General features: G+C 41.9%; 8 protein-coding genes, 1 long non-coding RNA gene and 1 other non-coding gene across 20 annotated transcripts; 3 read left to right on the top strand and 7 right to left on the bottom strand.

Annotated features, from left to right (window-relative positions):
• Nucleotides 1–10730: 10730 nt before the first annotated feature.
• On the bottom strand, nt 10731–21335 carry ZC3H12D (zinc finger CCCH-type containing 12D). Its single transcript, XM_076335521.1, has 5 exons — nt 20953–21335; nt 15627–15766; nt 14343–14577; nt 12483–12589; nt 10731–11773 (listed from the first exon to the last, which is right to left on the bottom strand). The coding sequence occupies exons 1-5, from the start codon at nt 21333–21335 to the stop codon at nt 10731–10733; spliced, it is 1908 nt and encodes a 635-aa protein (XP_076191636.1).
• Nucleotides 21336–31994: 10659 nt separating this feature from the next.
• Nucleotides 31995–58284, bottom strand: PPIL4 (peptidylprolyl isomerase like 4). The gene is made up of 13 exons (XM_076333879.1): nt 58192–58284; nt 57027–57094; nt 56878–56942; nt 54955–55072; nt 52760–52902; nt 52307–52403; nt 50789–50905; nt 45415–45539; nt 43027–43093; nt 42055–42166; nt 40412–40508; nt 39633–39771; nt 31995–33433 (listed from the first exon to the last, which is right to left on the bottom strand). The coding sequence occupies exons 1-13, from the start codon at nt 58259–58261 to the stop codon at nt 33209–33211; spliced, it is 1443 nt and encodes a 480-aa protein (XP_076189994.1). The 5' UTR covers nt 58262–58284; the 3' UTR covers nt 31995–33208.
• A 4398-nt stretch (nt 58285–62682) lies between these two features.
• On the top strand, nt 62683–82690 carry GINM1 (glycosylated integral membrane protein 1). 2 transcript variants are annotated; one of them, XM_076333877.1, is made up of 9 exons: nt 62683–62798; nt 71971–72030; nt 72208–72304; nt 75191–75342; nt 77320–77476; nt 78243–78373; nt 78638–78724; nt 79805–79968; nt 81796–82690. In XM_076333877.1, the coding sequence occupies exons 1-9, from the start codon at nt 62709–62711 to the stop codon at nt 81902–81904; spliced, it is 1047 nt and encodes a 348-aa protein (XP_076189992.1). In that variant the 5' UTR covers nt 62683–62708; the 3' UTR covers nt 81905–82690. The 2 variants fall into 2 exon arrangements, with proteins under 2 accessions (XP_076189992.1, XP_076189993.1); XM_076333878.1 differs by lacking the exon at nt 78638–78724.
• Nucleotides 82691–86593: 3903 nt separating this feature from the next.
• KATNA1 (katanin catalytic subunit A1) lies at nt 86594–107033 on the bottom strand. 2 transcript variants are annotated; one of them, XM_076333875.1, is made up of 12 exons: nt 106982–107002; nt 102844–102908; nt 101664–101838; nt 100781–100938; nt 98266–98446; nt 96017–96138; nt 94481–94586; nt 93979–94137; nt 92709–92835; nt 90977–91111; nt 90582–90708; nt 86594–86929 (listed from the first exon to the last, which is right to left on the bottom strand). In XM_076333875.1, the coding sequence occupies exons 3-12, from the start codon at nt 101832–101834 to the stop codon at nt 86731–86733; spliced, it is 1485 nt and encodes a 494-aa protein (XP_076189990.1). In that variant the 5' UTR covers nt 101835–101838; nt 102844–102908; nt 106982–107002; the 3' UTR covers nt 86594–86730. The 2 variants fall into 2 exon arrangements, with proteins under 2 accessions (XP_076189990.1, XP_076189991.1); XM_076333876.1 differs by lacking the exon at nt 102844–102908 and having other exon boundaries at nt 106982–107033.
• A 322-nt stretch (nt 107034–107355) lies between these two features.
• TRNAG-GCC (transfer RNA glycine (anticodon GCC)) lies at nt 107356–107426 on the bottom strand. Its single transcript has one exon. It is a non-coding gene; the product is annotated as a tRNA-Gly (tRNA).
• Nucleotides 107427–109790: 2364 nt separating this feature from the next.
• On the bottom strand, nt 109791–135282 carry LATS1 (large tumor suppressor kinase 1). 2 transcript variants are annotated; one of them, XM_076333873.1, is made up of 9 exons: nt 135235–135282; nt 132712–132866; nt 129862–130373; nt 125257–125407; nt 121910–123438; nt 116620–117202; nt 115388–115570; nt 115040–115146; nt 109791–114012 (listed from the first exon to the last, which is right to left on the bottom strand). In XM_076333873.1, the coding sequence occupies exons 3-9, from the start codon at nt 130210–130212 to the stop codon at nt 113485–113487; spliced, it is 3432 nt and encodes a 1143-aa protein (XP_076189988.1). In that variant the 5' UTR covers nt 130213–130373; nt 132712–132866; nt 135235–135282; the 3' UTR covers nt 109791–113484. The 2 variants fall into 2 exon arrangements, with proteins under 2 accessions (XP_076189988.1, XP_076189989.1); XM_076333874.1 differs by lacking the exon at nt 132712–132866 and having other exon boundaries at nt 135235–135281.
• A 635-nt stretch (nt 135283–135917) lies between these two features.
• On the top strand, nt 135918–144225 carry LOC143158208 (uncharacterized). The gene is made up of 3 exons (XR_012994926.1): nt 135918–136033; nt 140068–140168; nt 144164–144225. It is a non-coding gene; the product is annotated as an uncharacterized LOC143158208 (long non-coding RNA).
• Nucleotides 136286–146149, bottom strand: NUP43 (nucleoporin 43). 2 transcript variants are annotated; one of them, XM_076333870.1, is made up of 8 exons: nt 146023–146149; nt 145509–145631; nt 145165–145242; nt 144075–144252; nt 140926–141061; nt 139818–139969; nt 138702–138824; nt 136286–137390 (listed from the first exon to the last, which is right to left on the bottom strand). In XM_076333870.1, exons 1-8 carry the CDS (start codon nt 146140–146142, stop codon nt 137176–137178), a joined length of 1125 nt encoding a protein of 374 aa, XP_076189985.1. In that variant the 5' UTR covers nt 146143–146149; the 3' UTR covers nt 136286–137175. The 2 variants fall into 2 exon arrangements, with proteins under 2 accessions (XP_076189985.1, XP_076189986.1); XM_076333871.1 differs by lacking the exon at nt 136286–137390 and adding an exon at nt 137488–137575.
• A 6905-nt stretch (nt 146150–153054) lies between these two features.
• PCMT1 (protein-L-isoaspartate (D-aspartate) O-methyltransferase) lies at nt 153055–188829 on the top strand. Of its 3 annotated transcripts, none has more exons than XM_076333866.1 (8): nt 153055–153316; nt 165232–165336; nt 166563–166594; nt 168377–168481; nt 171907–172027; nt 176705–176790; nt 178348–178517; nt 186583–188829. In XM_076333866.1, the coding sequence occupies exons 1-8, from the start codon at nt 153055–153057 to the stop codon at nt 186593–186595; spliced, it is 894 nt and encodes a 297-aa protein (XP_076189981.1). In that variant the 3' UTR covers nt 186596–188829. The 3 variants fall into 3 exon arrangements, with proteins under 3 accessions (XP_076189981.1, XP_076189982.1, XP_076189984.1); XM_076333867.1 differs by having other exon boundaries at nt 178348–178564; XM_076333869.1 differs by lacking the exon at nt 186583–188829 and adding an exon at nt 182557–182617.
• A 5165-nt stretch (nt 188830–193994) lies between these two features.
• LRP11 (LDL receptor related protein 11) lies at nt 193995–217919 on the bottom strand. 5 transcript variants are annotated; one of them, XM_076333862.1, is made up of 8 exons: nt 217385–217919; nt 210564–210730; nt 205833–205974; nt 203608–203733; nt 202642–202842; nt 196439–196540; nt 195994–196161; nt 193995–194019 (listed from the first exon to the last, which is right to left on the bottom strand). In XM_076333862.1, the coding sequence occupies exons 1-7, from the start codon at nt 217917–217919 to the stop codon at nt 196007–196009; spliced, it is 1428 nt and encodes a 475-aa protein (XP_076189977.1). In that variant the 3' UTR covers nt 193995–194019; nt 195994–196006. The 5 variants fall into 5 exon arrangements, with proteins under 5 accessions (XP_076189977.1, XP_076189976.1, XP_076189975.1 ...); XM_076333861.1 differs by lacking the exon at nt 193995–194019 and adding an exon at nt 194721–195362; XM_076333860.1 differs by lacking the exon at nt 193995–194019 and having other exon boundaries at nt 194721–196161.
• Between the last annotated feature and the right edge of the window lie 14991 nt (nt 217920–232910).

The raw sequence follows: 232910 nt of genomic DNA, 5'->3' as shown, positions 1-232910 counted from the left end.
CAAACTTATCACTAGTTTTGCTCTGAAAAACAGACTTTACCGTTTTTCAAGGCAACTGTGATGCATTCCAGTTCTCGATGCTTCCTGAAGCAACAGTAGAGTTGGGTGATGGAGAGAAATACTTTACTACTCGTATGATTTACAATTGCACCCAAAACAACTGTCAGGCATAGCTGTGCCGTGTGATGCAGTGCTCGAATACCTCCTTCCCACTTCAGGAGCCCACCTGTGTTCAAAGTGGATATAAGGTAAGTAACATGCAAAGGTATCTCGTACGTAGTTTTGTTGAAAAGTGTATCGTCCATCACCTGATCTATTGCTTCGTGTTGGTTTTCATTTTCTTTCACTTGATACTCTCCTATCTCTTCATCTTATTCTTTTCCTGTTCTAATACCTGTATCCTGATATCGGGATTGAACCTATTGATTTTTGAGTGCATAGAGTGGTTTTAGTTCAAGACTTGAATCAGATCTCACTTGAACATCAGTCGCCCTGTGGCAACCATGCTTTTCTCTAGGTTTTTAAAACACTTTTATTAGTTCTAGTTCTGCCTCAGAAGGTGGTAGACTGCTATGTGGTGGTTTCAACTCGCTTAGTATCTTTTAATTTTACATGTGAAATCCCTCTTTTGAGAATTTAAGACCAAATGCATTAATGATGCTTCAGAGCAGGGATTGCATCACCCCCCCAGCTGGAAGTGTCCTCCTTACTAGTTTGCAGGGTTGTACTCCATGATGCTCCTGTTCTCTGTGGAGCTATTAACAAGCCATTAATCCTGTGTTTTGGCATCAGAAGGACACACCCCCTCTAGGGGGGGTGTGCTAGGGTGTGCTCTAATGTGCTCTAATGCTAATCTCGGCATTGCCCACCGTTTGGTCACAGCTGCCATTTTCTAACTGGTGTGGAAGGGCTTCTAATTCTGAGGCAAAAGGAAGATGTTATCAAGTGTTGATTGTTTTTTTTTTTTTTTCTTTTTTCTGAATTTCAATTGTATGACTGGCCGGGTCTCAGAAAGGCGACACAGCTCATTTCACAGTGCAATTGGATTCTGCTGTTACTACCCTAACCTTTTTTCTTTTCATCTTTTTTAAGAGCAAAAGCATTTAACTGCAGACTTCTAAAGACCAACGAGTAAAACACACCAGTGAAAAAGTTACAGACAAAGGCCTGAGGTAGGTGGCATAAACTGGATTGCTCAGAGGCTTGTTTTGTCTGTCATTGGTCATCTGTCAGTAGCTCCTGTGTGATCCTCTAAAGCAACAACCATTGTTCATGTTTGAAAGTGTTTTCTGCGGTCTTCTCCACCCTCAGACCCTGCTGTACTGTATTTATCTACAAATCAGCTCTGTACCTGCAGTTTCTGTTGGCTGCTGCTGGATATTTTTTATTTGGTGGTTTGAGAGGGTGCCTGGCAGCTGTCTGGACACAGGCACGGTTAGTTCTCTCTGTGTGTCCTCAAGCAGTAACGCAAGCCAGTGTGCTCGCTGACCTTTTCCAGATGTTTTTTCATCAGCCTCCATTATCGGAACTGATGGAGTTTCCTTTCCCTTCCTTCTTAGCCCTTTCCAGTCTGTAGCAGGTAAGCCTGGTGCAGTGTTGTGAGCGGTTATACCATGGTACGGTCGCGGAGAGCTCCCAAACCATGTATTTTGCCATTCTCTCTTACTTTCCTGCTAGTGTGTGATGGTGCAGGGCTTGATGTAATGCACACGAGCTGCTGAGTCAACCCTGAGCTGGCAATGTTTTATTGTACTCTTAACTCCGTATAGAGCTGTCTGGTCCCTGAGCGGGCAGGAGAGGAGCTGGTGTTTCCTGCTTCGTTCAGAATCACGTCAAGGCCAGCCTGTGGGAACCTTTGCTTTCAGCTGCGTGCAGCATTCAGCGCAGATTGCCCTGCACTTCGGATGCCGTGTACTGAAGAGCAGCGTTTCCAGGCAGGGCCACAGCAGCACCCCTGGGGATGTTCCAGCGAAACCCTGTGTGCAGCCTGGGTTGTGGGCCCTTTCGGGTCCCAGCTCTGTATCGGTGCAATGTAACCTGACTTTGTGCAGGGGATATACGCATCATAGCATCGTCTGTGTCCTCTAGAAGATTTGCTCTGGAAGTTTCTCAGTGGATTTATATAGCTGAGAATTTAATGCTCTGTACAACTCAGTAGTTTTTCAACTTAACTGTTTAAGAAATCAGTTATAATTGAGGCATATTTGTTTCGCATTCCTCTTGTAGTCTTTGCTTTCACTATGGCAATCTCTTGAGAGCAATTTTACTAAAAATATGTAAGTGTAAAAGTTTCCTGTTAATTAGATGTGTGCAAAAAGGATGGGGGTGTCTTGTTTTTACAGATTCTTATACATACAATAAAGTGTAGAAAGCATGTGTAACTTTTGTAATATTATTACTAATGACTACAATGCAATTCTGCCTTGAAATGAGACAGAAACTGCATTTTCCAGAACATAAGAGACTACATTTTGAGGTCTGCTGCGTACCACAGATGCGCAGTATTTAAAGCAGGCCTGAATAAATGAAAACGAGGATGGCACAGCACTGGGAAACAGCTGCTGGCCCATGGGCAAATATGGGCTCCATCAAAGAGGCTCAGGAAATCCTGCCTTCAAGCCAGGGTTGCTGCTGCACCAGGGATGCAATAGCAGGACCCGAGGGGGTTACTTGCGCCTCTGGCAAGGAGCTTAGAAACAAGGCTGCAAGCAGGTTTCAGATAGCTGTGAGCTCAAGCTTGTATGTGCCGTGTTGCACATCCAGCCTCCGCCTGGCTAGCAGGGAGTTTTATTTTCAGTTTTACGAAGATGTGGGTGCACAACCCAACTACCTGGCCTTGGGCAATTGTACAGCTGTGGTGACCCCGCTCCCCAAAAATGCAAGGAAAGAAGGTGTAAAAGGAAGGCAATAGGAAATTGTGGCGTTTTGAATTGCTTTGGAAGAAGCTTTCTTTTCTTTTCCCCCTCAATGCTGCCTTACAGTTGCATGCCTGGAATACTTGGTGTACATCTGCCTAAATCTTGATTGACACATATGCAAGAGAATAAACTTAATTAGTTAAAATCCCCTGTGTTCAGATTGACCAATAATGTCCAAAGTACACCTGGAAAGACTTTAGAGATAACGTTTGTAAGGCAATGCTCTCTGGACTCAAAGAGAAAGTGTTTTTCCAATTAATTTCTGTCTAAGGGTTGGCTGTGATACTTACCCAATTGGCAAACCTAGTTTCAGATTTCAGCTTTAAAATATAATTGGCAGCTCAGCAAATTCATAAAATTGATCCCCATTCACACTTATTTTTGGCTTGCATTAAGAATGTGCCAACCTGGAACTCTAAACTTAACCCCGAGTGACTTTCCCAGGGCTGCTGCCCTGAAAGGGAAGCCTGGCAGCAGTGCCTAGGCCCCAGCCAAGATAAATCCTGAGCTGCTGATGTCAGGGCAGCTGTAGCTTGAACCACAGGTGAGGGGAGAATAAAATGATGGAATAAAGGGTGGATTTTGTAAAATGCCCCCTTTCTGAAACCCGTTATTCAAGTGACCCCATGTTTGGCTCTCCCTGCTCCGCGGTCTAACATTGTGCAGCAGCTTCTAAGACCGTCTGAGCTGCCTCGCACGCTTTCAGGGCCATTTAAACACAAAACACATGCTGAAGTTAAGATGCAGCGTAAATGCTTAACAATGCAGTATGTTTCAGCTCCATGTACGAAGCAGCAGCTAGCAGAAGGTGGCAGAATCAGTTCAGCCGGCGCGATCAAGCCTCGCCTGCGGGTAGGTGAATTTCTTTCAACCTGCGGGAGCCTCTCTGGCCAGGAGGCCCAGGCGAAGCTGTCTTCAGGCCGAGCAGAGCCGAAATTCCACCGCGCAGCCCTCCAACGTGTGCTGCCGTGTCGGTTCCGTTGGTCATATGGATGAAGTGCACACAACCCCTGCTGACGGGATTTATGCGAGTGGATGGGACGGGCTTGTGAAAGTCAGCCCTGGAGCAGCAAATCCTGTTTCTAGTGCTACCACATTGACACCTTGTGGTTGACTTGGCCATCATGTTTTTTAAAAATATATTGTTGGTGTATGCCTTACAGATGTCAACTGGTAGGCATTTCCTAGAGGCATTCCACTTGGCTGTTTATACTTTTTGCTTCAACAACTCTACTTAAGCTCCCTTGGACAAATACAAATACTAGAACATCAAAGAGCAAAGCGCAGAGGCTGATCTAAAACAGTGTCTCCCAAATACCATCCCTGGTTGCATATGCAATACCATGAAAGATGAACAGCAGTAACCACTGGAGAGTATTTTTTTCTACTTTCCTACTCATCTAGAACTTGGATTCTCTGTCCCTTTTTTCCATAATATTATGTTATTTTGACTTCAGCTGAAAATGATACTCGCTTTTTTTTTCCTCTTCTGCAAGTCGTAAAATATGACCTATGTAACTTAAGAAAGATGCTCTAAAGGTTTCAAGATCTTCCGTCTGCTTCTTTAAATGAAGCCAGGGCTCCAAATCCACCACATGTCATACATTACGTTATGAGCAAAAGGATATTCAGATGCTGAAGTTCTTCTCCGAGAATGTTTCCCTGCTGGAAATAACATTTTTACAAGCTTCTGTATTCCCTTCAGTCTCTTCCTAACAGGACCTCCTGTGGGGAGAACTTGGTGTTTCTCATTCCGATGATAGTTTTGAGTAACATTTATAACTGTCTGCCAGTGGTTGTGTATTTTCTGGCAATAACGAATCATAGCCAAGTTTGCTTCCCAGCTAAAATTTCTTCAGCACCGTTTTTGGAGCGGTGATCGGCTGGACTGCAGCCTTTGCCAGGCTATCGTGGCGTTTATGCCTTCGGTTTCCCTGGAGGTGCAGAATGTGGTTTTATTTATGAACTGCATTGTGCTGTTTACCATTTCAAGTGGTAAAAGCCATCATGTTCCTCTGCGCTTCTCCTGCTACCCTCCCTTAGCAAGTGTTGGTTGCTCTTTAGTCCTGTTAGGCTGTTCTTGTCTATCTGCAGCTCTTCTGCTGACAATGAGAGGAGAACATTATTCCTGTAGTAAAACTAGGTCTAAACCAGAAACCAAATCACCAGATGGTGATGGTATCTTTGTCTTGTCCTCATGTTCAACGCTGTAGTTCATTTGGTTGCTATAGTTGATACTGCGTCTTATTTAGCAGTTTCCTCGGTTGTTTGGAGTCTCTGCAGTACAGATATTAAATTCAGCAAGCTGATGATCGCAGGAGAGAGCTGGACCCCGCTTTGCTCAGTGTTACAAGTATACGGATGGATGGCAGCCGCCCTTTTGAATCTTACTGTGCACGGCAGGACCTTGCCAAGGTTTATCGTACCTTACGTAACATACAATACTTGCTTCTACCAGCTCTACATTTCTTTAATCTTATTTAATACCTCTTTGGTCTTCTATGAGAAAAATTTATTTCCCTTTATCTGGACTGACTGTTTTTATGCCATTCATGTTTTGCTGCCTGCTTCTAGTTTATGGGGGGGGGGGTTCTGCCATTCGGTGTCCTAATGCCCATTTGTCCTCTTTGTGAAACCAGTACTGTTAGTAACTCCCTCAAATGTACTATTTTGGTGGTGGTAGGTGGAGGATAAATGTTGCTTTTACAGTAGGATTTAAGATGGTTAAGAGCATATAGTGGCTGAGTTTCTGCTAGCATCCCATTTGATCCTTAGAGAAGAGAAAGCTGTACGAAGTCAGCACAAGCACGTGTGAATATAACTTTGCCTCTGTTTTCTTACTCAAACAACTTTTGCTAGGAAGACTGCTTTAAGGCGGGATGGGAAAACAGCGTGAGCATATCAGGTCTCTGCCAGGCAAAAGGTATCCACATCAAGGTCTTAACAACACTAAACACCAAAATCAAACAATGTGAAGAAAAAGAAAAGAAGAAAAAGAAAAGAAGAAAAAGAAAAGAAGAAAAAGAAAAGAAGAAAAAGAAAAGAAGAAAAAGAAAAGAAGAAAAAGAAAAGAAGAAAAAGAAAAGAAGAAAAAGAAAAGAAGAAAAAGAAAAGAAGAAAAAGAAAAGAAAGAAACCCTTCAGCTGGAGGGCAGGGGTGAAGGGAGAGCTAGGACGCTATCTGGGCTTGAGTGGGAGGAGTACCTGGCACAGCAAGGGAGGAGGTGAGCGCCCCGGGGCAGGGAGGGAGCAGAGAAGAGAAGGAAGCATGAAGCAAGAGTTTGGGACAGCAGTGGGTGGGGGCGGGTGGTTTCTGCAGAGGTGGAAGGAGAGGGGTTGGGACAGGGAAGTTTTTTGTAAGTTGCAACCCGCTCTGTAAAGGGTGTGGTGGAAATTCTGAGCTCAGCAAGAGCAGGAGGAAAAAACTGTGGAAAAACTAGGGAAGCTGAGGAAATTGTGTGACACAGGGGAAAGCCAAAGAGGAGGAGCTGGCGGTGTGGTTACAATGAGTGATTCTGGTGCTGCCATTCATCGGCAGAGGCACATCACCTAATTTCCTTACTGCGTTGAAAGGCCTGCCAGCCCTGCATGCGTTGTCCTAACTTTCTGGCTTGCCGCCTTGCGTCTGCTGTCTCCGCGAATCGCTGTGTTCACAGCTTTGCTCCATTTGTATGTCCATTTTGATTGCATTTGCCAAGTCAAGCACATCAGTACATCTTACTAAAGAGTTCCTCCGAGCCTGCTGTAAGACTTCAAGGCAGTGAGCCCAACTCGGGGCGGAGAAGGGACGTGGCTAAAATGCTATAAAAATCCCTTCACTATCGATTGCAAGTCATAGCGCTTTCTTAATAATGCTAATGACAAGTGGTGCTGTAACGTTAAACTGTTCTCAAGAGTTCAAAGCATCCCGGTCCCACTAGCACGTAGGAGGTAAATACTACAGCAGTCTCGTAGGTATGTGAGCGAATGCAGAGCAGACGTATCCTGAGGCAGAGAAGCAAAGGGCTTACAGTGGCAGAGTGAACGAGTTACAGCTCCAGGAGTAAAACTGAGATGTTCGGACTCCTGGCTTGGGGAAAGTCCAAGCAAAAGGTGAAAGGTAATGTCTGAATTGTTATCTTAGAGATATGTATGTAAAGTACCTGTGTCCAACATAGGGGTCTGTCTGTTAAAGGCTTTCACCAGAGGCTTTGGATTTTTTTTAACTTGCAGCGGTGGTCTGTCACACTTGGTGAAGTACAGGGCTTGCTTGTTCTTCCCTAGCAATCCACCTTTTTTAGGGAGGAGAGAAGCTGTGAAATCGGTCTTGTTCTATTTTGTTGTTTGTGATTAGTTCAAACATTTGCTTATAAATTGTGCCAGCTCTTATGGGAAGTGAGTTAAAATATTAGCAAAACTTCTCAGAATAATTGGCAAATACAAGTGTTTGATACAGAGCAAAATTATGATCTACTTCATAAATTATCTACTTCATAAACCGTCTTATGGCATTAATTTTTATGGTATCTAAGCTCACCAAATTAGTAGACTTGTCATCAATGTTCTGTGAGGGAGAAATTTCTATATTTAGGAGGAGGTGGGAGGAAGGTGCTGTGAGCTGCCCAGGACTGCATCAGGTGCAGAGGACCACCCTCTTTCCCCCTTTTTATACTGAGGAGCTGCCACGGGGGTGACTTCCACCCAAGACTTTTCAGTGAAATATTTGTATCTGGTTTCCCTAGCCCCTCACAAGGGAGGGTGTCTATGGCTTCCCAACTTTTTGGGAAAGGGTGAGAGTAGAGAAGGGAAGAGGAGTCTCTTTTATGACTTTTTTTTTAACCTTAAACTGAATTTGGCAACTCTGTAAATCTCCCTTAGAAAAGCAGCCCGCCTCCTGGAGGATTGCTCCCACTGCTTCAGTCCTCTTCTAAAAGAGTCTTGACAACCAAAAAGCAAAGAACATCAAGGGCTTTCCGAGCCTGTTGTGATTTATGGATTCATTTTCAACTTGGCAGCAAGAGCTGGACTCGAATGCATCTCCGCAGAGATACCAAATAGCAACAGCCTCCTACCCTGCCTGTGCGAAAGCTGCCTACTCCTTTCTGTTAGCAGCCCCTTCCCTCACCTCAAGAGCTGACAAAGCCAAAAAGAAATCCTCCTGCCTTGGCACGTGCAAAAGGCTCTGCAGCAGAGAGTCCTGCGTCCCAGATGGTTGTGCTGTGGTGAAATAACAGAAGTCTGTGCTTTCCGTGGGCTCTTGGCCAGCGGCAGAGTGCCTCTCAAGCAGGCAGTGACACAGCACTGCTGCTGAGCTGCCCTTCGAACAAAAGCTCCATGAGAAAAAACCCTCTGGTGAGCAGAAGAGCCAAGAGAAACCAAGTTCTGTTTAGCGCCAAAGCCTGATTTATTTTCTCAGACACTTTCTCAGCAGAATGCACATTCTATGTATTTTACTGAAAGATTGCCCAGTAAACAAGACAGAAATGAAAGAAAAATGTTATTGAACATCAAGAGAGGGTTTTGAACAACCACCAAATTCCTGAGCATCCTCAAAGGAAAAGGAGGAAAGCTTATGCACATATCTCCAGCAAGCCGAGGGCACTATATAAAGGCAGCGTGCCAATTTTCCTGTAGATTTTAAATGCTTTCTGTATTAAAATATGTAACGTACATTCCAGACATAAAAATAAATGTTGACATATACGGTTATATCCTGCTCCGTTGCTGTGTGTATATTTTCTGAATGCTGTCATCTGGGACTTGCTCCGTTTCAGTATGTGGAAGGTATTTTTCCACTCCGCATCGCGCTTTCTCTGCGAGGGTGTGTATGTGTACAGCAGTATATATGTGTGCAGCAGTAGCTGGGAAAGCTCTGGTACAGGTTGTTAGGCAAGCCAATGAGCCTGGCCTTGCATAGGCACAATATAGGCATTTAATCCACGACACGTCTCAGGTCGCTTCAATGTGTTAAGCGTGGTACGTGGCATATTTCAGCGCAACTAACGATGGCTGTAGAACTCGAGTACTTTTCAAAGCATTTCACAGGGCATTTAGCCCATGGTTTTGTTTTAATGGCATTTCTAATCTTTATGTAATATGCAGTGGATAAATTTATAAGCCGTTCTGGTGATCTAGTTATAATATATATATAATGACTATAATTAGTGGAAAATTCATGACATATGGAAAAAACTACCATGTTCTGTGAAGGTAAATCATACCTCCGAGCTCCAGATTAGAATTTCTTGGAGCCAACCACATGGCCATAAGAGACTGAACTGATAGAGTATGCTTATTTCCTGAAGACTCTTTAAACACCACCACCAAAAAAAAGCTGCTGATTGATAGTTTCCAGAGGGAAATGGGTCAAACTATTACCACTTTCAAAAATGCATCATGTGATAATGTCACTAAAGGTAAATTACTACTCCTTAGTCACCTTTTCAAAAGCAAGAGAATTCAGAGTTGTCAGTGAGGGCCATGTTTAATTCCTGCCTGGGACTAACATCACCGATTGCACTTCATATTTCAATACAGAAAGCATTTAAAATCTATAGGAAAATTGGCACGCTGCCTTTATATAGTGCCCTCGGCTTGCTGGAGAAGAACTTAACAGAGATACTGCAGGGTCAGAGAGTTTGTAAATCCCACCTGAATGTTGGACTTGATGAAGCACCAGTGCTAAGAGGAATGGGGAAAAAAAAAAAAAGAAATAAAAACAAACAAAAAAGAAAAGAGACCACGTTATTCAGAGCATAAAATGTTCTAGATGACCATTTTATAATGTGTTAAAGCATTTTTAAAACGTCATATTGACATACTTAAACTTTGGTATAATGCCAAAAACTTTCAGGATCAACCTTAATATTTGAATCATAACCTGAAGAATTCAGTGGAATAATGCAGAGATTAGCAGCTTTACAGCTTACTGAAAATCCTACATGTCCTAACAGAACACAGTTTAGATGTTTGTAGTCATAAATCAGCTGTATAATTGCATTATGGGACCGCATTTGGTAATTAAGGGTTAACAATAGTTTTCTTGTTCGATACAACAGAGACACTTTAAAGCCTTCCCCCCCCGCCCCCCCCTCCCCCCTTTGGTATCATCTGTGTTAATTCAAAACCAAAGAAACAACCCTGAACCCTCAGTCCACATCGGGATTTATATTGAAGATGACTTCCCTGATTTGACTTATATTGTGTGTGATCCCTGAGAAATGTACCTGCAGCTATCTTCAAGTGCTCTGGAATATCTCCGCCACCTCTGCTAGTGATTCTGTGGGTTCACAGCAATGGTTTATAAACACGAGATGTGTCTTTGAAAGCTAGAAGGCAATAATACAGACCCGAAGATGCCTTCTAGCAGAGAGCACAGGTCAGGTGAATAGGCCAAATTACTTTTATGATATGCTAGCTGAGCAAGTAGTCACAGAGGGTCTACGGAGAGCTTGTTACTAGGACCCATGGAGTATGGATCTTTTACGGTAGTTGAAGAGTAGGTTAAGGCTTTAAAAACATATCTAGTGTTTCAAGGCATTAATGAAGTTCTATGCCATCCTGAAACCAGTCACTAGTGAGGTTCAAATGCTGACAGCCCAGTTACCCCGAGCCCTCCCATTCACTTCCATGGGAGGTGAATGAGATCCCTCTGCAGCGAGCAGCAGCCTTTGCCTTGACCTGATGCCCCACGCAACGTAGCTGGTTGATGCTTAGACTTGTGCTCCTGGAACAGCTATAACCCTTGCCATAAAGCCCTTTAATAACACTTCATTAAGCCTCAGCTTTGCGCCCCAGGACTTGTGCTTGTTGGGAAAGGTTTGATCTGGAGGCTTCACAAGTTTCTGTGTCTTTGAATCAGTAAAGTCAAGCTAGCGATATCCTTGATATCAGGGTACAAAGCCATGATGTGGTTCACCTCGCCGTAAGGGAAAAGGGAGCACAGCTCCCTGTGTATATTTGCTTGCTGGGCAGAAGGTGGCCTTGCAGCTGGGGTGGGCCAGTAGTCACCGTAACAAGCATCAGGATAAGCATGGGCTTTCTGGAAGAAGCCCAGCCTGTTACTGGAGTCTAACAGAAAGGGCTGCCGTGGAGGCTGGCTGGGGAAACAGTGCTGCTGCTGCAGCTGATGCTCGCTGTACAAGTGAAGCGGGTCAGGGGGAAGAGCTGTGGGCTGCGGCAAAACATGGTGCTGAGTCTCCAGGACCTGTTTGTGCTGGGCACCATCAGGGATACAGCAGCTTCTCTGACCCATCCCGTGCATGCCGCAGCACTCCTGAGGCCAGCTGTGGTCTGGGCGCATCCTGCCCTGTGCAGGCGGGAGCACCGCTTGCTGGAAAGGACATCCCGGTAGGCAGGTGTGGTCCAAGCTACGGGGGTGATGAAGCAAGTATGGGCTGTGCCTGAGGTCACTGCAGTGATGAGGGCTGTCCGTCACCTCTCTGTCTTGAGAGGTATGTACGGAGCGATTGTAACTGTACGTGTTGTCACTGATGGACAGCGCTGACATCTTCTCCAGGAGCAGCTGGTCTCGCAGGGGCTCTGGCTGTAGCAACCGCTGGTCCAGCCCCAGGTCAGCGCCAGGGCCGCCAGCCCAGGCACCGGATGGCTGCTCACGACAGCTTCCCCGGGACCATGCTGGGTAGCAGGAAGCCCCTGCGCAGCCGCTGGCTTCTCGCAGTGTTTCTGTGCAGGCGTCAGGCGGTGCAGGCTCTCCTCTGGTCCTGTACAGCGAGTGGTTACGCTGCTCCTCCTCTTTCCCCAGGCTTAACGAGACCTTTATTTTGGCCCTGAGCTCATCAGCAACCGAGAGCTGAGCTTGATGTGGTCTCTCCGGGTGGTAAAATTTGCATTTATTGCCATAGGTGCATTTTTTACCTGAAAGAGTAAAAAAACAAACAGGAGGTTGTCGCTAGCACCCATGTCGATTAACGTACTCAACACCTCCCCAGCACTGTGCATTCGCATGGGTGGGGTGAGGACAAACAGTGAAGAGGGGAAGTGCTGTTTTCCAATTCGGTACTTTTGACCCCAGATTTAAATAGTGCTGACCTAAATAGCAGGGTGAAGCAGCAGGGAAAGGAAGTTTCTGCTATTTTAGAAGTGTCTGAAATTCATTTATGTTCCGGTTGCTGCACTCAGTGGGCTGGGAGACCTGCTGTTACAAAGGGTTGCTTTAAAAAATGGTATAGAGATTTATCTCTGAGAAACCGCCACATTACTGGGAAGCTGTTTTTTGGGGGGAGAGCATTGGGATGGCCTTTCCCGAGTGCTGTAATGAAAGTCCACCCTGCAATGTGAAAGGTGTGTGCAGGCTGCTGGGGGGTCAGCACAGCCACGGTGCCTGGTTTGGGTGCTGCACGCAGGCAAGGATGGGGGAGCCAGAAACAGCTGCTGCCTTTGCTGAGGCTGAAGCCACTTAAGCAGGAGGGGAAAAAAGCATCACCCTGGCCAAAAACTCTACCACACAAAGCACCAAGTAGGACAGCACGTGGCAACGGCGCTTGCCCTTAGCCGAAGGAAAGCACTGCTAGGAAGCAAGGGGCAGGAGGAAGAGGGGTGACAGTTCACACGGAGAGAAACCCACCATAGGGGCAAGGCTGCCATTTTGGTTCGGGAAGCACTGGCTTTTTGCTGAGGAAGTTACTAAGAGTGGGTCCATGCCGGCCTAACGGGTCATCAGGAGGCATAAACCTGAAAAAGGAAAAAGTCACAGGGGTAACAAAACTACCTTGAGCTTTTGGAGCTAAAGTGCCATCACAACTTGTGGCACAAGCTTAGGGCAGAAAATCCTTGTGATCCTTTTGTAGCCTGGCCTTCAGGAGTCAGGTGCCTTCCTGCCTGCCAAGCCAATACTTCAGCTTCATGTAGTTTTTTTCCTAATAACTTAAACCAACTGGGAATAGATGGCAGCTTGGCGTAGCTCTGGCTGGCCAGCAGCCCCAGCCGTTACAGCATCGCTTCCTTTTTCTCTGGAGCAGCAAAAGCAGCAAACTCTTCTGTGGTCCCAGCACTGCGATCCTTACCGGCAGCTCTCTTCTACAGCAAACTCACTTTTCTCTTACTAAATACTTGTAGGAGAATGAGGTTTAAAAAGCCGGCGGTTAATTCAGAGCTACAGCTGATCACGCACGTGGTGTGGCAAACAAGCCCAGCCTTTTTCAAGGGTTCAGTAAAGGCTTCCTGCTACAAGGCCTGCAGAAATGCTCAGATAAAACTGTTTATTCTTCTATGCCAGTACCTGAATGTGATGCTTCAGGAAGAAAACTAATTAGCATCTTTGGACTTGTTTGCCAATGACTCTGCACCGCACCCACCCGTGGAACAACTCTGTCAGATGAAGGGAGTCGCGGGTGGGAGGGGAAGGGAATTTGTTCATCTGCACCCACCCGTGCACCACCAGGAATTTGTTCATCTGCATAATGGGACTGAAACCTCCAACTTCAGGCTGTGGTTTTTGAGAGGTTCCCAAAGCTGTGCAAGGAGGTCCCACTGAAACGAGCTTCAGAGTAGCAGCTAGAGTTTCTGAGGGAAGGGTTCTGAAAAGGTCTGGCAATCCCTACAAAATAGGAAGGAAATTATCATATGAATATTTGTAACCCATAAGTAACTAGGGAAGAAGCCTGATGGTAGTTGGAGATAATGGACTGGCGCTTCAAGAAATACAGTATGCTGATGTTCAGCGACTGCATTTCTGTGAACAACGCTACAGGGAAACTGAAACCCAGTGCCAAGCACTCCCATCCAATTTTGGTGGTGGGAGAGTCAAGTCTCCATCCTGACCCACGGAAAGTGCCGCTGCGTGAGGCGGCTTCTCCGCTTGCACTCCTCCATGCACACTGGATGTCTCCATGTGCATTTCCCCAGCCAAAGTGACTGCTGAACACCTCTGCTAGTAGGAAACTTAGACAAGGTTAGTACGTACAGACTGAGGGGCATACAGCTCAGCCTCACGGGCATAGTGCAAGTGCCTTAATGAAAACCTTCCCCAAAGGGGATGGCTAAGAGGGCAGAGAGATCAGCTTCTCATCTCTCTTCTAGAAACTTATTAGAAAAGCACAGGAAAAAGGGCTGTTCTGCCTTGTAGGGGAATTAAAAATACTGCCAGATAGCCAGCCTCCTCTCGCTGATTTCTGTTATCCTGCTATGAAATAGAAATGCAAAGATACCAGGCCTTGGATAACGTCCCAGTTTGGATTGGAAATAAGCAAAGATGGTCACTAATGTTGCCTTTCAAATAGAGAAGTCCACTGAAGAGTGACACAGGGTGTTTAAGACCAAAGCTGAGGGAGCAGGAACTAAAGAAATGAGACAAGAGAAGTTGTGGTAAATTCCCTTCAGAAAAAGGCTCGCATAATCTGCTACTGGTGGGAGGTGCGTTGATGTTGGAGCTGACTTGGCCCATAAAGTTTAAATTAAAGATTGCTTAACAACAGCTGTCTCTTACCTGTTACTGACAAAAGAGTACATGAGTAGTCGCTGCTCAATAAACCATTTCCACTCGGGGTTTTCATTCTGGAGATCCCGATAATGGTCATTGGAAACAATGACTCCGTCTTTCTCATAAGCAACTTTCACTATATAGCGATCATCGTAGCAAACTACCCTCTTGCCTTTCACCTTCCGGGATGGGGTGTACACAAGGATCGATTGCCTTTCAAGCTCTTCAAGAATGTGCTGATCTGGTGGGGTGGTTGGCAGAAATAGAAGGGGAAAAGAATAAAAATCAAAAAACTAATCAATTAATAATGACCAGGTCTCAATCGTGTGCTAGAAACCTACAGGAATCTAAAGATGTTCCAGCACTTTAGGCAACTTAAAACAGTGTGATTTTCAGATGCACTGATATCTGGTGGTTATTTGGCAACTTGAAAATTAGGTCTTTTACAAAAACATCTAATCTTAAAATTGGAGATACCTTTTTTAATATTTAAGTCTTATCCACAGAAGGATGGCTTGAATTCTACATCAGAGATTTGCTGAATCCCTGTAGTTCCCTTTTTACCCCACTAGATGCTAGAAGGCTCATAACCAGCCCTGGTATGAGTCTTACTGGGAGATAAAATGTGCCTCAAAACAAACAAACAAACAAATAAACAAACAAACAAACTAACTTCTTTTGCTGCTGTTGAGGACACTCTGGCTTCTTGTCATTCCTGCTGCACAGAAAGGCAGATCCCTAGCTGCCTCATCTGCAGCTGCAGATGCCAAACTGCTGGCACAAATCTGGCAGATCTATTTCCATACAAACTAGATCTCGCCACCCTCCACAGACTTCAGATGGTGCGTTTCCTTCTCCTGGAAGAGGAACCCATGTAGCTCCTGTATCAGTGTAATAGGCTAACAGATAATAGTCACGCAGTAGTGAACGCTTCGGATACTGCCGCCTTTGGATAATGTCTGAAACGATGTTGTCGTCTCCTGGCTGGCCTTAAAAGCTCTGCAGAGTCGTTGCGAGCTGACAAACTCATTGTTTCTTTAACTCAGCTGGCAGCCACATGTGCTTCTAAAGCAGAAGGCTCAAAGCAGTGTAACAAAGCCTTGTGTGAGTTTTAGCTGCTAGCCAGGAGTGTGCGGCAAGAAGTTAATGACTAATTTAAGTGATGGAAACCTGATACACAACTTGCACTGTGCTTGTCTTTACAGGGCAAAACCGTACTGGACTCTTCACACCCCCTGCCTCCAAACTGCACCTAACGGTTGCCAAATTATGTCCAGGACGGTGACTTACCTGCAATTGGACTGTCTTGTCGAGGGGGCTCCTTTCTCCACAGTGGGACAAAAACCTTAATGTACTTGTGCCCCCTTTCTCGAAACCAATCCACTGCCAGCTGGATCCCCCAGCAGGAGAATACCTCTTTGTTTCCATGGCTATAAAAAAAAAGGAGGAGGATGGTGAGGCAAAGCTTTCAAGAAGCTTAGAGTTCTCTTTGACTGAGCCAGTAATGAAAAAGCAAAACAAACAGCTTTTGTGTCATTCACCAGTTTCCAAGAAAACAACCTGGCAGGGTGTCCTGGTTGGACAGATCCAAACACCTCCTCCAGCGGAACCAGAAACTCGTTATCTAAAGCAGTTCGGATACTTAAAAACAGAGGTCTCCTATTCCCCATTTCTAGGACCTGCCTGCTACCCAAGCCCATTGCTTCCATCTGTATCTGGATGGACTTGGGTCCTAAAGTACCAGCAAGATCTTAGGCTGTGTCAGACTCTTCATGTGCCTTGTCTGATAATGGTTTGAGGAGTGAGAGTTTCTTCCAGCACAAGCAGAAACCCACGAGGTTCTCCTATGAGAAATAAAATGTGGGAATTTTCCTCTCTGGTAACAGTGACATTAGGGATTTTAATGTCTGAAGCAGCTGCAAGTGTGATTGCAGATCATTCCACTGCTGGCCTCTTTTGGAAACAGGAGTCAAACTGTGGGGGAAGGAAAACTGTAAGAGGCAGGATGGGAATATGGAGAACTTAACCCAGGACACCAAAAAAGGGACAAGACCTCAGTGGAGATGGCCACAGGCACCTCCGTCCCATCTTTATCTTGCCCTAGTTGGTGGATTTTGTCTTCATTGCACAGAGAGGTAGCAAAGCCCTAGGACAGGCGCTGTAGAGGATGCAGGCAAGGCGGGTTCTGGAGAATTATCAATACTCAGAGCAAGACACAGAAAACAACCTCAAGAAAAATAATTAGGGGTGATATCCTTCCTAAGTTTCTCCCCCCACTATTGAAAGTTCTTACTGCTTGTCATTCTCTTATCTGAAATTTGACTACAGTGCAGTGCACGTGTAAAGGAAGGTAATTTGTTAACTACCTCTGCACAAGGAAACAAAAATAAACTCTACACAAAGTCCTAAAATGCATAAACGCCCTCACAGTATCTACAGAAACCTCATCCTTGTACTTTGAGCTTTCTGGATAATATCACCACAGTCTCACTCAGGCTTTCACCTCTGCAAAACATACTTGTAATTGGCTCTCTCGGTTACTACACCTACCTGCAGTGACAGACCCGTCAAGGACGATGCCGCAGTCTTAAATGCCTCTCTCCCCACCATCCCCCAGGAATTCAAGTCTAGGTTCTGCCTACATCAGCCTCATAATCAAAGCTGCATCTTACACCTAATAAAAGTTTCAGTGCTGAAATGGTGACCACAAATGAAAAATAGTGCAGTTTGGAGGAAGAAACCCAGTTGTTTATTAATAGCTACCCAGGCAATAGGAAGTCTTAAAAAAAACCCCAAAACACCAATAATAAATGATCTGAAGTGCTCGACACATCTAATCTCCATTCTAGAGCAACTGTTTTGTTTTGTTTTAAAGGATAGGATCTACCCAGGATAGGTATAATGTCACCTGGACAGGTGAATTGGAAGCGCAGGTGACTTTTTCAGATAACTGCCTTCAAAAGGAAGTCTAGGTACATCTTTAATGCCACGACTCAAAGAAAGTTCAACAACAGCCTGCTTTAACGTTGACTACTCATATATATAACCTTGTCAGCTTTAGGAAAGTAGTTCTAGATGTACCCCCAGTGCAGAAGGTAAAGCACTCAAGCACAAGTGATTCGGCCAAAAGGACAAGCAGAACAAGCGAGAAGAGGCACCTGGAACTGCTTCTCAGCATTATCACTTAATCCAGTTGCTGCTACATTGCTACAGCCAAACCTGGGGAACGTGTATCTAAAATAGCATATACACGCATGGTGCGCTGCAGTGCCAACACAACCGAACACCAATGTCTGCTGTGCAACGGCACAGGGGCTTTAAAATTTTACATTCTCCCTGCGTGGTGAATTTGTGTTGCCTGACAACAGATTGGCTCCTGTCAGTCACCTTTCCCACCCACCCCCGTAGTCCGTGGACCATAACTGATCTGCCGTATCTCAGTCCCATCTCTCTCTCCCTTCTGCCAGCACCAGGGTACACTGCACTTGGGTCACAGATCAGCAGGGCCCATCTCTCGGAAACTGAAGCAGCAATTTGGCCTCGCTGTGACTCCGGCAATTAATCCATACTTAGCATGCAGTGGTTCCTTTTTAAATTGTACAATTCCAACCCCTTTGAGAAGAAGTTTAGTTAAAACAACTCCTTTTGAAAACTGCGAATGGAATAATTTGGAATAATTCCAAATGGAATTTGACCCATCTCCACCTGGTCGTGACACAACATCAGCCACAGCTGTCGCAGAGGGGAGAGAGCCTAACGCAGGACTCCGCTAGCCTAGGAAAAGGCCTCTGTACCTATCACAGCTTAAAAACTGGGTGTAAGTGCAAGCACGAGACTAGACAGCTTCTTCGGTGTGCAGTGAATAGGGTTATGACAGTTCCCTTTTCATGTTAACACAAGTCCATTTATTTTTTTCCACTAGCCTTGCTAAACCATCCTGCCTGTTTCCCACGGATAGGCTGGCAGACGGCTAAGTTGTTCATTACATCTGATGGAAATGCAAAGTGTACTGAGACACTTGACTAGTGAGACTGGCTGAAGGCATTCAATTTCTATGGATAGGCCAATTGATGATTGGAGACCGCCAACTCACTCACTTGCTTTATTACCCTGGGGCATATACATCCTTTTCAAAACCCTGCAGCCCGCAATGGGCCCTCAACGCCATCTCTGAAATTCTCCAGAAACACCAATCCTAAGACAGAAATACAAATGCTCAAGACGCTTTTCTCCACACAGGCAACTGCCTTTCCAAGCTTCAACTTTCTGACAGCTTCACCCCTAAACTGCTGCTTCTCTGGCACTTTTATGGTTGTTGGTGTTGATGATGATGAAGTTTTCCCAGCAAGGAAACCTAACATCCCTTTTCCCTGACTTCTGCAAACAGCCCTTCTCTGTCTGACAGCAGCAAACCAGAAAAATTAAAGCAAGGATACCAAAAGCACTCACCAAGCCCGTCCCATTAGCCAAAGTAAATGCCATTCAGCACCGCTTTGGAAAGGCATCCAGGAGAGGAAAGCAGCTCCTTCCAGGCTGCTTTGGTTCAGTACAAACTGAACTGACAAGCTCAATAGTCTTCTCCATCATCCAAGTAGTCTTTAACTTTGTCAAGACAGAGGTTGGGGATGGCTGAGAAGAGCTGTAAACCCCCTGCCTTTCTAAAAATCAAAAGTACTTCACATTCCTCTAATTCCTTTTAGGTGAGAAACGAGGAATCCACAGCAGAACACCAGCCTTCAATAATCTAGCAGGCAAACATCTCTCGGACTCACATTTGGGAAATTATTCTATGAAAAGATTTAAATTTTACATGCCAGAAGCACGTGTGGCTTCTTGAAAACCCATTTAGGTGGGCACATGGTCTAGGAAAGCAATATGACACGCTAGCTCAAGCCATTTGCTGCGCATACCCGTAACGACATTTATTTTAAATAATCTCTGTCTATCAAGCTCCCGTGCGCAGGCTGGCGCAGCGGGATGATCTCGGAGCTTTCCCAGAGTACTCCAAGCTCAAAACACGCACTATCTCATTAGCCACCAACCTACTCTGGGCCTCCTGGTCAGTGGCAAGGGTGCATCTTCTGCCATCTTGGAAACAACGCTGTTCTCTGCCTTGTCCACCTCTGCCTGCTGTAAAAAAGCCCTGGTAAATTGGTGAGGACAAGGTTGTGCCAGGAGAATGAAGCACATGGCCAGTCAGGGGTAGTATTGCCCCTAACACGATGAAAGGGTAGGTGCTCAGCTCAGCTGCTCTGCCTGAATGGGTGCTCATTTCTTTTGCAGAAAGGCAAGAAGGACACCCTAAGGAGGGTCTAGGGTGAAAACGCAAATGGGGGCAGGAGAACCTAACACCTGGCTACCAAGCTCATGGCTCAGCCAAGGCTAAGGGATTTTGCTCCGTTGTGTATTTCTCACTCCTCGTGAGCTGCCCTGACCGAGGAACCCCTCATTTTTGGATGGGATTTTTCCCTTCATACAGAAGATGGCATGATTTTCTTAGTCTCCAGCTGCTCTGGTTGTGCTTGTCCCCTTTGCCCTCTAACCAGAGGGGATGTGGTCTCATCTCACCTCACATAGAATCATAGAATAGAAACACAGAATCATTAAGGTTGGAAAAGACCTCTAAGATCACTGAGTCCAACCATCGACCCAACACCACCATGCCCACTAAACCAAAAGACACACCAAAGCTAACCAAAGGAAGAAGCCCTCCTCTGCCCTGTCCCAACCTGCAAGGACGGGCTTGGCCATGCTGAGCGGGAAGGGAAGTTAACAGGGAAAACCGGTGGGTAGCCAGTGCGTCCCGGACACCCGACTGCCGGGGCCTTTGGCCGTTCGTATTGCTCAGGTAAACAGAGGCCAACCCACGACTGTCTTTGGACTTCCCATCCACATGGACGTGGCGGGTTCCCCATCAGTAAGAGTGCTTTCACAGTGTCAGGGCACTGCTTAGGAAATGTAATTGGCCAGGATGGGTTGCTATGACATTTCCCAGAAACAGAATTAATTAAGGAGGAAATGAGACTATTTAGTACAAGTCAACTATCAATTCCCTTATATTTCCATAAAAATGAAGCCAAACCAAAAACCAACAAAATATACAAGCCGGGAACATTGTTGGGGTTTGCTTGCAAGTCAAAACAGTACAACTGTGAAGTTGTTAGGAACCACAGCCACCCGTCTTTATTTTCCCTCACCTTCTTAGGTTAGTTGGGCTGTTCTGTCTATCTGGTCATCAGTTTTTCCTGGAAACATCTCAGCATATAGATTTAGAAATCCTAGGTACCCATTTGAAAAGGCACATAAACATCAATGGTGAACTAAAAGGGAGAGCGAGCTGCTGAATCATACTGCCATAAACAGTAGTGGTTAGCTAGATGGTGGCTTATGAAAGGTCAAAATGCAGAGCGAGCCAGTGATTGCATTTGGCATGCGTATTTATGGTCCCTAGAAGCTGTGCCTCAGCCAAAGAACAGGAATAAGCACTGGTTCATACATTATACATCAAATACATCAATGCACCTCTCACCTGAAGAAAAAACATACTTCAAGCCATCAGCTTTAAAATTCAAAAGCTTCAGAGGAAGACAGATCCCTTTTAGGAAACAGAGCTTACCTCATTGCAACATTGCTGCCATCGATCACAATGGGTCTCAAATGATCAGAAGAATCACTTTCATCTTCTCCAAGCCACTTCGACCCTGGTGAAGCGCTACATGAGCCACGGGCAATAAGTTTTAGTGGGGAAGGCTGAGCCTGGCTCTCCAGAGCTTGAGGTTTGCTCCCCATCCGAATCAGCTCTTTCAGCACATCATCCTCCAGGGCCTCTTGGCCCAGGTTCTCCAGCACTTTGCAGATATCCTGCTTACCATAGCCCAGCTTGCAGAAAAAATCCAGCTTGCTCTGGTGCACTTCCACCTCTGCTGTAGAAACTTTTCTGGTGCGTGGTGGCACTGGCTTGCTAGAAAGTGAACTGGCCAGTGCCATCTTAGCAGGCATTTACGTTCCTTTAAACCCAGTGCTCCTGTCTTCCCAGCCTCATCCAACAGGCATCAGCTTTAGGTGGGGGAAAGATTAGAGACAACAAAATTCAAGCGTTAAGGAAAAACGTGCAATCTCAGTTATTTGCCTAGTGCACAGCAAAGAGACTATCTGACCAGCTGTCTTCTCTTTGAAGAGACTGTCCAGTCTTCTCTCAGCGTTAAAGCATTTCTCTGGTCCACTCTTATTTATAAAAGCACTGGAGTGTCCCACGCAATGTTTGTCACTCTCCAGGCGTTATGTCAGACAGGTGTCATCGTACTTCACGAGCTATGCAAGCCCGTCTCTACACAGACACGCTGTATGCGTAAGTTTGTTCTTCAGACTTATCTCACAGGAAATGATATAAAGCACGGTGTAACCGGGGATTTTCAACTCGCTCAGTGTGGTTTGTGAGCCACAGATTAAAATCTGTCGAATATTGTTAGATGAGCTCAGATGCCATAGCAACTTAACAAGCATAGCAAATTTCATCGAGTGATTTAAGGAAACGTGTTGTTTGCAGAGTAGCTGGGAACTCTGAACATTTTTTTATAGTTTTGTCTTTCCTAGTATGTGTCCATGTGTGTATACACAGACATACCTTACGAAATTCTGTCACTCATCTGTTCCGATGATGCCTGACTTACTCTTTTCCTGTTATTTGCTATTTCAGTGAGGGCTTTTATGTTCAGAGAAGCGGCTTGTTTTTTGAAGGCTGTCGGGGCAGTGGTTGGAAGCAGGCAATCTGAAAAGCGGTTTCAATTTCACTTGTATTTATTGTCAAGAGAAACAATTCAGAAATGAGTGTGCAGAAGTAGCAGAAAGCTACTTCAAGCTTCTCCAGAACTGCACTATTTACATTTCTGGTCTACCCAGTAAATGAAGGTGATGGGCAGCATACGCAGGCATACCCAGAGCTGCTTCAGCCTAATAAGTGTGACAAGAGCAGGACATACATGGTGACTACTCGTCCATCAAGCCAAACGTCTTTGGTCACTGTTGGCATGCTTGCACTGAAGCTTCTCTCACCACATCTCTGCACTTATTGGTGCTACCTGGATAAAAGCTGTGAGTGGTTCACCTACCCACGTGTAGGACGTAAGGGCGGCCCTCTTCCCTTCACTAATTGCAGCCAGCAAATGATGCAGAATTAACTGACCAAACAACTACCTCCATGACGAGCCCAGAGCCATAACCACATCGCACCCACCGGCTCCCCTTCCCAGCCCGCCCTGCACACCGCTGGCCCACTGGCCACTCCCTGCCCAGCAGTGGGCCACTCCAGGAGCTCAGAAGCCAAAACCATCTGGAGGAAGGCACGGAGGGACTGGAGACTGGGAGATGGGAGAGGAGCATGAGTGCAGCTCCTCCCCAAGGCATTGAGGGCTCCCTGGGCTATGGGGAAGAAATCCCCATTGGGTTCAGTTAATTTAAAACCGATTAGTTCAGCAGGAAAACCTGATAATTAGTTAATAACCCACCTCATACAACTTTCACCTTTACTTTTCTATGTAGCCTTATAACTTTCAGGTATTCTTCTGTGGAAGAAATCTGGCACTCTGTTAAAAGTGACAAATAGCATCAGTGAAATGAAAAACACCTTAAGTATGTCATATACATAAGGGGAAAGCAGTGACCGTCTGTATTTTTCCATCTAAACCAAAGTGTTGCTGATTTTAGCCAGTGGGCTTGAGTGTTTTTCCTCACAGCGCAATCTACAAGTGTAACCGTTTTTACATCTAATCCTTGTTTTTAATTCATGGACTGAAGATGAAAAGGAATTTGCCTGCTTTTTCATTACTGAAATGATTTTTCAGCTTTGAAGTAGCTACTCTCTGAACTGAAATCCCTTAATGTATCTTTGTACCCGGACAGAGCTGAAGCTGTGACAGCTGGGCTAGCGCTGTAGCAAACCCTGCTTCCAGGTGTGCAGTCAGTGACTCCAAACACTTAACATGTACTACTTGGGTTTTTTTGATGTCTAGATTATTTTAATAAATTACTGTAAATGAAAAACTTTAGTTGCTATCTGTCCTCAGGTTGAAAAGAAAATATTTAATACATATTTTAATAGCCATCACTATTATTTTTAAACCTGTACTTCTATCTATTCTGACGCTTTTTTTTTTATATATGTATCAGACCATTTTTCCACATTAGCATCACATTGTGTTGTGTGTATGTTTGTCCTGGATTTCATCAGAAAGTAGGTTCAATTGAATCCAGAATTTTACCAGACAGCTTTCCAGCTGCAGAGGGTGCAGAGGCCACGTCTGTTTTGCAGCGTGCACCTCACAGCCCCCAGCAGCAGCAGCACACGCGAGGATGTGCTGGATGAAGGCTGCTCACCGCATCACTTTTCCAGCTCCATCCCAGGAAGCCCTGAGCCCGTGGTCCGCATCTGCACCCTTTGCATCCTGGCACGCAGAGGCAGCATTTTGCAAGGCTTGGCCCTTTTGTACACCCTTCGGCTTGGTGAGCTGGGGCAACGCATGGGAAACGCTGAGCTCTGGGTTGCTGCCTGGGGTTGATACGATGAAGTATCAGCCATCACCAGCAACATGCTAGTTCTGCAAAGTGAACCACTGGATTTCTGCTGCAGTTTGGCCAAATATTAAAAAGGAGTAATATTGTGACTGCAGGGTTTTCACCACAGGGAGAACAAGTTTGAAACCCTGAGATAAAAGCCTTGGTCACAGCCAACACTAAGGTGACCCTTCTAAAAAGAGAATTAAAGGATAATAAAATCACTAGCTTACAAGTTAGTAAACAGCCAGTAGCATGCCCAAGTCCAACAGGTCAGTTGGGTGCTTATAACCAGCACAAAAACATATGACAAGAAGAGAAATTGTGCATCACAGAGTCCAGCTTTTGCTATCACAGACAAACAGGTTGTGAAATCCCATTTATAAACTTTATGACCTTTGTTTTCAAACTACTTAGATTTCCTGCTGCCGCTTTCCCCCCTCACCTCAGCAGACCCTGTTGGGAAGCTGCTCTTGTTTTCCCTCCACTGAGAGCCAAAGTCTTCTCATTTCCTGGCTAAATTTATCCACAGGTAGTTGTGTGCCCATCCTATGCTCTAGCTTAAAAAGCACCCCTCTCTGTCTGCGGTGTTGTGCCCCCTCTTGCATACCCACACGCACGCACAGAGGGACCGGCTTTAGTGACATTTCCAAAATTCTATTTTAATCTTAACAGTTTAGCTATAAAAAAGAATTACATTTGACCAAAAAATTGAGAGACCTGCCAAGGTCTTCTGTCTTTTTTATCTTTTGACAGATTTGGAAAATTAGAAAATAATAATTTGAAATTTTTGTAAAAACTTTCCAAAAAAATATTGGTTGTAGTCTAATTCCTCAGCTTGAACAGCATTGAAGAATGGATTTTGCCTAGTCCTTCCACCAGACATTTGCTCCACTCGCGAACAGTCAGAGCAGGACCAGGTGGCCCACAGGTGTGTGTTTAAGCAGCACCTCCAGTGGCCTCAGGCCACAGAACCACAATAAGGACCAGCTTGACACAGAGGGAGCTGGGGCTCATCAAAGCCCCCACCAAAGCCCCGTCCTGCCCAAGCAGGCGCAGAGGGGACACGGCCCCAGCCGGACCTGGCATTGGTCAAGGCAGAGCAGGTTTGGGCCTTCTTTAAACTAGACGTGCATGCTGAGTAACACCAGGAGCGCAGCAACAGCTCCCTGCCACATTCGTGTTCCCCCTCACACCTTAGGTCTGGGCCACTTCTTCTTCCTTGTCTGTCCCTGAGGATCACACCACAAACTGCCTCAGCCTGCCAGCCCGTTTGAGCCCTTCCATGAGCTGTTTCTCTGAAAGAAGATGGGCTGCTTTGCTTTCAGAAAAATAAGAATTTTTACTTTCACAAATTAGAGATGCACATAAACTCTTAATAACAAGACCAGTCACTTCTTGTCTTGATGACCAAGAAAAGATTTGCCTTTTTCTTCCCCCCCTTCCCCGCTGCGTTTGCCAAAACCAACAAAAGCAAACACCCCAGAGAGCGAGCCATACTCACAGGTAGCCCCGCTTGCTCTCTGCCTTACCTGACAGCTGCGATTGCGTCCCACCATTTGCGAGCCAGAAGCTGGATTCAGAGCAGTACTGGGCTCACAAGGAAGTTGTCAGCCTGTATTTAGAGGCTTTATGGCAAGGCTGATGTCAACTGAGAGCAAACAAGTGCAGTGAGCAGGTTAGAGCTCATTCTATAGGAAGGTTTTACTTCCTCATTTGGCTGGCCGAGCTCTCATTTAACTCTACAGGTTGATAAACTCTCACTTCATTTTTCAAAAGGCAAAAAAAGAAAAAAAAAGCGGTTCCCAACACATCTCTGTTCTGAGTCACAGGCAAAGATTAGTCAAACCCACTCTGGCAGGGATCCACAACACTGGGCAGTAAGAAAATGGCATATGAATTCTGGGGCACGTGAAAAGTTTTCCACCAGGAATGCTTTACCAAGTTATTTCAGCCTCATTCCCCTTACGTCTGTCAAATTTCTGACCTTCAGGGACACATGGAAAAAAAACATTTTAAAAAATCAACATTTTGCTTAGCACCTGATATTGCAAAGCCTCATTCAAACACCTTCACATCTGAGGGAACCTGCTCTGGGAGACTACAGTAAAATATCAAAACCCAAACCCAACCCCCTAACCTACTAGTGCCTCGATTGAAAGACTACTTCAGAGACATGCATCCCGTCCACGGCAAAGACCGACAGGCACTTCCCAATAGAAACCTGAGGTTTTCCTCTGCTTGTTCTTTACCTTGCTGCAAACAAACATGCCCCAAATCCACTTTTAGGTAGCAGGAAGGGTTGGAGACTCAAGGTGGGGTTAACCTCTGGGACCCTTTGGATGCTGCAGGCAGCTCTGCAGGAGCAGTGCCCTCTGCCCACAGGGCCAGGGAGGGTGGGGGTACCCCGCTGCAGAAGGAGAGCACCTCTGCCACTGTCGCAAAGTGACACGACAGAGCAGGGATGCCCTTTGCTGGACAGAAATTCCCCCCCTACTTGCATACTTTGTGGGAGGAAGCAAGGGCGGCCAAACCCTTTGTAGTGGCATCCTGTTTAATCCAAAGACTGGTTGCTGGTAAGCAAGCCTCGCCACCGCTTCCCAGCCGGTTCCAGCTGATGGTTATGCCTTTGCATTGCACCCAGGCTCCCGGGAACTCTTTGGGACCCAGGCTGCCCTGCTGCTGTGCAAAGCAGTGCCCAGGCAGTCACAGGATGAAATGGCAGCACACCGCCTCATCTATCCCGCCTCTGGCACAAAGCTTCCTCTGATCCACAAAGGTCTGGCTGGGCGGGTTAGTGGCTACAGAAATAGGAAAGTGTTCCTAAGGTCACAACTAAAGAAACATGTTAGTTTTCTGCTGCCCGGAACAGCTGTAAGAGCAGAATACCCAGAGCCTTTGACTCCACATCCCTAGAGCAGAAGGGTCTTCTTTGCTCCATTTAAACTTGCAGAATGCCACATACCTCATCATAAGACCACCACGGAGCAGTACTATTGGAAAAGAAAGAGAAAATTGCGTTATTTATAATCCAGGAAGGCAACAGAGCAAAGCATACAACATTGCATAGTATCGTTTTAACTCCTACTTCCCAGTAAAACCTTTTTTTTACTACGTAAATAAGAACAAACCAGATCTTCTAAAAAGAAACAAGAAGAAAATCAGGTAAGAGAATTTTGCACTCGTCTTTCATTTGTAATGAAATTACTAAACCCATCTACTGTAAAAAGCCATGAGCAAAAGACTTCAACATCATTCAAATCGTAGTCAGCCAGGAAGACCCTTACCCAGTTCCTGAAATCTGTTAAGGGCCTTTACCTAGGTGATCACTAGTTGAGAGACAGAAGACCATGCGAAATAAAGGATGATAGTTGATTTTTCAGATGGTCTCAAACCCTTTCGCTCACCAGCGCAGATAAACATTTGAGCGCCCAAGGCTGTGGTTGCCTTTCTCTGCTGTGCTCCCTTGCGCTGACAAGCACGAGTTTTCCCAGCGCAAAGATTTATTGCTGCTCAATGGCGTTGCTATGGTCAAGAGGGAAAGAGCTGCAGTGGGAGAAGCTTTCAGAGGGGAAGATCCCCCCACTAATGAATGTTCCTATGTTGAGCTGAAGACTGAGGTTTTACTGGTTTGTGAAACAACTAGACCTTCACCAGAAAGAATCATTACCAACCTCAAAGCAAGACAGCCTTGTTGTGGCAGCTCCTGGAGGCTACGGAGAGGACCAAGCATGACTTTCAAGGAGGCTCCCTGTGCAAAACCACTTTCCTGATGGTGTTAAGACTTTCTTATGGAAAAAACCAGTCTCTTGAAACTGGTAGTGTGGAACACCACAGGTGTTTTGGTCTACACACCCCAGTGAGCTATTTGCTTTGCTAAAGGAAACAGTCATTTATCGTGTCAGCACCAGAGAAAAGCGTTATTACTGTCTTCCTCATCTGAAAAAGTACACCTGCTGGGAACATCAAACAAGCGTAGGTGGCCGTAGTATCACAGTGAAAATTCTTTAGCCCCTAACCAGCAGAAGACAGTCAGGATAAAGCAGGTGCTTAATCAAATGCAGGTCTATTGCCAGGAATATTTTAAATACTTCCTGGAACTAATACATTCCCCATCCTGCCTCAAGCAAGAATATCTCCCTACTGCCTTCTACAAGGCTTGGGTCAGACCCTCAAGCCATACTCCCTCAATTCAATCTCCTGGTTCACCAAGAACGACAAGTCACTGTTACACAGTATGAGCTATGCTCCCAATTTTAAATATGATTTTCACACACTATTGGGCAAAGTCTAGACATTTTCTGCCAGTGAAATTCTCTCCCTGTTGGAGACACTCGGACTTGGAGACAGGTGTTCACCCAAAAAATTTACATCACTAACTTAACAGCTCCTGCTAGACTGTCAAATCAGTTACTGATGGTCAATCCTGTATTCAGGCTGGTGAAGAGCCGGTATCTTTGGAAGAGGTATTTTTACATACTTGCCAAAATGACCACCTTTCCTCCCTCCCCAAAACTACGCCACAGTAGCGAGCGCTCCATCTGACCACAGAACAGGGAGAACAGAGAAGAACTGATCTCAATAGTACAGCCAATGGTAACTTCTTTTGTTTCTTGGAAAATTACAATCCCATCTTAAGATCTGATGTAGCAGGATCCCAACTTGGTTTTGCCTAAAATATCTATTTTTCCTCTGCCTTTTATGTAAAAAGATACTATTACTCAAGTGTTTTCCACTGGGCTTATAATAAAAAGTACCTTTTACAATCAGAAAGTCCCAAACAAGTTTCAAGTTCAAAAGTCTACTGCTGTTCAGCTGAAGATTTCAGAAAGCTCTTGGAACCGTCTTTCAGTTTCAATGATTTATCATATGCTTGGAAGACCTAAACCTTAATACGGTTTACTGCTGCCTTTTAACATAGCTACCGTGTTTAGATGCTACTGTCTTGCTCACTGAGAAAAAGCACATTCTGTCAGTAACCAGACCAAGAGCTTTAGACAAAACTACTACCCTGTAGCAAGTATTTACATAATTCTTAGTGTAATTTAACGTTTTTCAAATTGCTTATACTGTCCTTACGTATGCAACAGGTGACTGATAGAATAGGATTGACATTATCCGTGCTCTAGGAAGCTTACAAGCAAAACCTGTAATCCTGTTGCCAATAACATACAAGATTTATATGAAAAAATCAGGCTATAGGAAGGGGAGGTGAACAAAGGTAAGAGCCGCAACAGATTCAGAAATGCTTCTGAACTTCTTGAAAATTTTGAATGTAACTTCTTAAATGTGCAACTAAAAATGTTTGTCCAAATAACTAGCGGGGAGTGGGACGGGGGGCGTGTGTGCTTTGTTTTGGTTTTTTGTTTAGGTGGGGTTGGGGGGGGGGTTGACAAGTGGAAGGAAGCAGGTACAGCTTTACCTACAGAGAGTAAAGATTCTTGGCAGCCCAGAACCTGGGACACATGGCACGCTCTTCCATCCATGCATGGTAGTATGCAGATCAACTCTTTCAGCACACATCCCAAAGGAAGAGCAAACACACCAAGGCATTGTGCCAAAATGGGATTTTGATGAAGAATGCTTACGTGTTGCCAGCTCCCTAACCCACCCAGAGCACAACCCGGGTTTATGCTCAGGGAGTTTCATAAACACACTAATGATCTTTGAGAAAAGAAAAACAGGAAGCCGTCAGCAAGAAGGCCGACAGTCATCAGGCAGAGCACACACCAGGATGAACGCAGGGTTATCATGAATGTTTTTGGGTAGGCACTTATCACGTCGCCCATGCTGGAACACCAACCACCTGTATATGATCCTTACGCCACTTCTACTGACTTGTCTGACGTCCATGGGATTGAAAAGAGATCTCTGTTGCAAAACCCTAGCCTCTCTCACTTGCCTTTAGTGCTTTAAGACCAGACCCCATTCATAACATGGTTTTGGTCAAGTCCACCTCAAGCCTACAAAGAGCTAGAGAGAACTAAAGGAAGTGCACTGCATGACTACAAAATAGGTCTCTAACTTCCTCTTATCCAGAGACTACAACAGTATACAGAGTCTACATCGTATTTTTAAGTTGTTACAGAGAAGGGAGTCCAACAGAAAACTATAAGGAGCTGATTTTTAAGCTTTTAACCTCTGAACAAAGAACCTAAAGCATGGAGAGTTCCCCTTCAAACAGGCCTCAGCTAAGTCGAAGTTTAGAAGCTGATGTTTCCGCTGCGACATTTTAAATGTTATTCTCAATATTAGAGGAAGGTGGGGGGTTTTGTTCAGTTTTGTTTAACTACCACAAGCACCAAAGGTCAATACTGAAACTGAGGTTGGAGACAGCACTGATGAAAAGGAAATGAGGATGGGGAAGTGTGAACTCTAGAATAAAACAAGTCAACTCTTCAACTCCCAGATAATAAAAAGTCCTGTCCACTCCAACACCTCTGGCAGGACAGGAACAGCAGGGAATGTTTGTGGTTTCAGCTGACCATACAGCTCACTCCTGTCATTTCCAGAAGAACCACATGTACACAACCGTAACTTCCCGATGACTGTAGCAGTACATCCCATCCGAGTGCCCAGCACTTCATGTGTGTACCGGGGGAACTGCGATCCCTCCACAGTGTCAGCAGAGTAGCCCAGAAATTCAGTCTTATTTAGCAGTACCTGGAATTAAGTACCTACCTCCAAATAGGGAGCTTTTATGCTGTCACCTCATTTTTGAACATCCACATTTTCAAGTTTTAGCTTAAAAATATAAACAGGTAATTTCATCCATCTGAAGATACTGGATACATTTTTAAAAGCACTAAGGCATATTGAAATCAGAAACTTGAAACCTTTTGGATGTATTTATTTTTTAACCCTTTATTCTGAAGACTCTTTGGCCACCTACGCAAATTGATTATTTACTTCCATACACTACTCTCATAAACGTTCAGTTCTTTACCTGTTGTGAGCACATTCACCAGAAATAGGGTGTTTGTTTTTAAACGTGAAGTTCGGTAAGTCCCACAGGTGGTTGGAGGCTCGCTGAAGCCTGGGAATGTCTTCATGCTGTTGAATCACTTTTATCACCTCTCCCATAGGAGGACCTCTGGTGTTCAGCAGGAATCCAGCTTCTTCTCAAGAATGGAAGTTTTTTTTCCCTTTCTATGACTGCCATTTCCTAAAAGCAGCAAGAACTTAAGTGCTTTAGCATCTCCACTTCCTTGTCAAATTTGGCCAATGTTTTTTGCATGTTAAAAATGTGCCGTGGAAAAGAAGAACTGAGGGCAGTATGGCAGTGCAAACCTTGTTTCTTTAACAAAGCAGGCTAAAAGTAGGAAGAGCTAGAGAAAACCTACTGCCTCAGCAGCACTACCCCAAATGCATCATATCCTGGTCTAGTACAGTTCTTTGGAGTCTTCTTATGCCCAGACCGAAGGCAGAAACTTTCTTGATGGGAACAGTGAGCAGTCCTCAGGCCCAGGGCCCCCGGACAGACTCCCAAGAGTAGGCTTCCTGTTTACTTCTCCGGGACAGCGGGCCCCGCACTCTTGCTCAGGCCCTGCAAGGACTGCACAGGCCCCTGCAAGTCCCCAGTGGCTTAGAAACGTTTTGTCAGGAGACAGTTACGGAAACGCTGGATTTCTAGTTCCATGCTTTGAAGCACACAAAAGTTAGAAAGGAGAGATTCAACAAAAGGCAGCGTCTTGGCCAAATACACTTAACTTAATCTTTAACAAGCCGAAGACAGGGTAGATGCTGCTGGAAGGCACATTCCTGTATACAATACCCTCACTATCCTTGCTCAGCTTGGGTCTGGATATTCTAGGCATCTTGGCTGGCCCACTTAGTCAGAATTTTCTGCCATGGGGTAAACAGCTGCTTTTGTTCCTTCAGTACCAGCCTTCCCATAGAAGCATCTTAATCAGAAGTTCGCTTTCTGCATACAGTCCATTCAAACGCACAAGCCAGGCACAGCTACTGGCCCTCCAGGGCACAGTAATTTGCAGTGACTATTCTTGGCTGCCTTGAATTTCAGTCTTTGTCCTGCAGATCACATTCCAATGAGAGGTATCAAGCTATAAAAATCTTATTACATATTACAATCAGACACTAAAGCAAATATTACAGAAAAAACACAATCACAAAAGTTAAATTTATTCATCAAAGCAGACTGCCTCCAAGCCATCACACATTCCATGGAAGGGAAGAAAAGACAAATACTATTCCCCATGTCTCCCCTCCCCTCCTAACAATGCGAGATCTCTCCTCCTCTGGAGAGAAAGAGGACATACATGTTCTTAAAATGTATGCATACTGGCTAACACTGTTTAAATGGCAAGGTCTTGTTTATCAGAGCAAGCCAGACATTTAAAAGCCTGCCAACTTTCACTAGGACCCAGGCTCTGATAACATCACCTGCATTCCTCTGTAGATGAAGAGTTACTAACTGACCTACTTCTGCCACAACACCTGAAAATTAATCCCATCTAGGCATTGGCAAATACAATGCAAGTTACAAATTCTGTTTTTCTGCTAATTCTACTAGTGACTATTTTCTTCTTTCTTACCCACCCAACATAACCTGCCTGACATCATAGCAGCTGGACCCCCCTGACACTACACAGGCACAGAAGTATCAAGTGAATCTCAGTTTTGAGAGGCATCCTCCAGCAATGCCACAATGCCAAGTTATCTGTGTAAATGAGCGAGCGAGCGAGCAAGTGCTATTGATTTAGTATGGTGCAGCACTTCCATCGCCCTTGCAAGCGGCATAGCAGTACTTCAGTGCCTTTAACCACTGCTGCACAGTGGTGCCAGCAGAGCTGACAGGACTAAGCCAACCAGAAGCACTTAATTTTAAAGGAAGGAAATAGAGTTTTAAGTATTCATATACAAATGGTATCTTTCTGGAAGGGGTGTGCACAGCACATTTCTGTCTCCCCAGGTCTTCTATCACACTCATTACCATAGCATCTGAAAGTGCTGAAAGATAAATACAACCCCCTTGTAGAAAGGAGGTACGTCCTGCACATCTCTTCACAGTGGAGAAGGGCAATTCACTTGTTAGTGCATGCTTATGTTTCCAAAAAGCTTTAGACAACATTCCTTACTGGAGACTCAAACCATTTCACTAATGTGAAATACTTTATTGAAACAACCTTTTTGGAATCAAGGCTTACTCCAACGGTCATATACTGGGCATTCATAGAAACATAAGGCCAAGCTGCCAACAGAAGGTAACTGCTTTTATCCAGTAACTGCACATCCATTTGAGAGACTGTTGGAAATGCTGGTAGAAAACATATTTTAGTTCCCCTCTCTCTTTTCCTCGTCCTTCATCTGTACTTGGACCTTTCTTTGTCTTTTGATCTCTTAGGACTTCTGCTTCTGTCTGCTTTTTTATCCCAGTCTCTTATTTGGAAGTCGTCTTTGTATTTGTCTCTCTGTTTGCTGTAAGTGTAGTCTCTCTCTTGAGATCGGCTGCGACTCCGATGCCTGTCTTTCTTGACACTCTTTATCTTCTCTCTACAGCGTTCTCCTTCATGTTTTCGATCAGAATCCTGTCAAAGGAATTGGATAGATATGCAGTTACAGACAAAAGGGGAAAATATACAAAGACATGAAGAGAACTAGAAAAGAGTCAAGCATGGTTGGTTCCTTAGCTAAGGCTGGTACCACCTGAAATAGATTCACATCCATGATGATTTGAAAGAGATAACACATAAAAAAACCCACTGTGACTATATGAAGAAGATAAGTCTACAGTTTTTGTCAGCATTTATGGAAAAAAGCATGGCTGCCAGGCATGCTGCTGCTTGTATTTCCTAAGGAGCTTTAGCAAAAACTGGTTATATCAGGCATTCAACTCAGATGGCTATTATCAAACTCTTCATAAGCATCACACAAGCTTCTAAGCTAGATTCGATTTTGAATTCTTATCTAAGCAATGGAAGTATTTCGATCATAGGTTTTGGTTCAAGCCCCACAGGCATTCCAGTGCTATGAAGACAAAGAACACTTTTTAAGATCTGCCTGTAATAATACTTAATGGCCTAAATTCTAGGCTTTGGAAAAACAAACAACACCGTTACAAAGACCAAAACTACACACACACACATGCAAACTACTCCACTTCCTTGAAGCTAGAAGTCCACAAGAAAAGGCAACATGGAAAATCCGATCCTTTTAAATGTACAGTCAAACAATAACGAGGTAATGAAAAATTAGTTGTATTTTGCAGGCTGATGGGTATGACCCATACAGAAAACACATGAGGATACGCTCATACACAGACACAGTAAACTCTAAGGGGTACAGGTCTATCTAATTTCAAATGGCCTAAAAAGGAGAAACCAACAGTACCACTACAAGTGGTAATGATGTTTCAGCACACACACAAAAACTCTTTAAAAAAAAAAAAAAAAAAGCTGCAAGTTCAGGTAGCCAAAAATGAGGAAATTTTGAATTTCCCTGGCTTTCTGCATATCGTCACCAAGAATGCTGACTGAGTGGCCCAGCGCACAGAACAGATGTGCTCTGGAGAGAAATTAGGTTTATGTAACAAAGGAGGAATCGCTGTCAGTAAAACACCTGCTTCACTTGTTGCACTAGGCAGACAGCATAAAAACACTGAGATGGTGTATTAGTAAATGAAGGAAAGATGGCTTAATTACCCAGATTGTGAAATGTCACACTAACAAGATTACGGCACAGCACATGCTAGAATGACTATGTGGAGACACCAACACCCATAGAGACAGCATCATAGCAATTTTAAAAGTAAAAAAAAAGATCACTTAGAAAGTGGCCATTTCATTTCGAGGAACTCTATAAAGATTTTCTTAATACACAACACTGAGTTTTGACATGTGAACTCCTAACATTTTCAAGCACTGCTAAAAACCATTTTGCTCTTACTATTCAACTAAGATATACAGTGAAACAAAATACAAGAAGAGCTTCAGAATCCTGCAGAAAGATACATATATAACTTGCTATTAAGAAGGTGGTTGGCACTTTTATTTTGAAGGTACGATCACTTGAAAGTTTAGTATCCCTATATGCTCTAGTAGACAGATACCATTCTACGGGATTTTAATAACGCCACTATTAAACACAGATCATTATGAACTATGAAAAATGTCTGCATTAAATTATACAGTATTTCTTAATTTCAGATACAAATTTCATTTTTCTAAATATGTATTCGCGACAGTAGCATTCACAATTGTATGGCTAAAACCTATACTGCATGTACAAACAAATAAACTTTATTTATTTAAAAGAATAGTGCAAAAAACTCTACTCGAAGCAGAGCTTTTATCCAGAAAGGCAGTAATCAGGATGGTTCCCAGAGCAAACTCCCAGAGCAAACACCACCTTTAGAATTATGTAGATAATGCTGAAATACTAGAGGTAAAATAAGCAACATAAAACCCCTGGACCAACACACACATCAATAATCACAGAGTTGATCTTTATCTACATAATAAAAAAATTCTGCTACTGCTTGGTACAGTAATCTCACTGGTGGCCAAATGCTTATTCCACATCTTTACTGTCAAACTCTATTTCAGTACAGATTTTAAAATCTGAATCCATCAAAAAGGAGTGGTGATTCCAGCTATTTATAAGAGGTTTGTCCCTTCATCTTCAGAACGATGCACAGCCATATTACTCTTGTACCCAAAAGCCTCAGTCTCCATCTGTTTGAACAAGACGACAGGTCTCAAGTCCCTCTGTGGCAGGGCCTGAGTAAACACCAGAAGATAGACAGACTGGTGGTGGAGTGGAGAGGAACAAGACAAAAATATTGGCCAGAAAAACAGACAGTGGGCTTGGTGCACTCCTGCCTTCTAGCTGGTTTGTTGCTGAAGTTTCCTACCCGCGCAAGGAGAAACAGGAGAAAAGCACAACGGCACTCAGCTGAAAAATCTACCAAGCCAACACTGGAGACATGCTACTGGCCAAGTCAGGGCAGGGAACAGGTTAGCGAAGACTTGAAAGTGAAGACAAATAGCCTACGTTGAATGCCACAGAAAAGGGCAACTTGCTGAAAGGACTAAAAAAAGTCATATGAGTATGGAGCCAGCTAAGCACAATGACCTTCACAGAAGCATTTAGGGTATAGGTGTACAGGGCAAGTCTGAAAGTGCCACAAAAAGGTCATCACAGTAGCTAATATGATCACAGTGTAAAGAAAAAAAATGTACTAATTTGAATTAATAGAATGAACTGCAACTTAGTTCCCCCAAAAAATCGGTTATGTTTCCCCTTAAATAAGATTTTACCTTTTTAAAGTCTTTGGCACAGAAAAAAGTCAATTTTTTTAAACACTCTAAGTTACTAAAAGTAATGGTATTTTGAAATCAAATCTTTTATGCCCTATCCAAGTCAGCAACATGCTCTTTTCCCGTTGGAAGAGGAAGAAAGATTCCTACTTAAAAACAGGCTCTCTCTTACTGCTGAAGTCCAGATTTCTCAATCCAGGATCACAGCCTCTTATCAGTCAATGAGTAAGTGATGATCATCCCAGTTCTTAATTCAGCACTGTGTTGGTGAACACACATGAGGAAGGAAATATGAAAAGAGGGAAAGACACTTCTCTTCAAGTTCATGGCTGGCTTTGCCAAAAGTAGTAACTTGCCAAACTGCACTTGCAGGTAAATCAGCTAGAAATACCATGATCACAAAAGCAGAACAATATACCACCCTCTACATACATTAAGTACACTAGTTAAAGGTTAAAAGGAGCAAACAAATAGAGACAGACTTTTCAGGAGGAAGATTTTGATCAAACTTGACCCTGAATATAAAGAGAACAGTGTCCAATAAGCAGAAAAAGCAGGAAATTAAAACCAGAAAAATCAGTATCTTTGCCAAAACCATGCACTACAGAAACCTGAAAGTCAGGAAGCCCCTACGTCTCACAAAAATCCATTGGATAGGCTATACTCCTCCACTGATCCAGTTATCTTAAAAAAAATTTTTTAAAAAATCAAAAAATCCAAGCAACCAAAAACCAGAGAGAAAACTGGAAAGGGAACAAAGTCATGATACAGATCTCAAGCAGAAGCATGACCTGTATTCAAAAAAACCTCTACCAAATCCTATTCACAAACCCACATGGTAGTGCAGCCTCCTGCTCCAGACCCACATCCTGTTACCTACTAAAAGCAAGCCACAACGCCCTACCTCTTCTACCCTCTGGAATCAAGTCAAACAGCACAAGATTCAAAAATACATTCTTAAAACATCAACACAGAAACTGAAGATTCAGGAAACGGGTGTCAGACTAAGAAAAGGATGAGTCAAAATACACTAAAGAAAAAAAAAGAAAAACCAAAACAGCAAGAGAACCGAAAAACAACTCAACATCATGGAAACTATTCAGAAAATAAAACCCCTTCAGTCATAGCTGGAGCTGGTAGCACAAACTGCAGTTTCAGTTGCCAGAACCTCCCATTATAAGACCCTGTTCTCCGTTAATTAAAAACTCTGCCACACTAGTGGCTCAGGGTGGAAGTTTATGTATGAAGCATGGCCATTGTGGTCTTTGGCCAATTAGTTGTGGAAGGTATGCTGTTGTTTTGTTTTAAACTTCTTGCCTCAAATATATTTTAGTATTTCCAAAATAGGGTTAAGGGAAAATGCTTTGTTTGCCTATAGTAAAAATGCTACCATTCATCAAAAAAGTTTCCATACTGTTATGCTTTGTGCTGGTCTCGGTATTCACACTGAACATACTCTGCCTCAAGAACATGCCTCCTTCCCCTGTTCTTGTACGAGTTCCCCAGATGATGCCCAAATTATAAATAAAATTTAAAAAAATTAATTTTATATATGCTAAACAGGATTTGTCAGCTAAGCTGCCTGCAGATTTGCCCAGACACTTACTGAATCTCTAAATCAGACTGAGTACATACTGCTCAGTATGTACATACTATACAGTACACACTTACAAGAATATTCAAGTACAGACACAGAAAAACATTCTTCCCATAAATTCAGTTTCACAGCTCCAAGAGGGAACTATGCTGCTTGCCATCAGAGAATAGAAGTAAGCCTCCACCTGTGATTTTGGGCATAAGAAGGCTAAGCTATTTACACCAAAACAGGTAAAGGTAAACAACAGAGAGGAAAGCAGTGGGAAGGAAGAACATACCAGAATACAGCAGCAATAGACTACAGGAACAAACCACAATAGGAACAGGTGACTAAATCACAAAAAGATATACAGAGACACAGAAGAGATCACAGAGTCAAGCACTAGAAAATACTGTTTTCCAGAACCTGGAAATAGCACCAGGAATCCCTCTGTCCTCACATTTTTGTGCTATGAAATCCACTGCTAATGTGTCTTGTGGTCCCCTTTTAAGAATTATAACATACAGAGGTTAACAGCCTGTTGCTGCCAGTGCCTGTTGTACCACCTGCAGGGGTGGAGACATCTGACTGATTTTAAAATGTTCTCTGCTAATAATGCATGACCAGCCAGTTCCACACGTGTAATTTATGAACCATCAAGAACAAAGACTACTTCCAGAAACATCTGTTTCAATAATGTTAAAGCAACAACGTCAATCAGCCAAAAAAACAGGAGGAAGACTAAACCAACATTATTTCAGACCTCTTGTATGTATACGCTTCAATTGAGACTTTAATTATCTGAACAGGTCCCTCCCTTCCACCCAAAGGATCCCAACTGAATTTGTATACAAACAGCGACAAAAAGACTTGTACCACAAATGAGCAATAGGGCTTACTGGTGACACTGAAATAAGTTAACTGCTAACGTTCATGAGAAAAGCTATTTTTAGCATCACAGCAAGAAGTGATGCAATGGAACAACCAAATCATGTATGCTCTCTGTACACAGAACTTAAAGCAGTACTCAAAACTCATGCCAGGACAATGGCTTTATTTACTGTGGTTGGAACCTCGTCACTTTCTGCAAAATTGCTAGAAGGCAGCTTTGTTCCCACTCATAAAGCTTGCATTGTTAAAATATTGGGTTTGGGGGGTTTTTCTTCAGCTTAGCTCAATTGTCCCTAATGCTCACACTTCAATGGTGGTTAACCCTCCACTTTATCATTGCAGACATTGCTTCCATGAAACATCAACATCTTGAATACGCCAAGTTCACAGAAACACGAGAATGCTAACCTGACAGGCTGCAGTGGAACTAATTGACAGAACTACTGTCTTCTGACAACCTCCTCCACAGTCTGAGTCTTACAGCACTGTATGCTTGCACAATACAGATGCAAGCAAACCTGCACACAGATTCTACAAACACGCTTCTAAAACAGTTAAGGAAAAATAAAAAAAGATAATGCAAAGAGATTGTGTTTCTGATTCCATATGGGAAAAAGCCAACACATTCTGGTCTGACAAAAAAAATGAGAAATAGTCTGCATTCATGAAATATGATTAACTACTAGTTTATGACTGGGAATATGCGAACAACAGGTTCAAACTGCTGACGATCTCCTACTTCATGAGAGGCTACATTGCCTCTTCAGGATGTTTTGACAAAAAGCCATTCAGACATGCCCCAAGCTTCAAAAGTCCAGGAAGATTTGGGAAGCCTCTTTCATAATCAGATACTAACATCAGCCTTCTGTTATGTTAACAACTGCTGTATTGTACGGGACTTTGCACGCCATGTCCTCAGTTCAATATCACCTTTTTTTCCTGGCTTCCCTTATTAGGAGAAAAATAAACAGGTATAAAGTTAATGCATTAAGAGGTTAGTACCTTAGATTTTTTGGTTCTCTTGTCATCCTCTTCATCTTCAGAGTGGTGGTGCTTTTTCTTCTTTTGTTTTTTAGCCAAGTGTGACTGACTTGTTTGAGACTCTTCTACATCCTCATCCAGCACAAGGTCATACTTGGCACTGATGGTGTTGGTTAAGGACAGATCCGTTACTTAATATCAATAAATAGCAGAACATAAAAGTTCACAAAGCAAACCAACCCCTGTTTATCAGACCAGGGTTTACCAAGACTTACTATGTATTTCAGTCAGAACAGGATCATACACACTGAAAAAAATCAGCTGTGCTAAAATGACTGAATTCTGTCCTGTCAAACAGTACAGCCAGGTCCCAATTCTCCTTTCTTTTCTACCTGTGGATATCCGAACAAGCTATGGTCTTCTCTCATGCTCACCACAAGAAAAGTGGAATCGCAGAGCGTGATTTAGTTACTGCTATCGCCTCCTTTTGGATGCAGCAGATCCCTTGTGAAATTACTTGAAACTCTGTTATGCCACATGTCATTCCAGGGCTCTGGACTGGGAACATTATTTACCTGCACACAACATGGAAGTGAAACAGCATATTCTGATTTGACTAAATTCATCGAAGTCATCAGATGAAAAACGCAGAATGCTTAGTTCCATCTCAAACACCAAATGGTTACATGAAGCAGCAGCAAAACACCCATTTGGCAAGCTTTAAGAAGAAGTCATCTTTTCCAGGCTGTTTTCATAAACTGTACTTAGTGCAAAAAACACCTTTAACCAGAAAAGGATACTCCTGCTTTGGTTTTACCTTCTCTTTCAGAGCAAGTTTTGAAGGTTTGTCACGTTCCTTCTCGTACTCTTTGAAATCGTCCTTGGTATACCGCCCACCTGTCCACAGAAAAATATATTCAATTCACTCCAACTAAAACAAAACCAAGATCCACACCTACCACTAAGTTCTGCTTATGAATTTAAGGGCTCTTCATAACCATACAGAGATTCATAGCAGGATACAGTTCCAGAAACCACATTGACAGCTGGGTAACATTGTAGAAGAGAGTAGGACAAGTTGTGATTTTCTGTCCTTCTCTTGCTTGCAGATCCCATTAAACAACATCTGGCTTTCTCCTCACTCATGTCCAGTGGAGACAACGCATGAACAGGATCACAAAGCAGGATTTAGCAACTAGTCCCACTTTGATTACAGGTCCTATGTCACATTACTTAAAAATTCTGTTACCATGAAAGCCTACAGACTATTCTCATTATTAAATGACTTTTTGCTCTGGGCTGCACAAAGGGAAACCTCTGAGACAGCTACAGCTTAGAAATTCAAATAGAAAACTATAAAAAAATTGTCTTGATTTAAAGAAGGGCATGACAGATTGCATTTTCCATCCATTCACTTGAAAGTATCAGCTCACAGATTAATAAACTATTCTACAGCAACGTGCTGCCATCTCACGGTCAGACTTAAAACTGCAATATTAACTGGCTAGGTCAGAAATGGCTACTGAAGGTGGAAGGACAATACTTCCCCTAGGTCATCTTTTGGGTAGCATATAAGCACAACAAGATGACAATATAGCTAGCTTTCCAATATTTAGGACAATTTAGACCTAAGTTACCCAGATCAAGAAAAGTTTTCCATGTAGTCAGTTAGTACAGGATGCACTGCAGAGCACGGTATGGATTACAGTCATCTCAGCTCTGTGCAGGACAAGTTCTAGTACCTCAGTGTCCATGACTAGTCCCCAACCTGGAGAAACTGTTGAGGGCTGACTGCATTTTTAGGCAAAGACACATGAGAACATTACCACTGCAACGCACAGTCACCTCTCCAAGTCCAGTGTTTTCCTCACGTCCCCAACAACCAAATAACCACTGCATCCACCTCTCCCACCATCTTCTTTCTCCCAAAACATCCTCAAACATGTGGATTTGGGTTTTGTAACATACAGCCTGATATGCAATATGCTTGACCTACAATAGGTGAAGAGGGGAAATCCCTGGCCTGAACACTGACTTTTTCTTATATACACCCAACTGTCACACAATGAATAAAGAAAAGAAACTAGAAAGTAACAATGTACTGCCATACTATTTTGCTAATAAGTAATATCAAAAAACATAACTTTTAAAGCTTGAGAGAAATAAATGATTTACTGGCAAAAATACATCTGATAAAAAGGCAATCCATGGCAATGTAATGTTAATATAACAGTAGTAAACCCTTCTACTCTTTCATATGGAATAAGCGAAGAGAAGAGCTAGCAACTGTGTTGCTCTATTTACTACAGTACTAGGAAAATACATATCCTTGAAGACGAGATGATTTAAGCTCGTAACAATTGCCTCTCTTTATATAATACTTACAGTTTAGAAGTCATGGCTTATTAAGTTATGAGGGTCAAAGAATCGCAAGTGTACCTACCTTTTCCCTGCCACTTAATCTTTGCAACAGACTGGCTAAAATCCACATGTATCCGTCTGTCATCTATCAGCACATTGTCCATTTTGAAGTAGGCTTTCTCACAGTCTTCCTCCTGATATTAATGTTTATGGAAAATTTTGAGTCATGTTTATTTCATAGAAATATTCACTGAAGAGCTCAAATACAAATTCAACTGCTTAATGGCATACATTTTTTTCTAAAATTGTGTAAAGCACAGCAGTTCTTGTATTGTGCCATTTCAAAAGAAATAGTTATGCTTTGTCCGAATGTAAACATTTCAAATTCCATTTCTTCAGTTCTTTTCACTATTTTAAAAATCTGCCAATTCAGCTATGTGTTTGGCACGTGTAATACATTCAGAAAAACAAGGCAAAAAAAGGACAACTAATAAAAGCTCCATTTTAAGTACCTCAGTAGGCTAAAGAAAAGTGAAAACACTTTTCCAGTTTTCCTCACAGATTAGAGAAATTAGCAGATACAAACAAGAAACTATGCACCATCAAAAAAACTTTTACTGTCAATCTCACAGTAAGAGCAGCATGTTGATAAAACAAGCATCATTTACAAGCCCAATATAGGACACTACTGTACACACCGATCAACCCTCTTTCATACACCCTCCTCTCTCTATGCAGCATGCCTCCTTTTTCTCCTAGCATTCCCTTCTTTAACTCTTCAAAGTCCTAATGTGCTCTGGGGAAAAAAAGGGACCTGCTTTCCTCCCACTGGTTTCAAGAAAACCTAAGAAGAATGTATTCGTAATCCTTGGTTGAATAGAGAAAGACTTAAACGTTTGCTTCATTTAGGACCTACAACTTCTATAACTAAGTCAGTAAAAGAAAATATTAGCTACCCTACACTTCAAGATTTCACTGTTTTTCCTTAATGGAAGTATGCCGAAAATGAAGTTTTATAAGCAGAATCTACATATAGTATACCTAAATAACATACCTTTTCAAACTCAATGAAAGCATAACAAAGAGATTCACCAGTCTTCCAGTCTCGAATCACTTCACAGCTAAAAAATTGATATGAAATTAAAATGTCAATGCTGTTGGAGCAAAAAATGTAGGATAGGCAAGCACTGCTTAAAATAACAGTTAAAAAAAAGAAACACAACAAAAACCTTGATGGTATTGTAACACTTGATTCCGAGTCCCCTACTGATATGGGGGTGTCTGCACAGAAAAAAATGCATGTGGCATTACTTGAGTAATTATTACACTTAACTCACAAGTGGTTAATATGAAGCGTAGAACTAGGGATGAATTTCTGATTAATGAAACAAAACCTGTTTTCCAACACTACTGGTTGTTATTGATTTTTTGCATTTCAATAATGCAAGACAAGAAATTTCACATTCTGTTTTCTCAGTCATTTTAAGGAAAGTTTAAACAGACATCATGTGACAAACTTTCGCTTCTTAGCAAGCACCTCTTTAGCAACCATCTTCTTATCAGGCAGTTCACTGGGCAAAAATAAGAAGCCTAAAGTATTGAATCAGTAGACGCAAAATGGGAATGATACAGCATTGCATCAGTATTACCAAACTCTTGTATATGACATGAGAATTCTGACTACAGCATGTTAAAGGAGGTTAGACAGGCAACAAGGGCAGGAAATGTGGTATTAAGGTGAGACCTCCCCCATGTGTACTGAGGAACTGACAAATCAGGATTAGGATACACAATCCAAAAGGTGATCAAGACACACACACACACACACCCCAAAAAAAAAGGAAAAAAAAAAAAAAGGAGAAGACAAGGCTATTCAGACAAGCTATATGAATTCTTTGCAGCAGCCACCAGCAAGGAAGAAGGTAGGACAATCTTGTGCCAGAACCCTCCTTTGTGGATTATTCAGAGCATCTATCTGAAAGCAGAAGGACTGCAGAGGAGGTACTGAACAAACTGATAGCAAAAAAAAGTTTGAGAAATCCCTAGGACATCCAGAAATCATGCTGGAGTTGTAAGAGTGGCAAACACAATGCCAATTTCACTCACACACACAGACACACACAGACAGTCTAGTGAAGGATCCAGGAGTCTGCAGGCCTGTATGCCAGTACTGCACAAACTGCTAGAAACTCAACGCAGAACAGAGTTAGTGTGCATCTGAATAAACAGGACCTACTCAGGATCATTTGAATAAAACCTAAGTGAAGTTCTCGGAAAGAGTCAATACGCTTATGCATGATGATGATCTATTTGATGCAGTCTTTTGAAATCCCCCTGGAAATTCTAGTAAACTCCTGCACCAAAGGCTTTTGGGGAAACTAAGCAGCAATGTCATAAGAAGCATCTTTGCATTGATAAACATGTGAAAGACCAGGTAAGAGTAAATGGTAATTTCTCACTGAGAAAGTAAAGAGGTCACCAGTGGAGTTTGCTAATGATACTAAATTGTTAAAGGTGGCAAAAATAAAGACTGAAAAAATTGCAGAAAGTCCTGAGGAGACCAACTGAACAACAAGATAGCAAATGACATTCAACGTAGATAAATGCAACAAGATGAACACAGTGGGGGGAATCCTAATTGTGCATTGTAAAAAAAAAAACCAAAAACAAAAAAAAACTTTAGCATTAACTAGAAAAGGAGTTGAGAGCAAAACAGAGAATACCACTGTGCCACTGTAAATCTGTAATTTCTTTAATACTGTGTGCAGTTCTGGTCCTCTCGAGATGAAAACAAAAGAACAGAAAAAGGTTGAGAAAAGGGAAACAAGGTAAGGAAAATTCCTCTACAAAGCATGACTATGTAGGCTAGCACTCTTAGCAAGAAGAAAGGATGAGTTTGGGGTACAGGACAGAGAGATGTAGGAAAGTAGGTTTCACTGCCCATCATGTCTTTTGATACCAGTACTAGGAGGAATCAACTGAAACTAGGAGCCAAGTTCAAAACTGAAAAAGGCAGCAGGCATGAGGAACACCTTAACGAGGAGTATATTGGATGCCAAAAGTGTTTGTCACTTTATCTCAAAACCATACATATTCCCATGGAAAAGAAAAACCCAGAGACTGTATCTAGCTCATGTAGCATCTGAGATAAAACTGCTGAAAGGAAGGAGAGGATGCGGGGCTGGGGGAAGTATCATATGCTTTCCTTGTTCCTACACTTCCCTAGGCTTTCACTTACAGCCACCGCTGGGACAGGATACTCATCTAGCTAGATCTGACTTTGCACCACCATTGTTGTGGTCTCTATCCAAATACATGCAGGCACAGGATAGATCTCCAGAGATGCCGGAATACTACTTAACAGCCAAACCTTAAGAGACTGGCTGGAATCAAGTTCAGTTTCAACAAAGAAGGTTTTCTTTTTTTATTTTACAATAATTACCTTTTAATGGGACCAAATCTTGAAAATATGATCTCTAGGTCTTCATCTGTGGTCACAGGATTCAGCTTACATACAAACAGCACGTTTTCTGGTGGCTTGACCTCTGCATCTGGTAAGTCTCCCACCTGTGGCATACAGAAGATGACTTTCATCACTTCTGCCTAAAGCTCTCTACATTTTATTGCCACAAGCACACTGGCAACACATCTTTTGGATGATCTCAGACAAATTCCTATCACAAAATCAAAACTTAATAAAATATTTTTCCTACTCAATGTCACAAAAAAAAAGTGTTTTCCATTTAAAAATTATTATCTATTTGCAATTTCACCACTGGGACTTCATGAAAGTCACAAATACTTTCTACCTTGCTTTCCCTGTTCATAACATAACAAATACACAGTTCTAAAAGGTGAAAGTGTAGTTTTAGAGCCACTCTGCTATAAAAATAAAAACGGACTGGATCCATTCCTTAGTTGCTGTACCCAAGATAAACTTTCCTTTCCCTGAAATCTGGCAACAGCTAGGATAAGCTTCAATTTAAGATAGGTTGATAAGGATAAGAAGTTACAATTATACAACTTTGTTCAGATTGACAGAAGGGAGAAAGCATTCATGCTTACTAAGAAACAACACTTGCTTACAGCACACACAACTTCAATGTTTGCAACATTTGATCAAAATTCCCATCCTCAAACTAGCAAGTTAAATTACAGAGGAAAATGCAAATACACACACCCCCTCCTGTTGAATTGTAGCACTTTTTAAAACCTAAACAAAAGACTACTGATATTTAAACAATTTATCTCCATCTTTTACTTAATATGCTAATAAAAAGGTAATGCATATTAGTTTGATAGCAGAAAGAAGCAAAATAACACAAATAAGAAGCAGATTCCACAAAAGAGAACACAAAAGGAGTTTAAGCACATGACACTCTTAAAGAAGTTTACTGTTTCAACAAAAGAACAATGGAACTAAGTTGAGGTTTTCCAAATCAGTGAAACTAGCAGTACACTTAGTTTTTCATCACTTCAGCTTATATAACATAGCTCCCTATTGCATACTACCCAGCAATACTCACAGAAGATTACTGCATTGGCTCACATAACCCACTTGCCTTTTTTAGCTAACCTTAACTTTATCTGGAAAACAGGTCATTAGTCCCACTGCTGCTGCAAAACAAGAGCCCACACCTGCAGATCTTCTGCACCACTGTGGCCACATCTAGACTGACCTTGATATTAGCCTCCGCTATTCACCGTAAATTTGAATTTGGTAGTTGTAAAGAAGTGTGATGGATTCACCCATCCTTCAACAGTGTGTGTGCTTTTTTTCTTTAAAAAAAAAAAAAAGAGCGCCTTCAAAGCCTATTCACAATTTTTGTTACTATATGGAGTTTACAACTGCCAGCAGTTACCAAACATTATATTTAAGAAGGAAGAACATAAAGTTAACCAATGTTAAATTCAACTAATCCCACAGAAGGAAGACAACTATTACATATATGAATGATGCAATCTCAATGCCACTATATGCACTGGGAAGAGATTATCTCAAATTATCTCAGCTCTCTCCCACACATGCTAAACCTTCTCCAGGATTAAAGATATTTATAGGCGATAAAGATATTGTCATAGGCGATTCCCTTCTGAGGGGAACAGAGGGCCCTATATGCCGACCAGACCTGTCCCACAGGGAAGTCTGCTGCCTCCCTGGGGCCTGGGTCAGAGACATCACTAGGAAGCTCCCTGGTCTGGTACGGCCTTCCGACTACTACCCGCTGCTGGTTATACAGGCTGGCAGTGATGAGGTTGCAGAAAGAAGTCCAGAAGCGATCAAAAGGGACTTCAGGGCACTGGGGCGACTGGTTGAAGAATCAGGAGCACAAGTAGTGTTTTCCTCAATCCCTACAGTGGCAGGGAAGAATACTGAAAGGAGCAGGAAAACACACCTGATCAACACGTGGCTCAGGGGCTGGTGCCATCGGAGGAATTTTGTTTTTTTTGATCATGGGGAGGTTTACACGGCACCGGGCCTGCTGGTGACAGATGGAGTTCAGCTGTCTCACAGGGGGAAAAGGATCATTGCTCATGAATTGGCAGGGGTCATTGAGAGGGCTTTAAACTAGGTTCGAAGGGGGAAGGGATAAAACCAGGCTCACTAGAGATGAGCCTAGGGGTGGCGTGCCAATGCTGGGGGCGAAATCGATAGCCCAGCTCAAATGCATCTACACCAATGCACGCAGCATGGGCGGCAAGCAGGAGGAGCTGGAAGCCATTGTGCAGCGGGATAGCTATGACTTAGTCGCCATCACAGAAACATGGTGGGGTGACTCCCACGATTGGAGTGCTGCAATGGATGGCTATAAACTCTTCAGAAGGCGAGGAAGGAGAGGCGGTGGGGTGGCCCTGTATGTTAGGGAGTGTTTCGATTGTATAGAGCTCAACAATTGTGATGATGGTACGGTTAAGTGTTTATGGGTAAGGATGAGGGGGAAGGCCAACGAGGCAGATATCCTGCTGGGAGTCTGTTATAGACCACCCAACCAGGATAAAGGGGCGGATGAAGCGTTCTACAAGCGGCTGGCAGAAGTCTCTCAATCGCTAGCCCTTGTTCTCGCGGGGGACTTCAACTTCCCAGACATCTGCTGGAAATACAACATGGCAGAGAGGAAGCAGTCTAGGAGGTTCCTGGAGTGCATGGAAGACAACTTCCTGACACAGCTGGTACGCGAGCCTACCAGGGGAGGTGCCTCTCTTGACCTGCTGTTTACAAACAGAGAAGGACTGGTGGGAGATGTGGTGGTCAGAGGCCGTCTTGGGCTTAGCGACCACGAAATGATAGAATTCTCCATTCTTGGTGAAGTAAGGAGGGGGGCAGCAAAACCGCAAACACGGACTTCCGGAGGGCAGACTTTGGCCTGTTCAGGACACTGGTTGAGAGAGTCCCTTGGGAGACAGTCCGGAAGGGCAAAGGGGTCCAGGAAGGCTGGACATTCTTCAAGAAGGAAGTCTTAAAGGCGCAGGAGCAGGCTGTCCCCGTACGCCGTAAGAAGAACGGGTGGGGAAGACGACCAGCCTGGCTGAACGGGGAGCTCTTGCTGGGACTCAGGAAAAAAAGGAGAGTTTACCACTTGTGGAAGAAGGGGCAGGTGACTCAAGAAGAGTACAGGGATCTCGTTAGGTCATGCAGAGAGGAAATGAGAAAGACAAAAGCCCAGCTAGAACGTAATCTGGCCGCTGTCATTGGAGACAACAAAAAAAGCTTTTACAAATATATTAATGACAAAAAGAGAGCCAAGGAGAATCTCCATCCTTTATTGGATGCGGGGGGGGGGGGGGAACATTGTCACCAAGGATGAGGAAAAGGCTGAGGTACTTAATGCCTTCTTTGCCTCAGTCTTTAACAGGCAGACCAGTTATCCTCAGGGTACTCAGCCCCCTGAGCTGGAAGACAGGGACAATGAGCAGGATAAACCCCCCGTAATCCAAGAGGAAGCTGTCAACGACCTGCTACGCCACCTGGATGCTCACAAGTCTATGGGGCCAGATGGGATCCACCCGAGGGTGCCAAGGGAGCTGGCAGAGGAGCTCACCAAGCCACTCTCCATCATTTATCAGCAGTCCTGGTTAACGGGGGAGGTCCCGGATGACTGGAGGCTTGCCAATGTGACGCCCATCTACAAGAAGGGCCGGAAGGAGGATCCGGGGAACTACAGGCCTGTCAGCCTGACCTCGGTGCCGGGGAAGATTATGGAGCGGTTCATCTTGAGGGCGCTCACAAGGCATGTGCGGGACAACCAGGGGATCAGGCCCAGCCAGCACGGGTTCATGAGGGGCAGGTCCTGCTTGACCAACCTGATCTCCTTCTATGACCAGGTGACCCGCCTAGTGGATGAGGGAAAGGCTGTGGATGTGGTCTACCTGGACTTCAATAAGGCCTTTGACACCGTCTCCCACAGCATTCTCCTAGAGAAGCTGGCGGCTCACGGCTTAGACAGGTGTACTCTGCACTGGGTCAAAAACTGGCTGGATGGCCGGGCCCAGAGAGTTGTGGTGAATGGAGTCAAATCCAGCTGGTGGCCAGTCACAGGTGGTGTTCCTCAGGGCTCAGTTTTGGGGCCAGTCTTGTTCAATATCTTTGTTAATGATCTGGACGAGGGGATCGAGTGCACCCTCAGTAAGTTTGCAGACGACACCAAGTTGGGCAGGAGTGCTGATCTGCTCGAGGGTAGGAAGGCTCTGCAGAGGGACCTGGACAGGCTGGATCGATGGGCCCAGGCCAACTGGATGAGATTCAACAAGGCCAAGTGCCGGGTCCTGCACTTCGGCCACAACAACCCCATGCAGCGCTACAGGCTTGGGGAAGAGTGGCTGGAAAGCTGCCTGTCGGAAAAGGACCTGGGAGTGCTGGTCGACAGCTGGCTGAACATGAGCCGGCAGTGTGCCCAGGCGGCCAAGAAGGCCAATGGCATCCTGGCCTGTATCAGAAATAAGTGTGGCCAGCAGGAGTAGGGAAGTGGTCGTGCCCCTGTACTCGGCACTGGTGAGGCCGCACCTCGAATACTGTGTTCAGTTTTGGGCCCCTCACTACAAGAAGGATGTTGAGGTGCTGGAGCGTGTCCAGAGAAGGGCAACGAGGCTGGTGAGGGGTCTGGAGAACAAGTCTTCTGAGGAGCGGCTGAGGGAACTGGGGTTGTTTAGCCTGGAGAAAAGGAGGCTGAGGGGAGACCTCATCGCTCTCTACAACTACCTGAAAGGAGGTTGTAGCGAGGTGGGTGTCGGTCTCTTCTCCCAAGTAACAAGCAATAGGACGAGAGGAAATGGCCTCAAGTTGCGCCAGGGGAGGTTTAGATTGGCCATGAGGAAAAATTTCTTTATGGAAGGAGTGGTTAAACATTGGAAGAGGCTGCCCAGGGAAGTGGTTGAGTCCCCATCCCTGGAAGTATTTAAAAGATGTGTAGATGCGGCGCTTAGGGACATGGTTTAGTGGGCATGGTGGTGTTGGGTCAACGGTTGGACTCGATGACCTTAGAGGTCTTTTCCAACCTTAATGATTCTATGATTTATATTATGTATGTTATGTTTTTTAATTGGATGCATTTCTAGCAAGTTTTTATAAAGTCTCCACTGGTCCACTTTTAATCCTGGCTTTGAAAATGAAGTATCATCGGTTTTACTAGAAAACCATCTCCAGTGCTCATGCTCAATCCTTTTCACTGTACCACAGACATTTACTAGCACAGATTCTGAGCCACGACATCATCATCAAATGAGCAATTTCAAGATAAATAGTACACATCCTACTAGACTGAATAACATGCACACACAGAGGAGTAACATCTAAAAGGTAAATACAGAGAGATGTTCACCATTTCCAGAAGAATGGCACGAGTTTTTGCTTCTTTTTCTGCCTGAACTTCTTCTATTTCATCTGCAGACCGTCCTTTCAAGTCATCAATTTCTTCATCTGCTCCTATTCTGCCACTCTGAAAAATGAAGGAAAAAGCTATTTATTACCAAGCCATGGCCAAAAACTCTCACTTTCCAAATATTACTTGGATGACCTCCCCCCTCACCCCCCAACACATGAAAAATGCTTAAGCACTGTATCTCTGCAGAACTGGGCTTTCATTCTGTTCTTCCCACTTAGATTAAAAAAAGAGAGAGAGAAGAGATTATCCTCATGTGTTTCAGGCACTATGAATTATGTATGAACTTTCAGGCCCAATGTGAACCATATTCAGTTAGACATTCTAAATTCTTTTATACTCCCATCTCATACTCAAGATCTCACCACAAGTGTGAACTCATTTCTAATCTAGATAGCTCCTACCAGAAATGAAGACAAGGGACACTGCAAATATCTGTGATGCCTAAATAAGACTGAAACATTAAATATAGTATATGACAACAAGAATTTTGTTTTTACACATCTACACCTAGGCAGGATTTGAGGTTTAATTTTTTCTCCTCATCAGCCTCTCTAGAATGCTGCCCTTCTTACAGACTTTTCTACACCAAAAGGTGTATCTTCAGACAGGCTATGAGGGAAGAAAACTACACAGTTGTCAGTGAGCTATTAAACTCCTTGTACCATTTAAAGTATCTGAAAGTATAACAGAGATTAACACAGTGCAGACATACTATGAAAGCCTAATTCCAGTCTTGTAATTATATCTATTAAGCTTAAAAATAAACAATATACTCTCTAGTCAATTTATTCACTGCTTGAAACAACTGTTTCCATACAAGGAGATAATCTCACATAGCAACTTCCGTAACTGCATGCTATGAGTAAGTTATGAATAATTACTATTATATTTTTAGCAAATTCCTTCTGTTTGATCAAATACACCACAACAGTAAGTATGCTTGCAGAAACGCAGCCTATTTCACATTTAAAAGGAAAACAGCAGTAAGCACTTTAATATTAATAAATGTTAGTTATATTTTGTCTTCTACCAGAGCATACAAAAACCCAGTAATGCCAAAGGTGAATATTCTGAATTTTCTGCTTAACTGCACTGTAATTAGAAATCTAAAATATGGCTTTCCAACCAACTCCACCATAGTCGCAAGGGAGAGCACACAAGTCACCCTTTTATCCTTTTCTTGAAAGATTAAGCAGCCGTATTTGATTAAACACAGCAATAGCCCCAAATAACAGACAAGCATTTGACATATCAGAACTCAAGCTGGCATAGTAGAAGAGCATCTCTTATCCTCCTACGCTAAAAATGTGTAGTTCTTTTAGGATATAGATTTGACAGACAAAGTCTTAAAGACAGAATTCTTATTTTGACCAAGTCTGTGCTGGCCACTAATAGGGGTAAGTTTATTTAATTATTTCTTCCAACTTTTCCCCGAGAAGCTAATCAAACACTCACATCTAGTTGTTCCTTAGTAGGTTCTGGTGAGCGATCAGGAATAGACAAGCCAGGTGGATCTTCAAATGGATCATCTAGAATTACTGTATGATTTATCCTTATAGAAAACAAAATTAAGACCAGCATCAGTCACATGCAAATAAAACTCTCTTTACCCAAGTAACAGGAAACCAGCCCCACTGATTCTCAGTTATATCCCAAACAGCCAAACATACCGTATGCTTGTAAATACCAGTACTGATGCTTTTGTAAAGGCAACATAGTTGCACATTTTCTTATATAGTGGTTTATTTTAGTACCTGTTTATTTTACCAATAATATTGGAATAAAAGAGTATTTAAGACACCATGTACAGGTCACCTGACATCACTATATTAATCTAGTTTCAAAAAAAAGATGAATTTGTTTCATTATAATGTATTCCTCAAAAAGGGAAGTTAAAAGCAGTCACACCTGATATCTTGATACGGAATAAAATCCTTATCTACAAAGGTTTCATTAATGGTCTTCAATACATCCATGCCTTCTGTCACTTCTCCAAATACTGTATGCACACCATCAAGGTAATCCAGGTTTTCCCCTGTAGTGATGAGAAACTAGAAAAGAAGACACAAAACCAGTAACAGCGAAGAGGAAAATTCAGGGCTTGAGTTTTACCTTAGGAAAGGTACAACTCTCACTGAAATCGGGGGGGGGGGGGGCGGAATGGGGACAGACACAACACAAAAACAAACTCTTCCTGACTTCTGCGGGAGAAGACTAGACGTCTTCTATCAACTCTGAGAACATGGTGACCCAACCTACAGCTCACAGCCACTGCCTGAGGAAGAGAGGCTCTCTCATACAGGTCTCCCTCCATACAAGCTTGCAGCTCTGGCTCATTGGACCCTTCTGTGACTTGGTATGATTCAGTAACCTGGCAGAAAACTGGACCAGCAGAGGACAAGCAGGTAGTTATCTGCCAGGTAGGTTTATTGAGCAAGATCAGCAAAGGATGTGACAGGCACCACAGCTGATGAAAGGGAGAGGACAAAAAGAGCAAGGCTACCCCTCTGGGCAGCAGTGAGCTGTGACCTGAGCTCAAACCACCTGTTCATCAAACTGCATTCAGCAGGTGCATTTTCACAGTTTTGGCAAAAGCTTCCAGGTGAAAGTTCTACCTTCACCTGCTTCTATCCAGACTTCTTCCTTCCTTCCCTTGTATCACAAACCCTTCTCTCCCAAAAAACAGGATGCAGTAGCATTGAGAGCAGAACTAGAACACAGTAGCATTGACTTAGATCAGCTTGAACTGGCACTGAAATGTATCTAACACAAATCAGGCGTTTTGCTTGAGGGCAAAACTGAAGCTATGGAAATTGATACCAGCTGAACACTTGGTACCAAAGACGCCTGGTAGTGAATGAAGGGGGAGGAATCAGATATGCACAAATAACAGAACACAGCCATTACATCCATGCTTTACAATCTGACTGGTAACATCTCACTCCTCATTCTCTGCAACACAGTTAAGACTGGTTAGTATTTGGTATAGGTTACACTAAGCTACATTATATTTATATAATATATAAATATATATATTTATATTTATATATATAATATATAAATGGATATATAAATTATATTTATATCCATGTAATTCCTTACTGGAATTTTTCTTTCCCAAGAAAGAAGCTGCAATAATGTCCCTGGGAACTGCATTCATTCCCATATGCCTGTGTATATGCTAGCAGGCTGCACTCTTAAATGTAAATATAAATGTCATCTCTTCTTCCTAAACTCCCCACCCAAACAAGCGATTTTATACATACAATGCAGGGAAGCAGCAAAATTAACTCCATATATTACAAGCTCTAACTGGAATAAAACTGTAGGTTTTTTAAATTACTCTTCCATTATTAAAAAAACCCTCTTTTTAAAATTAAAACATATGGATATTACAAGTGAGGCATTTTAATATATAAAAGTGACAATGCACCTAAAATAGTAATTTAGAAATAATATTATTCTATGAGATAAGAACTTTAAATACACCTACAGCAAAAACTTTGTGCACGTGAACAGGGAACAGCAAAGGGAACAACAACACTTTCAAAGTTTGTTTCATAACAGCACTGGAATAAAACTGTAAAGTTACATTGTATTATTAATGCACACTTTTATGTAACCATACAGGGGGAACTGTGATATGATTTCTGTTTCCAAACTAACATGAAGTTATAACCAGAAAGTTTTAAGATTATTTTAAACCAAATTTCCTTATTTTTCACTTCCATTTAACTATAGGATTTTTTCCTGTCCATTCTATAAATTCACAAAATCACATCAAGGTATTAACAGAAATGAATAAACAAAGGAAAAAAACAGAGGACGGAATTGTAACAAAAAAAATTTACGAAATTAATCTAGGACAGGATTTGAATCTGAGCATTTTAATCTCTTTCTTGTCTGTCATCAAATACCCATTGGCACCTGGGACATATGCAAAATACTTATCTATGGCCATTTTTTTACACGCCTTTTGACCATATTGCAAGATGAAGCTATTGAGATGACACTGTCATTGTTACGCCTCTTTTGTAAATTCAAGGAATTTTCATTTTAGTTACTTAGATGTGTACCAAGGCTTTCCAATACTGTATGCTGACCTGTGATCCATGCTGATCATTGCCATTGTTCACCATTGACACGGTTCCCTTTTTCTTGTGCTTAATTCTTGGCACTTTTTCTGCCTCAAAAAATCTAGCTTGATCACCATACAGTTGACTGAAAATATACATAACAAATATGTTACAAGGCAAAGGAATTTTAAAAAGTGAGATAAACAAATGCTGTGAAACAGTAAATAAAACATCTTAAAAGTTCTTACATTGGCATTCAAATAAAACCAGAATTTACATTGCATCCATGCACATTTTTATGGACCTATACACTTACATAATTCACCACTTTATATTACAGGGAACAACAGATTTTTCTCTGAGGCATTTCACAGCTGTTTTTGGGGGTGTGTGGGGTGTATTTGTATGTTTTTTAAATGCAGTATATAACTTTTTTTTAAGGCACGAAGCAAATACGTATTTTGATAAGTAGGTTCCATAAAAATAAGTTAATCTACACCGTAAAAACGTAGTAATTTGTGTCACAAATTTCTCTTCCAAGATAAATGGAAAGCCACTAAATCTATGTGTAAACTTAGTTCATCACACAGACAGGACTGCATACAGTAATTTGAGATACACAGGATACGGCAAACTCTTAAATTCTTTTTAATTTTTTAAGTCTAACCCCGATATCATTCATTTTGTCTCACTCCATAACTGACAGGCATGGTCAATACACAGATTTGCCCAAATTTAAGGACAGTGTTCTGTTTGAACTCATTGTGCTATGCAGGTGTAAGCCTCTATGAAGAGAGGATTCAAATTAAACTTTGCCTGCATCAGTTTCCTGGGTAGCAAGAGCAGAAACTCCAATTTCGTGGACTTCAGCAGTAATGAACAGGTAGAAAAGACAAACTGCCATTCTCCATGCTAGTAGTGGAACAGAACCTGCCACTATCTCATCACACTATACTTCCCTATCTGTCATACCAAGAGCCTCAGAAGACCAATCCTTAAAAAAGAGCAGAATATCAAAATAAACTTGATCTACCCGTGTGCAGAGACAGCTCAGGTCTGGCAAGTTTACCTACCTGGACTTGCATCTGCTTAGCACAATTATATTGCTTCCAGGATCACCAGAGCGGTGATCCATGTATCCAGGTTTTCAGGGTTTTGTATTTAAGAGGCTCTGATAGACCAGACTTACAGAAGTCAATACTGGTCTAGCAACACTGTCTCTGTTCAAACTGAGCTATTTATCTATGTATAGTGTGCTCCCCAGCACTCCAGGTTTAGTTCTGCCCTGCAATTTTAATTCTACTTTTAATAACAGTTTCAAAGAAATCATATAGAACATATGCACTTTGCTAACTTCCATCCTAGCTGTCTGCATGATTTCTTCAACTTTTATGTGCGTGACCACTGAAAACATCTTAAACAAGGAAGAAAAGTGATTTCCTTTACACACTCAACATGACTAAAATGAACTTAAGTAAATTTTTAGAGCAACAGGATTACTTTCTTATACACAGAGGAAATCACATATAACCTCTATATTCCCCTCCCACTCAATTAAATATACTTTGTTACAAAAATAAAAGTAGTAACAGACTGCTAATGATTTTGCCTTCTACAGAGCACTTAGTTACGATACCTCTCTTACAAAACCAAACCTATAGTTATTTACTGGCTTTTAAATAAACAGAAACGTATGTACAACTTGTTAGTTGTAACTTTGCTTCTAAGGTCAGAGATAGAATACTGTCCAGAAAAAAAATCCGAATAGCCAAAAGCAGCGTAGGAATTACAAAGGTTATTTAGGTATGACAACCAAAGAAGTTTATGCATCAACATTTTTACTTCCCATCAGTAATTCTGCCCCAAGAGAGCTGAAGACCATCTAATTGGAACCCCTATTCCCCTATACAACTTCCCTGTCTATTAAGTAAACACAAAAGTTTTACTTACCAAAATATGGATTCCCCTCCACGGCCAGTTCCCATGGGGTCACCGGTTTGTATAATAAAATCCCTCTGCCACAAAGCAGAACACATAAGATATTGCTTTCACGTTTGTGAATTTAAACCAACAAAAAATAAGGAATTGAGAATACTCACCTGTACATTATAAATAAGACAATAGTTGTAGTACTTGACTTTGCAGAGCTTCAGAAAATTCAGACAAGCTGCAAGAAATTATACCAACATTTACTAAAGAAAACCCCAGATATAGGAAGTATAGATATAACAGACATCCGGTTCAATGTGTAGAAAAGTGTTTTTGGAGCAGACTGTGTTAAGACTTATCAGCATACAACCTATAAACGCTGTGAGAAATGCCTTAAGAAGAGGTAACATTTCCTCCCTTCCTAAAGCCTACCTCTAGTGATTCAGAGAACCCTAAATACAGCTACTTATACAGAAATTCACATTTCTTCTCCCCAGTTTCTTTCCAAATACCTAAGAAAGAAGAACACAGTCGCCTGTCGATTTAGACTATATTACATTTTCTCTTTTTTTTTTTTAACATACATTACGTGTATAATAAACGCATAATAAAAAAAAATCCAAACTTCCCAACAGCACTTGATGCTTGTATTTCAAACACATATATGCAAGCCCACGGGGACCGCTGACGGCCATGGAAATCCCGGCACTCGTTTGGATCCAATCCCAGGACCGAGGCCCGACGCGACACGCCAAAACACAGGGTGGGAGAAGGCGTGTTGTTGACTGAAACCACCCGTTTGAAGCCTGCGTCCTCAGGAGGCCGCGCCGGCAGCTAAACCTCAAGTTGCGACGGCCCCAGCGAAGGGCCCGGCTCGCTACCGGGGCCGCGGGCGGGGGTGCCGCCGGGCAGCGCGGAGGGGAGCCCAACGGCCGGCGGCTGGGGCGGGGAGCGGCCCAACGGCCCCTTCTTCCCCGAACGGCGGAAAACCTCGGGAACCTTCGCGGCCCCCAGAGCCGCGGCAGCCGCACCGCCAGCCGGGGAGCCGCAGGGAAGCGAGCCGCGCGTCCTCCCCCAGCGCCACAGCGGCGGCCACGGGCAGGGCAGGGCCGGGCGGTCAAAAACCGGCACTTCCTGACCCATCAGGCGCCATCCGGGCGCCGGGAGCGGCTGCAAGCGCTGCCTGCAGCCGGTCGCCCCCAGCGGCCCCTCCGCCGGCGGCCACTGGCCCGCCCGCAGCTTTATTCGGGGCTTCCACCTGCCCGCGCAAGGGGCAAAACCGCGCCCGTCCCTGACCGAGACCGCCTCAGCTCCCCCGGCCCGCCGCGCTCCTACCGCGGGGCCGCTCCTCCGTGTACAGGTCGATCACCAGGTCGCCCAGCGTGGTCTCCAGCAACACGGCCATCTTCGCCACCCGCCTCCGCACGGCGGCGCGGCCCGCCGGCGCTGGGCCGCCCTCTGCCGGCGCGGAGGAGGAGCTGGCGCCGAGGCAGCGCGGCCCCGCCGGCCCCCGGCAGGCCGCGGGCTGAGGGGAGGGCGGGAGAGCTGCCCGGGGAAGCGTGCCAGGCGCCCCGGAGGCACAGGGCGAGCTCCCCGCTGCAAGCGTCTCCCCTCCTCGGGGCTGGATGCCCCCACAAGTGCGTCGGCCTCGCAGCGGGACGAACCCGGAGGCCGACCCGGCCCTCGCAGCTGCCCGCCTCCATACTGCAGTCGTCCCCGCGTGAGGAAAGGTGCGTGTCAAACACACCAACAAGCGCGCCCGTTTCCCCAGTTCTCGCAAGCCCAGGGGCTACAGGAAGATACGGCGCGGCTGCGCCCCCACGCCTCTCCCCTTCGGCGGGGGCGGTGAAGCGGGAGCGCTGGGGCAGGTTCCAGAAAGCCCTTCCTGAAGGGGATGGGGGAAAATGGAGACCCCCCAGGAGCAACCTCCTCTGGCAAAGTACATGTTTTGAGGCTGATCACGCAGCTTTTGAGCGTGGTGCTCACTGAGGGGCGTGTGTGCTTACTCTACATAGTCGAAGAAAACCACTTTTACCTCACAATTATTAATTAGAGGGTTATAAAGTGATTAGCAGTCCCAATATTTGCCTGGAGCACACGGCTACAACACAGCCTGTAGTACTGGGGTGACACGGAAAAAACAGACAATCAAACAGAATATATTCCCTTCCAATCGATGCCGTAGCATGATTGTTCTTAGGTTTACATGTTACAGCTGTACTAATCTAAAGGCTTGTTATCTTCAAAGGAAGGGATCCTGCTCCCCTGCACAGAGAGCTTCCACTTCAGGCTGCACTGGCTTCACCTCTTTCTGGATCACGCTCTGGTACTCGCCGCACAATGAGTCGATTCAAGTCACTCATCTGTTGGGAAACAATTTATTTTTCATTGCTGAATTTGTTTTCTGCCAGATTAGTGACCTGAACTGATTTGCTGTACAGTAAAAGGGAACCAGTGAAGGGGAAGGGGGGGAGCAGGAATGCACAGCTGGGAGTACAAAGGGGTGCATGTAGGTTGGTAAGAGCAGGATCTCCTCTTTAAGAAGCAGCAAAAGTAATATCGGACCACCGCATTATATAACAGCACCTTTATAAATAGGCAAGCAGGGACTTTACACACTTTTCTGTTCATTGCTATCCTGCTGCGTGATGGTCCTGGAGACATAGTGGGCTGGTCCTGGGACCAAGATCTGCACTGCAGGGAGTTGTATTCTGCCTCCATAGTGTGCTAGTTTTAAAAGCCGTTTGTGCTATCATCAAGCATTTTGCAGTGTTGTATTGTCTTTGTGAGCTTATTCCCAGTCTGTACGTCAATCCTGAATTGATTCAAGGCTGGTTTTAAGCCACCCTGTATGGCAGTTATTGACAGAAGAAAGCACTATAGCACACGTTACATTTACTCCTCTGAAACTTTAAGAGGGATGTAAACAGTACATCAGTTTTATACAAGCCTGCGCTGACTGAAGTTTAACTGTTTACTTGCTACTTCAAGAACTCATACTTTGCACTTCAGTAAGAAAGCATCCCACTTACTTAGGCCAGACTTCTATCACTCTTTTTGGTCATAAAAGAAATTAAATAATAATTTCCTTATTCTTTGTTCTGGCTTTTGCCTTCTAATAACCCACAGCTATAATGAAGGTTCAAAGAAAAAATGGCTTTTCATGATCACTTTAAAGAGTCAGAAACATCACTTTCAACTTAAACATAAACCCACTGAAATACACTTCTGGCACAGTCAGCAGCTCAAGCAGTAGTCAGTCTCAGTACAAAATACTTAAAAATGTTACACATTTTAATAGTTTTAAGTGTCAGGACACGTTCACCAGTAGACTAGAGGGGCATGCGTCTGAGCCAAAAGAGGAAAGCTCTCTTAGGCTCCCAGCCTGTCCCAGCACTGAGTAGTTACTGAATCACCCAAGGAGAGATCACTTGTGAAACTAGATCACTAGTTACTTAGTTATTGCAAGGAATTTTACCATTTATATTAAATAAAACTGTTATGCCATCCGTTGTGCTGTGAGACTAATGAAAGCTTTGAAATTTGGGGAAAACAGAAGTATGTTGAAAACATTTTTAGTGCATAATTTTTGCAGTTTTAATTAAGTTCCAGGAGAATAAAAAGAAAGGAAGAAAGAGGACTGAAGAAAAGGGGATGCAAAAGACTGGGAGAAAAAGGAAAGAACGAAGGAAACAAAAACAGAAGGAAAGCATTACTTGATAGGTAGTTTACCAGGAAACTTGCAAAAGGAGACAGTCAAAAAGGAACAGGCATTCATCTCCTGTTCCATTTCAGTGAGACGCTGAATTCCTTGAGGTCAGCTGAGAACCCAGCCTGAACTTTGCTGAATCTGTAAATTCTGCAGGTCAGCGATCCTTGCTTCCCAGTATTTTTATGTACTCTGATACCATTAATTATTATGCCTCTGGTACATTTTGTAAGCATTTTAATCATGAATCTAACACACAAAACACTGTAGTACTGTAGCTTGCTTTTGTTCATCTAGGATTCACCAGTCCTGTTGGGAGGTAACCCCCACTCTCATTTACATCCAGAGTGCAACTAACTCATAGTTAGGAATTTAGGTAATTTAAACTTCCTCCCACCAGCACATGCAAATGACTGCAAGTACCAACAAGAGCTGCATTCTTGCAGCTGCCATCCTATCCCCGAAGACTCTTATGCGCCCCTTATGAGATTCAGCAAAACATCTTGTTGGGGAGCTGACTTACCATGTAGTTTTCTGCCTCCTGAGACTGCGCAGCAAACAGACCCTTTACCTATTTCTTTCAGTTTACCAAACACACAGATGAAAAAAAATCTTAAGGACAGGTCTAAGAGAAACTAGGTAAACTAGGTGATGGTAAAGAGAGGCGGTAGAAATTAAGACGTCAGAATTTTTATCCCTTCTTCTGTTACTGACGTGTGATTACAGAGAAGGCAGTTAATTAGCTTTATTTTTTTCTAATCTCTAAAACATTACTAACTTCTGATAATAAATGTATTTAGTGATGAAATATTTGAGGTTTTCACATAATGTGTATGAAATGTACTTCACAATATATGACTCTCTTAGGCCTCATTTTCCAGTGCCTTGTATCTTACGCCAGATGTTTATACCAGTGTCTCCTGAATGCAAACTGCATATAAAATACTAAGTTTCTGTGGGTTTTATGATTTATGTTTGCTATGAACCGAGCGGGAGTCATAGAGCAATATAAAATTAGGCTACGGATTGCTTCAACAGGACAGCCAATTTATTGCTCTGGTTATATTAAAACCTCCCTAGGCAAGTTGTTAAGATGTTTGCCACCCTTACCGTTAGAAAGCTTTTTGTGAACAGATAACGACAATCTTTCTTGTTGCAAATAAAGCACTTTTTATCTTCATATCCACTGAGGACTTGGGAGGTTCAGGTTGTTTTCTTTCTCTTTGCCAGAGACTTCTGTGGTTTTGAGTACCACTATTAAGTTTCCTTCCATTTTCTCTTCTCCAGACAGAAGATCTCTAGCTTTTTAAAACTTTATCTTGTGCTTTCTTCCTTTCTCATGGCTCTTTCTGCTCTCCCCTGGAGTACGCTGCCTGCTTTTGCTTTCAAGAAACCTTTCCTGACGTGCTGTGCTCAGAACTCAGCCCAGGTTACTCCGGCCAGATAACCCTTGCTGTTTACGCAGAGCAGGTGGACAACGGCAGGTGCTTACGGGTGCGAAGGACGTGGGTTGGTTTGACGAGCGTACATCGGCCATTTCATAAACAGTAGTAATTATTAATGTTAGCTATGTGAGTAATTCTCTTATTATGCAAAGTGCTTTCAAAGGCTGTAATCATCTATTAACGGTAACGGGCGTTTGTAGGAGCAGGCACGTGTCCGCCCGTTATTCTGCAACGCCTAATTCGGGATCTTCCAGCGGCGGCGGTCCCAGGGCAGGGCAGGGCAGCGCCAGGGCAGGGCAGGGCCGGGCCCGCCCCGCCGCCGCCGCCGCTCCTGGCAGCGGTCGCAGGAGAGGACGAATTCGGCTGTTTCTCTCGCTAAACTTTTGCCCCCCCTTCCAAAAAAAGGTCATTCCCGCGCCGACACCCGCCCTCAGCGGGGAGCTGGCAGGGTGGCGTGGCCCTTTCTAGTGAAACACATGGTGCGACAGCCTGGGGGCTGCGCCCTGCCCACGGCCACCGGGGGCCAGGGAGGGAAGAGGCGGCCTGGCGCAGACCGCCGAGGGCTCCCCGGCCCGGCCCGGCCCGGCCCGGCCCCCTCCCGCCGCCTCCCCCTCTTCCTCCCGCCCCGCCCCGCCCCTGCCGCCGCCGCCGCCGCCGCTTGTTGATGTTTCACTTTGTTTTAATTCCCGGGTTGCAAGATGGAGGCGGCGCTGGGACGGCGAGAGCTGCTGCTGCTGTCGCTGGCTGCCGCGCTGCTGGGCCCGACCGCGCCGCTGCAGCTGGGCCAGGTACCGGCGGGGCCGGGGCTAGGGCTTAGGGCTTAGGGCTTAGGGCTAGGGCTTAGGGCTAGTCCCAGCCCCTGTCCCTCTGCCTCCGAGGGGTGAGCCGGACCCCGCCGGGGCGCTGGGCGGCGGCGCGGGGCGGCCGCGATTGCCTCGGCCGCAGGCTGGTACGGCTGGCCGGGAGGCATCGCCGGCGGGAGCTGCTGGCGCGGCTGGAGAAAGCGGGCGAAGCCGGTGGCACCGAAGGGCGGTGTGCCGGGTATGAGGGGTTTTTTTTCCGGCTGTAGCGCTTGGCAGCCTGAGGTCTGTTACCCCTACTTACAGTGCTTGACCTGCTGCTCAAGTACGTTTCGGTCTAAAATGTACAAAAGTGGTACAAAAGGGCAAAATTATGCATCTGCCACAAACTCAGTTACCGTGCGTGTAACGTTGCCCCCTTCCCTTTAATGTTCATTTATATAGGATTTGATATGCTAAAATAAATATCTGACAGGTTGAGGGGGGAGATGTATTTATATTATATTTTTATGCTTGTCCACCCCCATCTTGATGGTTCAGTGCTATAGAAGTGCACAGTGCATTAGGTCCACGTTTGCTCCTAGTGATTTCTGTGCTCTTGAATTGAACCAAGAAAAGGTTTTCGATGTATTGGTATATTATGGGGCATTGCACTGTCTGCTTTTCCATTCCCATACCTATGCTGTACTTTGGTAAGATTAGTTTTAAATTAAATTTGGTGGCTTTTTAAAGAATGGAAGGAATTTTTTGGGTACTACTTAGGAGATCTTCTCAGTGGGAATAAAAAGATGTGCCATGGCACTGGTGAGCTTTGACCTCTAGAATTACAGAAGAGAACTGAGTACTTCTGTCTGTACTTGAATCATGACTGAATACATCCTCTAATTTTTATAATCGTGATCTCTAAAGCATGAGATTGCAAAGAGGGAAGAGCTGTGTTGGGTTTGTTGTTTATCCAATGTGAAGTTGCTGTCATGGGAGTACATTTATTATGTCTTTTTTCCTCCACAGTTTGTTTTTGGTTTTTGGTTTTGGGTTGGTTTTTTTTTTTCGTTTTTAAGTAAGACCTTTCCAAGAAAGCCTGACAGAGGCCGTGCACTGGCACATCCTGTGCTGCAAAGCAAGATTCCTGGGCTTACTTCCTGGTTTCTGCTACTCTGTATGAACATTTGAAGAGAGATCTGCTTAGCTCTGATTTCAAAATGGGGATCTAGATCTTCAGACACCTGTAAAAGTGCATCTGTGCTTGAAGTCAGGTGCTCTAAAGAGAGCAGAGAGAGCTCAGTCCTCAGGTACTTTGCTTATGCCTCAGAAAGGGAGCGCTAGCTTGAATTTGCCAGAAGACACATGAAGTGACAAAAGAATATAGACCTTCTCCCTAGAAACTAACCCACTTTCACACCAGAACTTCAACTTAATAGCATTAGAGTTGTTTGTCACAGCTGGCAATTGTACAAGATGTGGAGGCACATCTGTGCATGCTATCTTTGGATCTGAAAGCGTGAGTGAGCATGGCACAGGGTGCCGGAGCAGGTCCCGTGGAAACCAGCTTGGGGTCAGAAATAGAATAGTTACGTTTTAGAGTGCTAATATGGCTTGACTTAGTAACTGGGGTGTAATGCCTTATGGGCATAGCTGTGCTGTGGGGTTGAGTTTGTCCATTTGTGCCGTACTGCTTAGGTGGTCTGTCAGCTCAGTTTTTGCTAGTTGGAAGTGTCTGCACTTGTTTAGCTTTATACTGGTGTGGTGGCATAAGTATATGCAGAAAAGCTCTTTTAAGAGTCAAAAAGGGAACATAGATGTTTTTACTTTAGTATATTTTCTTTTTAAATCTCAAAAAAATAAAAACTTGTATTTCCTCCTGCACTATTTCTTTTTGTACATACAGGATCATTTTTGATGTAGAAGGAATAATACATCTTGAGAAAGTTTTGAGTAGAAGAATTGCTGGTTTTTGAGCATGACCTGGTGGCCTGATAGGAACGGAAATGCCTAGGCAGTGGGAATAGGCAGAGCGGGAATGCCATGCTGTCAGGTTGGCTTCAGAAGCCACGGGCTTAACGACAGTGGGCAGTGGGGTCAGAATAATCATGGTCTTTCCTCAGAGTGGCTTGGGAGTGCAGACTGGTTGGGAGCAGGCAGCATCAGCACGTTCAGCTTTTCTTTTACTGGATACCATGACTGTGCCCTCTACAATTCTGTGAGCCCACTGGCAGCATACTACTGATAGCTTCACATTTTGTAATTCTTGTATGCGGTATTAAAGTTTACCTCCAAGTTGATGGCCGTGATGTTACAGAAGCCATAATGGAAGGACTGGGGAAAAACCTTGAAACATTGGAATAACATTTTGTATGGCTGAAACGCTTTTGTTCAGCTCCGGAATGTGAACGCCTCCATTGTTGTGCAATACTTGCCATTTCTTAAATAAGCTGTTTTGAAAACTGGACTTTTTTTTTTTTTTTTTTTTAAAAACTAGCATGTATGTTTTGATTTTTTCTTTCTCCTCCTGAAATTTGGATGAGCAAAACTGGATTAGAGATTGATACGATATTAGACAAAGTTTAAAAAAAAAAAAAAAAAAGGCAAGGAATGATGCAACAAGACAACCAATCTTCTCATTAAAGTAACGTGGGTTTCTGGTGCAAGGTCAAGAATTAGGTTTTGTGTTTTAGAGTATCTTTTTAATGTGCTGATAGGAACTGGCTAAAAGCACAGTGGGCTGAATGCTAATGCTGTGTTGTTTGCTTACTGTGTTTGCCTCTTGATAATTTAGGTTTAGCAGTGTTCTTTCTAAATGGCTTACTTACCTACCAGACTTTTAGTTTAGTTGCCTGATAAACATTGTTTTCAGATTATTTGTTGGCTGTGAGAAACCTCTGTGTGGATGGATTGTTTCACAACAGAAGAAAGTAATCTTCACTACATCAACCATTTGAGTATGTATGCAGTGGGTGTCATGTATTTTAATCAAAGAAGAAACTTGTCAATAGTGACGTGCTGAAATGTTTCTTTCGTTGCTTTATGCCAGTTTCTCTATTAACAGCCTGGCACATGTTCTGAACTTTATGCTTAAAAGATCTGACATCATCTTTCCATGTATATTTGATTAAATTAAGGCAATATGATGCAACCATGTCCCAGTGATGTGAGATTAAGTATTCACCTTTAAAACTCCTGATAAAATATTCATAGTATAAGGTGATTTAATAGGGAGAAAGCAAAGGTGATTAAGTGTAGCAATTATATGTAGAATTATATGCCCATATGTAGGGCAAAGGAAAGGCTAAGCAATATTATACTAAGAATCATCGCTAAAACAAGGAAGGAATGTAAGTGTGCTTGTTCAGAAAAGTAAAGGAAAAGCATCATGTTAGATTTTTTATTTTAACAAAGATAGTTCAGCTTTAGTTACTTAGGCAAATACTGGATTTCATTATCTTACCCTAAATATTGTCATGCAGTTTAATAATGCCAAACCTTATTGAAGAAGAATTTGTACTAAAATTTTGTAAAATGTGAGGGACTAATCATTGTCCTGCAAACTTGTCAAGTCAAACTTGTCATGTCAAACTTGTACCATGATTATTTCTTAACTCAGTTATGCCTGACTGCAGTTAAGACTCATCCTACAACATAGCTCTGTTTTGAGTCTGATGAAAGAATTATGAGAAGCATAGGTCACAGAGCCCTGGATTGCAAATATACAGTTACACTATTTGGAGCCAGTTGTCCATCTGAGTGCCAGTGCTCAAATGGTATGAGTTTGGGTGGTAGTTTTGTTTGTCTGTTCGAACACCTTTTTCCCATAATCTCTTTTCAAATTTGGAAACAAGTTATTAATTTTGTCTTATCTGTTTGGCAAGCTTCATTGGACTTTATATTTTCCTGTCGCAAACAGGATATCTTGATAGTGCCTGTGTAGTTGCTGCGAGGGGACTGTCTGTCTTCCAAGTCTCCGTACAGTTGGCCATCTTGCAAGGCACTATGCCATCTGTTACTAGTGCTGCCCGCTCTACTTCCCACAGACCTTCTAGTGCAGAGCGAGCCTTGCCCGGACAGCCTCAATAGAGAGCAGCTGTGCTTTGAGTGGGCTGGCTGCTAGCAGCTGAATCTAGATGGGGTTTATGTGACTAATGCAGTTGTGTAGGACTTAACAGCTACCCTGTACTGGGAGAAACTGAATGGTGCACCCCATCAGGTACCCACTGCCCGTGGAAGAAGTTTTTCTGTGATTCTGTAATCAGATCTGTTTGAAGTTCTTGCGTGATTAGACCCGACAGCTTTGCCTTGTGCAGCATTTTTCATAACAGGCTAAGATTAGGTGAAATGTTCTCTGTAGATTTGTGTGGTATTGGTATGGGGAGTCTTTAAGAATTAATGAATGTTCCCTTTTAACTTATGCCAGATGCTTTATATTCTTTGCTGCCATCTTGCTCTTCTGCTACTACTGTGATTATACTGCCCCACTTCACACTCCTGGGTTCTGTTGCAGCACATGGTGAAAGAGAAAAGATGAGAAAATGATCACTACTTGCCTATCTCTATTGGTCCAAGTTCACAAAAATTCACTAGTTCACTGTAATGTATGTCGCCACACTGTTACTGCTCTTGCCTAGCTGTCCTGGAAGAGAATGACATACATTTGTGGTAGAAGTGCTGTCCTCTTTACAGGTACTGTGGCCATTACCACTGTAAATATCACTGCCAGAGCACTAAAACAGTGATGAGAAATTGTAGGAAAACTCAGGAGAGACATCTGCATCCTGTAACAGCGTTAAGAATGATGGGGCCATTTTTAGCGTAGAGTTTTGTGTGAAGGCATTCAGCAGCACAGGAGGGGATAAGGTGCTGTGAATGATGGAACGGGTGTCAGTGGTAAGCTGGAAGCACAACCTGTTTCCTAGGGACCTGAATTGCTTCTTGGGGCTGTCCTTTGATTCTGACTCTGTCAAAGTGCAGCTTTCTCAAATATTCCAGTGAATTCAGGACCTTTTAAATTACAGGACTGTCTGAAATTTGTGTGAACTTTCATTATATTATTAATACTGAAAAGTGTATTATAAGTTATACAAACAAGTTTTATACTCACAGTTCAGGCTTCTCCAGAACTTGACAGTGCAATATTATGGATTACTGCAGAGGACCCATGTCCTGCTCTCAGTGATTTTGTTACTACAGGATTGGCTTACTACGCTTTTGATACACAAAATAAGTGATGTGGGGTTATTTACTTTTCTTAGTACTGAAGTGTATAGCCATAAGACATATCTATAAGACACTGTTGTTTTTTTTTCCCTTAAGTAGTGAGTTTTGTTATGGTAACATAAAAAAGTATTTTCTCTGTTGAAATTAGAGGATGTTTCATAATCTGTGAGTCTTCACCCCTAGGATTGGAAAGATGGGTATTTGAGTTATCAGTGGAGCACTTTCTAGCAAGTATGGCTTGTCAGGCCAGGTACTTCATCGTGAAAGCATGGTACAAGAGCTGTTGGCCTGCCCAGCCTGTTTCCCTCCCAGTTTACAAGCATTAACAACGTATGGCTCTTGAGCACTTATTCATGAGCAGATATCAAGGGGGTACCAACCGGGGTTGTGTTAACAGGGGGAATGCTGTTCATCACCCATTCCCTGCTGGGGGTGGAAGTGAGCCAGCTGGGATGGTGCTCTGCTCTCCTGTGAGCTGCTTGCAATAATCCCTTCCTCTTTCCCTCAGTCCTCCTGCCTGGCTTTTCATTGTGTTTGGCACGCATCTGGTGGGTCTTGCTCTCATGTAGATTTTGGTATGAGGTGTGTAGGGTCAGGAAGATTGGCCGCAGCAGGACCCATTGAGTTTTGGGTGCAGCACTGCAGGAGAGACCGGTGGGAAGCCATGGGAAGACAGCAGTGAGGAACTCACCTCCAAGGAAAGATTACGTGAGCTGGGAACATTAGCATAAATTCAGGAAGAGTGAACTGGAGGACTATTATTTTCCATGGGAAGATATTGTGAAGAGTAATGAACAACCTGTTCATAAATTGCAGCAAGGAAGCTTCAGGTTAGACATTAGGACAACTTTTAATGTTAAAGCTAGCTGAGCGCTAAATAGTAGTTGAAGAGAGCATGAAATTTTTGGATGTCACTGGAGAGCTTTAAGAATAAGTTAAATTAACATCTGTCAGGAATGACATCAATATAGTTGGTCCTGACTCTGGAAAAGTTGGTCTTCCTTTGGTCCTTGAGATGTTTCTGTATCAGTTGGGGAACATTTGGAGCAAGAATAATTGAAAACATTATTTGTTAATGCCAAAACTTTGAGATCTATTTGAAATGTTTCTTAGCAAGACTGGCACCAAGTCTTTGAGACTGCTTAGTGAAGAGGCAAAACAGAAACATACGACAAATCAGGAGAATGGATGTATAGAACGTGGGAAGTCATCAGTAGAAGAATTTGTTGGATCTGGATGTGAGCAGACCGGTCACGGGACTGGCAAGAATACCAGCTCTCCATTGATTGTGAACACAAAACTGCAAGGGTCATGGTGTAGCCGCTGTAGCGGAATATTAATCATTGCTCTAAGTTATCGAGCAACTTTATGAACCTGTGCCGTTCAGAGGATGCGCCATCACCTTGCTTCTGGTCAGAGGGAGATGCTGCGAGGACAGGCAGACTGTGCAGCAGAGCCAATCCAACAGCCTGTGGCCGTCAGAGCAAGTAGCCCAGCTCCTTCCTCCCAGCTGTGTGCTTGCGTCTCTTGTGCTTGTCTGGCTCTTCCTTGCTTGTCGAACTGACAGAAAAACATTCCATCAAAAAAAGGGAAAGTTTTCCTGACAATGTAGTGAGCTAAATTGGCTCAAAGGGAAGGATGATGTGCGGGCAAGGAGGGATCTACACTGTCTCTTTTAGTGGCAGAGGCAGCAAGCTGTTAAGCTGTCTTACTTGTCTGCACGCTATGATCTATTTTTTGTAACTTTGACAGCACTGAAGTGATCCACTGAAATATTTTAATTTCTTAAACATGTAATACGCTCTTCAAGTGGAAGTTTTAAGTATGTACTGGAATTCATGACTGTGCTTGTGGATACTACGTCAACAGAATTGGCAGCTGTTGTGAAGAAAATTAATCATCGCATACATAGCTCACTTTGTACATTTAACGCTCAATTGTTGAGCACATCTATCTTGCCCCATGCCCTTCGTTTTTAAATAAAGCATTTGATTTAAAACAAAAATCTAGGGGGGAATTTTCCGTTTTTTTTACAGCAGTTACAGGCTATCAGTCGTTTCCTTTTTCTTGTAATCTCAGTGAGTCACTTTGCAGATGTTGAAAAAAGATTGCAAAATACTTTCTGTGGAAAAGAACTGAAATTTCATTTAAGGCTTAAAAACTGAAGGAATATTAAGACTGCCTGGAAAATCCATCTTTTGGGCCCTTTGAATCCCCAGAAAACAGAAAAACCTGAGAAGTCATGACACAAGGTTTTGGTAATCTGTTAAGCAGTTTGTGGGTGTAAGGGAAGTACAGCTCTGAATGATAGATAAAGAGCTAAAAGTCCATCGGGTTTTTTTTTTTAATATACAGAATTCTTAGATCTTGAGAAGAAAATAAGTGGTTTGAGGAAGTTACAGGATGACAGAATAGATTACATCCTGTGATTATATTATTGATCTGGTTTATATTTTCAGTAACAGACTTCCAGTTCTCTAAGTAAGTTGGTAATTTTCATTTACTTTGAATAGCTAGGATTTAAGTTTTGAAGAAAAGTCAGTATAAACACCTGTTTCCTAGAAAGGGCATTGAGAGAGAGATTTCTCTTTGGTCTCAGTGGCCAGAGAGTTTTCCTACTGATTTGACAAATGCATCTGAAGCATCAATGACAAGTAATTTCCAACCAAAAGGTTATCTGTGTAAGATTTTAAACCATGCTTCTCATGATGCCAGATTTCTGCTGAATCAGATTTGGATGTTGTTTTTCAGTTTTTGGTAATCCTGGCTACCTGCGTATACTGATAAACACCCGTTGTTTTAAGGAATTTTTTACATTATAGTTACAATTCAGAAGCTCTCTGTTCATGAATTGTGACTATATTGTGCTAGGTACTGTACATTTATAGTATTTCCTGCCTGAAAATTTAGTGTTTTATAAAAATACCAAACAAAAAGCCTTTTTATGTATTGAGTTTTTTTAATTTATTTTAAATTCTGGGGAAGTTCAACTTTCTATTGAGACATGACTCACTTTTTAGCTGTTAGTTGTGAAACCATGACTCAAACACAGAGCTAAAGAAGATGCTGTAGGTATGGAGAGGTTTTCTAGAGGAAAATGAAACGTGATTAGAATAATTTAAGGCTCCCAAAAGACAAATGAGGAGCTTAATATTATTTTTGAAGAGGTGACTCAGGAAAGCAGTGTGGCAATCATTACTTTTGGCTATATCCAAGAGAGGTTTGGCTGTTGTAAGTAGGTTTTGTCAGGGGCAGGCCTGGGAGATTTAAGGTCCCATCTGCAAAAGAGCCCCTGAAATTACAAGGGTGAAATCAGAGGACAGAACGAGTCAATAAATTACAGCAATTAGGGTTTGAAAGAAGGAAGCAAATCCCCATTAGCTGTGCGTTTGGAGGTGTCCCATGTGGTGTAATTTGGGAATGATAACCAAAGAAAAGAAACAGCATTACTGCTGACACTGAAAAAACAGAGTGTTCTTTAGTATAGGCTAATGTGTATTAAATTATACTTCACCTTGAAGACTAAGTTAAAAAACATTTACAGAGAATCTGATTTGCACCTTGTATTGTCTTATTTTTCAGCTAATATGAGAGACTTCTTTTCCATTATATCCATGTGAAACAAGTTCTCCTGAGAATTTAGCTTGATTATTATTATTATTATTATTTTATCTTGATTTTAAAAAGCCCTTTATACATAAGGGGATGCAGCTGTCATTCTTTCTCATCAATCCTCTCTATTAAAAAGAGAGGGAAAAAAACCCCCAACCCTTACATGAAACAAGTAAGTGTTTTCCTCTTTCTTCCGTCTGCTGGATAGAAAGCCTGGAAATGTACTCTGGGGATTGTACGTAGTCATTCTGTCAGGACAGTGTGTGAAAGCTGCCTGTGGCCTGCAGCGGCTTATGTGTTTCCTCAGAAACTTACATCTCTTCGCACTGTTGTTTTCCAGGAAACCATCAGAGTCAATGTTATGATGTTGAAAACCAATGGAGAATTTCACAAAGGACAGGTTTGTCCCATTTTTCTATTTATTCAGTGAATTAATATGCAGTGAAACAAAGTCTGCATGTGGATGCAAATACATTGCTTTGTCTGATGTCAGTCAATATGAAGTGTGTTCCTCTGAGAACAGAACGGTAGCATAGGGCCAGGAACCATACACTCATTCTGTCTGTCTTTCTTTCAGGTTGTTTTTAATATCACCTATGTTAATGGACAGGTATATCTAAATGATTTTCCTATGAAAAGCGGGGTTGCCCACATAACATGTCGAACAGTAATATGTGAGTATTCTCTTTTTTTGTGTGTGTTTCCCCACCCCACCCTGGGGTATTTGGCTTCCCTGTTATCTAATAGCGAAAGGTTACAATGGCTACATGTTCTCCTACTCTGCAAACCTGAGCATTGTAGAAGCAAATCATTTCCCAAGGTAGGATAATTTTCCTGCAAAAAGGGGTGGGAAAAAAATCTTACTGCCTTGTTCACAAGTCACATTCACATGCTTATATGTAAATGGTCTAATCTGAAATCCAGACTCTGCCTATCTTTTCAAAAGAATGTTTTGCACTACAAGCTAGACAACGTAAACAGAAGGATGCAACTCCACCCTGCTAATGGCTGTGTCCCTAGGTTGGTTGGCATATATCCAAAAAGAGATTCAATAACAAAAGTATGAATTATTGTTAGGAAGATCTTTTAATTATCTCATTTCTGTGTCTATTGGACAAGCAAGTTTCTGCTGGATGGGATATTATAGCACAAATACTGCGGTTTTGCTAGTGTCCTGCAGTGGTTAATTCCTTTGACTTATCTTGAAACTGCTATTTTTTCCAGTGATGCAATGCTACACCTTTTGTGAATGACCAGAAAGTACTGTGATTTTTCTGAGATACACAAAGCATACTGTATAATTAATTAAACAAGGGCCATTATGCTTATTTGATTTAAGCTTCTGTTGTATTCAGAATCATCTCCTGGTGGATCAGGTGCAGTCAGTCTCTAGCTTGGTTTCTGAGGTCATCCTCTCCTTACAATCAGACATTTACTTAGAAAGTACTAATGCTTTTTCTAAATTGCTTCTCTGAGCCATGACCTTGTTTCTTGAACCCTTCCTTCCCAAGCATGATCAATTATTAATTTGACACTGTTTCTTTTCTAGAGAGGGAGAGCAGTAATTCACTTCTCTTTCTGGGACAGTTATGTTCCTATTGCTTCTACTTTTTCTATCCTAGGGTAGAAAAACATGGCAAAATGCCATTTACCTGCAAGATATTTGACTCCAGAAAAACAGAAATTATTTTATTGACTAATTCTGAGAGATACTGAGCACTCTACCGTAGTTCCTATTAATTTCCCAAACCATAGTTGTATAGCTTGCAGTGACTACAATTACGAATGTGAATCTGAAACAGTGAGAAAAATACTGATATGGCCTGGGAGCTAGGAACCTGGAACTCTCTATCTCCGTGTTTGGGTCTGAGTCCTCAGCACAGTACCTCTCTCTGTTATCTGTAAAGTAATGCTTATACTATTTAGTTACTAAATCCTTGATGACAGATTCAGATAGTGTTTGGAAAATGCTAAAGGAATATCGAGATACTTCTTACCTGTTAACAGAGGGGAAAAATACTCCTGAATGTATGTAAAAGCCAAACGAGCCAAATACTCATGCTCTTGAGCATTAGAGAGGAGACCAAGTCTCCTGAATGGTATTGTCTTGACACTGTTGTCAGATCATGCCTGGCACCTATATCCCCACTTGAAGTTCCCACAAACGTCAGTTTTGGAAGTGCAAGTGTCTTTCGCTCCTGCTGAATGCAGTGGGGATTGAGCAGCCTGACACATGAAAGGTTGGGACCACAGGGAGCTTCAGCTACTTGGCATCTTTCAGGCTTTGGTCCTTTAATGTATGCTTGCTGCTGTAAGTCAGAAGACATTCAGCAACGGGGTTAGTGCTCTGGCTCACACCTATAGGGAACCCTTCTCTTTCTCTCAAACCTTTGTCTCTCCTTCTGCCACTTATTTTCGCAATGGAAGATATTGCTAAATGATGCCAAAAAGTATTTTTCTATATTTAAAATAAGCAAAATAGCTTTATGAGGAAAGGGGTAATTGCATAAAAGTCACGAACATGCCGAGTTGTTACTGTGTAACTGAAAGACGCTAGTCCGACATTCTTCCACTTGCCTCTTAGGCTCAGCACTGCAAGTGACTCACAGCACTCGCGGCTTAGAAACAGGGGCCAGTTCAGTCTCAGTTCATGTGCCTTGCTCTCTGCATGCTGGAGAGATGTGTCACCTCCACTCTTGCACTTCTGCAGCACGTCAGTTCCAGTGTGCCCTCACCTGTAGTAGAGGCATGGTAGCTGGGAAAAGGATACTAGCTCTGTGCAAAAACACCTAGGGTAAAAAGGCAGTTCTCTGTGTACTTGTGGAGGAATATTGGGTTGTTGAAATAGCTGAAAGCTTTTGGGTAGGAAGAGAGTCTGAGGCGTCACGGTCACATATGAAAACGGGGGGGGGGGGAGGGAGAGAAAACATGTATGAGGGAACTGACATCTTGAGTAGTGTATGCAGTGTGTGTGGAAAAGAGCATATTTGTTTCTGTATTGAGAGGAAGGGGAACTTTGTGCGGATCAAGATGTTTACACAGGTGGCTGGCTGGGCTGCAGCATTACTCTTACGAACTCCTTTGGACAACTGAAATAAGAATGCAGCAATAGTGAAGCCAAAGCGTGCTGCTTCGAGTGCTTAAATGCAAACCTCAAAGGCGGGGATGCAACATTGTTTGTGAGCTCCCTCAGTCTGCGGATCACACAGCACTGCTGTTGTCTGCTATGTTATATCGTGAGACCTGCTCCAAGGTTGAGCTGGTGATACACTGGTAAAAAATCATGGCATCTGTTTGCCATGTTGCCCAGATTACTACTGCTTATAACAGCAGTTACTGGAAGTGTTAAGGACGTCAGCATAGTACAGACTTACGTACAACTGTTCAGGCATCTCTGGTTTGATGCTAGTGGTCCTCTGTAGTTGTAATGACTTTTCCATTCAGATGCTACGTGTGCAAAGGCATCTATGTCAGCGTTGCAACTGTTTGCCCTGCGGTTGTATACTGCTTTCTGGTTGGGGTGGTTTCTCTTTGAAAACTGTGACATTGTGTTTTAACAGTGGAGAATGGAAACTTGGATAACTTACCAGACCAGCAGCGCCTGGGAACCGTCAGTGTTCGCATCATGGTTCATGAGTGGCCTTTGGCATCCAGTTCTGATTTGCAGCTGATTGTCATTCAGGAAGAAGTGACAGAAATTGATGGAAAACAGGTAAAAAACCCCCCCAACATTCTGCTTGTTTTTAATTTAGGAGAAGCAACTAGTTACCAAGGATTAAAAGGTTTACATGTGTCTGGCTGGTGGTTAGAGCACCAAGTATATAATCTAATGCTAGCTAGCACAGTACTGAGGGAGATAATACCAATCTAAGTTGCCTGTATAGTAGCGGGGGTGTTTCATAAGGAGACTTCAAGTTTTAATTATTAAAATACAAATAGAAGCATGAAGTGTTGGATGACTTTCCCTTAAGCTTGTTAGAGTATCATTAACTCTGTCACATGCTCTTTCAACACATGCATTTATGCAAGCAAAGTCAGATTCACAAGCAATATTTCATTTACAAAATAATGTACAAAATAAATAAAAGGGGCATGGGCTCGTTCTGAGTCCTGAGGTTTTCCTCATTGTTTATTCCAAGCTAACAAAGCGTTTCAAGCATGTAGCATGGGGAACAGCTTGCAGCAGCAAACTCTTATGGCAGGTGGGCTTGTTGTGAAAACCCACAACACCTGAGAGCTTAGCCTTAGAATATTTTGCATGTAAGATAATGAACTCATTTGAATAAAAATCTTGATAATGAACATGGATTTTGAGATGAACAGGAAAAAAAACCCCCAAATTCTAACTGTATTTGCACAAATACCAGCGAATGTGAGGGGTTACAATTCTAGCTGAGGTTGAAATGTGCAGAACTGAGTTCTCAAAATCACCTGTAAGGTATAGTTATTTTTCCAACCAGAGAGGTTCTGGAGAGAAGATACAGCTGCTGAAGCCAGCAAAAGTGTCAAATTTTTGTTTCAGTACATGTCTGCATCTTGCATGTGGCCAGGCTCTTTTGACGCTGGCTTATGTTCTGCTGCTCTTTTTTTATAAAGGAGAATGATGATAATAGCATTGATCCTTAATTAATTGCATGCTCAGCATGTAGTATTTTTTACAGGGATCTGCATCGTGTCAAAATTTCACTCTGTTAATGAAAAATCCCATTGGGAGGTTTGAAGCTTTTCTACTGAGGTGTTTATCCCACTGTTAGGAGGCTAATATATATCCTGGTTTGGTTCAGTTGTTACACAATAGCGTTGTATTTCAGATTTCAAACTAGACATCACAATGCATTTCAGATTTTCATAGGGACCTGGTAAGAACAACCAGAAAGCTAATGCTGTTTCCTTAATTGTTCCTTTAGGTCAAAAGCTTTCAATCTTTCTCATTAGTTATCAGCTGACAGTAACGATCATCTGTTTCATGACATTGTTCTGTGCATGTTCAAAGCAAAAGCAGACCGTTGGTTGGTCTATGGCTCTGAAAGCATGAGTGAAACTGTATCACATGCTGCATTCCTCTTTTGTTAGTTATATTTCTATGTAGCAGTTATAATTATGGTCACAAACACTCTGGATTTCTGTCAGTTCTTGGCCTCACGATGCGGTTATTGGTGTTACTAGGAGTCATGCTGAATGTGTTCTATATAAGCGATGCTTGCAGTGATTGTTAAGTGAAATGGGTCCAGTGCATCACTGGAGGAGGAGGAAGAAAACTATTCTTTTGGTTGTTGAAAAAAAGCAACATTACTGCAAAAGCAGAAGTGTCAGTCTTGCCTCGGCAACACTTTCAATGTTTGCAAGTGCTCTTTCACTAGGTACTTGAGTTTTCCATGCCCTAAAATGCCTCCCTGAAAGAGGATCGTAATGAGCTATGTAAGACTTGGTTAAAAGCCCATGGAGTGACTACCACATGCTTTTGCAGAGAGAGAGAGAGAGAGAGGCCCAGTCTGTTCAGCATATTTTCTAATGTGGTATAGTCTATAGAAGTGTGGTAAGTAAAAACAAAGAATACTAATTCATGTTTTAACATCCCTATGTCTAAATCTTAATGGCTTGGAGTTTTCTGTGATGTATTGGTTTTCTCTGCCAGCCTACTTCACTCTTACTTTAAACTCAGTAATATCAACGTTTGCATCTCTTGTAGGTTCAGCAGGAAGAAGTAACAGAAATAGATATTTTAGTAAAGGACCTGAGGGTACTGAGACATTCCAAGTACACTGTCCCTTTGAAAGAGAGCATGCTGTATTCCATCCCAAGGGACAACGACATGTTATTTACACTTCCCAACCTCTCAGGAAAAGGTATCTCTCTTAGCTGTTACATATTATTTTTATCCATAGTTGATGTATTGCTTTACAAGGGTGAAAGGACATCATTATTCCTGTGTTTTACATAGTGAAACAGTTTCTTTGTTAACAGGGAAGTGTTTTGTTTTATGTCATTTGTTTTGGGTTTTTTTTTAAATGCCTAAATTCAGTTCTTCTACATTCTAGGTATTTTGTTTGTTTTCAAATCTGTTCTCCTTTGAAGCACTTGGTACTTGTCAATCTGCAACCCAGACGTCCCACAGGAGTGACTTTTTCTCACAGTGCTATGATGGAAGTTTCTCTAAAGCTCCCCCTTTTTTCTGAGAATGAAAGAGAAAACTGGAGAGGAAATACCTGTCTGGGTCACTTCCAAACCAGAGAATAGTTTTATGTTATTAAACTTGAATAACTTAAAAGCAAGAGAAGTTATTTGATGCCTTAATCTTACTTGTTTTGTTTAATCAAAAACTCTTAAGGATTTCATAGGAAATGAATATTTTGATCTAGTGCATCACCTTTTAATCTGGCGACAGCCGAAATTTACAGCTAAGGGCACAGCTAAAGGCTGCACTGTAACACTGCTTCTGCTTCTTATCAAGTTCACTACCGAAGTAAAAAAAAAAGTCAGCCTTCCGTGTCCTTGCTGTAAATGTGTGAGAACTGTACCATAACTATAGAAATGCAGCATGTCTTTGTTTTCCTGAATAGTGAGTCAAATAAAAAGCAAGCCCCCGCACTAAATCTAGCTTTTCTTCTTCAGATACTCAAGATCCACTGCAAACTACCAGTCAGTACCTCATCCGGCAAGTAGAAACTACAGTAGATGAAGAGACATTACCTGGCAAGTTACCAGAGACCCCTCTTAGGATAGAACCTCCATCTTCTTACAAGGTAGTTTGGTTGGTTGGTTGTTGGAATTATTAGTATATACCTTTAAAGACTGCTCTAAAAAGGGGAGACGAGATTTCCCCAGAGGTGAAATGCATACAGCTTGGTGACATTTCTAGGAGGAAAAGTTGTAGTAACATACTGCAGATAGAGCTGAATGTTACTCAGTATTACAGTTTGAGGGAATAAACTTCCTTCCCCATTTTTAGTATTGTCTACAGAAACACATACAAATACTGTATTTTCCTCCTTTGTGGATTTTTACAGAACAAACCAAACAAACCCAGCATTGTTAGGATTCAGAGAGCGGGTTTTCCTCATGTAAAGACCAAACACAACATCCATTTAAAGATGGTAAGAAGGTATATAACGTTCCTAGGCTTTTGTCTGTGGTCCTTTATTTTTAATTTGAAAAAAAGCAACGTAGTGTGTAATAACCAATTTCCGGAAGACAGAATTGCCATTCCTACTTAACCTAGTATTGACTTCTGAGTACTGTTTTGCTGCTTTGTATTTCTTAAAGACCAGGATTTTCTATTGTGTGAGGTATCTGACGGTAACTGACTTCCACAGAAGTCTAAGAAATCCCCACAGCCAACCACTAAGAAGAACAGACTTTTACAGACATACTCTAGGAAACATAAAAAAACAACAAACTTCCTGAATTACCCCTTAGCAGTGAGAAATTGTTGGTTTTTTTCTACTCCAGTAGGAATCAAATGGGTTTCTAAATCCTGCAACCTTCTGACCTCACAGACACCTCATGACAGTGAGTTGTGATATTTACATTATACCAAGCTAAGCATTTATAACAATTTCAAATATCATTTAGCTTTAAAATACATCCGTTTTTTCTGACTCTGCTTGAGTGCTTACCCCTCTGGGAGATGGGCCGTTGGTCCCACCCACTGTAAGAAACACCGTAACAGCTTGAGAAGTTTCAGTTCCAGATTAGGTAAGGATGGGCCTGACGGCTGCCTCTGTGGCTGAAAGAAACGCTTTATAACCTACTGCTGAGACAGGAGGGCCAAAATAGTAAGCTGAAAGTTATGGATAGGCTAGAGGAGGTGCTACCCCTCTCCTGGGCTGTCAGTAACCCTTTCCCTGCTGTACACTGCCATGGTGTCACGGCTTCTCTACGCCTAGGCCAAATAGCTCACCCTTCACCTGCTCTGTTCAAGCGTCCTTTATTTTCCAAAGTGGCCTTTCTTTTCAGGGAACTCTGCTAGGATGAGCAGAGAACTAAACCTTCCAAACTTTGTAGAAGAAAGAGGTCTGAGTCGCCAGTCAATTCCATCCTGCTTTTACGTATGTTTAAGCACACATGCATTTAAGTAAAACTGTCACCATGTAATGCGATTCACCAGTAGCTACAAAAACTGCACTTGCTATGTTTTGCAACCCATCTTTTCATTTTTACTTCTTTGGTTGTAGGTGATGTGCCAGTGGGTGGAAGACTTGAGAAAAGGGTTGTGCAGATTCTGGTTTCGATCTTTACCCATCTTCTTTAGTTTGATGGAAGTCATTGTAGTTGGAGTTGTTGGAGCAGCTCTTATTCTCAAAGTCTTAAAGGTGATTTTCCCTTCTTGTGAAAACAAGTAAGTAATTTTTGCTATCTTTTTTTTCTGTGATGAAGGCAAAATATTAACTAAAAAGTCTTTCAAGAAGCAGCCCTGTTCTGTAGGAAGACGATGGCAACAATTCAGTGAAAAGGCTGCCAGTAACTTTCCATTCCAAGTGACCTTTTGACACATAGGCATTTCAGAGGAACATGGGAAAATCTTTCATTGGAAATGTCTTTAGCTTGGCTGTCATACTGCCAAATTTTCATCAAGTCTTCTAAGGACTACGCTGGGAGACACCATTAACATAGCTCCGAGAGAGGAGGGTAGAAGCTAGAGCTAAACAATTCCAACAGCTCTAAATCTTTTCATACTCCTACTGTGTTGGAGTTATTGCAGTAATTGTGAAAGGCCCCAAATTTGGCTTTGCAAATTTGTACGGGAATTCTCCAAGGAGGAGCTGCCTATGTAGGCAGCTTACAAGCCATAGTAATTGGTGCTAGCATCGGTGGCAAAAGGTCATAAATAAAGTTGGTTGACTGCAGATGACTTTATTCACTCCATCAGTGTGTTGCCAGCAACACTAATATTTTTCAGAGAAGCAAGCTCTCAAAACAAGGGGTGGAAAGATGAATTAGTAACTGCAGCTAAGAAACCAGGATAGATTTAGTGCTGGAATGGGCAAGCATGTACATTTTAAAGCAACCCAAGTCAGTTCTGGAAGACCTTGGAACCATACATTCTTTCAGGAGAAGTGACTGACAGCGTAGCACGCTTCACAACCCACAACAAGAACAGCTGATGTCTTCAAATGCAACTGACCAGCTGTGCTTCTGAATGGGCCTGAGCACGGTTAATTTATGTATCCGCCCAGGGATACAAGTGGCCTTAGTCCTTCTGACAGAGCTAGAAAAATGGAGGGTTGGAAGATCAGGAAGGTTGGAAACTGCAGTGACAAAAGAGACCATGCTTCCCCCGACACTTCACAAAGCACGCTGTCAGTTTGGAGTACTTCTTGTAACTAACTTGTTAGAGCAGGAAAAGTGAGACACTTTGTACCCCCCACAGCAATAAGTAGCTTAACACTGCCACGTGTGAAACTTTGAACTAAGAAGAACGAGGAAGAAAATTCTAATCCCCATAAACTGTTCAGCAAAGCCTCTGATGGCCTGTCGGTGGCAGAGGTCAGTACAGAGCAGAGGAACCAGCCTGCAGTAATTTCCAACTGGAGAACGCGGGCCTTGTGCATGGCTTGTCAGAGCATTTCAAGAAATTGTAACACTGGAAGGATGGGCCTCCCCCCCTTTACAAAAAAAACCCCAACAAAACCCCAGAACCCCACAGTCATTTTCTTGCTACCTGTATAAAGTGGTCCTGTAAAAAGCGGTAAAGGTTTAATTCTAACAAGAATGAGCGGGTGGTCTCATTTGGTGAATGAGACAGTTGTGGACGTGCGTCGGACCTCATCCCAAGTCCTTAATGCCATTCTGCAGTGCCCTGATAAAACTAGAGGCTTTAGCTAGTCTTAGAGAATGAGGTGCAAGAGCCTGACAAAGCAGCTCCTGACAGCAGGCAGTTTTAGGCTACTGGGAAATTGAACATAAAGAGCCCACGCTGCTGATATTTCAGATGTAGAAACTGGGTGAAGCGACCCCTCTGAAACCACAGCTGGTACGTTTTGGGAGCAGTTTTCCATCAGGTTTTCATTCTGGCTTCGTAAAAGAGCTATTATGAGGGTAATACTACTTACTTGATGCATTGATTTAAACTAAGTCTGGGGAGGTTGAGAATAAATCTAACTTTTAGAGCACAAGATTGTTTTGTATGTTATTTTCTAATGCCAGGTAATCATCTTCCTTTCAGAGGCATCCTTCTCTTGGATCAAGTTGGCTTTGTACCCGCAATTACCATCGGCTTGCCTTCAGACCTTCCAGACGGGAAAAATAATTTAGATGAGAAAGTGTGTACTTAATACTGTGTTTACTTTGGAGTTACTGCTTTTTAAAAACAGATTTTTAGTTGACCTGAAATTTGGCACTTGATCTTAATACCTTGTTTGTTTCTTACTAAGAAAACTAAGTCAGTTGATTAATTGGTAAAGGGACACTCAGGCTGAGACCCAAAGCTGACTTCCCTGTGCCTCTCTGTAAACATGCAGCCTTTTCAGAAGCGTCAAAATAAAACAGCTTTCCACCCTGAGGGCTACCGTTGGTTTCAACTTCTGTGAAGTCACTTTTCCACACCTCAGACAGGATGCTGGCTGCCTTCACGCCCATGGAGAAACCAGGTCAGCTACCCTGAATAGCGAGACGATGAAATTCGGGGTGTCCTGAAGCCTCCAGATAGCATGCTTCAGAAAAGGACAAAGGAGCGCCACAAACATTAGCTGTGCCTGCGAGCCTAAACAAAGCTGCCCGACCTGGTCTCAGGTCTCTCAGGCTTGAGCGTGCCTTGCAAGGAAAATATCACTACCAAACGTTTGTGTTACTCGAGTAATTTGACATTTTATATATGCAAAACAAAAACTAAAAAGGCAGATTTCTGTTTCAAGCACTTTACACTTTTATGGCCCCTTCCACTCATAAAAATTGTTGGCACTTGTACATGATGTGCTTTTTGTATCTGACGGCAGTACTATGTGAAGTCTCAAAAGAAAATTCTACAAAAGTACTGGCTTACTATTGCTAAGTAGGCCCAGCCTGCCCATGCTGATTTGTACTGTTAACATTTTTCAAATAAACATGTAAATTGTTTATTAGACTGTGTTCATGTGCGCATCTATATTTAGTTACATAAAACAGCAGTTTGCCAAGTGTGTTTGATGCAGGGTACTACTTACGAAAATTGTCAGAAGAATGACAAGGGAAAAAAAAAAGGGGAAGCTTAACTACCTGGCATTAGACTGAGCACGGTTACCATTTGAGTGATCGGAATTATCCACGTTCAGCTTAAGTGTTGCAGTGAGGGAGGAAAGCTAGGATTTCCAACCACACACCCCCCCCTTAAGGAAAGATTATCCTAAGTTTAAGGAGATCTCTGAGTTACTTGGATATGTGTCCTTACAGCTGGTCTGTGACAGGAACAACTCAAGAGTTGTCCCAATAAACTGACAGCACTGCGGTGGGAGAAGAAACATTTCTAACACTGAACTGCCTTGAAAAAAACCAAAACAGAAGCCAGCAGCGCAGCGTGGTATACGTCAGCAGAAGATAACAGGGATGCTGCTCAAGCTTCCTTTTTCTGTTTTTTAATTTAATTTTTTTGTTCTAGTGCCTTGTGGGTTTGTACTTGGCATTTACTTCCTCAAGCTCAGTGTCATTAGAGCGTAGGATCCCAAACATTTGCCAGATACCCAGCCAAGGAAGGGTGATAGAAGCAGGGGACGTGTCACAACTGGCCGGGTGCTTCAGGCAGGTGTGGAGCCATGAAACACTCGAGCAGGGCAGCTGCTCTGCTGATCCGGAATGAGTGGCGGTGACTGACATCCCTGGAGCCCCAAGCAGTGCTTTCCAGGGCCGTACCACAAGAGAGCCACCATCATGGTAACGTAACCACGTAAGGCAGAGGCGATGCTGGAGCTACAGAGGCATCTCAATTAAGAATGCAGCGTAGTGAAAGAAAACACATGACACAGGGGCAGTTGTCATCCATGGCTAAACGGGAAACCGCTGAGACTCTAGCACCGGAGTGGTGACTGCACAGACAAGAGGAACTGTTGAAGCAAGTATTCAAACAGTCGTAGACAAACTCCTCTTCCATGTATGTGGAAATTAATGTTCTTTCCACTTCATGAACATAGCCCTGGCCCCTTCATTAACGTAGCTCAAATAGAAGTGGTGTATAAGGCTGAAGTTTAGCTTCTTAGAAAAAAAAATATCAAAACCAACCCAAACAAACAAGGAGTAGGATGGACACGCTACACGACGGTTCTTCCTTACTGCACAGGCATAGTATGAATTGCAACGCAGATGGAAATCTGGCAGCTGTTAGCACGTGCTCTGTGCACCCCTACTTACGAAACTGTAAACCGAGCACCTGCACAGCAACAAGAGACTTGACTCTAAACACCTGCAACATAAATAAATGAGTGGTTAAGCCTCAAAAAGTGTTGGTACTGCTTCACAACTTGGCTGATTTCCATGAGCAAATTAATACTCTCTTCTTCTGTACTGTGTTCTCGAAGTTACAAAGCACAAGGGAAGAAATACTACCATCAGGTTAACGAAGTTAAATAAGTAGTGCAAATCTCGAATAAATGTATTACCGGAGAATGCCGCTATGCTATGGAGCTGGAGCTATCAAGTCTTAAAGAGTTACAGCACTAGTGCTCTGCTTTAGCATGTACGTGGTTTTCCTGAGTCATAAGTCTCACGCCTTTCACAGGAGTGCTGCTTTGAGCTGGGACCACTCTGAACCATTTGTGAAACAGTTTAGAAACTCCCCACCAGAACTAACACAGTTCGGAAAGGGCAACTGTTCTGCACGGCAGCCATCGTAGGTCTCATTTTCCCAGTACATGAGCTGATGGGGATACGGGGTCCCAGCTGGGGGAAAACAAACCAACACCCACCCTCCACTCCCACCCCGCGCAAACCCCCTCCCCTGCCACCCTCCCCCCCCCCGATGGCAGTAAGTTTTTCAGAAAGGCAACATCTCTTATCTCCTGTTCTCATGACCTGTGGCTCTCGCTGCAGCCCTTCTGTTCTGTCTCACCCTCAGAACGTCTCTCGCAGGGAGTGAAGAGGCACGGGCTGTTCCCTCCATCCAGGAGGTAGGTATCAGGGGCAGGCATCATCACCTTCCACATTCCAAAACAAAATGAACCTCTGAGCTACAGATTCAGCATCTACCACTTTTTTTTCCTCTGTCTACCAGGTATTACACAGGTGTTCGTTTTGCTCATTTAGAGCGAAGGGGGCTGGTTGAGCTGTAGAACTAGACTACCGCTTTTAAAAGGAGGTTTACTTCAGAAGTTCTCAAAATGTATCATGCTTTCAGTTTACGTGGCCCCTTACTGGACTGCTTCCAAGGACTAAAGCTTGTGTCACCATCTTACTCAGGTGACAGACTGAGTATTTTGGTTTGCTTGCAATGAATTGATTTATGAGAAGAAATCTCCTGCAACACAACTGACAGCTGTATACTCATCCTAACTTACAAACAGAAACGCAAGTATTAAGAGAACCCACTTCTTCAAAATACTGTATCTTTTTCTGAACTCTGACACATATGGCTATCCTTTTGAAAGGAAAGAAGTAAATTTGTTTTCCATTTTGGAGAAGAAAGTCTACAAATACACACACTTGTATACTCGCCTGAACATCTTCCCTTCATTTCGGGGTTCATCGTGCCAGGTCCGCCCAGGGATTCAGGAGCTCTCAACAATACCTGCATCTCAGTGTCTTACTAGATAGAGTGTCTCATCATCGGCACTGCGGAAAGTCCCTTTCCGGCGTGTCCAGCTGTCGCTCATGACATAGCAGTGAATTTTAAGTACCTTAACAAGATGTTCACAATAATGGCATTTATACAACTCACTTGCCTTCTAGTCAGGCTGCCAGTTTGCCTTCCCATTACCATTTGTCCTTTCCATCTGCCTTACAGCATCTGAAGAGACACATGGACAGGAATTCCACAGCCAGTTTCGTACAGCATGTTATCTACCAGCTGAAACAAGTCTAGGCATATCCTATCCATGAAAAAGCATGAGCTTTAGCTGTAAGCAGAACTACAGCTGGCCGCTCCGAGACGAGCTAGCAGGAAGAAGTATTTCCAAAATAATAGGAGTTGGACAGAGATGATAGATGTTTTAGTTACAACGACTACTGTTGAGCAAAATCTAAAATTTTGACCTAAATGGTCACTGTAGAACCATTCTCGGAGAACTGCTTCTCCATTCCACTTGTCAAGTAATGCAAAAAGAGAATTTAAATTTTACATCAGTTGTGAAGTCGGGGTTATGGACAGAAATCGACTGAGCACAAACGTAACAAGCACACTGCTTTCTCAGAACAGCCTTACCAGAATAAATGTGTAGAGTAAACCAGGACCCAACCCGCCCAACTACCTAGAGTTTTGGAGCTTACGGTACCATACAGTCAAGGAAGAAAACCGTACTTCAGAATGCCAGAAAGCCTTTGTTTTCTCTCAGACTTGCAAGGAGGCTACACGTGTGAGACTGCATCGCTGCTGGCTGCACAGAATTAGTTTACACTGGCTGGATGTATTTTAATGTTACTTCAGAGATACTGTAAACCAGTGCTGACCCTACCCCCCCCCGCTTAAACTTCAGCTGAACCCATTGACTGTTAGTAGCGCAAGAGCTGCTGTTTGTACAGGTTCTTTATTAATACCTCAGAAACAGTTTAAGGGTAGAATTCTCTAAGGTCAGCTAGCAAAACCACCTATGTAACTGCCTCTTGTTCATCCCATTTTCTAGTTCTCAGCATCCCTTACTCTTTTAGCAGGGCCACTTTGGGGGTTTTTTTGGTATAATAGCTATTTTTCTAGAGTAAACCCTCTGATGCAGGAGTTCGAGTATTAAATTTAAGGCATTTTAAAATCTTGACGATCAAAGCAGACCCCATCAGTATCTTTCACATTTGAGAAAAACAGGTAACTTTTGAGCTAGTTCAAAGAGAGCTAGACAAAATTTGCATTTTAAAAAAAGAAATTTATTTAGACATCTGTTGCTCTTAAATTACAAAAGTTAAAAGGAGCACGCAGTGCACTGACACACTACTTATTACTTCTAAAGCTGTTTTAAGACGTAAGGTGGCTTCTTCAAGATAAGACAACTCAGCATGATCCGAATTCAACTATCCATTTCTCATATTTCTCAATGTCCGCAGCAGATACAGATTTAGAAACTTTCTTCAAAGCTATTTCGAAGTCTTCCATAGTTGTTGGCATGTGCATTTCATCTCGGGAAAGATTTCTTATTTCTTCTGGTGTCAAGCCTTCAATACGCCTTCTCATAGCCATCAAAGACGCATCTCTATTAAGGACGCAAAAAAAAAAAATGTTACTCAGTACAGGATGGCGAGTTCAGTTGTTTGAAAGGCTCAACATAGCATCACAGTGAAGCTGTTGCATTCAAAAAGATACAATAAAGAATTGTCAACTTTTACGGGAAGACCTCCAAGTGCTTGTACAACCTACAATGCCATGCCATCCATATTTTTCAAACATGGATTTATCCTCACTGGATCTTTGAATAGCTACTATTCACAGGCTAGGCAAAAGAAGGAAAGACAAACTGGTTTATCTCATGCCACTGCACGCCTACGACGTAGCTGCTGTTCATAGTATTTTTAAACAGGAACAAGGCAAAGTAATGGTTTCACTCCTCTGACGTATAGGAGAAGCGCCTGGAATGTTTTGAATGTTTCCCGATCCAAACAGGAATCCCACTTTGGAGACAGAGAGGTCTACAGTATCTACCTCCAACCTATACATTCACAGCTAAATGTTAAACTACAAAATCTGGTCAGCCCACGGCTCCTCAAACTTCTGGCCTCAATAAGCATTAAGTGTCTTTACAAGCACGTCATTTTCTTGCTGCGTTAAGTTTGACTGCATGTGGATTTCCAACAGTATTTCCAACATTTAGACATCTGTTGCTCTTAAATTACAAAAGCAATTTTGTAGGCGATGAGCTGGTGAGGTGATAAACGGGTAACACTGAAAGACTACAGTTCCTGCTAATTCATTGTTATACAGCTTATTATTGTAAGAAAATGCCACTTAATTTGTCTAGCAGTGAAAAAGACGGAAGGGTAATCCTAGCGATATCACAACAGTGTCATATTAGTAGGTGAGAATCCAAAGAGAAAAACTTACACATTGTCTTCTAGGAGGATTTAGAAAGATGGTTTCAGCATACTCTGTTTCAGTTCCACCCCCTCTCCCCAAAGGAAAGCATAACTGACAGACTTCATGGATTTACTAAATAATTGTTAGTAATTAGAATGCATAATACAACAACTAGAATTTCAGAACAACCCCAAAAAGTTGCCTTCTTGGACTCCATCTTAGTCAAATATCACCATGCTTTGCTGTTATATCATCATTTGTGAACTAAAAGCCAGTGTTACACAATGGGGGGTGTGCAAGGATGGGGGAAGCATCCCATGCATCTAATTTGCCTCCAGACAGCAGTTTACAAAAAAAAAAAAAACAACAAAAACAACCCACCCAACCAACCCACCCCCACCCACCACAGCCAGACACAACCACAAAAATTAAAGCGCAGCTGCCACCACTTTCTTCTGGAAAGTAATTTTGCTGCCAATCATTCCAACGTCAACTCTTAGTGCTTTCTCAAATGCACCCTTAGTGCCTGGAGAAGCACCAAAGCTCTATTCGAAAAAATAAGCAGCCACCCACTGGAACACGCAGCGGGGGTCAGTTCCGCTCCAAAGGCCTTTCAACCTTCACAGTCCGCTCAAAACAACGATTCAAAGTCAGTTCATACTCACATCTAATACGCAGTTTAGATGCATTTTACATTTCCTGAATGTCTTTTTAAAAATGAAGTTTCACCTTCATTTTCCATGGTTATATGCTGACTGTTAGGAACTGTACGGTTATCTCTGACTGGTTTTCACTCTGGCTCAGCAAACTTTGGATCTCACCTCAAATTCTTTAAGGTAGGAGAATAATTTGAGCAAACCAGAGTTCTTGGCTCACTTTTTCTCAAGTTTTGCTTGTGTCACTAGCAAGGACTGTTACAGTCTACAAGTTTGAACTTTACTGCGCTTATATACTGTATGTCTGAACCACACAAAAGCACTTTTAAAGCAGCCATACGTCTTTTTGTCTCAATGTAAATGAAACAATGATGTTTAAAATCTGTTTTTCCTGACACCATTTACAAAGTGTAAATACACAGGCTAATATGAGTACTTTCTTACTAATTTCAAACCATGCACATCCAAACCCCAGTTTGTCTGGATTTCTGGTTGCTGCCACCTCAGTCATCTCTAAGGAGACTGCCACAAATGAAAGACTCGGATGTTTCTTTGTGGGGTTTTTTGTTCATTTGTTTGCTTTTGCTTTGTTTTTTTAATAGGATTTGTACAAATGGACTTCGATTAAAAAATAAAAAGCAACAATGCGCACATCTGTGTGTGTGTGTGTGTATGTATATAGATGAAATTCACTCAAAACCATTACAAGTATTCTGACTTTTAAACAAGTGTATTGGTATCCAGTATAAAATTAATTACAAGTAACAAACACTGAACAGACCAGAGGAGACAAACTGCAGCTGAAATGCACAAAGCAGCAGGCCAAATAAACTCTCTTTCATGTAACATGAACCTATTAGCACAAACTCCTTTCAAAGCACAGCCAACACCAAGACTGAGCAAAAGAACACCACAAATTCATCTCACAAACCTACAAATGAAACAAATCTGCACAACGCTGACTCAGAGCAACTAACTACCATTCTTTTCCCAGACACTGTGTAAGGTTTGCCCAGGAAATAGTACTGAGCCTCCAAACTCTTAGCTCAGCCTTAAGGGACCCTGCTGATAGAGCCTTTGGTGGCAGTTTTGCGTCCAGGCCACTCGCATTCATCCCTGCGGCACAGCATATTGTCCTCTCAGTTGTGCTGAGAAGTGTTTGCAGAGCTGTATTAGGAATCAAGGCAAGAAATGGATCTGTGTGCGAGATGTTTTTAATCCAGAACAGTTCTCTTATCCTGTTCAAAGTACAGCCCCACAACAGTTGCGATGGCGCAACCTGGAGCTCAAGCCTTGCGCTGCCACACTTCAGTGCTACTTCCAAAGCCTGAAATTGTAGTTACGCAGGTGCCTATTAGATGACAACAGCATCTTAAGAAGTTTCGGTTCTTTGTCCCTTACTGCTGATTCCATAATTTGCCACCGCTGCAACTGTGCCAGTGCAAATCTTTACATGTAAACCAAATGACTGATATTAGTCTCTTAACAGATCAGTCCTTTCCTTCCCTTTTCAATTTTTGAAAGAAAAGAAAAGATTGGGGAAGGGTTAGAAGGTATTTTTAGTCGATTATTTCAGCAATCTAGGTTATAGGATAGGCCCACAAATGATTGTGTGCAAACAGTAGTGAGGAGAAGGGAGATGGAGGAGGTAGAAGGAAACTTAAGTCAGCCTCACCACTAAAGCCAACGTGCTGAGTACACAGCTCTCGTGCTGTCACACAATATGGTATACTTTTTCTGTGCCATGAAGGAAAAAACACGCTGTGTTTTTACTTTAGTTATTCTGGCCTCTGCCACTATCGCCTCTTACACATGGACGTTCTGCTGAAGTAGTATAACCTCAATGGAAAAACTGCAACCCTACAAGTTAAAGTCTACCATCCTGTGGATATTCCTCATGCAAGGAATTTGGTGTGCATGAAAGAACACGGAATTTTACCTAAATCATAGCTTGTTTGGATTACTATGTTGCAACTGCACTTCATCATTATTATATGAAAATATCAAATGGAAATCTAGGTAAATATTAATGCAGTATTTCACCTTTTAGCCGTACATAAAAGACAAGTTACAGTCTGTTTTTATCCAACAACTTTAATCATGTAAATTAGTTACTTTACAAACAGTTTTCTCAGAGTTTGTAGCAGTAGTAACACAAATGATGCAATGTTAACGTACCTGCATACGTTGGTAATGTCCGCACCTGAATAACCCTCCATTTTCTCAGCTATATTTGCAAGGTCAACATCATCAGCCAGTTCCAGCTCTCGCAGATTTATTCTTAGGAGTTCCTCTCTACCTTTTGCTAATCAAAGAACAGAAAATTGAGTCTATACAACTTGCTTTCTGAAGATAAGTAATGAATTGGAGAAGAGAGCCGAATGAGGAAAAAGGACACTACTTGCTACAAAGGTAAATGTTCAGTGTTTAGATTTAACCTGATCCTGAATTCATAAATGGATTTGCATACATGTATCAATTAGATTTTTAAACTCGGTGATCAAAAATAAAGGAATATTGATAAAGTTTAAGTTTTAGTCTTTTCAACCACTCCTCTCCCGAAGACTTCATACCTGATGGTAAAGGAATGTAAATTCTCTTTTCTAATCTCCGTCTTAGGGCTTCATCAATATCCCAAGGAAAATTAGTAGCAGCAAGTACCATGACCATCTTGGAAGGATCATCATTTTCAGTAGCCCCTCCAACACCTGCATTGGAGGAAAGAGGAAGTAAAATGTATATATGTTTTGTGAAATTTCACGTATAGAGAGAACAATATCCACAATTCTGTAATATTAAAGCAGCTACTCTATTGCACTTTAGCAAGTCTAAGTGCAACAGAATCACTAAGTGCAATAGAGTTCAGTTTTTCATCTATATGACAGCCTGCAAGCAAAAATGGAGACTCGGTTTAACTAGGAGCAGTGGCATAGGCCACTGCTCAGATCAGGAAGTTCCTCTCTATCGTGGCTGGAATGCTTTTACAGCAGAGTTGTTTGTATTTCTGCTATCACAGCGTTTGAATTTTCACATCAACATCCTGTAACAGCATGTGAGGAAAAACAAAACCACCCCCCAAAACCATCACCACACCAAAAAACAGACACACACACCCCCCTCCCCACAACAGTATTCACTAACAGCCACGCAAAAGCAGCATTACTCCCTTACAAAGTTTCTTCACTTCTGAATTCAGGCCAAACGTTTCACATACGCACGTGGATTCTTGCAAGCTGCTGAAGCGAATGTTTAAATTTGGTGGACTGAATCACAACTTCTCAGAGGCAGAGAGAACACCTCAGTCTCTAAAGTACTGTGAAACTGCTGCTATAGGAAGAAGTTCATTTCATTAAACTTGCTACCCTCTGCATTTACTGTTTTTGCTTATAATCATAGGATTGGGCTGTGGAATAGCCATTGTACCTAGTCTGCCTGAAAATTTGCATATAAAACACCATTTATGAACGCTCAAGTAAAAGGACTTCAAATTAGTTGTTACTAATAAAGTTAGCTTATATACATACTTGAGTTATGAGAACAGTATTACAGCTCTGCTCCTATGTAAAGTCAAACATAAAAAGGTATCTACATCAGAGAACCAGAAATAAATATACAACTCTTCTGACTCATGGAATTCTATCACAAATTACTCCATATATCAGCACTTTTCAGTTGCTCCTTTCCTTCTTCCTGCTCACCAGAGTATAAAAAGGGAGCCTCTATAGCAACTTTCCAGTGTTACCTACTTTTAAACGTTGTTGATTTGTGAAATATTAGCCAAATAGCTGTAATGAACTCAGTGTTTTAAAAAGAAAACTCTCCCAACCACTTCTATAAAAAATTGCCTTCATTTTTTATTTATAAAACTTTAGGAGAAAAAAAAGAGATCCCGAAGAAATTAAGTGTAATGATTGCCTTTAAAGTTTAAATTGGAACAGGTGACAGTTCTTTTGAACCACTTTTTTACTTGGCTTTGGAGAACTAAGTGACATGCTAGGTAAAGACTGAGAGGAGCAATTAATACTTTTTTTCTTCTGCAGTTTTGAAATCTTGTATTTTCCACTGAGTCTTCATTATTCTGGGTCAGTAATATAAGGTCATTGCTCAGATGCTAAAAGATTGTTAAATAATTGGTATCTTCTTTCCTTCCGCACTGACAGCTGGAATAGTGCATTTGTATCTTTTTAGCCCAATTTTATGTAAGGCTTTCAAACAAATTGCTTCTGAAGAATTAAGTTTTGATGTTTTTTTTTCCACCCTCAAGTTTCCTCCAGTCCAGCACTTCCCAGTGATCAGGTTATTTACCATCCATTTGAACTAGCAGTTCTGCCTTCACACGTCGGCTAGCTTCATGCTCCTCTGATGTTCCCCTGCGACTACAGATAGAGTCTATCTCATCAATAAATATGGTTGTCGGGGCATAAAATCGAGCCTAAAGAAAGCAAAAGATAAAGCAGAAACTGAAATGGCAGTCTACTCACGTTTAAGAAATAGCAGCATATTCAGAGCTGAGCAATGCGACATTTATCCCAATGAATCAGCTCGTAAGTATCAAACAATACCTAACCTTCCCTCTCTTTGACCATTGCACACAACTATAGAGCAGCTGCGCATTCATTAACAACATTTGAGCAGAACAGTTTCTGGCAAAGTCCTGTAATTGTTAGGGCTATAAACAAATGTTTAATAAGCTAAAGGCAGTTTTACACATTAGGAATAACATTTATAGCTGTGAAAGTCATCACAGAATGCTTGAATAAGAACTCAGTTAAAGCTAGGATGAACATTAGGCTAGAACACCATGATACGGAACCTGTCCAAGAGACAGATCAACTGCAAAATAACTCTAACCTTTCTGAAAACAAGAGAGGTCAAAGACAAGGCTCTGCGATAATAAAAGCTATTGTCCTACAGCACTTGAGATGCTGTCCATTATGTATATGCATTTTTGATCAATAGGCATGATATTAACTCATTTAATGTGAACAAGCTATATTCTAAAAAAATTTTTCCTTTCCTGACTTTTCTGACTACTGTAATTGCAACTCTGCTGCCCCCTTCAGTACTGGGCACCCTAGGAAACACTGCATGCAAACCTGGTAACACATGAAAAAAAAAAAGACTACGTGTTCTGAGCCAATTTCAAGTATTATGTGCTCTGAATCCAACTACAGTTTGGAAGTCCACTTATTTTAAGCACAAACAAACAAAAAACCACCCACAACAAGAAAACACGCACAACCTGAGTAGGGTTCTCACCCAGAAAACAATTAGATTCTATCTCCAGTTTTACATTCAATTATGTTCTACAGCACTCATCGGTTTATAGCAAGCTACCTCTAATGTAACAAGCTAACTCTGAAAATAAAGATGACCTCATTTTTCAGTTTTTATAAAGCTATTTAGGAATAACCAGATCTTGAATGTACATGGCCAAATCAGAAGGTCCTAAAGTGTTTGAAGCTTGGAGAGCTGTTTATGTATGCTGTGAGTTCTACATCTTGGCAAGGTTTCATTATTCCAGAAGTAATTCTACTTCATTATCTCACTATTTATGTTCAGAAACTTCAATCACCATTTCAAACAGTAGACGAACAAGTTTCTCAGATTCTCCTCTGTATTTTGAGGTAAGTGTGGAAGAAGAAACATTGAAAAAAGTAGTCTTGCATTCAGTGGCTACAGCTTTTGCCAGGAGGGTCTTCCCAGTACCAGGAGGACCAACCATCAGCACACCCTATTAAAATGAAGAAGAACCACTTTTAGGACAAGAATCAAAACAGAGACAATTTTACAGCTTGTTTAATAGTGTAATATTAAAATCCTAGACTTAAACTTTCCCTTGAAAAGTTATTCAAATGTAAGTAATTAATTACTATTGTTTACTTGCAACAATATAGCTGCGGACAGTGTATTTATCTGGCCAACATCTTTATTTTGTTAGTACTATTCACTATAAATTTTGTTACTAAAAAGTGGAAAGAATTTATATAAACTGTAAAACACCTGGAATTTCTTGTTCCGCCATGATCCAATCTCAGAATCTTACTTATGATCACAGGATCAGATTTTTTTCATACCTTCCACGGTCTTCTAATTCCCTTAAAAAACTCCGGCATCCACATCGGTAAAACTACAGCTTCCTTAAGCAGCTTTTTGGCTTCTACTAAATCAGCAATGTCATCCCTGACCAAAAAAAAAAAAAAAAAAAAAAAAAAAAAAAAAAAGAGAGAGAGAGAGAGAGAGAGAGAGAGAGAAAGTTGTTTGACAGATTCAGACAGGCTGCAAAAGAATCAGTCCACAGCTCAAAACAATATGCAATTAAACTTCTTGTTGTGTAACAGCTCTTCCATAATTCAGGAAAATGAGTTGGTTTTATTTACGTTCTAGTGGCAAAAGCCTACAACAACTACAGTTGACATCTGGCTAGTAGACTCCAGCTGGATGCAAAAGCAAAGAGAGACACGTTAACTATTTCACTAGAGCACTACTGTTGTTATTCACAGAAAGAATAAGCAGAATAAGGCCAGTTGGTTAAACTTATGCTAGTTACAGATAATGCTTTCTTTTTTTGCCAAGAGGTTGGCTGTCCCTGAAACTTGAACACCATCTTTCATCATTATGAGAACAATTTACTGAAGACTAGTAAATGGAGCTGAATTAAAGAGAATTTTTAGAATTCTTTTTCAGAGTTACAAATGTATTAATTCTTAGATACCTTATAGGCTGGTCTTATTTTCTTGAGGGTAACTCTCAGGGCACTGCACTTAACAGCATGTGCCCAAGTAATACTTTGGTTTCAAAACATATCCGTGTGTAGACTTAGTTTCAAATCTGAAGCTGTAATTTAAGATTCATTAATATGTAAATATATGTTTCAGTTTTTATAAACTAAAATACATGACAGTTGCATGCATACAAAGTTGTTCGTGGGATTGCTTCGGGTTTTTTTAAAGCCTACTTTATTTGCCAGAAGATTTTTGCTCATTTAATCCTCACAAAAATCATGTAAGCTTGGAAACATTTGGAACACAAAACAACCTTTGTATAAGGTTTAATATTTAACACCTTTATGTAAAGGTACTGACACGTGGTTATATTTTACACTGGTGGTCACATCATGTCCAGAAAGATTTCAAAGGGTTCCTATATTGACATAACTTCTTTGTTAATTGGTTTTCTATCTTGGTACGGCCCTGGGTAGCAAAACAGGTTTTTAAATGAAGAGATGCTGGCAGACACTAGAATCTTTGCAAAAGAGTATCTCAAAAATTGATTTCAAGACTCTTAGAAAAGTTTGAGAAGCTTTGTATGGTCAGGTTGGACGAGGCTTTGAGCAACCTGATCTAGGGAAAGACGTCCCTGCCCATGGCAGGGGGTTGGACTAGCTGATCTTTAAAGGTCTCTTCCAACCCAAGCTATACTATGAATCTATGGGTGGAAAAAAAGTTCTAAAAATATTCAACTACATAAGAAGTTTAGTTGCCTATTTAATGAGTGAAGAAAACCTGTAGGTACTTTTTATATGTAAGTATATGCTAAAATACTTAATTCTTGTCATACTGTATAAGAGGAAAAAGAAACAGCAACTCGGAAAGACTGGTATTCATACTTACCATCGAATGTTGGGATTCTGAGAAATTATATCTCTTTCCAAAGCTTCTACTAAATCTTTATCATATCCAGTACTATCAAATTTCTTTGGTTCAGACTCTGAAATCTCAGATGTGGATTTGTTCTACATATAAAGGATATAACAACGTAAATACATAACAATGGTTATGCTACTAATGGATTTTTATAACAAGTCTGCAATAGCATCATTTTTCTAGAAGGTGGCAACATAAACTAGCATGAAAATTATGAATCATCCATAGGTCCTGCAGTGCAGCAGTAATATGTGGTTCACGGAGACTTCTGTACTGCCCTGGGCCCGTTTCCTTCTCCCCAAAGCCAGCATATTGTACTGATGCAGTTTCTTTGCTTTAGCAGGTAATCAAAACTGCACACACCTATCCCAGTATAACGGTGTTGGCCTCTCCTCCCAGAGTAATCAAAAACTGAGACAGTAGCTGGGTAGAGGGAATTACGCGTGAGACTGGATCAGAAAGTGTCACGCTGAGCTAGAGTATATAATCCTGTAAGTGTCATAAATATGCCATACATATATGACACAAAAAAATTAAGCAGGACTTCCATGTGTAGGATGAGCAAAGGTGATCTGCAGGAAGACCACATAAGTAAAAAAGAGCTAATTGATATAGAAGCATGGACAAGAACAGCAGAGAAGCAGCTCTGCAGTAGAGCAGAAGCAAAGAAGCTACACAGTTGAAAGGGCTCAAACAGCAGAGACCATGCAACCAAAAGGAAATAAAATGCACTAGACGTACCCCGTTTTTTTATACACTTAACAGCAAGCACTGGTGATGACAGAACAACTGTAAAAAAGAAAAAAGACCTATCCTGTCTCTGTGTGTGTATATCCTTAGTGACAGAGGATTATTGCTCAGAGACAATGTAATTTAGCTCCTAATAAAAGTAGTAGCTTACATAGCTAAACAATTCCACCCTTGTAGTTTATACTACTTCCACAGGCCATCACACCTTGCCGTAACGTAAGGTTGCTGAAGCTAACAAACTCTATTACACGGATATTTGATTTATTCAGACTCTGGAAAACTATGAATTTAGTGTCTTCAGTATGATCTCTTACTCTGGTCATCAACTAAATTTATGGAGACCAGAACACAAGCAAAAATTAAAGCACTCTGATTGCAAAGAACAGATCATAGATCATTCTCTCTCATGAAGTATGTTGGGGTTTTGTTTGCTTTAAACTGAAGAGTCTGGAGCTAATACCAGATCTCAACAAAAAAATAAGTAAAGGTCTCCCTTTAAGATTAAATAAATCTTGAAATGCTTTGGAACAGCAGAGTCAATCGCAGTCTAAAATACACGAAAGCAATTAAAGAACCCACAAGGACATCCCATTTGAATGAGCTCCATCAGGCTCGGTTTCAGTAATACAGTGGTGTAATTTTAAACAACTATCTGTCCTGGTTTCAGCTGGGACAGAGTTAATTTCCTTCCTAGTAGCTGGTACAGTGCTGTGTTTTGGATTTAGGATGAGAACAATGTTGATAACACACCGATGTTTTAGTTGTTGTTCAGCAGTGCTTACACTAGTCAAGGACTTTTCAGCTTCCCATGCTCTACTGACTGAGAAGGCTGGAGGTGCACAAGAAGCTGGGAGGGGGCACAGCCAGGACAGCTGACCCAAACTGGCCCAAGGGACATTCCATACCATGTGACGTCATGCTCAGTACATAAACTGGGGGGAGCTGGCTGAGGGGGCCACTGCTCGGGGACTGGCTGGGCATTGGTCCACTGGTGGTGAGCAACTGCATTGTGCATCACTTGCTTTGTATATTCTGTTATTATTGTTATTATTATTATATTTGATTTCAATTATTAAACTGTCTTTATCTCAACCCACAAGCTTTCTTCACATTTACTCTTCTGATTCTCTCCCCTATCCCGGCAGGGGGGAGGGGGAGTGAGCAAGCAGCTGTGTGGTGCTCAGTTGCCGGCTGAGATTAAACCACAACACTATCTCCAAGTTGCAGTAAACAAGCCCACTTCTACCAGATCACTTCCTCCAGATGAGGGTTTGGTTTGTTGATTTTTTTTAATTAATCCATAACCAAGACTGTCCATAAAGCAAAGATACCTTACAAGGTGAGATTCAAATCAGCATGCTGACTTGAGCAGAAGAAATTTTTATAGGCATCTAATTTTATAATACACTCAATATTAAGAAAGCAAGACTAAGTTTCTCAACTTCATAAGTTATTTGCAAGCTTACCTTTTCCTCTTTTCCTTTATTTTGCTGATCCTTTTTTTCCCGGCTGCGGACCGCCTTCCCTTTATCACTGGGATTTCGAGAGGATGGACGGTGAGGGCCTCTGACAGCTGCACTTAAACGATTGTGACCTCTGCAATCACTGCACTGAGCAGACTGACGTTTTCTGGGTCCTGGCGAAGGTCTAATTAGTTGTAACACATGCAAAAAGACTCAGTGTAAAGTCACTGGTGAGCACTACATAACCAAATCAAGTGGTTACAAACTGAAAAGCCATTTTGTTCAAGATAAAAATCTGTATGTCAGAAACAAGACAGACATTTTTAGATAGTCACCAAAAATCCATTTTCCCTTTGCCACAAGCTCAGGGCTCATTTGCTTAAAACAAGCTCCTTGCTTTCTTTATTTCAGAAATAAAAGTAATCCTAGTATTATGGAGCTTAGAAAACAAAACAAAACAAAAAAAAAACCCCAATATATTTTCTCCATATCACAATGGTCCTCACTCTCCTACCCAAAGAAATGTAAAGGTTTCTTGGGAATGACAGTTTTATTTTCACTTCCTTTTATTTTCACTTCTTGGGAAAGAAAATATGTATGCGAAGCCTCCAGTTGTTTGAAACTAGACTACTTTTAGAAGCACATATCAATAAACCAGTAGCACAATTGGTATTATGGATTTCTTTTTTAAAATTCAGTTTCTTCCCCATACAAATCTGTTACTCTCACAGATATACTTTTTCCATGGGCCCTCCTAAAATTCCAGCAATAAGAAGCTAGTCAAATTTAAGTTCAGGGATATTTCTAGAGAACAGAAAATGGAAGACACTGATTTCGAGAGCATTTACTTGAACTAGAAGATGTGTTTTGACATATCATTCAAGCTACATCAGGATCCAGTACCTTCAGTCTTTCATTGATTCACAGCAGCAGGTTTGTCAGAACCGTACATACCTCTTCAGGGTGAAATGCCTATTAGGCAACATGAATATGCTAATGATACAATCATAAGCATTAAAGTCTTTTCACTCTCCAAATGGAGTATCTACCAACCTATACTTTTATTTATGAACACCTAGCCACCTCTGAATTCCACCCCAAAGCTCAAAATAAAGGAATAGTGTGATTACACATCTAATTTCCACCTAAATTTGCGAGTTCTGCTATCTCAGTATAGGAATTTACTGTGGTTATTCCAACGCAACACGGCCCAAGTTTTCACTGTGGCTTTTTCATATTACCACAACTCAATACTTCACCAGCTGGCAAGATAAATGGAATAGAAAGAGTTCTCTCAGGTCTTTCCCTGTTTAGAAACATGAGTTTGTGTCTCTCTTCTCTAGAAAGCTTTAAAACATTAGAAAAGTTCTACCTCCCAGACTCTATTCTTCCAGAAGGTTTGAATGAATATTGGCTAGCAGTGTTCCAAAGTTATTAAATGAGATAAACAGAAACAGTGTGATCACAAGACCCATTTCTTTCCGAAAACAGGCTTAAAATGAATCAATTAAAAAAAAAAAAAAGGTAAAAATGTACCTGTAAAGACTGAAGTTATCTGTCTGTGAGAAACAGCTTGTAAGTTCAAAGCCTCAAAGAACAGTTTGACACTACAGCTAAGCTGATCTAATAGTCACTTTCTGTCAAAATGCACAGTTCCATGTCTGCTTTGCACGCACTCCTGTTCCCTCCTTCATGCCATGGCATGGGTTAGAACCTCCAATTAACCAGTTCAGATAGCTAATTCTCAGGAAAAAAACAACAACAACAAAACCCAAACAAACTAAAAGCCAAACAGAAAAAGCCCACTAGCCCCACAAAACAGTGTCTTTTTTGCCAGTTTAGCATCCTGAACCAGCTAATCAATGTCAACAAAGACAAAAGTGAAAAAAACTCAGGCAACTGTGGAAGGTAGGACTATCCTTTCAGCAGCAGCTACATCGTCAAACCACACCGCAAGGCCTTGGTTTCACAGACACTAACCCAGCATAATTCAAAACCACTTCTGAAATAAGCAGGCTTGCCGGCAGCTGCTTGTTCCCACCCCTTCCCTTGAGCTCATGCTAGCCTAACTGACCGGTTCATGAAGGAGATCAGGGAACCACCTTGCTACACAAAAGGAACTCAGCTTGGACACTTCTAGATTTTAGTGTTACTCTGATAATACGTCTTCATCCTTTTCATATCAGCTACATGCAGAATCATTTTAAAGTTGATGAGAAGATCAATTCAGGAATAGAGTTGAGCTTCCATGGAATAACAAGTTTATCTTAAGTCAGGGGGAAAAAAAAAAAAACAAAACCAACAAACAAAAAAACTTGACATTAGTCAAGAGATAAAAGCCCCAGAACATTCTGAAGTAGGCTGCCTCAAAATGGCATCTCCTTCACCACAAACAGTGGCAAGAAGCTGGTGTGTTACTCATCTAAGTTCTAGAACAAAAATTATACAGGAACAGGCTGAAGTCAAAGCACACTTTGCCCTGATAAACGTTAATTTAGGTCTTCAGGTTTCCTCTTACCTACGTTCAGCAGGTACTGGCAAAGACCAGACTTCTGCATCATGAGCTGGTAATTCTTGTTGCGAAGCTTTCAATGGAGTACTGTCTAGTTTAAAACTCTCTAGTGTTTTCATTATATCTTTCACATGCTTAGCTTCCACACTTATCTCCTGCCAAACCTGATTAAAAAGAAAAAAAGTACATTGAGCACATTGCAAATAAGTTTATAACAGTCCTCTGTTCAAGCACATGTAATGCCTGGATAGATTCCACAAGGTTTCACAAGCTACCTGATTCTACTTCAATAAACGAGAATAATGCACATCAGATATTAAGAAAGTTTTTCTGCTTTCCTCAGCACATTTAAAGAATAAAGAAATAGACTTTGGATTTAACACCAAAGGGACTTTTGACAAATTTTGCATATTAAACAAGTAAGACAGAAAAGAATGCAACCTAATAGATTGAATGTCAATGACAAAGAAACGATGGTTTGTGTTAAGGATAAATTAACATGGTAGCCACAACTCAGTTTCTATTAAGGATCTGTAAGTCGCACTACTAAAGCACTGAGAGGGAAATAAGACTATTCAAAATGATACCAGCCTAAAAAACTTCAGCGTAACACAGGCACTCATCAGCAACAAGCTGACAAGCCAGGCAGTACACTGGCTCCCCAGGGCTGTGTTCCATTGCCTGTTTTGTCACTGTCAGACCAAGAAGTCATAAAGAAGACTTAGATAAGTCTATATAATAACAAAAAAGCCTATATATAACAGCACTACAGTTTATCAGAGAATGGTGTAAGTATTTTTACACTTTTGTTTACCATAAAATTTTTTTTTGGCGATTTTTGCTACTTTAATGCTTTTCCCTCAAAACATCCCAGAAAAGTACTGTTTACCTGTTGCCATTTCTGTTGCAGATACGTATCTCTGACAGAGTAGAGGTACTTATTCATTTGGTCAAGAACTCCCTGATAGTAGACCATTGCAGAGTCATAATTTCCCAGTAAGGCATATTCACGGGCCAGCTTTACATTCTCACTGATCATAACAAGGCTCATGTTCAACATGAAGCTGAAAAAAAATAGGAAATATTACGGGGAAAAAAAAAATCCCAGGACCAGAACAAATTTTTGCAACCATTTTCTTAATGCTCATTACCTCATTTGGCATATCAAAATATAGAAGCTGGAAATATACTGGTTAGAAAAAGGTCCTAGAATAAATGTCATCCGTATGGAGAGATAATTGTTTCTCTATTACTGGAAGTGAAACTCTTAACTTCATAGAATTGTTTCATGCAGTGAGGATTCTGTTGAAAAGCATATACAAGATATGCAGATTTAAATGCACCATTGCAAGCCACAACTGCATACTCTCCTTCCCTCTTTATTCTATTGTAACATAAATTGATATTTTACTGCTCGCACTACATCATCCATACTATAATGGCCTGTAGTTTAAAAAAAACCCAACAAACAATAAACCAAAGCCCTTCTTCCAGATGCATTGTTTTGTTAAATTTTTTGCCCTAACATTCCATGCATACAAGTTTAACAGTCTGATTTTGCTTTGTGGAGAACACTATTTTTTCCATTTGTTTGATTCTACAATTCTTCAGTTTTATTTAATGTTTCTTCAAAACAAATATCCACCTTCCATGCCCAGCTTGCACCTTCCTATCACCTTCGTTTTTACACTTAAAAAGAGACTCTTGAAAAACCTTGAGGCTGCTAAGTTTTCACTGAAAGGTAAGGAAAGGCCACAATTAAACATTTAGTGTGTAGCTACCCACTTTATTTAACCTATTTTTAAAACGATGCTACTTTTCCCCACCAGTGGGGTTTTTTTTTTTTGAGCAAACATCATGGACTGTGACCACTTCCACTTACTAGCACTAGCAGAATCCGCACTTTTAGATTATTCTAATCTAAAAGCATAGAATTATTACTTATACAAATACAGCAATACGTAGAAGCAGTAGAATTATTCTTTACGGTACAGCCATTGTCCATATAGCCGTCATCCTATGTTCTTATCCATTACTTAGACATCCCATCCCCTTCTTCTCCAAGATACCTGCACTGTCTCCACTTTTCATGTCTCTCGCGCACCAAGAATTTCCCCACTCTCCTCCTAATTTCCTAGAACCAAGCACAGAAAACTTTAAAATAAGCAAATAAACATGCCTGCAAGAAAGTCGTCTTGCTCTCATTTCAGTACCTGTACCCAGTACCAGTAAGAAGCAATTGCAGACAAGCAATTATGGCTAAGCCCTGGGATGAAGCATACTTGATACAGATCAACTATTTAAAGAATGTAAGAGGTACTAAACTCACATGCACAATAAACAGACTTAAGACTGAACACATTTCAAGACCGGGTCATGGTCAAATTCGGATGCATTATCTCAGAGGTTTCAGAAGCCACACTTTGCACACACCAGACAATCTATTGCTAAAATATTAGCTCCCCATTGTAAAGAGGGGCTGCTAAGTACAAATCAAATATTTTAAGACTTCCACTCCTTTTTCTGTCCCCTTCCCAAGTAGCTTTATTGCACAGACACACAGCTGATCCATTCCTGAGCTAACATCCTCTTCTTTTTCCTTCCTTGTTCTTCCTTCCCCAGTTTCCCTTGAAGCAGATAGCTGCTGTGAAAAGCTTCAGCCCAAACAGCAAAACGCTGGCAGCAGCAGAGCTGAAGACGGGCCTCTGACAGCCCACGCCCATCCAAACAGAAGGGACCCGTGGGGTTGCATCTGGAAACCTGCTATCGTAAGAACCTACACTATATAATCTCACCCTGGCCAGAGACTCGCTGTGCTGGCCAAAACAATGTCTACAAGCTGATAAGAGTTAATGTGACCAGCAACTACAAAGACTACCATATCCCAGCCTAATTAGGCTTTGGAGACACAGTTTGACTTGGGAGTTTTGTTGGTTTTTACCTCAGGAGAAAGAGCCTGAAGATGTTTGTTAACTGCTGTATGGATCATCACACAGATACTACCAAAGTTTTCACTGCTCTATTTAGGAGCAAGCTTTTCCACTCCTGCTCATCCTACCAGATACACCTGTTTGCCTGTCTTGAGAATTCAAACCGATGACTAACACTACTGAAATCACAAGTTGAGCAAGATGCTAATAAACATTTTAAAAATCAAGTAAGAGCAAGTTAGTAAAGCCAAACCAGACTTTCAAACACAGAGAGAAGTCATAGATAACTTTTTTTACCCCGAATGCTGTAGAGCAACCCAAGCAGAACAGCAATTCTGCTTAAATATCCGAGGGGGGGGAAGCTTTTAGAGTAGTTTTCATCTAGAAATGTGAAAATAGCAAGAATAAAAAAAAACCTAAAGAGGCTATGTCAGAAAGATATGAAAGCTTGGGTCCAAAATGACAGTACTGCACATAACAAGAGAGTAAATGTGATTTTCAGGTGAGAGAAGACAACGAAAGGAAGGACAGAAAGGAGAAACAGACACAGAAGAAGAATGAGCTAACATCTCGGGGGGGGGGGGGGGGGGGGGGGGAGAAGGTGCTTACTTAAATTTATAATGCTTCCAACATAACCAAAATTAGTAATTCCAGCGAAAACCCGGAAATCCATCTGTTTCATCAGTGATACTGAAAATGCAAGAGAATTTAGTTTAAACTAGAAAACCAATTTAATTTGTTGCTTCATGTTGAGTCATAAGAGCAGAAGGGCTTGAAATGGCTTCCAAATACAAGGCTCTTGCGTACAAGTGGGGCAGAAAAAGCTGCTGGCTCTGCTTATGTCTGGACATGCCACTGCTGCTGCCACTTGAATACAGGCAGCATCAGAGCTGATACACTAGTGCGAGTCTATGGGCTTACTGCACCTGCAACTGAAGATGCTGAAGCGGTTCTAAGACAGGGAAAAAAATGCAGTTAGAGTACTAATCTGAAACCAGATTAAAGTTTGCAGCAGAAAGTCATAGTAGACTGTGGCAGCGCAGAGTAGGGTGTAAGACACACGTGGGAGAGGCGTGAGTACACACAAATCCAGGGTTAAACCAGACCTGAAGGAATTAAAAAACCCACAAAACTAGTCCTGCACCACTTAATTTCTGAAGTATTTCCAGATACCTAGTACTATCACGTAACAGGATGTCAAAGCAACGAAGCTGCACTTATCAGCCATGACCTTTCCATGAATCATGCCCAGTGAAGTTATCTATGTTCCAACAGCAACTGAAATAGTAATGAGCTTGTAAAGTTTACAGCGAACAGGATATAAGGAAAATAACCTAAGCACTTTGTCTTGCAAGTTTAATTCTACACTGTGTACAAACACACACGCTTCACAATAAGAATACTCACTCTCTACACTAGCCATGAGTATATATGGTTCCATGAAATTAACACAATAGAAACCCATCAAATTAACCCATCTCTAGTAACAGAATACATTTTATCGTTTGCTCCAAGCACCTGAAATACCTCTAGAGTTTGGAACAGCCAAGGGCAGCGAGGGTTGAAACCTAACAAAGGTTCAAGATACCTACAACTTTTGAGAATGAGGTTTTGGAACTTATTTTTATATTTTATTTCAAAGATAGCAGCCTGACCATCATCAAGAAAACACTGGGGACACATCATGTTTTCCACAATGGCTTTAAGGAATTATCATAAGGAATGACTATAAGTAATTTCTGCTCGCATTCATACATTAGAATTTGGGAAGCTTTTAACCCTGGATTTTTAACAAGCTGTAACTATTGTTGCTTGTACAATAGCAATCCTGTTTCACAAAGAAATCCCCCACAACTTTAAAAAATAAAAGAAGAGATTGATATGCAGATGTTGGGAGGAAAGATTAAAGTTGGGGTCCATCAGTTACTATGGGGGACCCATCAGCTACTCTGCTGTCTCAGAGAAGAGCACAAGCCATACAAGGAAAATACTTCTAGAGTCCTTCAATCCAACCTTAATGTTTGGACTAAGCCAGAGCCTGAATTTTGGCAGACTGTACATGTTTCCATTATTTCAGCCTGCTATACAGGCTCTGACATCAAAGCAACCATGTAAAATTCAGAAAGTTCTCTCACAAGCTAGAAGAGAAAAAAAAAACCCAAAGTAAGAGCTTTCAGGAATCCATTTTTACTGATCATGGTGGCCTGCGATTGGACTGCATCACCTCTGAGCTCCCTTCCAGCTTTAATACTCTCCTTCATAACCTCCAGTCCTAGCAACATTTGGTATCAACAAGCGATTGTGTTAATTACTTGGGAAATAGAAGAGTTGCCAGACTTATTGGATACTAAACAAACTGGTTCCCATCCACTTATTGTATTTAACAGTAACGGTAGCGAAAGAAAAACCACCAGCAACCACGAACATAAGCATACTTAGCCGTTTATGAAAAAAAAATCATTAGATAAAATCACCTGCCAACAGCGTATCTATGTTTTCAAGGCTAAACCCTTCAAAAGACTTTAAAAAAAGTAATCATATTACTTACTCCCCATTTCACAGGGGCTGACATTCTTTCAGATGGTCAATGTTAAATGAGCAAATTTATCCGAAAATTTAGAAGGGTCTGCAGCAGAATGGATATCTAGAATTGATGCCTACTGCTTCTCTCTGTTTGGAGAGAAAACTAGCATAACTGCAAAAAGCTTACTTCATTAAGAAAAAAAAAATAGGTGGAGGGGGAAGGGAGAAGTACGAACCCAAGTTCAGTGTTTGAACTAGCGCCACTGGTGCCATAACACAGCAGCCCACCCAGTCTGACTCCCCAGGGGTAGGCTGCTGAGCAGCCATGCACCTGCAGGCAGTCGCCTTTCGATGACTTTAGGGACGCCACGGCGACGCCCCGTGCGGCTCCGAGCACGTGTAAGCTACAGCAGTGACATAAGACCGACGAGCACGGTGTAATGGTCACGGATGTCACGACAGCAACGACCGCGGCGACTCACGCTCTCCAAAGCGGCGCCCGGCCCCTGGGCCGCGAGACAGAGGAGCCGAAACCCTTCTCCCCCCCCGGGCGGAGAGATGCCCGGCTTCCCTCAGGGCGGCCCACGCCACGCGGGGCGCGGGCGTCGCCCCTCGCCTCAGGCCGAGCGGGGGCAGCGCACGGCACCCGCGAGGCTGGGGAGGGGGGGCACCCCGCAAAGGCCACATCGGGGGAGGGGGACGGACAGCCTGGCCGCCATAAGGAGGGAAAATACCGCGGGTCTCTCTCACTTACTCCTCTCCAGAGCTCGGCCCCACCGCGGCAGCAGCTCCCAGCAGCCACGACCCCTCCGCTTCTTCCTCCCCCTTCCTCCTCCAGCGGCGCTAACCCCACCCCCGGCCTTGCCCGCCTCCTCCCACCGCCGCCGCCGGCAGTTTGAAGGCAAATCCGGCTGCGTCACTTCCAGCCCGGCGAAGCGGCGGTCTGCGTGACGGGGGTGAAGGTTCGCCCAGCCGGGCCGATAACATGTTGGCGTCTGTTTTAGCGTTATTACTAACAGCGATAAACTTTTTTTTTTTTTTAATTTTTAAGGGAAAAAAAAAAAACCCAAGGCGGAGGGAACAAAGAAGGCGGGGGGGGGTGTGTATAAAAAAAAAAAAAGACATCTTTGCATTGGCCGGGAATCGAACCCGGGCCTCCCGCGTGGCAGGCGAGAATTCTACCACTGAACCACCAATGCTGATACAGGATAACGTCCCCGCCTCCGTCAGTCGAAGGTGACAAGGGCGGACTGCGCCTGCGCCGCCGCGGGCTTTCAAACGGTCGCGGCGGGGCGGGCCCGCCCCGCCGCGACCGTTTGAAAGCCCGCGGCGGCGTTTGAGGGGAACGGCCCAATTCAAAGGGGATTAAATTTCTTCCCAGAGGTAAAGAGGCATTGAAAGAATTACGGCAACGGAAAGATACCTTGGCGATCTTAGGAATTTCGGGGATATTAGAAACGCTGCCGTGAAATAGCGTTTGATTTTTAAATGGATTTAACACAGGACTTTGGCGAGAGTTGGTGTGCGCTGCCACAGGTGTAACGTGACAGCAGCACACAAGAGGCCTGAGAGCACAGACAGGCCAAAAAAAAGCAAGTTTATAGCTCTAAGGAGGAAAGATGCAGCATGGTGAGGAATGCTACCAGTACAGACTAGGCCCGCCCTGGCAGACAGCAGGCTGAGCAAGAGAAGTAGGATCAATCGGTGAAGAGGGGCTTCATTCAGCTATTTACTTTCCGTAATTTGCAAAGATGGGTTTTGCCTAGTGAAGAGCATGTATCCTTCCCCCCCCCCCCCCCCCCCCACATATTCATTGCTTTGTGACGGTGTCTAGCTCTTCAAACTGTTATAAAGGGTGTTGTTCTGGGAAAGAAAACGCATCAGGTACTACAGGGCTTGTAGACAACCAGATCTTGAGCTCAGTAAGCCACAGGAAACTGTCCTTGAGTACAGTGTCCTTGATGGAGCAGTAACTTATCGCCCATCTAAATAGACTCAGCTGCTTAGCAACAAATAGGATCTAAAGGTTGGGCACAATGCAGCAGGTTTACGATAGTCCCTTAGGGTGAACTCAGGCGGCCTACAGCATTATGTAGTCTTTTAATTAAGTTTATCACATCCATTCTTACTCTTTTGCTCTTGCATTTTTACCCATTTAACGTTGTTATATTGGCAACTTTAGTCTATCCCTTTAACGAGTGTCTGAATTTAAAACAATTATTTCCACATTACTTTAGCTATAAGATAAAGAAAGCTGTTGATGAGTTTTTAAAATTCTAAGTGTTACTGTATCACATCACTTGGTTGATTAGAGCTGGAGGGATTACCCTTCTTCCGTTTATAGGTTGCTAATGAATGAGAAATGGTGCTGTACTTCCACCCCCCCACGCCCCCCCAAAGGTAGAAGAATTAGGACATACTGCAGAGACTATATTAAGATACTGGTTTCTGCATCAGCAGTTTGAGATGTACACTTAAAGAAGTGGACTTTCTCAAAGACAATTTTCCTTCCTAATTAAACATGAAAGCTGTGATATGTTGTCATATCTCAAGAGAAGGAATAGCTTCATGATACATAATGTATGTATCATAAATAACTAAGATTTAATTATTTTGATGAAAGGCAGCAGAGGACAGGGAAAGAGCACCAATAAATTCAACTCTTGAACATCAAAATGTATACTTTTGTGAACAGGTTAGAAACATACAGCTAAGTACAATAACATTTCTGCTATTAAACATATGCAATTTTTTTGTTAATCAGTAGAGCTGTTGCAGCTTAAAGGGAACTCGGGAGAGAGGGGTGTGAAGAGGGAAAGAAAAATAAATGCGTTTGGGCAACTGTTTACATTTCATATTTGATTAGCCAAAACAAGAATTTGATTTTCACTTCTTATAAAGATTAATTGTATTTTTTATTACCCCAGCAGGTGTTACACTACAGAAACTGATTCTGAGAAAAGAGAAACAGTTTCTAAAACTCAGAAGGAATGTCACTGATTACCAGTAGCTGATAATTCAGTTAGGCTGTTCACAAGTGCTGGAATTCTTTCTCTTGTTCTGAAGTAACTTTTAAATAAGCATCAATGCAACCATCCACTCGCATCCCTTAGGTCAAATAGGCACACTGCACTAACAGTTCAGTCAGCAGGGGCAAGGAAGCCTCAGCTCCTCAACTACCGGGCACAGACAGACAAACAGAAAATCTGGCGCTCCTGCACAAAGGGGAAGGACGCTCCAGGGTACCTACTGGAAAAGTCAGCATAAAAGACATGCCTTCTTTTCATACGAATATCAGGGGACTCAGAGATTATGGTCCAAGCCACCACCACATAACCCTATAAAACCCAAACACACCAGTAAGCATTCACAGATCACATACCACACGTGTAGCTGGACTACAGGTATGCAGAGACCTGGCAAAAGGGGATGCCCATGTCGTGACAGAGACAAGTACACAATACTCGGAAGCCCAGTGAGTAACTTACTATGACCGTGAGATAACGCAAGATTTAAGTTTACTAACTAGGCACGTAATAAATGACTAATTTCCTTAAGCGGAATTGTGCGGTGGTCTATGTATTTAATTGGAGGAGCCAAAAGAACCGACAGTCAGAAAGATATTTATAATACAAAAAAGACATTATATATACATATACACATATGGAATATATCTATATATCTATATAGATATATATAAATCAGTAAACTTGAACAGTGCCTTTATCAAGAGCATCTTAAGGCATTCCAACATTTTACTATGACATTGACCCAATTTATTATCTTTTTGCTTTGGCTGAATTAAAGCAAATAGATTAAAGGTCTGATCTAAAACACCAAAGACATCTGAAACCAAAGCCTAATAGTATCTCGGGTGACAGCAGCATCGTCTAAGAACCCACCCACTGCACTGCCTATTAGCTGAATAATATTAAAAGGAGTCTAAATAAATCATTCCCACTCACAGCTTTGCAACAGCAGAAGATACGTCAGTCTCAAAGAGACTTTCTAGCCATATATTCTATAGATTCTATTATAAATTGAGGATAGAAAAGATACAGCAAGAGGGCCTGCCCTACGATAGAATGCCACTGAATATCAAGTAGTATTTACAGTACAGTTATGGGATTATAGAACATTTTATAAATACAATTACTATGCGTACAAGGGCACATAAAAGAGAAATTTATTTTCATGCTTTACAAAGTGAAAGTAACCTGAACTAAAACTTACTGCAGAATTCCACAGCTGCTGGTTAGGAGCCTCTCTTCTCAACTGCCTGTACAAACCAATCCCCATCATAGGGCACCAGTGAAATACCCATGTTTTAAGCAGCAGCTATGAAGAATCTCAACAGACTCTGAATCTATGTATGAAACGTGACGTTTCAAAACATGGGTAAGGCATAGCATGTTGGAGAGTTGTGACAACATTTACTTATAACTAACTTTCTCAGAGAACTTGGCCTGTAACACATTGCATTTTTGCAAGGAAATATACAATACTGCAGCATATAGGTGGCAAAATTCAAACAAGGTACATTACAACTTCTAACACAAGATAACAGAAAATGCTAGAAGCAGCTACCAAATTCTAAAGATGTGAGCTCTTCCTGTATTTGTTTAAAATGGTAAAATAATATTTAATATTTCAGTACTTGCACATGTCCTTAAAAGACTCAATAATTTCGTTTCATAAAAGCAATTGGTTTTGCTTGTATAGAACCATGGTGCCTTTACAGACTTTTTTTTTTTCCCCTTTTTTTTTTTTTAAACACATTGGCTAATGACCAGTTATAGCATTAAACAGGAATATAACATAATACAGTGCAGGCAGAGGAGAAATATACTCAGATAAAAAGGCAATTTTAACAGTCAATTTAATGAAGAATTGACATTATTTTCTCTGCACACTTCACAAATGGTAAGGCAGGCTTGATTAAATCACCTTTAACCAGTAATATATTATACTTTACTCCAAGACAAGTAGACCAGTTTTACTGGGATACTTACTATGAAGGAGGATAATCTTTAAAGGTTTATTTACATGGAAAACAATCTTTTTTACATAATATATAAAATGGAGTAGTTATACACGGCAGCCATTTTATAATATTTAAGCTAAATGAAATGAATCTTTAAAACTATTCTATTTCAACAGCTGTGGAACAGGAAGACAGAACATGAATTGTTTTATTAAGCTACAAACCCATTTTCATCATAGAAAGTAACTAACTACCTGCTTGAGAAAAGGAAACAATTTTTCATAACCATCTTCTAGCTATGATAAGCACTTCAAAGTAGAGGGGTGAACTTCCACAAACATTTTCTCCCGTGACAAAGTCCGTTTAAGAAGTTTCCACGCTGCCAACCCTCTTTGCTGCAGTTCACTCCTTCCTCAGTTATGCCAATATAAATCACTTTTTGGACCACACTGGAAACTGGATCACCCGAACGTACATACAAGAAATAGATCTCCAAACGCTAAACACCAAGCAGTTTTTTCACTGATCCAGTATTTAGCACAGTACTATAGACAGTTGCACTGGCACACAGAGAGACACTGAACTGGAGCACAGAAAGGGAACGAATGGCCGGAAGCACACAAGAATTTCTTAAACCAGCTTGGTGAAAAAAGTAAACTAGTAACTGGTGTTTGCTGCGAGAACAGCTATGAACACCAATTTCATGATGTTTAGATAGTCACAATGCCAGTGCAATGGCACAAATAATAATTTAAGAAAGCAGTAACGCTTACAGGCACATTATTAGATTATCCATTGGAATTCAATTCCAAGGAGGAGGAAATGTTTTAAAAGACACAAAGTTTACTAAAAATAGTGCATTTTATTTACCACTGTGTTAGCTTCAGGAGAAAGGAGGAGAGAGAGATAAAAAACGTAATTCTTTCTGCCTCTCACCTGTAACTCCTGGTCTTGTCTCAGGGAAGCTGTTTAGAGGGTTGCCCCGCTCCCAGTAACCTCAACGGGCTCAGTACCCTCCCACCATGAGACCCAAGGGGACGCCTGCTCACCTGCAGCGGGAAACTATGAAAACAGTAATGCAGGAGGCAGCAGACACAGCCCTAAGTTCCTAATTCTGTTCTGAATTGGGCTGTAAAAGACAGACCACTGAAACTGTACTGACGGCTCAGATGGACTGGTGCGTGACGTTTCTCCTCACTGTCTGCCTAACTAGGAGGAAAACTGTTAAAGCCAAGTGAAACTGGTCTCCACAACAACAGTCTCAAAAGCCATGATTTATAATCTTTTCCCATTACTGTCTCAAGCACATAATAAAGAAACTATTCTAAAATTTATTTTTCAAACTAAAAATTGCAACTAAAGCAGAACTGTACACACTTTACAGTTTGGTTGCAGTCAGAAAATTAAACTAGATTTCAGAAAGTGTTTTTCCTAAAGCTCCTTTCCTCTCATAACTATAGGAGAGCTGACAACAGGAGACAATCAAGTTGCTTCCGAGTGAGCAGTCCTTCTGCTTTGAGAGTACCAGTCACACGCTACAGCATTACTCATGTCAAATTCAATTACTATTTAATAAAATACTAGTTCTAATGCTTTATCACTTTACAGTCGTACTGTAGCCAAGACTGACACTTTCTTGTTCCAAAGCTGAGAACTATGCCACTACCACAGCAGCTGGAAACATTTCACCAGATAGATGGCTCAGTTTTTCCAACACTGTGAATAATTAGGCTAAATACAGTGAGAAGTGAGGGTACAGCAGCCTTTTTTTTTTTTTCTCTTTAGAAATGTATCAGAGCGTTTTATTAGTGTAAAGTAGGTTTTATATTTGGTCAATGCAAGGAAAAACTGTCATTAAAAATTCTGAAGCAGAGATTTGTTTTCTAAAATTATTCAGTATATGTACAAATAGATAGCAAGCATCACCTTAGGGAAAAAATCATCACTATTTCCTATTTTGAGTACTTAGAGTACAGAGAACCGATAATAAAATTCAAGTGGTATTTTTTTTCACCTAACATCAAATCTCTTCTAAATTAAACAATTAACAATGCTGGAATAAATTAATATTTGAGAAGGATTTCCCTGTATTCTGGGGAAACAAAATGTACAGAGAGGGAAAGAGAAGACACAATTTTCTTAGTGTTTAAAAAAAAAAAAAGTGTGCATGTATTTACCCTAGCAATCTTCTCTCAATTCTCTTAAGAGAACAAACTTTTCAAAAATTGCAGCTGCAAAGTAAGTTTGTTTATTTTTTAATCTTTATTCCTCTACTAAACATAAACCAGGTCACGATTTTGAACTCCTCTACCTGCCTGTTCTTCATCATCATCATCATCATCATCATCATCTGACTGCTGTTCTGAATTTTGGGAAGTACCATACTCATATTCAATGGGCTTTGGATTGTTGTATGGGTAGCCATTGTCATCAAAAAACCTTCGGAAGGTGAACTCATAAAAAGCATGTTCAGGATGTTTTCCATTTTTGTACCACCCGTTAAGTGTATCGTTTCTGTTCCCTTCCTTATCATCATCACTCCACAATTTATCTGGATCAACTGGATCAAAGTTTGACGTGTCCGTAGGATGAGCAATTTTGGGAATGTAGAAAGCAGACTGCCGCCGTAGATCGCTTGAAAAATCAATTGTTTTAAAAAATGGATGAGCTTTTATTTCATCCGCACCGTTTTTGCCTAAACGATCTTCTGGCCCTCGGCAGAGTTTAATAATAAGGTCGGAGGCCTCTGGAGTCAATTTAGCTTGAGGTGGAATATGAAGTGCAGTTTGCCAGTTGATAACCTTTAAAGCAAAAAGAGGTGTTATTTCTATTTACAATTTCATAAAAAGGAAAAAACACAGTGAAAATTAAAACAAGAAAACAAAACAAAAAACCAAACAGCCACAAAGCAATCATTCAACACGTGTGTTTCATACTAGAGAAGGGAAAACGTGAAGCTGCTCTTTCAGAAACACAAGGAATATTTTGTCTGGAAATCTGGCAAAATCCAGGTAAAGTTTATTCACATTCCAAATCTAAACTAGAATCTGGCACAGAATACCCCTGCTATAAACCAACAAAGATACCATAAAATCCAGCACTTGGAACCTGAGATTAGGCCCATGGCTTACAATCTTAAAAAGAAGGTGAGGCAAACGAACTTTGATTTATTTGATGCACTGGAAAGATTAACAGATTTAAAGTTTAAAAAAAAAAAAAAATCAATACTGCACTACATTTGAGCCAACTAATATCTTGCAAGCTGAACGCAGTTTTGCAAAAATGGCACCTGCAGAAGATTGCCCTGGTGGTTTCTCTGAAACAGTTGGGGCTCAGGAAGGGAGGGACCAATGGCTCTGAGCTGCCAGTAACCCTGAGCAGCCGTGGTCATCTGCTGCTCCTCCACCTTTGCATGCTGAGCACCTGCAGATACATCACCAAAGGAAATCCTCTGCAGGTGAGTGGGCGTGGAAGCCAAGCGGTGGGAAAAGAACACCCAGATGCTGGAAGAGGAGAAGAAAACAAAGCAGAAATAACAACTGAACAGGTGCAAGAAGTGAAAGGGAATGGCTGAGATCTGAAATGTGTTTTTTAGTTGGCATGTTTACTGTATGACCAGATGAAAGAGGTGAACGGGATCCTTGAAGTCCCTTTGCAAACTAAGTGCACTGCCACAGTACTGTAAAGTTTAAAATCTTGTGAGTTTACAACATGCTTGGATAGAGCAGCACTCTCAAAAACCACATTTGATTCCATTACAAATTAGAAAGACTATGTAAATTTCAAGCCTGCTTTTTCAGACTGTTAATACCAGACTTTTAAAGTTACCTTCATTTGTGTTTCCAGTGGTGTTTGTGCCAGGAATGGAGGCTGCCCCACTAACATTTCAAAGAGAATTACTCCAACGCTCCACCAGTCACACAACTGTGTGTAACCTGAAATGAAGTCAAACCAAGGTAGTCAGAGCCTCAGTATAATTTTAATCTTGTATTTCTAAGAATAAAAAGGGTTCACAAGAGAATTCTATTCAGTACTTGTTTAAGATTCCCATATTAACTATTTATTTTTTGTCAAAATATTATATACTTGGGAAAAGTGGCAGTGTAAGAAAGGTGAAGCAAGCTACCTGAGTATCAGTTACTTTGCAGCAAGATTACAGTACAAAAATGCATTTACCTGTTCGTAACAATACTTCCGGCGCAATATAATTGGGCGTGCCAACAAGGGAATGGGCCAGACAGCGCTGATGCTGACGTGCAGCCCTACGTTCAAGCGGCTTCAGCCGATCTCCACACCTGCAGTTTGCTGGATCACCCCATTCATTGCTGAAATCCATACTGTCTTGACGTGCATGATCACCTACAATTGAGTGAGAAGGATGACAAAATCGAGGAAGATTACTTTAGTTCTTAACTACTATGAAACTTCATCTGTTAACATTTCTTGTTATAAGACAGAATCTGTTTCAATTTCAACACTCAATTTGAGAGATAAAAGGTCATCAGCATCAGGATTTTGACTTTTTGCTTATGATATAAAATACCAACTTTTGAGGACATTGGTTTGTTAAGTTAGTTTTTGACATAATTATGAGAAAGTATCAAGTTTGATCTTTTCTCAGTTTTTCCTTAACATAACCACAGTGGGGGTACAGGGTGTATATTGTTCTTGCTCTCATGTAAACAGAAAAAAACCCAGTATTTAAACCGTCAAAAGACAGAATCAGATTTTAAATCTTCAACTTCTCTACAGAGACTGTGTAACAGTCTGGCCTAAGATACATGACATTTTGATAAAAACAAGTCAAAAGTAATTTAAAAATTGCTTTTGAAGGTATGTTCTTATTTTTAAAAATAGGTTATTACAAAATCTGCATTTTACCACTCTCAGAACTGTGAAAATTTTTTTGCTCTAACTTTTTTTTAGCTGTTGTTTTAAGTAATCAAGTACGATTTTTAAAAGCCTACTTAAACCTTTCTCAGAAATCAATAGGTTACACTAAAATGAAGTACATGAGACACTCAGAACTTCGGGCAAGGTTTTCAAGAACAATTAAATTTAAAACAAATGTCAGTCCTATCTTCAAAACAGAGTTAGGGCTGTTGTCTAGGTAATTATCTTGCTACCACGGTGATTTTCTCTCTCCAAATTTCAGAAGCCACTAATGGGACAAACTTAAGCAGCATAGCTCATTCCTTCTCCCTTAAGAAATCAATGCTCACACTTACAAACTCTCCCTAACTAAACATTGCTTTCTATAATTTGAGTGGTGTGCAGACATATTCTTAGGTGCGTTATTATTCAGAAAGGAAACAGCACAATAATCTTTCTACTCATTTATTATTTAGTTCCTTGCAAAGAATGACACATCAACAAAATAACAAAGAAGCCTTTTCTATTTCTCTTACCACTCTGGTAGTATTTTGAATCGTGGGTCCATCGAAAACCTGTACAGAGCCCGAAGTCAGTCAATTTAATATGACCATCACGGTCTATCAAGATATTATCAGGTTTAATATCTCTGTGGATGAAGCCCATTTTATGAACACTTTCAACTGCGCAGGTCAGTTCTGCTGTGTAGAACCGTGCCAGATTTTCTGGAAAGACACCCATTCTAATTAGGAGACTCATCATATCACCTCCTGGAATGTAGTCCATTACAAAGTACAAATTGTCCTTATCTTGGAATGAATAGTACAGGCGAACCACCCATTCATTATCAGCTTCTGCAAGGATATCCCGCTCAGCTTTAACATGAGCAACTTGATTTCTAAGCAATACATCTTTTTTCCTCAGAGTTTTTGTTGCATATAAAGCATTAGTATCCACTTTTCTTGCTAGGCAAACTTCTCCAAATGCACCAACTCCCAGGGTTTTAATTTTTACAAACATCGACTTGTCCATTTTAGCTCTTCTTAGCCGAATGTAATTAGACTCTTTCTGGCACAACATTTTCCTCATTTGATCTCGGGCTTCTGGTGACAATCCAACCTGTGCAGCAAACAGAATTAAATCTGAAGAGTGAACAGTACTCCTAGTTCTTGGTGATCTTCTTATAATTACAAGGCTTAGGCAAAGCAAACCAAATACTTGTATACAGCATGGGAAATAATACTTCAAGGGTTTTTGTTTCCCCCTTTTTTTTTTTAATTTACACATTAGGTTTCTATGGAAACATATAGGAGTGATACAAAACAAAACGTGATCACTTTCAACAGCAAAATGCATGAGGTGCCATGCACCAGGAGGTTCTTGAGAAGGAAGTATGCTCTCAAGGAGAGAAAGGGTAATTTACAAACTACTGATAAAAACCACTGCACAATACTTATCTGAGTAACAGTGTGCATCAACTGCCTCCCTGATTCTCTTTGTAGAGCTAAAGGAAGCCAAGACTTGCCTAGGAGCAGTAAGTCGCTGAGGGCTAACTAAGGAGCTGCAGTGGGAAAGGCTTCCACTCTCTAGACTAACTACAGCAGAAGTCACTGAACTTCTGACCATGTCAGTGGAATTTCAGTTGCAGGAGGGAGTATGCGACTCTCCCACTCATGCTTCCCTGCGTATCTACACAAACCAGATCCACATGGCACTGTTTCCTACTGTCCGCCCACACCAAGCACATGCCTCTGCCACAAGCCAGGACCTGATCTTCCCTCTTACCACATAACCCACCTCTTTCTAACAAGACTTCAGTCACACTCTCTACTGCTCTCCACTCTACATACCAACAAGTTGAGCAGAGCAATTTCTTTGAAGTGGCTCGCTCCTCCCCATGGTATCAGTTCTTGGCTGCCATCTGCGTACACATCCCTATCTTGAACGAACGTCCCTGGTGTTCTGGCCAACACCACTAACATTCTGACAACTGAAACACTCACAGGCCACACGGAACTCATCACCTACAGCGTGGAAACCCTTATCTACAAGAACCACACTAAGCATTCTCGTCGTATTCCAACCTGGGTTCCTCCTAGTGTATTTTTGCTGGCTTCAATGCCTTTAAAGTGCCACTCAATTCCAGTGCCATCTTTCTTGGCAAATTTCAGGCCCTGGAATCAGAATATCCCTTCTTTTTGGTTTTAATGTGAGCAGAATCTTTCCTCAATTTTTTGTATTTTTCTCTGCGACACTACCCCCACATAGCTTTATGTTCATTCCTTCTTTTGTTCTCTATCAGCATTTTCAAAATCTTCTTGTTCCCTTTTTCATAGCATCTCAATTATTTTATCTGCCTACCTAGCTTGAAATCACCATCCCACAGCAATGATTTCCAAGTTTAACCTACAGAATATTTCCTTATTTCTTCCTGGACATTCTGATCATAAAATTGAACATGGCCAAATTGAATCCCTGTAAATATCACAACTGTTACTCAAGCACCATTCTAGAAGTTTTCAATTTCTTATTGTCACATCTTACCGATTCTTGATACCAAATCTTGCTGCTTCCATCTCCTTAATGTTTCAAATGTTTAAGATAGTGTCTGCATAACAGTACTCAGGACCATCATCAGGACTAGGTAACCACTAGCCTAGGCCTGTATAAGCTGCATGTTAATAGATGACTTGTACTTTGGCTAACTTACAACATAACTTGCAACAAAATATAATAGATGTGACTGAGAAAAAAAGGCAAGATAAAAGATCAACTAGATATCACTCAGTATCTTAAAAATGCTTTCAGGATACTGTATGTCACCTCTTAAAGAAAATGCTGTTAGAATACAGAAGATTTCTTACAGGCATCATAACAAAAATGGATCCAAAGGAGATGCAATTAGGAAAATGCATACAAAATACTTGTCTACCCAAACAAACTTCACAAGGAATATCAATTCAGTAAGATTTAAATGGGGAAGGCTGTCTCAAATTTGAGACAAAATTTTTCGACGACATCAGACAGGCAGTAGTTAGGACTGGGTAGCAGTAGTTTCAAGACTGGATGTGGGAAATAGGTTCAACTCCCTACTCCAAATCAAGCACTTGTCTTTCTCAACACATTACTGCAGGAATACCTGGGCACTGTCTTCCAGGACAGAAACATCTCAAGTTTTCTGTGAATGAACATGCTTAAGGCACATGTCAATGCAGAAAGAGGGATTTTTGAAGGCTTACAAACATCAAGACGACATTTGAAGACTCGACCCTGTTAAAGTTCAGACAACGGTGGGTCACTTTCTCAAGTCCCATCTGAACCATCAAGTCTGCTTCAGTACAGCCCCACTTGCACACAAACTGAACCCCACTGATCAGTTAGAAACCTGGCAAAGAATATGGTCTAGATGGCAACAAAACCCTAGAAGGAGTGAGACCCAATACAGTAATTAATCACTGTAAGACATACAGAGTCTCCGAAAACCTTGTAGCTTTACATTCTAGTACCTGCTCTCTAGCTGTTGCATCCTAACAATTTTGTTGTAAAAAAATAGCTCAAGTACCCCAATTTGTCATCTCTTCCCCCAACCCATCTTCACTTTTTCCTATGCCATCCACTAAAACAAACGTTCATCACAAACTGATCGCTCTCTGCATTGCTGTATTTTCCCTAGAACTGTCCTCAGCTACAGCATTTACCAAAAATTAACCAACTTTGACAGCTGCACAAACGCTCATGCACATACATCTCCAATGAGTTCTAGCCAATGCCAGACACGAGAGCTTCCTGAATTGCTCTATGATATCACACAATTCACTCTCATTTTGCTCCCTTCTCATCTTGCTGTGCCTTAAATCATGACTTAAGTTTCTCTTTGCGGCAAAGACATCTAGCATAATTCTTGGGCAAATTCACACACCTAAATTAAATGTTTTTAAGACAGCTCCACTCTATTCCCTAGGAAACCCGATAGCATAGAACTATGTCACCTACGCTAGAATACAGCATCCTCTGAAGGTAGGTATTTCTGCAGGGATGCATTCTGGTATTTTTTTTGCTTTCAAAATTCCTACCAAAGCAGAGGAAAGAAGGGATTCAATACTTGTTTAATCCTCTTAAACTTCCTGAAAATAAGTAATGAGCTAGTTTCCCTTTCTCCTTCCCATAAAGACCCAAAATATATTTCACTATTGTGAGATTCCTCTTCTATACCCTGATGAAAAAGGAGAGGTCTGCTGCAGCATAATACCCCGTTTTCCACCCTTCAGCCTGTAAATAAACATCCCAGCTTTAAATCTAGTATAAATATTATAAATTCCATTTCATATAAGAAAAGAGGTTTACTAGGGTGCTTTAAATGCACAAGAAAAATATCAAAAAAAGTTATATCAGTGCTTTCATATAAGTAATACTTATGCTTACTAGGGAACACAACACAGTAAGAAGGGAAAGTGAAGTTTGCAAATCAACGTTAATTATAATCTTACATTTAAGTACTCAAAAATAGTCAAAATAAATTCATGCTTAATTTTGATGCAGGATTGCATGCAAAGCCCTCTACAAAGGGATCATGCTATTCTTAATAAATACTGTTGCTCCAAAATCTTACTTGTCTACACAGGGATGGAGGCTACAGAGTTCAGGAAAGCTTCCCACACCTTAACAGTTTAAATCAGCTGTTAGTGGAAGTGAAAAGGAAAGAGAAAAGACTAAGAATAAAGATCTAGAAAGAGTTCCAGGAGAAATCTTGCTAACATTTACATATTCGTGATTAAGCAAACACTTATAAAACACTACAGCTTACAGCAAGAATTGTCAAAGAGTAAGAGAACATGGATTTAAAAAACAGCACTTCAAGAAAGTGGCGTAAGTCAAATACATTCTTTCATAGAATAAATTAAAAGGTACATAGTACTTATGTCAGATTTTCAACTACAATTGTTAAGAAAATATAAGTAATACATCTCAAATTTCCATTTCCGCAAATCTTAATTTCACTACTTCTCACTATTTTCTCTTTTGAAATGACATATGTATACATCAGCTCCAGTTTTTACCCTTTTGATTTGGTTTACTAGAACACTGAAATCCCAGAAATAGACCACTGACTTCATGTAGGCACAAAGAAGTTGATTTTATATGTTTTTGTTGACATCTGTTTTTTATTATCCCATTCAACTACCCCTTGTTTAAACAGATACTCTTACAGCCTGGGTTATAAAATACTTAGGCAAAAGCTACCATGTCTCTTTCATTCTAAAAATGTAACTTTCAAATACTGATTTTTTGCCCTATCGCTACTGGAAACAAACTGTAGAACGTAAAAGGTATCACTGTTTGGGTGACTATATAAGCGCACTAACCAGCCTACTGCTTGTCCCTGCTTTGCTACTTGTACCTGCAGTGTTTATATAAAAAAATAAAAATATTTTTAAAAAATCATTAAAATATTGCATAACTCACTCAAAAATCAGGATTAAATAGAACCCATAACAAAAAGCTATGAGCCATGTAGTTAAATCTCAGTTCACGCAACAATGATTTTGCTTCTGCTGCTTTATCATACGAGCTAGATGAGCTACATTTAGACATGCAAAAATCTTACTTAAAATAATTAATTTCTAAGACAATGAAGTACGTAAACAAAGCAATGAAGAATTTGCCACATCTCAGACACAAAAACTAAAAATAGACTTCAATACCACGATATACTACAATGTTCTATTTATCTGTACTACTAAAACATTCTACAATTAAGACATATTTCCTAAAATTAATACGGGAACAGTTCTCTAGTCATAGATTTAGAAAGAAGAAAGAGTTTACCCGCATCATTTCATTCTCTAGTTGTTTTTTCCGATGCAAACGCTGCTGATGTGACTTGAGTATATTCTCCACGTGCTGCTCCATGAAGAATTTAAAGGCCTGAGGAGAATAGCTTTGAATGCGAGACTCTCTTCTTTCTTCATCTTTCTTGTTTTTTCTAACAGGAACAGGTGATGTTGTAATTTGTTTCTTTTCTTTATCTGTTGAATCAACACATTCATAACTCTTTTCATTCTCATCCTCCTTGGATAAAATAGGTGGTTCCTCCTTGTTGAGCTTGGGTCCCGTCTCATACAGATTGATGGAGGGATTCTGGTGTAATAAGTGTTTTGGGTAAGGTGGTGGGGGACCCTGGTAATTTGGAACCTCTGCAACAGGAGACATAACGGCCATATTTGTAGACGGACTCTCAGAGAAGGGAATGTTCTGAACGGTTTGCACTGGTTGTGGCATCCAGGAAGGGTGAGTGGGCGCTAAGGCAGTCTGTAGCTCTGGTTTTAACACACGCATGCTTTTTACTGGTTGCTGAATGGGAGCTGGCGTTATAGCTGTTACTGTCGTAGCCGAAGGCTGAGAGCTGCTAGAGTGACTCTGCCTACTTCCGTGATGGTTGTTGAAAGAATTTGACCGCACAGGAACATTGGGTTGCCATGTAGGCATGTCATGCCCGTTGCCAGGTGATGACTGTGGTTGCACAGGGGAAGGCTGTGACCAGGACGCAGGTATTCCAGCTACATTTGTATTATAAAGTTCCATGTTGTGACTATTTCTATTTGGCACCATCATTGCCTGAGGAAGATTCCCATTGGTGTATGCTGAAGGAGGAACAGATCCTCCTGCCTGCATCTGTAGTGCTGTGGGACTTTGCCTGTTAGTTGGATTCATGGAGTATGGGGGTGGCTGGCGACTCACTGAGTTCCCAGACACCACGTTCTGGTGAACTATGAATTCTGCCTGACAACTGCCATTTTGCATTCCAGCTCTTCCCGAGGGAAAACTAAATTTGCTGTTGGCAGAACTCTGCATGATTATTGGTTGCCTGCCAATGGGGACAGCACTCATGCCCCTCTGACCCTGCGTGGAAGAATTTATGGGTGGAGGATTCATAGGTGGAGGTGGATAACCATCCTGCCACGTTCCTGGTGGCACTGGAGAGATACGGGAGATCACATATTCCATGTTTCCAGAGTAACGCTTTGTTTGAGAGTTTGGTTCCCAGGAAGGAGGTGGAGGAGTAGTTCCCCTTGGAGGGGGTGTCTGTCCTCGAGGAGGTGGAGGAGGAGGAGTGACACTCCTTATCTGTGGTAGAGGTGGGGGATTCACTCTTTGCCCGTTGCCAGGATGAGCCTGAGCAAATGCTGCAATGCCAGATCCAGATAATGGCCTTCCTACATCAGGCTGAGAGCTGGGACTTTCTGAGCGATAAACTACACCGTCTCCCAGGGAAGGCCCATGCCTCTGAGGAACCAAGGACTCCTTAGAACCCTTCCAGCTCTGCTTGCGGTTAACTGATTGCTGTACAGTCCCTGCTTTTACAAGAAGAAGACACAGCATTTATATTATTAGAAATTATTTACTGCTTTGAGTATTTTATTCTTCTGCATTAATTACTACAGAAATAGGATGGGAATTCTCCGACATAGCATAATCCACTGTACTTCACATAAAAAAAAGTATCTCTATCTAGTAATACACAGCATGCTATGGTAATATGCTCAGTACGTAGTATAAGAACAAAAAAAATGCAATGAAACTACAGTATCAGAGTTTTTAGAAACCACTTTTCTGAAGATGCATTTTGCTTCAGTTACAGATGCACTCAATTTTTAACTGAAAAAAATGGTAATATGCAAAATTATTAGGCATACTGTGTATTTTTAATCATGCATACAAGCAACTCTCAGAAGAGATGTTCAGTGCAAATACAAAAAAGCAATAGCACGGAAAAATAGGTTTAGTCATGTTGCTATTCCATAATAAAGTGTTCTTAAACTAAAATTTAACTGAATGCTGTAAAATCAAACAGCCCACTTACACCCTCGTATGCATACAGTTCATCCAAAATTGTTATATTCCTTGTTTAATTCTAAAAGTTATGTCTTTATGGGTAAAAGCGTTGTATAGAGGCAAGAATTAAAACTGTATGAAAGTAAAACTTACAGAGCCAAACTCTACAATGTATTTACTTTACAGATGTTATTTTGCATCATATAAACAAAATAATATGCAAGGAACTGATAGTGCATGCAGTCTTATTGTGCTTTTTACAATGTTACTACTGCAGTACTTGTAAACACATACAGTACTGTAACTGCTGAAAGTCACTGCATTGTCAGTAAAAGAATGTGTTAATTACTGTATCTTTGCAAGTAACAACGAAAATCATGGCTAAATGGTGGCATTTACCTAGCAGCTTCATACAAGCACCGACTAAGCCTGCTTCACAGACTAAACGATAATAATGCTGTACTTTGCTACTCTTGACTACTAATTTTTCCTCATACCTATATGGTCGATTTAAAATGTAACTTTACAGAGCCAGCAGCTCAGCACTCAACTTCAGTCAAATAGAAGTTCAGTATTTCTGCTGCATTTGAAAGTTACCATTTGTTTAGGTGTATGCTACTAAAACCTGGTAAAAAAAGAAAAACATCAAGATGCATTAAAATGTGCTTGCATGTGTTAAGAGAACAATAAAAGCAAACAGCAAAATTCTGAATCTGTTGCTACTAAAGCTATAGTCTGTCCCCTAACTTCTATAAAGACATGAAATCTGCCTTAAAAAACATACAAACAAAATCCGGAACCAAGCAGAGAATTAAGTAGAGAGAGGGATCTTGACAGGACATCCTAAAATACAAATATTGTAGCCATATGATATATAAACACACACAAAAATAGTATTTATACACAGAAGTACACATATGTAGTGCAGCTGTGTGGGAGAATGTGTGAAAAGAGAGACAAAAATTAAAATAAGAACTCGGTGCTCACCACTGACTTCTAAATGGTACTTGACACTGAGAACAAAATATGGGCATCCCACCAATAAGGGACAAAAATTACTAAAATGAGACCTGAATGCCGTTCCTTGTATAAAATACTTACATACAATACTAAAACCACACAGTTATTAAAAGGAACATTTAAGAAATTCATGTCAAATACACCTATCTTTCAGAAGAATTACGTTATATGCTTTACATGCTATTTTTAAAAGCAGAAAACCCTGTCTCAACATCTCCTCTGTTCCATTGTGAGCACATGAAGGAGGAATTTGCTATTTTATATTTTTCACCTATAAGAATATACTCAGTAAGTTACTGAGTTACCATGGATACACCTACCTGGTGGTTTCATACCTGCGTTTACAGGTCTTGCTGCTGCTGCAACCATCTGTTCCCGACGAGGATCCTGGTAGCTCATTTTGCTTATAAATTCGATGGCAGCTTCTATACTACGGTTGTTAGTTTGTCTAAGAGCTTGTATAACCATATCCTAAAGAGAAAATTATATATAAAAAATAAATTACAAGAAAATGGCAAAAATACCAAAAATCATGGTTATTTAGTCAAATATCCTCCAGTAATTTTACCAAAGTACATAACTGATTTCTCTCAATTGATTTAAAACTAATTTTAAAGTGTCTTCTCCACAACAGATCCTCCAAAACACTAATACAGTCTGGATCTTCAGGGAAAAAAGTTAACTTGTTGAAGCACTGCAGTTTGATGTAAATCATGTCACTTTGCTATTCATACAAACAGTTTGCTTATACGCACTGATAGGTGCTACCCAGGTAACAGCTAATTACATGATGACCAGAGGTCCCTTCCAACCTAAGTTATTCTATGAAAGATACCCTAATGTGAAACTCAGAACTTTGGTTTTTGCTCATTTTCCTTCAACTCAGCATGACTTTTTGACAACAAATATCCACTAGTTTCTCCCTAAGAATTCTTCCTGATGAAGACAACATTATTGGCAGAAATTCTATTACATTTGCGGTAGATTTAGGCTCTGTGTTCTTAGAGATCCAAACACAAGTTTTGATCTGATGGCCAATCCCAACTCTGTCAATGGAAAATGTATTATGGACCAGTGGTTTTTCCACTGACTTGAAGGAGATCAAGGTCAAGCAACAGTGGCAGAATATCAGAGAGGGTTAAAAGTCAGGCACTGCTCTCCCAGTTATATTGCACAGGATTTGTGCAGCTGACTCAGCAAGTCTGAAACAAATCCACAGTATAACTCCCTATAATTAAGCACACTGTCTTTAGTGATTTGTTATGGCCATACTTTGTCATATTGAAGCAATCAGTTCACGTTATGTTTGAACAGGTTACCTACATACGACAGCATTCACTTCCTACTAAAATCAATGGGAAATCAAAGAGGGCTCAGAAGGGAAGTAGTCAGTATCAAATTCAAACCCACATTTACACCTTCACCATGCCTGTGTACATTTTTAGCACTACAAACATACAAAATTACACACAGCCTTCAGAAACAATAGTTAAATCCAGTGAACAAAGCAGAACCTTAAAAAAGGATTTTAAAATAAAAAGAATACATATAAATAAGGTTGTTGCAATGTTTACAGACCAGCTGACATTGTTGAAAAAAGCAGATACAACTTTTGATCTCATAGCTCCTTCACGAGACAGTTATGTCTGCAATACTTCTACGATCTATTGCAAAGAAGTACATTTTCAGCACCAGTATGCTATTTGATCATTGTGCAAACAGAAGGTTAAGTTGTCCAGAGTATTCAATTTCCAAATAGAATATACTTTTATAGGACCCATCATTCATTTCTACCTATTGACTTTAAATTTTCTTCTTAATCAGTTTCAAAATACTGTCTTTTTAGCCAAGTAATTCTACAATATATAAACCTAAACCAACAAGTTCACATCACCAAGCCATAGACACACAGAATCTCAAAGTACAGAACCAGCAGTATTTTAAGAGATGAAATTTAGTTCCCTCTCCACTAACCAGAGGACCTGAGTAAGAGCCAAAGGATCTCTCCCCCCTCTAGCTGAAGAACAAAAACCTTGGTCACCTATGTGACATGAAGTATTCAATGTCTTGAGGAGTATCACCTTACACTGAAGGTACAAGGACTGCACTTGAATCTAATAAGGAAGAGAGATTTCCTGTAAGCTATTTAGGGTGTCGTCTTTTAAAAAAACCCAAACACAATGAACTGCATTCTCCCATAATTACTATACATATATATATTACTATCTATATACACACTATATATATATATATATATACACACACACACCGGATACTGATAGATATCTATCTATCTGTTCAGCTTTGACCCTGAATACTACCTACTACTTGAGGGGTGGGGGGAATAACCAGAATGTTTGTAACCTTCAATATATTAAAAAAAAAAAAAAAAAAAAGTAAAAAAAAAAGGTAAAAATCAGCCTCTTACAGCTGGCCAACATACCCCAGCTACAATCCAGTTCGTAAAACAATCCCAGCTCAAAATATATTCTCATTTCATTCCTACTTGCTGTCTCAAGTAGCCCCACCAAGAAAAATGCTCTCCCACTTCGCTGTATCTGTTCCCGGTGGTGTTCACAGGCCAATGCCGTATGGACTATTGTGGCAACACAACTGTGGGTTAACACATGGCAGAAATGGCTTACGCTGGCACTGTGCCTGAAAAAAGGTCCATATAACTGCAAGTGTCCTGGGAATTCTCAGTTGTATCCAAGAACAAAGGGTAGGAGCAAAAGGCTTCAAGATACAAAGGATCCAACAAAACCACTAACTTAAAGTACCTTTCCAGTTTATTATCCAGCCACATACCATTCTTCAGTTTGCAAAAATGACTGCAGGTTCAATCTGTAAAAATGGATCTGAGAACTGATCTACTTTAAAAAAAAATAAAAAACAATCACACAACAAAACTGTAATTTTTTCCTATTTCCCCCAGTATCAATACAGGCTGGGGGATGAAGGGATTGAGAGCAGCCCTGCCGAGAAGGACTTGGGGGTGCTGGTGGGTGAAAAGCTGGACATGAGCCAGCAATGTGCGCTCGCAGCCCAGAAGGCCAATCGTATCCTGGGCTGCATCCAAAGCAGCGTGGCCAGCAGGTCGAGGGAGGGGATTCTGCCCCTCTACTCTGCTCTGGTGAGACCCCACCTGGAGTGCTGTGTCCAGCTCTGGAGCCCTCAGCATAAAGAAAGACACGGACCTGTTGGAGCGGGTCCAGAAGAGGGTCACAAAAATGATCAGGGGGATGGAACACCTCTCCTATGAAGAAAGGCTGAGAGAGTTGGGGTTGTTTAGCCTGGAGAAGAGAAGGCTTCGGGGAGACCTTCTCGCAGCCTCTCAGTACTTAAAGGGGGCTTGTAAAAAAGATGGGGACGAACTTTTTAGCAGGGCCTGTTGCAACAGGACAAGGGGGAATGGCTTTAAACTAAAGGGGGGTAGATATAGACTCGATATAAGGAAGAAATTTTTTGCGCTGAGGGTGGTGAAGCACTGGCACAGGTTGCCCAGAGAGGTGGTGGATGCCTCATCCCTGGAGACATTCAAGGTCAGGTTGGCCGGGGCTCTGAGCAACCTGATCTAGTTGAAGATGTCCCTGCCCACGGCAGGGGGGTTGGACTAGATGACCTTTCGAGGTCCCTTCCAACCCAAACTATTCTATGATTCTATGAAAAAAACCAACCTCAGCAACAAACCACAGAGCAGGAGCAAATTATTACAAAATCATTTATCATTATAAAATCCTTCAATTCTTACTGAAAATACAGCCTGGACTGTGTATCTGAGCAAGTGAAAGGAACATGAAAAACCACTATCAGCACCTCTACACTGGGACATTGTTGAGGAAAAGCCAGTTGATAGTTTTGGAGAAGCTCACGCTTAGTAGAGGTAGATCTCTGTAAATACCGAAGCAACACAACCAGCAGAACCTGTGAGCTGGTCACTACTACAAGCAGCGCACTCCTGTAAAGGCAATCCCTGTTGTGATACTGTGTCTTTTTCCTTTGGAAAGATGAGTGGTTTGCTAGCTTTTTTTTTTAAACCTGCTTTTGTACTCAGGTTTACAGAGAAGGCATTAAAACAGGTGTAATTTACTTTGATGTGCAAATCCCAGTAAAAACACAGGAGCTATAAGTGTATTAATTTTTTATTCCTGGAAACCACTTTTCAGACTCCTTTCACTTATTAAAATGAATTAATTGAAATAAGTTTAGTCAATAATTTAAAAAAATAAATTGAACAATTATTTAGTTCCCTGTTCTTATAATGAAAATAACAGTAGAATAATTACTCCCGTCCAAGATTTTCAAGAGACTTGACATTTTTGTCTTGAGCGTATACTGCAGAGAACACACTTTGCAACTGGTTTTGTCATGTACCGTGTTATTTTATCTGTATCTGACAAAGTGCATAAAAGTAAGGATAGCCAAATTTCCTTCCCCACAGTTTGAATTTCTATAAGCCACAGATGTAAAAAGCTCATTAAAATTAATTTCTGAAATATTTGGTACTGCCTTTCAATTTAGAATGGCCATATTTTATCAACATATTTTAACTGAGCACAATCCAAAATTCCATTGAGTATCAGAGGCAAAATCCATGTTCTAGAGAGTCCAGTTCTCTCTGCCTAAAATGATATAAACAATTAAAACAACCTACCCCTACCACATAAGAACAAACTGCACAAGATGCTTAAAAAAGAAAAAGAAAAAAACCCCAAAGCCAAGCCTCTCTAAATCCTTCTATTCCTCTTCTTCATCCCCCATTATTAACAGTTTCACTACATCCTAATTAGGAACCTACCAGATTTTGAAGAAGCTATTTTGCTTATCATATGCTCTTCAAACATTCCATGATCAACAAGCCCTCTGACACCTACTAATTGTTTATAGTTGGCAGAACATCAAATCTTGAAAATAAAATATTTCACCTCATCAAAGCCAGCAGCTTGTAAGTCTTGCAGCATTTGTCGATTAACTTCTGATGTTCCTTTGACAGCTGACGTTGTTTCGTTTGCAAAAGGCAGAAGTGAGTTTCTTATCTCCTGCAAAACTTTATGATATGTTACAAATTTGGGGGGATTTCGGCCTTGTCTAGGATCTTCAGATAACATTTTGCCCATGCTGTGATCAGCTTTAGCAGCATCTGATGGTTTAGGTAAATTCCTGAGGCTCTCTCGTATTTCCTGTAGCATCTGCTGGCTGCTGCCAGTATAGTTACTGGCAGGAAAAGTCTTAGGCCTCATTTGTCTATAACCTTCTGGCTTCTCACTTCTCTTCATGAAAACATGTATATATGCAACCTCCACCAAGGACTCACACACACCAAAATTCAAGGAAGACTGGCTGGTAGTTTCAGAACTTGTGAAAGCAGCAGCTCTTCACTGTGAAACCGTGGTTCCTGTAGTGCTGGAGTTTGTCACAACCCAAAACTGCTATCCTGCTAACAAAACAAAACATCCTGTTATACGTACAGCAGTGAAAAAGTTCACAACGTAGCACTGGTGGCAGTGAAACGTTCACATGCAGCACTGCCTTCACAGTTATTAAAAGCATGCTAAGCAACTTCTTCAGGCAGTCTTTACTCAAACCAAATTACAAACTGTGTTGGGCTTCTAAAAGTGCGTTAACAAAAAAACGTTTTAGGTGCCTGAAGTCCAAACCATCCTGAATTGCAAAGGATGTGGACAGAGTAAAGAGGAACTCAGTGCGGTGGACAAAGCTTTCAAGAGCAGATGCCAACTGCTGTGTGTGCTATCCCATCACTGCTTCTTTGCCTTCCCTCTCTGCTGGGTGCTGTTTCCATTCATCACCCACATTCTCTCCATCAACACTTTTATAGCTGAAGGTGCCAACTCTACTATCCAGTTGGCTAGGATATGGACCAAATACTCTAGCTGTTCAACAATTCTGACATCAAGCTCCACAAACAGATGGAAGTGAGAAGTACAAAGTACACCAATGAGAGTATATAATTGCCATGATTTCATCCGTTCTTGAGCAGTCACATACACAAGAAGTAAACACTTGCCTAGCTCATTGCATGCAACTTTATGATTTCTTGTACCATCTGCCATTTAAACCTGTTTAAGGATTCAGTTTTCTATGGCTGTCACAGTCTCTTAGCTTGAGTCTCCTTGAACCAGTCTTCATCAAGTAAGTAATTTTTTATTTATTTTACATAAGGGAAGATGAGAGCGGGGAAAAAAGAAAACAAAGAAAATTTAATCAAACTTTTTTTACTGTAAAATTGTTTAACAACTCAAGCATCAAATTCACTGAGAGCATGGCTGTGACATTTGGTAAGCGAAACAGAACTTTCTGCCAAAAACAAATAAATAACGTTTGCATTTTGAAGGCGCTGACTCATCAGGGGAAGAACCCTCTGTCTGCAGAGAACTCAAATCTCTGTGTTTGTGCTGTGCACTAGTTAGTACTGTAACTACTGTAATTGGTATGGCAAAGCATAGAGCAACTAAGGTGAAACACTGAAGAAGTTACAGAGCATTTGCCTCTAGGGTATCATGAAATAAAACTTTTGCAGCCTCTGCTGCTCCAGAGGAAGATCAGTTACTAAGATAGGGCAAGATAAAAAAATTACATATTTTAGCACTGTCTTTTCTTCACAGGCAACTAGAAGAACGGTAAAGCTCAACTCACACTGTTCCTTTACTAAAATGCAATGTCTAACAGTAGCAATACCAAAATGTTCTAATTTTCTTATTTCTGTTTCTCAAAGTGTTAAAAATTTGCATTCCTAGTTTTCTGAAGGATTATTTTTGAGGATTCAGATGTCTGCAAGCATCTTTTGTCTCTTGAAGAAGCAGTATGTAAATAAGTTTCTCATATTAGACATTAAACAGGTGTCTAAGTTTTACACAGTCTACGTAAAAGTCACTCCTTCTTCATCGAGGTGTCACTTCTACAATATTTGCACTGTCATAAGCCAATTAACGATTCAGTGATTGAAGAAGAATATGACAAGAAGTTAATAGGAAAAAGAACCCTCTAATACACATGCAAATTGTATGAATTAAATTCACATACTACCCATATATGAATAGAACCTGAAAGCTTGAAGTAACACATAAATAAGGACTGCAAAAAGAAACACAAGGGACACCCACTTAATCCCATTCTCCTTGGAGAACCACAATAAGAAATAATATAATTTCTCTAATGGAACTATCTAAATCTTAGGTGCTATAACTGCACCCACAAGCTTTCTTTGCCCTGTGATAGGTTTGAAACCTTAAATAAATGTAATTTGGTAGTTATATTAAAGCTTTTTCCTGCAGTCTGGTAGCACATAATTATTCAGTGCTCACTGAATAAGGAAAAGATCATCAGACATGTAAGTGAATTTTAATAATAAACAGTGAAGTTTTGCTCAAAGTATTAAGAAATCTAGATTCGGCAAAAAGTACGTCATGAGAGCAATTAAAATGTAATTTAATTTTGGTCACTTTCAAAATCATTTTCAAAACATGCCATATTTAAGAGCACATTGTAATACTTTGCAAAAACACTTTTTCCAAAGAAAAGGGAGTAACTATATTTAGACCATTTTACTAGAATTTAGTTTTGCTATGGATGTTCCTTTTCTTTCCAAGAGACCTGCCTCAAAACACACACGTGTTGGTTACCCAATTGCGAGGATATATGCTAATAACACTTGAGAGAATAACCACCTCCAGAAAAGTGAAACTTCTCCCATAAACTCATCCCAAAACATAGGACAACAAGGCTAAATATCTTAAAGGCTTAGTAATCTATATTACTTGTTCAAATTCAGTCGAAATTAGGAGTAACAACCAGTTCACCATTGGCAGGGTAATGCAGATAAAACAGTTGGTATTGATCTTATGTCACACAAATACCAATGAGCGAAGAAATGTCCATACACGAGTTACTCCTTTTAACAAGTCCCGAAGGCCTGGAATTCAAGAGAAAACAGTTGTTTTGCACCTATGTATTTTACCATAATTTCATCTGGTATTTCAATATTCACTTTATGGTTACACCACAGGTAGCAGGGATAAAAAAATGTAACAACCCTCAGAGAAATCAAGGTTAAGTTAACAGGACACTTAAACCATAAATCAGGAGACCTAGAGTCTACCACCCTGGGGGGGAATCAGCTTGTGCTCCCATTTCTTTAGGTGTGAAACTGAGAGGATTGTATTTCTAAAGTGCTTTGGGAACTTTAAGACAAGGGATACTATAAGTGTTTGATAGCTATTAGTTTGCTGGCAACTGCAGCATAACAGGATATAGACTAAGCAGTCTTGGAAAATAAAGCTGCACTTTCACATAAATTTTTAGCAGAAGCAGAGCTTTACCAGTGTAAACCAGCCAGTCCACTTATCTCCCACCACTTATTAGCGCCAGCATAATTGTTTGTAAGGCCACACAGAGTGAATCAAGCTAAGGAACTTACCCAGATAAATAGTAACTTTTTTTTTTTGGTGGGTTGTTTCTTTTGGCAGCAGTGTTGGGTAACAGCAGTTTGATGTGTATGTGAAACTACACTCTTAATTGCTCAGAAACCAAATTAAATTGGTCCTTCAGTTTAATGAAGTACAAGAAAGCAAGTATTACCATTGACTACAGTTCACCTTGCTGTACATACGAACCTCCTCTTACAGGCATTTGCACACATTTTAAAGCAAGAAAGTTTTGACTGCTCAGTAAGAAACCTGTCTCAATTTTCTACTTCTAACTAGCAAACATTAACTGTATCCAAGGGAACTGAGGTCTATCCCCCCTTTGCAGTTTTGTGTCATTAAATGTAAATGATAGATCTGTCTGTTAATGCAGCTGTTTCTGCTGATGAAGTTCTCTACTTCCCTAAAGGAGTTAAAAAAATAATTTTGATAAAGTATTTTCCTCTACAGGTCAAACTGTAAGGAAAAAAGAAAACATGTCTTTTACAGTATAATCATGAAAGATTGGACTTAAAGATAGGCATTTGAATGAAAACACAGAATGGCTGCATGCAACTGTCAATGACTTCCAAGTTTTTCTGGGGAAAACAATACACAGCTTTGTAATAGATCTGTAACATTTCTTATCTCCAAAAGTTTTGAACATACTTTTAAATACTCATATTTCCAATTAAGTACTGAACGCCACATATTAATCTATTTTGGTTCCCTCTCTCATGTACCTATTATAATAACTTATTTTATATGTAATCACAACACTTCATTGCTAGGAAAAAAAAACCAATCGAGAATTTGGGAGACATAAAATTAAGTTTGCAGGGGCTTGGTTCAAACCAACAAAAGGAAGCTGTTCTTCAGATAACAGGTCATTGAGCCGTAAAGCAATTTGCCAAAGGATGCATTTCCAATGCTAAAAGTTTCCATAGGATGAGGAGAAAACTGGACCCTGAAATTAGTAAATAAAGACAACTACATACAGTCAGGGAAGACTGAGCTGGAAACGACCAAAGGCTAGCTGAACACTGGGAACATTGTGCATTCGCTCTGCTTGTTTCCATTCTTACGCTCTGCTATCTCCTTTAGCAGGATACAGCTCTTGTTATGTACAAATGTATTCTTAGTTATTCTCGGTAGCAGTAGTAGTTATTTCGAGCGCACACAAGAGCGATCTTTATGGCTACCAGCAGGACAGCCACTGAGGACCAAAGCGTAAGCTGCGTTGGCACAGAGAGGTACTAAGGTAATTCCTACAGCACAGCAGGACCCAGCGTTTCAAGGACCACCCAGAGCAGAAGGGTTTCAGCGCCGGGATGAGTGCTGGGCATACGACAACCACGAGTATCCCAACTCTGTCCCACGGCACTGGGACACCTGCGCTTCTGTCGCCCAGCCAGCCCCAGGCCGCGACCCGAGGTCGGTCTTGTGCAGCGCTGCTCTCCCCACACTGCCGGTCCTCCCCGCGCAGGCCGGCGGGCCGAGCGCGGCCAAGCACCACCGCGGGGGGCGGCGGGACCCTCGCCCGGCGGCGGCACAAGGGCCCAACCGACCGCGCCGGGGGAGCGGGTGGCGCGGGCCCCGCCGCCCCTTCCGAGGAACCGTCCCCCGGCGAGCGAGAAGCCGCCTTCGGAGGCGCCAACCCCCGGCGGGGGAACGGGCGACGACGCCGTCTCCCGCGGTCGCGTCCCGCCCGCTCCCGGCGGGGCGAAAAGTGTCCAGGACTCCCCGGTCGGCCGTGCCGGAGAGGACTCGTTATCGCCCCCGCGCTGCGGCCGCGCCTCGGCCTCTCGCCCCCAACCCGCGGCCGCTCCCCAGACCCGCCGCCACCTCCCCTTCGCCACCGCGGCACAGCGGATCTACCTGCGGCGAGAAGGCGGCGGCGGCAGCGCCCCGGGCCCGGGCGTGGGCGCACGGAGCTCGGCCCCGCCCGCGCGGCGACGACCGCCACGGCCCTCCGCGATGCCGGCAGCGGCTCCTCGGTCCCTCCGCCAGCGCCCGCCGCCGCCGCCACGGGCCTCTCAGTTCGGCGCCGCCATTTTGTCGGTGTCTCCGCCGCGGAGGGCTTCCCGGATATGGGCAGCTCCCAGCCTCCCTTGCGCGTCTGGCGCTCCCCCCGCAGCCCCGACCCGGATGCAGCGCGGCAGCGGCCGCCGCCCGCTCCCGCCCCGGGAGGGAGCTCGGACAGCCTGCCCCTGCGTCGGGTACGGCAGCGTGCTGCTGACCTGAGCAAGCCTGCTCGGGGGAGCGGGGGGAGCCACAAAAAACAGACCCGACCCCCCCCCCCCCCCCCGCCAGATTTCAGGCACCGCTTTTTTCTGCGGTGGCGGCACCGACCTGGATGGATAAATACCGATTTTCTAATGGGGGAAAAAAGTTCTGCTCAGCCTCTGTGATCCAATTAATGCCTGAACGAAGGACTCGTTATGGACTAACGTGTAAGTCGCCAGGCAGGAAAACCCACCAGTTATCACTCAGAGATGCATCTCGACCAGTTTGCTTTCCAGGCAGTGTTGCATTTCAAACAAATCGGGAAGCAAAATTTAAGACACTGTAACGAGCCCCTTGCCAACTCCATACACTCCTTTATGAAGAAAGGACAGCCCTGTCCCCAGCGCACCATCCATGTCCTCCAGCCAGGCACACAAGAAATTCAGATCAGGTAAGGTATTCTCATCACAAGAGATCAAGAATGCTGTTCTCGCCGATGTGGAAGTAAAGTACGCTCTAGTGCGGTTTTGATGGAAAATGCAGTGTAAAACCTTACAACTTAATCTGCTGCTGCCCAAATCCTGAGGTTTCCCTCCATCCTTCAGATTCTATCCCCAGGATCAGTCCAAATAACTTAGTTATTTACCTTCCTGTAAAGATGACTACAAGTACATCTATTCGAACTAATTTAGTCAGACCAGTATTCTTGTGCAAAACTTTTTATTAAAAAGATAAAGGGTCCTCTGCAACAAAAGGTAGGTACAACACTAACCACTTATTAACCACAAATTTAACTTTTCAAAGATTGCAACAGACCAGATGTGAAATTTTGATTGTGACAAAGACTATGTCTCAAGTTTAGAAAGTCTTATTCTCACACCTGAAAACACAGCCAAAAACATCTGTCAATTATGACCTCTTGGCTATAAAAAACACTTTTCTGTTGAGGGAGTTACCGGCACATTATCAAGATTGATTTTTAACATGCAGCATCCATGAGAAAGCTGTAAATAATCCAAAATAATGTTATTAAAATGCTAAGATTCTTATAGAACCTTTCACATTTCACAGCTTTAACAGTTTTCCTTTCCAATTCTCATGAACTAACAGAAAAAGTTATGTCCCCTAAATATATAAAAAACTCAGATTAAAAAACCCCATCTCTCAGGTGACATAAAAAGAATTTCAAAGAGCCCCATAGTCTGGCCTTAGAATTAATACTTGAAAAATATCTTTACTGGGGGGGAAAGGGGGGGGGTTTACCTTTTCTTCACTTTGTATGCACGTGTGTATTATGGACGTCGGTTTAGAGCAAACTCTTGCCCTAGCGACTACCTTCCTGCTTACCAAAACCAAACAGGCATTGGGGAAGAAATGAGAGCAAGCTTGCTCAGTTACCCATCCTGCAGCATCAATAGCGAGTGACAGCTGTCAGAATCTGAGGTACCTTACATTTCTTCTGCAGTACCAGGACCAAGCTGTAGGCCTCTCCCCCACATGCTGATAACAGACTAATGAGTATCATTAAGAATGAACCTGACATCTCCCAGTAGTTCAAGGTCACCAGCGCTTCAAAGGGATACTGGAGCCATTTCAGGCAAAAAGTTGTCTGTTCACGTAAATAGCCTCTGCATCAGTACCATATACTAGGCATGGTCCTAAAATATCTAAACTATTCACAGACAAAGTCTGATTTGGAATTAAGTTGGTGATTTCCATGCGGTCTTTGGTAGGATCGTTGCTTAGCCAAGCACTTACTACAGACTGGTTAATGGTATTGTGGGAAGAATAGGTAGTACTTCTTCCCCCTGAAAGAAGGAGAGGGAAAGAGGGAAGAGAGGGAAGTTCCCGTTTAGTTTATAAGTTCTCAGAATTTGCAGAAACATAGTAGGCATGAGACAGACATAATGGGAATATCATTTTACATTTAAGTCAGTTTTCAGATTAGTTAACAGATGTTGTCATCTCTTTGTTGTCATCTCATCAAAAATAGCTTAAAAAAAAAAAATCGAGTACTTGAAGTGATTACAGAAACCTGCTACCAGCTCTGTCCTCAGTTAAGACAAATAGGTCAGTACAGCTATGAACTCATCTCGCTGAACAAACAGTGCAAGTATCTAAAAGTTATTCCAGCCAGAGACTAAAGCAAGGACAGACCTAAGAACGAAGTCTGTTTATGGAGTGTCTTGCTATGTTTGGGGCATCAGCTTTGCTTTAATAACATTTATTCCCTACCATCCCTTCTCCCTGCTTACTCTGCAGCAAGCGATATACCTGGTTTTGACTTTGAATTTTTTTTCCGCATAACATTTTGCATTCAAACTGAAGTCTCACAGTTTGAGAACTACCATTCAGCATAAAATTAACAAGTGGCTGAAGTGGTGCTAAAGGGTTTATATTTAATATACCTGAAAACATGCAGAGTGCAACTTGAATCAGTTATCCTATTGTTTCCCTATATAGAACTAAGCTCTGAATGGCAACTTTGAGGCCAAAGGCAGCAGATGACATCTGAAAGTTTCCCCACTGTTTACAGTCTGAAGTGGCAAGCAATTAAGCAGTCTTTGTGACTAGAATGTGAAAATAAATGTTTATATTAAGTCAGTATCATATCTTTAATTAAAATCCTGCCACGATACAAAGGGATCCAGTTTCATTCACTAAAAATTCCAATTATGACCTTGAATAGTAAATTCATAATTCCACTATCCTATTAGCATATCAATTATTTTGGTATTATAACATTTTGTATATCTCCCTCAGAGACTCAGATAGTAATGTGTTATTTAGGCTGCCTTCATGTCTTTTCTATATACAGATGGTTTTTAAGTGAACACGATCTGTCTTTGAAATACTAGATGTGCCCCTTCACACATTGGACACAGTGCAGCAGATTAAAAAAAAAAAACAAAAACCCAGTCCACAAAAAACTCTCACAACTGTTAGCCTTGTAAGTCGTTTTCCTTAAGTGCCTATCAGGGCTTTCTTTCTAAGAAGAGAAACCAGCTTTTAATTTTCTGTGTTAGGATTGTGTTATTAATTGGGTCATGCGAGAACATTGACTTTAATTATGTTGCCAACTGACAAATTCAGTGCAGATTGACTTCAACCATCCTTACCTTGATGAAGAAAAGATGGTTTTTCGGATATGTCTGTGGAAGTATCCCAGTGCCAAAGAGATCCATCTTCAGAACACGTAAATAAGTGATCGGGGTTGGAGGGATGGAAGTGAACTTCCCACACTGGAAGCATCAAACCAAAACCAAACAAAACCACTTCAGAACGAGTATCAAGTACTTCGCTCAGTGCACTTTGGCTAGTATGATACGGATATGCACTTACAAGAACCCAGGCCTCAACCAAAACCTTCCATTCTTAAGTGTGTGTGGGTAGGAGACCCAAAACCCCACCCTTAGTTATTTACTGCAGTTTTCCCTCCCCTGGGAGAGGAAAAGAAAAAAGGAAAAAAAAAAAAAGAAAAAAAGAAGAGACTATTTTGTTGCATTTTCAGTACTGTGAAAATTGTTAAAGGTTAAAATCTTATCTGAATTCAGGCATTCTGAATACTTTCTCATGCCATCTTCCCTACTATTAAGTTCAAATCTGCACACAGCATGCATTCCTTCCCAGCACACACATTATTATTTTGTGTCTAAATACCACAACTGTGGAAAAGATATTTAAGTCAGTAAAACTTAACATCAAGAAATATTTTTACTCCTTAAATACAATTTTGGCATCAAGTCAAGAAATTTTCAGCGCAAAATGAATTGCTATCTTGTTCATACGAAGTTAGCAGGAAAGTGAGCTGTTTCAGCATTGTGGAGGCACCCAATGGATCTGTACTATCTTCAGTTTCCCCTCCTTCCTCACGTTTTCAAGTTTGTTAGTAACTGCATTCTTGCTTTACTATACCTGCATACCACAGCATCAATTTCTATAACTATTAATATACCTACCCTTCTAGAAACACAGCCATTCTGATTAAATGCATCCAATGACTCATTAAAGAACTGCTTACTAATTCTAGTTTCAGTTTAGACAGGATTGGCTTTTAGATAAGAACAGTCTCGTATACAGAGAAGGAACAAACTGAAGCCAACTGGATGAAGACACATTAAGTAGCAACTATGCGATTGTTTTCTATCATAGCTACAACACCTAATTTTTTTACAGAAATTAGAAATTCTTCTAAAATACAACCTTCTTCTCCCCCCTCCATTTCAGATACTTACTTTCCGCTTCATGAGCATTTAGCAGGGACACTGGCATAGTACCCTGCCTGATGTCCCATATACTCAGCATCCCATCCTGGCCCCCTGTGGCCACAATATGCTGCTGATTGGGATGCCTGTCCACACAGTGCAGTGGAACTCTGTCACCTGTCCTGCAAAGCAGAAGAAAAAACAAACAAACAAACAAACAAACAAACAAACAAACATGAATGCTTTATTCAGCTTCTATTTTCTCCTTCTTAATCCCTAGGAGCGTTGACAAACAAGGTAACGGTATCGACTGCAGCTTCAATTCCTGCAGCATCTGGTCACTACAGGCTGAAGCTGCCTGACACCTACTGGAAATTAGAGGTATGTCAATAACATGAAGGTACAATTGGATGAGCATCAGGTTCTGTGCCCTATGGTACGCAGGCACCTACACAGTATCTGACAGCTTTACAGGAGTGAGAAAACCTTGCATACAGACAATACTCTAAGTATACCTACAATAATAACAAGGTTACTCTGAAATTCATGTTATAATTACAGTTTCAACATATACTAAGAGTTACAAAGGGAGACTGGGCACTAACAAAACCAGGCACCTCAACCACAGCTAATTAACAGCAACGGGAATTATTCCACTGACAACAACAGGATTTGAATCTAGCTCAGTTTGTTTTCTCACGATACCACATAAGGCACAAAATTATCATTCAAACGCATTTCAAATGCCAGAAACTTTATATTAGGCCTGTGGATAAAAACAGATGTAAAGTATAAATCGGGGAAAGAGAGAGTTTTGGGTTGAGGGTTGTTGGTTGGTTTGGTTTTTTTCCTTAAAAAAGAGCAAGTGTACAGGTACAATAGTCCTTCAACAGTTAAATCATAAAACAGACCACCTAAATACAATGCTCCACCACAATAGTAATTCAGCCATTAAGCAGAGTCTGCTTTTGATTATTTAAATACCAAAGAAGTTAAAAACCTTCTTAAAAAAAAAAAAAAAAAATCAATTGTTTATCATCCCATTGTCAAGAAGGCATCAGGAAAGATTTAAATCAGATTATATAAAGTAGCACATGCTTCTCAGTAAATGTGTAAAAAAAAAAAAAGAAGGTCTTACAAAGAAAGTATTTGAGATGGCTCATTTCTTTGCTGTCTGAGGTCCCATATTTTTAACTGTCCAATTGAATTTACTGTCAGGATCTCAGTTGTTCGAAGGAAAGTCACTGCATGGAGCGTACTGCTGTCTGCATTGTCTGCAAGAGAGATGGGGAAAGCTTTCAGGTAAAGCTACAGAATGCTAGTGTCCACTTAATTACAACAAAATAACTCTTTAGAAAACAGAACACAGCTGCTTAAACATGGTTACCACCTCTCTGCATTTTCAGGGGCAGAAACAGACCAGTGTCGTGAAATTTTATGTGTTGCAAGGCTACCCTGTGAAAAAGGAGCCCTTGCTTCCTATATCAAACACTACTGAGACAAATCTGTAAGAAGCTATGTTTAATTAGCTCCGGTGCTTACAGAACTACTTGTTGATCCATAAGATTTATTTCTATCGTTCCTAAGAAGAGGAATCAATTTAGCCAGGTCCATGGTTTTCCTAAGAGTTTTCTTTATATGCTCTGCATCTACTGACACGAGGCAAGCTATGGAGCTTTTCATAATGCTGTTCTGAACACAAGAATCAGTAACTCTGGCTGAGAACGTTAAGCAGTTGTATACAGAAGCACTTAATCCACCAACTTTCTTTAGACCTTTTCCAAGAACTGTTGATGTGATATCCATCCCTGTCCCTAAAGCCAAACCAGAATTATACTTTGCTTGTTAATTTTGATAACTAAATGGCAAAGCTCTTTTTTCAGGTTCTTTTCTCCAGTGCTTCTTTTGGTCAGAATAATTTACACTCTCAAACACGTCACAGCATTGAGGTGAAACTTTTGAGGCTTTAGGAGAGAATAACATAGACAACATATTCTTGATTCTGTTTTTATATAAAACTTTTCATCTTGATTATGATGGGGTAACATTGTTCAGTCTACCTTCACCTCAAGTGTTTTAAAATTCTTTGTGTAAGTCCATACTGAAAATATAGGTGAATTTTTTTCTGCATAAGATGCAAAGCTTTTCTGATACCGAGACAGAGAAGTTAAATTGATGCCTGGTTACAGATACTTGGATGAGTTTTCTTTTCTGCCTACTATTTAAATGAAAGCCAAGGGGAAGGAAAAAAAAACCCCACAGCAAAACACCTTTAAAAAGAGTTGTTAGATTACTGAACACTGAAGTTCTAAATGATTTAAGATTTTGTGACAGAATAACAGTAAGTGATTTAGCAATGATACATCTTTTGGCTCCAAAAGATTTTTACATCATCTCTAACTTTGGAGATTTTTTCCTACCACGATTGACTATAAACATATCAACTTTGTATTATACTCTTAAATCCATTAAACAATAACAAAAATAGCAAGGTACTCCTTTACAAATATTTCATGAGGTGCAAGAGTTCTGTCTTCATGTTAAAATATGTTGAGGGTTCAGCTCAGCGCCTGGGAAATGTGAAGATGTCATTGAATTGGGAACCAGTACAAAGGATTGCTTACACTATAGAACTCCATCCTGCAGAACTTGAAAGCGTTTTCCAAGATGTTCTCTCCCCCTCTCCTACTTTTACTGTAAAACAATCTCTAGTCAATGAGTTCATGCTAGTCCCTTCCACATAACTCCAGGTAAGCTTCACTTACAAGGTCATAGGTGTGACTGACTTATTTAGGGACCATTCCTATTTTAACATTTCCCTTCCCGTTTCCAAAAGGACATTTCTCAATTAATTCAGATGTGACTTCTTAAATGTTTATGTGCCAGGAAATCTCAACGCGAAGTCTTACTGCAGCGTAACACTGGCTGATGCTGCCACTACAAAGCAAGCATTTTTACATAGTACTATCAAGTGAGCACTAAGAAAACTAACAACTTGCATCCTGCACATTATTAAATCTGTAAGTAAGCATCTGAGCAATTGCCCAGAGAAAAATGTAGATTTTTTTTTTGTGGACATCTGCTTCCTGTGAGTCAGCAGAACATTCTACTCTGTTAAACTTGTACCAGAACACTCTGTCTTAATATCTGTATATAAGTAAAAATTTAAAAATAAAATAATCCTTTTTAACTAGTTAATGTTCTCGCCCCTGAAAGGGGAAGTTACTGTGTTTTGTGGGTATGTGTTAATAAAATCTGTCTCATGCCCTGCTATCCTTTTTTTTTTTTTTTTTTAAAGTGCAGAAAGGTTTCCTACAGGAATTCTCAAGGAGCTTCACTACAAGACTGTATGCAATTAATAGGATTAATCTTGTGTGTGTATATACAGCCATGCGCACATAAGTACCCCCTCTAGAAATCCCAGAGCACTTCCTTCCTTAATTGGCTTATAACTGTGTAAATTCCTTCATTCATTAGAGGTAAGATTTTGCTTGAGGAGAAACACAGGTGCTGTGTCAAACTGAAGTTTCAGGGAGAAAGTCCCAGTTTAATAATGCCACTATCAAACGTGGTGTTACTGTCACTTAAATTATTTCTGCCTTTAAGTTTCATATCCAACAGATGCTACAAACTTGTATTCTATTTCCATGAGACTAACATGATGGAAGAGCTGAGAATAACCAAGTTTTGAGACCTTTCATAAACATCTTATACTCTATCACATAATCTATTACTCTAGGAAATACGGAGTTTTTTCACTAAGGGAGAAATGATCACTGTAAGCCATGATATCTGGCAGAACAGGGTACAAACAGTGGTTTCTGGTTCTTGGCATTCCTTTAGACACAGAGAAACATGTTTTTGAATATGGACACCATGAGGGTTAATCTTAGTAGAAATAACAAATTGAAATGACCATTTCACTGACCTGCAGTTATGAAGAACTTTGGACACAATACTTCTTGAAATCTAACCATATTTCATGTATACTGTCATAGCATTTAACAATTCTAGATGAAACAGAAGCCTGCAGAGAATGTTAGGCTTGAAACTTCTCCATCAGTTAACTTGCAAATATCTGAATGAATATAGAAATACATCTGAAATACACTTCAGGTATCTGAAGTCTGGAGGAATATAGGAACAATCTGGAGCAAACACATTCAACTTGGAACATTAAATTCAATTCTCAACTGAATCTTCCTTTTTTTTGGTTATCATTTGAGAAATTAAAATCCAAACAAACCACTCCAAACTAAACTAATTTGAACAGTAATTTTGACATACCTATAGTTCTTACTGCATCCTTTTGGTCAGCTCTGAAGAGATTTATTCTACCATCTTCTCCAACAGTGACAATTTCTGGGTTGTTGCAGATGACTCCGGTACATGCTGCTCCACCACAAGATGTGTCTTGATCCACGTGATAATGGGCTTTCTCCCACCGCTGGTTGGCAGATAAAGTCTAAGTAGTAACCAGACATGAAATTCTGCTGGTAAGTAATGATCTTGATAGAGCAAAGCTTCCAGAATACTCACAAAACCAGAAACAAGCTCCAGGAAAGCCACACTACCTCACAGGAAAGAGAATCTCCTATACAAATGAGAATCAGAGATCTAAATTTTCCTCAACTCTCAAGCACACAACCCTTCAATGAAACATTGACTATTTCTTCTCCGAACCACCTTTTTCACATGAGCTAGAAATCAGAAAGAACACAATCTATTTATAAACTGTGAAATGCCTTTCACTAGACTTATCCCTTCAATCTTTCCCCAGGCCAAGGGAAAAGAGCTGAGGCCTTTAAAAAATATAGGATCAGATTTAGATTGCAAGGAATTTGGTTTATTTTAGGTACCACATCAAACTATTAACAGATATTAGTCTTTATTGTGTCATTGTGAATATATAAAAGTCATTATGCATTTATCTTCAGTGATTTATAATCAAAGCAAGAGACTACAGAGTTTACAGATCTTCCCTCACATGACACTTGTGAGAAGAAATTCAACACGAGTCATTTATATATGCAGAAACTCTAATAAGGCAGGTACAAGTCCATTAATACCCACTCCCCCAAAACAATCTAAACTCTTAAAATATGTTTTCAGTGAATGGACTATTTGGATACAGGTATATACTAACAGATACCCGAGCCTACCTGGCTCTGGAATTTAATTTATGTAGTATGTGTCCAAAATGTTTTTTTCTCTTTCCTTGTATGTATAAAGCCAAAGCTTTTTCTAACAGACTTCAAAAAACTGATTTTGGTATGCAGATGTTTCTTGCTTTATTAGTTTTGAGAAATCTTACGCTAAGATCAAAGTGACCTGTGTTACACAGAATAGCAGCTTAAAGCCAGTGCAAGTTACTTACCTGGTTATTTTGATGATGACGGAATACAGTTACAGTTCCTGTTGATGAGGCAACCACGATTCTCTCTTGATCCAAAAACTAAAGAGAGATAATAAGCATGCTATTAGTTGATGTCAGTACCAAGATGGTAATTTTGATTTTAGAGTAACCTAAATTATTGGTAGGTATAGTAAAAAAAACCCAAAAAACCCAAACCCACAAACTGATACTGGTTGGTTTTGCCCTTCTTCTTCCTAAGAATTTTTTTTTGTCAATCTCAGCATTTTGACAGCTCACTATCACTTAGTTTCTCTTACGTGACAAGCCCTTTAAAAATACAGATCTATTCAACACAGCTCTTTTACCTGCATGTCCATAACATCACCGTTGTGCCCGATGTCACACAGCAGCTGAGGTTCTCCTTGATATTCACCACTGAGGCCCACATTTCCAAGATCTCCAACAGACCAAATGGAGATCCTGTTATCCTGTACGGAAATGACACCACCAGTTTTACTGGAAAATGCTTTTGAAAGGATCTAACAATACGCCAGCCTAGATGTCGGGGCCTTCTCGCGACAGCCGGGGAAAGCAATAGGCTGCAGGCCGCGCACCGCTGCGGAGGAAGCCGCCGCGGGCAGAAGGGAAGCGCTCGCCCGGCGGGACAACCCTGCCGAGCAGCGGGGCGGCCCCCCGGCTTCCTTAGGGCCGCGAGCAAGGCACAGTCAAGCGACCGCCGGACGGGCAGCGCTCACGGCAAGCTCCGGCCCCGCTCTCCCACGCGAAGCGGCGGAGGCGGAGGGGGCGGGGGGCGCCGCCGCCGGTCCCACGCCCCGGCGGGAAGGAGGCGCCGCGCCTCCGGGCCCGCCCGCCCGCTACCTCGTTGTCCCAGGAGCCGGTGGCGAAGAGGTCGGGGGGCTGGAGCGCGTCGGCGGGCAGGGGCCGCCAGCGCGTCTTGCTGATCTTCTGCGACACGAACTTGGCGCACACGTCCTCCATGGCCGCCCCCGCCGCGCGCCGGCTCCCGCCGCTGCCGCCTGCCCCGCCGCGCGCCTGCTGATTGGCTGCGGCGCGACGGCGAGCGCGGAGGGACAGGATTGGGGCGCGGCGGCGAACGTGAGCGCGCCCGGGCGGGCTGGGGCCGGGGCCGACCATGGCGGGGGAGCGGGGCGGCGGCCTGCCCGGCCCCGCCGTATGTAGCAGCCGCATGGCGCCAGCTGCCGGCGTTCACCGCGACGGACAGGCCGGGGCGGGCCGCGCCCCATCAGCCCCGGCCGTTCGCTAACCGGCAGCCGAGGGAAGCGGGCGCGGGGGCTGCGTCCCCGTCCTGGGGTAACGGCGCGACGCCCTGCGGGGGCTGGAGGGGCGGCCGCAGCGGGGGGTGCCCCGCCCCGCCGTCCTGCTGCCAGCGCGGGCCTCGCCAACACCGACAGCAGGCCGCTGAACCGGCGAGTATCGCCCAGGCGTTGTCTGCAGAATCGGGTCCGGGAGAGGAAGAAATAAAGAAAGCAGCGAATTTGCCAGTGTACTTACCTGCCTGCTCAGCTGGGCCGCCTTCCCCCCGGAACGTCCTCACGCATTTGTATCGTCTCTGCAAGGTCACCCACTTCTGCTTTCTCAAAATCAGTGACTTTTACAGCAACTAATCGTCTCTGGTCTAGATTTGCCTTTAAATATCTGCGAGTGATACTCTCCGCCCTCTGTCAGATTCCTGCCCATACAGAAGTACAACAATATTTTTTTTTGCCCCAAATAGCGTGTTAAATCAAAGAAGAGCACACATATACTTCCTCGCTTGAGACCTAAACAACCGTGCAATAAAGAGTTCAGAGGTTAGTTGTAAAACGAGCTGGCGGCTGACACAGCTATGTTGTGATTTCAGGGGATGGGACTATCTGCCCAGTCACTGCAGGGCAGTAAGGGACTCTCTCACAAGCACCTTCCTGCTTTTTCAACCTGATTTTCTGCTGCATTTTTTTCAAAGCTGCCACTGCCAGCTCTCTGAGGTTCTGTCAGGTGGACTTAACCAGCATCAGCAGCAGTGGCTTGGTCAAACTTTCACCTGTGTTATTGCAGTTTGCCTGCCAAAGCCATCTGTCAGGTTTCTAGTATACAGCATTCTTGAGTTCCTCAAGTCTGCTGTGCCGTTTTGTAATCCTTCAGATGCGATACCAAATCAGTGACATTTTCTATGCTTTATGCATCATTTGAACTTCAATTGTGAGGAACTTTTTTTTTTCATAATTATGTACAGCAGAATCCAACACTGAACATATTCAAAAAGCCGGATGCTATCGTAGTCTGCCATACTGCAAGCCTTAAAACAGCTTTGTTGCACGCCGCAGTAGCGTTATTATCGTACAGTAGCCAGTACCTCTGGTGCCCTGTATTAAGCTGCTAACAGCAATACCCAACTCCAAGGGTATTTTCAGCTAATTCTCATAACACTTGTGAGAAAGGTCAACAGGCAGCCTCAGAATACAGCTACAGACCAGATAGCTAAAAGTGAGGGAGATAACAGTGGGATTATTGAAATGTTTTATTAGGCAAGTATTTTTGTTGGCTACTTCATAATGTCTGTGTGTATTTTTTCTCTTGTGCTCTTGGATGGTTTCTTTGCTCAGGATTGCTTGTTCAAAAGCATTTGGGAAGTATTAAGGGAAGTAGGCTGGACATAAAGGCTTATTTTCATTAAGAGGGAAAGAAGAATCACAATTTTTCTTCCCTGTCTTACACTTTTTTTAAGAAAATGTTGGCAGCATGTTATGTGATGGAGGCGAGAGCTGTGATGGATTGAGGGCTGCTCTATAAACCTTTAAATATATTCTCTGTGTTTGATCACTGTGAAAGATGTGTACAGTGTTAGTATGTTGTTTCAGTGTAATAGCAGATTTAAATAAACAAATAAAAGGAGGAAACACACTGGGAGAAAATATGCCTCATCAAATATTTCTGAGGTTGTCAAAAAGGACGTTAAGTCTAGACAAAGCTGACTCTGGGCATTGGGTCCAAACATATTAGCTGAGACAACAAGGAGCATCTATGGATTATCCTTAAACGTGGCTAAAGCTAGGAGTGTGAGTGAAAGGGAAGAAAACTGAAAGTGTGCCTCTCTCTCTGCCAAAGGTTAGGGGGCCTGGGAATAAAGGTACTCACTAGAGCAGTGGATGTACTAGGGCAGGATAAAGCTAATCCTGAACGCTATTTGCTTATAATCTGCTTTCCTACAATTATCATTCAACAATATTTTAAGAAAGTTATTTGGAGGCACCATATTTACTGCTGGTCGTAACTCCTAGAGTTGTGCCCAGTTCCATCTCTTGAACAAGCGCAGTCGCTATACAGGGTACTGTGGGGATGGGAATCTCACTAACGGACATTCCTGAGTTTGATTTTAATGAGCAAACACTGCACCACCTGGCATGACAAGGCACTTAAGCAGAAAACAACGGAGAAAGGAATGTGCAGCTGGAAGGAGAAAAACAAGATAAAGACCATGAAGGCATTTCGCATGATCAGAAAGAACGGGCCAATCTGCTAGAGCATAGATGCGCGTGAACACAAGGCTGTAACCTATCTGCAAGCTGCAGGTAGCGCGTGTCCATAGTAGATAACTATATAAGCCTTGTTATAAGTATGAATAAAGGAGAATGACCATACTCATATTGAGATCCATCATTACTCCGGATTCGCACTCCCGCTCCGCCGTCGACACCGGACAAGGTAAACTCCGACAGGGTACTGCAAAGCAGATTTAAGAGCAGAGTGCCAGGGCCCTGGGTGCGTTCATAAGCCTTACTTGCCCTCACCTGGGGCTCCCACCTGCGCTGGGGCACCCGCTCCTGGCCTGAGCTGTGTTGTAGGAGGGCCTGTGCCCAGCCATGTCCTGACTTGGTGACTGGCTTGACTTGGGGCCTGACCTGTCACTTTGCTTTTGCTTGATGGTAAAACCATTACCGTCCCCAGCCCTGTTCTGCTTGTCTTGCTCGGAGACTGTGGGATGGTGTCCTGCTGCGTGGCATTGTCATCCCTGGCTCCAGGCTCACCTTCTCTCACAGAGGGGTCCCAGTCCCACTGCTCCCTAACATGGAGAGTCACTGATGTGTCTGGGTCCTTCTCACCTCCTCTTTGAGCGCAGGGCTGGGAAAAGAGGGATGTGGAGTTCAAAACAACGTGAACTTCTGAAATGGAAAAACAAAATGAAGGCACACACCAAACTGGCTTGAGATTACAGGAAAAGAAATGAGAAATCAGGAGACTGATTAAGTTAAAAACAGAAGGGAAGCGGGAAGAGGAGTGACTGTAGGTGTAGAAGCCACTTAGTGTGGGCTTTAGGACATAACTGCGGAAATGTTCAGCAGGAACATTTCACAAGGAAATTTCTGCTTGTGGTATGTATATGCAGAAGCAGATGGGATCAGACAGTGATGATCAACTTTTCATACGCTTTTTAAATTCAAAAAATTTTTAAAATCTACTGGGTTCATGAGGTGGGAGGGAAGGGATGAAACAGAAATAGTAGCATGGAGGGGTTTATATATAAATGTATGTAAGTACTGCTAAGGGATTGAGATGTGGGTGAATGTGCGGAAAAGGAGAGAGATCCGACATGTGCTTAAAATTAGTGGGATCTCCATGCCAGAACAATTAAGTGATGGCCCACTCTGGCTGCTGGCATTCCCGTGTCTCTTCCCTAATGGGGCTGTCCATGCACCAGGTCCCTGGAGAGTCTAGGGAGATGGCTGTACCTGTGGAAGATGGAGGTGCCTGCAACTGACAGCGGGCATCCAGGGACCAAGGTGCTCACACTGGTTTGGACAAGTGAGGGGGAAGAGGATACAGGAATGCTGAGTGTCAGAGCAGATGGAGAGGTTCCACACGAGTGCTGAAGGCCAGAAAACTTTTTTTTTTTTAATTTCTGCTTGTCTTTTACTCTACTGTAGTATGTCTATGTTCCTTTTAGTTTTATCTTAATGGATATGCTCCTAATAAGTTGAAAAATGGACTCATGGCCTGGGGTTATAGAGCAAAAAGAGCGAGGGGCCCTGTTTACTGCACAAATGGGTGCATCCTGCTGCTATTGGTGCACGTTAGTTTCTCAGGGCCCTTTGAGGCAACTTGGCTTGTCCTAAAGCTCCTGGAAACTTGCAGAGCCAAATGCTGTTTCCTTCACACATGCCTGGTATCCATCCAAGACACCCCAGATATTGCTTAGGAAGGCTCACACTTATGTTGTCATTCTCTGAATAGCCATGCCAAGAATGTAGCCAAGAAATGGACAATAGGTACATTCAGTCTGAAAGTGCCTGGGCAAGTCTGCAAGTTCCTAGGAGATAAAGGTGGGCTCTTTCTCTGTGCTCTGTGACAAGCTTAACCATAATTCAAGCCGGTCCTGGTAAGCAGTGTCAGTTCATATGTAAACGGTTTCTCTTGTGTTTCTGGTCTCCCAAGGGGGTAAGTATCCCTGGAATGCTTTTAAACGTGGGCCAGCTAGTTTCTTGCCAACAACCTCTCTATGTGAGAGCAATGCAGTTTGCTTGCATCTGACAACAGAAAATGTCTTTTGCATTTAAAACAATGAAGTATTTTTGTGTGTATTTTTACAATGTCTGTCTGTTCTCTGTATTTGCTGCCCTTTGGGAATTCCTCTAACTCCATGGCTTCTTTCCTTCTTTTCTAGCCCCTGGATATAACAGGGAGACCTTTTATATTCTGGGGCAGGCTGGGAGTCTCTCACGGACTGTAGAGCAGTTGCCAGATCATGCTTAGGAGAAGTTACGTGGAGAATACAGAATGAAGCAGTGGAACTGTCTCCAGGATTAGAAGAACCAGATGGAAAAGATCTGGGAAGTCTGTGGATGGGACCTGGAGTATGCATTGGGCAACTGCCAGATTTGCCCTGGACTGAATGCTAGCCAGAAAAGCAGATTCCCACCTTCACCTCATTTTCTTCACCTCAAGCAGCAATGATGGGATGGAGCGTATGTGTTGTGTGGAACTGGAACAGGCTCATACTTCCCAGGATGGGTTCTCGCACAGAAGACGACGGTATCTGTGTCTCCCATGGTGGTATGTTAGGCTGTGTGTGTCCTTGTGTCAGGAATGCTTTTAAGAAACAATATAATATTTGAATTTGTATCTGCTGGATGATACCTGTTTTCTCTAATGTTTATATGACGTACTATGGATAGGGCCTATCTATTCGTAGTTATGTATCACTATTCTCATGTTTCAAAAGAAAAAGAACTGAAAAACCGTGCTGTCTGGTACCAAGTAGATGACACACCTGCACTGTTGCGCCTGGTCAGGAGAGGAAGCGCTGTGAAATTGCAGTCCCGGGCGTGTGGAAGCTCGTTCACAGGGACCAGAAGGGGGCACAAATGCAAAAGTCACAGCACTGACAGTAGGTTCCCCGAAGTTGTCTGCAATAATGGAATTTGCTTTCCTTTAAAAACAATAGAAACACATATAAATAACAGGAGGCAAAATTAATCATTAAGGAGTTTAGGAGTACCACGTGATTGTAGGAAATCAGTTCTATGGTTTTCTGCATTACGCTACGGGCTGTGGGAGGAACCGGGGGCGCTGCTTTTCCCTTAGGATTGCTACTTCATCGTGTGCCTGCGCTGGGACAGAGTAAAGGCCACATCGGAAGTACCAGTCTGGCATTTATTAAATTCTGAGTTACTGATTTTATGACCTAGACACCTTTTAAAAGGAATTTTAATTTGTAACTTTGTCCCACAACAGCATCGCACTAGTAACAGGCCGTCGGTACTCCGGCAGCGTTTAGCCGCACACGCAGGTGCCACCTCCCACAACCTTCCCACCCTCCCCATTTTTTGTGTTGTTTTCCAGGTGTTCAGCCACATCGTCCTTCCCCTGGCAGCCCACCACCGTTTCACACACCCCCCCCCCGCAATGACTGCCGCCTTGGGGGCAGCTCCCGCGCCGCCGGGGCAGGGGCGGCAGGGCCGCCGGCGCGCCCGCGCCAGCTGACCAATGGCAGCCTCCAACACGTCGGCCCGGCCCGCGCGGGCTGGCCGCGGCCAATAGGCGCGCCCCATGCAAAACGCCGCGCCGCGGGGCGGCGATAATTGGCTCCGTCGCAAGGGCGGCGGGGCGCGCGCTGGGCCCCGGCGGCAGGACGGGCCGGGGACCGGCGCTCCCACCGCCCTCCTTCTTCGGTACGCGGCGTGTGCCGGCCCATTTCACGAGCGACCAAAGCCGGGAAGGTGGCGGCGGGGGGGGGGGGGGTACCGACGTGCCGCTTCGCTAGCTCGTTCAGTAACGGAGCTCCTAAGCTCGCAAACCCGCGCCCGCAGCCCTGCCGCTTCTGGGGCGAGGGCAGCGCTGCGCCCCCGCCGCCAGCGCGGGATCCGCGGCCCCTGCAACCAAACCCGCCAACCGGGAGCTGCCGCTGAGCCCGCGCGACTGGCGCCGCAGGCTGCAGCTGTGGGGAGGGGCGGGCTTGGGCCCCGGGCCCGGGCGGCTGGGCTCCGGAGGACGCTACCGGCACCGGGGCTTGGGCCACCCGTGTGCTCCGCCACCCCGGGCAAGCCCCGCGGCCTCTCCGCACCCCCAGCACCGTGCGAGCGGCCACGACGCGCTGCGGCGGTAAGCGCGCTCGTGCATTACCGGGCGCGCACGGCGGCACTGCGACCGCGGGGGGGAGGAAGGCCGTCTCCCCCGCGCGGGCTACCGGAGCAGCCGAGGGGCGGCCCGACCGCGCTTCCCTCCGCCCGCAGCCCCCAGACATCGGCGGGGCGGGAGGCGATCGGCCCTTGAAGGGCGGCTGCAGAACGACGCCACCCCCCCGCACGCGGGGAGATCCCCGCGCGCGGCCCCGGGGGCGACGGGCGCGCATGCGCGGGGTCCAGCGCGGGCCGGCGGAGCGGCGGCGGCCGGAGAATGTCGGGCGCGCGGGGCGGTGGGCGCGTGGCCCCTCCCCCCGGCGGGCGCGCCGCAGCCGCAGCGGCGGCGGGGGGGGGAGGAGGAGGCGGCGAGGAGGCGGTGCCTGTGTCGGCGCTGGAGGTTGTGTCCTTCCTGGGGAAGCTGCTGTGCGCAGTCGCGGCGCTGAAGGCGGCTCTGTACCTGCTCCGCAGAGTGTGTCTAGCCATGGCCTGGAAGTCGGGAGGCGCCAGCCACTCCGAGCTCATCCACAATCTCCGCAGTGAGTCCGGGGCGGGGGCGCGGCGGGGCGCGGGCGGGGCTCCTCTCGCATTAGCCCCGGGGTGACCGTTACCGGCCGCACGCACTTCGCATTCCCGCGGCGCCCGCTCAGCCGCCAACTGTCAAGGAGCAGCGCCGGCGGGGGGAGGAGGCGAAGGCGGCGCCCAGCCGGGGGGTGTGTGTCTGGGTGTCCGTCCGGGTCCCTCCCGGGAGGGCGCGGCGAGCGCCGCCGCCGCCGTCCCGCAGCCGGGCGGAGGGCGGCGGCCGCTGGCGCAGGGCGGGCCCGGGCTGTTGTTGCGGGAGGAGATGCGGCGGGAGGGGCGGCGCCGATGGCGGTCCCGAAGGGGAAGCGCCGTGCGGTGGCTGTGGCTGTTGTCAGCCCGCCGCCTCCCCCTCCTTCCCGGCCCGGTTCCCGCCGCCTCGTCCCCGCCTGCCCATAACGCTCTTGTGTGAGCTGAGGCGGGGCCGCGGCGGCAGCTCCGGAGGATCCGTGATCCTCCGCACGCACCGGGCTCGGCGTCCCTCTGGCTTCGCTCTGGCCGCCTCTGCCGGGTCAGCACGCCCGCCGGGCGGCGGGGAGCGGCGCCCCGAGGCCCCTCGCAGGGTGGGCGGGGGAACGGTGGTGTCGGCGGGCGCGCAGCGGCCGTCCTTCAGTCTTTCAGGCCCCGGCTGAACGCAGTGGGAGCTGCCCGGGTTTGGGAAACGCGCGGAAGGGGCCGAGGTTGTTTTTGTTGGGCGAAAGGGGCTTGTGGCAGCAGTCCACTCGTGAGGTCCGAAACGCTCGCTTTTGGCCCCAGTCCCGAGTTGCTCCTTTCGAAGAGGTGGGCTACGACCGCTGGGAGAGGAGAGGAGCTGCCGAGGTTACAGACTCATGCTGTCGCCGAGCTTTCCGGTGACTGCCTGGGACTTGGCGTTCCTTGTCCTTGCCGAGGGTTTGTGCTGTCCCCGTGCTGCGCGTGGAAGGTGTTGGGCGGGTGCTCTTCACTGATGTACTTCAGTACAAGTCTGCAGGGTCATTTACATATGATCCAGGCTGAGAGGACAGTGTGATAAGATAACACCTTCTCTATTCAGAGCTTCCATTTTTCATATTAGCCTTGGATTAATCCGTATTAGATACGCTTGTAGTGTCTCTCTTCTTTACTCCCGGTCTTTCCCTTCCTCTCCTCAAGTCTGTGTCCTAGACATAAAAGGATGTAGTTTTGGAGCCTGTATTATGGCAGTTGTCTCCTATTTTAGTGATGCTGCAAGACCACAGACAACTTCACCTGTTTGGCCTCCTCTTTATTTTGGAGATATAGGAGAATCGTCCTTGTTGTTTTCTCTAGTCTGCTTATGTTAGATCCTCTGATCCTGTGGTCTTTTCCAGTGTTGTCTTTTGCCGCTCTTTTGAGAACTCTTCTATCCAGTAGAGCAATATATGCTGAAGTGACTGTCCATCTCGCTGTAAAAACTGCCTCTTTAACAAATAGATAATAACTTCTCTAGTTACAAGAGCCTGCAGTGCATTGTTTTGTTTTGCTTTGCAACTGTAAGGGCTAGAAATACTGTTCTAGTGAAATTCTGTTCCCTTACACGGCAGGGGAAAACTTTCTGATGTAAAAATGAATTGCAAGCTCCAAAATACATCCAAAAAAGTGATTATTGCCAGAATTGTCTATGGCTCTGAGAACCTGAAGGCAAAACTGATTTCTTTGTTGAAGAAGACAATGACAGTGTTTTTCAACACATGGACACTCTTTAGGACTTTGCAAATAATAATGATGAAAAAGCTAAAACCCATTATAGTTAGTACACAACAATAGTAGTATAGGAAGAGGAAAGTAAACTGGAAGCGTTTAATATTGTAATCTCAAAATATACAGTGATGGTAATTACCTGGAAAATTACAGTCTGTAATTTTCCTCTCTCTGTTTTGCGTATGTATGCCAAAATATTTTGAGGGGTGTTAAATAGTGGTTTGGAAATAAAATGTTGTGGAGGCACAGAGGCTTTTGATCTTGCAGCAAGATTGATTGCATTGTTGACCTCAGTGGGACTCCAGTGGTGGTGTAGGGCTTTATCAGTGCAGAGCAGTTGCAGGATTAAGACCGTAACTTTTTTAAATAAGAGTTCTCCAGGTAAGATGATACCTTGTTGCTAAAGTTGGGAACAAGTTTAGAAGAAAGTACTGGTTTATATGATATATAATTCTCTCAGATATGTTTTCAACAAACTTAAAATCATTGGTTACAGAAAGACTAAAATGTTCTAGAGAATTCCTTTTGAGTAGTAGATCCCTCAATGTATTTAACTTTTTTTTTCTCTAAAAACAGCTAAGTAGCGTAGCTTTTCTAGCATTTTTATGCTAGAAGTAAGAATGCAAGGCAGATGAGGTTAATTTGATGCTGAGTGTTTGTCTTCTGTGTAACTTAGTAGCTGAATGTGTAATTTAGTGTGTAATTTGCATAACTTAAAGGAAATAATGCAGGTTGTAGTGACACAGTGTTTTCTTCTGCAGCAAAGCCTGGTTGAGAAGTTCTTGCTCCTGCCCTTACACCACAAGTCGTCTCTTCACTGTGCTTACAGAACTGCTTGTGAGGGAGGCTGTGTTGTAAGACTGGGTCACTTTCTCATTACTCCCCTTGTGAAACATTGAGGTTTAAACTCCTCAGTATCTGTAAGCTGTTGTACTGTTGTGGTTAGAGAAGCAGTGAACTTTGTTATGGGTGTAAGTGGGCTGGGGAGAATGGGAGCTTCTTAAACTGGTTTTGCTCCCAAACAAAAACATCAGTGGAAAACTCCTGTAGGCTATGTATTCTTTTCCTTTAAAACAGCTATAAAGGTTATTCTTCATTTTAAGTTGTTATTGACAGTTACTAATGCTTCTATTTTGTGGCAATAAAGTGCTCTAATTTCATGAAACTATATTAACATATGCACATTTCGCTGTTGCCTTAACTATAGAATTAATCTTTCTATAAAGGTAACAATCATTGTTTTAGAGCAGTGGTAAGTGCTTTTCTTTATTTGCATGCAGATTTAGGCAAGCATTCTTTACAAGTCTTACCTTTGCTTTTGTGTCTTTAAAAGGGACAAAATAATGAAGAGGGTCCTGGAACTCTGCATATTTTTTCAGTGCATACTTAGAGATAAGTGACTGAAGAATGTTGCGTGACTTTTTGTTTTGTTGTTTTGATTTTTAGCTGCTTGTTGCATTGTAAACATGTTCTTGCACTGTTAATTTGAGGCATCATATATGCACAATTTGTGACATATACAAAATAAACTTGCTTAAAATGCACTCTTTTCTTCACAACAAAAATGCTGTCCTTGAATGTGCTGTTTCCATGAGGTGTTCAGCTGCTTTGTTTTCCAGTGACTCTTGAAACTACTTCTCATTTTAACAAAGGCTTTTTTTTCCTCTGAATGTTTGATTCTTCCAGTATTAGAGCTATCTTAAAAAAATATTTTTCACCCTTACAGAGTAATTATTTCAATCTTCGCTTCTTCCTAACTGAAAATGGTTGAACATGTGCCTTCAAACTTGAGCAAACTTTCCCCCTAAGAATATTTAAATGAAGATCTTTTAGCAGGCAAAGCTTCTAGGAAACTATCTAAATGCAGGTTACTGTAGGGTTAGAAATCATGCTAAACATAGAAATAATTGACTGTGTTTAAATACATAACTGTGACTGAAGTTTCTTTTTGTTATAACTTACCGTATAGGGATGCTGAGAAAGCAGGGAAAGACTGGGTAATTAGTGACTTATTTACTGTTATCTTGCTTGGTTGAAGATCTTTGGATTCTAAATCTGTGGGTTTTTTTTCCCCTATCCACTGTTCTCTCATCTCACTATGGGGTCATTTTGATCTCCTTCTGTCTTTCATACTTGGGCTCTTGCCAAGTCCTGTTTACACACCAACATCTTAGAAATCAGCTTTTCTTCCCCACTTGCAGAACTGAAAAATTGGTCCCTGTCCAATTCACAGTCCATCAAAGTTAATTAAGTTTCCTTATCACACCTCTCTCTCTCTCTCCTCCAATCAATATGGTATGCTGCCATATGACAATCTTTCTTTGCTTATTTCTCTGATCATGTTGTGCCAGTGGTGTTATAACCACATATACATGCTTTTGAATCCACATTTCTAGGTGACAGTGAAGGTGAATTAACTTCACTGTGGCTAAAGTGCTGCATAATGTTGTTAACCATCTGTGGGCTTGTTTCCTGCTACACTCTTTTTCTCTTCCTCATCATTTTGTATCACAAAAGTTAGCCACTGTAATTTACGAGATACTACAAATTCCATAGAATTTCGTGCCTCATTTGAGACCAGATTCCTAATTTTTCGGTGTGAATGGTGTTTCGAATCAGTATATATTCAAATATTGTCAGGCTTTGTGGATTCTATTCTTAGACATGCTAAAGATATTTCTCTGAGCGTTTTATTATTTAGATGTTAAATAATTAAAAATGACATCTCGGCAAGTTTCATCATAGTGATGGCTTATCTACAATGAATCTGCACCTTTGTTGCAGGTTTGTGATTGCTGAGGACAAATCTCTTTGGGAACTGCCATTAATGTGAAGGCATTGAATATGGCATTGCTAAGTCTAAGCTAGGTTCAGCAAGGACTAAACATCGTTTTTGTTTTGTTTTTTTCCCCTGCCATGTCATTTTCCTTGTTTTATCCAAATCTCTTTTATATCTGGCTAATTTTGTTCAAGGAAGAGTAATGTAACTTGGATGAACATGAAGAAAGGAAATAGCAATGGAAAATTAGACCAATAAAAACCACTTAACCCAAATTTAATACCTCCACTGTACAAGCAGTTATGCTGCCTGTTGTGTGCATTCAGTGAACACACTTTCCTTCAACATATATGTTGTATTGAGGCTTGGGTGACTAAGCATTGTAACTCACGGCTGGATAGTGAAACAGTTGAAAATTGAACTTTTTTTTTTATTAAAAATTAACACATCCACTGATATGTTAGTTTAAGAATACCTAAAATTTCTTAAATTTAGTTGATGTCTCAGGTGGCGTAGAGTTGAAATCTGTGATGCTATTTTTTGGAGCATTGAGACTTTTTTATTTTGTTAGCAAGTAATTTGAATAATTGCCTAAAAGAGTTGCCACGAGACTTTTTCTGTTAGTGATTTAAGTATTTGTTAGTGATTTGCCCATGTCAGTGAAATGTTTTGAAGGAATTTCTACACCCTTGACCTTCTAAGAGGGAGGCATTTGAGTAAATCAAGACAACTTAACATCCCAGAAGATAAGAAATGTTAACAGAAAGGAAAAATAACTTTAATAACATTCATCACGTTTTATCTGTGTGTAAATTAGGACTGTGTTCTTAACTGGTTCTTTGTTGTTGGCATATTTTGTTTTTCGCCTCAATGTTATACAAGGTGTTGATGTAATGTTAAAAACATACCCATTCTTTCCCACAACAACCCCAAAATTCAGTCCAATGAAGTCCATGTCCTCAGTCATCCGGGAAAAAAAGAGAGCATGTTTTTGGCTGCTTATTTGTATCACAACACTTTATAATCAGTCATTTTAAATTAAAAATGTTTATTTCTTTTGCTTAAGATTTTTTTTTTCCCTCTGGTTGGGTTTAATGGCATAATACTACTTTTTCTGGTAGTCTGAAGCTGCCTAATAATCTACAGTAAAATGGAAATAATTTTGCAAATCTGTCCCTTAGAGGTGATTACCACTGCTTGTGGGCGTGTTAAAGAGAGGGAATCTTGTACGTTTTAGTTTCAATATAACTCCAAGCTTTTCTTTAATGCTACTGTTTCTTTCATCCTGATGTAGTACTAAGAGCTGTTAGTAAGTGTCCTGGTTTTGGCTGGGGTAGAATGACTGTGTGGTGCTCAGTTGCTGGCTGACGTTAAACCACAACAGTAAGCTTGGAAAGAAATGCATAATGTTCGTGTTCTTTTGGATGATCATTTCTGTGAATATAATACCTCAAAGTCATGTTTGTTAGTGTTATGATAACACTTTTTTAAGAAAAAATTTTTCTTAAGACTGTTACAAGATGAGGTTCATTTTATTCATTCTGCCTTTCTTTGAAGATCTGCTAAAGCTATTGAAGTAGTCTTGCTTCAAGCCTTATTTTGAGGAGAGTTGCTTATCCGTCTGTCCTATCCAGCTAAGTTTATCTTAACCTCTGTAACAGTTTTTAGTTATTACTGATGGCTTTTGCTGCTTTGTATTAAACTCTTCAGTTTTGACATTCCGTGTGATTTGTAAGTGAAGTTCAGCCCTCTCAAATGTAGAGGGATCAAGGTGTGCTCAGAGGTGAAGTCTCCCTCATCTGCACACAGGTGTTAAAGTTTATTGGAAAGCACAGTTCTGTGTTCTTGCAGGCTGAACACAACCTTAGTCACTTTCTTCTTTCATGTACTCCCAAAAGTTTCTTCACTCAGCTGCTGATACAGATTTAGACAAAATCAAGATAACCATTTTGATAAATGTGAGTACATTATGGATGGCTTTTGTGATAAAGATATGCACTGTAGGACTATGAGCAAAGAACTAGCATGCCTTTCTCCACCCCCAGAGAAGAAAATAGTTAATATCAACTTTGCAACATTGGCCTACAGTATGAGGGAGCAACAAAGCTGTGGTTAAGTATGTTTAAATTAGTAATCTGTAGACTTTCAGATCCATGAAAATGAATAGAGAGCTCTTATCCATTATACTAAGATGGACAGGTGGTTTTTGAAGGTGATCGTTATTAAATAGGGAAGGAGTACTCCCATAAAGTAGAAGTGACATTTTGGAGGGTAAGCTTATATTTAGCTGAATCTTGAGGCTGTATACCAGTTTGTGTTAACCTAGCTTTTGGTTCCCATGTGGTTTTACCTCTGCATGTTTTGAGTAGCATTTAGATGCCAATTTAATTTAAAAAAAAAAAATTATTTTATTTTTAATTTCTGCCTCCTTGGGATTTTCATGGGATTTGATCTTTGTGTTTAATTTCTGGACTCTAAAATTAGTTCTGATGGACCCTTACTTTCCTCAGTCTTTGTCGTGTCTCTGAACGACAGACTCTCAACTGATTCCTTCCAGTTGGCTGTATGCAACATTCTGTTTGAATAATGTATTATTGTGAATCTAAATCATAGTGATAACAGACATGCAGCTGAATGCTTGAGGCAGATACTCTTAAATTATCAGCAAAGCACGAGAGGCTTGTATATATTAGCAGTTTAAAAACACTTGTTTACAAACACCTACTTTTAGGTTCTTTAGCACAAAGAGCTTTGTATGTTTTTGGGGTCAGTGTCCTTTATTGGATCTTGAGATGCTGATCCATCACTTCTTGTTCAAAGTGCTTTCTTTGTGTTCACGGTTTACAGTGAAATCTTCCTATGCTTGTTACTTTAAAAAAAAAAATTCTATTAACTGAATTGCTTGTTTTCCCATCTTTTTCTTTCCTCTCCCCACACAAAAAGACCCTGGCCTTGAAAACATCGGTTGATCAGCTGCTTAAAACCAACTAACTTCACATTGCTTGAAAATCGAGATGTGGTTCTGTTCCAGCCCACTTTCCTCTTGAAAGTTGCTAGCTGGTTTGCGTGGGTCAGATGGAGACATCTGGAAACTGTTATTTGTCACTTGAGTAATTTTCATCCACTTGATACCATCTTTTGTAACATAGAGCTGTATGTGCTTTGCATCATGCTTTAAAACCTCTGTATGATTTAAAAATATCACTGTTTTGCTGAAAAGTCATCTTCATAAGTTAAGTACTCTGCAGTGGTTATGGAGAAAGTAATCTGTGGAGAAACTGAACTATGTGGATGCTGAAGTAGTCCCACAGTAAATGGTTTTGGGATCTGCATGAGCATTTTGTTTATGTAAAGCTAGCAACAGGAGGTGTTTGAGTAGCTGTTTATAGTTTGTATAGTAAGCTTGTGTGCTCGATTTTATCATGTGGCAATGAGACATCCTTTTTCTGATCTGGAAGCTAGCGTTGGTGTAAATGTTGACTGCTAGTATTTATGGTTTGGTTGGAAACTTGTTTGATCAACAGTCAGGATACCATCAGAGATGTAAGCAGTTCTTTGAAAGATAAGCACTTCAGTAATGCATTTGTTGCTAAATAAAAAGATAGGTTGTGTACTTGTTGCTAGTCCGTGGTGTCTTTTCAGACTTTAGCTCTTTTTTCCTTGCTCTCTGACAGCCAGCTGCCCAGTTTCCCAGGTTACATTCAACAGTGGTGTATTTCTGCCTTCAAATCCAAGGACTGCTCTGTGAGCGCTTTTCCTGTTTTCATGGTGTTATTTGTGGAGAAGAAGCAGACCAGAGCGAGTTTTCAAAACATGCTCCAATTATGTCAAGCTGTCACTGCCACAGCCTCTGCACAGAGTAACTCTTGAACTCTGCAGGCCGTGCTCCACTCTTAAGTGGTTACTTTTCGGCTTCAGCCCTTTGAAGCTTAGGAGTTGGGCTGATATAACTTTAATAAACAGATTTACTTTTTGATTTCAAGCTGTAAGCTAGTGTATTTGTGTATTAGCCTTTATAATTTAATATCTGATTTGTTTGCAGTACTGATTATCAGATAGAGTCTTGAAACCCAGCAATCTCCTCACGGAGAGTCTTCTGTGCACATTAACATTGGAAAGGACAATCAACCTATATATATTTAATTGTGAATTATTTTCTTACAATATATAGCTTCCTTTTAAGATTTAGAAAATGTTTTGCATTGGTGTTTTATTAATAAATAATTTACTGTTGATTGTCTTGTTTTTTCAGCACTTAAAGATGGCATGAAATTAGAATGTATTCTTTGCAATATAAACTTTTATTATTGGCTTTTTTAGGGGATATACTTCTTTTCTGGACTTCATTCAGAAACTGATAGAGACTTGTCCCAGACAGAATTAAGGTCCTGGCAGTTGGTCGTTTTGGGACTGACTATGGCAGGAAGGAAAGGACTTTCATTGGAATTCAGTACCTTGCAGTTGCTGTGTTTTTCTGTATTCAACCGTGAGGCTAAGAAAAATTGTTTTTGTTATCAACACAGAAAAAAAATACTACAAAGTCAATATTGACTTTACTGTTTAGGGCTTGATCACTTTTCTTAATTCCCACCTAAAATTTGTTGTTGTCTCCACTATATAATAAGGAAATTTGAAAAGCAGACTTAATCTGTGGGGGGGATAATGTGATGCCCTGTAATTCCACATTCATAGCTGAGAGGGTGTATTTTTTATGAAGAAAGAGCATTATTCAATAATTGAAGTATATGGCTGAGACACGAGATCCAGCTTCTCCCCCTGGTTCTGCTGGGGACTCTGAGCATGGGGAACTTGCTTATCTTTCATCAGTAAGTAAGAAGTTGACGCTAATCAAAGACAGTCCAACAGTCAGCAAATCTCAGGAGTGTTTGCTGAATGAGAGCATCCTGAATGCTCAGAATTTGTAGTTAGTAGCCACTGTTCTTAGGGGGTTTTTTTTGGTCATTTGCCTGTCAGTGTAAGCATCACACTTGACAAAGTTATACGTACTTTGGCTGAAACAAAGTTTTGTGCTTTGTTTTGCACAGACATCCCCAGACAATCTCTGTCATAGAGCTCTTGTACTCTGATTAAACAAGTTGGGGGAAGAATGGGTAAAATATCTAAGTAATAGAATGGAGGCAGAAGATAATTTGTAAATGCTGAGAGGTGAAATTACTTACTTATACTCTAAGTAGAAAGGTGACAGGAATAGATGGCAGGCATGGAGTTTTGTAAAAAGGGGAAATGGATTATGGGTGGTTTGGAAGAAGCCTGCAGTCACAGCAGTACAGAGAAGGTCCCCTGAAAACTGGAGGAGGTTCTCGGCCTTACTGTAGGGCCTGCGGTTGCTCTTCCAAGCTGGAAGCTTGATCTGTGTATTCTCTGCAAGTTTTTTTCCCCAAGGCATAAAAGGAAGGAGCAGATGGCTACCTATAGCTTCTAGAATGTATGCATCTATCTGCACACAATCTCAAGGAATAAATCGCTGCTTTAGATCTTTCCTGAGTGCTTCTCAGCTGCTGCTTTTTGACCTCCCTTATGCCCCCAAAACCTCTCTCTCTTCACTCCTGTTACAATCAGCTTTGCTTATTCTCCTGCCTCTCTTTTTTTTTTAAAGTACATTTATTTTAGAGATACTAATTTCTTGGTGATACCTAATGAGAATATAACAGTAAATTTTTTGTTGTTGTTGTTTCTATGCTTTGTTCACAGAACTGATACACAACTAATTCCAAGTGGTCAGGGGAAAATGATTTTTTTTTTTTCCTTACTATCTTATATTGTCAGTGCCAGTGTGTTAATGGATTGATTTGCTTGTTTTCTTTTGGGGTACAGCTTTGCTCAGTAAGTAAACTTATGAACTGCTGCAAATGCCTGCTGTCTCAGATTAAAAAACTTGCATTGAAATGAGGAGTTTCCTCTAACTGGAACTGTAGTATACAGTTCTAAATTAAGTCAAAGCACAGGATATGTGTAATGTGTGTGGTCTGTGAGGGGACTACATGCTTTTTCTGAGATTTATCAGATATAGAAATAATTCTAAAAAAGAATATATTTTATATTTTTTTAAAAGAATTGTTCTTTTCCTTAATAATTTGGTAGCATATTCCTATTGCAGTTCTTTTTGATACTTTGTTTTCAGACCAAAAAGCAAAATGTTTTGGGGGGTTATTTTGGTCTCTGAATTCAAGCCTCTGTTATATAGTATAACTAAATCCTGGACACAGGTAGTAGATAAGAAAAAACCAAAGCAAATCCCATGATTGATAAGGGTAGTTGGGAGCACACTGCAAACAGTCAGGGAAGCCTCTGCAGAAGTTAGCCCAGGCCTGGGCACAGGTGTGTTAGTGTTGGTAGTACTTAAAAAAAAAAAAAATCCAACCCCAAAAAAACCCCAAACCCCCCCCCACTGATGTGACTTCAGTTAGGACAAACTTACAAAAGCTCCTTAATCTGATTTTTATGTTACTGCATTTTGGGTTAGATTTTAAAGGTACTGAAATTATCTATTTTTTCCTTTTAAGTATAATTTTCCACATAAATCTTCCTTGTTTAAAGTAAGTAGTTCAATGAAGCAATCCATTGTTGAAATTTCAGTTATTTGTAGTTTATACTGTGTCTTTTAATGCAAGTGATTAATTTCTTCCATTTGTTTCCTAAAGTTTTCTGTTACTCATAAATGTCTCTTCAGAACTTTAAAGAAAGAATTCAGTGTTAAAAAAAACTTCAATAAAATTGCAAGGAAAAATGGCTGCACTGCACAGTGCTTCTGACATGTTGTATGCATGTGTATTTACGTTTTATTTTGAAAAGTGAACAAAGATTCAGTCTTTTGACTCTTTGGCCTCAGTCTGCCCCAGTGTAAGAATTCTGATTCTGTAGGAGTTTCTTTACGAAAGGATTTTTTTTCTTTTGCCAACACAAAAGAGAAACTGATCTTGAAAATAAAATATTGAGCAAGGATGCTGCAGCTTCACATTTCTAACCTGCTTTTGTATATTTTTCAATAATTACTCACATAGCTTAGAAATACGAAGCATATCTTGTTTGGTGTGTAGAGTAATATCAGTTTCTGTGATGACTATGTTTTCAGGAATATCAAAAGTGTGCATGAAGTTGAGTTTTTCTAGGGGATAGATCTTTGCGAATGGTGTCTACCGTTTCAGAAAAGCATCTGTAACTGCTGGGAAAGTCTTGTTCAAAGTTCACTGGCTTAAGCATTGTTTGATCTATGGACCACAGCTTAAATTCTAGTGTGATGAGGGTTAGAGTGTTAGAGAGGGTAAGGTAGCATGATTTCTCACAATATTAGGAATATATGCATGTATTTCACATGCTCTTGCACTGCAGAAGAGAAACAATGCCTTCAATTTTATTTATTTGTTTGTTTATTTATAGAAAATGGAATAATCAAATCAGACAAGGTATTTGAAGTAATGCTGGCTACAGACCGTTGCCACTATGCAAAATACAACCCTTATATGGATTCTCCACAGTCTATAGGTAAGAGCATCTTGTAAAAATGATTGAGATTGTTCTAATTTGCATAACTGTGACTGCCTTTGACATACATATGTTAAGAATGTGAACATAATTTTTTAAATTTGGAAGCTTGTTTAGTTCTTTATCAGTTTATTCAATACCTTTTAACTAAGTTTTGATTTGTTATGGAATGCAGTTGGCATACTTGGATACATCAAGTAGATAGATGTTCTTCAATCAATATTAATTGTGTAAATATGTATTTATTTTTTAAACCACAGCAATTTGTGGTGGTGCAGCTGATGTTTAAATACTTAAAAATCATTTGTATCCAGTTTACATCAGAAACAGTCTCTCTTTTTACAGAAATGATTCAGTTGAGATCAATGCGGAGTTTCTTAAACCTTTTAAATGAGATTTTTTTTTAATATGAAAATAGGCTTTAAATGGGAAGATCTACTGATAGGACAGTTGTTTAGGACGGTTGTTTCCCATCCAGATCCCAGTTTTATCTTTCCAAGGCAGGAGAATGAATTATGCGAATATAGTAAATTCTCCCCCCCCCCCCCCTTTAATCGTGGGTGATGAGAACTATGGATTGTAATGGGGTTTTATGATTTGTATAGGAAAACTATTGAATTTTTTCTTTAATAGTGGGTGGGGAGAATTATTAATTGTAATGGGATTTTATTAGTTGCATAGGAAAATTAAAAAATCTCTTAAGATACATCTCAAAAGCTTATATATCTCCACAGAAACAAATATAGGTGAGTGTTCCTCTATGTTTTTTCATAGGTGTGTGCTGTTTGCAAAATAGGTGAGGTTATTGTCTCCAGAAGTTCTATGGTCCCCACCGCATCAAACTCAAACTAACAAATCCAAGTTTTTACATAGGGACCAAGTGAAAAAGGCATTACGTTATGCTGGGAGACATTACTCTTCTGAATTCAACATACTTGATCAAGCTAAGGCAATATAGTGACAAAATGGAGATTGTAACTGAGGTCAAGGGTAGAACCCCTTTTTTTTTTTTCTCCTGTCCAGAGTTGACATGGTGTAGCTTTCAGATGATGTACCTTAATTCACTTCTGAAGTAGAGTACCTATGCAACTGTTGGGGTGTGTGTGTGTAGCGCCCTGAATGAGGGCGACAATTAAGGTATTGCACTTTACAGTCATGATAATAAAGATTGTAAGGTTGCCGTCTGAACAATGATCAACATATTCTTCCATTCTCTTGTTTTACAGGTTTCCAAGCAACAATCAGTGCTCCACATATGGTAAGCTTTAAACTTGTGATTAGTATAGGTGATATTATAAACATCCAAATACTTCTGAAATACAATATTTATCCTAGCAAATTTAATGAACAGTTGATTGCAGTGATGCTGTTGTGAACTGCCTAGTAGAAGGGCACAGAGAAGATTGAGCCAGACTTTTCTTGGAGATGCACAGTTACAGGATGAGAGGTGGTGGACAAAAAAATGCAACATGGGAAATTCTGATTAGTTTCTAGGGTGAAACAGAAAAAATCACATTGAGGGTAGTTAAGCACTGGAACAGGTTTCGCAGATTGTGGAAATTCTGTTCTTTGATATGCAAAGCAGCTGACTGGACAGGGCTCTAAGCAGCCTAATTTAAATTGCCCCTGTGTTGAAAGAGGGTTGGACCACAGGATTTCCAGAGGTCCTTTCCAACCGAAATTACTCTGACTCTGTAATTCACAAAAATACAAGAATTCAGGAGTGGATAACAGTGATTTCTATGGTACGGTATTGCTGTAATGCCTTTAATTCTTTGGACAGGAAAAAAAAAATTATACTGAGATGCAGGTTTTTTGCCAAGTGGTTTGAGACCAGGGCATTCATGACTGAGCGTTAAGAGGGGATTTCAGTACATAAATCTAGCACAGACATAATTTTTCTGAGATGAGGGATGAATAGAAATGTATGATTTGTCCTTGCAATATTTGGAAAGTGTCAAAACATAGTAAGTCTGCTCCTCTTCACTAAAAAACTACCTAGTTGGGTTAGAATTTACCTAGTTATCAATATAAAAAAAATCAGGAATTTCATATGGAAATATTAATGATTTTATTCAAGGAACGACAGAGAAAGAAGCACTGTGGCTAAGTGTGAAAATAAGTATTAATTATGTTTTCAAAATTTTAACTTGCCTAAGTCATTATCCTTGAATTATTCTATGCTTAGCACTAGTAGTATATGAAGTGTTAGAGCAAGAAGGACATATCCTCTAAGCAAATGTTACTGTTCTAAATGAACAGTAGTACATTAGAACATTAGTAAATGTTCTAACAATAAATGTTCTAATTATTTCTGTTTTCTGGGTATGATGAATTAAGCCATAAGAGTGTGGTAATGGCTCTCTGAAACATTAAAGAACGAATTGTTTTTTTAGTGTGTGACCTAAGCTTAGTTTGTGTGTTGGTCCACCATGTAGGAAAGCAAAACTGCTCATGAAGTCTGTCTGTAGACTACTACATTTCATATATGAGCCTGGTTATCTGCCTTTGTTAAAGACAACCTTTTTCCTACTCTTTGATTCAGCAAGTGTGCAGGTAATACAAGAGGTAGTTCTAATAGCCATTTTCCTTGATGCTCCAAAGCTGCCTTCTTCCTAACTAGCCTCTGTCCCAGCATATTCCAATGTATATAGCATAATTATAAGCTAAATTCTTTATAGGCCATATACTGCTGGAACAGTAAGAACCACCAGACCTGAAAAGAATTAAATTGATTTATGGTGTCTCTCCCAATAACTATATCTAAATTGAGTCTGTGCTAGAAGCTTGAATGGTCAGATGAGTTTATATCTAGATACACTAAAAAAAAAAAATACAATTTGTTGAAGCCAATGAAATAGCAATGATTATATCATGTCGTTATCTCCCCTTCCCCTTTTTTGTCATAGAAAATAATTCTGAAATTTCTTACATGAATCCTCAGTGCATTGCCCAAAATCACTGAAGAAATGAACATATATTGGGTAAAATAGACACTTAAAATATTTTGGAATTTTCTGTCTCTGTCTTCTTCTCTTAGCATGCATATGCTCTTGAACTTCTTTCTGATCAGTTACATGAAGGAGCCAAAGCACTTGATGTAGGATCTGGAAGTGGAATCCTTACAGCATGCTTTTCGCGAATGGTGAGATATTTAGTTTAATCACTTGACCATCAGAACTGCTTGAACTGCAGCATAACTCTGAATTAAAGGGGAAAAAAAAAGCATCCTTTGTACAGTGGACTGATGTAGATTATACAGAAAATAACTTACTCTCCTGGGTGTGATTAGTACCCATTTCTTACCCTAGGTGATACTAGATGGTTGAGTTAAAGGGTCTGGTAAATCACGTGGTGGTGAAGAAACTGCCTAGAGGGGAAGTTTTTTTTCTTGATTACATTTTAGTGGTTGCCTTATAGCTTGAAGGAAGGAGATGTTTGTCTTGTCCAGCCCAATTTTTACATTATCTTGTATGGCTATGAATGTTCTTATTGTGATCAATTGTCACATCTTCCTTTTATGATGAGAGCTTAGTGAGACCTAAAAGAATCCTATTTCCAAAGGAAAATATATCGTATGTATATAAATTGTCTTTGAATTTAATTTCTTTTTTTCTTGTTACTATATTGCGTGAGTATCACTATAAGTATCCATTTAATCTTTTCTAAGTTAGATATTAATTTATATTCTTTTTACATCTTTTCCAAGTAACTTAATCTCTGGGTTGTTCAACCTGTATGTAAGGAATTCTCTGTGGTTCCACCCTATCTTGCATCAGGAAGAAAAGATGAAAAGATTTGTTTTATGATGGCTGTAGCTACAGTACTGTTAGACTAATTTATGTAGTAGAATATAATCAGTTCCTCCTTCTCCATTCCAGGCCTCTTTCATTGCTTTATAACTAGCAGAGACCTTCATTAAACTGCCAACTAGATTTTTTTTTTTGTCTTCCTGAGAAGTTAATTTGGAATATGGTGATGTATATGATAAATTCTCATACGGGTTTTTTTGCTACTTGGTTTTCTGTTTTCAAGCACTGATCTGTTGAGTCTGCAATCACTTCTGGTTTCCTTTGTTAAGAATTAGATAAGAATGTTTAGGACCGGGCAATGCACTAGCAAAAGTATTTAGGTTTTTTGAAGTGCTAGCTGCCATATTTAAAAAAAATAAAATATTAATTGTAGTTTAAGTAAGTTAACCAAACTGCAGTTTAGAGGAAATCTTAAATATCTCTTATGCAACTTTCTACCTATTATTTTTGGTCTTTGTAGTCAAGTGTTAGTAGTATGCATGGGAACTCCAATCCTACAAGTGTGAAAACTTTTGTCAAAGTTATGTGTATTTCTCACTAAAAAGTTATGAATGCATAGAGGAATAGCCGTTTTAGATAAGACGTGCTAAGATGTGGTTGTGCACTTTTCTCTTTTAAAACAGCTATATAAGAATAGCTGAAAACATCTGCAGAGAAGTCAGAATTGCCACAGAAAGGAAATCTCTTTCCAGTTTTGCTGAAGTTAATCACACAATCCTTTTATTGCCATATGAATGTCATGTTCCTCTTCTGAATCCTCCTTGGTGGCACGCTGTGGAATGCCTTACAGACATGTGTTTTGTGAAACATTAGATAAATGCTTTTGTTCTGTTTGATAGCATTATAACTGTGCAATATGGATCTTGCTTCATTCACTTGAATGAATGTAGATAAGACAATATGTACTGCTCTGACTTTCTTTCTCTGTAAAGTTCTTTCTAACAGTAACAGAAGCTTGAAAGAAGTGTATTATAGGGAATGATGGTAAAGTGTTTTGCTGTCAAAATTGAATTGGGGATGTGCTTACTGGATCACGTGGATGTTGCTTCTCGGTCTACTTGAGATCTAGAATGAATAACTCGCATTTGTAGCACAAAGTACCTGAGTGCACGTTGATGGCATGACAGCTTTACTCCTATGATGATAATCTAATTTGTGGTTCTTCTGGGAAAGCTTCATGTTTACTTAGACTAGCAAAGCACCTTTAAGATTTTTGTTTGGGTTTTCATGTTAAACTGATGTGACAGTTATCTACGTAGCATGCAAACTTAAATGTTTATTCACTTTTAAAGGTTGCTGGCAAATTAAATTAATTGTAGTTTTCATCCTGTAAGTACTGGAATTATAAAAAGTATGGTATGTTTTTATTCCAAACAGACCATGGAGATCCCCAAAACTGTGCCATTTTGCTATTGTCTTGATCGCACACACTTCAAAGTTCCAGGGTAATAGACAGAGGTAATTGATGAGGACTCAGAAATAGCATAATGGACTGTGACATGCAGCAGGAGGTTCTCTTACTTTATATCGGGCTATTTCATGCTATGGCCATTTTGCTAAGTTTTAATTTCTGTGTCGTTACCCTTTGTTTGGACTACACTGGATCTTTTGCCGGCTTCTGGTACAACTGACTGCCAGGCATTCCTCCAAATAGTAACCTGTGGTTGTCATAGTGAAAACTTGCCATGTGTCTTGCTCTGTGTCAAAGGCTAGGCTGGTGGTCTTCCACTTGAAAAAGAAGAGATAACACTGCTCTTTGGATGTTTTTAGCATAGGACTTGTCCATAATAAAATAGAAAAAAAACCCCATTATATCAATAACCAGTTATCAATTTTCCATGTCTTAGCAACATTAAAATGTAAGAGACAGAAACATGACCAATGCATTCAAATGTGTCCAGAGACAAAGTTGTATGACAACATGGACTGCTAGGACATACTCTGCCATTGTGTTCTTTGAGCTGGATCCTGTTAAAAATGGTCAGATTTTAAGATTTGGATTCTTTTTCTCCTCTCTCCAAAATTGGAATAACTTTTTCTGGAATAAAGACACAATTCCAGAAGAAATATCTGTAATGGAGAAGTTTTTGCTAGTAGGTCTTTTTTCACCTCAGAATACACAGATCTTTTGTGACCTTTTGTGAGTTACGAGCTTTCAAAAGTTCCACTCTTCCTGTGGAAGAGAGCTGTAAATCTGAAAGTAGATTCGTGAGTGCAAGGGTAGGTGGAAGGTAGTTTGTCCCTGACTGTTAATTGCTGCACTTGCTTCTGAAAGAATAGGACTCTTGAGATAGCGTAGAACAACATGCGTGACTTACTGTTTTCCTTGAAGTAAGGTCTTCTCTAGAAAAACCTTAATCTGTAAGAAAGTTTATTCAACATGAAAGGAGATTAGTTCTAGTCTTTGTCCTTGAAGTTGTTACTTTCTATTGTAGGTAATGCAAACACTCATGATCAAATTTAACTTCTAAAAATTCAGAGAAGAAATCTCCACTAAGTATAACTTACTTGAATCGCATCTCAAAGATGACTGTAACAAGCATTTATAAGACTGTACTGACAAACTTTAATTACCAGTTGCTTCTAGCAGTCAGGATGTGTCATTCTAAGCAGTAGTTTTAATAACATTGGGCAAATATACTACCGCTTTACTGTTTTTGTTTTTATTTTGGAGAAATGGGCTCAGGAGATAGAAATACTCATTCTATAAATAAATCAAAACTAGCAGAAATTATTCAACTGTATATTTTTATTCCAGGTTGGTCCCAAAGGACAAGTTGTAGGAATTGATCATATCAAAGAACTAGTAGATGACTCAATAAATAATGTCAAAAAAGATGATCCCACATTGCTGTCTTCAGGAAGAGTGAAACTGATTGGTGAGCATCAGACTGATATACTTACTAATTAAACTGATATTCTTTCTAGCAGCTGGTTGAAACTGGAATTGGATGTGATTAAAAATTCTAATTTAAGAAGTTAAACCAAAGAAAGAAAAGCCAAATGAAAATTTAAAAATCCAAGTCGTCTTTAGGCCTTTGAAAAATATCATCTTCATACAGTTTTGAGAATATGACTTCTGGTAATCTTAAAGAATATGTAATCATTCAGCTTAACAAGGAAGTGTTTTTCGGTGAAAATACTTTACATGCTAAGGTCTGTCATGTTAAATTTGCTATTTAAAATTGGGTTTGAATGCACAACTTTTCTTGAATAAATGTACTGTCATCTAAATATAAGCGTTTTAGCAAAGCCTTCATACTTCTGATACAGTAATTGAGAAAGCTGCACGCAAAGAGCCGAGTGGAAAAAGTACTAGATTGGCAGTATGCATCGCTGAAGTTTATTTCACTTGTTTTTAAAACTGACGGTATTTGTATGTTAGGGAAGTGATTAATTGGCACCAAACTACTTTCAGTAACTCTGAACTAGAGGAAATAATGCTAAAATTATACAAGGACAGTGAATTGTTTTAAATAATACTTGACTAAAAGAAAAAGCTGTGTGTTTTTTTTTTTTTTAGAAGATGCAAAGCTGGCAGGAGGAACGCATTCCCTTCATTATCATTCTGTTTGTTAAGTTTAAAAAAGTTGAAGGTCTGGATTATTTTGCAGCTTCTTACAAGAGCTCTTGGAAAAATGATTATTATGTGATGTTTGGCTCTTACCTTAATTACCATTTTGATTCTTGGTCTTTTTTTTAAATGAGGGACTTTTCTAAATCTTTTTTAAATGAGCCAATCAACACAAATACTTATACATGTGTATAAAATGCAGTGTCCCTCACTGAGAACACTTATGCCTTAAACTTCCTTGAAAGAGAAGTTATACTGAGACTGTTGGGGCTGGAGAGGGGGAATGGGAGGATAATTTCCATTGTTGCTGTACAAGAGCAATTTGGACTTATACTTCTGGTTATACCTGAAACAAACTCTGATGCTCTTGGGAGTCTAGAATTCTAAGTAAACATCATCATCTATATTATGTTTGACTGTGTATCAGGATGACTAAGAGACTTATGAATAGTTCTGTTGTGAGGTACATTTAAAAAAAAAACAGACAGATGAGTAGCACTTTTGTGAATTAGGTGGAGAAGAATGTTTCAACTGTGCTGGATTCCTGGGAGCTCTTTGATGTGGAGCTACAGTCCAGACAGAGCTGTTTTTTAAAATAAAAACCCCTCAACCACCACTCTCCCCAGCCACATAACCCGCTCCGCCCCCCCCGCCCCCGAAAACCCAGGGTTGATTGGTGATGGGAACTGTATGAATTAACACTAGGTAAGTCAGTTGCTGGCTTTTGACAAATACGCTTCAAACATTCTCCATTGCTTTGTCACGCCTCAGATATGCTGTAACTGCATTTCAGAAGCATCAACATTATTTTGGAGTGTCTCAGCAATACAACTGCACTAAGAACTCGGGAATAGGTGTACTTAGGGTATATCTGTATTCGTTTGTGGGGTTTGGTTTTTATTTTGTTTTTTTCTTAAAATCAGGAGAGTGCCTTTGAGGTGAATCTCTCAACTGCTTCCACTTACCACACTTTGGCTCACATGAGAGTACTCCTGGAGGGCACAAGCTTTGATTCCTTTTGAATTTTGTGCTCTGTGAAGCAACCAAATATGTTTGATATTTTAATGGATATTGAGCCAGTAAGACTAGAACTAGACCAGAGCGATCATTCTGAAATGCGTATGTTGCATGGACATCAGGTTCTCAGCAAAAACTGTTTTGCTGTACAGATCTGCTTCTATTGTACTACACTATTTGCTGATGCAGACGTAGCCAGAGGGGATGAGGGTATTCTAACCACAGTGAAGTAGTTTTCTTCTGTTTCTGTGCTCATGCTACAGCTCTGTGAAACAGGTCTGCATAGAGACACTGAACGCTTGAGTACCATGATCAGTAGGTCAGGTCTAGGTTCAAAAACAAGCTACAAAACCCTTTTATGTCAGAAAGTCCTGACACTACTTCCTCCCTCATCACCACCCGCCACCCACTGCTGTGATTACTTCGTTAACAGGCTGCACGTAGCTGGAGATCTTGGTAGGATGGGTGATGTTATTCAGGATGTAAGCACAAACTCAAAATTTGGGCTGCTGTTTCCCCTTGGACATTGAAGAAAGTAGTAATTTGTATCACACTGAATATATGAGTGCTGGCTTTTTTTTTTAATCTTCCGGATATCTAAAAGTGTGTTCCCATTGTGGGTGGATGTATACCTGACTGCTGTAGCCAGGAAAATTTTTGTGGATGTTAAAAGGGAAGAGTCATGCTGTGCTTGATGCATATAAAGGAGCATGATTTTTTTTGTGTGTGTGTGCTGATTCTGAAGAGGGTAGCTTTGCTTTGGACTATTGATTCTAAGAGCAAAGGGTTTAGATGTTCTGGGTCCTTCTTACAACTGTCAGTGAAGTGATAAGATGTGCAGAAGTCGCATTCAGACTTTTCTGGACAGCGCACAAGGTGCATTTAAGTCTCAGAATACATGTGTTCTTCTTCGGAAGACAACTTAGCAGTTTCTTTCACAGCTGTTTTTTTTCAACTTAGCAATCTCTTCTTTTGCCAGCAGTACAAGAGATCACTGCTTCTAATGCCTACTGCTGCATCTTAGGAAATGAGGGTTTGTCTCCCTGTGTAACTAACATCATTCAAAGCAGTATCTGTATGTTTGAGCTAAAGAAGTCTTTCTCCATTGCCTTCTCTGATGGAACAGCAGCTTGATACCATAACACATCACTGCTTCCTCTAGAGGAGGTGTACAATGCTACTAAGTAAATATAAATGATATACTTGACTGCATTGAAGTGGTTGTTCCAGTAGAACCCACTTTGGCAGAGTCAGAGAGATTAAGCCCTGGAAATACTGGAATGTTCATATTCATTACTGGCAACAGTAATAAAAGCTGACTTAGTGGAATTGATGGTCGATAGGCATGAGTTCTCTTGAAGCATTGGTAGTTCTTTCTTGGCAGCTTCTGCCTGTGGCCCTTGGTTGGAGCTTGTGCTGGTCAGAATTGATGATACGAGAAAATAAGTCACTGAGCTTTAAGGGTCTTCTCAGCTGCTGGGGAAACATGCTCTCTTCCTATAGTCCTTAAGCTTTGAATGTAGAAGGTCCTTGCAGGGTCTTGTTTCAGGATCTAATATGAAAGATGACAAACTCCCCAGTTTTAATCGTTTCAAGGAGCTGTCCAGATCTTCCTGTACGCTCTTGGGTACTTAAGGGTGTTGTTACTGCCCGGGTGGCCCTCCCTATCACTGAGGTCAAAATGAAACCTGCTATGGCCACCATGTATTTTTCCTGCTTTGTGAGTTGTTGGAAGGCAAAAAGTTGATAAATTTTCAGCCTCTGGTAGGGGCTTAAAACTTCTTTTGACTCATTCAGCCTTTTAATTAACCTGTGATAATAGTGATTGCACGGAAGTTGAAGCTCAGTCTGAAGACAGGAAACCCCAAACAACTGCTTGTGCTGAGCAGAGAACTATGTTCATTAGCTTCCCTGCTTTTTCTTCTTGACTGATTACTGGGACTTCTGCATTCAGAGTGTGAATTTATGGATGGCTTAGCCTCATTTACTTTTGTTCCTAAATAACTCCAGAGAGAGCTTGTCTACCTTGCTCTGAATTTCCCGTTGGTTTCCTGTAAATACTGTGGATACCACGTTCACATCGTCTTCTTTCAAAACTTAACTCGGGGTCTAGTTTAGTTTGCTACGTTTCAGTGGCTTAAAAAACCCAATCTGTTCCCCTTTCATCCTGCATAACTGGCATGGTGTGAGACATTTGTGATAGGGTGGTTCTCCACCAAAGCTGAAGCTATGTTGGTAGCCCTCTGAATAACTTAATTACTCCTGACATCTTCCAAGCAGCCACCTGGAGCTTTAGCCACAGGTCTGACCTGGCTATCCATGTTAGTCCAGCAATTGTCTGCAGGAAGGATAGCGAGACCCATCTGCTGGCAAAGGGGGATGTGTGGGGATTAGTGTGGTACTGCATTAATGTATGAATGTAGGTGTGGACTTTCATTCCAATTGGTAGTGCAGTTGTAGGTGTATACTTGCTTTGTCTTTTCCTCACCTTTGGTCCTCTGATATGTGCTTCTGAGATTCAATGCTTCAGACTTATGATTTGCATTATATTTAGGAATGGTGTGCGTGAAGGCAAGGCAAAGCAAAGTGTATGTTCTAAGAGGGTAAATGAGGGGAAAAGTCACCTGCATTGGAATGGTAGGGCACACAAATACTTAAGTATCTCTTCTGGGTGGACCACGTGTCTCCAAGAACTTCTGTTATAAACCCATGCTTTCTAATTGCAGGTGCTTCAGTAATATTTCATATCTTTTATAAGTGTGTGTATGTACATATGAGGGTGTTTTGTCGCATCTGTTTTACAATTGTGTTAATATTTTTAAACTGACTTCATCATGTTATTACTGCTCAGCAGAATTTTAGTTGAAATCTGAGCATAGCTTTTTATCTACCTATAGATATGGCAGATCAGCTGTTTTCTCCACTCCTTTTGAAAATGTTAAAAAAAAAAAGTGTTTTCTTGCAGTGGGAGATGGAAGAATGGGATATGCAGAAGAAGCTCCCTATGATGCGATTCATGTAGGAGCTGCAGCACCAGTTGTGCCCCAAGCAGTAAGCCTTTATGTTTTATGTGTGTGATTCAGTAATCTCTTGGCTGTAAAGAATGTTTTACATAATATATATCTAAAATACTTGGTAGGCTTGCACTGCGGAGAGTGTCAGTGGGCAGGGTGGTATTACTGTATGGTGTGGGGTTTTTTGTTTCTGTTAAATTGGGCTTCCTGTTGGGTTGCCAAAGCTGTATGTTCTAATAACTCTCCTCTAAATAAATGTATTTTAAAATGACTTGTGCACAACCCTCTATTACAACAATGAACTAGAGCATTTGATTTAATAAATTAATTTGGTTTTATCAAACATTGAATTACAAAATTTAAGTATTTGTTTCCCAGGTTCTAAGGCATTGAGCCCGTTGGAAAAGTAATGTGCTCAGCTGGAATTACAATGCCATGTGTTTGTGGCTTTCAGAGTGTATACAGGGCAGCTCTTACTAGAGAAGCTGAAGAATAACTAGGGACTTTAGAGTGTGTATACATGAAGTCCGTTCTTGCAGATAAGATTTTTTTTTTCATCTTCCTTTCACCAGGTAAATGGGAATATATAGCATGATTTTGATAATGCTAGTTAGCAGTTAAGCTTTTTAAATCTGAATTTTAATGAGGGATAATGAAGGACTGGAGTTTTGAGGTGCTATAGACAGGTTAGACATTTACAGACATTGGCCGTTGTTTTATTTTTTTGTTTTATTTTGGGGTGTTTGGGGGGATGCTCCCAGCAAAGTGTTGACAGATGACAATTAAAAAGGTAATTTAAAGCTTATTAGTGAATAAAACAGTTCTTAATTATAACTTTTGTTAGTAACAGGGATTAAGATTTTTTTCATGGCATCTGGGAAGTACTGAATTTTCCTTGAGACTACTGTGATTAGCCTCCTTTAATTATGAAAGCAAAAAAAAAAATCCAAGCATTTCTCACATACACATTTCTCACACATAAGTGACATTGTCACTTATCTTACTCATATTCATATATTTTAGACCAATTTTATAACATGCTGTTCCATTCACAGAATGAAAGAGGATCTGTTGGGTAGTGAGCGTATTGTAGACAACTTAAAATTACTCCAGGAAGATAAATTAAAAAAAAGTCACAAATCTCAAATCTTATTCTGCGGACTTAAGGGGAGATCAGTTACCCCAAAAATGTTAGACAATGGGCCTGTACTGATGCACAATAAGTATCAAGCAGTTAAAACTAGCAGTTTAAAAAGATTGAATCTACTGTAAAAATAACTTGTGATTTACATAATTTTCTGCTCTTACGTAGAAACTAAAACTGCAACCAACCCAATTAATCCAATTACTATTTTACCTTCTTTGGAATTACATGAAATTATTGTGACTGTTTCTGTAATACCAGTTGTTGTACCATGTTGTTGTGATACTCTCATTTTCAGTGCATTTTTTATTTTTCCTAATTGAAGTAGTTATGTACTGCATAATAGTAGATAGATAAATTGTGGCAAAGCTATTAATCTAATGTAACAAACTTTGGACCCAGCTTCTCTGAAGTGGCTGGTTACATTCTAATTTCTATGTTGTGTTCTAGCTTATAGATCAGTTAAAACCTGGCGGAAGATTGATATTACCAGTTGGTCCTGCAGGGGGAAACCAGATGCTCGAACAGTATGACAAACTAGAAGATGGCAGTGTCAAAATGAAGCCTCTGATGGGAGTGATATATGTGCCTTTAACAGATAAAGAGAAGCAGTGGTCCAGGTGGAAGTGATTTTCTGTTCCACTTACTTCTTCCACACACATGCAAGGTGAAAGGGTGTGAATTTTAAGCAGATAGACTGCAAGGCCTGCCTTTGCTGCTGTCACTGCTTTCTGCTCCTCCATACCATGAAAAGTGACTCAATCTGCATTACTACATCACCAAAAGGAGGTTATGCTAAGTTTGAGTTAATTTAAAAGCAGAAGAAAAATATTGCATGGGTTGCACTTTGTCTCTTTTGGACGTGTTTTCTTTAGTCTTTGGTGTGTTGAAGTTTCTTATTTGTTGTTTTGAACACAGTATTTTCTAAATTTAAACTTCCTTCTAAGGAACTTTTTATAACCGGCTTGCCCAGTAATTAGGGTAAAGTGTAAAATACTACTTAAGAATAAATACTGTTTTGTCCTGTAAGTTAGTGGTAATTGGGTGTTCATTTTGTATTTTTCTGAAATGTCACAAATGAAGAAAAATCTTTGTGAAATCCTTTTTGGGAAATATAGATAATCTTGCAAGCACTTTTCCCTCAGCCTCCAAGTAGCAGAAAGTAGAGAAGGTAATCCCTTCTACCCTCAAGTATAAGTGCAGTTGAGTAGTGTTCAGAAAATTTTCTCAGACATGTTATTAAAAGTCTGTCATCTGTCTCTGATGGGGACATATTCGTGTTCGCTAGCAGAACAAACTCTAAACGCCTTTCTAGAGGTAGTAAACCTTCCAATTTGCTGAATTGAATGGCCAGTAACAGAGACATAACACAGCTGTCAGCTTAAACCATGCTAGGCATTAGTATGTGAATGAACAAAGCAGCAGTCCTGTTTTGCTTCCTGGCAGAAAACGCTTCTGAATGTATTATCTGTGTTAATGAAGTGCATAGATGTGTATTGAGTTCTGAAAACAACTTTTGAGCTTTATAACTCCTAAATTTAGACTTTTGTTTTTTTTCCCTTGATATTCTGGAGCATAGCTTGTGATTTGGATACATGAATACTTAGAGTTTAAGCTATCAAAATGTCCATAAAAAGTACAAATAAAGCAGTTTGCATTACTGCTGCTTACTGAAACTTCATTTCAGTGTTTCTTGGATTACTGTATAGCCATGTACAAATGACTCAGAACAAATTTAATGAGTTACTACTTAGTTCAAAGCTTGTGAAGCATGCTCGCTATTCAGATGTTTTGTATTTGTTATGCAAATTAATACTTTGTCCTCGAATATTGCCAGTATTCCCTCAGCATGGTACTCAGGGGTTTCCTGCCTCTTGTAAGGCTTTGGAAGTCTTGCTTTGTGGTCATTTCCTCCTCTGGCAAATGAGGTGGACTTTATTCAAGTTCGGAGTCCATGCTCTGCTTTCTCCAGAAAAGAGAAGTATTCTTCTTAAGCCTTCTTTTTTCCAGAGAAGTTTTGTAGATTTTTCTGTGTTTCCACCTGATCTGATTATAGTAGCAGTTGTGTTTTTTTGTAGCAGCAACGTGTGTTCTTAAAAATAGTGTTTATTGAAGGGTTTCTGGAATGACAGTGGTTATCCTTTGCTGCTGGTGAAGGTGGTGTAGTGTATTAAGGACTAGAATTCTAAGGTCTTTGCATCTCTTCTGTGCAGTTTTGTACTCCGTTTTTGCTGCTAGCTCAGGAAGAAGTAATAGATTGTCTTTGGTCCTTCTTCGGTCATGAGTATTGTGGGGTTCTTTTCCCCAGATTTTCTTACCAATTTCTGTTCTTTTCTGAAATACTTCTTGATTTTATTTATTTATTTTTAATTTAAGTGTTAAGACTATACATTGGTGTTATCAGAAAAGGTAAGTGCTTAGCCTGAAGGGTTACCTTGATCGCTACAGTGGCATAGAGGCTTTTTCTTGCTATACACATTTAAATTTGGTTCAGACTTGGAAATCTCTGTTAAAGGAAATCTCAGAAGTCCACTTCTTGTAATGTTTGGGTTTTTTCTTCTAATTGTCCTTTTTGTGATCTGAAGAAAATTCTCATTCCCTTCTCAAGGATAACTGCCAGTGCACTGCTGACCTTACAGGAGGTTGCATCTGTCTTTTTTGTTGTTTTTCCTTATTGGTGAGTCCAAAGGGTATGCTTAGCCAGCTGCTGCTAAGGAAACTCCTAATTATAAATCAGCATTTGTTATCTATGCTAGCATCAAAGATGAAAGAGGTATTTTTTCTACACTTCCTGTATTTCAATTTATCTTTCTTAAATTGTTGAAGACCTGTGAGCAGAGATCAAGTAGAGACTCCTCTGAAAGAGCATCTTTAAGTCTTTCTGTAATAAGGAGCTGTAGTGTATGAGAGACTGTAGTTGTAAATCTAAAATTCATTGAACGATAATCTTTTTTTAGAGTAGCTCAAGAATCCTGTGTGTTTAGCTTGTCATTCTCTTAGTTTACATTATGTTATGCAATTTCATTCCTAATGCAGGTAACTGTTCCATCACGTTAAGAATTGGTGTCCCTTCACAAAATGCAATCAGCAGGCCAGCAGCATTTTCCTAGGCTAGCAGACCTTCCAGTTGGCAAGAAAGAAGCCACTTGAATTTTTGCTTAGCCATTCACATTTTGGACAAGTTAGTACAGTTCCTTACTAGGGCTGCAAGGTGCTCTTTACAAAGCAGCACAACAGTGACTTTAATCTCTAAGTGGTGTTTGAGGTCAAACCTACCTTCAGACGCTTTGCATCATTCTACATTATGTAAAACTGGATCTTCTAGCAAAAGAAAATCTGGACTAGCTGGAAGGAAAAGACTTCTTGGATTTCAATAAATTGGTGTTGTGGTGCTAAATAAAGAATCTTATTTTGTGAATATTGTTGGATTTCTTTAAATTTAGTCCATAATATTCTAGTTTGGGTTCAGCTGCAGTAGTATTTTTAAGCTCTAAACGTTAGTGGGAATCTTCTCAAATATGACTCCATGAGACATTTGGAAGTAGAATATACACAGGAACCCTATCTCTGGTACAAAATGAAATGCATTAGTGTACCAGAGATCCAGCAGTAGGTGCCCACTTATGTGATTATGCTGGTAAGGATGTTTATCCTTTCACATAAAACTTCCCAATTATTAATTGGTTTTTTCTTACTGATAAGTAGGGAGGAGAGAAGACCTCTTGTGCCACACAGTTGAGAACACAGCTTATTAGCTACCTTATTGGCAGTTCTTGTGTAAACTAGGATCTGTCTGGTTTTACTTCTCTGTGAGAGTTCCCTTACTACTTATATGGAGAGACAACTTAAAGTGAGTAACAATGTAAGGAATGCTTAGCAATGAGTCTGTGGCAATCATGAATTTTATTTCCAAACAGGCAGCTGTTTTAAAAAGTTAACAAATTACTTTTTTTTAACTTAAAATATTGCATTAGTAGAAATTTATAAATGTCATGCTAAATTCATATTTGCTGATAAAATACAGAATTACAATGACAGTATATCCTTTCTGAGCAAAAAATGCAGTGACTAGACTGGGGCTGTTACTCTCTCCCACTTATCTGTACGTACGACATGTTTAAGCACCCTTTTGGAAGACGTATTTATTAGGAAATATTTTGATGTGTTTCTGCTTAGAAACTCTTATTCAGTGTTTCAAATGCCCCTGACAAGCTAGTTGTCTAATTTCAATTGAAATTAGCAGGAATTGTTTGCCCTGAATTCCTTTGGCTATGCAGACCAATGATTATGGTTGAAGTTCTTATTTTACTTCGGCAAAAAGAATCTCTGCACAAAATTTCTCAGGTTAAATTTAAAATTTATGTATTCTGCAAAAATGTGTGTGTTGTAACTGATGTAGTAGGTTGCAGAGAAAATTCCTTTTCTTTGTCACTTCAACCTACTCTCTCAGTTTGATGATTGATCATAGCAAATAATAAATACTTTAACAGCACCTTTCCAGATTAAAATGCTACAAGTCCAAATATTGCGCCTAGGTACCTTTAAAATTACAGAGGGAGAAATAATTGGCTGCTGAAACACTGAGTAGATACTGAAATTGAGTGTAGCCTAATATGAATTAGAAATACAGTATCAGTAATGACAGCATATTTTTCATAGATGAATGATGTATCAAAAAGGGAAAGTCAAATGCTGCCTAATGACAAGAAAATTGAAGTGGATCAAAAAGAGTGAGTTACAGATTTCAGATAAATTCATAAATGTTCGTTCAAATATCAAATTTGAATGCCTTCCACCAAAGAGGTGGGGACAGATCGCAAAGCTTCATGACTTACCTGTATCCCAAACTTCTGTTATTTCTTATTGTCGGTAAGATTTGTGGTGGTTTTTTTTCCCCATAATGAACTCTGACATTTACCTGAAATGCTACCTATTAGATTTTTCTGAGAATGTTTCTTAGTTTGTTGTTGGATACTCCCAATGGGAAATGTGGAATATTCCTGTATAGTTTTTTCCCTACTAGTAAGCCAAAATTTTTCAAACTTTATTAAATTTATTTTTAGAATAGTAATTTTGAGCTAATGACTTCTGAAATTTGCTTTAACTTGAGCTTATAAAGTTGCTTTGATGCCTCAATTGACAGTATTAGATGAGTGATTCCCTTGCCAGAATTCCAAGAGCCTGAGAATGACTATTGTGATGACTTAAAACCTAAATATATATATATTGCTTACTAAGCAGGAGCTAGTAAGCAGGTTGGGAGGAGTGCATATATGAAGGTGGAGGGAAATTACATGAGTTGTGTAAGAATCGCAGCAAATAGTCAAGGCCAGAAAAAGGCAGAAAAATACCAATTAATTAGTAAATCTTTCATATGGCTCTAGAGGACAACAGGATATTTTTAACAAGGAAATAGCAGTCGTCTTTTGAGTCTCCTTTTAAGCTTTGTAGCAGGATAGAAGTTTTACTGCTGGGAGGATAGGCGAGTATCCTGGGTTTTACCAGTAGTTGAAACCTGGTAGACTTCATAGCTTGGCAGCTTCTGATCCATACAGCTGAAGTTCAGATCAACTGATGCTGTTCTGCAGTGTGTATTTAAGTCTGCAAGCTGTTCACATTGGGTGGAAAGCTGAGAAGTGTTACCTACCTGATGATCTAAGACTTTTCTGTAACTTTATTATATATAATCCAATAGTGCACATATAAGCTCAGCTTCTCATAACAGTAGAAAATAAATGCTGCATAATTTTAACACATACATCATGGATTGTTTTGGGCTGGCATGCTGTTGTTAGATTAATGACTAGTGAAGAGCGAGTGAAAGATCTCTTGAGGGAAGCTGATCCCCTTAATACAGTAAATGTTCTATAATTCTGTAAACAGAATATTAAAATCTTTATTTTGAAAGTGACATCTAGGATATACTTAACTTACAGGACACTATTATTTGTTCAGGAATAGCTTAAAGCAATGCAAAATACCAACAATTAAAACATGGACATGTTAGTATCACTTATTTGAATTCTAAGTACAAATACCATTTTGTAAAAGAAAAAAAAACAAACCACACTTCAATATGTTAAGTGCGTTAACCACAGTATGCAAAAACCTTGCCAACGTCTGTGGCTGAGTAAAATTATCATGCTTAATAGTTTCACAGTAAAGATGGAATTTTTTTTAGGCTTACAATTTCTCGAGGATCTAGCTTGGGTTTAAAGGATTAAGAATTATTTGTCACAGTAAAAGGCCAGGCTTTTACTAAGCTATGAGAGTATATGGTAGGAATCGGGATGAAACCCAATTCAACCCCCGGTATCAATACAGGCTGGGGGATGAAGGGATTGAGAGCAGCCCTGCCGAGAAGGGCTTGGGGGTGCTGGTGGGTGAAAAGCTGGACATGAGCCAGCAATGTGTGCTCGCAGCCCAGAAGGCCAATCGTATCCTGGGCTGCATCCAAAGCAGCGTGGCCAGCAGGTCGAGGGAGGTGATTCTGCCCCTCTGCTCTGCTCTGGTGAGACCCCACCTGGAGTCCTGCGTCCAGCTCTGGAGCCCTCAGCATAAAGAAAGACACGGACCTGTTGGATCAGGTCCAGAGGAGGGCCACAAAAATGATCAGGGGGATGGAACACCTCTCCTGTGAAGAAAGGCTGAGAGAGTTGGGGTTGTTCAGCCTGGAGAAGAGAAGGCTTCGGGGAGACCCTATTGTAGCCTCTCAGTACTTAAAGGGGGCTTATAAGAAAGATGGAGGACAAACTTTTTATCAGGGCCTGTTGTGATAGCACAAGGGGTCATGGTTTTAAACTAAAAGAGGGTAGAGTCGGACTAGATATAAGGAAGAAATTTTTTGCGCTGAGGGTGGTGAAACACTGTCACAGGTTTCCCAGAGAGGTGGTGGATGCCCCATCCCTGGAGACATTCAAGGTCAGGTTGGCCGGGGCTCTGAGCAACCTGATCCAGTTGAAGATGTCCCTGCCCACGGCAGGGGGGTTGGACTAGATGACCTTTAGAGGTCCCTTCCAACCCAAACTATTCTATGATTCTATGAAAATCATATCAGCAATTTAGGTATATGAGACTAAAGCAGCAATTGCAGTAGTCGTTACTGACATATGCTTTTTGAAGTTGTAAATATTAACTGATGATGCAACTCCTGGAAGCATTAAGGATGCATGAAGTACTTGTCCTAAATTCAGCAGCACTGCATTTTAAACTGAGTATCACTTGTTCATTTATTTTTATCTGTTTAAATTAAACAAATACCCGTTCTGTGAAATAGGCAAATATGGAGAACTTCCAAACCTTTGGCTATAAACAGATTTTTCTTCACCCTTGCCAAGATGTGTTCTTCTCTCTTCTGCTTTTTTCTACTTTCTGTAATTACTAAAACACTCTGAAGCTGTATGATTAGTACTGCACTATTAGAAGGCAGTGCAAAGTGCAAAGAATGCAAATATTTATCACTAACAAATCACAAGGTTTGCATCCCAGCTGCATTAGATAGAAAACTAGTCATTTAAGCACTAGTTGCAACAGCCTTTTCAGTTGCTTTTAAAATGTTTTGCATGCTGTCATTCCATGCTATCTGATTCCTGAAGGATGCTGCCTTTGTAACTTTAAAGCTTTCGCCTGTGTGCATGTAGCACTATGTTTTTGTGGGTTAGCTTGCATGATAGCTGGAAATACTATTGTGTATTGAGCCAGCAATCACATTAGTGAAGTTTTTCTTAATTCAGACAGTGTTTGCTTTGGCTAATGAGGGTGATGCACCTACTATAAAAGAAAAACCGCAGCAAACTCACTGTGAGTTTATAGATCGTTTGTGCCTTGGGGGGGGAAAGCAAACACTTCTGTTAGAATTTTCCACCATTCAGAATGGCACAGTGCACAGCTTTCAGATTTGATGGACATTTTGCATTAAAGTTAATGCTTTAGAAATATTTAAACAAATCACTAATACATGATAACTTCACTGTTGGAATATGGGTTTCCTGTTTCAATGTATTTTAAATGTCCTGCAGGAACAAAAGCCTGCATTTTCTAGATTCCTCGCAGTGATTTAGAGAGACTTCTTGATGTATCCTTTCTCCTACCTGAATCTCCTTTTAACACGCACACACCCCCCACCCCACCCCCACCACCCCTTCCATAACCTAGTCCTGATTTAGCATAGTTCCTTCAGGAGCTAATCGAGCTCCTCTGCAAAATAAATAAAATAGGTGGTACAAACTGCATGCCAATGATGTGAGATTGTGTTCCTAGCTTTCTTGAGGGACTGCAGCGGAAGCTAAGATTGCCTTTTTGGCAGCTACCGAGAATGTTTTTTGCCAATACTCTGTCTAGTAAGTTGGCTCAGTTTATTGCCAGCATGTAGCCAACAGAGTTTGGATGACAGGTAGCTGTGTAACTAGCTGTGTGGTGCAGGGGATGTTTGTTAAAGCAAATGATCCATTAAATGTAAAATAGAGGGACCCATATTTCACGATACATCACATAATAGTATGAGATGATATGGGATTGCGCTGTTGCCTTTTTTTTTTCTTAAATGCTTGAAGAGCCTTCTGAGGTTTTGCTGATGTGCTCGAGCACTTAAATGTAATCTGATTTAATCTGATTTTAAATCAGAACTTTTCAAATATGATTTCCAAGGGGAGGAGAAACATAACTGCATGTGTTTTCTTTCTACAGGGATGAATTGTAAAAGCTACATCATCTTGACCCAAACATAGTGTTACAGTGGACTGCTCATCTCCAGTTCTAAAAGCTTTTTGAAAACCAACAGCATTGCAGCTTGTTTTGGACTTCGTTATACTGTTGTTATCAGCATGGAAAAGCGTGGTGTTTGTTTTATTTTTTTAGATGCTCAAGGCAAATCTGATAAAGAAATGGTGGAAAGTTTTATGTGGGCACTGTTTTATTGAACATGCCTTTATTTTACTTTCATCTGTTCAAAGTGAATTTCTGCAAAACTGCAGATAAAGACCTATAGCTTGTGAACTCTAATTTTGATGGGGGTACTTGAATGCTAACTTCTCTCGGCTCTTGTGTCCCGTGGTAAAACTGCTTCTGTGCATCGTATGACACTACGTAGGTAATACCAGGTTTTCTGTGTTCCGATGTCTGCTAGATGCTACTAAAAGGAGATGAACTTCCTTTTTAAGCTTTTGACATGGTGTCATAGACTAGCATGTAGTAGATACAATCAGCTGCTTTATTACCTTAAAACCAGGCATTTGTATATATTAAAGACATCAGAGGTGGGTGGCCGCTCTTATCAAACATTGCTGTTCAAGTTGGATATGACAGACATGGTTTTCCCTTTCCTTCTAAAATTAATTAATGGAGTCTTGAAATTCTGTTTTGGTTTATAGCTCACTACTGATGTGATGCACATGGATTTAACTCCGTAAATATGATGTAAGCTGTGTCCCAATCACTGAACAGTTTTTATGCAATGCTGCTTTGCCAAATAAAAGCTAAAGTGGGGTTGTGTGCTTGTGTGGAATGTTAGGATCAGTATGTAGTAGACTACTGAGATATGGATTCCTAGATTCTTTATAAAAAAAAAAAAAAAAATCCAGTTTAGTTCCGAAAGAAAGTTGCTTTTGGCAAAGCTGTTTGCTATATTAACATTCTCATTTTTCTAACTGGGCACCCAGGAAAAACTCTGGCTTTTTAGAAAGTGAATTCTTAATTGCTATACAAGGAAAACATGATACATGCAGAAGGAATAATGAATCCTGGACTCCTAAGAACAGATAGAGATGCAATTGTTCAATTTTCATATAGAAGAGTAGTTGGAAGGCTGTAAACCTTTTTTCTGCCCCAAGTCTTCTGTTTTGGTACTGTAGCATGTCAACAGCAGATTGCAACGCAGTACAGTAAGGTGAGCTGCTTTGGGAAAGGGGAGAAGTGTGTCTTGAGTCATCTTGCTCAGATTTGAGTAACCAGATATTGAAGTAAACAGCATGTTATCGTTATTTTCTTTTTTATGGTAAAAAGGATCATAGAATAAACTAACTTGTATAAAACAACCAGTAGTGATCACTACAAAAATATCTTTGACTTTTTGTGGTGAAACAGCAAAAATTTTATGATAGGATTAATCCCTGAAAGGTTAAAATTCAAAGGCCTCTGAGTCTGGAAGAGGAACACTTTAAATAACTTTCCTTTTGAATGTCAGCCTCATCCTATTCCTGTGTAAAAGAGATGTATCACTTAATTTATTTAGATGTTTGGAAGTTAATGTACCACCTCCTGATCTGACTGCAGCCTGGGAGCACATACACAAAGATTAATCTTATAAAGGAATTAATATAGCGTGTATTCTAGAAAACACAATTCAGAAAAACCCACTTGCGTCTGACAAATTTGTACTAACCCACAATCAACTGTGAATCTAGTTCTTGGTGTTGAAGTGAAATATCTTAAATGATGCATGCTAATGTTCAACCTTTTTGGTCACTGTATCATTCAGTTTGAGTTCAGCTTTATTTACATCTTCTCACTAATTTAATCAGTTAAATGAAAGATATGAGCTCAACTGTATCCAAATTCTTGTCTCTGGACACAGTGTAATATGCTAGCCTAACGTGGAAGAGGTGATAAAGCTGAGACCCGGCAACAACTTTTTTGGGGAGAACCACTTCAGGAGGTGTAAGACTTCAGGGACCAAGGCTGTTGGGATTAGTGCACCCATTCCGCTGAAGGGGTTGGTGATAGTCAAGGTACTCGGACAGCAAGGAGTATCCAGGAATAGCATTTAGGAATTGGAAAATGAAAACCCCTCCATGATGGAGCAATGGTTCTGAAGTAAAAACTTCTTGGAGAAGAGGACAAGTTGAAATGCAGAAGATTTGAAGAGCTTGAATAAATGCTGTGTGAACTGTCTGAATTGCTACTTTGCCAAATAAAACAAATTGAGAGGAAGCTGTATCGAGGTGTCTGTCTGGTTTTCTGTTTGGTTTTTTTTTTTAATCTTCACAGGACTTCACATGTCCAAAAAGCAAGCAAGCATGTATAAAAATACTGGTTTACTAAGTGACCAGAACTATGTGTCTGTTTACAGTTAATTAATGTATTGCAGCATATTGCAGCAGTTACCAAGCCTGGCAAATACCATACGGAGCGTAAGTGGAGTTTTACTTGGCTGTTTGGAATTTCTTTTAGTTCACACCTATGTGTTTTGGGGAGCAGGCTGTGTGCACAGTGTATGAATTCTGCCTGCTGCCTCTGGTTGAATCCAGCTCGCTAGGAGCGTGTGATCTGCCGCTTGCAAGGATTCAAGCTTATCTTTTTATAAGAGGTGCAGTGATGTTTCATGGGATTGTTATGATCACCTCTAAGCCAGAACGACTTGGGAGAACAGATTGGCTGAACCAGTGACGGTCACTCGTCCGGTTGTTTCCAGGGATCAGGCAGTAGAAGACCTCCAGAGTCTGAGCAGAGGAACCAAGAGCCCATACCTGTATCTTGAAAACCCACAAACAGCTGTGGGCGCTCTGCGGAGAAGAGCAGTTTGGTGTGCTGTATGGATGCTTTCTGTTTGCATAGCAGGAATTACCTGTTTATTTACTATTTCCATTCAAACTAGCCAGCTAACTTGAGGGCGTAGAGACCATTACATGATTTTTTTTTTTTTTTTTTGAGGGAGACGAGCGCGCAGAGGGTGTGCACCAGCACTGCTGATCAAGGCCACCTGGATGATTCCTGAAATGTTTTGTAGTCGGCAAGTTTGAAATGGGCAGTAATGCCTGGAGCAGGGAGGCTCTACGTGGTAGGCTCTGGAGCGTCCAGCGGGCAGCAGTTCTCTCTGCGTGTGCAGTGTTTTTGTGACAGGGTGACAAGCTCCAGGGTTTTCGAGTGTGGAGGGACTGTGGAATTAACCATCAGCGCAAAGAGGTAAACTAAAATGCTCAGAGGAAAACTCTGAACTAATACTGTTCCTGCCAGAAAGAACGGTGTTAACCCATTCTTACAACAGCAGTGTTTTCTTCCTTTTACTTGTTAATGTGCCCTAGGATGTGCTGCATTTGATTTAAATGCAGTTCGCAGAAAGAGGGTATGATGGCAATTCCTTCTTGCTTTTGACATGATGCAAAGGAAGAGTAATGCAAACCCAGCTCGTGATTTGTATCTCTGGTTCCATTTAGCTGATTTTTGAGGTGGAATACATTATGATGCAGTTAGAAAGATGAATAATACTAATTACCTTTGTGGAACCCTTGTCCTTTGTTCCAAATGACGTGGAAGAGGTATTCTGCTGAAGTGAATGAGCAGTGGTCCTGACTCAACAAAAAGGCATGATGAGGTCGTGCAAGCACATTGTGCAGAACAAAGCAACCACCAAACAAAAAAACACAGAGGGGAAGTGCTCCCCACAAGGCAGCAGGTGTGCAGGGGGATGCAGGAGATGATGAGGTCTGAAACTGGTCTTTTGCATTTCGGGATGTCCAGACTTTACACATCAGGAAGTGTAAATTAGAGTTTAAACGCTGTGGTATACAATAGACGGATTCAAGCACGGGGTTCAGGTTGGTTTTGTGGGCTCATACCGTTTGCCTTCGTTGGCTCCATTTGAGTTTTTGTCCATCTGCTTATAACTGTGAAAGGTTGAAGACCGGTTGCAGGAAGTGCACGGACACTCTGAAGGTATCATAAACCCTTTTGCCTTTACTATAATCGATACGCGCTTGTGTGCTCAGAGCACCCAGTGGCAAGGGGTGGGTTTCCATGCCTCAGCCAGGTCTGAGGAAATCAGCTTGGCCTAAAACTTGGCCTTATGCAGGCAGAGATGCTATAAACTTTCCTATACGTGTCCTGTTTGCCTCCCACATTTCATCCTTGACATACAGGGCTGCTTTTTGTTCCAGGTGGTAGTTTTATAGGCAGCACAAATTTGTAACGCAGCTGATGCATTCTGAGTTTTCCTATGAAAGGCTGTTACTGTTCTCTCGCGCTCTTGGCAGGGTGTTAATGGGATGCTCAGCAGAATGTGCTCAGGAACTAAAATAATATTTCTTGAAATTACGAATTGAATGGACATAGTTATTGCTGAAATATGTATGGAGGAGCTCCAGCTGCCTGTTGAAAATTGCCTGAAAGCTTCAGGAAGGAGAAATGGAAAGAAGTCCCTTTGTGTCCCATCACACCAAACTTGAAAACTGGAAAGACTTAATCCCGTGCCTTTTTAACAAAACTCTGTTTTAGCAACAACAGATTACTTTCATAAAGATTGTTGATGGACTTCCTCTGAGATCTCACTTCGATCTTTTCATGTTTCTTTGTGGTCCAGCCATTTTCATCATAAGCTTCTGAGGAACTGACCTGCTACGTATTCTTGAAAACATTCCCTGAAGCTACTGAGAAGCCGAAGTCCTATTTTCAGCCATGTTTAGGCATGTGTCTTTATTATGAACAGATTAAGTATCTTGTTTACCATGTTCTGCCAAATCCTTTTTTTGCTATAATGGAGAAAGGGCATCTGAGGTTAACCAGTAACACTTGTTTCAGGTGCCTTATGAGCTAGGAGGACACTCTCAAAGGCCTCTGGTTAGGGAAATGGGTGATTCAGAGCATCTGCTTAGACTAATGCTCTGATCAGAGCTCTGGAGAAGCTTGTCTCCTCTGGCTATAGACGCAACCTCAGGAAAGTCTTCTCCTGTGCACGGAATTAGCCTTCAGGGATGCTTTCCCCATGGTCCCAAATTTCCATTGTGCTGCCTGCTTTCAAGTCCTTTCCAGTCCTGCACCCATTCAAGCTTCTTGCTCCCCCTGTATCTATGTTGTTCAGTCATTTGTTTTGAATGTAGATATCTTAAATGCATCTCTTTTGTGCATTAGGATCTGGTAGTTGTGAAGAACTATGTTAAAATTTGTTGCTCTGCCCTCTTTAAAACAGGATTAAACATTTCTGTTGGCCGAGCAGCTGATGACATCCTTGCAAGCTGTGACTCTCAATCCTTCACAGCACTGAACCCTTCTGCTTTGTCTGTTTTTTCTCAGCCTGCTCAAAATACACTTTTCATTGATTTATGAGTAGTTTATAACTGTCAGCCAGGAGCCTCACAAATGCAAAAATTAAAAAATTCTAGCAGGTATCTTTAAAAACTTGTTTCTGAACTGGCTTCTCGTGCTGGTTCAGTCCTTCTAGACTTCTCTTCATTTGTGTTTCAGAGCTCCAGGGCAGAGTGCAATGTTCAGCATGTGTTTCTGTTGTAGTACAAATGTATTTGTAGCCTTACATTCTCACTTTCTGACTTGTTTTGAGTAACTATTAGTTGAAAAATACATAGCAAAGTTACTTCTACATGTTTTTTTTTTCCCTCTAAACATTCCCTGTTTACAGCATGTTTCCCTTTTCTTACTCGGGTCAAGCCGACTGTTTCATGGGCTCTTTTCTTTCGTCCTAATTACTACGTGTTTATTGCCTCTGTCTGGTCTCTACGTCCATCAGCTCTCTCTGAATCTTTTCTAGCTTTTCCCTTTGCTTTTACTCTTTTAGCTTTTGCCATTAGAAACCGAAAAATCCCGATTCCTGATGCTCATGAAAGTAGCAAGCGTAGACCTCGGTGATGCATGACTCTCAATTCTGTTGGGGCTTACTAGAAAGGCTCTCTCTTTGTTTTGGGGTGGCATGTTTGTGTTGCTATTGGTTCGTGCCTCTGACTTGCTCTGTGGAGTTTGGGATTGAAACTCTTATCCTTTATCTAGGATTTAAAAAGCAAACGGAGCATTTTCAGCCTTTTTGTTTTGCAAATGTGCTTTTGGAACTGCCCCTGCTATAATCCTGCAGTGCTATGGAAAGACTACAGAGGGGATGTTCAGGCTGGGATCCCCTGCAAAAGTGGGCAGCAAGCAACCCACATTACGGAAAAAACCTGACTTCTAATTATGGATAAAACTCAGGTAAGTATTGCTTGTTACTTTGAAATAATTTGTACTCTAAAGTGTATGTAAGTTGGTCTGAAGGGCAAAATAATTGAAAATATAAAAAGTGATCTAACCAAAACACATATCTTGATCAACACTAAAATACACTGACAAAACAAATTGTAATGACCTCTCCTAATACACAGAGGAGTAATATCCACAGGTATATGCTATCAGAGCAATCAATATTCTCTGCTTATCTGTCTAAAGCATGCTGGTAGTAAAAACAGGTGGACTGAGCGTATTCCCAGATGTGTGGATAGGCACATGTTGGTGTTTAGGACAGGAAAAAGAGATGACAGACCTCAAACAGTGATGATTTTCACACAGAATATCTGACTTCTGCTGCAGTATAAACTGTATAAAACTCCCTAGCTCCTGAAGTTTGCATGAGAAGCCATGAAAGCAGTTAGCAATGCAACCATGAAGATGGGGTAGAAGCAGTGCCTGCTCCGAGTGCTCTTTTGCGATCGGAGAGAGAGCCCCAACCTTGGGAGCGGCTGGGAAGGGGCTACAGAAGTGGTGTCAGGAGGAGGCAACGGCTGGGAGCAGCCTGGGGAGAAGGGGGCAGCACCCCCAGCATGTCGACAAGGGTGTCTTGCCACAGCTTTTTCTGCTAGTGCTCAGATGTGCTCTGGCTCAGTAGTTCGGTATCACTTATTTAAAGTCAAATAGCATGAAAGCTATTAAATGAAAACACATGTTCTTGAGACCAGTGTGTATTAATTGCAGGAGCTGCCAAGCCAGTCTGTTACCTTGCTAACTTTGTCTTGCTCTTCATTTAGCTGACGGGGCCCAGGCTTAATGGCAAGGTGCAAACTTTTTTTTATTTCAGTCCGGCTGTGGAGCTTGCAATTACCTGAGAAGTAACAGGCCTCAGGCTGGTGGTCTGCACAGCAGCAACTGTCACCATCTCCCCTCCTAGAAAGAAGAGTCCCTGGGAAGACTGTGGCAACTATAACATAGCGATAGCTAGACTCCTGTGCTACGCTTGCTGTCTGCTGCTCTCGCTCCAGCTCTGCTTGGAGGTGTTTCTTCTTGGCTGTCATACACGAGATCCACGAAGGTTGATTCCGCTCACAGCAGCCCAGCAACAAAACCTGGGGTTGGGTAAAGTGACTGGAAAGCTGAGCAGCTTCTCGCACCACGGCTGTACTGACTGGCTTGTGCTCCGTGCGGGATCTCACCATCGTCCTGGCCGGAAGAACAAAAACAAACCTTTTGTTCTCCTGCTGGCTGCGTGCCGGAGTAATGGGTTTCGGTAATAGGAGCACTATGGGCACAGTGAGAAAAGACTACTTTTCTTGCTGCTATGGTAAGATGGTGAAGGAGAATTAGATACTTAATTAAAACCCCAAACAAATTTTAATGATGGGAAATAATACCCCAACGAGATGGGCAGTGCGTCTTTCCTAGAAGGCTGTATTTAAAACGCGGTCTTTTGGGTCTCGTGCTATTTGCCGTGCCTGCTGTAGGCTGAGATGGAACAGAGGCCGTTCTCCCAAGTTAGAAACGGGCAGCATCAGCAGAAGGTCTCCTGGACCAAATGTAACGCTGAAGTACGAACAACCAGACTTTGCCTAACGTGGCGGGAGGGCTCTGAGCCAGGAGCACTGGCAACCGGATTCCCTGAGCGGTTGGCAGAGCCAGCTCTGCGACTGCTGTCCTGCTCAGCTCAAGTACTGCTCGAGAGACAGGTCCTGGAGGTTAGATGCCCTATTCTTCCGAGTCTTCCTACAACAAAATACCTCAACAACTCCCCCCACCATACATGTTCCAGCTTCTTTTAAGGCTGTTTCACAGAGAGGAGAAATGTACTTCTGTCTGCTCCTATGCTATGGTCTTGTAGCACAAAATATAGCTGGTAGCTGAAAATAAAGGCAGTGCAAGAAATATAAGAATAAAATAGGTTTATTAGAGCTATTTTACATAAAGTAATCAAGACCGAGCAACTTGAAGAACTATTTGTATACCACGGCAATATTCTCGTTGACTCGAAGTTACTGAGGTACAAAAGATGACATACGAAAAGATGCATGCCTCATTTGCCTCTGTTTTTATTGGGACCCGTGATGAATGTGACATCCTTGGACAGTCAAACAAGATAGACAGCACGGTGTGTATATATATATATGTATATATAACATGTACTGTACACATTTTACTGTTAACACACCTGAAGTTCACTCACACATATCAATTACTTGCTCTAATTCTATGAGAATTTTGCTGGGGTGAGGGCAGGTTGCCGAAGCTTTCAAGCTTTGCAGGGAGCTATGGGATAACCAGCAGGAATCCTACACTCCGGCGTCTCGGGTAAAAGCCGCTGCGTGCTGCTCTCTCACGCTGTGGAGGGTGTCGAGCTAGGGGTGGAAAAGGCTGAACAAGCCCTGAGCTCCGAGGAGAGACATAGCTCTGGGATTGCACATGACTGCTGTCGAGCACTGGTAAGTCCGAACTCATCCGCCGAGGACTTCTATTTTTTCATTTTAGCATTTAGTAAGCATGACTCTCCGTTAGCTGCACAGAGGTTTAAACTACGAATGAAAAAAAGATGCTTTGTTCCTTAAATCCCAAATTCCATTACAAAAGCTGGTGCTCAGATAGCGATTGCTTTTAATTAACAAAGCAAGATAAATTCTTTAATGAAAATACTCCCAGTGCATCAGGTGGAAAGTACCCACATCAGTCTCTGCTGGACAGTGAAGTAACGCATTGGTCTGGAGCGTCCCGGTCCCCTGAGCGGAGCACAGTGGTGGCAGCACTGAGAAGAGCAGGGTGGCACAGGCTTCCCTCTACGCCTCAGCCAGCGCAGCTGGGGCTGCTGGGCCTTGGCTGCTCCTGTGCCTTGGCCCCGGGGCATGCTCTGCTGCGGCTGGGACCCTGACTGCTGCGGGGAGGGCAAGGGCACCCCACATCCAGTTTGGGGTGTCCCCACCTTGCAGTGTCTTCTGCACAAGAGCCAACTGGAGCTACTCTCTGGAGCCTGAATGCTTCTTATTTTCTGAGCGCAGGCATCTACCCACTTTTTTATTTTATCACCCAAGGGGAAGAACATGTTCCTCATCCCGTAGGCTGCTTCTACGCTTGAAACTTAACTAAAGGTTTTGGTCCTTTTATAGAGGCAGAGGTTCATGGACACAGGAGAAAGGGGAGAAAACAACTGACCTAAATCCAATTTTTAGAGATACATCCCATTGATGAGGTAATCGGACTCTTCAGATGTAATGGGTCGAGCTTTTTTAAGCTTCTGTCTCACTAAACGCAGTCTGCAAGCAACCATAAGCAGCAGTAAAGCAGTGATGGCCAAGCCTAAGGCTAAGGGTAACACAGCACCTACAACGAGGTTAAGAGAAATTACACTTTATTTAATACAGTGAGAAATTGGTAGAGAAAACCTGAAATTTTTCTTTAAAAATACAGCTAGTCTATCACTTATGTGCTAATATTTGGAGCAACTCATGCTGAGAAACTAAACTGTATGATCATACAAGTTAGGAACAGTTCAGAATATGGAAGTACATTATTCAGTTCTTGACTATAGTATCTGGATCTATAGCACCTGACTGAAAAACTAATATAATTCAGAATGAATTCACGTGGTCAGTTTTACCTGTTTCTGGGACTGGACGACCACCTCCAAGCTGATTTCTTTTTGGCACAATTATGCCATTCCCATTTTTATCATCTGTTCTTTTCCCTGAGGAACTGTTATCTGCACAAAGTCAAGCAAGATAAATGAACATTGCAGTTCAGTGACTCAGGAAGCCTTAGCCACAGGACACTAGAATTAAATAATGTGAAAGTGCTTAAATTTAATAAAAAAGACCCCCAACAGTTTAAGAACTTCTGGCTCCTATTGTAAAACTTGAATTTTGGAAATAATGTGAACTAAAGCTAAAATGTAAATTCAATTTTGCATCGCAAACCATAATGCATCTCAAACCAAACCCAAGTGGGTCATTTTCCACTGAAAAAAAAGATGGATATAAATTCTCTTTTACAAACTTCCATAATGAGGTATAGACCAATCTGAGCTAAAACATTACTAACGTAGTTATATATAGGTGAAAATGAAGCCATTTCAAGTTATGTTGATCTCCACCCTTGGAACTTGTAAAGCGGGAAACGCATAGGTTGGCTACACAAATTACCTTAATTGTGCCTGTTACCTGACACATACAGATGCAGAACTTACGTACTTGGAAGACATAAAAATAGGTGGGGAAAACATTTCAAAGAGGATGACTTGGAGTGACTTCAGCTTTGCGTAGTACAGAAGATATAGCAGAGCATCGTAACTACACAAGAAGAGACAACGCATAGTTTGCTGCTAAGAAGCGTTCATCTCGGGAGTGCAGGCGGCTGCAGTTTTGCTTCACAGGAGCAAAGAGTAACTCAGCTGGGACTCCCTCCTCCTGCACTCCCACTGAAGTCCTACACCAATAGCTACAGGGACGCTTCACGCAAGAGTGACAGCTTAATCCACCAACACACCCTTGCAAAAATCAGAAATACGCCTATGTTTTTAAATGTAATGACTCTGTGTTTTTTACTGATAAATACTGAAGGGCACTTTGACTGTGCTGTGTTGTATTTGCTGGCAGCCCTCGGAACTGTGACGGTGCCAGTGGAAACATACTATGCTACAAGATCTGTAAAATATGAATGTGAACCGTTGTAATTGGAATTACATATAGTGGTGGGCGTTGAGGAAGTGTTTAAGTCAATTAGCTTGGAACATGCACCACGCATAACTCCTGCCTGCCATCAACAGCTCCGAAGCGCTGCAGAACACGTCCCTGCTAGTGGCAGCAGCAAATACACATGACCGTTAATGAAAGCTTAAATTGTTTCGTTGATACTGGCATGAGGTTGGATTTGATGATCTTAAAGGTCTTTTCCAACCTTAATGATTCTATGAGGTTAGTGCCAATGTCCCCACTCTAAGGCACAACACAGCCTCCCAGGCTCTGGCTTTATTGCCCTGCCACTATGGCTAGGGGAGCATAAACACCGACTTCACCTCCTAGGAAATGCCTTAGAACCAAGCCACAGCCCCCCTCCTCATTCGGGCTCTTTAAGTTGTTCTGACATGTAAAGGGGACTTAAGGAAATCCTAAGTGTAAACTGTACTGGCTTTAAGGTACCTGTATGATATCAGAGCTGTGCAAAATAACCTGAATGTAACTGAGACCAAAACCAGCAGCTGTTTTCTGCTTCTGTCTTCCCTAAATGGTATTAAATGAATGTTTGTCTTTAGTTTGGAAATACCCAAAAGACATTGGCTCTTCTTAGAGCTGCTCCAGCCTGCATGACAAGGCTAGATCTGGATGCCTGTTTTATAAATTTGTTTCCCTGCCATTTGAGTAGAGGGAATATTTAAGTCAACCGCTTGTAAAACATTTGGCAAATATATCTGGAGAGAAGTTTAGCGGGAAAATTTTGGAAGGGGAGAAGAATCCTTTCAATAAAGCTTGTAGGGTTTTGTTAAGACTTGTGGCTGTTCTTACAGGACTGGAGGGGCTATCAGAGTCAATACTGCTCAACATCTCATCTGTTATCAACTAGAAAACAAAGAGAGATTTCCCCAAACAGGTTTAGGAGCCTGACATAAAGCATGTTACGTGGGTTTCGTTTTGTTTTCACTTTCTCTTCATTTTCTAGTCCGTGCCTAGGAAATTGCAATTTATAGCCTTTTCCAGTTACCCTAAATTAGAGATCTAGGTTATGGCTACTGCTGTCGATGCCTCTGCAGCAAAAGCATGACTAAGGTTTGGGCACTCAGTCAAACATTGTCATCCCAGCCCTGAACAGTACTGCAGAACAGCTGGTGCGGGCAGCCTGGGGAGAGGCAGAGACCCTGTGCCAGCGGAATGCAAAGCTGTTATGGTGATTTATACACTTGAGTTGGCTATGCTGGGGAGTGCAAATCTTCAGGCTGCTTGTGAATTCAACCCGTCTGCATGACCATGTTTGCTAGACTGGCTATTGCTGCTTAGAAACCAGCCCACTGCTCACTCCAGTGTGCTTTGCTGCAACTGTATTTTTGCTACATTCGTAATACAAGTGCAGCAGTGCCAGAATATGCAGCTGGGCTTGAGAGCTTCCCTGGAAAAGGATGCCGGGGCACTTTGGAGGCAGCCATGCAGAATGCTGCGCTGGCCTTTGGAGGAGATGCAGTCTGGGTTACTTCACTTATGGAGCTATGTCTGCAAAGGGAAAGGACTCCTTTATCGACATTAAATGCCTCTTCCTGCATCTGCTCCCAACTACGGAAGAAAATGTTTGGCCTTCCAGCTTGGGCAAAAGTAAACCATGAGTCTGTTGCAGAAGACTCCATGCCCTGAGTGCCTGAGGAGGTTATCTCTAAGTTGGACTTGGTGTTCCCCTGGAGTGACCCTGCTGCAGAGGAATCCCACTGGAAAAGCAGGAGTGCAGAACAAGATTCACCCATTGTCAACAATGAATGACTTTTGGGTTTGTTTGTTTTGGTTTTTTTTTTCCCTCCTCTTTACTGTGAATAGATCCCCTGCTAGGTCAGGCAGAAGTTTTAAACAGTCCTTACCTTGGACTTGCATATTTTCACATTTTTCATACTTAAGCGTAAATCCTTAAAAAGCTTGTATCAGGTCAGAGCCAAATATGAGGGGCTACTGGAGTAAAGAAAGCAGCTTAAGGGAAATTGGGAACAGAGAAACTATCAGGAGAAAATGGACTCTGGGACAAATCTCCCTTAGTATTATCTTCATAGGCAGAAAGCTCGTTCCTGCTGCAGGGAACTATCCCACAGCCCGAAACATTACAGCTCAGCCCAGCTCCTTTTAAAATGGAGAAAAGATAAATATGGTGGTCCTTGGCAAGGAGGTCCATTTATTGGACATCTTTATTGGATTCTCAGAGACGAAAGCTGCTTATGGGGAGGTAAGTAGCAGATGGGACCTGTCTTTATTGGTACTGTAACTACTACTGTAATAAAAACAAACGTAAAAAAGAAAACAAAGCAACTCCCCAGTCCTGCAACTTCTTGGGAAAAAAATTCTGTTCTTTAAAAGTCAGCTGAAAGCTCCTACATCAAACATCATGTCTAGCAGCCACCTAGAATGTGCCACATGCTGTCTCCAGTAGGTAAATTACCCTTAACATTAACACCTTCTCTTAGTCTGCCTTGCAGTCACTGGATCTAAGAGCATCATGTTTTCCTTCCTGACTTGCATTTCCATGACGATCTGTAAATACCAACTAAGAATTAAGACAAATGTAGCCCTGAATGGAGCGCTCTCAAGTGAAAAGCTGGACCCTGTGCTGCCGCTGTAAAGCAATATCCCTTACTATGTACCTTAAGTAGACAGCTTTTCACCATGTTGACATTAAAACCATTAAAGATTATTTTTGAAATTTATTTATAATAGTGTATCAGGAGCCTGGATGCTTGCAAAGTCAACTCTAGGCCAACATGCAACATTATTGTCTTGGTCCAATGAAGACCTTTACAGTGTGACTCGGAGGCACAGGTTCTGCCTTGGCACCAGCAGCGGGTCCAGCACTGTCTCAGGAGACAGTCCATCCCAGAACAGGATTTCTGCCAGTGGAATTGCTGAACTTTCAAGGCGGTTGGTATGATTTCTGTTCAGTGCTGCTTAACTCTCTTCAAAAATGCGTCTAGCAATTATTGCCCTCCTGAACGCATTTCCAGGCAGGCTTCATGGAGCTGCTCCAGTGTTTCTGTGTCTCTCATTTTTGTAGCACCTAATTATTAGATTTGGTCTGTAACCTCCTTGAGATTGCAGTGATGGAGAGAAATCTAATTAATGGCTCTGGGTGGATTTTTAGGAACAGGTTAGATACCTGTCTCCTCAACTCCATAAAGATTGTGGTGCTTACCAGTGGGGCAGGACTTGAACCTCTCTGGACCTCTGGGAATCATTAACGTACAGCATGTGACTCCTACAGAGTTTAAGTGACTGCATGAGAAGACAGCAACTCAGAGCAGATTTTGGCGGTTGCCCTTTGGACCCAGGTACCTAGCACCTCTTCATGTCCCACCACATGCACCCTCTTTGGAACTGATCCATAGGCAATTTAAAAACTCGCTGAGCTGTTTGCTGCTTTTTTGGTTAAAAGTATTGGGCTCCTGGGTCAGTAAGGACCAGGTCCTAGAAGGAAATCCTTAAGTATCATTTAACTGAAATTAAATTCTGACTGAGCCTTGTCAAAAGAGCAATATTAAAACCACAAGAATTAAAACCAGACATGGTCAGCTGGAAATCTTGCCTGTTTGAAATTAAAAAGATTACAACAGCTTCTGGTAGTACACTAATCACTGAAGTCCCATCACATTTTTTTAGTTTTATGGTAATTTTTTTTCTTTTATTGTCTACTGCTGTGCAAAAGGCTACCTTGAGAGCAAAAATGGTGCAAGTAAGTAACTGTGCAACGGGTAAACACAGAAAATGACTATGCAGAAGTGCCACGCTTTTACATGCACTTCCAATTATAACCTCTGATTATAGGTTGCCGAAGTTGGTGACCTCAATTCTGGTTTTACTTCTGGATTCACAAGCCCAATGGTTTTTGAGACCTACTCGGCAGCTGACTTTCCATTGGAGCCTGCAATGCCCTTTGGCAATTTGATGTTTCGTTTGGGTGGCCCCGTATCAGCTGTCACTCCGGACTATGCGAGCGAGAAGGGTTTTGGGCATACTTCAGAATTTTAAGTCATTCCAATAAGGAGCACCGAGGTCATCTACACTGCCAGAAGAGGGGGAAACATTTGAGAGAGGATTTTGCTATCAGTTCCTACACATTCACCAAGGCAGTCAAATTCTTGAAGAACGTTGCTTTCACTCCCTCTGCGGTCTCCACAGATGAAGCACAAGCATCTGAAGAAACATCAAAGTGCCAACCAGGGAAGCGCCCTTTACAAGAGTCAGCAGCAGAGGGCACTGAGCACTGCTCTGTTGTAACAAGAAAATAAAGCTGTTTATAATTAGCTGCATCTTGGGCAGCAAGAATCAGTCTGAACTCTGAAGAAATAAAAGTGGGAGGTCTCGCACTCATTTTAGGCTCTGTGCACATAGTTTTGCTTTCTTTCAAGTGCCATTTCAGATCATTTTAATTCACCAGCAAGAACCTTAAAAGACACACCAGTTTCATTGCAGCTTCTGGAGTTTTACCAAGGCAAGGATCGGTGACTCTGCCTGCAACATCACTACACACTGACTCACAACAGGCTTGCAGCCACTACGGACAATACTACTGGGGACCTGGGGTTGCTTGTTACCAAAGACTGAGCCGTCTCTATAGTGATAAAAGATTTCTCCTGCCCTGGAGACACACTTCAGGAAAAAAGTGCCCATAATAATCAAGACATTACTTCAGGGGGGAAAAAAAAAGTCATCGATTAGCACCAGGAGAGATGCAATTACTCTCATCTAAGTTGAACAGTACTTTGTTATGTTCTCCTGAAGGTACCCCCTACAGATTTAAAGAGCCTTATACATCAGCTTACACAGCTGAACCTGTGGCAGAATTTGTATTTAGCTCACTGCACGTTTTGTTCCTTAAGATTGTATTCTTTTCCTAGCATTTCTACATTTTAACTTTCTTTTTGCACCTGGTAAGAACCAGACTTGACTTTATAAAGCAATACCTAGTTGTAACTTAATTATTACAAGCTTCTTTTGCATTTTGTACATTTGCAAATTTTTACTCTTAGCCAGGAACCAAAAGACAATTTAATTAAATTTAAGGTGCAAGACATTTTCTTCCACAAGAGAGAAAGATTTCTTGAAACTGGTTCATTTCAGTTCTTACCTGGCACAAATCCACTGATTTGTTTCTTTGGTCCCTGAGAAAGCGATTGGTTAGACATGTCTGCGTCCACTGAAAAAAGCAGTTGATTTCTGGCAGTGGCTTTCAGGGTGTTTTCTGCAGAGAATTTTTCATCTGTGTTTACAGTCCTTTGCTGGGTAGTGCCAAGAGCCGCGTGAGTCACGGTCTTCCGGCCCGGGCTGACTGTGTTAACAGAAACAAAAATCATAATTTTTATATCGAATTGAAGGGAATGGGAGCGTTCTGATGGAAGACCCTGTGATATTGGCCTTAAGGCAGGCTAAACAAGTTCATCACGTTCAGACATAAGATGAATGTGAGTTCCAGATACGTAGCAAGTTAACAATTGCCCGCTGTCAGTTCTTAAGCAAGAGTATAGACATGAACCCTAAAGCGAAATCCAGCAACTGAAATATCAATGAAAGAGTGGTTAGCCATCGTGCCAATTCACTCACTGATGATTTTTGTTCACTTAGCTGAGCATGGGCATGTATTGAGGATGACTAATGAAAGCCAAGAGTGCTGGTGAATCAACTGGTTCCCCTACGTGCTCACATTTCCAGTGTTTCAGATTCTTGCAAGGTGCGTAACTGCACTTTGAAGCATACCTCTGAGACACCCTTTCAGATCAAGACCAGGGTCCTTGTTTCCATAATCATCAAGCAAGCGAAGAACTGATTTTTTAAATGTTGAGAACTCTGACAGAAAACCTGTCATTTGGGGATCTTTGACAGCTTTGGTATGCTCTGAAGAAAAGGGACTTCATTTCTGAGCATCTGCTGTGTGCGGACATTAAACCTTCCCATGTGCTATTTCCAATGAAATGCTCTATGGTGGCTGCAAGCTGCTTGCTCACGGGGAGAGAGGCCACAGGAGGGCCATCGTTTCCCTTTGGTCATTCAGGCTGCGGTTACTTTCACAATCTACACTGTGGCCCGGTGCACTTACAGTTCTGGCAGAAAGTTTCATCCGATCCATCAGGGCACTGTCTCACGCCATCGCAAGCAAATGTGATGTCAATGCAGCAGCCATCATCGCAGATAAACTGGTAGCGAGAGCAAACCCCGACACAGGCTGTTGAGAAACAGTTCCCAAATTACCAGAAGAGAAATCCAAGCAGTAAATACTGAGTCAATGACTAAAATCTGCAGCACCGAGGAAAAAGCAAAAGCATGCTACGCCGAGAAGGACCACGAACAAGGCAGAAAGTTGAAGAAAGGCCGGACTCAGCTATATGACGCTATATTGACACAGAAGCTAATATAACTAATAGCTGTTCCTGGGACCCCCTCATCACTATTCTGGCAATCTCTTTACTATAGGAATACTCAACCTGGAGGCTGTTGTACTTTCCACCTTGTGCAGCACCCCCACAGCACTTTAAACTCTGCTGGCCTAAGCTGAAAGGAGATCTTCCCAGGCTTAAAATACCCAGGACAGTCCTGAAAATAAATAAATTAAATCTCTATGGCTATAACTGCATCTCTCCAACACATAATTCCTACTACATACCCATTCTGTATTTCTGACAATACGTTATTTTACACGCACACATATGGACTACATGGAATCTTTTATGGCATGTTTTCTGCAACCTAATTAAAATACTAAAAGAATGCTCGTCATTTATTTACATCAGCAATGTAAATCCAATACAGCACATGCCAGAACAGGACTAAGTGCAAGGTCTCACAAGTGACCTTCACCAGAAAGAACTGATTGCTGCCTGCTTTAATATTTAGATTCCCCTGGAAATGGAAAGTGTCCCTGGACATTTCATTTTGCATACTCAAAGCTTTCCTGAAACCCGTTCTGACCTTGTAATTATCAAGTGTTTGCATCTGTGCTTTTGTCTTTCCAACAGCGGTGTAGTTCATTGCTTTGTAAAGCATTATCGAATTCAGTGTTTGGTTAATGTTGTAACAGCAAATCGATTTGCATAAGGAGGTCACAGCCTTTGGTTGTTATCCTGCTATGTACCGAAAAGCTGCGCAACGCTAAGGAAAGTACGGCAGGAACACAGGCGCCTATTTAAAACCCCTAAAATCATACTTAGAAAATGCACCTCCTAAACTTCAGCACTAATAATAGCACCAGTCTTGCATGCATTAAGGCACCGTTGACTGGTTTAACTATAGTAGTAGCACTTGAATTGCAAATGGAGTTGGGGAATTAGAAGAAGAAAAAAGGCAGCAAATCCTCCGCGTGCTCCACCCAGAAGATACCACAGATACCCACAGCAGCAAATAAATAAATCACCAAACCTCTCTGGCTGCTTTAGCTGAACTAAACGTTAATGAATACAACTCTATCATCCATTACTGGAATACAGGCATTATTAAACAGACTCATAACGGGTTTTTTGCAATACCAGCTTATTGCCACTGGGACTACCCTCTCACATAGAGATACTGCACTGGTGCAGAGCAAAGTTATTACTGGTTCAGCTGAACATAGTCATGATGCTAGTTTAACCTTTACTTTGTTCCAGAGCAGCAGATCTCTATTAGCAACTTGCTAATTACAATGTAATTAGAAGTTATTATATTAAAGAGTGCAGAATTGACAGCCACCAAAATCTAACTCACTTTCTACCTTTTATGCTTTTTACGTGTTTCTCGAGCTCAGAGTTTTAAAATAATGGGTCAATTCCAGTTTCAGTTTCCCCAGCAACATAAGGCTTCGGTAACAACCATTACACAGAAAAGCTTAAATGCATGAAAACAAGAAACCATCCCATCTTTTAGACTACAGATGCAGGCCAATATTATTATTAGTCTGTGTGTCACACCTACTATTAACCGCTTTTAACTGGGTCTTCTCTACAGCACAAGCCTTGTCACGTTCCACGCACTGTCTGACTATACAATGAACTGTTACGATGTGCCCGATACATACGGCAGTATTTCATTTTTCCAACCCTGCACGCTTATTAGCAATACAAGGCTGAACATTTAAATGCTTGAAAGTATTATTGCTGTAACAAACAAGTGATGCTTGCTTGCTTCCTCAGCCTGAAACAGCAATTCAAAACTGAAAGAGAGGTCATTATGTAATAAGGGCAAAATAATACACTAGAGACGGAGAATAAGATTTCTGCCTCCATCAAGACCCTTGCTCTGAACATCATACCCTGGGTGTCACACAGGCAATGGCTCCAGTCATTTTCTCACCTACTGCAGAATGAACCATGGGCAGAACGGTCACAGAGACGTTGTCAGAGCTCCGCTGACCTGCAGTGTCTGTCACAGTTAGCTGGAAAATATACCCGCCTTCCTGGACGTGGGATAGTTTCAGTGTTCCTGGCTGTGGTACCTGATTAAAGAAACACAGCGGGGAAAAAAACAGGTATTAAGGATCCACCCATAAACTTCTAGGAAGAAGGAACTCATTTCTGTACAATGCTTTTCACGCAGGTTAAATACTTCTCTTAAGTCTGGTCAGCCCAATCAAGCATGTGTATCAACCTGTAATGTTTTGGTCTTTTTTTGCATCCATTTGTAAAAATAAACATGCTTGACATTTACATACTGTTTTTCGTGGTACATGCAATTACCTGGAGCTGTGGATCTTAGCACCGGAGAATAAATGGGACCATAAATTTAACTCAATTTTTTGGTAGTTAGAAATGTAATTTGAGAGGGTAGGCAGTGAAATATTTTGCTCTCTATCAAGTTAGTCTTTAGACAATATACATGAATTCACAGAAGTTACTTTTGCTTTACATTGATTTATGATCAGGTGACTGATAGCATTGCTTTATTAGTAAGACTGCCCACCTCTGTCCAGTACGACATTTAATGTAGTCACTTGCAACTTTTACAAATTGCCACTGAATTTTTCCTTACCCCACGCTGAATTTCCATGCCTTGCTCTGAACTGCAAATAAGTTCATCTACAGTGAGTGACCTAAACATTAGGTTTCAGAAAGTCATGTGAGAGGAAGAGAGATATGCATAAACAATTTAAATTGGATTAGATCATTAAAAAAATAGTACAATAACTTATTTTACGATAATTTAAAACAGGTGCCAAACTGGCATTACTAGTACAATGGTCATTTAGAAATGTTTGTGTAAAATGAGTATGGTATTTGTATCAAATGCTGAATTTTTTCTAAATTTGTGACAATTACTAGTCACAAATAACTCCAGCTGTCTGAGGATTCAGTAACACATACTTCAGTAACTACGAAGAAGCTCTGCAGTTTTATTGGACACGTAGTGTATTTTTACAAATGAAGCACATAGGGCTATCTTTATAAGTAACTGAAAGGTACGTTAAAAGCCTCTGTGATTATCTTTAATATTAAAACCAAAATTCAATAAAGACCTTTGGTTTTGCTTGTTTAAAGTTGGTTTTCATGCCTAAAAGAGAACAGGAATTTTCGACAAATATAATAATAGAGTCCAAGACCTAGCTTTATAGCAGGGTGTATTGATAAATTTATTTTTCTCATCTGGTAAGTGCATTTCCTAACTGAAATTTCTTTCCTCTTCTAATATCTGAATGCACTCAGTTATCCGATCTTGCTGTTGATGACCTTTCGATGGAGTATATGACACCCTACAATTTTATTCTTTATTGTATTACAGAAATAAATATGCTCTAAAAAACACCTGCTGCTGTTCACTGTGACTGCTGGGAGAGCAAATATGGTATTTAAAACTCATGAGCCGTGGAGTCCAACTCTCCTCTCAGTGCAGAGCCAGAGAAACACCACTGACTTCTGAATACGCCGCCACTCCTTCTGGTGACCTCCGTGCTTTCCTTTTTATCTCCGTCCTGCCCTGAACAATGCCCAACTGTACCTGCTTTCTTACAAACTTTGGCTCAAACTAGACAGTAGATTTCCAGATAATCAGCATTTAAAAAGCCCAAGAATTGCCCACAAGTGTCACAGAGCTGTGCAGCTGCAGCATGTGGGTAGCAATCTGAGAAGCAAATAAACTAAGAAGCAATAATCAGTCACAACATAAAAAAAATTTCCACTGGCTTCCTTCTACAATACGGTAAGATCTCTTTACAGCAGTCCTTCCCACTCCTGCGCCTTCTATTTATTCTTTGGTACATAAGTGCAGTGCAACTTATCTTATTTAAACACAGTCCCATTCTCCCTTGTACCTGTGGATTCACATATACTTTTCTAAGAATAGATGACATGAAATCCAGTAACTTCAGGATAGCAACTAAAGCACTAAAGACAGCAACTGAAGATTATATGAATAATCACAATTATTAATTCAACTCTAAAAATTAAATTATCATGGATTGTCATGGTTTAACCTCAGCCGGCAACTAAGCACCACACAGCCGCTCACTCACTCCCCCCCCACCCTGGGATGGGCTGAGAATCAGAAGAGTAAAAGTGAGAAAACTCGTGGGTTGAGATAAAGACAGTTTAGTAGGGAAAGCAAAAGCCGCACGCGCAAGCAAAGCAAAACAACAAATTCATTCACTGCTTCCCACCAGCAGGCAGGTGTTCAGCCATCTCCAGGAAAGCAGGGCTCCATCACGCCTAGTGGTTACTTGGGAAGACAGAACACCATAACTCCGAACGTCGCCCCCTTCCTCCTTCTTCCCCCAGCGTTATATGCTGAGCATGACATCATATAGTATGGAACATCCTTTTGGTCAGTTGGGGTCAGCTGTCCCAGCTGTGTCCCCTCCCAGCTTCTTGTGCACCCCCAGCCTACTTGCTGGTGGGGTGGGGTGAGAAGCAGAAAAGGCCTTGGCTCTGTGTAAGCACTGCTCAGCAGTAACCAAAACATCCCCGTGTTATCAACACTGTTTTCAGCACAAATCCAAAACACAGCCCCATACTAGCTACTATGAGGAAAATTAACTCTACCCCAGCCAAAACCAGCACATGGATAATCATCAGGTTACATGTCTGTGAGAGAAAACCCTGCCCATTTGAACACAGTGGAAAAGTATCTATCTAAATATAAACCTGTGTCAAGATTTTTTTCATTTATCAAATACAAAGACATCACCAAGACTAATGTTAATTTTGCAGGTTTAAATAAATATAAGACTGGTCTCTATTTTATGGAGTGACTCTGAGTAAAAGTAAAAACATGAACTTTAAATTTTTTAATTAACTTCTAATTTTTATGTTACTCTAGATATATTACTACGTCACAGAAAATTTTAAAGAGCATTTGATTGCTATTTACAGAAAATAATGCTGCAAAGGGTCAGATTAACAACTCTTGATAATAAAATGGTCATTTTATCCAGATGATATCTAGCAACTATTTTTAAAGCTTCATTCAGGTCTTTTCTATGTATTATGCTGTTTGCACTCCTTATGAAAGCCTTTTGACTTTTTAATTTTCAAGCCAATAAAATAATAAATGAAGATAAACAAACTCACAGTGGTCTTTGACATAGTTTCAAATTGCAATACAGCCTCAAGTAGTTCAGAACTGGCTGACTGTAGTCACCCTTCCACAGATGTGGATCTTGCAGTAGAAGATAAAACTTGCAAAAGTACGTAGCACTGGCTGAACTAATACTTTTGAATACCCCTGCTGTGTTTTCTGCAAGGAGTATGGTCATAAAAAATTACTTGTGCATAGATTTCAGCAACTATTCACCAGAGACACCCAACTGTCTTCTTAGGGTTCATCCAGCAGCATGTTTCCTAACCATGACATGGTGATTTTCAATTACCTACGCGTTACCTACACTGCCCTCCAGGAGACTAGGGAATAACCAATTGCTCCATTGAGTTTTTCCATGGATGACAATTTTAGGTTTCAATGCATTTAGCTAGCTCTTTATGTTAGGCAAAATGCTGGTTTGCTCCATCATTACAAATCTTGAGCAACTTTGCTGATATTGGTAGTTTGTCCAACTTGCCTCTGATGTTACTGAGCTGAGCAGACATAAGCAGCAACTGTCAGGTACTGCTCATGGTGGCACTGGTACACATGGCCTCTTGGGTTTTGGACTGTTCCCGTTGCTCATCCTGTCCCGTTTAAACTCTTCCTATCCATCAGCAGCACCTCAGCAACAGCAAGGACTACGGTCCACACCCTCTCCCCTTTAACATGTCCCTCCTGCTCTAGGTGGAGTCCCTGCTGAGCCCTGAATATTGTGGGCTGCGAACAGACTGTAAGTAGGCTCTATGGGTTTGAGACATTTTTCCTTTCCTTTTCTGCTGCTCCTAGAGCATTCACAAAGAACGGTAGGATGGAGAATCCCTCTCTTGACGGTTAGTTTTAAGTTGAAACCAAATTGCACAGATGCACCGAAATTGTATAGATGCAATAAAACAGTATCTCAAGATATCTTATAAGGTCTACATCACATATTTCTTTGCAGTTTCTCCATGAGCATTGACAGAAGACTGCTGGTGAAAATATCTTATTATTTTCAGTAACTGAATTACTAAGGTGTCTCTAACCTGGATCACAGAAGCCAAAAACCAAGTGCAGTGAGCGCAAACAATGGCAAAAGAGAGCAGAGCTGAAATACAGTAGAGTATTAGTATTAGTATTACTTGTTTGCTACTGGCTGTCCCATGCCACCCTGGATACAGATGAACTGTATAAAACACTAGAAATAACCACTGGAACAACCTCCCCAGCGACACGGTAGAGTCCCCATCACCAGAGGTTTTCAAAACGTGACTGGATAGGGCACTAGATAATCTCATCTAGGCTCCCTCACCCACAAAAGGTTGGACCAGATGATCTTTCGAGATCCCTTCCAACCTGGGCTGCTCTATGGTTCTATGAAATAAAGGCTCAAGTTGTACAGTCATCCTAAGTTTGGTGCCTGGCAGCCATAACCATTTGAACATATTTAATATTTTTAGCTCTACATTTAAAACTGTGCTATAACGAACACAACAATCTGCGAATGACTGGCCATGTGCAAGGTTGCATGTGTACCTTCATTTCAACCGATGAGTCACCTTGCAGCAGTGTCCACTCGTACTGCACAATCCCACGGTCATCTGAGCTTTCTCGGCCATCCAAAAGCACCCAGTCGACGGGTGACTGCAGCACAATATCTTGTCCCGCCCTGCACCGTGGAGGCTTGTCATATTCTTCTTCTTCTTCAGCAAAAAAAAGAGAAGCTCAGTTATTTCTCAGGGGAAGCTGAGTGATTATTTATATAAAACGTATTTTTTCTTGATTAAGGTATTGATTCACCGCTGTGCAACTTCCTGAAAGATAGGACATGTTCCTTAGTGCACATTTTGTTAAGCGAAGTAGTATCTACTTAAATTTTAGTTAACTGTTCCATATTCAGTGACGTCTTCAGGAAATAACTGCTATATTAGAAGCATAGAAAACCTCTCTACGTACACAGATGTTTCACTAATACAACGGGATTGTTAGCATCAGTGTGTTTTTTTAATCTGAACTAAGGAAAATGGATTTAAATATGAATTACATACATATTCAGTTTAAATATGAATCACATACATATTCAGATGGCAGTTACTGCACACCTTTTATAGCACTCTGCCTAACTTAATACTCTTTTAGTCTCTTTTTATAATACATCATTACAGGAGTGAAAGGCTTATTTAACATAAGCTGGCATCCTGGTGAAGCAGTGCACAATAACATAATGATTAAAAATAATCAGAAATGACCACCGATTTTAAGTGCCTAATATAAGACAATCAAAGCTTGATTTTCAGACTATTTAGGACTCGTAGCATTTTGCTATATTCAAAGTACAATTCCTTTTGATTAAAATTGTGAGTACTAAGTACTTTTGCCAATCCAACCACGAGTTATTCAGGTTAGACTAACAAAACCCATGGTACGTTAAGTGACACGACCTGTGAGAAGTGGTTTAAGCCATTTGCTCTGCAACCTTCGCGCAGCGCAGGGAAGAGAGATAGGTAAAATCTGGTTCTACAAGTCAGCATTTGACAACTTTAGCCACACGATCGTATCATTCTGCAGTTCCCTGACCAAGTTTCATTCCTTCTCTGGGCATGGGATGTTCCCGGCACCCTGAAGTGCCAGGGTGCTTTCTGCTCGTGACCTCTGCAAAGGATATCCTGTAAAGGACATTGATGTTAAGCTCAGTAAAGCATCTACTGAACACAAGGCCGCAACCTGTCAGCCTGACCTTGGTGCCGGGGAAGATTATGGAGCGGTTCATCTTGAGGGCGCTCACAAGGCATGTGCGGGACAACCAGGGGATCCGGCCCAGCCAGCACGGGTTCATGAGAGGCATGGTTGCCTGACCAACCTGATCTCCTTCTATGACCAGGTGACCCGCCTAGTGGATGAGGGAAAGGCTGTGGATGTGGTCTACCTGGACTTCAATAAGGCCTTTGACACCGTCTCCCACAGCATTCTCCTAGAGAAGCTGGCGGCTCACGGCTTAGACAGGTGGACTCTGCGCTCCGTCAAAAACTGGCTGGACGGCCGGGCCCAGAGAGTTGTGGTGAATGGAGTCAAATCCAGTTGGCGGCCGGTCACGAGCGGTGTTCCCCAGGGCTCAGTACTGGGGCCGGTCTTGTTCAATGTCTTTATCAATGATCTGGATGAGGGGATCGAGTGCACCCTCAGTAAGTTTGCAGATGACACCAAGTTGGGCGGGAGTGTTGATCTGCTCGAGGGTAGGAAGGCTCTGCAGAGGGACCTGGACAGGCTGGATCGATGGGCCGAGGCCAACTGGATGAGATTCAACAAGGCCAAGTGCCGGGTCCTGCACTTCGGCCACAACAACCCCATGCAGCGCTACAGGCTTGGGGAAGAGTGGCTGGAAAGCTGCCTGTCGGAAAAGGACCTGGGGGTGTTGGTCGACAGCTGGCTGAACATGAGCCGGCAGTGTGCCCAGGCGGCCAAGAAGGCCAATGGCATCCTGGCCTGTATCAGAAATGGTGTGGCCAGCAGGAGTAGGGAAGTGGTCATGCCCCTGTACTCGGCACTGGTGAGGCCGCACCTCGAATACTGTGTTCAGTTTTGGGCCCCTCACTACAAGAAGGACGTCGAGGTGCTGGAGCGTGTCCAGAGAAGGGCAACAAGGCTGGTGAGGGGTCTGGAGAACAAGTCTTATGAGGAGCAGCTGAAGGGAACTGGGGTTGTTTAGCCTGGAGAAAAGGAGGCTGAGGGGAGACCTCATCGCTCTCTACAACTACCTGAAAGGAGGTTGTAGCGAGGTGGGTGTTGGTCTCTTCTCCCAAGTAACAAGCGATAGGACGAGAGGAAATGGCCTCAAGTTGCGCCAGGGGAGGTTTAGATTGGCCATGAGGAAAAATTTCTTTACTGAAAGAGTGGTTTAACATTGGAAGAGGCTGCCCAGGGAAGTCGTTAAGTCCCCATCCCTGGAGGTATTTAAAAGACGTGTAGATGCGGCACTTAGGGACATGGTTTAGTGGGCATGGTGGTGTTGGGTCGATGGTTGGACTCGATGATCTTAGAGGTCTTTTCCAACCTTAATGATTCTATGATTCTATGAACTTCACTCAGTGTGGGCAGAGCTGCACATGGAAAGAAAAGGCACTTCCCCATCAGCGTAGGGATTCTCTCTTGCACGTGTTCCTCTCCAGTTTCAAGAACTTGCTCGAAGGCATGGAGCTCATCGGAGCAGTGGGACAATTTTTTATCACTGACTAAACAGCAAACTTTTTATTTCTTGTTTTTCTCAGAAGTAGGTAAGGCATAGAAAATTTCAAGGCAAATGCCTTACGTTAGGAAAACGTACAAATAACTGAAAAGAGGGTCTAATAATAGAAAGTACGAAACAGTTCTTGCTCATCCAGCTGGCACAGGAAGTTTTGCCTAATTTGTATACACTCAGTTCTCAAAACCAAGTATGTTTAAAAAGCAACATTTAGGTGCAAAAAAAAAAAATTCATTGTTAATAAACACCATCGTTATGGTGCCATGGCAACTTTTATTTGGTCTATATGAGTTATGTACAGTCTTCACACAATTATTTACTTTACCGATCACTGTCAAAAAGAGACCAACCTGAAACAGCACAGCCCATTCTTCTGCTTTTACCTTGGGAAGTGGTTTCAGGTCACCTGTCTGGTTCAAATGACTCAATCAATGCCTTGCAGGGGCACAGACATGCCCCACTTCCCCTGGGCCCTAGGCAATAAGGATCTTCTCTTCCCGAACTAACTTTATACGCCAGCAGCCTGAGTTGCAATGGCAGGACCACTTCACGTTGGGGCAGGTCACAGAAATTCATACCAGCTCTTTGCTAAAGATGAGTGAGGGACCACACTCAGGCCTCTGGTCCCAAAGGATGGAGGCACCACGCCTTTGCTTGTAAGACACCAGAACATCCTCAGAAAGGTACATCAGTGGCAAATCAGCCTGTCTCTTCCCCTAGTTAAAAAAACCCTGGCCTCAGAGAGACATCTGGCACGGGAAGAGACAGCCTATTGAGCTAAAGACTCTTTTTCCACAGCAAAGTTTTAAGCAATGGAATACATTATCCTTAGAGAGTGAAACGCCTCCAAATCTGGGGAATACATGCTTCTAAGAAGTCAGCATAAAAAAGCAAGGAGGCATACTCAGGAGTATGCCTTACAACCACTGACTGCTCATGGGAGTAAAGGACTATCAGCCACAGGTTAGCAGAAAAATCAAGCTCATAAAGCATCTTTTAACTTCCATTTCTAATGATTATTTAGATTGAGCGTAAATAAGCAATATAAAACTGATATACCAGATCAACACTCTGAGATGCTGGAGCCGGCTGTTTTCTAGAAAAGGGGTTGCAACTTTATGAGCAACCCTTTTTTCTTGGGGGAGAACACAACAGGCTTAAATTGTTCTGCTTCCTCCGTCCTTTATACAGATTTGGCCTGCCAACAATGAAGCTGCCAGCCAGTTGTCTGAATGAAGGCTTTGTTATAAAAGGTTTTTTTATTACCGATTCCTGAATTTCTTTGATATCAGTTTACCTTCCTGTTGAATCCTCCATTGCTCACTGCTAGTGAGTATCAGAGAAGGAAAGTCAGACATTTCTGGTGAGGCACTCAAGTCCTCTTTCTTTCTACGTCAAAAATTTAAAAATTTACCTAATGAAGGCAAAAAGTATAGTATACATATATAGTATATATATGCCTCTTCTTTCAGTACAGGCATACGGGGTTTCATTGTTAACCCTGCACAAACTGCCTGGAAGTGCAAAGTAAATCCACAGCTAAACCAGCACAAACTGGGTGTAAAGTGAAGGGCTCGGATTTACACTGGAATGTTCAGTCCAGAAATTCATCCCAGTGCTGACTGTTCTGGAAGTACTCAGAGATACACTTGATCTGAAGAATACGTATCTGTCATTAACTGCTCCCAGAATTAAATATGCAATTGGTTTTGGTTTACTGAAGATTTTTAACATAAATAAACCCACAACATCCTAGAGATCACCGTATACTAATGCTCAGAAATATTTTGCAGTTACGAATACACCATGTTTATGGATAAATGTTGGTTTGGGATTATAAAAAAGAAAACAGTAGAAGACTCAACACCACCGTACTCTGAAAAAAACAAAACAGGTAAAACGTGATCCCCTTGTGACAGAAAATCTTGAAATGCAAAGCTCTTTCCTGTATTTCCTAAATTCAGTCATGGGGTGATTGAATAATGTAAGGGAAAAGAGTTGTACCTTCATCACCCTGTGATGCATTGCTGTCCAGATTAATTTTTCAACGTAATTCAAGAATGCAGTGGTAACATAACATCAGAGAGCAAAATAATTCAATCTTAATTTTATCTCTCCTGGTCTATGTCACAGCTGACAGATGTTTCAATAAAAGTTCATCCTCCTTCGTGGCTCTGCTTCAGCTCCAGTGTAATTGCATTAAGAAGTCATAATCCCCTGTTTCTGATACCACCATCACCCACAAGGCAGACTTTTAAATAAACCCAACAGGACACAGAGCAATTTGCAGATTAGGAATTGAAATTGCCTTGCAAGCCCAGTGCTGATAGTCACAAAAGCTGCCTAAAAGGCAAGGCATTCAGGAGTGCAAGAGTTCAAGGAATTCAAGATTTCTAATAGGTACAATATAATTTGAACAGTAGTATTATTTATATCGTGCCATAACTGCACTCGACATTAGGGCCAGGTTTTAATGGAATTAAGGCAGTTCAAAATGATGAAGGACATTTGAAGGTATTTTCAAAGGTTTTCAGAGAAGCCTAGTTCTCTGACTTTGATGCAAAATCTAATCTTAAGCCTTCTATCTTGCAAGTGCATACAGGGTTATAAAACATAACTACTCAAAAGTTGCTACATAAATAGCATCTAATACTTCCCCCACTGAAAATGTCAAAATCATACCTTGGGTTTTTCTGGCATCTTAAGATCATCTTTACTGCCACAAGTTCCTCCCTATAGCTCCCTAGTTTACCTGCCCATGCACTTTGCAAAAAATATTTAGGCATCGTAACTCCTCTAAAAATTGAGCCCCTGTTCCCTCCTATCTCCAGGGGATTCCCGCCGGCATTCTCATAAAACAGGCAGGACTGGACGGACTCCCCTGCCAAGGGAGCAGCAATAGCAGGTGCCATCCGGACACACAGTTTTCATTCACACCACCGCTAGGCTCTCGTCACGTTGCATGCAGGGACTAAATTACTTAAGTTGAGATATACTGCTGGAGAAGATGAAGAAGAGGACATTTAGGAAAGTATTGTCAACAGAAGGTAATGAAATTAAGACAAAATGAATTAAGATGCAACTGTTTAACAACAGGAGGTGGGGGAGTGCGAGTAAGTTCTTTGGATCAGATGCTAGGACACAGACTCCAAATTTAGAAATTCAGACTTGTTTTCATCTACTGCTGCTTGCTCCGATTAAGTTGTTCTTAAATACGCTTCAGGGCTGAACACACTGCTGCTTTTGATGTGGCCCAGACTCCAGAGGCGGTTGTATAAAGTCTCCATGCTGCCCCTGGACTACCTGTGAGATACCCTTCTCTTCTTCAGTCTAGCTCTGAAGTTCTTAAGCAGGAAAAATTCTGAATTAAGCAAATGAGAAGCCCACTTAGGTGGTAACTTTTCGACAGCAACCCCAAGGAGAAGGGTATGCTCTTGCTCGGCTGCTGCGTAAATCCCTCTCAAGCTACTGCACTAGGTGCTGGCTACCGTAGCCGGTGCCAGCGGTTCACGCTTCCCAGGGTGCCCAGCTCCCGCAGTTCCCCTGGGGAACCCGATCCACGCGCCTGGGACCTGCCTGGTCCCCCGGGGTTGCGGGGCCCGTGAACATGCTCATCCCACCGACCGGCTCCCAACCACCGGCCACCCGACACGGTCACTCCCGAGGGTTCTGCACAGGCAGAGGGCGAGTGCCGGGTTTCTCCAAACGCGCCCACCCCGCAAAGCCCTCGCACTCTCGGGCACGGCCGGGCCGCCTCTCCCGGCTCAGGGGGGCCCGCCGAAAGGCACGGCACTGCCCGGCGCTCCTCGTCTCCCCCTCCGCGGGCGATGCCTCGTGACCCGGGCGCCCGTTCCCGGCGCCGCGGAAGCCGCGCGGACGGTTCCCCCTCCCCGCCAGCGGCCCCACGGCGCGGGGGGGCAAATGGCGGCGCCGCGCCGAGCGGGGCCGGCGCCGGCCCTGCCCGCCCCCGCGCCGAGGGGGGCCGGCTGCCGCCATTTCCCTCCCGCCGTGGGGCCGCCGCTCCCCGGGCCCGGCGCGGCCCCGGCCGGCACCGCCCTCCCCGCGCGAAGCCATCTTGGGCCGGGCCCCGCGCCCCACCGCCGGCGGCGGCCCTTACCCGGCGGCGCGGCGGGCGGCGGCGGGGCGAGGCCGGCGGGCCGGCGGCTGTAGGTGCTGTAGCCGCGGTGCGGGGCGAAGCGGCAGACGGGGCGGCCGCGGTGCGTGCAGTTGAAGAGGTAGCAGCCCAGCTCCGCCGCCGCCGCCCCCCGCGGCCGGCCGGGCCCCTGCACCACGGCCAGCGTGCAGCGCGGCTCGGCGCAGCAGGCGTCCAGGCACTGCCGCCAGCCCGCCACGGCGGCGGGGGCCCGCAGGAAGGTGGCGCCGGCCGCGATGGAGTCCTTGGTGCGGATGATGGAGTCGGGCCTGGCGGAGAAGCTGCTGCTGCCGCCGCACCGCTCCCCGCCGCCGCCCGTCGCCGCCGCCGCCGGCGGTCCCGGCTCCTCCTGCTGCAGCTGCCGGCGAAACTCCTCCAGCAGCGACTCCATGCCCGAGATCTGCGAGCGCAGGTCGGCCAGCGGCGCCGCGCACCGCCCGCCCGGCAGCACGGTCCGCCCGCCCAGCGCCGCCAGCAGCACCAGCACCAGCGCCGCCATGGCCCCAGGCGGCGGCGGCGGCGCGCAGGCGGGAGCGGTGGTGGCGGCGGCGGGAGCGGCGGGAGCTGCGGGAGCGGCTCCCCCCGCCGGCACCCGCGAGCGCGGCGCGGGGAGGCGCCGGCCCCGCCCGGCTGCACGAGGCGGCGCGGCGCCGCTCAGCACCCGCCGCCGTGAACAGCTCCGCCGGGCGGGCCCGGGGGCGGCCCCGGCCCCGCCCCCCGGCCCCGCCCCCCGGCCCCGGCCCCCCGGCCCCGGCCTCGGCCCCCCGGCCCCGGCGCCCCGGCCCTCCCGCGGGCCGCACCGCCCGGCCCCGGCGCGGAGGCCCTCGGCAAGGGGGTAGGCAGGCGGCGTGCCTCGCTCCCCCTCCGCGCCGGCTCTTCCCAGCGCCTTAAAGAAGCGGGTTTCTCTAAAAACGTGCCTTAAATGCACGTTGCTCCCTTGGCAAACGCGTCATGGAAACTTGCACGCACGTCGTTTGCCACTCCCGCAAGCCACCGGGCATAAATATTTGGAAGGGACTCCATGCAGCGAGGTAACACCTGCAAATAATCGGGGTAGGTGGTCACTGAAACCGCTGGTGGTTGTGTGAACATGAGGAAACAAAACAAAACAAAAAAAGAAACTCTGGCGGGCTCCATCCCAGGTGTACCATTTCTGCTCAGAAATCAAGAAAAAAAAGCCCAATAGTCAAAAATGTAACGAGCGAAGTTGTGACTTCTTCAGTTTTATCAAAGAATCCCAGATGGGATCTTAACCACCCAAGATGGTGGTAAAGAGCTGCTCATGCAAGTTTTTGAAGCAAAGGCTAAATGAGTTTTAGAGAAATGCTTAAAATTGAAAATCATCAGTTTTACATCTCTCGTAATTTTGTTTTAATTTTATCATGAAATGAGGGCCTTGCTGGTTCTGTAAACATACGGAGATGGTGATGGGCTTCGCACTGCGTACAGAGGGGTGGTGCATGTATTTTTCCTTTAGTAATGAGAGGTCAAGCAGTAACTCTGTGTTTCCATGTTGGTTTGTTTCATTCTTGCAAGCGCCTTTGAGCATAGACTCGTACATTTCTTGGGTTACTGGAAAAGTCTTAATAGCTGCATCAAAAAATGATCATTGTGGCAGGGTATTTTGAATATCCTTCAGACTTTTGGGTTGGTTTAGGCCATGGTCCCGGCATAACTCCGAATTGCTTCTACGACAAATCTGTTTTAATATTCTGCCATCGTGGGTCCTTGGGTGTTGCCCAGGAAATGCACATGAAGCTTATGGTTCGGATTATGAGTTTTCCTGCCCCTCCCCAAAATCACGGGACTGTAGGTCGGTGATTCTTTGAAGCAGGTTGGCCCGTCAGCAGTGCAGCTTTTGAAGACTGCTTTTCTCTGGCCATGTGCTCTATGGGTTCTCTAAATTTCTAGAAATCATATTTTTGAGACTTTCAATTTCCTGTCAAATTTAGTTGAAACCGGTCAGTGCATTCCAAGGTTATAGGAAGATGGAGCAGCTAGACAGTAAGATGATATAATCTTCACTTGCTTTGAAAATCAGGCTAAAATGCCATGGTTTTATTTTTTAGGAAATTTTTGGAGAGGGGATCAATCTATCCATAACAGAGGTACTGAGTGTGAAGCACCGGTTTGCCAGCAGTGACGCTGGTTTGCCACTGCTCTGCCGTTGTACCTGCCGATACTCCTTGTGCCGCCAGAATGTAAACCGTAAATAAAGCTCAGACCACCACTGTGATGGCTGAAGTTGGCAGAGGGAGCAAATGCGTCATCACTTCCTCACAGTCACCAAAGATTTGGGGCTCCTCTGCCTGAGCAGGAGCTCCCAGTTCTGGATCAGCACACAGCCAGTGTTGATTAGCGGGGGCCCATTTACAGGGCACAGAGGGTTGCTCATGCCACCACCCTTGGTGTATCCCGTTCTACCAGAAAGGTGGCCCCCGGTTGTCAGCGATGGTGACAGCACCTCTGGAGAGGCAGGTGGTTCTTGCAGAAACCACTGAGAGAAACGCTGGCTTTCTGTCGCTTTACAACGAGGAAGCCGTGGTTGGAAGGTGTCCCCGGGGAGGGGAGACTCTTCTTCAAGCAGGTGGGCATTTAAGAGGTAAAGAAGGGTATGGCTAAAGAGAGGTAACTGTACTGTTGGTTTGCTTCAGTGGCACTTTTGCCTGTTTGATGGTAAGTAGATGTCAAAGCGTTTTCCTGAGTTGGGATAAGGGTGACACGCTTACATTTGTGCTTGGAAGTGTTGAGGCCACCCTCAGATTAGCTTCTTGAGCAAGAACGTGTAAGTGTAGCAGATTTTTTTGTATTGATGCTGGAGCGGAACTCGCTTTGTTGTCTAATTTTCTTGGCTCGGAACATGTGTCTCATGTTGCTTTGGCCTTGTGAGAAAGATGACATTTGTAGTCATGCTGAGCTTTTTTCAGAAGGTGGCAGCAGCTTACTCCTTATATAAAATAAATTGCTGCTAGATGTTAATGTCTGCCTAAGTGTAAATACATACTTATAGTTAATTTCACATTTCTTTACTGGTTCATTGTTGTGAGTGCCTTAGATTTTCTTTAGGTTGTGGATGGAGTTGCAAATCGAAATTAATATCTAGTTTATAGTAATACTTAAGACACTTTATTCCTGCCTATCATCAAAGTGAAATTTTGGGATGGTTTGATTTGCAAGCAGAGGGCATTAGCCATTCATAAAGACATTTGTCAGGTTTTAGTTCTTTTTCTCTTTTCGAAGGATACATGCATGTACCACAGTTTATTGTCCAAAACGTGCACTTCATAAGACATGGGACAGTTAAAGAGACTGCTAGCTTTCTTTTCCAAAAGTGGTGATTAGACACCACGTATATTCTTTACATGTAAACAATACCTGGCAGAGTAATACAGGGATTCAGAATTCATGAATATTCATGTCTCCAACCATCTGTTGATTAGTTTCAATATCTATTCATACTCAAAATTCATAAATCACTGAAACTATGGGAGTAAGATATGAGTGCATCTGCTTTTCTCTTCCTTTAGATATATTTTTGCCAAAGTAAGAGAAGAACAGGGGTAAAAAAAGCAGGGGAGAGAAAGGTAATGGAATAAGATGGAAAGAAATGGAGAGGGTAGAAAGGAAGCAGGAAGAAAAGGCAAAGTTACACCCAGGCTTCCCCATCTGAAGTGCTTTCCTATGGACTCGTGTTTTCTTTTTTGTTGGAGTACGTGCTCAGAAAAAGAAATATGTCCTCCTGTTCATTTGATGTCTTCCAGATGCTCCGCAAACAGCAAACACATAATGCAAATGTTATCTGCAGAAAATGTGTCTTCGGCACGATGCTGTCACTAAACACATTTTCTCTGCTCCAGTTTGCTTGTGAGAATCTGTCGAGTAAACACCCATGATAGACACAAATCAGCTCGGATGCTGGAGTGGGTCGTTGATTGACAGCTGAGTTTGAGCAATTTGCCCACAAATGAACTGAAGTGATAACCTTTTCTTTGCAGCTTGAAGATTCAGGTTTCTGACCGTAAGAGTGAGAGCCGAGGCAATGAGCAGAAATTCCAGAGGGTAGGGTGGTAAATGGGAGCGGAGGAATTACAGGTATATAACTCAGCTTTTGTGTTTTGTCATTTTTTAATATTTCCCATCCCTCCCAAGCAAAATTGTGTAACGCTATGGTACCGGCGTTATGAAAACAGCAGGAGGAATCATTTTTCAAACTCCTAAATGAAAAATGTAATGTAATCATGAAAATGTTTCATGTCATATTGATTATGTGTACATCCCACGGTGATGCAAGTTAAAAAGGTACGATCAGTTACAGCTTGAGATGGTTTTAGTCCAAGTATGGTAAACAGTTTTCCTTGCCCCCTTTAAGAAGAGAAAAATAGCCAAGCCCAGTCTTGGCAATGTGTGTGAGTGTGTATAATTGTGCTTGTCTTTCCACTGCTATATTAAATATCAGCGTACAAAAAGTGAGAGCTCTACTAGTTGATAAAGTGGAATATTATTAACAACCCCCCCTCCTTTCTACATGCCTGACTGTAATTCTGCCTAACACAAAACAAGTATTTTACTAAATCAGGGAAGGAGGCAGAGAACGAAAAAAAAGGCATGAGATGATTGTTTTTTAGAGACCCTTTCCCACTAGCAGCAGTGGTAAGGATCAGGCTAAGAGAGAGACATCAGGTGATTACTTTAACATTATGTTCATACGTGCCGTGGTTGCTTCTCTGCCCAGATACTGCATAATTGGCTGCACAGCATTAGCCAGGCACCACGTGGTGTGAGCACAGATACTCTGACGGAAAAAGCACTGAGGCTCTGGTACTGGGAAAAATCTTCTGTAAAAAAACCCCTCCTTGTAAAGAACGAGGATGGGTAGGGGTGAGAAGGGGGGAGCCATTTCTGTAAAATGAATTTATTAATTGTGTTTATTACCTGGTGCAAGATGAAATTCACCTTGAGAGGAGAGGTCACATAATGATCGTTGCTGCTAAGGTATAGGCAGTACTAGGGTGAACTGACTGTTTCATTAAAATGAAAATCATGCATGGATGTGAGCAGGGAAAAAAGAGAGGTAGGGTAAAGCTAAGCAAAGAAATCCTAATACTGCTGACAGAACAGTACCACTCTTACCGCATTTCTTAGCTGGATCTTGGAAAAACACAAGATTTCTTTTCAACTTGGCATCCACCAAGTGCTCCTTCAGCATCCTTCTGGTCAGTGCAATAGCACTGGCAGCTGCTTCTTCAGGCATGAAGGCTGTAAAACTGCAGTCTGAGAGGAGAAGGACAGTTGTGATTTTATTTTTTGAAGAAATGATTCAAATACTTCTCTGGGAAAGGTGATAAGAGAGCAGTAGATTTGTAACTGGAATTTCAGCCAGTTCTGTAGAGATGAGTTACCACTGATTTACAAACAGTAAAAACCTAATTTAACAGCCAGAGCCCAGGTTAAGCTAGGAGTAGAAAAAGTCGTTTTGCTTGTAAACAGCACCATTAATAGGGGAAGGGTTGAGAGAATGAAGATGGGTCAATATTATGCATTTGTTTACAGTCAGCATATTTTAACCTTTGAAGACACTGACTCTGCCTATATTTGTGCTGGAGCAGAGCAACTTGTGCTCCCAGGTGTGAGCTAAGCAAAGATTTGTATAATCTGTGTCCACCAGTCAATGAAAAAATTTCCCACTGCATATTGAAAACGTGGAAAACTATTTCACGTACTGGCTGAAAGTACATAACTGTCAGCCTAAATCCTTTATACTTGGATTTTTTTGAAATAAATGAAGCTTTGATATTACGCGTAAAACTACAAAGGATCGCTTCCCAGAAGGAAAATACCTAGCTGAAAAATTGACTCATTGCTATTTCAGCCATGCGTTCTTCTGCAGTATGGTATGTTGACAAAAATCAATTGGGTAATAAGCTCATGAAGAGTGAGTCAATGGAAACTGGTGGCAGCCTTGATGTTCATCAATAATGTCAAGATTTTGTAACAGGTTACAAAATAATAGCGGGCTCTGCAGATGCCACTGAATTAGCGAATCAACTGGATGTGACCACCAACACTCCTTTTTCTGTTAGTGACTCCTTCTGATTTTTCATATAAAGGGCAAAAAGAAGCCAATTAGCTGATCGTTGGGAGCAGTTTTATATGGAATTCTTCCTTTATACACTCTGAATTTAGCATGCTGCTCTTGAACGATTTTGAACTTTTCGGCACTTCTTTTGTTTTGGCAGTTTCAAAACTTCAGAAAATACGGGGCTTCAGGAATGCTTGCAAGGGCAGTAGACTCTTCGCATCTTTATTGATTCTACAGGAAAACAGAAATACAATGATGATAATGTTTAACTTCATGGCAACAGTAGAAATCGTGAGCTGACTGGACAGCTTGATCTGCAGCGGAAGACGTCATCTGCCTTCACTCCGTTCTTTTTAAGGCTTCCTGTTAACCTCCATTACAAAATACAAAACTCACTTTAAACTCAGATCTACTTCCATTTTCTTCCCAGATGCTTCTGTTCTCTGTTTTTTTCCTCGGGATGTTAAACAGTAGAAATGAGCCTAGCAACCATTATTGATAATTTTAACCCATTGTGTTACAGCTGATAGCTCTCCCGATGATTTTTCTAAACCGCTTTCTTGGATAAAGCTTTGTTTCTTAATGCTGAGAATGCATTGGCTAGTTTAATAAATCAGCTAGAATGGTGAAAATGTGCAGTTCAGTTCAGTTCAGTTCAGCAGCCTGGGTTGCTGCTTTCATATTCTTCTGCTGTCTTAAGTGAGTGCAGCCATGATTAGGTGGAAAGACAATAAAATTCATGTGAAGGATTGTTTTAAACCTGAACCTCGATGTTCAAAAATAGCCAAAGACTGTTCTTAGGTCGTAATGTAACGTTTTATAATAAAAGTGATATCTTATGGCCTTGCCACATTGGTTTGCCTAGCTGTTATTTTGTCAAAGAAGTAGGACCTGATGTATTTTTCTGTTGCAGGCAGAAAAAATGAACCCATGATAGCTGGAAGGACAAATTTTTTTCTTGGTCTAAAGGTGTACAAACAAGATCAGTAGATCCTCTCTCTGTCTTGCGGAGCAGATCAGACAGCTTGCCCTCCCAGCTCTGAGAAAAGACTTCTGGCTTTAGTAGGCTTTGGGTCAGATTCATAATCTGCATCTCTTATTTGCAAAGTGGAATTACTAATAGGTACCTACAAAAGGAGAGCTGCAACAGAAAAATTAATTCATGTTAATTACTCACTTTGAGGTCATTGCATTGGATAATTAAATGATGCAATTAAAAATATTCTCGTCTGGTTTTTCACTCGGTACAATCCAATTCCTCTTTTGCATGTTGAGCTGACTGTGTTTGCCTTAGATTAGTATATTTGCATTTGTGGGGTTTTTTCCAAGCACTCTGTACAATTCTAGCAGTTCCCTCGTGTTTCTGGCCACTGTCATGTTAGAACTGCTGTCGCTGTTGCGTTGTAGGTCACACACAGAAATCTCTCCAGGTGAAATCAGTGGTATGGTTTAGTGATGTTCCTGCTTTGCTAGTGGTGGAGAAATGGGTTTTAGGTGTGTCGAAACTGGCCTGTTAATTGGAGCTCTTAGATGAGTTTTATCCCAAGCATTTTACTTCTGTCCTCATTAAAAAGTCTTTCTGGACTTCAAAGCAGGAGGGCTGTTAAATTAACTTAGACGGATGAGAGAGTGGGATTTTCTTTAAATTGGGCTGCAAATCACACATTTTGTAGCGAAGCTTGAGGCAAAATGACTTGAATGCAGATAATCCTCCAGCGTTCTTCCCAATGTTCTCCCATATGTGTCTCGGAGGATGCATATGTATCCTCACGGGTGACAAACTTGGCTGAGCAAATACCCCAGAGGGTGTCAGCACCCCAGCCAGTGTGTCTCACTCACCTATAATTTAAATACCGTCACAGTATATAAATTGTGATGGGAAAATATCTGGATTTTGGTTAGGCTCAGATACAGATTACCCAGGTTAACCGTGCAATGAAGGTGCACTGGTTGCATTAACCAAAAAGGGTCCTAAATACGATACGGACTTTGTTTCAGGGAGTGCAAATTTCCAATTTTTCCCAACACTTCAGATTGCATTATTATTTAATAAGCACCCAGAGCTTGAATACATATCTGAGCTATTGCATATTATGAATTTCCAGAACTGGCTGGTAATATTCTTGAAAAATACTTTTAAAATGAGAGTTATTTTTTTCTTGCTTCAAATGTGGCCTGGAAATATTGTGATAACCACCATTTTCTTGGTGTTTCTGCACTTCTTATCTGGGCTAATCTGGAAACTAGCAGTGAAAAACCAGTTATTTCAGACCCTCAGAAGCAACTCCCCTGAAGCTCAGTTCTGGCAGGACATGAAGATTCCAGCAAGTTTATGGTTTGACCAAACCAGTTTGTCCCTTCTTGTGTTTCTTTTAGAGAGAGAAAAAGAAAATACTTGGACTTGAGCAATACTGATGTTTTGTGTATATATATTTGATCAAAATACTATATTCCTGCTTAACCAGATAGCATTTCAGTCAATATAAGGGGCTGTGAATGAATGCAGTTTATATGCATTATGCAGTATACTTTTCACTCAGGTGGTTTTCTTGTTGCTAATCTTGTACAGGAGTTATTTATATGTGAAATTTGGAAACTGTGATTAGAAGCAGTGCAATTCACGGTAAGAGTGTATTCAATTTGTATCATGAAGCCATTTTAAAAGGCTTTCCCTGCGCAGTCAGGTTATTGTGTAGTGCATATGTGCTTGGCACTTCTGAAGTTGAAAGCCTGCCCGTATTTTTACATCTCCAGCAGCTACAGAAAAGGCAAAGGACTAATCCTGAGACCGTACCACCAGTGTAATAAGTTAGCTCTCTGAGTGAGATGTGTGTGGCCAGTAACTCATATTCCTGACTGGAAGTCAGATCATATCCAGAAGAGTTACTGAGGTGCTGCTATAGGATATTATGGAGCTACTTGATTGTAGAACATTATTGTTATCGCTTGATTATAAAACATGCATACAGTGCAATAGCTCATTTCGATAAAACTACTGAATTTATTTGTTCTTCTAATCTAAGTAAGTCTTGTAGAAGACATCTTGCTGGATCTCTCCCAGCAGGGCCAGACTTCAGCCTCTTGCTCTCTGCCGATATATAGTCTACAAACGTTCAGGTCCCTAATACTTGAATAAATACTTGAATGCATGCTTTTTGTTTTCCATTCTCTCAGTAAAAACTGAATGTCTTCTCCAAGGGCCAAGAAATTCGGCTATGCGTGGGGCAAGTATCCAAACGTATTGCTTAGTTAGATCAACCTCACGAATCACGCTGTTAGGTCCATCCATCCGGACTGGAATCAGAAGAATTTTCTCGGGTTCTGTGTAAACTTCCTGCCAGATGGTATGGAAAGTTTGGATAGTGTGTGGGATTGACAGTTTACTTGAGAGGTAGATTAAAGTGATAATGGTACGTGCTATAGGGTTTTCTGGTATCTTTGAGCAGCTCTCAGTAAAGCTTATGTACTTTGTTTAATGTTGTCAAAAAACCCCTCTCTTCTCCTTCCTTAGCTTTTTCATTTCTGCCAGCAACTTTTTTAATCCAGAGGAGGCAAGAATGTGTTTACCCCCTCTTTTTTCCAAGAAAAGGGGCAGGAGAACCATGTAACAATGCTTATATGAATTAGTATTTTAACTATATTATAATAACATTTTATTTATACAACTGTTACTCAGCTCCTATTTTCAGGAAGAAAGTAGGTGAAATATATTAAGGTAATTTCCATACTTTGTAGAAAATTCTCTCAGCTCCTGCAGCGAAACTCTCCTCTCCTTAGTGGAAATACCATTGTTATGAGTGGGCATCCTCCAGGAAAATACTAATGTAATATTTTTTCAAGAATGGTGCTGTTAGCCAGTTCATGTTTTAGTTACAGCATGCATGACAAAGAAGGAAAGACTTTAGTGTTGTTTTGTCAGCTATGATATTAATAGGGCATTTCAGCTTTGCTTACTCTTCGTGAGCTGTTGCTGAAATTTCAAGTCTGAGGATCATTTCACTGGTATTACTCGCTATTCAGTATGTCCTGAGACGGAATATCGTCTCAAGGTAAAGACTTTTTAAAATCCGGTATTTGACTCCATAATGTCTGGGTCTTCCATGGCCTCCTACGAGGCTCTGCGTATTTGCCCTTTGTCTCTCCAGTGGTCTGACACAGAAAGGAACGGCAGATGTATTATACGTTTAAGTATTGCTTAAGTATCTGTAGGCTGTTCAGTGAAAATAACACACCTATTCGTAGGCTGGCGTTGCATTTGATCAAGATGCCACTTAGTCACACACCTATTCTTAATGGCGTTTGGGATCCTGCCATATTTTGCATCATTTGTTACTTGATTACAACAAATTTATCCTCTTATTCCTTTAAGCTATTTCAATTATTTATTAATCTGTGTATTGCTTTAAACAGCTTAGCAATAGCCTGCATAAATACCCAGTATAATTTTCTCCTGTAACAAAAGCGCCAAATCCTTGCAATAGGTTGCCCAACTGTCACCCAGTTGGTGCAACTGGGTGACTCACAACCCAGTTGTGAGTGCCCCAGGTACCTCATGGCCTTTCAACATCCATCCAGCCACGCTAATTCAGGTTGCCTTTCCAAACCCAGAGACACCGGGTAAACACCTGCACAACCCTTCGGCTTTAGAATTTGAGAAATAGTATATTGGGTTTCTGTTTGTTTCTGATATTTTTTTCCAGTTACAGGATTTTGTACTTATTCGACAATAAGCATAAAGGAAACATCTGCTTAAACAACGTCCACATTCAACAGTTTAATGGCATGACTTTTTCTCTAAGTGAATTCCTGGGTACCTTTCACATCCTGAAGGAAATCCTCAGTGCAGTTGTTGCAATTATTCCCCTATGATATCCCAGTTCCAGATCAGGATGCTGTGTAAGTGGAACCTGATCAGTTGGAGATGTAGCTTTTGCACTTTGAGATGTAGCTTTAATTTATACTAGAAATAAACTTGCATTCCTCACACCCCAAGTCCGCATATTGAACAACTGTTTTGCTCTTTTTCCCCCTCCCTAGCTGCACGCTCTCTCTCCCTTAAACAGGACACAACCCTTCTGCATCTTCTCTCCTTCCCTACCCCGGGCAATATCACACCTCACCTCTCCCAAGCAGGACACAACCATTTTATTCCCTTTTCACCCTGCCCTCCCTTCCACTATCCCACAGCACACGCCACCTCTCCCAAACAGGACGAAGCCCTTGCGCCCCTTTTCCTCTGCCTTCCCCTGCACGTTGAGACCAGCTCTCCCAGCCAGACCACCGTACTTGTGTGCCTCTGCTCCCCCTTTCAAGCCCATGCCTTTCTCCCAGCTAAATGCGACCTGGGTTTAATTATAATTTTTTTTTTAAACTGATTTGATTTATTCTGGTTATGCGAGGAGAGGAGAGAGATTTTCTGAATGTAAAGCCTTCATTATATACAGTACAGTGGTAGGTAAGGGAGAGCATTAACATACTCACCAATGTCCTGAAAAGGCTGTTTTTTCCTCGTTTCCCCACCAAGTTTCCAGGGGCGTTGCACTACTTCTTGTTTGGCTAAGAAAAGTTCCTGCATCCTTCTGAACTTTGATTACATTAAAATAATGGGATAAGAATTTAGTAATTTCATTTGATAATTTGCGATACCTTCTACTGAAATAAACCTTGTGATTCATTTGAGGAAGGACAACACGGCACTTTGATCCTGGTCTGCTCTGGAGAGGGGGGAACTCACCATCTACTCAACAGACATTATAGATTGAGACCAGAGTTTTATTGTGTGCATATGACTCCGTGATGCAATATGTACATGTAACACTTTTATCTTCACTGGAGATGAAGCTGCAGACCTGACCCGGACTGTGTGCACTAACTATAATGTTGAAATTGCTTATCATTATCTACAAATGGAAGTGTGAAATTACAGGATTCATAAATTGCATTACACTGGAAGGACATATAAAGTGGGTGTAAGTGCAATGAGAAATAATCAATAGGGTTTTTTCCTTTATGCTTAAGAAATACATTTTAGAAATACTTTTACTTTTAGGTAGGCCATTTTGTATACCGTGTTTTGGACAAGTGAACGAAAATCAAAAGGTGGCATCTGTACATCTCTGAAGTTCTGGAGAGAAATGATATGCAGAAAGCTCTGCTAGCTTGGGCAAGTTTCACAATTGCCTAGGTACTCAGTCTTGATAGGAATTAAGATACAATCTGGTGTGTAAGAAACATGCAGCGTGCCTCAGTATCTGCTTATCTATCCTTCTGTAGAATCCTTTTCCCAACACCACCTCCCTGAAACCCCAAGCCATGCTCACGAGCCTCACGCAAACGTGTTGCCAAACTGCGCAGGGCCCCGTGGCTGATGGGTTTCAGGAAGGGGAGGTTGCAGCCAGAGCCAGCCGGCTGACTTGTGCAATGACACACAGGTACCTTCTTAAAAAGACTAATAAATGTGCAGTTTTCTCTGGTTCTACCTATCCATTGCTAGTGAAGAAAAGCTGTATGGTAGTGAATAAAGAAGGGCTAAAGTCCATGAGGTAGATGAGGGTGTATACAGAATAGGGAGCAGATGAGCGGTGAAGCCCTTTCATACATAGGGATGAACCTCCTCAGACCCACAAAATACGGACTTTATTTAGTCCTCCAGACTGGGCAGCGGCACGCTGGGGTCTGAGGCCGACTTCAGCTTCCTGTTTTATTTAAATGGACGGCCATGATTGCGTGGGATCAGGTGGCACTGTCCCCCCCAGGCACGTGTGTGTGTACAGGGGGAGCGACCCTGAGTGTGCAGAGAGGGGTTTAGGCTGCGTGCACTGAAGGGGCAGGCACGGCACTAATTCCTGCGTGAGCAGGTGGCAAGGGATCCTAATGTTTTTACAGATGCATGTGGGGACAGCCGGGGGCCGTGCAGCCTCCAACTAGCCCACAACACCCTTGCGTTAGGGATGGGCAGGGCTGCCATGGGGCAGGGAAGAGCAGAGCTTGCTGGAGGTGCTTAGCAACTCTTCAAGGATGCTTCTGTGATTTTAGCGAATCTAATTGCCCCCAGTACAGCCCCACTGCGTATAGCTGTACATTTGCATGCTGGCCCACAGCAAGGTGTGCCCCGTTTGTACATTTTTTCTTCAGTTATCTAGTCTTATGAATCACACTTGGATTTTTTAAGAGGCCATGGGCTTCCTGGAGATCTAGGGTAAGGAAACAGCCCAATTATGCCTTAACCACAGACTTTTCATAACTGCAAAACACTCAGGTGTAGATCAAAGGCAGTGATGGAGAGGGACTAGACATGTGCCAGTGCCAAAACAAAGGGGGAAAAAAGCCTGTGTAAGAATTACAGACAAAAACTGAAGATCAACATCGCCTCTGTCAGTGCATCTCCTATCAGTACCTGCCATCACAAGCTGGGCAGATCCTGCTCTACAAACCACCTCAGGCACTTCATGGCTGACTCTGAGGGTGCCTCCCCAGCACAGGCAGCCATGTCTTCACCGTCTGGGGTGCCACGCAAAAATGCACGGCGCCTCCCCCATGGACAGGCACACAGCTTTCCTTCCAGGCAGCACCCAAAGGGAAAAACACAGATGGGGCAGGCACCGAGGCCTGGTTTGCTAAAACCAGCCAAGGAAACAGCGAGCAGGAGACTCAGCATCTTCCACTAGTGAGTCCCAAAGGAAAAGGTAAGCTAAAGTTAAATTAGGATGCCTGATGCAGGTAGGTATTTGTTTGCATCTGCTTGGTAAATGATGCCCTGGATATGAAGGATGAAGTCAGACACCCCTCTGTTTTCTCCCCCTGGTTTGTGAAAGTGAGGAGTTCATCACAGCATATCTAGTGGCTGAGTCATGAATCAGAAGACTTTAGCAGCAGATTATAGCAATAAAAAATAAAATTAAGCACTTCACTCCAAGACTGTTGCCATCTCTGAAACAGGGACTTTCCAGAATGGTTGGGAGTCTTCTTTACTTATGCTGCACAATTAAATATTCAGCATTTCCTGCTAAATTTAGGTTTATTGAGGTAAACAATGATGCATAAGGGCAGAACTGGACAACTACATTTTTAGGTATTAATAATTCAGAACCATATTGAAAACAACAGAGGGATATGTACAATACATCATAGAGGTTTTTATTATATCCACCCACTGCCTATCCACCCACACAGAGATCTGGGTAGTGTTTCTACTTGGAAACAATATAGCATCATCATATCTTAGGCTTGTTTAAGTATACAGATATACAGGATACATTTACAAGAATGCAGATGAGTCATTCTTTTTTTCCTGCAATCAAATCAGGCTCTTATTACTTTAAAGTTGGTATTGACAAACATTCATGCTTAGGATAACATAAACTGTGTTTATCAGTTCTATCAGATCACAGGAAAAGAGAGAAAACTGCATTCTACAATGTGGAGAATATTATTCTAGGATAAAGCTCTGTCACTGAGCTCTCCATTTTAGTATTACGTTTAAAATCTGAATACTTTTGTCTATCACATTGCCATTAATTTTGCTGTCACTTTAGGGCATGTAAAAATTTTTTTGCTTTGGGACCCATCTGATAAATACCTTGTGCAATACTGGGTGTTACCTGTGTGCTCCCTGTCATCGCCTCTGACACCAAAGCAGCCACAGCACAAAGAACTACGTGGGGCACGTGGAAAGGGCAAGAGAAGAAGAGGAGAGGCAGTGGATGCATCTGTTAGGGAGATATTTTTACTGCAGTCTAGGCTTGTGGTTTTATTTAAGGACTGATACCTTAGCTGGCTTTCAACAACTTCAAGATTGATTTAGCTCAAGTGAAAGAGGTTTCAGGGTTTTTTGCTTGCCCATGGTGCTGAGCAATGCCAGCAGAGACGTAAGTATCACTCCTGCCCTGTCGGCCTCGGGACCTCTTCACCCCAGCTGCCGCCCCCAAGATGCGCAGGGCTGAGGAGAGATGTATGTAAGACTGATTTCACCTTTCTGGAGATCAGTCTAAATGCTGCTCCATAGACACTGTATAAGAGATTCAACAAGAGAGTTAATAACATAAGGAGCCAAATTCAGACTGGAAGAAGGAGATGAAATTCCAGCAAGTAAATTCCAGCAAGGGGCCAAATTAGGCAAAGACCGAAGATATACCTCAAGTGAAAGAGGTAAACAGCTCAGTCCCTTCTGTGAAATTGTTTCAGGTTTATCCCGGTGAAATAAAGATCAGAACTTGCCTGGAGGGAGCTTGCTTTATTTTATAGCTATCTAGTTATTTTTTCTGCTGCCCAGACCATCTGTTCCATTGGTGGGTGTGTCATCGTTCACACACCCACTGAATGCCAAATTAATCCAAGTCACACAGCTTACACCTTCCTTCTGACTTAGACCAAACTATATTTTATTCCAGCATAAAATAGACATCAGAGCTA

This window comes from Aptenodytes patagonicus, chromosome 3 (genome assembly GCF_965638725.1).
Source record: "Aptenodytes patagonicus chromosome 3, bAptPat1.pri.cur, whole genome shotgun sequence".
In the NCBI taxonomy this organism is placed as follows: domain Eukaryota; kingdom Metazoa; phylum Chordata; class Aves; order Sphenisciformes; family Spheniscidae; genus Aptenodytes; species Aptenodytes patagonicus.
The sequence above is the reverse complement of the archived record's forward strand: the minus strand, read 5'-3'. Positions and strand labels throughout refer to the sequence as shown.

Coding starts and splice junctions, on each gene's coding strand:
- GINM1 (XM_076333877.1), top strand. CDS start 62,709: ATGGAGGCGGCGCTGGGACGGCGAGAGCTGCTGCTGCTGTCGCTGGCT. Junction 72,031..72,207: donor GAGAATTTCACAAAGGACAG/GTTTGTCCCATT, acceptor TCTTTCTTTCAG/GTTGTTTTTAATATCACCTA. Junction 72,305..75,190: donor AACATGTCGAACAGTAATAT/GTGAGTATTCTC, acceptor GTGTTTTAACAG/TGGAGAATGGAAACTTGGAT.
- ZC3H12D (XM_076335521.1), bottom strand. CDS start 21,335: ATGCCTGCTAAGATGGCACTGGCCAGTTCACTTTCTAGCAAGCCAGTG. Junction 12,590..14,342: donor TACTCTTTTGTCAGTAACAG/GTAAGAGACAGC, acceptor TTCCTTTTTCAG/GTTTATGCCTCCTGATGACC. Junction 11,774..12,482: donor ATGGCAGCCTTGCCCCTATG/GTGGGTTTCTCT, acceptor TTACTCTTTCAG/GTAAAAAATGCACCTATGGC.
- NUP43 (XM_076333870.1), bottom strand. CDS start 146,142: ATGGAGGACGTGTGCGCCAAGTTCGTGTCGCAGAAGATCAGCAAGACG. Junction 145,243..145,508: donor GTGATGTTATGGACATGCAG/GTAAAAGAGCTG, acceptor ATCTCTCTTTAG/TTTTTGGATCAAGAGAGAAT. Junction 141,062..144,074: donor GGATGCAGTAAGAACTATAG/GTATGTCAAAAT, acceptor TCTCTCTTGCAG/ACAATGCAGACAGCAGTACG.
- PPIL4 (XM_076333879.1), bottom strand. CDS start 58,261: ATGGCCGTGTTGCTGGAGACCACGCTGGGCGACCTGGTGATCGACCTG. Junction 52,903..54,954: donor ATGATCAGCATGGATCACAG/GTCAGCATACAG, acceptor CTTCTTTTCTAG/TTTCTCATCACTACAGGGGA. Junction 45,540..50,788: donor GTGCCATTCTTCTGGAAATG/GTGAACATCTCT, acceptor TGTATGCCACAG/GTGGGAGACTTACCAGATGC.
- PCMT1 (XM_076333866.1), top strand. CDS start 153,055: ATGTCGGGCGCGCGGGGCGGTGGGCGCGTGGCCCCTCCCCCCGGCGGG. Junction 166,595..168,376: donor CAATCAGTGCTCCACATATG/GTAAGCTTTAAA, acceptor TTCTTCTCTTAG/CATGCATATGCTCTTGAACT. Junction 168,482..171,906: donor CAGCATGCTTTTCGCGAATG/GTGAGATATTTA, acceptor TTTTTATTCCAG/GTTGGTCCCAAAGGACAAGT.
- LRP11 (XM_076333862.1), bottom strand. CDS start 217,919: ATGGCGGCGCTGGTGCTGGTGCTGCTGGCGGCGCTGGGCGGGCGGACC. Junction 203,734..205,832: donor CATGGTTCATTCTGCAGTAG/GTGAGAAAATGA, acceptor GTTTCTCAACAG/CCTGTGTCGGGGTTTGCTCT. Junction 196,162..196,438: donor TCGTCCAGTCCCAGAAACAG/GTAAAACTGACC, acceptor ACCTCGTTGTAG/GTGCTGTGTTACCCTTAGCC.
- KATNA1 (XM_076333876.1), bottom strand. CDS start 101,834: ATGTTGAACATGAGCCTTGTTATGATCAGTGAGAATGTAAAGCTGGCC. Junction 100,939..101,663: donor TGCAACAGAAATGGCAACAG/GTAAACAGTACT, acceptor CTTTTTAATCAG/GTTTGGCAGGAGATAAGTGT. Junction 91,112..92,708: donor ACTGCTAGTTCAAATGGATG/GTAAATAACCTG, acceptor CCTCCAATGCAG/GTGTTGGAGGGGCTACTGAA.
- LATS1 (XM_076333873.1), bottom strand. CDS start 130,212: ATGAAGAGAAGTGAGAAGCCAGAAGGTTATAGACAAATGAGGCCTAAG. Junction 125,408..129,861: donor AAGCTGCTGGCTTTGATGAG/GTGAAATATTTT, acceptor TTTTCTCTTTAG/GATATGGTTATACAAGCTCT. Junction 114,013..115,039: donor CACTGGAAACACAAATGAAG/GTAACTTTAAAA, acceptor TTTGCTTTAAAG/GTTATCAACTGGCAAACTGC.